This window comes from Botrytis sinoallii (genome assembly GCF_014898435.1).
Source record: "Botrytis sinoallii strain Bc 23 chromosome Unknown BSIN_023, whole genome shotgun sequence".
NCBI lineage: Eukaryota > Fungi > Ascomycota > Leotiomycetes > Helotiales > Sclerotiniaceae > Botrytis > Botrytis sinoallii.
In genome coordinates, this window is record NW_024066050.1 from 474,652 (window position 1) to 763,009 (window position 288,358).

Sequence of the window (288,358 nt, forward strand, 5' to 3'; positions counted from 1 at the left end):
ACCTAGCTGTTCTTCTGAATACATTGTTTCTATTATGATACTGTCTTTTTTGGTAATCTCTTGCTTAGAGATCCCTACTTGTCGATATCAACAAAGCTAACGCTTTTGCGACGGGGTGTATCGAATTTGCAACCAGGTTGACTTTAATTACAAAACCTTCAGAATATCTTCCTTAACTATCTTACTATCATTTTCGAATTACGAAATAATATACCGCTGTGGTTAACTTATTAGCAAACTTCTTTTTGTAATTATCAATATAATCAATCAAGGGATTATATTCTTTCTCCAAATTCTATCTCGAAAAACGATGAAACAAATATATCCAATAAGCATATCGAAGATCGACCCCACCCTCAAGCATATTGCCTTCAGCATCTATAATCACACTTATTAAACAAACAACCACAAACCAAAAACACTAAAAGAAAGTCTCACTTATATGCATCTTCATTATTCAATCTATTTTCCTCATCATCTTCCTCCTCGCCAACAGGATCACTACCACTCCTGCTACAACTCGACTCCTCCTCTTCCTCAACAGGACACTTGCCTCGCACAACAAAAGAGGTAAACGCTTTTTTCGCCATAAGCTATAAAGAAGTATATCAGCAAAGCAAACGCAAAAGAAAAATAACCAACTCACCGCCATACGCATATCCTTCTGCTATTTCAGCTACGCTGGTGATAACTTGCTCTTGCTGTTGTGTTTTCTTAATAATATAAAAGGCATATTGATTATTAATCGAAAGATACAAAAAAGATAAATGACTGAAAAAGATTTGGAAAAGAGAGGGAATTCGGACAATCTATATGCTTCGAAGGCTTCACACTGTTGCTAGACTACAGGACGGTTTCCTCTATTTCCCATACGCCTTCCTATCGCGAAAAAAGCAAAATTTGCGCACACACCTGTTTATCATGCTATGCTATAATGTAAACAATAATACTTCATTGGAATCATCGATGTGTCTACAGATTAAATAATTGTAAAGCTTGAAGACAAGCTTTTTCGAAAGGGGGAGTAATATCACGGATCGCAACCCAATCGCAGTTGCGATCGCTCACATGCACGCTTACACACATGCACGATCACATGTATATAGCTAGTATATAGGAGCGCTCTACAAGCGCTTTGCTCTCAATTCTGTAGTTATAGATTCTAAGGATAAATTGTACCCTGCTCTCGCAGTTCTTCTAAGGCAAAGTGTCACAATTATTGTTTTATTTAATAATGGAATTTTATAATATTTAATTTATTTTGCTTATTAGTTTCGCCATTTTACGATATTTCAACTCTCAATCTTATTTCCTTTTGATAAGCAATTGAATTTTACTTATATTCTACTTATATATAATCATTTTGATTCTTTTTTGGTTCTTTACAAGGGGATCTTCATTTTCTTTTCGATCATTGTCTTTATACAATTTCGATTTTGATCTTTTATATCGACAATGGTTACACTAGCAATCGAGGGGGAGGAAAAGTATATAGGGAGTTGGAGGGTCTGTAGAGATTTGAAGGTATTGAGTGTAGGGAGCCGGAAATCCTAAAGAAAACCGGAAACAATCCGAAACTATATGTGAAAGAGAAGCGGATAATTACAGTAATGGGAGAACACATACTACTATACTTGGGGGAACATTCTGATGTTTCATTATGTAGGAGATGATGGAACCATCTCCTACACTCCTTATGATAGAGGAGAGCAAGGATCAAGAGATCCTATATGATCAGGGTGATCATGTAGGATACTGTATCCCAACTCCTACAAGAGGTAGAGTGGTAAACACACTCTGTGGGGGAGTGCTTCCAGCACTCCACCATATAGGAGTAGATATCTCCTATACCCTCGAGGAGGAGAGTAAGGATCAAGGGATCCTACATGACCAGGGTGATCATGTAGGGACCCGCATCCCAGCTCCTACAAGAGGGACAGAGCTGTAGGAGTACAGGCTCTATAGGCCAGTAGGGATCGTACCAACAGTACGATACCTACACCCTTAGAGAAGCGTCTACACTAGGTATTGGGTAGTCCTAGAGGAGACGATTTTCTTTAAAAATTGATTAAAGATATTGGTTCCTGGAAGAGGTATTATCAGCGATCAAACACTCCCATGATCATATTACTTGCTGATCCGAGAACGCTTCCTGGCGGTGTGTGAGATCTGATCCATTGATCCTATAGCGGTTTTGATAGCTACAATCTCAAAGCGCTTTCTGGCATCCGTTGGAATCAACTCGCTAGCTTCAAGACACTTGTTAGCGATCCTCGAGATTCACCGAATGAGAGTGATCAAACGCTGCACACATACCTATACGATACAGATCATGCCGCTTAGCTTGGTTGAGACCAACTATAGCCCCGACTTACGATATAGCTTTCCATAGCTTTCAATAAGCTACATAGCTTCAGATATGCGATATCAGCATGGGGGAGTGTTAGAAAAGGTGCTCATACCGCATATCACACTATGCTATATCGGGATTAGCCCGCATGTGACACTGTCGAGTCCACACATATATATCGTATCGTTATGTAGAACTTAATAATATTAAGGCTTTTCCACCAACTCATATATAATCTTCTAACAATATATAATATTAAAGGAAAGTTCTATTAATACTTAATAGCGAAATACTCGAATTATTAAAGGAACTATACAGCAAATTCAAAAATATACAAAACCTATCAAACTATTCAATAAAAATCGAATAATATTTATTAATGAATTATATTAATATTTGAATCATTTAAATAAATCTTAATCAGAATTTATAAGTTATAGAGAATATTCTATAGCTTATAATAAAACTTAATATCGATTTTATTATTATTCAAGAATCTTGGATTATCAAAAATGAAATAATTATTCAAATACAAGGTTGACTATACATTCTAATTTCATATAAATACTTTCGAGATTCGATTTCAAATACTAATTATGAATATTATTATATATTTCAAAAACCCTTTAATTTATAATCAATCTTTCTTTTGATTCTTTAAGAGATTCTAACAAGGCTTTTCCATTAACTCATATATGATCTTCTCATATTACATATATAAAATATTATACAGTTTAACAGTTTTTCGACACATTATAACAAATCATATTGAAGGAATCTTACAATACCATGATATCATCAATGTGTGGTCATAAGCGATCTGTTGTGTTGCCGAATGTGTTGGGTTGTAATCCAATCGCTTCAACAATAATGATGATGATTATATTGATAATTGAAGCGAATAGAGATAATGATATATAGTCTATCTATAAAGTAATAATCAATCAATTCTATAAGGAGAATGGAAAGCAATAAGTAACCCTAAAGATTACAAGTATGATTAATATATATATTAAAATTCTAAGCAAAATAGAATTGAGTTATATTAATATATTAAGGTTTGTGTGTATTAATAGTATAATCAAGACTATAAAACAAGCTGGGTTTATATAGAGAATCTTTATATTAATTACAAAAGCAATCCCAAAAGGAATTATTAAATTCTATACTGATATGCTTAAGACTAAGGGGATATCTTAGGTATTAAAGGGTGTTAAAGTGAATACATGTTACGGGGTGACACTAAGCCCTTTCTGTCCTGTCCTGTCCTGTCCTGCTATATATGTGAGAGTAAGGTAGAACTTCCAGTTCTACCTCCTAGTCTTTTGGGCGTTTAGCTCAGCGGTAAAGCTTCTGAATACTCCCAGAGGTGATCCCGTGACAATACACTTAAAACAATAAAGACGATATAGGAGTGTGAATAACGGAAGCGAAATAGCTATATGATTTTTATAAAAATAAAAAGTAAACAATAAATAATCGTCAATAACCCCTTTAAATTACAACTAAAGATTATAAAAGCAGTTCCTGAATTAAGGCTCGATCTAATCCCCTTGTTCCATTATAACAGAACAGAATGGACTTTGGGATACAAGATACTAAAGAAATACAAAAACCTTCTGTAAAACGAAAATCGTATATAACTAATCATTGTATTTGATATGGATAATACTCAAGTTGCAGAGATCTAATACAATTATATTATACCTCAGATCCCTTATAATACACTAGGCATACTTATAACACTCCTAGATATAATCATTCGAGAAAAGATCAAAATATAAACAGAAGAGGAATCAATACAATACAGAGTCTTTAAATACGAAATAAACCTTTTACAGAGAGGGCCAACTGAATTATTAGTTTTAAGAAGATAGTAAAACCATTCCGGCTATTTAATATTAGTGAATACTCGAAGCCCCTTGATAAATCGCAATGCTTTTAATTACAATAGTATTCCAATGGGTATTAACTATATTGTAATCCGTATATATATTATCGCCTGGCTCATTGCTTTAGATATAGTGAATTGACTGCTAAATATATCAATAGAAAGATTCATAAGCAATATCAAAACGATGCTCAATGTGCAGAATATCTAGAACCCTTTTGATCTGTATATAGTAACTGCCCAATGGTATTATAATCAGTTAATAGAAAACTGATCAGACTTACTTACCGATAAATGAGAAAAGTCAGGATTAACTGATCGAAAGGAGATTCAGAAAGTATATAAGGAAAAGGCACCTGCTTTAATACTAATTAAACAATCTCAAATAATTATTTCTAAATTCTTTATATTAGGAATCTGCATTATTATTTATAAAAACGAATAGCAATTGATAGATTAATTATTCAAATAAACTCGATCAGGGGAGGGCTTCTTTAATAATCCGATTTATATCTCAGGCTGTAATTCTTTACATTATACTAATAAAGAGATAAACTATAATGTAATAACTATAATTGAAAAAGTCTTCTCACTTTTTGACTCTGAATAAATAAGGGGAGTAAGTTAAACACTAATGAAACCACTATTACCTCTATATAAATCATATAACTAGTACAAATTCAATAAGGAAAAGAGAACTCACGATTATATAAATGAATATGAAGTATGAATATTCCAATTATATTATCCTTCTATAAATTGCTAAAGAGATTGATATGGATATTATTTATATTCAAGAACCCCGATTGTATAATAACTTAGTAACCCAAAATCATATTACATATAACTGATATTAACTAATTGATACCTAGAGAGTGGCTGATAGCTTTGAGTATAGACCATAAATAATCATCTATATACGAAAAGGAGACAATTTGAAGGTCAGACAAATAAAGCAAACTGAAAGCAGGGATCTATTTTGGATTAATATTAACAAGTATTCGATTCTCAATATTATTATATTTATTTGATTTACTGATAATAGAATATATACTTAAATTAGAAATCACCCCCAGAAATTGATATGATTATTGGAGGTGACTTTAATACTAAATATAATTTGTAAGAATCCGGAATAGTAATTATTAATCAAAATAATATATTTGTATAATGAACTACCGAATAGGAAATGAAATATATTGGAACTCCTAGTGCCCCTATACATACAAAGGGATACATTCTGGATCTAACCTTTTCTAATCTGACTATCACTATGACAATAATCGATAACAATCTGCATAACAATTCTAATTATACTATTCAAATTACTATTATCTTGAATAAAGGAATTTCTGAATACAAATAAGTATATATCCAGATATACAATTCAGATTTACTTTGTCTGGTAAATATAATAACCAACTGCTTAGCAAACCTCCAGAACCCGAACCTTCAGTTTATTTATAATATTAACAAACTAATTACTAGACTTATAAGTATACTGAGCGCCTTTATAATAGCTATAAAGCAAAAAGATCGCAAATCCTATCGATATCTTTGTAATAGATTAACAAGTGTAAGGAGATATATCAAATATATATATAAATCAGGAGAACTGGAATTATTAACAAAATAGCAATTGCCTAGTAAGACCTATAAAAGGTTATATAAATATCGAAACAAGTTTATTGAACTAAACATTTAAATGATATATAGGACAATCAGAAATTATATAAAATTATAAACTGGTATAAGCTGATCCCAGAAGTAGGCCTTAAGACCCCTCCTCTAGTAATCGAAGACCAGAAGATTACTAATATCAGGGAAAAAGTCAAAGTACTCTTTATAACAATATTCAATTGCTTCAAAGTATTAAATAAATCTATAATATAACTCTTTATAGAAATAGGGGCTATTAAATAATCTTATTATAGAAAAGAATAATCACTATAAAGGAAATAGAAAAACATATAATAGGAGTCAGAAGTATATCATCCGAAGTCAATCGAGCAACCATTCGCTTTTTCAAAGTATGCTAATTTAATACAAAGAGTATAATACATAAGATTTTCGTAGTCTGCCTTAGATTCAATTATTATTCTAACAAATAAAAACTCGCTGAAATAATTATACTACCAAAATTGATAAAAGGATAGAATATCCCCAAGATTGTAAAGGTTAATTATATTGATATTGTATATTAGAAAAGGATTAGAAAGATATATTGTTAATCAAATTATATAAATGATTATAAAGATATAATATTATCAGCCTTTAATATTACAAAGCACTATCAAAAAGAGCCGGTATTAATCTCACAGCTGCCTTTACTTATAATACCGAGTTTGTTTTAGTAATTAACAAAGTAGTCATACTAATAACAATAGATGTATAAAGCGTTTATGATATACTCCTTAAAAGATAGCTTTATAATATATAAAGAAGCAGGGTTGGCCTATAGTACTCTTGTGATTTATTGATTTATTCCTGATTAAGAGATATATACGTGTAAGGCTTAAGGGAATTATAATACAGGATTTCCCGATTATATATAATATCCCCTAGAAATCATTACTCTCCCCTATTTTATATACCCTCTACTTTATTAAGCTTTTTCAATCAAGATAGAGCATAGTATTTCGGATATGCTGACAATATAGCTATATATCATATATCTAAGGACCTATCCACAAATACACATATGCTCCATCAAACCATTCAATACATCCTATAATAGGGAAATCAGAATAAGGTCTTTTTCGCTCTGGAAAAGTTTGAGCTACTTTATATATCGAGGAAACATAAAACTGCAAATCCGATTATAAGGATAAGTCGGGATCTAGTCATTATGCCATGTCACGGGATCACTTCTGGGAGTATTCAGAAGCTTTACCGCTGAGCTAAACGCCCAAAAGACTAGGAGGTAGAACTGGAAGTTCTATCTTACTCTCACATATATAGCAGGACAGGACAGGACAGAAAGGGCTTAGTGTTACCCCGTGACACTACCCCCTCCTTAAGGTATGGTCTTCATACCATCACCTATTAGGAGGTTTCAGGATTCTGGATTCTAATGCCTCAGGCATTCAGACAGGCAGACAGGATCTATATATGCTAGCCCCCAAACCAATGAAGGCTTGTAAGCTATAAGTGGGCCCCCCACACAGCTCCACTTATAACCAAGGGTAAGTTCTACCTAATGTCACGGGATCACTTCTGGGAGTATTCAGAAGCTTTACCCGCTGAGCTAAACGCCCAAAAGACTAGGAGGTAGAACTGGAAGTTCTACCTTACTCTCACATATATAGCAGGACAGGACAGGACAGAAAGGGCTTAGTGTCACCCCGTGACATGCCAATCTTTTTAAAGCTTATTAACAAAGTACAACCAATCTTATACTAGCTTGGCGTCTTTTTTGATCAGTATCTAACATTCTTATAGTATATCAAAATGTATATTACGAAAGCTATGTGTGTTATATCCTATATTCAATTAATAGTTTATATAGTCCACAGACCATCTATAGTCTGTCTATAAAAAGCAATTATTACCTGTATACTCCCCATCGCTCTCTTCGGCTTCGAAATATGGTTTGATAGGCTATATAAACAATATCTAAATGCAGGCTATATTCCAATCGGTATTGGGATTAAGAAACACATCGACCTAGTTAGCAAAAACGATTTACAATATAGTATAAGGAGCTTTACCTATCTACAAGATAACCCCGATAACCACATTTCTTGTAGAAATTGATCTCTCAGCTGAAATTGTTGTACTAGAGTAAGCCAAACTGAGGTTCGTGTTTCGGCTTTAGACAATGGATATACAATATCTACTTGTAAACCGATTAAAACTATACATCAGAAAGAGAAAACGAAGTATAGATATTCTAAAAGGTTCTAATACAAAACTGCAAAGAATAGAACGGGCGATTCCTGCCACCAAGCGCCCCAAACTCTTACAACCTCACTTCTCTCCTGAGTATTATACCGATCCAATAAATAATATGGATAAAAAGGATGCCGCAAAAGTATTCAAGGAATAATAAAATTTAATCCCCCAAGAAGACTATTCTGTATTTTCAGATAGGTCTGAATAATATAATAAATACAATTATCACATAGGGTATGGCTTTACAATCTATTATGGCAAGTAATAGATCGATAGTGGCTACAGCTATATATACAAACAGTCGTATGTTTTTGACATTAAGGCAATCAGCATATAACAGGAATTAGAATACCTTCTAAGCATTATTGATTGCCCCTACTAGGGATGAATATGGTTATATATTGATAGTACTTTAGTAATCTGGAAAATATAAGGAAGCGCTATTGCCTTCTTTCAATAGGCATACTATAAGTATTATTAAATAATGCAATACTACAATATTATAATCAAGTAATCCCCTAAGCATATTGAGATTAAGGGCAATAAGGCAGCTAATCGTCTTGCTGATTAGGGTACGGCTGGGCTGCTTAACCCTGACCTATCCTGCCTCCCTACAATCAGTAGCTCCCACTTTGTCCTACATACCAAGTATCGGCGTTCCGAGAGCAGATAGTGAAAGGAAAAAAGAAATCTAATCTCTGAAATATACAATATATAGAAACCGGTATATAATATCTCGGAGCCGGGAAGCCTTAAGCTCCCTTACAGAGTACTATATAGATTTATAGTGATACAAACCAGATACAATAACTTTATAGCCTATTATATTAGATTCAATCACGAAAATAGTACAAACACCTGTATATATAGGATTGAGAAAAGCCTACTGTATTTCTTTCAATGTTCAATTAATAATCAAATGTACAGCGACTGACCGCTTGTATCAAATCAATTTCAATTCAAATAAGATACAATAATATATATCAATTGCATTTTATAAATACAATATAGCTTTACTGATCTTCTTGTTAAATCCAGATTTTATATTAGGATATATTCAAACTATACAAAACTATGCGAATTCTAATCTACTTTAATACCCCGAGGATAAGCCTTTCATTCCAATTAATCTAAAACCTGCATCGACTAGCCATAAGTACTCCAAGCGCTTTCCTGATCGATAGCGATCGATCTGATTATCCGCCGATATCCGGATAGCATATGAAATAAGGCCCTTTGAAACAGGACTATAAATCCTTAGATAGAATAGCTGCAGGATTGTCATAAGCGATATTGAATAGGGGAACACTAGAGACAATAAGCTCCTGATTAGCTAATATTACACTACTATGAGCGGCTGGAACGCTAGCGGCCCGTAGGCCCGCTCCTTAGTACGTCTAGAATACTCCTTGGGAGGTCAGATATTAGACGTTAATCACTATAAATAAATAAATAAATAAGAGATTCTAATATTCAGATCTTCGATTATCGAAATGAAAATAAAATCTTTCAAATAATTAATATTTATAATAAAATTGATTAAACTAAAGAAAAAGGCTTTATAATTAAAAAATGCTTATTGTTACAGGGTGACACTAAGCCCTTTCTATCCTGTCTTGTTTTGCTATATATGTGAGAGTAAGGTAGAACTTCCAATTCTATTTTCTAGTCTTTTGGGCGTTTAGCTTAGCGGTAAAGCTTTTGAATACTTCCAGAGGTAATCCTATAACATTAGGTAGAATTATTTTTGGTTATAAATGGAGCTGTATAGGGGGCCCATTTATAGCTTATAAGTCTTTATTGATTGAAGGCTAGCATATATAGATTCTGTTTGTCCTGTTTGAATGCCTGAGGTATTAGAATTCAGAATCCTGAATCCTGAAACCTTTTAGTAGGTGATGGTATGGAGACTATATCTTAAGGAGGGGGGGTGGTGTTATAGGGTGATACTAAGCCCTTTCTGTTCTGTTCTATCCTGCTATATATGTAAAAGTAAGGTAGAACTTCCAGTTCTACCTCCTAGTCTTTTGGGCGTTTAGCTCAGTGGTAAAGCTTCTGAATATTCCCAGAGGTGATCCCGTGACACTTATACAATTTAATAATTGTATAAGAAATCATTCTTCTAAGTAATTTTAATTCTTATTATTTATAATAAATCCTTTTTTGAAGAAAAGTAGAAATATTAATAAATTAACTAAATGATTTGAAGATTAGAATTTTATTTTTTTAATAAGTCTAATTTCAATATCTTTTATTATATTAATCTTCTCAATTCAAGTATTATTATTTTATATTAGCCTCAAAAGAAATTGTTTTTCAAATTCAAAATTAATAAACACTTTCAAATATAGGATTTAATTATACAGGAATATTATTTAAAACTAAAGAGAAAAGAAGTAAGCCCTTTTAATATAATATTACTAACTAAATATAATATAAAACTACTTAATTGAAATAAATTCGAATTGATATTGAAATCAGAATTATTATATTCCTTTATTCTCTTTATTCTGATATTAATAGTTTTATTTAAAGAGGATTTACTAAATAATTTGAAAAAAAGAAATAATTATTCTAATCTGAATCAAACAGTAAGTGAACTTATAAGGATTATTCAAAAAGCTATTGAAACTTCCATATCTAAAGCTTTATTAATTAGAAGAGTGCAGTTATAATAAATCCCTAAATTAATACATTTTCGAAAAGAACTAAAAAAAGTAAAATAATCAATTGAATTGAATCTAAAAAACTCAACCTTAAAGAAGAATATCAAATTAACTAGAAATAAGTATTTTCAGGCTATTAAAACAACTAAAAGAATTATTGAAATGAATTCCTAGAAAAAGAGGATATATAGATAATATTCAAAGTAATAGTTTATACAAAGGATTATTAAGACCAAAGAATACGAACATTTCAACAAAAAGCTTTTTTGAAGAAAAATACTTGCTTTTAAATCAACTTTATTCCTATCTCCTTTATTACTCCAAAACCATAATAAAAAGGATATAAGCAATCCAAAAATAGGAATGATCTAGTTTTTCACAAATCGAATTAAATAATATTTGCTCAGCCAAAATCCAAGGAAAAACCTTTAGCTTAAATAGAATCATTTAGAGATTATTATAAAAGTATATAAAATAATTCCATAAATCTTTTTCAATCTATTCAATAACCTAATCAATTTAGAATATTATTCACAATACTAAAAACAAGCTATTAAAATAATTCTAAAAAAAACCTTCAAAACCCGATTACTTAATTTCAAAAGTATATAGAATCATTATATTTCTAAACTATTTTGGAAAGATTAATAAAAGGATTTTAGCTTAAGATTAAGCTATTTAACAAAAACTATCAATTTATTATACAAAAATCAATTAAAGACTAACAAAAGAAATCAGTAATTGATATAGTCCTTTTTCTAATTATTAAAATCAAAAGAAATAAGCAAATCTACAAAAAGACCTTAGTTTTATTTATAGATATAAAAGAAGCCTTTGATTATATTTCAAGAAATCAATTATTAGATATTTATAAGAAATTAAAAACTATCAACAAATCTCATTTCCTGAATAGTCTTTTTTCTATAATAAAAATAGCTAAAACTTTCTTTCAATAATCAAATCGAATCCTTCAAGTCTATTTCGATTAGAATATTATAAAGTAGTTCAATTTCTCCAATCCTTTTCCTAATATATATTAGAGAATTATTTCTTTCAAAATCGATTAAATTTCTCTTTTATATTGATAATATTGCTTTAATCACAAACTCATTTTTATAAAAAAAGAATATTAGATTTTGTCACGGGGTGATACTAAGCCCTTTCTGTTCTGTTCTGTCCTGCTATATATGTGAGAGTAAGATAGAACTTCCAATTCTACCTTCTAGTCTTTTGGGTGTTTAGCTTAGCGGTAAAGCTTCTGAATATTCCTAGAAGTGATTTTGTGATATTAGGTAGAACTATTCTTGGTTATAAGTGGAGCTGTGTGGGGGGCCTATTTATAGCTTACAGGCCATTGGTCTGGGGGCTAGTATATATAGATTCTGTCTGCCTGTCTGAATGCCTGAGGCATTAGAATCCAGAATCCTGAAACCTTCTAGTAGGTGATGGTATGGAGATCATATCTTAAGGAGGGGGGTAGTGTTACGGGGTGATATTAAGCCCTTTCTATTCTGTTCTGTTCTGCTATATATGTGAGAGTAAGGTAGAACTTCCAGTTCTACCTTCTAGTCTTTTGGGCGTTTAGCTCAGCGGTAAAGCTTCTGAATACTCCCAGAAGTGATCCCGTGACAGATTTTTTGAGAAAGCTATAAAGCAAATCTATAATTCAGTTTGAAAAGTGCGATTCAATTTGATTTAATAAAGACAGAATTAATGTATTTTTTAGTATCCAAGCTAATCAAAAACTTTCTAATCATATTATTCAATTCGGATATTATTAAACTTTAATTTTTAATTAGATGATTAGATATATGATTTGATTCAAATTTCAAATTCAATTAATATATTAATATCCGAATTATATAAATAAAAGGAGCCTTTTATTGAATAACTCAACTAGCAAATATTAAAAAAGGCCTGAGTTCTAAAGCTCTTCAATAATTATATATAGCTTGTATAATTAATATAATTAATTACAGATTTCCAGTACCCCGAGGACGAGCTCTCCACCCCAATCAACCTAAGACCCGCACCGACCAGTTATAAGCGCCCTGAGCGCTCTCCCAATCGATAGCGGTCGATCCGATCATCTGCCAACATCTGGACAACATACAAAACAAGGCCTTCTAGAACAGGACTACAAACCCTTAGACAGAACAGCCGCAGGATCGCCATGAGCGGTACTGAGCAAGGGAATATTAGAGGCAATAAGCCCCTATTAGCTAACATTATATTACTATGAACGGCTGGAACACTAGCGGCCTGTAGGCCCGCTTCTTAGTATGTTTAGAATACCCCTTGGGAGGTCAGATATTAGATGTTAATCACTATAAATAAATAAATAAATAAATAAATAAATAAATAAATAAATAAATAAATAAATAAATAAATAATAAATAAATAAATAAATAAATAAATAAATAAATAAATAAATACATAAATAAATAACTAAATAAATAAATAAATACATAATAATAAATAAATAATACATAAATACATCAATCAATAAATCAATAAATCAATACTCAATAAATAACTAAATAACTCACTAATTATTACCGATTAGTCCTTTAATAAAAAGATAAGTCCCTTCAAGATAAAATACAAGCTTTTCAAACCTAGCTTTCCAAAAAATACTAGGAGTTTTCAAAAACCGTTTCAATTTTTCAATAGAAATCAAATCGGAATAAAACCAGTAAATATCTAATTAAACTCAACATTAAGCAATACACTTTTCGATTAACAAAACTCTCACCCAAATATCAATCAATATCGAAAAAGCTATTTTAGTATATCAATACACTAATCGGGAAGCGATTAACATTCCTCAAAGAAAGCTATACAAGCCAATTCCAATTCAATAGAATTAAGGAATCAATTAATAAAGAATTTGATTCATTCTTTCTCGAAAAGATTATCCATTTTCACTTCCCTTTAGGGAAAAAGAATCCCTTTCAAAGTTAATATTAGCTAGGTTCAAAAGAAAAGACAATAATACTTCACAATATTATCTTAAATATAGAGATCAAAATACTATTTATATTTATACAAATATTTTTTTTATTAAAAAGAGAATAGGTATTGATATAAGAATAGTATCAATATAATTGAATGATCAGATTTTATATTAAGAATAAGTCAATATTGGAAGCAATCAATTGGTTTATAATAGAGAGCTATATGGAATTACTCGAACTATCGAATATGCTAGTTCAATTGCTAGTAATGGAAAGAAGTTCAAGGTTTATTAGATAATCAAGTAGGGCCTTTTTCGATTAAACATACCCTCAGATTATTCAGAGCAAGTATATTAAATTCGAGTAATTAAAGTATTGAAGTTAATTATAATTAAAGAATCTAAAATATCCTTGAATTGGATATTAGGGCATATATTAATTAAAGGGACTGAGCTAGCAAATAGCTAGCAAAAAAGGTTATTATAATATAATCTATTTCGAATAAAACTAGTTTGGATTGCTAGGAATGATAATCAAAAAATCCTCTTTTGATTATGGAGTTCAATTCTCAATTAATATAACTCAGATTCAATTAAATCAGCATTAATCTATTTAAAGTTATTTCTATAAAAAATCGGATCGAAAATTAAGCTACCAATTACAATCAGTTGAAATACTGCTAGTACATTCTTCTAATTGAAATTAGGTCACGGATATATCAAATCATATCTATATCGATTTAATCATTTTAATAATAGATGTATATGCAATAATATTGAGATACCGCAATATCTTCTGATTAGTTGTCTTATATACAAAATAAAAAGAAAAGAGATATTCTAGAATTATACTATTATCGAAAATCACTATACAATTTCTATTGTATATTAAAATAGGTATCGAATTAGCTATCAAATTTATTAATATTATCAAAATTGCTATAAGGGTATAGTATTTAGTAAGAACTTTTGAATAAGAAGTAATAAAGAAAGAAATAGTAATGGAAAAGAAGAGAAGAGAAGATAATGAAAAAGAAATAATTAAGGAAATAAAAGAAGGACTTGATCTTCTTATAATTTCTTGATTATTAGAATTTTCTTATTATATATATAATATATAATGAATGGGCATTGTTTCCTAATATTTGTTTTCTTTTCTTTAATAAGATTATAATCAATATTGTAAATCAAAAAGTTACCTGTTGAGCCTATCGGGCCTAGCTGTCCTATATAGTCTTAGACTGAAGGTGAACGTAAATTCAATCAATCAATTAATCAATCAATCAATCAGTGGATGTATCGCCAGCGACACTTATCCCTACTCAACTTCTTCGCAATTCGTTCTCAGCCTTTCCACCATCGACTTACTAGTAGGGTGGGAATGGCTGCTCCAATGGCCACTTGGTCCATGGAGTGAATCGGACAATGCAATGATCACAAAGGCTTACCTTTGCACCTGGAAGGACAATGATTATCGGAATTGAGACTTGGATATGAGCTTTCGACTCGCGAGTTATTTCGGCCTGGAACATAGTGCTCAGAAATCTCTTACATGTTGCTCTCGTGTCCGGAGAATCAAGTTTATGTGGAAGAGCGCAATCAACATCCTGAAGAATGAACTCGTTCAAATTGTTAAATCGTAAGTATGTGAACATGATGCGATGTCGATTCATTTCGTACCACCCAAGTCCGATGTCCTCAAATCTGTGGTAATTATCTTGCCAGTTCCGTAACATCTGGTTCCAAGTCCAAGAAGAATTCATAAAAACCTCGGGAGATACTTGAACCTTCTTGACAAAGTCGGGGTCTATGAGTAGTGGACTTTTGCTCGGCGTGTTAGCGTTGAAACGGTCACGACTAGATAATGGATAAACATCACAACGAAGGTTTTCATCGACTATCACGTCAATCTCAGGGTTGAAGAGAATTCTGAGTTTCTCCCCCCTTGGGAATCCAAAAAATCCCCCCAGAAAGTCTCAGATTATGAAGACGCTCGGCAGAAATCGCTATGTCTTTGTACCATTTTAACGCTTCATATCTGGTCTCTGCATTAACACTAAGTAAAGAAGAGATGTTGACAGAATATAGAGATTGGTTGCTGTTAGGGCTCAAGCATCGTCTACTAAACACACGAGGAGTTAAAGTAGCCTTCCAGATCATGACTCGTATGTCTAGGGGAATTTGTGGGAAAAGTGTGAAATCAACTGGGGTTTGACTGTCAGATGATTGAGCCGGAGCTTGATCATTAGATGATTGATCTTGAGCCGGAGCTTGATCAGAAGATTGATCTTGAGAATTCATCTCGAAAGTAATTTCTATTTCTTGTGAGCTGAATGAAGCCTGGGATATCTAATTCTATTACTTGAGTAGTGTAGTGTAGTGTAGTGTAGTGTAGTGTAGTGTAGTGTAGTGTAGTGTAGTGTAGAGATAGTCAAATAGACGAGGACGATTTTTCTAAAATGATTGTAAAACACCAGAGTTATATAGACTGAACTAGGTCATTGTTCCATAATTATTCTCTATCAAGTTGAGCTTTGTTCGAGATTCCTTTGAGGTGTGTTCAAAAGTTTAGCAGGTTTTCTTTGTTTACAGTGATAAAGTGGTGAACAGGTGGTTAGTTACCTTTAGAACAACGCATTATTCTAGTCAAGTCTTTGAATGGCAGCAAGTGCTGAGAACCGGAAATTGTTACTGCGAATTTATTTAGTGTACTCTGCTTCCGAATTATCAACAATCAAAAAAGTTTCAAGGGCACAATTTCCAATACCAAGGGGATGAGTTTCATTATAATTGATTTGACATTTTGTAGGTAGTTCTAGGTTTGTCACTACGGATTCCGTCTCTTTGTCGTTCCTGCCCAACATCACAAGAATGTCGTACTTTACCACCAAACAAGCTTTTACCTCTACCCCTCAAGCTTTCAGTATAAAAGGAATAACGATACTTAGTCCAAAGTGCATCTAATGCTCGCATGCAAAATACCCATTTGAATTTTCATAAATTTCCTTTTGTATTTACCAAATTATTTACAAGTGATATAAATCATTTACCATCCCCACAACCTAATCCCAATCATTCAAGTCAAAAGACTCAACTAAAATTCCCAGTACTCCACCAATCCTCCATATGACCCATTCCATCACCTCTTTGATGAAAAAAACTTTCCGCCAAAACTGCCAATTCATCATCAGAATAATGAAATGGTGGTTGAATAAATTCTTGTTCTTGTTCTTGATCTTCCGTTCCATTTCCTAAATTCACCACACTAGTATTGACAGAATTAGGACCAGACCCTTCAAAATCTTGTCCATCAACTCTAGTTGGTTCTGGTAGTGATGAAGCATGACTAATTTCATGAGTAGTAGGAATTGAAGCCGAATATAATGATGGTCCAAAAAGACGACGAGCTAATGCGGGAATCTCACTCGAGGAAGAGTATTCAAGAATTTCCCAAAATTGACCTAGATCAATGAGAAGACTACGGTTAGGAGTTTGTGGTGGTGCATCAGGATTTGTGTAAGTGGATGAAACTGTATCACAAAGACGTTGAAGTTTTTCCGCCTGAATTAATGTTAGTACCCCAAAAATTCTCAAGAATAAATCAACTTACCATTCGATCAACATGAGGCCATTCTTTAAAATCTCGTATAAATTTCAAACACTTATCAAAGTTATCTCGTTTTTCTCGTCGTACAATTGGATCCTCGGCAAAACATTCTTGTAAATAGATTGTTGCAATAATTGCTACACAATGAGCAAGAAATGGATCAGAGACTTTGAAAGATTTAACTTCCAACATATCAATATATCTAATGACCCAACTAGCATGTGATGAGATCAAATCTGAAATATGTTGTAAGAATATTTCTGGTATGTTAGATTTGAGATGTTTCAATCGAAGTGATAATAAAAGTGGATTATTTAATAGGCAAAGGTTTGTGTGATATAAAAATTGAATGAACAACCAAGGACCCCAATAATCTCGATTGGCATGTAATTCTTCAGATGTTCTTTGAGAGAATTTGGCTGATTTGAAGCGATGAATTTGTGAGGTACGAGTTTCAAAGTCCATTTGTTGAGCCATTATTAATGCGTAATCTGAGTGAGGAGACCATGGGGGTAAGGTACTTGGATTTCCACGTCTCCTCGCGTACCGGGTAATCTTAAACCACACTTCACTAAGTTGAATGGCATAAGCAACGACACCTTTATCTTGAGTATCAGATATAGCAAACTCTGGAGATGAAAGATCGGGAGTTTCTCCATTCGTAAACTGGCCACGATTCAATGGTTTACCAGTGGTTTCTGGATACCATGGAAATTTATCTTCACCTGCGAAATCTATAACACTGAACTCCGCTCCGTGTAATCTTTTGAGGAGAAATAAACTCCAAAAACATCGTCGGCGTTCTTCACGTAGCGAATCAGATAAAGGAGCATGAGTTTCTGTCGTGAGACCAGCATTATGGGCTAAACTCATGGCTAGACTACTATGTACACTTGCTTGTCGTGTATTTCCATCTGAAAAGTGTCAGCTGTGTGGTATTTTGTGGACGTATCATACATACTAGTGAAGTCTACTAAACTAAGAAGGCATAAAGATTGTAATGTTGAGAGTTCTACTCGACCTCCAAATATTCTGGCGGAGATAATCGATTGAGCTGCCTCTACATATCCCGTAATGAGTTCAGATTGATTATCTCGGAAGATATCATCGTCTGAAAAGCGTATTGCCAAAGCTAGGATTGAGAAAATTACTTCTGGATCACGGTCGTTGATTGTTTCAACAAATCTCTTTCGACAGAATACAGGAAGTGGTTGACAATCGCAGTATAGTAAGTAAGTTTTTGCAATACTTATGACTGCCTCATATGGTGGAAGCTTGCTTTAATTTGGTCAATTTATTGATCGTATAAATTACTGCATTGAAATTTCTCACCTACTCGAAAGCCTAAAAACATTTGGTGTCCTCATTGTCTGTCCCAATTGTGATAAAACAGGGGAATTTGACATATGTCTTGACGCACCCCTACTCATGGATACTTGATTTGAAAGGACCTCTGCAAGTTGAGCCTCAACTGATTTCAATCTCTCTTCCTAGTAAATTTGGTAAGCGCTCATATTCATAATCAAAGTCTTACATTTATGACTTACTAAATTTATATCATTTGATGATCTCACATGGCTTTTCTCTGGTATTCGAGTCGGTGTCGGTAATGGAGTTTTCTCAATTGAGGTTCTCTCATTGACATGATTTAAACCATCATCAGCATAATAACAATTTTGTCTTAATCTCGCACAATGTGAGCATATTGGTTTTTCACCCGGACATCTCGTTTTCTTGCGCCTATTCCAAGTTATTCATCAGTCAAAACAATTTTATATATTCATGTTCTTTAATTCCCACTTCTCATACTGATTCCCACTTCTCATACTGATTCCCACTTCTCATACTGATTCCCACTTCTCATACTGATCATCCCTTAATCCAAATGAAAAGAACTATTACGTACCGACATGGCTCACATGCTTGGCGAATACGTTTTGCTGGACGTTCTGACATTGAAGCACTTTCGATGAAATGTGCAAAAAGATTGAGGTAGTTCATCTATCATGGTGTTTGTTTATCAATTGAAATGCGTGAGTGGGATAAAACTTAGTTCATTGATAAAGAAGTCAGTGCAATTAATGCACTAGTAGTAGTCATAATTATGTTACTAACCAGATTGGGTCAAATGAAGGAGCAGGGGTTCCCGGCGGAGAACGGATATTATTCGGATCATCCTCCTTTTCTATCCGAGTGGTGAGGAATATTTTATTCAATACAAATTGTGTAGTCATTATAAGATTTCAATATTGTTATGAATGATTTTAATTTTGAATATGAATCATGAACCATGAATCATGAATCTATTATCAAAATTTCTAAAATAATGAAAATTATACCATCTAGGGTATTCAGAAATCAAGTACTCCTTGTTGACTCCAGGTTGACTCCTTGATGTACTTTGATGTACTCCTCGATGTACTCCACAATGTACCCCTCAGTGTACCCCTCAATGTACTCCTCAATATACTCCTAGATGTCCCCCCAACCCATGAAAAACAAGTACTAAAATTTATAAGCTAGCCCTCATCTCGACTTCTAGTTGTGTACCCGAAATATTTCTCTCAATATCCAAATCCATATCATATTCATTCATCTCCTCGATAGTTAATTTCTTCTTTTCATCCAATACTTTGTAATTAGGATTGTTGGTATTCGATGAAAATCCAATCCGTTCATTGATATTTACCCTAGCACGAGCACTAGCCGCTTGTACCCGTGAAGCTCTAGGCTTACGAATTTGTTCATACAACTTTAACCCCTCGCTAATGGTTTCTTTTGAATTGGCAAATTCATACTTCCTTCCAAAAATTATACCCAATGCAGCCGCATCTTCTAAAGCCTGACATGCCCCTTGACTTTGATCTGGAAGCATAGGATGTGCTGCATCACCAAGAATACAAGTAGAACCCTTTTGCCAATATGGATATGGTTGATGAACAAATAATCTCCATGGTTTGACGTCAGTTGAGTTCTTGAATAATGCAAGAAGTTCCGGGTCGAGGTCAGGAAATGGTCGGAGAATATCTTCAACGGTAAGATTAATATTCCAACCTTCACCGGCGTGAGGACTTTCGTTTGTTGGAAAGAAACAATAGAATGAGTGAACTTCTCCATCTCGACATGGTGAGAAGACAATCTTGTGAATTCCTTGTCCACCCCAAAATTCGATAGCACTATTCGGTGATAGATCTCGAAGTCCTAACCTCCGTGCATCTTTTGTTTCGATGATACAATGCAAACATGTGGATGTAGATAATTCTCGATCCGGCACAATTCCTAAAGTTTTTCGTACTTGTGACCCAATACCATCTGCGCCAATAATCAAATCATGTTTGACTTGGAGATCATTCTCAAAAGTAGCAATGCCTTGTTCATGATCGATCTCGGCACATTTGTGATTGCATTTAAGAATTGCTGGTATGCCGGAATGATTTGACCCAGTAGCAGAGTCCATCAACATCTCATGCATATTGACTCTGTGAAACATATTGTAAACGTATCCCCATCTACTCTTGTAGTCGGCCAAATCATATACATTTTGAACCTCTCCAGTTTTCCAATCATGCGATATAAGTTTTTCTAGAACCACAGGTCGTCCAATTGAGATATTGACACCCCATTCTTCAAGCCACTTTGTGCCATTCGCCGCACAAGATATAGAAGCACCAACTTCTCCAGCGAAATCTGCTCGTTCATATATTGTGACTCGATGTCCGGCTTGTCGTAAACTTGTGGCAGCAGCGAGACCACCTATTTTATCAGACGGTTAATTATTGTGAATAATTCCAAATGGGATTTATGCATATACCTATTCCACCACCAATCACACCAATATCCAATTCTCTCCAGGAATTCTCCATTGAGCTAATATTGATCGACGCCGAATAATGAAAATTGTAAGATGGATGATGTGAAATATCGACAAAATAAATTCACAAATACTGATGGGTTTGAAATCAAATGATTGAAACCAAATAAAATAAATTAAATAAAATGATAAATGCTTTACTTGACCAGAAATGAAAACATAAGAGTGTTTACCTTGACTCTCTTTATAACTTCTCTGTTGCATCACTAGAGTTCTTACCTATGATGGAGATAGCTGGTGCAATTCCAAATTGGTTAAACGCAGTCTGCAACATCTTGCATTAGAATGAAACCCCTCACTCACTTATCGTCGAGATAGGAATGATTCGTAGATACATCTAAGCTGAATGATTTCCGCATCCGCTTCCGTGTTGTGTAAATAGTTTGGAATACTAGAACCTTTATCATGACTTATGTAAGACATTCCGCTTCCGATCCGTTAGCGTGTTACCAACTATCAGCTCGATTCCCGCAATCCTTGCTAAGATAGTAGACTTTCCGACATTACAGCTTTATTATTGGTGATGTCTTGCCTTACTTCTTGATGACATTCCCAAATTCACATCACCACGTTTTAAGATCAAAAAGTCAAATTCAAAATGACTAATCAAGATGATCCATCAGTCAATACTCCTGTTGACTTTCTAAGAGAAGATGTCAAATACGCAGAAGAGCATGACTTGCAGACTTTGAGTATCTTTACAAAACAAACCAGAGATGATAAGCTTCTCATGGGCGTTGGAGAACCTTTCACAACTCCATCCAAGATTTGGGTAATGTAAAAACTCCCGAATCCGTCACACTTTTTATATATCACGTGACTTATATCAATTCATCATTCTAACATCTCTTCAGTTATATTCATGGGGGAGCGTGGCGTGATCCACTTGAGACATCTTCTTCTTTCATTCCAACGATGAATAGTCTTGTGACTTCATCTGTTGAATCCAAGATTGCATCATTTGCAAGCATCAATTATCGTCTATCTTCTCATCCATCCTTTCCTCAAGATTCTTCATCAATTCCGAAACACGAATATCGCAATGCTAAGCACCCTGATCACTTAAAAGATATATGTTCTGCACTATCTTATTTACAATCTAAATACTCCATCGAAGATCAATATCTACTCCTTGGTCATTCATGTGGTGCAACACTATCAATGCAAATTTCGATGGGGAAAGAATATTTACATTCTTGTGGTATACCAGATGAGCAATTGAATTTCAAACTCCCACGATATGTTCTTGGAGTAGCTGGAATTTACGATTTAAGATTACTTCGTCAAACACATCCTGATCCTGCATACAATCAATTTCTCACTCAAGCATTTGGGTCTGACGAACAACTTTGGGATGAAGTTTCACCAGCGAAATATTCCACATTTGAGGAATTTGAAAAGAGTGGAAAGATTCTTGCTTTTGCTACTTCACCAGATGATGAATTGGTTGATGAGATACAAATTGATGTTATGTTGAGAAATTTGCATGGTATTAATGGAGTGGTGGTGAAAAATCTCAAAAATCATTTGAAGGGAACTCACAACAAAATCTGGGAGACTGGAAATTTGGCCCATGCTATAGTTGAGGTCTTGAATTTATTGGAGTAGTCGATTATGAGTGGATAGTATGAGTGGAGAGCATGAGTAGTCGAATATGAGTGGAGAGTATGAGTAGTCGAGTATGAGTGGCATGAGTAGTCGAATATGAATAGTCGGATGTGAGTAGTCGGATATGAGTGGAGAGATTTAATGCTAAAGTTCGGAATTACAAACTTAATTTGACTTCATACTTCATGAAGTCTTCATCTAAGGAAGCCGAACAAAGTTTATTCAATTTCAATCATTCACTCGTGGTTGGAATGTCTCCGTTTTCCGTCGTTTAGTCATTGCCCGGTAGAGGTGAACAGCTGATACTAAGGTCGACTTGGGAAACGACCATTCTCTGCTTGAATTTGTAATATTTTGATGCGGTAGCTCGTCTCACCTATTCTAGAAACTTTTACAGAACTAGAATATGCACAATTGGCCGGATCTCTCCACATCATTATAAGTATATGGAGACAGGAAGCCACAAGTCCAGTCATAATCTTCAAATCCACAATTGATCGTTATCCTACAGCTGGAAGGATTTTTGGAAAAGCCTCATCGTACTTTGATCAAGTGTTATTGTACTGTTGATGCATAATGAAATTCAATCGTTACCATTCAGGTTCAATACATATTAAATGCCAAGCAGGCATCAGTCTTGGTTTGTGAATTTCACATCGATTCAATGATAGACCAAGTCAATTATTATTCCATCCTAATATAGTCCTTCAATAAAGGTATTCATTTCTCCACGATATATGGTCTAAAATTCATACAAAATATATCTTGAAACTCCCTTCTTGTCATTCATTTCTTGATTCCTTCTATCAAAATGCTTTCTCCAAAATCCATCAATTTTCACTTGTTTTTATTATCTTTCTTTACATTCTCCATCTCCAATTCTACAGCTCTACTCTCAACTAGAGATACTTTGGAAGTATGTTACCCTCCTAATTGTTACAACACTCTTACTCAATCTTCCTATTCTAAAATCTCATACTATTCATCTTTATCAACTGCCCAATCCCATTTACCACCCGATTCATTTGCCTCTATCAATCTATACGAAACAGTCGAATGGCATGATAATTCATGGACAGTGATAGTACCCGTAGATCCATTCACTGTTACAATCGAAATTGGTTATGATTCTCCACAAGCATCCATTGGGGATATCATTGGTAGTGCTGTACTCGCCGAATTTTGTTGGGGTAAAAAATTGCTACAAGCAAGAAAGAGGGGTACTTTTCAAACTCAACGAGTGGACTGAGTGTTATACTGAATATGTTTGTGGTGATGTGAGTTTTTTCATTCATTCTAAGATTTAGTATTGGTACTAATATTTTGATGTTAGTTAGATTCGCACTAACTTTTTGATGTTCAGTTGTAAATACTTTCGGAAGTTTGAATTGCAAAGAGTTTTGGTTACACTGGTAGTCATCTGTACCCCACCCCACTCAAGAATTCGAAGATTCAGGAGATGAGTAGACGAATCCATGAGTCGGCACCGGTAACTCAATTGAAAACAAGTATATTATTCTTTTCATTTTATTTCACAATCTCATCTGCTCTAAGGATTTCTTTCACCCAAGTGCAAAATCCATATGTTTGATTCATGCCCTCGCGCTTATTGATTGAAGTCATCAGAACCCAATTTTATAGAAGATGTCGTAACAAGCCATGATTTTGGCGAATTTATTCCGTCAGTCAGACTTCAATCAACGAAATTGTTAATGCGGCTCATTTTGAAACAAATGTATTACGTGAGATTCGAGTCTGGTGTACTCGATTGGAGGAGAAGGCATTAAGGGTAGCAAGAAGGAGGTATAGGGATGGTGGGGTTGAAGATTCTGTTATTGGTCCTGTTATGGCATAGGTTCTAGTTAGAAGACCTCGAGAGGATAATTGATGATTGTTGTTGTGATACTAATAACTATCTCCTTTGAATTTATATATGAACTACTTGTGGAGTCATTGATCAATGTAATATTTGAATTAAAATATTGATTAATACGATAAATTGCTCAAGTAAATCAAAAAGAGATGAAAGTCCATTATCTTTCTCGATGAATAAGACCATTACGACTCAAATGACATGTGACATATCCTCAATACTCTGATCATCAATCATTTCATCCATTGAGATTTGTTAAAGATCAGGTCACTTGATCTTGTTCTTCCTCATTATTCATCTTCTCCAACTCTTCATCCGTTGGGGTTTCATCAATTTTATAAACCAATTTCCCTGCACTAACTTTACCTTCCGATACTTCTAACATACTAAACTCCTGTTAATATAAATTCATTTTTTGACCAGAATAAAGAATTAACTTACCCATCAATTACTCCCTTTAATCCTTCTGGTCTCATAATAGCAGGTTGATTCTTTATCTTTCCTCTTCAAGTAATTTTGAACTTATCTTCCAAAAAACGGACTGAAAATTCATAATGCTCTGGATAGAATGGAATATTCAAACCAAATTTTGAAAATGCTTTCCCAAAGGCCGTGTATACTAAGAAAGCTTTAGCATCTACATTCTCCTCATTCTTTCTTGAAAATATTTCAACGGGAAGTACACCAATGAATTTCAATTCCCCAATAAAAGTACCCTTTTCAGGAAATGCCTCAGCACACATGGCAATGGTAGATTAAGAGCATATACAATCATATATATAATGAAGAGATGAATTAGTATAAGCTCGAATATCAGCTTCACAAGTGGGAGAATGATAATTAAAAACTACATCTGCGCCGAGTGATTCGACTTAATCAAAGTTTGATGGACTACAGGTTGTTATGACTGTAAGACCGCCGACCAGATCTATTGTTATTAAAAAAATTTCGGCAAAGACACCACTTTCTTTGTCATTCTATAGAAAAATTAGTATTTCTGTAGATGTACTGAGGGAAGTATTGCTTTGATGTATGCTGAGAGAAGTATTGCCCTGAGATCTGCTGAGAGAATAAAGATGAGATAAAATTACTAACTATATTCCCACCATGACAAGGTCCACAAGTAGGATCTCCTTTTTTTCAAATCCGAATTCTTACATCCTGACTCTACTTCAAAATTGATAAGTATATTTCGTCTGGTTTGAATTCCACTCACATTGGATATATAGTTCGGATTGTAATGTTGGATATTATTCCAGCTTCAGTCTAGAAATACCTTATGACTTTATTTCAGAGTATTTTATTAAGACAATCTATTTTTATAGCTTTAATTGGAAGCGATTAATGATTTAAACACGCCTAAATAGGGGCAATAGGGGCAAGTCGGATAATTCGAAACGACGATTCATCCAAAAATTAGAATCACTTTTCAGGTAAATCAACACTACGAGGTTAAACATAGACGTGTGATGATTGTTTTACTATTAAATATTGGAATCATCTTCCAAACCCAATGCTGTGTATAATCTAGGAGATAAATCCTCGGCTTATAATTCTCGGGAGTAGAAAATATATTCAATTGCCGAAGAATATCCCATCTATTTTATTTCCAAAATATAAATCATGAGAAATCTTCTAATAAACAAACATTTCACAGCTTCATCAACTGTTATACATACAGCCTTACAAATTAATCCTCGTATAACTAACTTCTCCTGGACGACAAGGCTCACACCAGTGACATTCAAGATAATTATCGATAACTAATTTACATCACGAGCCTTTCTAATAATGTTACACTACTTCATCAATCATGCCACCATAAACGCATGCGGGTACTTCCCAAGGACTTGGTTTTGTTGCACATCGTAATCTGCGGATCATTCCATGGTTTAGTCTTTGGTAATATGCATGATGCATCAGGTTATTTGTTGCATATCTTAGGTTTCGGGCATCTCCTTAAAATTACTAGTAAGAATTAAAAATTTGACTATGAGCCCGAATTGGAGATGATCATTTTTCAAGGGATATATGCGAGTATGAATGAATTAGGTATGAGGTGCATAATCGATGTATCCGAAGTATGAGTCTGCCACTGTGAGAGGAGTCTACTTTGAGAGGAGTCTACTGTGAGAGGAGTCTACTGTGAGAGGAGTCTACTGTGAGAGAAGTTCACTGTGAGAGAAGTCACTGTGAGAGGAGTAACGAATAATTAACTTCACATACTATCTTCAATATACTCACACCCACACATACAATCACGAATAATTTTTTAACTTTATCTCAAACTTTACCCCTCCTTTCGTAAAACCACATCATCATACATTAAAATTCCCCTCTCACGCAAACACGCATAAATTTTACAAATCCATCTTTATAACCACGTTTGTTGCACATCGAGTCTCATATAACGGGGATTACTACATCATCTGTATTACATTTTGATCAATTACAGACTTCAGTACGACTTAAAATGTAACTTAGTATACTTTCTATTCGACTTTTAACTATTATACATTTATCATATTTTTGATATCTTTTTGTTGCATATCTCGATTTGCGGACTGCTCCGCGGTATATCCACCATCTATGGTGTCAACTTAATAAATTATCGTCCTTGTACTACTTATGGTGTTGGTTTTAAGGCGGGGATACTTACATAGAGTTTCACTGACTCCACTGATTCCACTGACTTTACTTTGTGTTACTACATTATGATATTTAATAATTTGTTGCATATCTTATTTTGCCGCAACTGCCTTCTTTTCTACTACTGTAATAATGACTTGGTTATTTATACTCCACGTGTTGTCAAAGTCGTTTGATTTACATTTACCTAGAATATGTAGTTCCGTTGAGGTTTATTGTGGGTAGAATATCCACTTTGATGTATGATAAACCGAAAGAAGGAGAGTTTAATCATTTGGGTTGTAATGCAGAAGTCCCGCTTTAGGATTGAAGATGTATGGTTTACCCCACTACTACCCCCCATACTTTATTTGGAATGGAGAAAATGGGGAAATCTCGACACGTGAATGTAAATCACTGGTAGAAACTACTTTAAAGAATTAATGGGCTAGATCTTTTCATTTTTAGTACGAATGTACGTACAACTAAAGAGTTCTCTTGATTTGTGTAACTAGCCTCGAGCTAGCTTAGTACGGGTAAATATCTATTCTCCGTTCCGAATCAGGTGATTTAAAATGACATTCTTTTCGGGTTTGTTACTTGATTCTATTTTATTTACATACTCAAAGATAACTATAATGGTTTGCATGAAGAATTATATTGAAAACCAATCAGAGATATGTTTGAAGTGATGTTTGAGTACCTAGATATCTGTGGAGAGATTATGAAGTGAATGCCCAAAATATCAACATTTCAAATGATAAGCGAGAAGCCCGAAATATAACGTTCAATCTATTTTTAAGTCACATGAATCATAAATGATTCAAATAGCTTAACTTCCAGGGTGGAAATGGAGACGGAATATGAAACCTATCTTCTCATGTAATTCTCATGTACGTTCTCATGTACGTTCTCATGTACACAGTTTCCACACCTAAACTTGAAAATTGGAGGAAAATGTAACCCTACCTTGTAACCCTACCTTGTAACCCTACCTTACATTATCTATAGGAAAAAGGAAGCAGTAATGCTATACATGAAATGATTGCACAGATGACCTTACTAAGAAACTTTTCCCAGCTGAAATGTACCCAGACGTACCAGATTCATTCATTGTCAAGCTGACTGCATGTGACAACAAAGAAATTTATGCTCGCCAACGGGGTTCACCCCTATAAATTCTCCACTAACGAATTCAAAAACTCGCGCCCAATTCTAGATGTGCACCATAAATTTTGAGAAACCTCAATCATTTACTTAATTAACCAATTATAGTTAGGATTAAGAAGAAATCACTTGACCTTTAATTGAGAAGCGAGTTCATAAACTCGCGCCCAATATTAGATGTGCAACAAAACTTTGATACAAGTCAATTCATTGTTTGATGAGCGGTAATTAACCAATCATATGTCTTTTCAAGGACTGTAAGATATGATCATGACTTATAATAAAGGGGAAAGTTTTAGTACTGAAATTTAGGCGAGTAACTACCACATAAATGAATATTCTGGACTGTCCATGGGTAGTATGGTATGTTCAAGCTTAATTTCAGATATGCAATAGAAACTTTGGAAGAGTGAATTATTCCTTGAGATTTAATGGTGAAATTGAATGATGACTTTTGAGTATGTCGGTAGGATAGAAACACTTCCTTCTCTCATTATAAATACCACGAGGGAGAATCAAAGATCGTAATGAGAAGTTGACTTGGAGTATTATATTTATACTACTGTTTAATTTTGGACTTTTTTGGTTTATTACCATGCACCATTGTGTCATTGTTGACTCGAAATTTAAAATATAACTTCAAAAGTTACATGGAGTTATATCTAGAATAATGGATACTTTCTCCTGCTCATTCCCACACAACAAATTTCGAAGGAAACTTTTTCTTCGAAATATGACCCTTTCGTGATCGATTTAGATTATAGCTATTAATCAAATTGATTACAATTGCCCCTAAGTGATTCTAATCAGTAATTGTTATGATATTATTGTTGGTGCTTTAAATACAAAACTCATATGAAAATTCGCATAAAATTTTCATTTTAAATCTCTAAAATAAGAATATAATTCTTAATATAGATTGTCTTAATAATCTATCAACACTTTGAAATATAGTTATAATAAAGGCTTTTTCTGAAGCCTCTATTATATCAAACACTTATTTTACTATTGTTCTAAATATTCTAATATCTTCAATCCTCCTTTGTCTTCTGAAAACCCCTAATTCGAAATCTCTAGCCCTATTCTATTAACTAATCAGTGAATTATTTCTAAAAAAAGAATTAAAGAGTTCAATTTATTTAATAACCCTTTTATTATTCAAAATATAATTAATACTATTTATATATTCAACCAGAATAAGAAATGTAATTCTATAATATCTTTTAGCAATTAGAACAAACAATCCAAAATATAAAACAAATTAATTATATCAAAGAAAACAATCCTAAAAGCGAGAGACTTTATATTACTAGCATCCACTCTCACTTAATCATATAACGAACAATCTAAACTTCTAGACCTTCTTGAAATCTTTAGAGAATATACCGAAAAGGGAAAGCTTATTACAATCTTCAATATTATCGTATCTCAAATCACTTATCTCGAATTAGCTATATGGAAGATCAAATCGCAAACTAAAACACTAGCCAAAAATCCAATCCCAATCATTACAATATCAATTAAACCTAATTATATAATTATAGTAAAAGAAGGAGAGTGTCACGGGATCACTTCTGGGAGTATTCAGAAGCTTTACCGCTGAGCTAAACGCCCAAAAGACTAGGAGGTAGAACTGGAAGTTCTACCTTACTCTCACATATATAGCAGGACAGGACAGGACAGGACAGAAAGGGCTTAGTGTCACCCCGTGACACCACCCCCCTCCTCAAGGTATGGTCTCCATACCATCACCTACTAGGAGGTTTCAGGATTCTGGATTCTAATGCCTCAGGCATTCAGACAGGCAGACAGGATCTATATATGCTAGCCCCCAAACCAATGAAGGCTTGTAAGCTATAAGTGGGCCCCCCACACAGCTCCACTTATAACCAAGGGTAGTTCTACCTAATGTCACGGGATCACTTCTGGGAGTATTCAGAAGCTTTACCGCTGAGCTAAACGCCCAAAAGACTAGGAGGTAGAACTGGAAGTTCTACCTTACTCTCACATATATAGCAGGACAGGACAGGACAGGACAGAAAGGGCTTAGTGTCACCCCGTGACAGAGAGTGGAATTTAATTAATAAAGGAAAAGCTATTAAGTCTACTCCAATAAACAAGAAGATTGAAATCATTCAAAGATGTCTAATCCTAATCAAACCAGAGATTACAAACATTACCTCCTTTTTGTCTATATCAATATAAAACCAAATAAACAAAACATTTCAGAAAATTGAAATCAAAGGCCCGGTTATAGTAGTAATAACCCTATCGCTGAATAATAATATAATAATTACTACAAATACTCCTTTTACATTACAATTTCTATTAGAAAAGAAGACAATCTGGAGCAACCTTATCAAATTCGAAAGGATTCAAAAAGACTAAGAATAGCATAAGGTTATTATTCATAAAATACCTATAAAAGAATTCTCAGAACCAAAAGGAATAAATCTCATCCTCAAAGAAATCAAAATCTTTAATCCAGATTTCAAGCTTATAGGAATACCTTTTTGGTTTACACCAGTATCAAAAAGAGTTTATCAACAGGAAGGAGTAATAATGATTGCTTTTGTAACAAAATCAGAAGTAGAGTTAGCTATTCGGAAACGACTATATATTATTGGCATTAGTATAAAAGTAGAAAAGTTCTATAAATCCAAACCAATTATATAATGTCAAAAATACTAAGGATTTGGATATCAGGATATATATTGTAAAAAAGATCCCTTTTGTGGATTTTGTAGGGGCAAATATATAATATTAGTACACTTATATATAATCTATAATATCAAAGGAAAGTTCTATTAATATTTAGTTATCAAATGCTCGAACTGTTAAGGAAAGCATATAGCAAATTCAAGAATCTACAAAATCTATTAAGTAATTCAACAAAAAGTAGATAATATTAATTTATAAGCTATATTAATATTCGAATCCTTTAAATAAATCTTAATAGGAGTTTATAAGTTATAGAGAATGTTTTATAGTTTGTAATAAAGTTTAATATTGATCTCATTATGATTCAAGAATTTTGAATTATCAAAAATGGAATTGATTATTCAAATTCAAGATTTATTATATATTTCAATTTTATATAAATACTATTAAGATTCGATTTTAATTACTGGCTATATATATTATTATATATATCAAAAAACTCTCCAAGCTATAATCAACCTAGCTTTCGATTCTCCAATAGATTTTGATATACAAATTTTCAATTATCAAAATGAAAACAAAACCTTTCAAATCATCAATATATATATAACAAAGCTGATCAAGCTAAAGAGAATGGTTTTATAATCAAAAGGTATTTATATAATATATCTATTATATAAGAAACCATTTTTTAGGTGATTTTAATGCTTATTATTTATAATAAAATCCTTTTTCTAAAAAAAGCAAAAACGTTGATCAATTAACTAAATAGTTTGAAAATCAGAATCTTATTCTTTTAAACAAGTCCGGAATTAATATCTTTTATCGAATTAATCTTTTTAATCTAAATATTTTTGATTTAATATTAGTATTAAAAGGAATCTCTCTTCAAATTTACAACTAGTAAATGCTTTCAGATATAGAATCTAATTATATAGAAATAATATTCGAATTAAAAAGAAAAGAAGTCTTAACTACCCCTAATACTAAATCGACAGCTAAATATAATACTAAACTAGCGAATTGGGAAAAGTTTGAATCAATATTCAAATCGGAATTCTTATATTCTTTTATTCTTTTTACTTTAAATTCAATTACTTTAACTAAAAAGAATTCTTTAAATCTTTTAAAAGATAAAAATAATTATTATTGTCACGGGGTGACACTAAGCCCTTTCTGTCCTGTCCTGTCCTGTCCTGTCCTGCTATATATGTGAGAGTAAGGTAGAACTTCCAGTTCTACCTCCTAGTCTTTTGGGCGTTTAGCTCAGCGGTAAAGCTTCTGAATACTCCCAGAGGTGATCCCGTGACATTAGGTAGAACTACCCTTGGTTATATGTGGAGCTGTGCGGGGGGCCCACTTATAGCTTACAAGCCTTCATTGGTTTGGGGGCTAGCATATATAGATCCTGTCTGCCTGTCTGAATGCCTGAGGCATTAGAATCCAGAATCCTGAAACCTCCTAGTAGGTGATGGTATGGAGACCATACCTTGAGGAGGGGGGTGGTGTCACGGGGTGACACTAAGCCCTTTCTGTCCTGTCCTGTCCTGTCCTGTCCTGCTATATATGTGAGAGTAAGGTAGAACTTCCAGTTCTACCTCCTAGTCTTTTGGGCGTTTAGCTCAGCGGTAAAGCTTCTGAATACTCCCAGAGGTGATCCCGTGACAATTATTCAATTCTAGATTAAGCAGCAAACGAACTTACAAAAATCATTTAAAAAACAATTGAAAGGTGTATACCCAAAGTTATTTTAATTAAAAAAATTAAATTATAATAGATACTTAAATTAAAGGATTTTCAAAAAGAACTAGAAAATGTTAAGTAAATAAATAAATCAAATTTAAAGAATCTTAGCTTTAAGGAAGAATATTGAATCACTAGAAATAAGTACTTTCAAGTTATTAAAATAGTAAAGAAAAATTATTGGAATGAATTTTTAGAAAAGGAGGATATACAAACAATTTTCAAAGTAATAGTCTATATTAAAGATTTTCAAAATTAAAGGATATTAGATATTTTAATAGAAAATTCTTTCAAAGAAAAATGCTTTATTTTCAGATCAACTTTATTCCCATTTCTTTTTATTATTTCAAAACTATAATAAGAAGAATATAAACAATCTAAGAAATAGGAATAATCTAATCTCTCTCAAACCGAATTAAGTAATGCTTACTCAGCTAAGATATAAGGAAAGACTTTTAGTCTAGATAGAATTATTCAAAAAATCATTATAAAGACTTATAAAGCAATCCTATAAACCTTTTTCACTCTTTTCAGTAAACTTCTTAATCTTGGATATCATTTTAAATACTAGAAACAAGCTATTAGAGTTATTCTAAAGAAAATCTCAAAACCTGATTACTTACTTTTAAAAGTATATAGAGTAATTATATTCTTAAACTATCTTGGAAAAATTAGTAAAAGAATTCTAGTTTAATAATTAGGATTTTTAGTGAAAACTATTTATTTTTTATATAAGAGTCAAATAAAAGATTAATAAAAGAAATCAGTAATTAATATTATATTATTATTAATTACAGAAATCGAAAGAAACAAGTAAGCTAATAAGAAAACCTCAGTATTATTCATAAATATAAAAGAAGCTTTTAATTATATCTCAAAAACCCGATTATTGAATATCTACAAGAAGCTAAAATTACCAACAAATCTTATTTCCTAAATAGCTTCATTCCTATAGTAAAGACAACTGAAATTATCCTTTAATAACCAAACCGAATCCTTCAAACCAATTTCAACCAGAATATCACAAGACAGTTCAATTTTCTTAATCCTTTTTCTTATATATATTAGAGATCTTTTCTTATTTAATTCAATAAAGTTTCTTTCTTATATAGATAATATTATTCTAATCATTAATTCATTCATTTGGAAAAAGAATATTAAATTTTTAGAAAAAGCTATAAAACAAATCTATAAATTCAATTCGAAGAATTCTATTCAATTTGATCTAACGAAAACTGAGCTAATACATTTTTCGTTATCAAAACTAATGAAAAACTACCCAATCACACTATTCAATTTCGAAACAATTATACTTTAATCCCTAATTAGATAGCTGGGAATTTGGTTCGATTTAAATCTCAAATTCAATCAATATATTAATATTCGAATTACATAAGCTAAAGAAACCTTCTATCGAATAGCCCGATTAGTTAATATCGAAAAGGGCCTTAGTTCTAAAGCTTTCAGATAGTTATATATAGTATGTATGACTAGTATAACTGATTATGGTTTAGTAATTTGGTGGAGAGGTCAAACTCATTTTAAGAATATGATGCAATCATTTCAAAACCTAGTCCTTTACAAGATATTAGGAGTATTCAAAACAATTCTAATTATTTTAATGGAAGTAGAAGCCAGTCTAAAACCTCCTAAAATTCAATTAGATTCAAATATCAAACAATATACTTTTCGATTAGTTAAGTTATTATCAAAGTATTTAATCAATACCGAAAAAGAAATTTCAGCTCAATATTAAGCCGATTTAGAAGTAATCCCTATACCTCGAAGAAAACAATATAAATCTATTCAATTAAATAGAATTAGAGAATCGATAAACTAAAACTTCAATCCTTTCTTATTCAAAAAGATCATTCATTTTAACTTTTCCCTATAAAAAAGAGATATTTCTTTTAAAGTCAATATTAACAATTTATCAAAAAAAGATATTATTATTCTTTATAATATTGTCTTTAAATATAGGAATAAGAATATTATTTATATTTATACTAATGTTTTCTCCATTGGAAAGGGAATTGATATTGGGGTAGGCATAGTAGTTATATAGTTAAATAATCGAATTCTATATTAAGAGCAACCATGGTGAACCGACGAGTGTAAGGAGGCACACTGAACATACACATAAGCTAGGAGAACTGGAATTGCTGACGGAATGGCAACTGTTTAGTAGGATCTACAGAGAATTGTACGAGTATCGAAACAAGTTTATTGGATTAAGCACTTGAACGATGTACAGAACGATTAGGAATTATACAAAGTTATGAACTGACATAAGCTAATTCCAAAAACAAATCTTAAGGCTTTTTTTTTAGTAATCGAAAGCCAGGAGATTATTAATATCAAAAAAAAGCCGAAGTACTTTTTGTAACGGTATTCAACTATTTCAAAGTATTGGACGATTTACAGTACGATTCTTTATAGAAATAGGACTGCCAGATAACCTTATTATGGAAAAGAACGATCACCATAGAAAAAATGGAAAAATATGTAATAGGAATTAGAAAACACGTTACCCAAAATCAATCAAACAACCGTTCGCTTTTTCAAGGTATACTAGTCTAGTACGAAGAGTATAATACATAAGATTTTCGCGGCTTGTCTTAGATTTAACTATTATCCTAATAAGTGGAAACTCGCTGAAGTAATTATGCTGCCCAAGGTTGGTAAGAAGGATAGAATATCCTCGAGATTGTGAAAGCTGATTGTATTGATATTGTATATTGGAAAAGGATTAGAAAGGTATATTGCCAGTCAAATTATATAGATGGTTATAAGATATAATATTATCAGTTTTCAGTATTACAGAGCACTACTGAAAAGAACCAGTATTGATTTTATAACTGTTTTCATCTATAATGTCGAGCTTGCTTTAAACAACTAGCAAAGTAATTATACTAGTAACGATAGATATACAAAGTATTTATAATATATTTCTTAAAAAACAGCTCCTACAATATATAAAGAAATAGGGTTGGCCTATAGCGTTTTTGTAATTTATTGATTTATTCTTAACTGGGAAATGTATATGTATAAGGCTTAAGGGGATTACAATATAGAATTTCCTGGTTGTATATAATACCCTCCAGAAATCACTACTCTCCTCTATCCTGTATTACCCTTTATCTTACTAAACTTTTCAATCAAAATAGAGTATAGTGTTTTGGATATACTGATGATATAACTATATATTATACGTTTAAAATTTTATTTACAAATACATATATACTTTACCAAATCGTTCGATGTATCCTATAATGGGGAAATCAGAATAAGATCTTTTTCGCTTCAAAAAAGTTTAAAACTATTTCATATATTAAGGAAATATAAAATTGCAAACCCAGCTATAAGGATAAATCGGGATTTAGTTATTACGCCGATCCCTTTAGGGTTCATTAATAGAGTATAATTAATTTTACACTAGCTTAATATCTTTTTTGATTGGTACTTAATATTCCTATAATATATTAAAATGTATATTACAAAAGCTATACGTGTTATATTCTATATTTAATCAATAGCTCATATAGCCCATGGACTATCTGTAGTCTATTTACAAAAAGCAATTATTACCTATATACTCCTCATCATTCTCTTCAATTCCGAAGTATAATTCGATAGGCTATACAAATAACGCCTAAATGTAAGTTATATTCCAATCGGCATTGGGATCAAGAAACACGTCGATCTAGTCAGCAAAACGATTCACAATGCAGCATAAAAAGTTTTACTTGTTTATAAGATGATCCTGACAACCGTATTTCTTATAGAAACTAATCTTCTAGTTGGAATTGTTGTACTAGAGTAAGTTAGATTGAGATTTGTATTTCGGCTTTAGATAATGGATACACAATACCTATTTGTAAACCAATTGAAGCTGTGTATTAGAAAGAGAGGATGAGATACAAATACTCTGAAAAGTTTCAATACAAAATTGTAAAGAATGGAACGAGTGATTCCTGTTATTGAGTACTCTAGACTTTTATAGTTTTACTTCTTTTTTAAGTATCGCATCAATTTAATAAATGGTATAAACAAAAAGGATGCTGTAAAAGTATTCAAGGAATGGTAGAACTTAATCCCCCAAGAAAACTATTCTGTGTTTTCAAATAGGTTTGAACAATACAACGAATACAATTACTGTATGGGGTACGACTTTGTAATTTATTACAATAAGCAATAAATCGATAGTAGTTACAATTGTGTATACAAACAATCACATATTTTTGATACTAAGACAATCGGCATGTAACAGGGATTAAAACATTTTTTGAACATTATTGATTGCTCCTACTAGAAACGAATATAATTATATATTGATAATATCTCAATAATCTGAAGAATATAAGGAAACACTATTGCCTCCTCTCAATAGGTATACTACAAGTGCTATCAAGCAATGCAATATTATAATATTGTAATCAAGTGGTTCCCTAGGTATACTAAAATTGAAAACAACGAGGTAGTTGATTACTTTACTAATCAGAACACGGCTGGGCTACTTGACTCTGACTTATCCTGCCTCCCTATAATTAGCAATTCCCGCTCTATCCTATATACCAAATATCGGTACTTCAAGAATAAATAATAAAAGGAAAAAAGAGATCTAATCTTCAAAACATATAATACATAAAAACCAACATATAATATTTCGAAATCGGAAAACCTTAAACTCCCTTGCGGAGTACTATATAGATTTATAGTGATACAGATTGGATACAATGATTTTACAGTCTATCATATCAAATTCAATCACGAAAATAGCATGAATACTTATATATATAGGATTGAGAAAAGCTCACTATACTTCTTTCAATATTCAATCAATAATCAGACATACAGCGACTGACCACTTATACCAAATCGATTTCGATCCAAATAGAATACAATAATATATATCAACTGCATCCTACAAACACAATATAGCTTTACTAACCTTTTTGCTAAATCCAGATTCTATATTAGAATATACTCAAACTATACAAAACTACACAAATTCCAATCTGTTCCAATACTCCGAGAATGAGTTTTCCACTCTAATCAATCTAAGACCCATACCGAATAACCATAAACACTCCAAGCACTCTCCCAATCGACAGCAATCGATCTAATTATCCGCCGATACCCGAATAATATACAAAATAAGGCCTTCTAAAACAGAATTACAAATTCTTAGATAAAACAACCACAGAATCGCTATAAACAATATTGAACAAAAGAATACTAAAGGCAACAAACCCCTGATTAGTTAATATTACACTACTATAAACGGCTTGGAACGCTAGCGGCCCGTAGGCCTGCTTTTTAGTACATCTAGAATACCCCTTGGGAGGTTAGATATTAGATGTTAATCACTATAAATAAATAAATAAATAAATATATAAGAGCAAAGTAATATTGGTATTAATCAATTAATATATAATGGAGAGCTCTTTGGAGTTACAAAAGCTATCAAATATGCTAGTTCTATTACTTACAATGGTCAAAAGTTCAAAATCTATTTAGATAATCAAATTAGTTTATACTGCCTAAAAACTTCTTCAGATTATTCAGGATAGATTTACCAAATAAGAGTAATCAAAGCAGTAGAGGTTATCAAAGCAAAAGGAACCGAAATCTTGTTAAATTGGGTTTCTAATCATACCTTAGTTGAAGGAAATGAGTTAATAGATAAGTTAGTTAAGGAAGCAATCACAATATAATCCATTTCGAACAAAATAAGCTTTGAACTATTAGGTATATTGTTAAGGAATATACTTTAAATCAATGGCTTGATATTTTCAATCAATACAAACTCAGATCAAACTAATTCCCATCAATTTATTCGAAGCTATTTTCTTGGAAAATAGGCTGAAAATCAAGTTACTAAGTAGAACCAATCGAAATATTACTAATATATTTTTTCAATTCAAATTAGATTATAGATATATCAAATTCTATTTATATTATTTCAAACTTTTTTAATAACAAATATATATAAATAATATTGAGATATTATAACATTTCTTTATTAGCTATCCCATATATAAAGCTAAAGAAAAATTATTATTATTATTATTATTATTAGTAATTTTCAACCGGGCCGTATAGGCGAGCCTCCCAGGGGGCATTACGGTTGGGCTACCTGCGGGATGATCTTCTAGTTTACATGATCCCCCTTTCCTAAGGATGGGGTCTCAATACCCTCAATAGCCTCCCAAGCGATAGCTAACGCAACTTGCGCCTTTGTCTCCGATCCTCTGAACGCCTTTGTGCACGCTTTCCGATCTCCTATATAGTATTTGTTTGAAAGCTGCTTTATCCTGTAAGAATAGCTTTTGTATACATTCTATTACAGCATGGTATGCCGTATGCTTCAATTTTCTTTCACATAGCTTTTCTAGATCTATCCCCTCCTACTCCCTACTTATATTCGCCTAGATCAATCGATCCCTTTCCTTCTCTCTTTTTATTCTTCTGATAATGTTTTAGGGCATATACTTTTATAAAAATCTATTATAATAATAAATTTAGTGAATTTTGGCTGATATATATATTAACTATTTCAATAGTCGTTTTTGAACTGCTTGATTGCAAAATGAGTATTTGGTTTGATATTTGGGGGCCAGATTTCATAGATTACAAGAACTTTACAATAATACACAATATACTTGGGAGATTTGAGTACTTTGCATAAGCAGTGGATTATTGTTTCCTTATATTTAAATTGTTAATAATAGCTTTCGAAATCGCCATATGCTGAATGGATTGCTAATATGTAATAGAAAGTTGCTTATAAGAATTCTAATTTCTTAAAACATTTGTTATATTCTTTGAATTCCATTTTGGTATTATTTGGAGAGCATTGATATCTATTTGATCTATTATACCTGTACTACCGATTCTATAACAGTTTTTATTATAGAATAGATATCACTTATTATAGATCGATTTATATACTCTGAACTGATTTTCTTATCCCTTTATCAATAAGTACATCCACATACTCATTCCCTTTAATCCCTGTATGACCCTAGCAACCATTTGATCTGGATCGAGTGTGTTTGCATCAATTTATGATATTTGAGGAAAGGCCTATTACGATATGATAAAGGCTGTACCTCTCATTCCTTATATCACCGATATACTATCGATATATATACAGATTTTCCATTTGTTTTATACCAATAATATTTCTGATCACTGCTTGGAGGCCTCGGTATGCCTCGATCACTTCCGTATCGAATATATAAGAGTTGTAATGTAATTCACTATTTCCTTTGCATACTACCATCTATCCTCTATATACAATATATCCATATCCTACTCAACCTACCATCCTTATCGGTCTATTCCAATCCATCAGAGAATATAATGATCTAATTGTATATACACTTGTTCCACTATTCCTGAAACTGCTCTGCCACTACCTTTTTTGTAAAATCTCTAATGAAATCCATTTCGACACTCTAATATGTAATAGAGCCCTGCTAAAGTCGTCTTCTTGATTCGGGGAAGGCACTGACTAATCACCTGGACCTTTGTTCTAACTGGCTGCAATTAGCCTTTTCTATTATTGGAGGAGTAGATGGCTTTTATTCCTTAATAATAAAACGGATATTTTGAATTAATAGTTTGAGTATGGAGAGCTGCTTTCCATTTTATTTGTTTTAATACTACTTCTATTAGTAAGAGAGCGCTATCCCCTATTATCACTATATTCAGGGTTGTTCACCAGACTAGAAGAACTCCTCTAATTACTATTCATAGGACCTTATTGATAGCTAGAATCGCTTCTTCCTAATTGAGCGCTTACTACTACTAATATCCCGTTTAATGCTATCCAGTAGTTTTTATTTGTTCTGCATACCATACCTCTGCCCTATAGAATAAAGTTGGGTATAAGCAAATGATTATTGCTTTCCATAAGGATACTGCTGGAGGTCCGTTTGTAATCCGGGCTAGCCCTTAAATGTAATAAGCCAATTCCGGCCTTTAGCTACTCACATTTCGATATATTGTTTGAATGTGAGTTTGCGATCAAACTATACACCTAGCCATTGTAAAACCGATCCTGATATAATCGGAGAGATAATGTAATCGCGGTTTATTTTACATACCGGGTTGATAGAATGCTTGTACCGTATTATATGGATTATCTCCATCTTTTCGAATACAAAGATTATTTTGTTCCTAGCTCCCCAGCGGAATATGCTTTTCACATCTTTTTGTTAGCATTGCAACATTTTGTTGAACGCTTGCCGATAATCAATATAAACAGATATTGTCTATATACCCGAATCAAAGTTTAGGGTCTTGCTGAAATAGCTTTGCAAGATAAAGTATATACAGGATTAGCAAAAGGGGTAAACCTTGTGGGGTACTGCATTCCACTATACTGTAAACCAGTTATTACTTCGTTAAATCTAACCCTAAATTGCCTTTGGGTTAAGAAGAAATCGATTAGAACAATCAGATTCTATAGGAACCCCTATCCCCTTATTCATTTCAGGAATCTATTTTTAAGTAAAACATCGAACGCTCCTTATACATCCAGTATAATCATTATAATCTTGTGGTCTTTGTTAAGCGCTACTTCTACATCATGAACAAACAATACTACTAAATCTATAACCAATTGTTTCGGAAAAGCACTATAATATTATAAGCTGAGTATTTCTTGTATTAAGATTATCCACACTAAACATTTTGCTATAATCCTTTTAAAGCCCTTTTCAATATAAAGAGGAAAGCAATAGACCACTATAATCATAAGGATGTTTAAATCTGTCTTCCCTATTTTTGGTAGTATAACTATCTCTGCTTGCTTCTATACTATAGGGAAGTAATTAAGCTATAGATATTTATTGAAAATAGTATATAGAACTGGGTCTATTTCTGTTCAGATAGTTCTTAATAGTTTCATTATAATCCAGTCTATCCCTAGGGATATATTCGAAACCCCTATAGTGTTACATTCCACTTCCTCTATAGAGATAGATTTCCCCCAGAATAGTTTTTCCTTATTTTATTTATATCCAAAGTCCGGAAGATCGTTGGTAGCTTTGAAGTATTGCAGAATCTTCGAATATAATAGCTTGGTCTTTTCTTTATCCGATATAGTAATATATTTGCCTACTATGATTGGTGGAGAGTAGTATATAGAACTCAGATTGTGCCATCCGATTACTCTATATAGATCTTGATCTGATTTCATTTCATTAAGGAATTTCCTTTAATACCCTCTTTTGACCTATTATATATACGATAAGAATACTCTACATTCTGTAGAGTAATCGCTATTGGTTGTATAATTCCGGAGTATATATCTCAAATGATTATATAATCGGATATCCACTAAGAAGCCGATTTTCCTATCTTCCGATTCAATCTTTCTATTATTCTGATTACTTGTTGTAATACCTTCTGTATATTTTCGATGGCTCGATTCAGGGCTATACTTGTGACTACTGTTTGTACCTCTCGTTTGATTCCTATTATGTTAACTAATACTATTCTTTAAAACAAAGATAGATCTTTCTTTCTGATGCAATACATATATGGGATTTCGATGCTGAGCTTGCTCTTTATATAATGATAAGAAGAGTATTATAATCGGATCTGTAATGTATATCAAACCCTTACTTTATATATATTTCTAAGATATTAGAAAAGATTAGATCGATTATATATCCTGCTCTGTGTATCACTTGCCCCAGGATATTTATGAACTTAAGGTCTCTATTGTTGGGACCATTCCGTGAGCTGATTATCACCATACACTGTATTCACACTTGGCTCGAATAGTGTATGATAAGCATTGAAGTCTTTCCCAATGATTATATCCCTAGTTGGTATTAGATTAAGATCATTTCCAGGACTTCTGAGATATTTCGGTTTTCTATATAGATTTAATAGTTTAATTCCGTTTATAGAAGCTATATATAATCTCTATACTCCTCTCCTACTAATTATAGCATTTGTAATCTAATCTCAGTTCTATATATATTATTACTTGTAGGCGTTTCTGCCCTTCCTTATATATTTCGCTTCCTTTTCAGGAGATTACTAGGGATAGGTATTGATATCCATTATATATTTGAATGTGTATATTAAATACTCAGAGCTTTTATATATATATTACATCAATCTTTTTCTCAAATGCTCACTGCAATACTGCTGTATACAGTGCGAGGCTTTTCTGTGTATTTATTCAGGCAATAGATAGTGGCTTCGATTTATTATATAAATCTTTTATTATTATATTATATCCCCTAGTTATAATCTAATTATTCAGAGTTTCAAGATTGAAATTCTTATTAATCTTTATTATTCTACTACAAATAATATATTAGCCTTATATATTCTGCTTTTTATTTATTAAGCTTCCCGAGATATTATTCACTTGCTTTCTTTCAATATCACTTTCCGAATTGCTATTATTTTTGTATCGGGAGACTATATCCATCCTAGATTTTCCCTTTTCCTTTCTTATACTATCACCAATATTTGAACTGTTACTACTAATACTGAAACAATAATAGTACTGATTTTCCCTACTTGTTAAATGATCTGGATCTATTTTCGATTTGGGTGTATTGTTTTATTATTCATTTGCTAAGGCTTATGGGATAGTTGTTATAGTCCACTGGAAAGGGCCTGCGGCATTCTACACATTGTGTTGAGTGATTACAATCCCGGTTGGCTTATAAATAGATAGTGGGTAATGCGCACTTTCTGCACCAACCGCTTCTCTTTTGCATTTCCAGCTTTCACAATATTGCTGACACCCTGGGTCGTGTCTTCCCAAGGCTTGTCTTCTACTTGCTGGGAGCTAAAAGAAAAAAAATCTTTAAAAAAATATCTTTATCCAAAATCACTATATAATTTTTATTTTATATTAAAATTAATATCAAATTAGCCATCAAATTTATTAATATTATCAAAATAGCTATAAAAGTATAATATCTAGCTAAAACTCTAATACAAAACAAAACAGAAGAAAAAGAGATAATAGAAGAAAAAGAAAATGCAATAATAGAGAAAGAAAAAATTATTGTAGAAATAAAAGAAATAATAATTGAAAAAGAAAAAAAAAAGAAGGAGTCTTTTACTAATTTTTTGAATATTATACTTCCCTTTCCTTATTATATGCAATGTATATAATAAACAGACACTGATCCCTAACATTTATTTTCACTTTCCTAAATCGAATATATCTATTTTTATAAAATAAAAAGTTACCTGCTAGAGCCTCTAGAGGCCTAGCCATCCTATATAGTCTTAGACTGAACGTGGACGTAAATGAAATCAATCAATCAATCAATCCTGCTCATTCCTCAAAATCATCTTTCTCATCAAGATCAAGCGTTTCACACGAGATACAATATTCAACTACCTTCCCCCCATGAAATACAAAACCTCAAGATGAATTATCTCTCAGTAATTTACTAAAGCGTACCATAGGAAGATAAGTACTTTTTATCATTAACAATGCTTTCCGTCTCCAATCTTTAAGATGTGCAATGGTAATGAGAATATCTTCTACTCCTACTCTATATGGTGTTTCCTCTCTTTTTCTCTCCTAAAATATAACCTTTATGGAAGTACTAGAAAATATATAGCCTACTTGCCCATTTATCTTCTACTCCTACCCCACGTGGTATTTCCTCTCTTTTTCTCTCCTGAAATATAACCTTTATGGAAGTACTAGAAAATATATAGCCTACTCACCCATCTATCTTCCCATATTCCAACTTCCACACTAAAGACAGACGAGAAGAATGTATAAATTACTTGAGCGATTCCATGAATAAATTTAAGGGTTTATAAACTATCGTGACTGAGATATCTTGATAGAATGGGAAACATATTTTTGTCATCATGACTTGAATTCGTTGAAGAAATGGAAGTAAGTTCTATTGTTGAAGTATACTACTGTCAGACTGAAGTTTTCATTATGATAGATTTGAGTATTACAAGATAGTATGAGGAAATGATAAAAGTAACCACAAATCATACACAAGTTGATATGTTCAGAAAATCTCATTACCAACTCACATACTTTCAGGAGAATTTGCATTGACGATACGATAAAAATATGTGAATGTTCCCTTGAGATTCCCCTCACATTCCAATTTAGTCCAATTGAATCAATTTAATCCACCCCACCAATCTAGACATCCGATGAAGATAAATCTTAAAGAAATCCCATATTTACTCTTCCCATCGTTCAAATGTCACGAACACTTACCTAGTTCCTTACTTTATGAAATTTCGATGGGATATTATGAACGCACTCACTCACGCACACACTCACTCAGGCACAGTTATTTCAATCAATCATTCATCATTGATGAGATTGAGATTGAGATGAGGCTGCGTCAAGATTCGAGAACCAAATTTGGATATGCACTTGCAATTGCTACCGATAATCTGTGAGTGTTCTTCCGAAACATCAAGATTTATATCTTTCTAACCCTCTCAGCCGGGAAATCTTGCGAAGAAATATCCTTTGAACATTGAGAAACTCCCACTGAATTTATTTTTGAATAAAATTCAACATTCCAACAGGTAAGAGGTAAGACCTTGCTCACTTGATCGTTCTTAGGATTTAAGTACCCAGTTCAGTTCATTGTATAAAGTTGAGACAAAATAAAACAAAACATAAACAAACCAACCTCATTCATTCAAATCATCTCATCTCATCTCATCTCGTAATAAATGCTCCATGTGTATCCAATTCGATCATATATCCTTTATCTCGTACGAGAATTAGTATACTTCCATTCGATTATTGATCATTCCGATTGATCCAATCAAATCCAATCGTAATAAATGATTATCGCCGAATCATTTGCTTCATCTTTTCATCTATTTATCTCCAATCGTGAATTGATCTTTAATCATGATTATTCGATATAGAGAACGACTGAGAATATCGCTGTATCATTATTTCTAAAATCTCTCCGCCTACCGGTATACTACAATCAATCAGAAAAATCCTACCTAGTACCTTTCACCCACGTCGTATCAAAAATTCCCAAGACCCTGTGTATTGGATCTGAATGTCATGTATGTATGATTGCTTATTTTGTGTCGGGATGAAACTTGGAATAATGAGGCTTGGGAATTTGATTAGCGAAAAGTGGCGTGCGTTAGCGGGGTGGAGTGTGCTGAATGGGAATTCAGGGTATTCCAAGGTTCGGTTAGAGTTGCGGTTTGTTGGAGTACCAGGTGGACATACGTGACATTAACGCTGTAATAATCAATCTACATATCTAGAAGTTCTAGAAGTTCTAGAAATCGAGAGATGAATGATTTCTTGTTATCCTAAACCTATCTTCATATACATAAATATTCAATACATCATCATTCATCATCACAATCGTCGTTCAATTCTCTCTACAAAATACTTTACAACTACATACAATTTATAAATAGAGCCACAATACTAACCTCCCGTCACCAGCCCCAAAAAGCCTCCTTAAGCCCCAAAGTAAAGATCAAGAAATGATCTCAGCGCCGACCAACATGGCGGTTCTAATGGCGGTTCTATCCGTCCCCGTTCTTTCCACTTTGCGAGCTCGTTCATTCCACCATTTAAAAGCTATCCATTTGGTTCATTTTGTCAGAGATTCAAGAAATTGAACTAATCTTTACCCTATTGATGGATGGACTAGCTAATTAATTTTTAGACTTCCCGTCATGAACCCTAAAGCACAGACATGTGAAGGAGAAAGTTGACGTTCATCAATCAATTGTAAGTTATGATGAGTTGATTTCTGGAAGTAAGTAAGTAAAGCCTATTCTATCTACCTATATCTATCTACTCGTACCTATCTACCTATCTATTAATATAACGAGATAAATTTCAAATAAAGAAACAACTTCGATCAAGTACAAAATTGAGATTTACGAAGTACAAAATACTATTGGTGGAAATCTCAACTCTAAATTTAAAGATTCTGGACCTACGTCCGTTCAGAGGAGATATATCCGTATCCGATGTGATGTGATGAGATGAGATGAGATTCATAGTGTAAGAGGTAGTCAGGGGAGAAGGAACAAAGAAGAAAGAAAGATAGAAATCAAGAAAGAGAGGAAAGAAAGAAATAAAGATGACCAGGATAAAAATCGGTTGTGCCGCTAGAATCATACGATTTTAGAAATTGTAGATGCTGATGGGTAGGATTTTCGGCAAAGAGAGGGATGAAATGGGTCGATGTGGCGTAGATTGAATATCTTATATCTAGATAGCTATTCTATCCTATATAATATGGAAATTCGAGACGAAGGGAATACAAGGACAATATCATGAAGTATGGGTATGTATCAAATATCAAATCATAATTTCCAATTCATGAATGTATTGGTACAAAGTACGAAATATAATATTGCTTTGTTTTATTCCATGTTTCAACCAACCCAATCCCAATCCCAATCCGATACTAATCCAATACTAATACCCAAGAAAATATATCTTCAGCTTATCGAACAAAGCTATGTCTCCGCCGCCCCATTTTCTTTCCCGGGGAGATACCAAAAACCGTGTTTTTTTTTTTCCGAATAGCTGGTACGGTAACGGTGCATTGGGGCATGTAATGTATGGATTGCATGGTAAAGCTCGAGGTAATAATCCACTCACTCTTTGGTTTGATTCAATTCAATCATTAACCTGTAGATATCCATTCATCTATCCATTCATCTATCCATTCATCTATCCATTCATCTATCCATTCATCTATCCATTCATCTATCCATTCATCTATCCATTCATCTATCCATTCATCTATCCATTCATCTATCAATTCATCATCCATTTTCATTTCCATTCAAAAAGCCACGCAAGGATGTCTCACACTGAAGAATCTAGCCCGGCGCCATAGAGAATGACATATCAATTATTCATTTTATAGATATTGATATCGAACTCTGTACAATGTATATATCTATCCATGCATAAATTCTCAGAGTTTCAAAAATCATTTTTATTCTACATCATATCAATTTTATGAAAAAATTCTCATGAATCCCCATTTCCAAAACCTAAAAGTCCAGCCCTGTAATGGTGTGATAGTTTGGTCAGGTTGGGCCCAACAATCGTTGAGAAATAAGTTTTTCTTTGGGACCAAAAAGTTAAATGTTGGGTCCCTCCCCTTCCATAACGATTTACCAAGGGGTTTGAAGGATGAATAGATAGATATATCGTCATTATACATTTCTAAACCCTTCGAATTTCTAAAGCCGTTTCTTTGGGTGGGGACGGAGATACTTTGGATACAAGATCTTCGTTCATGTTTTCTCTTTTTGATTTCACGTGCATGTATATGCCGCGGGTATATATGGATGTTCGTTTGTATGTATGTATGTATGTATGTATGTACGTATGGATATACTATCTGTCTATATATGATGTCCGAAACTATAACCATAACTACATTCCACCCTAGACGGAGTGGAGCTTCGATAGAATCGATACATGACAGAAGCTTCTACGTTTGATAATGCAATGGATGGAAGTTGAGAAGCATCAATCCGTAGTTTTACCAGACCCGATTACAACTCACCACATGAATATCTTATTTTGAAAGCTTGATTTTGGTGATGCGAGTACTATGTTTGTGCGATGTTAGTCCGTATCAAGAAGGCAGAAAGCAAGAAGGCAATAAAGCAAGAGAGGAAGCAGGCAAGAAAGCAAGCAAGCAAGCAAGCAAGCAAGCAAGCAAGCAAGCAAGCAAGCAACCAAGCAACCAAGCAACCAACCACCAGAACCAAACAATCAACTACTGTACAGTCTGTACTATCTGTACAATAGGAAGATTTCCCATTCATTCATTCGGGGAAAAAATAGCCGGTTTCCTTTTACTATGATGGATGTGCTGCGTATGTAAATGCATCGTATCGAACCGTATCGTATCGTATCCCCATCCTCGTGTTTTCACCCCTTTCGATTCATGTTGTGTTTATGTACTTGGTCAATTACTCAATCCATCAGTACTTCGTACTTCGTACTACCACACCACACCTCACACATCGTGATTTAACCAACGACTGAAGATTCCCCAAACCTTGCGTTACACCCCCCAACGTACTTTAACCAATCAATTCTTCAGATATCAATTATAATCTAACCCCTCTTTAGATTTTGGTGTGGTGTGTGTAATGGATTAATTTATGTATATGCTCCGTACACGGATAGAATGTATTTTCATGCACTCATGTTCCATTGTGATACCGTTTCCTGCAATGCTACGACTTCATACCGCATGGCATTGGGATGCAAGAATTTCTGGAAATGTGTTGGCGTACAGATGGGGTTAATTTATATAAATGTTTATTTGGAATGGATGGGTCCGGATTACTTACCTCTAGGAGGCCGAGGCCGAGGATGATGGTATGATTTTAGTTTGTGAATGCATGGATGGATGGATGTATGTTCACGGAGTATGTATGGATGGATGTGTGTGTATGTATGTATGTATGTATGTACCTAGGCTGATCGACTGGCTGGCTGAAGTGTAGTACGATTACGTTGATAGATACATTGAGGGGGTGAGGGGGGCTTGTGATGCCTTGTAATGCTAGACTAAGGTATACTAATATGCTGAAGAAAGAGGAGAAGGACTAGGTACAGCGGACATGACATTGTATATTTGTTAGTTTTTGTATCGTGATTGAATAAAGTAAAATCATTTGTTCAATACCATGTGATATATATTTCGGCAATCATAGATTTCATCTACCGTTATTTTACATGAGATTCTATCTACTTCGTAGACATCAAAGAATGCCTTGTCTATTATTATTCCATACCGAGTAACTTTACTTCCCTCTACCGGTACTTCCGTAAACTCAAAAAGTTTAAGAAAGAACAAGTAACGAATAGAATCATGCGTATCGTAAAATACGAAAGCTCTCACCTCATTCGTTCATCTCATCCACACCAAAATCATTGATCAAACCATATCTAGGTTAAATGCAGGGTAAAAAAAGCCAAGACCATTCCAAAATATTACCGGAGTACACATTTGGATTTCTTGGGAAAAATACCAATGCCATGGCATGGCACTAAAGACGCCAACTTAAGTACCGGTTGATTATGACAAAGAAAAATGATGACTGGTTTGATTTTTGGGTATCAAATCATAATTGATAATTTTGATTATTTTTGGGACAATGCCACACTGGTAATATAATATTTACTTTTGGGTGTGTGACATCCTTTCACTATCCGATTATGGATCTGATTGAGTGAGGTTTTAGGGTCGATCAAATCAACGCTCGTTCCATTTGATTATTCTTTAGGGATTTTCAAGAGAAGGAAGGGTTTTTGAGAGGGTATTGAGGGTCGAGGGTCTTGAGGGTTGAGGGTCTTGAGAGGATCTTGAGAGGATCTTGCTTTTTACCGTTTATTGGGTTGAAACTTATAAAATGGGATGGGATGGCGGGATGAACGGGATGGTCGTGCCGTATGCAAAGCCGTGAACAGGTAAATTCTTAAATCCTTGATGGGAGGAGGTAGGATATCGATCCGTAGAAATGATTCTCCTAATCGTGAGGGGATTCCATTTTTTATACTTTGAGTGATGTCAGTTTGTGATATATATTCTTCTTTTTTCTTTGGTATGGGGGGTTGGGTTACATGATATTATGATTGTCCGATTTTCGAAGTATGAAGTATCGAGGTGAGTATGTAAACAAGGAGTCCATGAAAGAAGAAATAATTTGAAACGATATCCGTCCTTGTCGTCGATGGTCGACGCGTAAATCATCAATTTCCCAAATCATCACATATCTTCCTTTCACTCCACACCACCCATTGACTAGGATATTCAATTCGTGGGTCAGTAGGTGTAGAATTGTTTAACTAAATTCCGAATAGTATCATTCTACCTATTTATCCTTGACTTACCTACTTGGTGGTTCCGCGCGGTCGATAGGTAGAAAACGGGTATCAAAAAGTTACCCTACCTTTCACATGAATTGAGTAATAGTGCTCCGATGTTAAGATTTGCCGAACGCGTTGATGATTTTATAATTAGTGATTCAATTGTTGAAGATACGAATTGAGATTCGATTGTTAAGATACGAATTCAGATACAAATTGAGAAGAATAATTTGATGATATCCTTGGGGGAGTTTGGATTATTAAACATTTTGACTGTCTTGTCTTAAAATTTTCGCGATCAATGAAGGGGGGAATAACCGAATGTATTTAATCTTGATTATCATAACTATACTACTGACTATGTATTTAGTCAATTTGATCAGATATCAAAAAAAACCGGAAGATACGGCTATTAACAAACCAAGAATATTCTATCCAATCATCATATATATCTAAAGATCTTCATGGTTCTCGAGTCTCGACCGAGTTTGACCCATAACAAAAATATCATTCATTGATTAAAATACCCTGGTGAATATCACCTATCACCGAACTCGACTCTTTAGATAGTAGATATCATCTATCATTAACATATGAAATCTACTCCTACCGAGGTATCTAAAGATTTAAAGATACCGGTAGTGATGAATATAGATTTTTATTAATTCTTTACTTTTTTGATGGTTATTTGACTCTATTCGGTATCTGTTTACCGTTGTAGATTTGATATTCAATGAAGATTCGGGAAGTCGAAGGACTCCTAGAAATCCGAATGTTCCATTCCGTTTGATACTTAATAACCTCTTAAGAAACTAAATCAGATTTTACGAATAATTAACAAAAGTATCCTAGTATTTTGATCCATAGAGGAGTACGGACATACCAAAATTGTACAATTTGACCACACATTCATCTAGAGGTTCCAATAGTGAGGTTACTCCTCTCGAGCTCCTGTAGTCATTCCTCTACATCCTTCAAATCTACCTTACATGGTGAGTGGGTGAGGGAAAAGGAGGAGATATTTCAAGTTGACATTGGACAATAGGGATAGATTAAAGTTTTCCAACCCTACGAATGGTGAAAATATACCCTAGTATAACGTAACATGTTTTGAGGTTATCCCTCTAATAAGTTCAATCGTACATAGATAGTTACGGACATAAACCTTTTTTGGCCTGGAACCCTTGAATAATGAAATATTATTATTCTTCTAAATCATCCTTCAAATCAATCCTAACCCCCCCCCCTCTTCTAAAACAGAACCCTTTTTTTTTGTTAGAAAAAATCCTCATCGAATAACTAGATCGAATGATTTTACTTTACACCTCATTGTTGCATATCAACAAAAACTTCAAACCAGACCTAAAGTAATCATAAGTACATTATCAACTCTTTTTCCCTCAAAACTCAAAATACTCCTCCTCCTTTCAAATCTTCGATACGTGTCAGAATTACAATCTTATGAGAAGTGGAGTTTAAGGGTAGTTAATTGTATAACTTTGTTATAAATCATTCAAATCCAAATTCAAGACCACCATCACCCGAATCGAAATACGAGTACTCACACATCACTCGTGAACCCTCGAATACCTTTTTTTTCTTTCGAGTTGTACAAGGAGGGTATGTCAGCAAGGAAAGGTTCAAGAACTTAGACTACCTACTTTTACAATCACAGTCACATTCACATTTTTGAAATCAACCTCGCCATAGTTTTGATTTCAACCTTTTTAAATCATTCGAAATTTCAACTCATTTACCTCATCTTATCATCTATTGCATCTATCGCATCTATCGTATCTATTGTATCTATCGCATCTATCACATATCATTATATATCATCTCATTACTTCTAATATTCATTCTACTCATCATCACCTTATTTACCATCCCATCCATTCGGAACCAACTCGATCGATACATTACATACATTTAACAATACCCACGGTATCCAAACAAAATTCAAGCAATTCCACCATTCTCCACCAACGACAAGCCATCAAAAATACCAAGCATTTTGATTATTCGGGAACTATCAAGCCCCCACATTATTTTACTTTTTGGTTCTCTCTTGTCCCGTCTATCTGGCACGCTGCCTCGCTGGCTCGCTAATTTCCAATCATCCCATCCATCTCCCTTTTCTCTCCTCTTTTTCTTCAACCGATATCTACCTACATACAGCTGAACTTTTGATAAAAGAGGTCAGTCGTCTTGATAATATACATAGTCAAGATACACATACACAACATTACTACATCACCTCATACACTTATTACGATTCTTACTCCTTACAACTTATTACCACCAACTATCACCAACTATCACCAACTATCACCAACCATCACCTCAAACATTTCATCCTGATATATCTTTTTTGTCATACAATTATTCAAGACAATTGATTACCACACTAATCATTCGATACAACCTTTCAATTCCTTTTACATAATAGTTTTGGGAAGACACAACATATCATTATCGTCATTTTTTTTGGTCTCCAATATTTTCCCTGCATACCGGTACATTGGTTCCGAAACGCACGAGGCAGACGATCGATTGAAGTTTAATCGTAGTGACACTTCACACCCAAAGAATCGAAGGGGGATTTTATTTTATTCTATAAGGAGATTAATACGCCACTTTTGATGAGAGAGGAGGGAAAAAAGTATAAGTGATTGATGGAATCTCGAATTTGATATTTAAGGGTTTCGAATTTTACTTTCGAGTGTTGGGTTTTTGGGGTTTCTGGGGATTTTCTTCGACATACATTCCTCAATATTGATTCAATCAATTTCATCAGTTCAATCCTTGATGAATTAATTTCAATAAATCCAAGAATCAATTTCGACAGATCGACATTAACTACAGACTACGTACAGACGACGAACTACAGACTACAGACGAACTACGGACTACGGACTACAAATTACAGATTACGGAATATATCTTAAAAATAAGACCCCGCAACAATGAGTTCTTCAGCGCAAGGAGCAGCGAGAGCACCGGCAATATCTACAATACCTACAACATCAAATGATGATAAAAAGAAAGGATTAAGTCGAGTTTTAGGACGAATGAAGACAGTTTTAAAAAGAAGTGATGGATCAAAAAGATTATCATTTGTTGGAAAGTCTTCAACTTCAACTGCACCAGGAGGACCAAGGTAAGCAATGAATATTTTCATATATATCATTGTTGAAGTTTATATTTATTAATCATTTATAAATTTTTTAGTATCCCCAAATCCACTGATCAAACATCCAAATCAAAACCAATACAAACACCAACTCCAAAGTCAGAACCATCCAAGGAAATACCCATCTCCATTCCCACTGTCGTCGAAACGAAACAAATTATTGACACCACTACCAAAACTGCTACTTCTAACACAACAAAACAACAACAATCAAAATCTAAATCTCAATCCCAACCTCAATCTCAACCTCAATCTCAACCAACAAAAGTTTCTCGAGCAGAAATTAATGCTGAAAGAGCTCGAAAATTAGCTGAACGTTTTCAATTACAAATCGAACCTCATGAATGGCAATCTCTTACGGGAGAAAAAGATGTTTGGAGAATCGAAAAACCTATTCGAATGAGAATTCATAGAACTTGTCATAAATGTGATACAACATATGGTGCCAATAAAATTTGTACCAATTGCGAACATCCAAGATGTACAAAATGTCCTAGATATCCTTTAAAGAAAAAGGATAAAGGAAAAACTACAGTGGCAAATACTGGACCAACAAAAGTCGAAGTTGATAGAGATTGGAAAAAACCTGAGAAATTAATCATGACTTTACCAAGTCAAAAAGTTGGTGGTCAACCTTTGATCAGAAAAAAACCTACTCAAAGAGTTAGAAGAACTTGTCATGAATGTTCAACTCTTTTCACGGCTGGAAATAAAATTTGTACAACTTGTTCTCATACTCGTTGTGCTGATTGTCCTCGAAATCCGTAAGTTTCTTTTCTCCCTTTACTTTTATTTCTCTATCTCAATCTCGTAGTCGAGGAAAATATTCTGCCTCCACGGCAGTGGCCCCCGGAGGGCCAGCGGAGCGTCATTTCATTTCATTTCATTGTATTATTTATGGGGCAAGCCCCCAAACCCCCATAGCTCGCTTCGCTCGAAAAGAAAATTGATTCCCTCCTTAACCTAAAACTCACAAACTAACAAATTCATTCTAATAGATCCAAGAAAAAGAAATACCCCGATGGTTACCCTGGTGATCAACCATCCTCCATAAATAAAAAATTCGCATGTCATAAATGCGATAAAACTTTCCCTCATCATTCCTCCTCGGATCCAAAAATTAACATGCAAGAATGTACAAGGTGTAAGCATGTTAGATGTGATATGTGTATGATAGCTATTCCGCGGAAAGTGGTACCGGAGCCTGATCCGGAGGTGTTGAGAAGAGTGGAGGAGAAATTGAGGGGATTGAGTATTAGACGACCGATGACTGTGAATGTGGTTGTTTGATGGGTTTGGGGTATCGATGAATGTGGGGAGTGGAGAGTGGAGAGTGGAGAGTGGGAAGCGAGGAGCATGATCGAAAAAGGGGAAAATGACCAAAAAGAAAAGGAAAGAGAAGGAAAAAGACGGATACATGGACGGATAAATGGGCAAAGAAAACATACATCGGAACTTCTTACATTTTTCACAGCATTTACGCATTTACATTTTTGCATTGTTCGGATTCTGCATTTTTTTGCATTGCATTGCACAGCATAGGAAAGATGAATGAAAGAAGGGGATTGATGGGAGAAGATGTTGAAAAATCATTCTTTTCGAAAGAATTACAAAAAATTATAAGGTGATGAATTAGCGAGCGTTGATTGTGTAGGTATGGATAGGATACATGCATGCGCATTAACATTTTTGAGTTTAAGTTTGAGTTTGGAATTTGTTTCTTTTTTTTATTTGTTTTGGTTTGGGAGGATTGATTGATACCTTTTTGTATGTTTTGAGATTTTTGGGTTGTGTGGAGGGGGTGTGTGGAAGGGTGTGTGGGGTGGAGGATCTATCGATCGGGTGGGAGAGGGGGCTAAGTGCGAGATGGAGAAAGGAGATAGGAAATGAAGATTAGGGGACCAGATGAGAGAGTGTATAGGAATGGAGTAGATGTTAGAATGCATAAATACATACGTTCGATACTATATGATGATATAAGTTTGTCTAGAGGTACCGTACAAGAATTAAAGGAGGGGTAATGAGAAGAAGAGTGTGGGGGAAACGCCACGGAAACATGACAAGGGAAGAGAGTGATTTGATCCATGCATGCCTTGGAATGCATTAGATCTGTGGAATAACAAGCATAAAAGATCATACTTACTGCGAGATGGGATATCACCCTGTGGCGGGGTTCCTGGATTGTCCATAATTGACGGCAAAATTCGCGCTCTTTCCGTGATCGATAAAGTTCCGGTAAAAGGCAAAAGTATTGATTAAAGGCGCAACGTTAATCAGAGACTAAGTATTATCAAAGGGAGGGTCTTTCTTGTAGTATAAGAAGCAAAATGAAGTGGTAGAGAGCCAAGATGATGATAAGATCAAAGGTACATACCAAGTAATGGAAGGTTGAGAGTGAAAGTTAGATGGGAAAGATATATTATCTTGATAGTAACATTGTGAGATTAATTTTCTTTTGTTTGAGAACAAGGTCTACATTCACCTTGTCTACATCACAATCAACATCCCCGCTAGTTACCCAAAAAGATACTCGAATTTATGAGAACAAAAATACATGAAAGGGAACTTTACTTGGGTAAATTCTTGAGGTAGAATAGACATAGCTTAGGAAACAACCCACTCAAATAACAACTCTTAAAGTTCTACATCAAAAATCTGAAGATATATTCAACGTCTTTACACAATGCGTATGTGGTGAAACTTTGGAAGCAAACAAAATAAAGGGGGAATTATTTTTTTTCGGTAGTCGGAAACAAGTTAATCCGACCATCACTGGATAAGTAACCTCTTAGTAATAATTACCTAGGTAAATGTAGATTCACTCAAACTAGAACCTAGCTCAACCCCACAACTTTTTATCTCAATGATCCAAGGTTACCATCATATCATCAACAATTAATTGTTTCTACCACATACAATTGCCATCATGGCACCATTTCATCCTATTACTATCTGTAGATCAGATGGTCAATTAGAAGTCATTACAAAGACAGGAATCAAAGAATTAAATCAACCAACACCAGCTCAATTGAATGATAAAGAAGATGCCGAAGGAATTGTTGATTTTTACAAGAAACTCGATTATGATGAACCAAAAGCTATAGATTGGAGAAGAAAGATTGGTGGCATGTTGATGCATTATTTAGGAGGCAAAGAACATTCTGGTAATATATGGCATTCCCAAACTTTCATCATCATCCACTAACTTCATTGCAGATAGGAATTACGTACTTAAAGATCTACCTGAAGGATATGTTTTATGGGAACACCTCAAATATAATAAGAATAAATTGGAGGCAGAGATGAAAAAGGAAAAGGGTCGACACACAGCCGGAGTTTACGAACGACAAGATACATATTTATATGGACATCCACAAGGTCGAAAGAAGAGATATCGAAGTCCGGCAGATTTTTTCCCCCATGTACTTTGGTTAAGTACGGATCCAGATGGCGACCCAAGGAATTGTTCATGTAAAGTTTGTTCACCATTTGGAGAGGATGAATCACAAGAAGAAGCAGATAATGGCGCAATATTGAAAAAGGAAATAAACAAAACAACTCCGGTCGTCAGCATACCAGCTCCAAAGAAGGAAATCAAGAAGGATAGCATGCCAATTGTTAGCATACCTCAAAAAGTCATTTCTTCCGGATCTACAACTCCTGGATCCGTAGCTTCTGGATCATCAAAATCATCACCTCAACCAACTTCAATAATTCGATCACAAGAACAAAAACTCGATAGTACACCCGATACTGGACTCATTTATCGTACAGGAGAATTGGTTTGGTTTAATAGAGGACATGCTTGGGGTCTCGCAGTTGTATCAAAGAGAAGATATGAACATTTTCAAGCGGAATATTTGGTTCAACCACTTTCACATCCACTTTCACATTCACCTGCTCAAATCAAGGATCAAGAATCAATTAGACCTTGGCTTGCATGGAGTGTACCTCAAACGACAATCAGTTCAATCAACAACATTCCTTACGATGAAGTACCTTGGGATCGTATTGTTCGAGGTGAATATGGTGGAGGTGATTACCAAGTTGATGGTAGTATCTTGGCCGCAAAAGTTATTGATGGAAGTTATTCTCTATTTGATAGACTTGAAAAAGCTATTGTATCTCCTGGAGAAATTCATTACAATGGAATGTTTCTCGGAGCCGAAAAGATTTGGGTTGGTGAACCAGTTCGTTTACGTGTTGATGGGGAATCAATTGTGGTTCTCGTCATTCAAAAACTCATTGAACGTACAGTACAAACCAATCCACTTTTGACTGTTGTAACATTTGTGGGGGATATTTACAAATTTGTCGAAATGCCAATGCCTTATAATAATCGATCACAATGGCCAACACCAGATTTACCTCCTCGAATGGTTTCTGATTTAAGATTTCGAAATGAAGTAGCAGATAATGCTAAGAAACGTACTTGGTATGAATGGCAATTACTTGAACCAGCAGCTCGTCGAGGATTAGCTGATATTAAAGGACGTTGGTATGAAACTCGACTTTTATTACCAGTTTTGAGAGGTATGGAAGCTTATCAACTTGGTATTGGAAGAGGTGAAACTAGTGATGCTAGTTTATGGATGAATGGAAGAGGTGATACTATTGGAGGAACTGGAAAGAGACAAAAGAATAGAAGAACAACATTAGGAAAATCCGTTCCAGATAATTATCAAGTTGGTAGAGGTTTAGATGGTCCTCCAACTGATAATATTTTTCCTGAATCAACAATTTCACAACCAAGTGTTGTCATACCAGATATTGATCAATTTATGGATTTAGATGGTGTTGGAACTGGTAATGGGTATAATGTTTGATGAAGAGTTGGGTTGATTATTTGATGGAGAGTTGGGGTCGAATGTTTGATGAAGAGTTGGGTTGATTATTTGATGGAGAGTTGGGGTCGAATGTTTGATGAAGAGTTGGGTTGAATTATCTGAGATGGAGACTTGGGTTGAATTTGTTACTATGGTGTGGATGAGAGAGTTGAAGTTTCATTTATTACTAGATGGTGTGGATGAATTACCAAAAGGCGTTTCATGATAGACATACGGATATGTGGATATGTATTATAGGAGAGAACGATACCCCGAATATGAACGGGCGTAAATGGGATAGCAGGTTTGTATCTAATAATAAAGTTGCATTTAAATTCGAGAAGACTTGGTTCTACGAATGTGCTGACGGGTTGGGGATTCTGAAATAAAATCCATCACAAGAGAGTCGATGGGATGATGAAAAATGTTAGGTTTCGGCTTGAATGATTCGGAATTATTTATAAACTACCAATTGGAATGAAATGGTTGGGTCAAGGAAAGGTTTATTTTTATGTACTTTCGGAAAGTCTTCCATTGGTGTTCATAGATAGAATTGAAGAGGAAAATCCGAATTTTGTCAATTTTGAGGCTGATTCGGTTTCTTTCATCCAAGATTTACAACATAGATGGATACGACAAGTGTCGGTAATGAATATAGTTATTCATACAATTTCATTGATAATGATAATGAGCTTCAAGGGCTGTTTAAGTTATCTTGAACATGCAATGAAGTAGATAGGAAAAATACAAACCCCCAGAATGATCTCGGAGTCTTCTTTTGTAAAGTTCCTTCGTTTCAGTTGAACCTCAGTGTGTCCTGTTCCCATCCGACGTACTGTCCACATCCGAGACCCTGATATTTAATTATATACAGTTGTGAGTTTTGATTCATCTACCAGATCATCTGAAGTGTGAGGAACATAGAAAAGATTTATTCAATTTATCGATCCCTTTGAAATACTTTCAAGAATCACGGCGTCACTGTTATGTCATTCATGATGATCCATGTCTGAGTGGGTACATGTGCCTTAGGATTCTGGTATTGATTACTAATATATATTTTTTATCTCAAACCAAACTTCAATGATAATCGTGTCATCAATTCTAACCTCACACATCACTTCATGTATCATTCAAGACAATTAATCGAGGGAAAAAAAAAGGTATTTATTAATATCTAATTACGAAAGAAATAACTCCACCAACTCCAAAACTATCAAAGCTACCAAATTACGAAGCAAGGTCTTCCAAAATAGCATTCACCGCCTCGTCGATATTTTCATCTGTGGACATTGCAGTATCGTCCCCAGATGATTCCTTGGCAGCATTTTCACGATCTGTAGCCTCCTTAGAGATTTCAGATGCAATTGTAGCTGAGGCTTTATCTATCAAAGAGATTCCATTGTCATCCTTCATGGCCTCATCTCCGTCAGCATCCTTCTTCTCTGCCTTGTCTTTCATCGAAGCTCCCGGGAACAAGTTTCGCAAGGCGATCCCCTCACTATCTTCTTCATCTACTTCTTCTTGAACTCCATCGACAATCTGTTCAGCTGGTCCAAAAGAAGGCAAATTATACTCAACGCCAGCTTCCTCCAATTTCTCGAAGTCGCTTGCTACCTTTCTCAATGCGACCAATTCGGCAAGAAGTTTCTGCTCATACCCGGTCTTAACCGCTGGATCCTGGTGCATAGATAAGAGCGATTTGGCCAGAGGAGTTAATTGCGAATCCTCCTTACGAGTCTTTTCAATTTCCATGGTCCAAGCTGGACGACCATTCCTCAATTGAGCAAATGTCTTTGGAAGCCAATTATCACCATCGACATCAATGACATCACCAAGATCCAGGAGATCCATAATCATGAGCGCAAAGTTCTTAGCCCTCAAAGTCTGAGTGATGACAACCAATTGCGAACGCCAGAGATCCAAGTTTCCGAAAATAACCATGACACTCTTACCACGGGTCAAGGCGACGTTCATTCGATTCCATTCACTTAAGAATCCAATAAGTCCACCATTGTACTGATCGGCAGGAGTCACTGCAAGCAAGACGACTTCGTTCTCACCACCTTGCGTACTATCGATGGTACGGAATCGAGGGAATCTTTCAATCTTAGGATACTCGGCCTTTAATCTCATCATGAGTTGTCTAGAGATCTCGTGCAATTCTTCCTTATATAGTATTAAGACTGTGATTTTATCGAGATCAATCTTGGTGACATCAACAGTGGGTTCATGTCTGAACAAGTTCATGGTGAAATCGCAGACGGCGTTGATGTTTGCGAAATTTCTCTTGGATTTTCCGCCTTCCCTTGGTGCAGATTTACCATCTCTCACATTGATGAACAAGCGTTGAGCATTATCGTCCTTGGGTCCACCAAATTCAGGCTTACGACGCGCAGCTCTGTATGGTTCAGCATTATCCGAGTTCCACCATTGATTGTAATACTTCAATGTGTCGCTTTCCACCATGGTGCTAGCATGAGAGGCCAAGAATCCATACGTCGCAATACCAGGGAAGTTTGCGATTCTCTTGCACATGCGATAATTCATGTTGAATCTCACCAAGTGAGCGCTGTGGTGATTGAAGAATCTCTCAAACAACGACAAACCCAACTGGTTTGAGAACTCATTGTGACCGGCAGATTTAACGACTGGGTGCAATTGCTTGTGATCACCAGAGTATTGATTCTTGGAAGCGCAGAGTGCGGCTGGAATCAAGACTTCTGGTTCAGCACCAAATGCAGCTTCATCCGTGAGGCAGGCTTGTGGCTTGTAACCGTATCCTTGAAGGAGATGTGCAGTATTGCAAGTGCAAATCACAATCTTCACCTTGGAAGTCAAGGAAGTAAAGATCTCCTGCGTCTTGCTCTCGGCTCTCAAGAAGAACTTCTTCTTCTCCTTTGAAGTGATGGGTATACAGTTCTTGAACTGCTTGAGTGTAATCAACCATTGCTTGGCAACCTGTTGTTTCCCCGCGTCATCTTTGTTCTCGGCATCCTCTTCAAAAGACTTAACCACGTGTTTCCAGAGAGCGTTCTTATCAAGACCGGCTTGACCAGTTTGACTCTCTCCTTCTACAACGATATCATAGGCTAGAGAATCCCAGTCAATGTCAGCTTCCTTCAAATCGGATATGGTGGTACCGCGAGTTGGAAGATAAACAATGTCAAACCATTCATCAACTTGAGGGAACTTTTCACGGATAGTGGCCAACATATCCAGAAGCTTGATCATTACTTCTCTTGCGGCTGTGTTCGAAGGAGCAGTAATGAGAGTCTTCACTCCACATAATGCAAGTCCTAAACCTTGACCAGCAACAGTCTTTGTCTTTCCAGTTCCTGGTGGACCTTGAAGAAGGCTGGTGTGACAGTTGCTGTAAAACATCAACTCCCATGCACGCAATTGTTGCTTGTTCATGTCCATTGATTTGCACAAATAGTCGAAAGCACCTCTCTGTTGCTTGGTCATCTGATCCTTGAATTCAGTATAAATAGAGGAACCTACATTCTCGACACCATGACCCATGAGAAACGCTCGTTGCCTGAATTCGTTTACTGCCCTGGGTGGACCGCAAAGTTTTGCAATAGCCATTAACATGCGATTGGCGGGGATCGTATTTCTATCCATCTCGATACAAATCTCCAAATTAGCATTGTTGCTGAATGCTTTTTGGTAGTCTGCGTTGACGATTTGAAATCCAAGTACGAAGTCCATCTGAGTGTCGACTGATAGGACACGAGCTTTAACTACCTCAGTTGCAGGCATCCAACCACCAGGTGGCATCGCCTTTCTCTTTTGCTTCATACCCTTAACCATGATAAATCCAGGATCGGCTACTGGTTCCTTTGGTGCTTCTGGATCAATAGGCAGAGGTACAACGGTAAACTTCATGTGAGTACCTGGAGCGACATCAGGCATGGCAAAGTTCTCATCCTTTTCAACAGTTACGTGTAATTGTATGAAAGGTCCTTTTTTGCTCTTGACTGTACTTTGGTGTGTAAACTCAGGACTGAAGTAACGGCTGATGTTGTATTTCTCCCACATGCCTTCAAAAATGACACCAAGACTCAAGCCGATTTGCATATCTCTTGGTGAACCGAAAGATCTTCGTGCTGCATGGGATGCATAACTCTTCAATTCTTCTGCGAAATGTGGATGTCTCATCCATCTTTGATGCATAAGCGTGATGTTGGGGTCCTTCTCCCAGTCCTTGAATACTTCTCCAGCTGTATCTCCAATGACCTTCCTATAGAAAGGATAAGTACCATGTCTGATGCTGGCTTCCATTTGAGATTTCCAATGAGCGTCATGGTATTCAAAAGAGGCTCTAGCGACGGGGTTAAGAGAGCGCACCAATGTTGCGTGGAATCTACCATGGCTGAGTTTACTCATGAACACTTCCATTACTGCGAGATCGACGGCTGATTCTGGTTTCGCATCCCAATAAAATGGTCCACCTAAATTAAATCCAAAGAATTCGAGTAGCGGTTCTCTATTGTGTTGGGCGAATTCGATCAATCGATCAACATCTCTTTGACAAGGACTTTGGAAATCTGTCGCTAGAATCTTCGCAATTTCTGCCCTGCTGGCATTCTTAGCCTCATCACTCGCTTCAGTAATTAGATGGACCTTTTGCTTCCAGATTTGATTGGTTGCAGTCATAGCAGCAAAATTGTGACTATGTAAAGAGAAGTGATATTCACCAGCGAATATTCTCAATCTTGGTGCTTGACTGAACATATCAAACTTGACTCTAACATTAAGCATTTCGGTAGCACCTCTCCCAATTTCCTTGAGAATTAGGATGGCAGATCTGCTTCCATTAATCTTACCAGCAAGAGTCTTTGGACCTGGGTAATCACGTCCTCGATTTCTAACGTACCAATTCCCAAGATCACTTTTAATGATCCTGAACTCAGCCAAAGCACGCTCTTCTGGACTAGCATCATCTTTGGGCATTCCTAATCGCTTTGGACGAGTGTCTTCGAAACCTTCCTGTTTGCGCTTTCTGGTTTGTTCGATTACTGGTTGTTGATTTATACCAATATCGACTTCTACTGCTGGAGGAGGAGCAGGAGCAGGTAGTCCGGCAGGTGGCTCGGCAGGTGGTCCGGCAGGAGGCTCGGTAGGTGGTGCAGTAGGTGGTCCGGTAGGTGGTGTGGCAGATGCGGCAGGTGCTCCATTACCAGCAGTTTGACCTGCGGCAGGAGTGGTAGCATTAGATGCCATTGTATTTATTATTCGGGCTTGTTAAGCGACCGACTTTTTGCTCAAAAGAGAGCGGGGGTGAAGAAATTCGAAAAAAATTCCAATCAAGCAATACCAGAAGACTTTCGTCGACTGGCAATCTGCTTTGAAAGGAATAATAATCGAATTAAAAAAGGGAGATGAAACTTTTATAAAAGTTCCAACGGGCAAGACCAGAAGACTTTCGTCGACTGGTGAATTGCACCGAAAGGAAAGTTTAAAAAAGGGTAAGGTCGATAATTATAGGGCCCACGCTCTCTAGGAAGCAATGGGTTCCGCGCCAAGGTATGCTAGTTCTACCAATAGATACTATTGGTAAATATTTGGTACTGTGAAAGAGAAAAGACGTTAGCAAAAATTCTAGTAAATTGTTGTTGGCCTTCAAGCTGAGATCGGGAATTGAATATCGCAGTGATGTGCGGTATCGAAATGAGTTAATTGTCGCCTTGCTGTTGAGGTATTGATGTCTGCAGTCAACTGCGTGTGCGACATTGGCATATGAGGTCAAAGTCTCCAAGCAACGGCAAATATCGAATTTTGGCGCATTTGATGTATTCGGATTTTAATTTCAATTGATTGATTTGATCCCAGCAAGGAGGCCTTCATGATTTGAAGCATTATGATAGAAATTGGGGGTAATTTATAATTAAGATCGAGTCGTTCAAAGAAGAAGAAGAAAGAAGATCGCGAAAGATCTGAGATTTGTTTTGATATATTGTGCGGAAAGTTTGAGGCGAGTCACGTGGTAAACATACAAGGCTAAGGTATTCTATCTAATCATAGGCAGTTTACTTTTTCTATCTTCAGTCAGTGAGTATATTTTATTGTCTAGGCGGTGAACATTCTTTTCATGACTACTAGGTAGTCTACTAAGTTAGCGAGGTTGAGCTGGAGAGGTAGCAGGTAGATCGTCCCATCTTGAATATCCGACAACCCTTATTATATGCAATGCGTATAATAAGTGGGCACTGGTCCCCAACATTTGTTTTCACTTCCCTAAATCGAATATATCCATCTTTGTAGAATAAAAAGTTACCTGCTAGAGCCTCTAGAGGCCTAGCCGTCCTATATAGTCTTAGACTGAACGTGGACGTAAATGAAATCAATCAATCAATCAATATCCGACAACCTCAAGTATACATTCACCAGACAACAACTTTTTCAAATTCTATTTATCATTCAAAAGTATACTACATACATCCTCTTTTGATAAGACCTCTTATTACAGTTACTTGCTACTTGACGAAAGTCTTGTAGTTTAACTGTAAAAGATCTTTTCAAGAGCTCATTTTACCTCCCGCTCTCTTTTGAGCAAAAAATCGGTTGCCTAATAAGCCCGAATAATAGTTTTTATATCATGAGTTATCTTATGATCTTTAACCCAAAAGAGCCCAAGGAACCATCAGTTGATGAAAACCGCAAGGCAGTCTTCCAACTTTGGAAGATTCATGATAAATGGAATAGAGAAGATGGATCATTTCTATATGAAGTCCAATTTTGGGAAGATTCTAAAGATAAGAATGAAATCTATTACTTTGATGAAGAATTTATGAAGAATAGGTATGGAGAAATGGTTGGGAAATGGGAAGCCTTGTATGGTGAGGACTGGAAACAGAAGTATGGTGAGTTGGGGCATATTTGGAATTCAAAAGATGAGAGATCAGTATCAACTCCAAAGAGAGCATTTGAAGATACACCAAGTAAGTCAAGATCGATTGAGAAGAAATCGAGAAGTGGGAATTCTTCCATATCGGGTGGGAATAATACAGGTAACTCTCCAATTACTGGTGGTAGTCATCCAAAGTATACTTCAATGCCTACATCATTTTCACCCGCATCAAGAAGTGAAAATTCTCCCATTTCAGGTGGGAATGATTCAAATGTGAGTAATCCTTCACTGGCTAATACTTCTCGTCCGAATAATGGTAATGCATATACTTTACTGCCTCCACCATTATTGCCAGAATCTTCCCAATCTTCAAGGAGATTGGCTGCAGCCCAACAAGGTAATGTCGGGTTATCTGGTGGCTTTTCTGTCCCTTCCAGATTTACAAGACGATTAGTCTCAGGATCTTCAGGACCAATCGAACAATCTGTGAGAGATCTCACTTCGAAAACTGGGCATCTGGAATCTCCATCTACATCTAGACAACCTGCGAGAAGGATACCAACATCCTACCCCTCTTCCCTTGGACAATCCGCGGAGAGTCCAATTTCATCCTCGAATCAATCAAGGTCTTTACCGGCAATTGGTCCATCTGCGGAGCATTCAAAAGTAAGATTTTCTCCTTTACAATCCGAACCTTTGTATTCTCCCGATCCCATGGATATCGATACGGAAATTCAACCGGCAGAGCAACTGAGGGAAACTAGATACCGTCTTTAATATTCAAAATTCGACGATGACTTTGAAGAGATGGTCGACAAATTCGACGAAAAAGCATTCAAAAATATAATCAATTCCATACTTGAAAAAACTGGAGACGAACTTGCCGCCATTGAAAAAGAAGCTATAGACGAATTAGGACCAGATGGGAATATACAAATGGTTGATGTTGATGGTGGAGAGTATGCCGAAAATCCTGGAATGATACTTGATGCTTATTCCGATCGACTCATCGAAGCACATTCAAAAGGTTTGAGAGAATTGGTGGATGCTGCTTTGGATTTAGAAGGTTTACCTTGTGATAAATGGGTCAACAAAAGAAGAGAAGATGGTAATCTTGAGGTAATGAAACTCGAACTCCTTTTCATGTCGGCATGTATTCATCCTGATGTGTTGAAACATCTTGTACAAGGAGATTTACCAAAAGCTTACTCGGATCCATTAATGATATCTATGAGAGTACATATGGCATCTATGATGGAAGGACATAAGAAAGAAAAGAGGATTTTCATTTATATCCATTATTTGGTCAACGAAATTGGAGTATCCCCCTCACCCTCAAAATTGGAACATGTTTTGAATATCGCTGACATTTACATCAGGGGATTCGGTAACCCTAATGATCAAGCATCATATCGAATTTCCAAAAAGATTGATGAAATTATTGGTACTCACAAGGCTGAACCAGATGGAAAGAGAAGATATATCAAGGGTAATACTCAATATAAAGTTATAAATGAGTGGATTTCCCTTGTTCGTAAGAGGATTGAATTTGATAAATTCAAAAATCGATGGGATGAACCATTATCTCGTCCCATTTCCGAAGTCGGATTTGCATCAAGTCTTCAACGTTTGGATCAACATAGAAAGCATGTTAGTTCCAATTACATTATGAATTTGATTGAAGCTATCTTTGCAACGGAAGGTGGTATTTATAAAAATCATCAATATGTTATTTTTAATTGCATTGAACCATGTCATGGAACATTTGGGGAAATTTTATGTTCCAGGTATGCTCAAGCTTATTCATCACATGGTGGAGGATTTTCTCATTTCGTTGCTAGTGTGAGTGTTGCGAATTCTTACAAGCATGAAGAACAATATTGGACTTTAGTTAAAGAAGATTTAATAAAATCAAATTGGTTCACACCAAATATTCGAAAGGAGATGAAGAAATTACGGGAGGGAACAAGGATTCATCAAAGAATTCAAACTTCAGCAGAAAAACAAGATGAACAATTGGAAGAGATGACTGATACGAAGAAGCAACTGCAAGATTTGAAAGAAAGTTTGGCGGATAGTAAAGAGAAATTCAAGAAAACGACGGATGAGTATTTGAGTACGATGGATTCTATGTTGGTACTTTTAGATTTGGTTGAATCTGGTGATTTAGATGATTTAGATGATTAGATAGTTGAATAGAAAGATTATAGCAAAATTATGAGTAAAGGAATACTTCCTTTGTGTTCATCCCGTCGGTTTTCCTGCAATTTATTCAGCCCGGTCTTACCTGTTTATATTAACCTCAAAACTCCTACCCGTCATAATTACCCCGCCATACCAACCCGCCATACTTACTCCGCTATGCGTGCCCCGTTACACCTCACTCACTACCCATGATATCCTAAATGTTATCTCTCTTTAATTTATTCAATTCATTTCAAATCTTTTACAATTCCATTTAATTATTATCTATATTCATATTTAATTTTATATATACTTACTAAATTTTCATTCCCATACCGAATGATTGATAATCTTACAGAATGACATCAAGTTAATGAAGTGATGGTGATTCATTTGTGAGTTCCGGTCTTGGGAGAAGTTTTAGGATTTGGGTTTCTTGGTTTCTGGGTTTATTTGGAAGGACAGCTTTGAGACATATGAGGGTGATATGTGTGATAGACAATGGATAGGGGAGTGGAGAGGTTGAGTGATGGCATTTATGATGGAAGTTGAGGAGGTAATAAATCAATTGCTTTTCCGGAAAAGAAAAAAAGGGATGTGTTTGTATGCCAAGATGAATAGGGAGATGGATAGAAAATGTATAAGAGGTGAATGAAGAGTGGGGAATGTATTAGAGATCGTAGTGAAATAGATCGAAGATCTCTCTAGTAAAATCATCAAGTCTTTCTTTTCATCAATAAAAGTTCCAACATTGTTTTGAATTCAAGTGACATAGCAGAAAAAAAGCTATGAGCACTCTTGTATCTTTTTAGACATACCCACGTTGACGCCGGAATTAATGTAACCTCAATCCAATTAACAGCTGAGTGACCAATTCAAACTTTGACAAGTTCTTTCTTGCATGTGTAACAATTAGGTTGTTAATTGCTTGACTTGATATTGAAACTTATTCCATTGCTTGACTTAAATATTCAAAGACTAAGAATTTTTGAAATGTATGTAGGGGTGATGGGGGTAGTAGAGGTGATGGAGGTGATGGATGTGAAGATTGTGAAGACAGTGGAGATGATAGCAGGCTAGAAAAGGGAAGTGTAGAAGAGATTTCAATCCGGATACAACAGTTAGATGTCTTGATACGTAAGCGAGTTGGGGTGGTTGATGAAAGGGGGGAAAGGAGAAGTGAAGAAGTTGAATAGTATCAAAACATTTACAAATCAAAGAGTAATCATAACATGTATTGGATGTATTATATTTTATATTCTTCTTGATGTTATCAGTAAGTTACCAGTATTTTCCCGTCAAAGTAATCAATGGAGAGTAATAAAGGTCTTCGGCTGGAGGAGATGATTCGGATTCCGGAAGAAAAAAGAAAGGGAGACGAAAACACAAGATATCTAAAAGATGAATTAGGTCATGGTAGAATGACAATAGGTAGTAGGAAGGACATATAGAGTTATATGAAATCAAGACAATAATGCAAAGTAGAAAATACCAATTTTCAACATTTTCAAGGCTCACCGGGAATGATCTTTGTAGAATTTCCAACATGAGAATTTTGAGATGAGTAGATATACATTCAACGTTGATATATATAGTAATAAAGAAACGAACCATTCTCACTTCTAATGGTTTCATCCTTTCATATCATACTTCTAGATAAAATCAAAAAATCAAAAATTCCGGATGAAGATGACTCCCGGTGAACCCTGAGAATGATTATTTGGAATTGAAATCGTCAAGATTTTGGCGCCAACACTGATAATAACTATCTTTACGAGTAGTTTAGACCATGCAATTGACTGTGTTGAAGTTATAGGTAGCCTTGATGTTAAAAAGAGATGTTATTCTCAAGTGACTAGCACTCAAAATACGGAAGTTTTCATAAACGAAGAAGGACATCAATAGAAAAATTGACACAAGTATGACACAGACATGACGCAAACATGAACTGATGGGCTTCCGGGAAGTGAACATGTGCAAGAAAGACAAAGGTAACTTCATTGACTTCAATTGCATTCAATATTGACATTGGATTCAAGTGATTCGAGGTGCTTTTTTCGAACTCCCCACGACACTATGACTCTCCTATAATTGACATGAAAGTTGGATAGACATAAAAGTACTTCACATAGCTTTCCATCCATAATCAGATCATGCTTGTATATTTCCCATCTTCTTACGCGACCAATTCCTTCTGGTAATGGTGTACGAGTGCTCGTCCCTCTTGACATCGAATCGACCCCTTAACTTTCCATGATTGGATAACCACTTCAATCTATTGCTTCCTCAGTCTCCTCACTGTCGACTCATTATCCCTTAAACCTCTTCCTCTCTTCTTTCCAATGATCATCGAGTCATTACCGAACCTCGCGTGGTTGCAGTTATCATCGTTCGTATGCCGCAAGCCTGTATTTCCTTAACGCCTTACTACCTCTCTCTAATATCACTTGATCAATACCATTAATCCTTTGTAAACCCGACCCAAGCTTGTATTTCATTCTGAATATCCTTCGATTATCGTTTATCTCAGTATACTCAATGTGCCGTTGTGTTCCTAAGCATGCTCTCGCCCCCACCACCCCTATTATGCAGATTAGCTAATATTGGCCCCACTCCACACCTCAATAACTGCGGACAGTCTAGTGGATTGCCCACCAAATTTGCGAACGCACTAAGAAGCTAGAGCTATCGAAATGCGAAACGCCTTAATCGAAAAGGGATTAGCCTCACAGTAACTGAAAGACTTGTCCCAAATCAGACTAGATTCATCAAATTGTGAATGACCAGGGAACTTCTGGTAACCGAGGGGACAATTGATTAGAGTCCGTGATGAGAGCTTTGAGTCAAGAAGAAATATTACTTCATGATCATGATTGAATGAGAAATAATCAACCGGACAGCAATACAGTATAAAAAAAATACATACTTTCGTCTCATTTTCTTCACCAACTTCGAAATCCTCGCCATTCTTTTCTCAAGTCTCCAAGAGCTTTCGCTTTATCATTCCAAGATACCTATCCACTATACCCTTATTATTTAATTCATTGTTGGTCAAGTCGATTAACGTGGTAGATGGACGTAAAGAATGTTGTTATGGAATGACCCCTTCATGGCTCGTCAAAAAATTTCCCCTTCATAACTCGGCAAAGTTCCAACCCCTTTCATATGTCCAAGTCCCCCAAAACGAATTTCAACACAACCACCGTATGAATTTTTGGGAAACTTTGGAAATTCGATCAGAATCTATAAGTTTATGGATTCCAAGTATAATATATCGATCGCATAGTTTTTTCGTCGAGATTCTCTCTCCTTTGTTGTATTTTCGTCAAATTTCCACCATCTCACATTCTCCGTTTCTCAATGACAACTCCAATAATGGATAGAATCTCTTGAAACTTGGATGAAAGGTGTCTCTTTAATATTTTTATCGAGTCTGCAAAAAAGAAATTAGTCAAAAGCGTTATTGTTGACGTTTCGTTCGATTTACTAGATTTTTCTCGGAAATTTTTCTCTCATTCCAGATTCCAACACAACCAATGGACGAATCCTTCTCAAATTTGGGTCGCAGACTCTTATTCAATATATTTATGATTGCTCCTGTGAAAATTTGCTTTTAAAGGTCTTGTTGATTATTCGGAGCGATTTTCCCTTGAAATTTGTTTGTTTTGGAGTTAGAACCTCGACAACTTTCTTAATATGATGTGCGAAATAAAGATATATATACCAAATGATGCAGGAAGACTCAATGTATGTTTCACCTCTAAGCCCGGTGATTATTTCAGGTTGTTGTGGTCGTTGATGGTGTTGTCGTTGTTGTTGTCCGAATTGAAAATTGGTAAAATGGGAGTTTGAGAAGACCTTTAATTCGTAAAGTCGAGCGGGCCACGAAATAATTATTAGTCCAGTTGATTAATTGAGTAATGAAGAATAGATAGGTATAATTTGAATTAATTTATCTCAAGTTGTTGTGATTTCAGTGGTGGTTTTGAATTTGATGTTTTTGACGTTTTTGGGACTTGGAATTTTTCGAATCTCAAAATTTTGGGGTTTCGAGATTTTGAGATTTTACAAAATGAAAAATTTGGGAATCGAAACTTCACTCCAAACAAGAACATATTTTTCTATTTCAGATATTTTCTAGAGGTAAGGCTGAGGTAAAGACTGGGAAAAATAACGCTTCCCAATACAAATAATCAACACCAAGTCACAACATCCACCAACCATAGCATTTTTATTTGATTCGAAGGAGTCTGCTTCTCTGCGGAAGACGTATTCAATCACTATTACGGATATTCGACTGCGACGTTTCAGATTTGAGCGACTTGGATGCGATACTTCAGGTTCGAGCGAAAACGATGGAGGATCTGGAAGGGGCGATTCGAAAATCGATTTATGAATCAAATCAACAACAACTGGTATCATTCTAGATACGATCCAAAGGGAATAATTCGAGAAGCTTTCATGGAAATGAAGTTCATTCGAAATGGAATAGAGGTGTTAAAGTTTGAGAATGCATGTAAGAAACTGGACAGAAAACAGTCTTCTGCGGAGTCAAATATATTAATAAATTTGCTAACGGAGATCGAAACCAGAGATTACAATCCAAGGGATCAGACCATTCAACAAGAACCGTATAGCAAGCAGGATGATAATACTATTCGAAATCATATGGGAGGGAGGCGGGGGGGCGAAAGCGCGGGCGAAGGAAGGTGAAAGGGGTGACAGGGCAAATGGAGCGAAAAGAGGCGGGGGGGGGGAGGACAGGAGGAAGGAGCGGGCGAGGGAGGGCGAAAGAGATTGCAGGCCGAAGGGGGGGCGAAGGAGCGGACAAAAGAGGGCGAAGGAGGTGACAGGGCAAAGGGGGCGAAAGGAGGCGGGGGGGAGGGCGGGGGGAAGGAGCGCCTCATAAGTCTCCTGCCTAATAATATGGAATATATATTTGTATCGACAGATGGTAAATTTCTTCCCTTTCTTTCTTTGAAACAACAAACTTTTCCTAACCCCTGCTCTAGGGCGTTTCTGTTTGGCAACGGGTAGATAAGAATCTTTAGATGGCTTCACCCACATGCCAAGAGAGAAGACAGGCACACCAAGGAATGAGTACACCAAGCGATGACGAGGAGGATGGAACACCAAGCGGATGAAGAAGATGAGTACACCAAGCGATGACGAGGAGGATGGAACACCAATGGGATGAGTATGCCAAGTGATAACGAGGATGGAACACCAGGCAGATGAGTACGCCAAGTGATGACGAGGATGGAATACCAAAGGATGAGTACGCCAAGTGATGAGGAAGAGGGCACAAGCGATAATGAGCATAGTTCACCTTCACTTATTAATCTGGATGGAAATGAGAGGAAGATAGGTACCAATGGAGCTACAGAGTGGGAGATGGGTGTCAATGGATAAAGAGTGTTGAATCTATTTTTGTACCTAGAGAATAATATAGAATACAATCTGGATATAAATTTTCATTGTTTGAAAGCTTTAAAATATTCAATCTGGATTCATTAATTCAATTCATTTCAATCATTTAAGTGCTAAAAGCATCAATTATTTTGATTGTCTCACTACAAGCCAAAGTTTTTTAAGTCCCTATTGACCTTTTCCACTTTGAGAAGTTTTCGAAGATTCTACTATTTTAACATTCGAACAATTATATCAAGTGACATTAAAATTTTCAAAACCTCTTCTTCATCTCCCTTCTTCATCTCCTTCTTTATCTCCTTCTTTATCTCCTTCTTTATCTCCTTTTTCATTTTCTTCTTTATCTCCTTTTTTATCTCCTTTTTCATTTCCTTTTTCATCTTCTTCTTCATCTCCTTCTTCATTTCCTTCTTCATTTCCTTCTTCATTTCCTTCTTCATCTCTTTCTTTATTTCCTTTTTCATTTCCTTCTTCATCTCTTTCTTCATCTCCTTCTTCATCTCCTTCTTCATCTTCTTCTTTATCTCCTTCTTCATCTCCTTCTTCATCTCCTACTTCATACCTACTCTCGACTGGTTCATTGCATCGGGAACAGAGGAAAGTCTCGAACAGCCTCATCACAAGTTATCATTACGAGTCTACGTGTGTTGATTTAGCTAAAAAAAACCATCCTCGTATGCATGGTTATGTGAGATATTTGATTCAGCCGCTATCAAAGATCAAAATGAAAGCTAAAGTTGATTGCTTTGGTATATCTTACTGCCTACCTAACAATTAAAGTGAAGCAAACCAAATCCTATCCCCAAGAGAATTCACTTATAACATAACTCTAATCTCAGCCGCAATCAAACTTTAAGCGATGATAGAAATAATTAGACGGGAAGGCTAATTATGTGCCTGAAAAAAATATTCGCCAAGGCTACTAGTTATCACACCAACTAGTGAACTATCTAATCGAAATATTGAGAATCATAAAATCAAGTACAGTTACACATTCGCTTGAGATGAAAAGAATCTAAAACCATTAAAAGAATCCCCTAATAGAGCTCTACAATTTCATATCTTAAACTAATCACAAAGTTGTATTTCAAAAACATTATAAAGGCGGTGTAGTAAACAAGTAAACATACCAAAGTGAAGCCTCGTCAACCTCATTATTAGACATATGTGTATACCACATAATTCGCTTCAAACTTTCCACACAGTATATCAAAACAAATCTCAGATCCCTTGCGATCTTCTTTTTTCTTCTTCAAGCATCGTATACTTAATTATAAGTTACCCCCAATTTCTATTATGATACCCCAAATCTATCAAAACCTTCTTGCTAGAATCAATTCAATCAATTGGAATGGAAATTCAAATACATCAAATGCGCCAGAATTCTATATGCACCGTTGTTTGGAGATTTTGACCGCACAACAACACCACAAATTTACTGCGACATTGAAGATCAAATCTCAGCTTGAAGGTCAACATCGATCTATCAGAATTTTTGCTAACGTATTTTTCTTTCGCAGAACCCAATACTAATCGGGGTGGATCAAATAGAGGATGGAGGAATGATTCATGGAGAGGAAATTGAAAAGGGGAGAATGGAATAGCTGAATAAATCTTTTTTCTAATTTGAATAATCATTCTTTCCAATTGATGTGAAGTAATATGTGATGTGATATTAGATAGAGAAGGTAATTGAGTCTTGAGGAGAGGAAAATGCTAGAGTAACTTTTGATTTACTCGCTTTCGGAATCAACAATGTCGATAAAGGTAAATTTGATACTAGAGATACATAGATAGTTAAAATTTGATGAATTTTCTCCTCTTTGATATCATTGACTCTTCTTCGAAATAATATGTAGGTAATGTGAAGTTAAAGTTTCAAGTAAGCTAGAGGTGCCGGCGAAAAGAAATACCGATGTCCGAGGAATTGCCACGAGACTTAACCTCCACCACTCTAAGGTTACATCACCAAAATAACACACAGGAATTGAATTATCACCATCATCTATCACTCCTAGTTTCAAATAAAGAGGAAGAAGACACAAGCAGAGAAGAAAATCTAGGAAGTAATACCGGTAGGAAGTTAGCGGGGAGCTAAGAAGCGATCCCGGGAAGAATGGATATTCTAGTCGTCGCCTGAAGAAAAAGGGGTGAGATGTTTTATAAATGGTTCTACCATTATGTCTACCCAAATAAACTCTTTCATTCATTCCACAAACCATCTACCCACCAACAATCTCTCCAAATCTATTCATCAATCGATAGTGACGCTCCGCTAGCCCTCCGGGGGCCACTGCCGTGGAGGCCGAATATATAATTTGAAGGGGGACATCACACCTATCAAGACAAAATCTCTCCAAATTTCATTTTCCCATCAAAATCATAACTCATATTCATTATCATTACTCATTTTATATCTATCCCAATCTACCATCTATCCGCAATTCATACAACAACCATCCATACACATTCTACTTTATCATCACCAAAGGAATTTCTCAACATCCAACCCTCTACCATCCAATTAATCACCATGAACTTTTCCAGATATACATCTCAATCCCTCCATGCTATACCATCATATCTCCAAACCGAACACCAAAACCCCTTTCATTTCTTATTACCTCCTCATCCTCATTCTCAACCTTTACTACATCCTCTTCCAAAATCCCCTCATCCCAACTTCCCTTTCCAATTTCCACACAAAACTTCCCCATCCCCACAAATTATCTCATCGAACATCTCGAATAATAATACTCATATTCATAAGCTTTTAATAACCCCACCAAATGCATTACCGATGCTGCCACCACTAGAAGATGGAAAATTTGATGTGAATGACCTAATATATCGAATTTACCGGGGAAATAACATTCGGGTATACGTAACTTTTTTGATGTTAGTTTTTTTATTTGTCTGTTGATGATTTTACTCGATAAAGTAAGACACCAGATCTATGTAGAGTTTCTATCCCTAGGTACCTAGGTACTTTAAAGTATAAAGGAACCCTGACACAAAAACAGGAAAAGAAAGAAAAAAAAACTCACACTATAAACCACTGCTCCCAAAACAAGAAATCCTCCTTCTCCAAGATACCAAGGCATACCAGTTCCATTCACAACTTGATGCCAACCAAAATAAACAATGGCATGAATAATAGGTGCGAAAGCCGAACATCCAGTCCCTATAAAAATACATACGCGAAAGGTACGCCAACGGAGACCTTGAAAGTGTGGATGTAGTAGGAGGATGAGGGTTGCGGAAGTGAGAGTTATGATCTAGATGGTGTGAGTTTTTTGGTTATTTGTTTGGGTGTTTTGGAGGTATGGGGTGGTGGTGGAGAGGAGGAGGGGAGGAGGGAAGGAGAAGAAGATGGAAGAGGGGGGGGGGAGTGTACGGTAATAGAGGGGATGGAGAAGAGGGAAGGTGTATGATAAAAGAAGAAGACGAAAGAGAATTCAGAAGAGAAAAGGCGTTCGGTAGAAGGAGACGGAAGAGAATTAGGAAGATGGGAAGTGTATGATAAAAGAATAACATGGAAGAGAATTCGGAAGAGTGAAGATATACAGTAGAAGAACACGATGATAACACAAACAAAAAAACAAAACCCACCATAAACCCAATATCCCACTTGAAACCTCCACTCACAATAAAAGGCAACATAAATGCCCGTCACAAAATCCCCCAAAATCGCCAATACAATCCCCACAAAATCCAACTTTAACCAAATCTCCGCCATCTCTTTCGAATGATTCATCAACGTATGATATCCCATACTAAAACCCATACAAATCATGGTCGTGAGAAAAAAAAGAGAAAAAATAAATCGATCCACCAATGGACTTGTGGGAAAATGAATGGAAAAGACGTAAAAGATAAGTCCGGTGAGGAGGAGACTTATTAAAAAGGGTAGAGAATGAGTATGGATATTAAGTGTTTCGTTATGGAGTGTGAAGAATGTTTCGAGGGAATCTCGGAGTGAGTGAGTGATAGGTCGATAGGAGGTATAGATTGATGGATTATCTTGATGCCATGATGGGAGATCATCATATGTGATTAAACCTTTGGGAGAAGGAGAAGTTGAATCTTGTGAATGAGTAAGTGGACTGGGTGGTTTTTCACATTCTGATTGTTGAAAGTTGGGGAGATCGGAATCGGGAAGTTTGGATTTTTCCATCATTTTGTGGGAATCGATTGATTCGTAATGAGATGATGAGGTTGGATTTGTAGGGGAAAGAGATATTAATTTATTAAATAAAGACAATATAAAAATGTAGTTGTTGGAAGGAATTATGATGAGCGCTTGTGTTGGGTGTCTCGAAAACGAATGATGGTAAGAGCGCTTGTGTTGTAAAAGAGTTTGAATATGATGGAAAGTAGGTGAAATATAAATATGATTAATCTCGAGAGTATTTGAGAATGAATTGAGAATGAATTGAAGGTATAGAATATCTCGACTATTGAGAATGAATTGAAGATATATAATATCTTTGATTAACTTTCATTCATTCAATAAATAATTCCACATATGGAAAAGTTAAGAAGTATATGATGAGTAAAACACTAGTCAATTCACTCGAGGATTCAAGATCAAGAACTTAAGAATTCAAGAACTCTAGAACCATCAAAAGAATAAACAATCATAATAAACTTTCCAATTAAAAGAAACACTAGGTATCCTTAAAAGTATCGGAATTCTGATATCATCAAAAAAGAAAGAAAAAGATGGGGGAAATGAAAAGATTGATTGCTCATATGTATATACATGGTGCTTACCAAAAGATAGAAGAGATCCGATCGATCGTTAAACCGGTAAATCCGGGTAAAATAATATATCCGATTACGCCGATATTATTTACGTACTTACATATAAGGCAATGAACTAGGGGGATGGAGTTTTTTGTATTGGATGAACTGAAGGTGTAGAGGTAAGTTTAGAAATTTGATGGAATGAATAGGATATGAATGATAAATTAATGATATATGAATGGGATATGAATGGGATATGAATGGAATATGAATGGGATATGAATGGGATATGAATAGGATATGAATAGAATATGAATGGGATATAAATGGGATATAAATGGGATATGAATGGGATATAAATAGGATATGAATAGAATATGAATGCGATATGAATGGAATATGAATAGGATATGAATGGAATATGAATGGGATATGAATGGGATATGACATGATATATGAATGATACATGAATGACATATAATAATACATGAATGATACAATAGTAAGAGTCTTATATAAATCGCACATAATCGAACATCCTATACAATCATATAATCATACATGAATCAAATAAATAATACTTATCATTGATTACCTAGATAAGCTATCAAACTATCAAAAACCACAAGCTCAATCTTTCCTCTCAATACACCATTCATAATCTTCTCATATAAATCTCAAGTACAAATTCAAATGGGTATGTATTAAAATCAAATCATTCAATGCTAAATACAAACGCTAGAACCATTGAATATCGTAAGATCATATTAAACTTTCTCGTTCGTCTTTCCCTCATTTGACATTACTTGAGTATTAGTATTTTTGTTTCCTCTCTGACATTCTCCTCTCTTGATTTCTCCTCATTCTCCTCTTACTTTCTCCTCTTCCTCCTCTCTTGATCTCCCCCCTCTTACTTTCTCCTCTTCCTCCTCTTCCTCCTCTCTTGATTTCTCCTCATTCTCCTCTTGATTTCTCCTCATTCTCCTCTTACTTTCTCCTCTTCCTCCTCTCTTGATCTCCCCCTCTTACTTTCTCCTCATTCCCCTCCCTAACTTCCCCCCCAACTTTTCTCTCCTCTTCCTCCTCCCTATTCTTCTCAACTTCTTTCTCCATTCTTACCATTCTCTCCTCTCTCCAAATCGGTCCCCATTTCAATTCAATCCATAACATTGGACTCGTAACAATACATACAAGAGCAATAAATGTAAAACACCATCCTCTTCCCATATGATCAATCATAATAGTAATAATACCTGTTCCACCTGCACCAAGTAAACATCGTACCAAATTATTTGCTGCAGTTGCCGTAGATGGACTTTGTGGATATAAATCAACAACAAGTGTACTAAGAATATTAAAAGAACCATTAATGAAAAGTCCTAAGAAAAATTGAAGAGTGAGTGGTGCAGCTAAATTGACATTCTTTTCCAAAACCCAACCATAAGATAAATAACAAGCAAGTCCCATGATTAAAAGAGGCCAAATAATTTCTAATCTAGCTCTTTCAATTGGAAAATGTCTCAAGTTATCACCTCTCTTACGATCGATATTGAATCCAATATTTCGAGCAATTTTTTGATAATTTCGATCTAGCATCTTACCATTAATGATACTAGCCAAAGCACAACCACTTCCAAATGGAATATAACATAAACCAATTTGTAAATCATTGAAATGATAAATTTCTTTGAAAAGTTGAGGTAGAGAAGCTGTGACATCATAAAATGCTGTATAAAGTAAAGCATTATAAAATAATACCACAGCAACATCTTTCTCCATGACAATATAAACAGTCTTTAAAGGATTTGGCCATCGTAATTGTCGTTTACTTGCAAGATCGGCTTGAGCAAGTTTTCTACTTTCAGCTGTTGCCGTTCGAGAAAGTTCATTTTCCGATTTTTGATCTTTTCGATATTTCCACCAATCAATAATTGTCATATTCCAATCTTGAGGTGGAATGGATCCATTACCAACAACATTACGACCAGTTTCTGGAACCGTAAGAGTAAATGGAATGAGGAATAAGGCCGCGAGAATAACGAGAAACCAAAAGATAGCTCGCCAACCCAAAAATTGAGCCAAGATACCACCAATAACAGGACCAATAGCAGGACCCATCATTGTACCAGCTCCAACAATTCCCATATATGAACCACGTTCAGCACTTGTTGATACATCTGCAACCACACCAAATCCTAAAGCGATAGCACCACTACTTCCACAACTTTGTACACAACGTAAGATGAATAAAGCAGCATAACTATTTTGTAAAGCCAAACCAATATTTGCACCCAAATAAATAATGAATGCAATAATATATGTAGGTCTTCTTCCAGCCATATCTGCCAAATCTCCAAAAACTGTAGGAGCAAGACCTTGAAAGATCATGAAAGATGTAAGGGTTAAATTGATGAGGGTATTTGATACACCGAGATCAGCGGCGAGTGGATTGAGAGCTGGAAAGTAAATATTTGCCGATGTAGGTGAGATGAAAGCTGCCAATGTACACATTCCAACAATATATCTTTTTTTCCATACACCAAAAGCCGAATATGGTGGACCAGATACCACAGGAGCTAATTCGAGGTCGTGTGTTCCATCATGATCTTCTGCAATTGATGAAGCGGATGAGGATAAGGATGGGGATTGGGAGGATGTGGAATGGTTCGTTTCTCCTGGAATGATAGCACTTTGTTGGTTCGTTTGGGGAACGATAGCTTTTGGTATTTGGTTCGTTCCTCCAGGAATGATAGTACTTTGTTGGTTCGTTTCTCCAGGAATGATAGTACTTTGTTGGTTCGTTTCTCCAGGAATGATAGTACTTTGTAGATTCTCTTCTCCAGGAATAGTACTTTGTAAACTCGCTACCATCTCTTCTGATTTTTCCACAATTTCCACACTTTCCAGTCGATTATCTTCAATCATGATGAAGAAATTGAAAAATGTGAAATTGATATTGGAGTAGAGAAATAAGAATAGTAGATATACTTAAAAGATGATGAAAATCACTTACCATTGAAGAGAAGATTGAAGAGACATACTAGGTAATTAAAGCCGATAAAACATTTTAGTTATTCCCATTTTATCGCCATGAAAGATGGAAATCAATATCAAATCCTAATCATTTTGGTGGTACTTGACGGCACTTTGGATCCGATCCATCCTTGAATAGATTTTCATTCGTCAAGCGACACTCGCAAGACTTGGACCGATATCGCAATCCAGTTTTGAGGTGATGCATTGATCGCTCGAATCCTACCAAGTGCGGTAATCGCAAAAGCTTAATGCGAATTGGGAAGGAGAGGAGAGGAGGGATGAGATGATGCGGTGATGCAGTGAAATGGTGAATGGTGGATGGTGAATGATAGATGGTAAGTGATAAATGGTAGATTCATACTCGAGTAAATTGTTGAATATCGCTTGATGAGATAGAAAGGAGGGAGATGAAAGGAGAGAGAAGATGGAAGAAATAAAGGAGATTACTAGGTAATGAATGAAGTTACATAGTACATTTGTTACATAGTACCATGTAGACTGTGTTATCAATCAGGCTGAAAATCGTCGGCTATTCTCATTCGCGGGGCAAAGCTTAAATTATTACATAATCAATCTTACTCTTATTTCAGCCTTGTCATCGCATCTGGCCAGACCAATTTTATTGACATGAAGCCACCAGCTACCCAGGTATTCAAAGCTTTCAATTCAAGCTCTAATTATACAACAACTTCAAACATCATTCAATATATTGATGCCTTTAACTCTTTCATATATTACCTAATCCTCAATCATGACAGACATCACTCCCGAATTCAATAAATTGTTAATGGGACTTAATGCCCCTCCTACAGTTGATCCTTCTTTGACTCTTCAAAATATTGATGAATTCTTAAAGGAAGCTTATCGAATAGTATGTTATACCAAATTTCTTCCGCACATTTAATTTACTTATTCCCCTCATTAGAATTCCCATATAGCTTCATTGAATAGCTATCTCAAAGACATTCGACAATCTTACCTTTCAACAACAGCACCTCCAGCAAGACGAACAAATCTATCTTCCAAGACGAAACCACGAAGACATCTTACCGATCGACAAAGAGAAGAAATCGATGCCGAAACTAAAAAGTTATTACGAGAATTAAATTTCAATATCAAGAGTATGGATGAGGCTGAAGGAATACGATATACTACCGAAACCCTCATAATTCAAAGTAAATATGCCAGAGCTCTTGGAAGATTTGGAAATTGGGCAGCCGGAGGAGGAGAACAATCAAAATCTTTGGAACAACAATTGGAAGAAGCAAAATTAAATGCCATCAAGATGCATCGAGAGAATGTTATATGGTATTTACGACAAAAACTTTCGGAATGTGGAAAACTTCAAGCTTCAATGATGGAGATTAGAATTATGAGAGAGGTGGAAAAGAATAAGAGTAATCTTGCCAAATCTCGAGTTATGATGCCAGATCTTGGGAATTTGGGAGATTCATCATCAAAATTTATATCAAGTGGAGATATTCATCTTGAGGCACAATCACCAACACTAGCATCACAATCATCGGATCCTCAATTGAGTTTGGAACAATTACAAATGTTGGCGGAAGAAAATCATGATATGGTAAAACATTATCAAAGTACATTGGATCAAGTCAAGTAAGTATTGTGGTTTGGATGATTTTGGATGATTCTTGACGTTATTCTTGCCCTTCTTGCCCTTCTTGCCCTTCTTGACCTTCTTGCCCTTCCTGTCCTTCCTGTCCTTCCTGCCCTTCCTGTCCTTCTTCTCACCCTTATACTAACCATTTCCTAGAACAGCAGAAAAGTCCTTGATTGAAATTTCGGAACTTCAAACTCAACTCTTAAACAGTGTAGCATCACAAGCGGAACAAATTGAAATTCTAGCCGAACAATCTTATCAAACTACGGAAAATGTTGGGGGAGGTAATAAAGAGTTGAAAAGAGCCACGGAACGAAAGAGTACAGCCAAGTATGTATTTTATGCATCATGTGGTCTTAGTGCTTTTTTGATATTATGGGATTTAGTGATATAGTAATGAAGTATTGAGTAATGGAGTAAGAGGCAATGAGTAAGAGGCAATGGAGTAATGGAATAATGAAGCAATAGGATGATGAAACAATGAAGCGATGTAGCATAGCGATGTAGCATAGCAGTGTAGTATTGAAGCAATGAAGTGTAGCATCACAGTGTACTAATGAAGCAATGAAGTGGAAATAAAAATGAATAGAAGTGGGATACCAAGTATATTTAATATCTGAAACTTTTCATACAGTCGTAATCCGTAGAACCGTACCAATCATATCTATTTCATTCACATGGAAAACTACCTGAACATTTATCGTGACATGCTTGGCCAGGTACCCGAATTCAAATGAAGGAAATCTATCCATCACGGGGATTTTATTTATGGGTCAATATATGTATTTGATTTAGTTGAACGTCAATGCCGAAGTTTTGAAGAGAAGTTGAGGTATTTAGAAGTGTGTTTTGATTTTCTTTGGATTAGTAGTAGTAGGTAGTATGTTGTAAGTCCACGGGTACTAGGTATTCATGGATGTATCTACGTAAACGGGCCTTGGGTCTTGGAAACCCTCGGATCAATGTATGGAGTAGGTAGAGAGAGAGAGAGAGAGAGAGAGAGAGAGAGAGAGAGAGAGAGAAGGAAGACCATACCTCGGTTCATCAAACATTGATCTCTCCAGCTATACTCGAGTATAAGGGAAAGATTAGGTCTTAATTGGAATATAATAATTATTCTTAACTTCTTCTTCAACATACAAAATATAGTCTACGTTTTATTAATCTTTGCTTATCATTACCATAGCTACAATTTGATACAAATATAACTCAAGTATACAAAGGTAGTATCAATAGCTCAATAGTCAGTCCACCGGTATCATATATCACCCCAGATTCCGCCAAGCGAGACACGGGTCCCGCATGTTTGCGCGGTTTTAGAGGCAACAATCATTACGCCAAGATTACCGGTCGGTATATCATAACATTTAAATCTTCTTCCCCTCCCTTGATTATCAACTCGTCTTCTTCTATCAATCTTCTACATTATCTTCTTCTTCAATTTCCTCTCCTAAAGAAAGACTTTAAATTATCTTCTTCTTCAATCTTCTTCTCCAATCTCCTTCCTAAAGAAACACTTCAATATCAAATCATGTCCCTATCCAATACAAGTTTTCCAGAGGATGCAGTTCCTCAAGCTCCAGAAGATCCCCTCTTTGGATTAATGGCTGCTTATCGTGCTGATACTTTTGATAAAAAGGTTGATTTGGGTATTGGAGCTTATAGAGATAATAATGCTAAACCTTGGGTTTTACCTGTGGTGAAAAAGGTATTTAATTACTTTCATGATTATTTAACATCTACTAATCTCTACGTCTAGGCTGATGAAATCCTTCGTAATGACCCCGCTCTCAATCACGAATACCTTCCTATCGCTGGTCTCAACACTTTTACATCCGCCGCCGCGAAACTCATGCTTGGGGCAGATTCGCCAGCTCTGGCAGAAAAACGTTCTTGTTCCGTTCAAACTATATCCGGAACCGGTGCTGTTCATCTCGGGGCACTTTTCATCAAGAAATTTTACCCAGGTTCTCCTACGGTTTATTTCAGTAATCCAACATGGGCAAATCATAATCAAATCTTCTCCAATGTTCATCTACCCGTCGCTACATATCCATACTTTTCCAAATCCACCAAAGGTCTCGATTTCGATGGAATGAAGAATACCATTCAAAATGCTCCGGATAAGAGTATTATTCTCTTACACGCTTGTGCACATAATCCTACGGGTGTGGATCCAACTCAAGATCAATGGAAAGAACTCGCCGCTCTTTTGAAACAAAAACAACATTTCCCATTCTTCGATTGCGCATACCAAGGTTTTGCTTCGGGAGACTTGGCAAAAGATGCTTGGGCCGTTCGTTATTTTATTGAACAAGGTTTTGAACTTTGTATCGCTCAATCGTTTGCCAAGAATCTTGGTTTATACAGTGAACGTACTGGATGTTTTCATTTCGTGACTGGAGCAGGAAAAGATGCCGAGAAGAATATTGGTCGAATCTCGAGTCAATTGACTATCCTACAACGATCCGAAATTTCCAATCCTCCAGCTTATGGTGCGAGAATTGCCAGTACTATTTTGAATGATGAAGCATTATTCAAAGAATGGGAAGCAAATTTGAGAGAAATGTCTGGAAGAATTATTACCATGCGTAAAGAACTTCGATCAAAATTGGAAGAAATGGGTACACCAGGAAAATGGAATCATATCACGGAACAAATTGGCATGTTTTCATTTACAGGATTATCTGAGAAACAAGTCATGGAATTGAGAAGTGAAGCTCATGTTTATATGACAAAGAATGGTAGAATTAGTATGGCTGGTTTGAATACTAATAATATTGATTATTTTGCAAAGGCAGTTGATAAAGTTGTTAGGAAGACACAACAAGAGAGTTCTCATCTTTAGGTGATGGGTGATGGGTGATGGGTGATGGGTGATGGGTGATGGGGTGATGGGTTGTGGGATTGTGGGATTGTGAGTGGTTGTGATTGGGAATGACGAACGAAAGATACAATCGTGGTGGTTGTGAATCGAGGAAATGAATTTTTGGTATGATTAGATGGTGCACTGGGATGGAAGGAAGAAATGATGAATGGGCGAAAGAAAATGGGATTTTTTCGACAAGGCATTTCATTTTAGTAGGATTGAATTAGGTTTGAATTGATTGGGATTGTGGTAAGGAAGATGCGAGTCATTAGATCTCAAATGATTCACATGATTCACATGAAGTTAGAAGCGCAAGCTATTCGATCTGGAGGATTATTATAGGTAGATGCTTATATGAGGGAATGAAAGGACGAAGAATAGATCTCGACTGGATTTTTGATACTAAATTATTGTGTGGATTTTTCTTTTATTTCGTGTTCTACTGTTGGGTGTACTGTGATATCTTCCATGACATGGATGTCATATCATGTCATTAAATGCATTCATTTCTAGTAGTTCCTTGGATGTATTCTCTTTTTTATGTGGAGTGGAATTCTAGAATTCTGTGGATATTTTTAATTGACAATTGAAAAGTTTCTTTGCTATGAGTGCCTGCCTCGAGTTTTTGTTTTCTGGTTCTGGTTTCTGAGTTCTGAGTGCTGGTTCCTCTCTCTCTCTCTCATTACTCTCAAATATGTATATCGCCTTTATAAAGGTAATAAATCCCAATTCTATCCAATCCAATCCCCAATTCACATCATCATTATCATCATCATCATCAAAAAATCCCCTACTCTCCTGCAACCCCCTCCCCCCACCAATCATCCCCCTCCCCTCCCCCTCCCACCAATCTACCACTTCCCCCCACCCCTCTCCATCCCCCTCCCATGCCCCTCACAAACCTCCACCTCCTCCCCCTCCTTCCCCTCCAAACACCCCGGCGTCCGACACGTATGCGCGGCACAATACACGGTCCCCCCCACCATCTCCTTCAACTTCCAACAGTTTGCCTTGGTACACTCGTGGCGATCGCAAAAACGATTCGTGGGCGTGCGCATGCGCAGACAATTGTCCACGTGGCATTTGTGCCCGCTGCAGTAGGAAGAGGGGAGGTATTGCGGAAAGGGACATTTGGGGAATTGGCAGGCGTGCGTGCGGCAGGTGCCGGTGGAGTGGTAGCGGGGGGTGGTGCAGGATTTGATGGGGCAGGGGGAGTCTGGTGGGGGAGGGGTTAGTTTTTTTTTGTTTTGTTTGGGGGATTGAGGATGGGATGGGATGGGGATGAGGAATTGAGGATGGGGAATTGAAGAACAGGAATTGAAGAACAGGTATTGAAGGAAAGGAAGGGGTTAGGAAATACTTTACATACGTTTTTCACACCACCATGTATCGTAACTGAGGATTGGCTCGGGACATTTTTCGTTGTGACATAAATCTATTGAGATGGTTATTATGGATTGGTATTGAAGAAAGATTGGTATTGGAGAAAGATAGATGAATAAATAGATTCATAGATAGGAAATATACTTACGTTCATCGCAGAAAATGGTTCCAGGTTCTTTGGGTCCATTACATCGTCTTTCTCCGCGAGGTTGCCAGTGACAAGGCATGTTGAATTGAGGTGGTTGAGGTGGTTGTTGATTTTTTGGAGGGAGAGAAGGGTAGTCGGGGAAGTCTTGATTCTTGATCCTTTTAAAGGATGGAATTGATGGGTAAGTGAGGTGAGGTGATGTCCATGGGTGATGTAAGAAAATATTAGAATGATCAAGTCTTGATTAAAATGAAGAAAGAAATTATTATGGCTTTGGCGCGGGGTAGATTTTAAATTACTTGAGGATTTGGGAGTGAATATGTAGAGAGAATAATGTATTCATTTCATGGTGATGGATGGCTATATAATTGAGATTACCTAGAGATTTTGTCATTAATTTATCAATAATAGTAAATTCTCATACCTAATTCATACGACCATGATCTTCACAAAGATTTGTTCCTTCAATTATATGTGACAAACACCCGGATATAGAGCAATTGTGATTTAGACAATATATTCTCCCACCATTTAATTCCTTCAACTTTGGACAATGTGAGTCACGGGCGCATTTATGAAGGTCGCAGTATACGTGATTTGCTGAACACCTTTTCCTCAAGCATCCATTGGAATGGCATTTATGGCCAACACAAAATTTCGAGAGATCGAATCGTGCATTCAGACATGAAGGATCATGACATTTGTGTGCGATACAAGCTGCCGCGCTGCCAACTCTCAAGTAATTGCAGCCGTGTGTAATGCATGTGGAATCTGGAGGGAATATATCAGTATTCTATCATTGCATTCCAACATAAAAACAGGAATCATCACTTACGTGCACGGCAATAGTGAGAATTGATGTTCTTTCCATGGTTACAATGTTGATGTTTGCATTTATCTATTCCATGGGCAAACATGTGGATATCAAAAGAATATATCAGGGTAAAGACCCAAAATGACACACTTACGTCCAATACAGTATTTACTCCCATTAAAATGATAGTATGGCACTTGGGTACTTTACATTCATCTATTCCAAATGTTAATAATTAAAACTCATAGAATTCATATCTGCACAAAGGGCAAATACCATTTGAGGATTTTTGATAGACTTACGTGCTTCACAGTAGAGACTTCCCCGGGCCCGAACCCGGTACTTATAGCATTTATCCATAGCGCATGTCATTTTGAACTTTGAGATTGTTGATAGTTGGTTGCACTTTAGTCTTTGCGGAGGTAATCTTGGAATTAAGAAATGTTCTGAAGATTATACAGTCTGATATATATACATTTATATATGACGAGAAAACTTGAGAGAAAATTAATTGAGAGAAGAATAATCGCATGTTTGAATGAGTGAAAATTCAATAGACCCTGATGCGGGGTAAGTCATGATTTAATGTTCCACTATGAAGTGATTCGATATATTTGTATATAAAATACCGTGTTCAATTACACTAAGCCTCGCTATGCATATGTAGATAGCCATGAAATATATATATTCTAAGTGAATGATCCACAATTGAGTTCACTGCATAAGAAACCTACGAATGAAGGCAATACAACAGGATTGATGTTGTGGGATGGAGAAATGAGGAGGTTAACTGGTTGTAAGGTTGAGTAGTTGAGATGGGATAAATAGTTCGAAGTGATAATTGAGGCTATGGATTCCAATTACTATTGATGGATTCAGCTCGCACCAAAAGATATGGTACTCTCAGAGCAATACTCAGTGGTAACGAAGGTGGTTATTGAGTAGTCATGTGCTACTTCTATCATGATCTGATGAACACGTGATCATACATACTCACACTTAAGACTTCAAAGATGTGATGAAACGTTGAGGGTAACGGCAATGGATTTTTATCGAACGAGAAATTCAAGATATCATACTCAATTTCATTTGAAATTGAAATTGAAATATAGCTTACAATACAAGTCCCCCAGACTTATTTTGATACAAGTACTTTATCTCTCCTCGCTTGTCTCCTTGATTGACGAAAGTATACATAGTGCCGAGTGGGGTCGGAGTACCCGATTAAATCGTACCTTGACTTGATAAATTGTCATACCTGAGCTGACAGGTTGTAGAGTTTCAATCGTATCTCAATCGTATCTACACATTATGATTTGTAAATAATATATAGTGATTGAAAAAGCAAGGATTTTTAAAGAATAAATCAAAGTATTTGTTAACGAATGAGGTATATAATTTAACTAAGGCTAGAATATATGTATACGCTCATATCTCCATTCCAATTACCAACAAGAAAATTTGTCGGAATCATCATCACATCCATCATAAAAAATAACAGCTTGATATTTAGACGGTCTTTTGAATATCAAAGCCATTAAAGATATTAATATCATTTCTGATTTAACATCCGACATAGATAGCTATTTTAATAATTAGGAACAACTCAAAAGAATATTTTCACAAAAATATAAAATAAAAACATACCATTAGCATAAAGAGCGTAACTATCAGCGTTCAAAACAGCTCTTGCACTGGTCAAAGCAGTAGCAGCTGCATATCCATAACCATTATCAGCAGTTCCTGGACTGTAAGTAGCAGGTGCGTGAGTCATCTCATGTAAAGTGGTTGTAGCTCTATCTTGTGCGTGGCAAGTGCCTGAAAGTGCTGGAAGAGCAGAGTAATAGATAGGACAGTTGACAATTTCGTTGGTGGATGGGATGGTGTAGGCGAGAACGTTGGATTCACAGTATCCGTATACATCAGTGCAGTAATATTTTGTAGCACCAGAGGTGATGGAACTACATTGGGAAGCAACAGCGTTAAGACGAGCTGCTACGACGGAACGAGTACTGGCTGAGGTTGTTTTGAAGTATTCACTGAACTTGGTAGAGGAACCTGAAGAAGCGGCAGTAGAAGCTGCTTTGGCGAGAGAAGCACAGTAGGAAAGTGCTTGAGTGGTTTGAGATCTTTGAGAAGTGGAACAACCGGATTGAAGAACAGTTCTACGATCAATAGAGGATGGGATAGCCTTTGCGACGGATTTAGCGGCTTCACCATCGACGGAAACAGAGATGGCATTGGATTTGAAGATGATGGAATCACTAATTTCGGTGGATCCAGCTTTGGCAAATGGAATGGCACCTTCAGCTACAAAAGTGTAGGTTGAGGTAGAAAGATCGTGAACTTCAGCTGCGTTGAATGTAGTCTCAAAGGTTTCACCTGCTGCAAGAGTGTGGAAAACCTCTGGAGCCAAGTCTGTACGTTGAATTGAACGAAGAACTCCTTTGAATGGAACGGCAGTTTCTATTTTATATTAGTTATTGATTTTTAGGATATGAGACATGGAATATTGAGAATTATCCGAATTGAATTTTGAATAATTTTGAATAATTTTGGATAGTAAAGAGTAATTGAAACTCACCGCCTTCAAAAACATTGACCTTTTGAACTGGAGCAGTATCGAAGAGAGTTCCATAACTCAAAAGGTTCAAGTCTTCAGTTCCAACATTCTTGACAGAAGCATGAACTAAAGCATTTTCACCAGCAACCAAAGTGACTTTAAGGACATTGTTATCCCTAGAAAATTATTAGTTTGAGATTTCCATGGTAAATTGAAGACTAGGAATTTTTGAGGAATTTAAATGTCTGAGATGTAGCATTTTGAAGTTTTGAATTTTCATCACAAGTGAGGTGAATCGCCCCAAACGAAATGCTCCAAAGAGATCAAATTGCACATGAATTCGAATTATGACCACTCATGGCTGAATGGGAATCCAGAGAATAGAAATCCAGAGAATGGAATTGGAAAATAAAAATCAAAATAACTTGCCTCTTTACAGCCGCAGAGTTGGCAACGGCAGCCAAACTGGCAATTGCCAAAATCTTGGAGAAAGTTCGCATATTGAATTGAATATATGGATGAGAAGAGATGAGAAGATGGTAAATGATGCTATCTATTCAGAGACTTGAGTTGCTGAAGATGATGAGATACTTAAAATTGAAGGGAATTGACTCTTCATATATAGATACTTCCAAGACTACCTAGGTAACTGTCGTTCTCTTTCAAACTTTTGAATTCGGAAGACTTCTCACGTCGCAAAATACGGTACATAGATTTTTGTAGTCATAAATGGAAGGTAGGAGTAACTGATAAGAATACTTCATTCATTGTCTTCAATAGATCGTCATTTCACATAATTTCTCGGCCGAAATTCGAATCTGCCTGCCTCATCGGTGAACTACACTGACTTGTTTAATCTCCCCTGTGAGAATGAAGAATGTAATTCCACTCATAATCCATGTGATTAACTCCGAATACAATGTCATTACATTGAATGATTGGAAGTATTTTTCAAAGTTATGATTAGTTAGTTCAAGTATCGTGAATCAAATGGTCGTTGTTGTCAAAATGGATGAACTTTTTAACCGAGATAGGAAGCTATAGAAAGTGATTGATAGATATGAGGCCAAGATATCCTATGTTAGAAGCTTTTGGTGATATGCGGGCGCTTGGAGTACTGCAGCCAAGCAGTTTGAAATCGATCAACAAGTTTTCTATCATTATCTTGTAAGATTATGCAGTTTCATTAGAGAACGTTGAAGTAACACTCGAGTGCCAAGTGAAGTTGAGGTATTAGGCATCGGGAGTTGAACTTTTGAATACCTACTTTTGGCAATAGATTTACCATTCACTACCAAATAATTGAAAAGACCAAGGAGACCAAGGAGACCAAGACAATGTGTATCTTGGCTTCAATGAAGAAATGGGCTTGGCGGGTGTCTTTATATATTTGCTGGCTTAATTTCACCTTCTAAAAAGAGACATGATCCTCAATCGAAGTGTTGATTATTGAGCGACGATGTATTAATGAATTTCCAACGCCCGAGAGTATTCAAGGATAGGAGAGAACAAAGATGGGTAAACCAATGGAGAGTCAAGTTTTCGAGTATTTGAGGTACTCGGAGTTGAGATTTCAACGTATTGATAATGTATCCTCGTGATGAAGAAATTTAGTCATTTATCCGGATCTCGAGTTTCCTCATCCGTCCGCGTTCTTATAAATTATGGTCCCTCACTTGTCACTAAACAAGAAGAAAAATCCACTTCAAATGGACAATAATCAATAAATCATTCCGAAATGCACAACATCTACATTGATCACTCTTGATCTTGATAAGAAAACTGCCGTTCGGATAAAGTTGTGGCGGATGCGGGAACAACCCCACACTTTAATATCCGACCTTCTATATTGAGATAGTCTATCTTTGCTTTTGCCAAACAAAGAGACAATTCTTCATTTGTTTGAGGATCTCGTTTCTCATACTTGCGGAAAAAGAAATTTTGCGAAATGTTACATCGTCGTGAACAATATCCGATTTCTCCATCTCATCGTAGATTCCCAATCAATCCAAAGCTTATCATTATACTTGTCGCTCTTATACTTTGCGGCTTATTCATCAAAATGGAATCACCCTCGACAAATCAACACGATGTTCCCATTCAAATATCAATTTCGGATATTACTACCATCGACAGCGAGCCACAAAATTCACCCATCATCAAGTTGAAAGTTACACTAAGTAACCCATCAGATAAAGCGGTATCCTTTCTCAGATGGTCTACTCCTTTTGACCTACGAGCGGTTCCTATGGGAATTTTTGAATTTAAATCTTTGGACACGGGAGATTTGGCTCCATGTTTGGGTTTAAAACTTAATCGAAAGATGCCACGAGAAGGTGTATTTTCGGATGATGATATAATTACTATCGCTGCGGGAGCTGAAGAAACAAGGGAGATTGAGATAAAAGCTCCTGAAGTTGTATTGAAGAGTGGAGAGAAGTATGTGGTGAAATCAAAGGGTTATTGGATGCATGTTTTGGTTGGGGATAGGGAAGAAGCAAAGAAGACAGAAGCCAATGTTTTGAGAGAGGATTATGAAAGTGAAGGGGTGGAATTTGAAGTATAAAATTGTGAGATTTGACAGGTCTGAGATGATGCAATTATCTTTGAATGTTTCTTGGATGTTCTATTGTTCTATTGTTCTCAAATCTGCTTGATAGTTGATTCAAGCTCTGAATTTGAGGAGGAAGTAGTTGAAGGGATATTAGGAAGATCAGTCATGAAGAATTGATCATTGTATTCCTCATTTTGAAGGTCTTTTTCTGATTCATTGGAAGTGAGGATGATAAGTAAAAAAGAATTTCTCTACTACCTAAAGTTGATGGCAGAGTCGATGGCAGTCGACATACCCAATTCTGAATCTACCATACACCAACTTCAACCAAAAGTCCGTATACAGAACGGGAACGGAGATAATGTAATCACATGATTAAATCTACCCACCACCTCTAGACATGAGGTATTCGAAACGATTGATGAAATTGTCTGGATATTTACATAAATGTCATCATCTTAGGAGACAAAAGATTATTTATTTTCCATGACAAGTATATTCACATCTCACATACTGATACAACCTCTGGAAATCAAAAACCATGATCAATTCAATCTTCAACTTCATGATATATAAACTCGAGCGCAGCGAGCTATGGGGGTCTGGGGGCTTGCCCCATAATGAAAACGATTAATGAATAAAAATGTAGTATTATATGAAATGACAAAAAGAAATAAAAAATACATACAACAGTGGGGATTCGCTGGTGGTCACCCACCCAACTACTAATCCACCGATCTGAAGCTTGTGTATGGCAGAGCGGACGGGATGCCCAATTCTCTTCAGTCTATGGTCGTATGTGACAGAACCGGAATTGAATTTTGTTATGTTGTAATAATATTTTAAATTCTCAGCATGCAAGCGATGACGTGAACATTCAAAGGGAGTACTAGGTAATGTTTGATATTATTCACAGAACTTTCTGTGGAAATGAACGATGATACTATATTTTGCCCAAATTTCAAAAAGGAGAAGAGAAAAATAAAAACATGCAATCATTATAGAATCATTCTAAAGTTTTCTACGCAGTATAGTCAGCACAGTATCATCAGTATATGATATATCAATTGAGTTGTGTTGTACAAATCTTATTTTTACATGTCTGATTTCCCCCTTACTCATGGACTTAACCTTTGAATATCCCATTCTCCATCCTCTTTCTTCTCATATTGAAATCGATCATGTAACCTACTATCTCTCCCTTGCCAAAATTCTACCATTTCCGGTATAATTCTTAACCCTCCCCAAAATTCCGGTACTGGTATCTTTTCCTGACCCTCAAATCTCTTTTCAACCTCTTTAACTCTCTCTTCCAATTCCTCTCTCCCCTTCAATACCTGACTCTGCGGACTAGCCCAAGCACCAATCCTACTACCCCTCGCCCTTAAATCATAATAAACTTGACTTTCCTCATCAGGTAACCTCTCTACCTTTCCCTCAACTCTAACCTGTCTTTCTAATTCTTGCCACCAAAATGTAAGACTTGCCCATTTATTTTCCGCAATATCTTTCGCTTTTTTACTTGTTCCCCAATTGCTATATATAACAAATCCTCCTTTGGCATCTAATTCTTTCAAGTATACCATACGTGCTGATACTCGACCGGAAGGTAAATTGGCAGTTGATAGACAAACGGTTTCTGGATGGTAAACACCATTTTTTTGTGCGTGGGAAAACCAGGAATGAAATTGTGTGAGAGGATTGGAATCGAGATCTTTACGATCGAGTGCACCTTTTACGAATTGATCTGCTTGGGCATTGGTTTTATCGTTGGCGGGTGCGACTGTGGTATGACTCTTGATTAGATATGTGGGTAGGTAATTATGGAGGGGTTTTGGTAAAACTTACAAATGAGTTTGGAGTTATTTGGTGGAGGATGAAGTGCCATTTTGAGGAGTGAAGGACGAAAAAGAAGATTTGAAGTTAATCTCATGTAGTATATGAGAAAATTGGTATATTTTGGGAGTGGAAATGGAAGTGGAAGTGGAAATGGGAATGGAAATGATGAGATGTTCATAGAAATTAATATTATCGTCGTCTCATGCTTGACTCTAATGATGGGGACGGGTCATCTTCGGTTTAAAGCGGCTTCTCGAGTCTCGAGCTTTCCATCACCACCACCACCTAGATTACCTACCTAGTCACGTGTTAGTATATTCATCTCACAAAAGCAATTCAGTACGCTAGGACTTACGAATACGAAGGGTAATATTCATCACGAATACAACTTCAAAAATCTCTATTCATTCCCAAGTCACCATTGACGACGTTCTTTTTATTCTTCGCTATCCAACTCCTTATTCTTTAAATCGAGAGTAATACCTCCGGCGCGGTAACAATATTTCTTCCCTCCATGGTCAAGTCTTTTGCACAGTCTTTTGCAGATCTCCAAGAAAGCAGCTTTATCGGCTATGATTTCCTTTCAATAGGTACTTGGGAGGCAATCACTTCAAAGCGTCATCGACCATAAATTCGGCTGATGTTATGGCATTTATTAAATAAATGGGATTTGATAAAACCAGATTTGAATTCCCTGTGCTGATCATCTACAAGGGGTAATTTCATCTCATCATAAATTTATAACATCGGACAAAATTCGAAGTTCGGAATTCGCCAGATCAATCTACTCGAGTACTTTCAATGAAATTTATACTTGCTAGAGACTGGCTCACTGGCTCTGGACTGGCTTGTATTGAGAACTCATAACAATTCATACACAGAAATTTTGATCCGAGTACGTATCAATAGAGAGAAATGTCAGATCCGAAAACGAGAATCGATATGTCACCAATTAGCGCGATATGATACGAAAATATCTAGTAGTATCTCGATGAGGGATCTAGCTTTATGATTTATTTGATAGATGAAGGTATTTTTGATAGATGAAGGTGTTTTGATAGATGAAGTGCTTTGATAGATGAAGGTGCTTTGATAGATAAAGGAAACTAATTCGACACTATCTATCACACTGCCGTTAGGTCCAAAATAGAATGAAGATTCTGGGGTTAATTATTAATCGAGACAGTGGAATATTGCAACCCACGGGCATAACGGAAGCACTTGAGTCTTAAATACACTCTCATAGAATCACTAATAAAAGTTTATCAGAGCTCGAGTAGCTAAACTCGAGATGAAATAATACGGGTAGCTATGACGTTAATATCAAATCGCGAATTCTAACTTTCTTAGCTTTCTTCGCCGAATGGAGTATGATAGCTTTCCCGATACTCACACAACTTGAGGCGAATCTCTCCATCTATGTCCCTCCATTTTTTGATATGGAATTTTGGATCGACTGAATCTCTTTGCTAATATTTTATATAGACGGAACATTTACTCCTCGAAAGGCTTTATTGACCGTTCCTGGTTCCTGGTGCAACCAGTCAATTGCCCCCTTGACTGTCAAGGGCGGAGTAAAGTTCCTTCATCAATCAATCAATCATCAATCAATCAATCGAATCATTCTTACACAATCTTTAATCCCGATACATTCCACATTTCAAGGTCTCTTCCCATAACCAAGATTTAAATACCGATACCGATATAGCTTCCCACCGGTTGCGTACTATCGCATGTACCAAACCGCTTTCTCCAGCTTTTCCCCATTTAATATGTTGACGTAAAGGATGACATTGAGGATTTGATATTATTTTCCACGATTTATGAAAACTGCTTTTCTTGGAACCAATCAATAATTATAATTTTGATACGCTAAGGGTATATTTATTATTTTTCATTACTTCATAGTTCCACGAGAGCTTTCTATGACAAGCGTCATGAAGCTCCTTAGCTTTCCCGTGGCAATCGAATTTCTATATCAATCACTTATCTTCATTCAATTTTTCTTTAATTCAATCAACAATTTCTTGCCATTTACTTGTTCATTTACATTGAACTTTTAAAAATGTTTTATCAGGCAAGCATCACCGCTAGCTTCATTGTAGCGGTCGCGGCTATTCCAGCTTCTATCAGTCAAATCAATGATGGTCAAATCCAAGCTGCCACAGGTTCTCCAGCAGCTTCCGGTTCTGCCTCACCATTCGGTATCTATTCCTACAATCAACAACCATCTGTAAATAGCGAAGCAGTTTCATCAGTCGCTTCAATTGCAGGAATTCCAGCATCAGAAATTCCAGGTGCTACTGCTCCAGTCCCACCAGTTATCAGTCCTGAAGTTACAGGTGTTACAAGTCATGGTCCATACAGTGGTACACCTACCACCACTGGAGCTTTAAGTACCATCGCATTAGCCAGTGAGGTACCAATCTTGCCAGCTAGGAAAGCAGAAACGACATATGTACCTGATGGTACACTTCACGAACCACAACCAGTTCCATACCAACCAGCTGGTGGTCTTGGAACTAATGGCACTGAGCCAGTTTATCGTGTTCAATCTGATTTTGATTACCAATCAATTCTTTTGGGTCTCTACCAAGAGTGGATTGAACTCGATCTCTTCCATAACATTCTTGCTACGTTTTCCGAAGAAGAATTTACGGCTGCTGGTCTCACACCAAGCGATAGATTCCTCATTGAATTTATGGCAGATCAAGAATCAGGTCATGCTACTTTGCTTTCTAATTTACTTGGAGGACCAGGTGGAGCAACACCACAATGCACATATAATTATCCTTTCACTACCGTTACTGAAGCATTTGACTTTACTCAAAAGCTTACTAGATATGGAGAATCTGGAGTGTGGGGTTTCCAAGCTCATCTTGATTCACGTGAAGTTGCACAACTTCTCGATCAATCAATTGCAACTGAAGCTCGTCAACAAATGATCTTTCGTCAATTTGCTGGTCTCTTCCCTATGCCAGTTTGGTTCGAAACCGGTATTCCACAATCATGGGCGTGGACTCTTCTCGCACCATATATTTCTTCATGTCCAGCCAATTCCAAGCGTCTTGTTTGGCAAAACTTCCCACAACTTACCATTCTCAACCAACCAAACATTGCTCGTCGTAATGCTACACAAACTGGTTTCAACGAAACTGCTGGATTTGGTCCTGCGGCACCAAGTGATTCAAAGTTAGCACCAATCGATTCATGTGTTGGTAATAACGTCACTGGATTTGATTGTTCAGCATCTATTTCCCAAAATCGATCTATTCCTCTCTCATACCCAGGACGTGAAGTTTACCTTCAATGGGATAATCCTGGTCAAGCTATTGGACCAAATAATTCCTATGTCACTTCCACTAGTGCAGGTACACCATCATGGGCAATGTGGGTTTCCCAATTGAATGTTACATATTCACCACTCATGAATGTTTCATCAGCAAATGGTGTTAATTATGCTATGACTATTCAACCGGATGTTTCAACATATGAGGGTGATCCAGCTATTAATGGTACTATATTTTTGGCTTTGACGGATACAAATCAAACTTATACTGCTTTTAATTTGTCAAATGTCAACCCACATGTGGCTGCTTTGGCCATGTACCAAGCTGGTTAAATGGATCACCTTGGAAGTTATTGGATTTGGAAAAATTTAATTATTTTTTTGTATGATAGTTATTGCGATTGGTGGGATGGGGTTAATGAATGATGTGGTATGATATGGCGATTATATAATTCTTTTGTACATTAATATACCGATAATGAATAAGTACTGTTGTCTTGAAGATTCTCCATGTTTTCGATGCTTTGTATGTAAATCTTGGAAGTGAATGATTGTATAGATTTCAGTTTAAGGGCTACTGATTGATGATAATCCTCTGGGTGGGGTAATGCGTGTGGTGAATATGCGGGGAAATTAGAGTATGATTTTCCGTGTTGTTACCTAGGTACTCTCGTACTCTATCCCAAATCAAAAATCTCAAGGTTCGTAATATATAAGAGCTACCACTCTTCTCATAACCTGAAGCATACGGAATGAAAATAAAGGAAATGGTGTATGATGGAGAGAACAGTGAGGTAACTAAATGGACTATCATTTTAGTATCATATCATCGTGATAATTTATTTCCATTTTCTACTACAATTCCGAGTGTGATATTTACATCGTATTTTTATCATCTGAATTATCTATACCTTTTACTATCGGTAGTTGGAATTATCGGATCATATACCTTTTTTAGCATCAAGTTAGATTTTATTTTTGTTGTCAATTATTAATACCTTTTCGACCTCTTTGATATTTATTAGACGAGACTAACATCTTGTAGGAAAAGGCCTTCTTGTAATTTTCGAGAATATCTGTTGCATCCTAAGATTTGATTCGATTTTGAATTTGATTTTAAATTTCTCTAAATTCTATTTTCTATTATTATCAGTTTTTTCAAATGATAACCCTCATCATAAAAGAATTTCGTTACCCCTTTTCGACTTCGCTAATTCTTTAATATGAACTATTATTTATTATCAATTCTTAAGCTCGTAATTTCGCTACACTCTCTAATCTTTCTATAATCTATAAAGAATAAATAATTACAGATTAACAAGTATAATATGAATATTACAAAATCAATTTCCACAATCGCCAGACTCATCACTCACGAGCTCATCATATCACAAGAAGAGTTAAATATTTCATCAACTCCGAGAGGCACATGAATTTTTGTATTCAAGATTGGCGCAGTTTGAAACTTATTTTAATACTCTAATAATACACAAAAACACCTCTGCAGTATTCTACTCTAATACTCATTTTACTATTCTACTTGAGAATCGAAGCAGTATTCTAACAACGAGATAAAACAACCCGACCTTTATTTACTACTCTCATAATCCACTTCTTCTTTTTGACAATCAAGACAACAATTAACTATGCGTAAAGAAGTCGATTTTGTGGTTTATTCCAATCGAGACCTCTTGCGTTTTGGCTCAGTACTGAGTTCAAATATAGTCGTGATATTTAGACCATCAGTGACTTCGGGTTCAGCTATAGTATTCAGCCCATTGTAAACTTGAGGAATGACCATAGTATCCTGGTCATTGACTCCAGGTATGACCATAGTATTCAGCCCACTATCGACTCCAGGTATAGCCATAATATTCAACCCACTATTACCTTCAGATACAACCAAAGCATTCATCTCGGCTTCATTCAAGTCAAATCAATATCCAAATCCATCCAATCTACCGGTACTTCATTAATCTGTGGATCAATCTTGTAAATGAAACATAAATTTCCACCTCCCCATGGTCCTTGTCCATCTCCACCACCGGATACGTATATATTCGTATTTACACACAATGCAGCAAGTTGACCTCCTACAGCTGCTCTAACATGCTGATCTCCTGACATATTAGGATCATTATTCATTGAATGAAAAGCAGAATTTATTTGTTCATTGGAAAATTGAACACCACCGGCTCCCCTTTTATTGGATTGATTGTTGCGAAAACTTGTATTAAATTTCCTCCATCATCTTTAATCTTTTTCAAAGCTTCTTGAATTGGATTGACATCAATTGGATGAGTCATGACGGTAGATATTGCTCTGAGATTACCAGTTGTCCTATTATTTGTAGCTATCATTAGTAAACCACAATCTTCCCTCTCGATTGAGGGAACACAATAAGCTTTTTTCGCTCCAAGTTCTCCAGTATCCCATATTAATTTCTGCCCTTATTTTGGGAAGATCTCCTTGAAGTCCATGAGATGGAACCTCATACAGACCATGACAAACTCCGAAAGCACAGGCATAACGAGATCTTCTAGATTCTTCCGAATTGCAGCCTCGAGGACATTTTATAAAAACCATATTACATTGTACGTCATTTTCCGAATCCTCCAAACACCCAGTGAAATCATTTAATTTATTTACCATCGTCGAAACGTACGAACTCACAATGAGAGCATGATCCGATGTACCTAATTCTCCTAGAAGAAAATCTTGAGTTCTTCCAATAACTGCACAAAGACCAGTAGGTTCTTTGGATTTCAAAATTAAAGTAACATGAGTACCCAAGACACCTTCTGTACCTCTAGAAAAAATCTTGAGAGTAGATGGTGTTGTACACATCTCCCAAATTTTAGCATGATGGTGGCAAGTATCACTATCAAATTTGCCCATGCCCTGCACCTTTCCAATGACAACAAGTATATCAGAAGCATCATATTCAAGAGCGGGCAAATTATAGACAGTACATGGAGAGGTACTTGGGAATGTTTTTGACATCAATATGATATACTTCAGGATTGGATCCATTTGATACTTGGTAATCTGGACCAGCTATGGGGTATCCATGTAACCGGGTACCAAATGATCCAGGTTCAAGTAATCGAGGTTCGAGTGATGAGGATGTAGTTAATGAAGATTCGGCAAATGGAAATCTATCTGATGTAGATATTTTTGATGAGGGTTCAACTGATGGAAGTTCGATTGATGAAAGGTCGATAGATGAAAGATCGATAGATGAAAGGTCGATAGATGAAAGGTCGATAGATGAAAGGTCGATAGATGAAAGGTCAATTGACGAAAGGTCAATCGATGGAATTTCAATCGATGGAATTTCAATCGATGGAAGTGGAAGTTCAACTGGTAATGAACCAACTGACAATGGTCCAACCGATAAAGAAGTAGCTGTTGAAGTTCCAATTGATAGAGGGGGTATTGATGAAGAACTGGGTAATGAAACATCAGTCAATTGAAGAGTAACAAATCGACGTCTAGAAAATGCAGAACGAGTAGAAAGAGAAGGGATTGATGAAGATCTCAATAATTCCGACATCTTTGATCTATAATTGTTTTTATCTTACGAATATTGACATTGGATGAAGTGTTTGATTGCGGACACGAATGAGAAGAGTGAGATAAGTGAAAGTGTAAATAAAGACCTTGACGGCGATTCGGTTGTAGGCAGAACGATCAATACAAAATTATCACAACCCATTATCTTTTATCTATTGAATACCATCTTCCAACTACAATTAAAGATAATGAGATTCATTTCTAAATGCGTAAAGATGTATCGAACTTTCGATCCAATCCGAATTGATTGGTAGAATCTGTCGTTAAAAAAAATTGATCTCCTCAATCGTAGCCTGGAAGTGTGTTCGTCCCTTTATGTCTTGTTCAGTTTCCCATTTACGACGGGCCTATTTCCTTGTCGAATAATTACAATATCCTACGATGGAAGACTGGTAATTGAAATTCTACTTCTATGAAAATACAGACAAGACAATACTCACTCATATATTTTAAGCTTGGTTGATAACCCTAATTAGCTTCACTTATACATTCTGAGCGGGGCATATATATCAAAAGTCCATGAGGATAGAAGTATTAAGACCGATTGACATATTCAATTGCCGAAACTACGGTGTATGGTTGAAGAAAAGGGTTACCTTTATATTTATACTTATTCGAACCCCTTTTCAATGGTTCTTACGGTACATCGGAAGTCAGTTATCCCATTTCTACATTGATACATTATCCAAATATCCCATTAAGCTTATAGAAAGTATACACCAATGTAAAAGAGTTATAATAGTTATTTTTTATCTTGGTGATAAAGAACCCATAGATTTACTAGTGTGGAGGATGCCAATAAAGAAAGGCAACGGAGGAGATGATGATGATGATGATGGTAATGATTTCGGCGTAGACTTTACTGAAAAAATTACATTGTAATAAAAACTCAATGTTTCCAATGGATATTCTATATCAGTTAAGATTCTTCATTTATTTTCCTTTACTATTCGTGATATGACTTCGATTTTGAAAAACTCAAACAACTATACGCACTAAAAAATACAAGAACTCCAAGAAGTCATACAAAATTCTAAAACTCACCGCCAACTCCAAGGGTCCAAGAAACCAAACTCTTGGTGTTTTCTAGAACGATTTAATGATCTTAGCATGGAATTTGAACGGCAACTAAGGATTGATAGTCAGGGCAATGGTGTGGCTTTGTTGGCTTGGCTCTCATAGGAGAAAAATAACGACAGGTTTGATCACTGAGATCACTTTGATATCAGTAATTGTACGTGTAATTGAATTCTACAAAAATCCAATCACAAATAAAGTAAATATATTTCATGAAGGCAATAAGATCCCACAATGTCTATTTCTATCATCTTTCGAAATATTATCTTGTATGAATTTGACAAAATTCCAAGGAAATAATTCAATCATTAATATTTTCGCTAATTATCAACTATGGCCTATTTCTCTCGTACATAGACGTCCACGGGTCGTAGAGCTTGGGACCATATATCAAACAAAGTATATGGAATAACCGAATGATACTCCTTCGATGTTAAGACCTCCCTTTGACTAGGTACCTAGGTATAAAATTCATCTGAATGAATTTTCAAAACACATTCGCAAATTGATTTCACACGAGGAGGCAAAAAAGAAAAAGTTTTCACAAAAAACATGACTCGAGTTCTGAAGATCTCACGTGATGTAAATCAATCATCGGTGGGGTGATTCCGAGAATTTCCTCATTCATCAACTTTGAAGCAAAACCCCGAAATGTATATCGTCATTGTCGTCCACTACGGAACTACCACCCACCGGCATAACGGCACCATCGACGTCAAAGGTATCAAAAAGGGGGGGGCCCCGAGAATCCAGATTATACGGAGTACAGTGTACACCCCAAACTGCATACTCCATTTCTCGTGTCCCATGGGTAAAAGTAACCAAAGTTGGGAGAAAATGAGGAGGTCCCATGGGCGACGATGTGGTACATTTGTCGTCGTGGTACCACAAAAAGAAGAAAAGAATTCCATCGAACAACACATTTCGGCCAAATTTCATACATTCCTTGATGATTATTACGTATGTATCCGTATACTATCTGGAGATTTCATACTGGTAACATGTTTATGCGTTACATGATTGATCTTGAGAGATGAGAGTATGGCCGAGAGAATATCCACGAGGTGGAGTTTTGAATGGGTTGTCGTTGAAATAAAACCGAAATATGACCTTTTTGATGTGGGTTTCACCAAACAATTCAAAAAAATCGAAGTTCGCCTTATTTTCTGAATGATATCTGTACTATTCTGGGAAATAGATGAGCGATTCAATCGGTTAGTCCTCGGGAGGTAACCTTACCGATAAGAGAAAAGAATTGTATGGCTAATTGGAAAAACTCAATAACCGGATTCTGCTTCGAAACTCTTCTTCAAACTACTCTATCCTGTTCATCCGCTCGGCTCTAGAAACCAAAACAATATCAAGAAACACGCGATATACGCATGACACGCAGCAGCCCTCTCAAAGGATGTAGTCTTGGATGACGGGCGCCAATTCAAGATCATTATGCCATGCAAATCTAATCTTTTTTTTTTCACTCGCTTGTCGGATCATAGATGCTTGGCTTTACCTTTCTTGACTGCCGCTTCGTTCCCGCCGCAAACTCGTGGAACCTTGTTTTTCTTCTTCAATTTTCATAGGCTTTACTGGTTTTTATGGGTCCAGGAATTAAGCCGTTCCAAGGTGAAGTGAGGATCATGGTATCCGAAAGGACAAGCCTTGAGCCTCAATATCCACTTAATCGACACACCTAGTCCAAAAAGGGACAAGTGAAAACGGCAAATCATCATAATGCTCCGACCTCATATCTGTGTGTTGATATCTCAGACGGCATTTCAAAAGTCATGATATGTGAGGAAATTCTTCATTATGCTTCAACAACAATACGAAACGGATAATCTAGGATCAAAGTGCCACGTAGAAATGAACATGAATCAAACATACGTCAATCAGATTTCACAATTTCACAATATATCCCACAAGAAGGGATTAAACGCTCCTTTCTTTAGTACTCGGTGCTATCGCGGTCGTCACTTTAAGATGGACCCGATTTTCTTCATATTTGGTCGCATTTGATATTCAAACTATTGGCTCTCGGCCATTTTGTCCATCATACCAATCACGGTCTGTAATCGTCTATTTTCCTAAATTCCAAAAAAAACCCCAATGCTGTACAAGCAATACCCTACTCTGTCGTGACTAGTAGTCGTGACCACTGACAATGTTCTGACTAGCGGGACGGGGAGCTATGGCTAATCTTGAACACTTTGACTAGGTCCTCTATTTTCTTCACTCCACCTAATACCGAACATTCTTTTGGTAACATTCTCCATCTTAAAGAAAAATCTTGTAATGTCTCGAGACCTCTTTGACTAGCTTCCCCAATTTGGGGGCTAGAGTCATTTTTCCAATCTCCATCTGGTCCGCATGACAAAATGATGGGAATGTGGGCTAAATCATGGAGGCATCACCTCGGGGCCCCCTAATAAGATATTTTGACGGAGTCGTACTCCACTCACATCTGTTGCCATTTCCGATTGTTTGTTTTTATATAAATCCATCTTCATCCCTATATCCCCCTCTCTCCATTCTCCGCGTCTTTAACTCTTCAACTTCTCATTCTATCTGGGGCTATACGATTGTGCCTTTGAGAAAAAGTTGTTGATCAATACTTTTAACTTCCCTCTACAAAAAGAAGTTGAAAGAATCGCAATCATGGGGTTGTTCAATAAGAAGAAGGAGACTACAGAGTCAGCGGTTATCTCTGACAAAAACCTCAGCAGTGCAGAGGGAACACCAGCCGCACACACACCAGCCGATACTCCTCGTGTCGCTAGATCCTTGAATGGTTCTGCACCAGAACATCATGATATCTCACCTGAAGAAGCACTCGATGACCTTCCAGCTACTAAATTGGCCATTACTCTTGGTGCTATCGCATCTATTGGTGGTTTCATGTTTGGTTATGAATCTGGTCAAATTTCCGGTTTGTTTTCACTCCAATATAGTGTCGAAGTGATAAAATTCTAACAAGTCTCAAGGTTTCGTACAAATGTCCGATTTCTTAGCTCGATTCGGTGAAAATGGTGAACTCTCTGCTGTCCGTCAAGGAACCATTGTCGCTATTCTCTGTGCCGGTACTCTCGTTGGATGTCTTGGATCTTCTTACCTCTGCGATAAAATCGGTCGTCGTTACACCATCTCCAGTTCCGCATTCTTTTATATTATTGGTGTTATTATCGAAATTACTTCCACTACTCACTGGGTTCAATTTGCTATGGGAAGATTCACTGCTGGTTTGGGTATTGGTGCTTTGAGTACTAGTGTTCCTATGTACCAATCTGAGTCTGTGCCTAAGAATATTCGTGGTGCCGTCGTTTCCAGTTATCAATTGTTGATTACTCTCGGTATCTGGACTGCTTATATGGTAAGTCAAATATCTTCAGAAAGAAATGACAACCTACTAACATAAAATAGATCAATTACGGAACTCACTCTACCTATACCAACAGTGCTCAATGGCGTATTCCTAACGGTCTTTCCGCACTCTGGGCCATTACCCTCGGTACCGCTGTCCTCTTCATGCCTGAATCCCCTCGTTTCGCATATCGTATTGGACGTGAAGATGAAGCTCGTAAAAACATGGCTCTCCTTAATGGTGTCGACCCTTACTCCCCACTCATCGATGCCGAAATTCTCGAAATCGAAACTAAGCTCGCAGCCGAGAGAGAAGGTGGTGATCACCCATGGTACGAAATTTTCACTGGACCAAGAATGTTGTACCGTACACTTCTCGGAATGGTTCTTCAAGCTGGTCAACAATTGACTGGTGCCAACTTCTTCTTTTACTACGGTACTACCATTTTCAAGTCTGGTGGTATCTCCGATTCTTATGTTACATCTATCATCCTTGGTTCTGTCAACGTCGTTGCTACCATTGGTGGTCTCTGGATTGTTAAGAATTGTGGTCGTAGAAAGGCTCTTATGGTTGGTGCTGCAGAGATGTTCGTTTGTATGTTGATCTACTCCTTCGTCGGTCACTTCAAGATTCAAGGACAAGCCGATGCTAAAGCTCCTGGTGCCGTTCTCATCTGTTTCACCTGTATCTACATTGTTGGATTCGCTACCACTTGGGGACCATTGGTTTGGGCTATTGTCGGAGAATTATACCCAGCCCGTTACAGAGCTTCCTGTATGGCTCTCGCTACCGCATCCAACTGGCTCTTCAACTTCCTCATCTCTTTCTTCACCACTTTCATCACCAACGATATCGATTATTACTATGGTCTCGTTTTCGCTGGTTCTCTCTTTGCTCTCTTCTGGATTGTATTCTTCTTCGTCATTGAGACCAAGGATCGTTCTTTGGAAGAAATTGATACCATGTACGTTCTTCACGTTAACCCATTGACATCCGCTAGCTGGGACCCCAAGTCACTTGGTGCTGAAGGTGTCAATGGTGTTGATACTGATCGTATGTTCTTGACCAAGGGTGGAAAGGATATTAAGAAGAGTGAAATGGCTGGACGACCAATGCTGGAACATGATGAGAGAATGTTCCCAGAGACTGCTCCTGGAGGAGCTGCTGCTCATGAAAACAAACCTGAGATTATGAACGCTTAATTATTTGCTTAGCTTCATACTAGGAATGATTAAATAGGAGAAGGGTGAATGAGTATATGTCAATCTGATATGAATAAAAGGGGATAAGAGCAGTGGATGATAAATGAGTGGATTTAAGTAATGCATGCATATATTGGCGTTTGGGAAGCAGCATCGTCTGTACGGGTATTATGTATGATAATGTCGTTGAGCGAGATGTATATAGTTAATCATTGGAGGAAATTATGTTTATGAGCATATTAAGGAAATAAATTTCATGAACCTCACTTGATATTATTACTTTATATTGTGCTAGTTTGATCAATTCTTGTATTTGCTTTTATATCTTGAAGATGTATTTTGTATCCAAAGTAGACATCCACATAATCATATTAACATCATCCCAGCTTATATGATAATTGTACAGATTTATGAGATAATTCCACTCAATTACATCCAATTACATCCAATTTCATTCAATCTCATCCAATTCCATCCAATTAAACTTCATTTCCTCATTTCCTCATTTTCTTCATCCTCTTTTCTTCATCCTCATCTTCTCTTCTCAAAAAGTACAATTTCCATCAATCCTCTCCCCACTTACAAACTGCGTCTTTACATCCCCCTCTGCAAATAAAAGCATACTATCCTGCTCACTGTTATAAATAGGCCAAGTTATCTCAGTTGTCGATGGTGCTTTTTGTGGATCATTTGCGAATGAAAGCCATAGTGCTTGCATTGTGTTCGCAACTTCATATTCATACGGAGTGGAATTACCACGGTATAAAAAGTGAGTGTCGAATAGAAGAGGGAGTTCGGCTGAGTTTGTTAGTGGGTGAGAAAATGGAAATGATAAAATGAAATAAAACGGGGAGGAATAACATACAGCTATGGTAAGCACCTATCCAAGGTAGAGGGGAAATGTTGGTAAAGTTACCAGTGTATTGGTAGCGGTATGTTGTTAAGCCTACATTTTCTCGAGCTCTTTATATGGATTATACGTTAGAATTTGTTTGTAGGTAATAACAAAAGCAGTAGTAACTTACCTGACTTCTTGTGCAACAGGACAAGCGATTATACTTTGAGTTGTTGCATACAATACTGCCTCACCAGGACCATCTTCAGAGAAAGATACAAAGCCGGCTCCTTCATTTGAATTGGATCCTATGATTACTGGCTATACAACAAATGTTAATTAGCTTTATTTCCTCAAATTCCACAACTAGACAATAACAAAAGATAAGTCCCTACCAATTTGGCCACAAGTCCTCTCTCAGCTCTATCCGCAGGATTGGAGAATGCGGTAACATTATCTGGAAAAGGTGTAAATGCAAGTTTGGGAGTAGCGCCACTGCTCACATAGGCACTCAAAGCATTTTCAATTGCATTAGCTGAAACATTTCTCATACATCCAATTTCTGCTTCTGGTGCAAGATCTTTACATCCGACCAATCCAGCGAGAGAAGTGAAATTTGTTTGAGGAGTATCGGTACTACCGAGAAGATATGCGGAGCCAGAATCAATGATTAAACCTTTTACTATAGGATCATTGGGGTATGCATAAGCGTAACTATCTACAGATGCACCACCAGCAGATTGACCCCAGAGAGTCATTCGATCAGGATCTCCATTGAATGAGGCAATATTTTCGTGAACCCATTCGACACTGAAAGTTGTTAGTCGCTGAATAATGCACGTGGAATAATGCGAGGAGAGATAAATGACATACGCTTTCCTCTGATCAAGTAAACCAGGGTTTCGATCCTCCGTAATAGCCTTTGCATTTGGAAATCCGAAAACATTAACACGGTAACTTTTGGTTACAGTTAGCATATAAATCGCGAAATGAGGAGTATGAATATCTCACTTCATCACAACCACAATATGGGATTGAGTTTTTTGAACCCATTGATCTGGAATCTTGTATAATGAATCTTGTCCACCACTTGTAAATCCACCTCCGGGTATATAAACAAACACGGGAAGACTCTGATTTGTCGGGGTAGCAGGAGTCCAAATACTTAAATATAAACAATCCTCACTTTGTCCTCCATCAATTAAAAATTGAGGTACAACATTTGTATATATGGTCGAACTATTACTGGAAATTTGCATGCACGAAGGAGGGAGTGTTGTAGCGTTAATTGAGGATCCTTTACTTTTCGTTTGTGGTGCTGCAAATCGCAAGTTTCCGATAGGAGGTTCAGCATATGGTACTCCTAGAAATTGACGAACTTGTGGTGTAGTTTGATTTATGAAGCCATGAAGTTCACCGCTGGTCGTTTGGACTATTAGGCCATTTTTATTGGGAGTGGGAGAACATAGCGTGGGAAGAATTAAGGAGGAATAAGCGAGAAGAAGTGATGGTGAAAACATATTGAATTGTCAAAAGACTCGAAACTTATGAAACGAAACTTCTTCTGACTATTTACAGGTAAAAGCTTCGAACATCTCTCCAATTTATACTCGTAGTGATTCGTAGTGATATTAAAGTATAGATGAATGGGGGTCGCCCGTAAATAAACCGATACTAGACAAATTCTTTCTAATTGATCATCCATGCTGGCGGTATAAACATAGTATCGGATAAGGACATCTCCATTTCATTTAAAAGCTTTGGCAAATACAGGGAATAATGTCATTATATTCTGACAAGATCATCGAGAATGTCACTCCCCCGCATCCCCGCAATGCGGGGCACACTTCTTAATGTCGGTGACCCGGGGTACATATAGTACCCGGTAGAGAACTTTCCCGGGTCTTATTATAGAGTTACATATGTGAGGATTAGAATACGTGGTTGGTTGAAAAGAAATGAGAATGAGAAATGAATTTATATGCGTTGAAGGAATTGTTAGTGATCTCTAATGTTTGGAAGTAGGTCGAGGCCAACGTCTCTAACGAATTAGATTTCGGCCGAAGTGTCAGTCAACACCTCGAAAATCCATAGGTACCTAATGAAAAAATTCTTGGCAACCCTTGGAATACTTAAAGTTACCTAAATACAACTTGATTGTCAAAAGTAATTTAATTTTGAAGTATGAATATGAAAATACATCATTTTGATTATCCAAAATATAATGTCCATCCCAAATAAATAGTCGTCTCATCCGCCTTTCTTCAGTGAAGAGTTGAATGCAATTGTAGTCAAATAATCCTAATGTAATATATTAAATCACAGGGATAGATGAGGAGTTTTACATTTAGGTGGAGAGTAATGGTGTCTTTGATCTCATCCCAAGTCATATTGTTAAACAACGTCTCCAATTTTCCACACTCATGGCTCCCGTCATTCACATAATCAGCACACTTTCCCCTTTAACGACAACGAGTACCTGTCGATAGAAAGCCTGATTCAGGCAGTGATGGTAATCTTTTGGAATCCCTATCCACGTTGATCTGGCTTCTGTGTCCTTGATCTCCCTGCTGGCAATCCAATAATAAGTGTAACAACCATAAAGAAAGTACTGACGAAATGAAACAAAAAATTGGACAACGTAAAAGGTTTGACATCATAAATTTGACGGCAAGTTCGTAGAAGCGAGGTATTTTTATTTGTAAGAATCAAATCCTACATACACAATGTGACCTTCTAAACAGTATTTAAAGATTTTTGTACGAAGCTCCAAAGGTGTTCTAAGGAGACCCTGGTGACCTGGCGTTAGAGTGTAGAGGGAGCCATGAACCTGCATTTTGAAGTGGTCGAGTCGAGTATGGATGTGATTGATGATACAAATGTAACTTGATTGTTGAAATTGAAATTCAACAATTAGAGGACTGATCCAGTGAGTTAAAAGAAAAAGACAATGACCCTTTAGATACCTCGAAAATGATCGATTCAAGGTAGAAATATAACATCAATGATATCAATAAAGTATCCCATTGTACGAGGTCACTCAGCCTTATGTATATTCATGACAGAAGACCCTCAATGCGTTCAAAGTCACTCCGTAATGAAAGAATTCACAGTGTGTTTCAGGAACTACCATCATTCTAATCATAGACAAAACTTTGAAATTCACCAGCCTCAATCGATTTAGCTTGTTAGCATTACCTACCACGAGCCTACCTAGTGGCCACACTGATAGTGTTCAAGACTACTTCAAAATGAGGGCGATCGGCGGAAGGCCTCTAGCTCTATTGTGGGAAATGTGTCAAAAAATACTGAACCCTCAAATCAAACTTCAAAAAGTAGTAAATCAATGTCAATAGTTTGAGACCGTACAAAATATCATCTAGAGCCGTGTCATCTAGAGCCGTGCCATCTAGAGCCGTGGTGGTATTACGATGTGGTAACTGATTGAAATGACATACAAAAACCACATACAAATTTCGCGAATGGTAACGATGATGTCTAAGGTTAATCACGTGATACACTCTTCACATCTATGAAGTTTCACACATGCAAAAAGCCATGTAGGATTATGGCCAAGTCGACAGTACCAAGTAATCAAAAATCCGACCTCCCATCACATATTCTTTATCAAAGTTCAAGCAAAACTGTCACTTTAATTGATATCCCACGATCAATCGAAGATGCTCAATTACTATCCACCGAACAATACACTACGAGTCCAAAGACTGCGAAGAGGTTAATATCTTGTAAACCAATAGATACACCCTATCCATCACTTGAACCCAAATCAGCAAAAGCTCTTAGAAATGTTCCAGAGAAAAGAATCGAGGAATTGATGTTGGAGCGTTATGTTCAACTTGCGCTTGATGAGATGATGGGGGATGAGAGATGGGAAGGGAAAGTTTGCTTAGAGAGGATCTGGGGTGAGAATGGTGAGTTTATTGAATTTTGTCTTTATACTTTTCTGTCTCTATTTATTCATTTTAATTTAGGATGATTGTGGAATTGTATAAATTTTAGATTCGTTTGGAAATTTACTAACATTCTCAAAATTTAGAGGAATCTAAAAGGAAAAGAAAATCAGCTCCAGAAGGAGCAGAGAAATCTCAGCAAAGCGCCATCAAGGTTGAAAATGTCTACAAGCTTCCAAAACGCGTTGAGATAGATGGCGTTTCGGGTATAATGCCACCTAAATCTACAATGATATATGGAAATATACTTGAAAGTAACCTTTCTTCCAATATAGAAATACATGAAGATTTTCCAAAATTTCATATAATAATTGCCGATCCACCTTGGCCTAATCGATCTGCTTTACGAAAAGATTCTTATGATATTGCTTCGGGATTTGGAGGAATAGAGAGTTTGTTAAGATCGTAAGTTTCTGGTTCCTTGTTCTTCTCTCGAAGCTCTCCCTCGGCTTTGACTTTACTCTGATTTTACATTTTACTGTTTGATTACGTTTTCGTATGGGCATTTATATCTTAAATCATAGCTCCAATGTATATTCGAATCTATAAACGACACCTCTCTTATAGTCCCAAGCTAATTCTTCTCACCAAATACAGCCTACCATGTCATCAGGTAGAACATAATGGCTACGTTGGAATATGGATAACTAATAAACCCGCTTTCCGTTCCATGCTCTTGGACGAAGGAGGGTTGTTCGATCATTGGGGTCTTGAATTAATTGAAGAATGGATTTGGCTTAAAGTTACATCAAATGGTGAACCGATGTGTGAGATTTCAGGAACTTGGAGGAAACCATGGGAGATTTTACTTGTGGGACGGAAGAAGGACGAGAGGGAGAGTGTTGGTGTAGGAGACTCCGGATTCAAGAAGTCTGTTGGAAACGAGGAGTTGAATATTGAGAAAGAATATGAACTCGAGGGATCAAATCAAGCTTCATCCTCACCCTCACGGGCCTCGCCAACTCCAACTCCATCTCAATCTGAAAACTCAAACCTCTCCATAAAACGAAGGATTATAATTGGAGTTCCTGATTTACACTCACGAAAACCTAATCTGAGGTTTCTTTTTGGTCAACTACTAGGGTTGCAAGAATATAGGGGGTTGGAAATCTTCGCGAGGAATCTTACGGCTGGGTGGTGGGGGTGGGGAAATGAAGTTTTGAAATTTCAAGATGATGGCGCTTGGGTTGAGGAAGGCTGTAATGATGTTGTTGATGAAATAGTTGATGAGGTATTGAAAGTGAAGGATGAACAGGATAAGGAGGATGAGAAGAGTGACGAGGTGTAAAGGGAGAAGGATATCAATTGTAGAATTTGGAAATATATTCGGGCTGATATTGGCGGGAAACTATGTGAATGATGTTAATTTGTCAAAGTACAAATTGGATGATTTGAGGGGCAGCCGAGAAGGTTATAATCAGCTACAACACCACCAACTACCTAGTAGTTCTTCCAAAATTCTTTAGCATATCAGTCCAATGACTTAACATAGCTGCGAGTGGAAACAATGGAAATTTGTGTGGTTAAAAGAAACCCCTGAACGAAAAGTGCCAAAACTGGGTTGGTGTATAGATTTTTATTCTTCATGTTCATACCCCAATACCCCATTCAATGAATTATTCATACAATGTATCTCGCAATATACATGCTCTTCCAAAGTTTAATGGTTACACTTCCTCAAATCATCATCTATTCCCGTCTTCCAATACGAGGAACCTTCACATCCGTCTCAACCTCAACTTCCTCTCCTACATTCATCCAAGTATCTCTCGTAGGTGCCCATTTCTCTTTTCCTTGCAAAATCTTCCTTGCTTGTTCCGCAATCGATAGACGTTCTTTGCTGGGCTTTTGTTTGGCATCTGGATATTGGCCTGCTTGTAGTTCTTGTTCGTATTCTTGACGTTGCTTGACTCCTTCTTGATCCCAACTATAAGTACCGTATGATTAGCCTTTGTGCTTGTGCATTCCAATTTCCATTATAAGATTATCTTCCAAACATTCATTCCCTCGACTTTCCCCCACTACACCAATCACTCCCCCGCCAAAGATATAGAAATCCTTCGAAATCGAAAATAAAACATACTTGGAGAAGTCCTTAGGTTCTTCAGGCCATACAAATGGTCTATCCATCTCCACCATCATCTTCTTGATACTCCTCGGCCTAAACCATTTCCTAGGTGTTGGTACTTTCGCTCCTGGTTTTCCTTCCCTCAATTTTTGCGCTTGGATATAACTTCGTACTCCTCGAACCTCTATTCCATATGCATTCCATAAATAATCTCTTAAATCTAATTTGTTCAAATTGAGGGGTACGATAAAAGAAGCGAATGAAGGTGGTAGATTTGGTGTGCGGAGAAGAGTTATGGTGAAATTGGGACTGTAGTAAGAAGAGGAGTTAGTTTCCAGATGGTAAGAAGGGGATGGTGAGGGAAAATCTTACAGAAATACTTCTTTGCGACCCATTTTGGGCGCTCGAGCGACGGCTGCGAGTGGTGCTGCCATTGTTGATATGGAATTGATATTTGAAGCTATTTGATTGAAATCACCAGTATCAGATAAAATTAAGCGCGGGAAATACTATCGGGATTCATTTGACGCGATGAGCACAATTACCCGCGAGTATCTTTCTCTTGGGGTTTCCAGTGCGATACTTAGTCATGATTTTGTAAAGACGTGCACGCCCACCACTCATATCTCGACTTGGATCACGGATCCATACTTCCTTGGTAAAGCTTGCCCGGCTTCTAGATTTTTCCACCATCCGACCGATTATTCTCATACATCATCGTCATCCATCCCATCATTACCTATCTACCGGTACTGCCTAGGTATCTCATGGCAAATCACCAATCATATGACTTTCATTGATTTTCACAATTCCTTCCCGCATTAACCACAGTTTTCCGCAATGACTTTCCTATAAAAGCATCCACTGCGAAAAGCGAGCTTCGCAATCCTTTACTCCGATGAGTTTCTTCGGAATTATATCATGGCCATGGAGTTAATACCACGGATATAAGTGAGAACCTCTTCCTTCCCAGTCGTGAAGTGTGAATTTGATAAGCATTTATAACAATGGCCCCGTCGGCTCCACTACCTACCTAGTAATAAACAGTCTAGTGGAGGGGTAGATTTGGTCATTCCAGATCTATGTGTGTCTGCGTAATTTTTATTATAAGTATCGATTGTTGCTGTTGTGTTTTTGATCAATAAACTTGTTGATTTCTTTTACCTTTTTATATCCAAACCTGAATACCAATCTACCTTTCAAACCTCAATACATATAAAAAATGGCTTCAAACCCACCTCAAAGATGCTGTACTCTAGGTGTTAAGCACGAGTAAGTTTTATTCTCTCGATGAGCTCTTGGTGGGGTTCGGGTCTGTGAATGTGAAGCTTACGGAAATATTATCTTAGGGGTACACCAACTGGATCAACTATCAAGATTGCTGATACCATTGAGACCTATATTGCTGAGCCTAAAGAAAAGGTTCACAAGGATACTGCCATTCTTTACCTTCCAGATGTTATCGGTATCTGTATGTATTTCCTTCATTATATTCACAATGATTCCGGATTCAAGCAACTAATCTGAATTCCTTCAACCAGGGCAAAACTCCCAATTGATGGCTGATCAATATGCCGCTAACGGTTACTACACCATCATCCCCGATCTCTTTAATGGCGACCCAATGTCTCTTAATCTTCCCGAAGGTTTCGACTTCATGCAATGGTTAACCAAGGGTTCTGATGGAAACAACCCACATACATTCCCACATGTTGATCCTATTGTTCAAAAGTCCATTGACTTCTTGAAGTCTAAGGGATATACCAAGATTGGAGCTGTCGGATACTGTTTTGGTGCTAAATATGTCGCTCGATTTATGGCTGAAGGAAAGGGTATTGATGTGGGATATGTTGCTCATCCTTCGTACGTTTTTCATTTCATTTCCTTTCCCCTTTTTCCAATCCCCGAAAATACTCTAGTTTCAACCCCAACCCCAACCCTTGAGTAACAAACTAACAAACTCTCAAGTTTCGTCGATGAAGATGAACTCCGCGCAATCAAGGGACCCTTCTCCATCGCAGCCGCTGAAACGGATGAAATTTTCCCATCCGAAAAACGTCACAAATCAGAAGAAATCCTCAAGGAAATCGGTGCTACTTATCAAATCAATTTGTACAGTCAAACTGTCCATGGTTTCTCGGTTAGATGTGATTTGAGTAAGAAGGTGGAGAAATATGCCAAGGAACAAGCTTTTATCCAGGCTGTGACTTGGTTTGATGAGCATTTGATTTAGAGAAAGCAAGAATGAGGTTGAGGATGAAGTTGTGAGAGGAAGAGGGTACCAGAGTGAAAGAAGTAACAGGGAGGGAAAATCTTCAGAGGAAGTTGTATGCGAGTTTCTGAAGAAGAAGGGCGTATAGAAGGGCGAATAAACGAATATTAATGAATTCAAAACCATGGTTCGAAAGATTAATCTGGAAGTGAATTATTTATATGCGATTAAACCTGAATATCGATACTATATATATAACAGCAATAATGGATAAGAATAGGAACTGAGCGAAATCTAATTCGAGGTTAATCATGGGAGGAAATGATAATCTGTAAGTCCTTCTTCTAGAGCCCATATAAAGAGGTCGAGAATACACTAGATCATGTCCAATTATCGCATTCACGGTGTTAGTAGACCACCAATATCGATATTAGCTAGTGTTTGTGCCAAGACGGGACGGTGAATCCCCATACTAGGTACCTACAGTCTATCTCATTCCCTTTCCCATTATCCACTCCTTTTACTTCTTTCCCAGCCATAACACCTGCTAAGTACCGATATCATCGACTATCCCATCTATTTTTCAACTGGTTTGCTTCTCGTTATGGATTTTGATATATGAGGGGGATTAATGATGTGTTTTGAATTTTACTGTATTGGTTATGAACGGATGGATGGATGGATGGATTATCATGCTTTACGGTGGTACTGTTTGAATTGACCTGGAGGTTTAAGGACGAGTAAATTCTTCGAGAGCGGGTTTGGAGGAAATGTAAGGGGTGGAGTGGATTGCGATGGGCAAAGATGGGAAAAGTTTATTGTGTGGGAGGATGGGTGAGGTAGGAATTGTTTGGAGGGAGTGAGTAGGTGTTGATTGGAAAGGTGTTAATTGGAAAAGTACTGAAAGCGTGTGATATATGAATTGCGATTTTCGAGGACTTGGTTCATCAGGATGAGATGGAGCGAGGATAGTTAGATCATAGTTTTATGAGTGATTTTATACAGAGTGAGATTGGAAAGAGACTTGGTAGATGCGAATCGTGTGTTATGCACGAGAATGTCGTTGCAAGGAACAATGAAGCTCGGTAATTGAGGGGTAAAGAGGCGAGTATACTCAAAGAGAGTTGAGTAGTGTGTGGGGGATTTAGTCGTAGGGGTGAGACAAATGAGTTATAGAGGATGAAACTTGCATTGACACCTCATTAGACTACTTCTGGAGGTATAAATGCTCATGCTGATCGAGATTCTTTTGATGAGGGCGAATAACCTTTCAGGGGAAAAAAGGGTGAAGGGGGTAAGGTACTTTGTCATTGTGGTATCTATGGTTTTCAGTCTTTTTGAGGTTGGCATGATAGTTGGAAATTAGAGGATTTTTTTGTATTATATGATGTAACGAAAGGTTAAAAAAATAGTGGTTAATTAAGTACGTAGTGGAAAATGTATATCGTATCTAACTTTTTCACACCCTTCTACCTACACCCCTTCTACATACCTGCCTACCTATCACATTTCCAGATGTTCACTTACTAACCTTCCCTCTTCCCTTCTATGACGTTTAACACACTTCCCATCAGCTGATTCGGCGATAAGAATAATGTTACCGTCCTCCCGTCTTTCGCTTCTCCTTCTTATCAGAACAAATGAATCAATTTTCCCCATATAAAGTTCCAAGAAAAAAGAAAATAAATGGACAAGGATGAAAGCTCCTGCAAGGCGGAGGTGAACCCTTGTGAATCATGTACTTGAGGGACATTTTCTTTCCAACGTCAGCAACAAAGATTGACCAAATTCCGCACCACTTTTTCCCAACATGAATACTTGCAGATGATCTACGATACCTTGTTGCATACCGAAATTTATTTCTAGATATCTTTCAATTAGATTATTCCCCATGTGCCAAGCGAGGAGACGGTAGACGGTGACTTTTTTTCGATGATATGATATGATAAGGAATTGAAACAAACAGATTGATTGATTGATTGATCGGACGGATTCGAAAAACAATAGAGATATAGGATCAAGACCCCGCATCTTAGAAGAGCTTAGAGGCATGACACAAAAGCTTGGTAAAGCATTCAAGAGGAGCATTATTTGCTAGAGCTATCAATGAAGAAGACAAGATGTCTTCCGGGTATGGTGTTCCCATGTTCGTTGTGATATGTCTTCAACTAACAATATCTAATACAGTTCACTCAAGGACCTGACGAAAGCGATCAAAACATCAGTAACAACTTCTACCCGATTACCACTTCCAGACGACCTTGTGCGAATTATCCATACCTGCCTGGAGAAAAATCCTACCCACGATGAATCCGATGCCACCAAAATTCAGGAGGAATTACTCTCCATTTATGAAAAGGATATCTGCGACTATCCTACCCGCTATGCCCCCTTTCTATCCATCTTGCGAAAACTGCGAACCTCGATAAAGGGTGGTGGTAGAATGCTACAATGGTGGGATAAATTATGTATACCAGTATTGAGTCATCTTGGAGAAGAGAAGGGATTGGCGTTGGAAGCTAGGAATACTTTACTGGACATCCTTATTTACGACGAAGATGATGAACATGTAGAAGATGCCATTACTACTTCGGATACCGTGGCAGAGAATTTAATTGCGATTTGGTTGGCCAAGTGTAATAGTGTCGCTACAAACCTTGATGAGAATTCAAAGTTCATTGAGAGTCAATTAAGGAGTATACTCATATCATTTGGAAGGAAGAGACCAAAGGTATGTAGACTATATAATTCAGGAATGGAGGTGGAATTCTAACGACTTACAGAACTTCTTGACTGCTATCAACCAATTCTTCGTCAAGAAAGACAGTCGAATTCTTGCCCTCTCATTACTTTGCGAATTCATTCGACATCAACCCCCTCATTTACATCAACTCCTTCAAACTCCCCTCTTCGAGAACCTCCTACGATGTTTACAAATAGATACTTCGACTCGAGTGGTATCGTTGGCTATGACAGCTTTGATTATGTTCCTACCTCATATTCCAAGCTCTCTCTCCAAGCATCTCCCTGCGCTTTTCAATATCTACAGTAGAATGCTTTTTTGGGATAGGGAACGAAAGTATGAGGATAATTCGGCATCTGACGATCAAGATGACAGAAGTACTCACAGTACAAGTTCATGGACTAAACTATCTTACTTGCTGGATTCGGAAGATGTATCAGTTCCGGAATTGTTACACTATTACACATTTCTTTACGGCCTCTATCCGATGAATTTTATGAGTTACATTCGAAAACCTCAAAAATTCCTAAGGCATCAAGGATTTCCAGGAGCCAATGAATTCGCAGTTGAACCTATGGAAATAAGACAACGATCTGAACCTTTCAGACAACTCCATCTTTTACATCCAAATTTCTTCACAATGACTATTGATCAGGAATTATCAGATACTAATCGATGGATGAAAAGTGAAGCATCGGATGTGGTGACTGAATGTATGGCATTATACATACCAGGATATGCTCAACAAGCTCCATTATCAAGATCACAATTACCAAATCTACACATTGATACTAATGCCGACGTTCCAGATCAACCACTGACAGAACATAATGCATTCACACCTGCTCAATCTCGACATGCGAGTTGGAGATATGCTGGACCACCTACTATTGCGTCACCAGAAGCACTACGAAATTCTGTACTGAGAAGGGCATCATTCACAAGTCAATCAATGCCTTCAATTGCGGACTCCCCTATTTTGAGACCGGAAAGACGATTAGATAGTCCTACATTACCTCCAGTCATGGCTACATCACCTTCACATACTCACTTACAAGATATGTTGGATTCACAACGAGCTGGTTCAATCAGAGGTGGTATCTATCAAACTCTGACGAACGATAGCGTACAATCACTTGCGTTGAGTCATCATGCTCAAGATAATACTTCTCACGTTGATTCATACTTACAATCACTCACCCGTGCACACGCCCTTCGTTCACCATCTTTGAGACCTCGTTCACCATCTTTGAGACCTGGGACAAATGATTCTACGAAAGTTGCATACTTACAGAGAGATATTATGTTATTGAAAAATGACTTGAATTTTGAACGCTATCTCAAACAGCAACATCTTACGCATATTGGACAACTTCGTCGAAAGGCTATTCGTGAAGCAAGAGTCGAAGCCGAAACTCAAAACTTGATCAACTCCAACAAAATTTTGAGAGCCAAATTGGAAGATGCCAAGAAAGCCATGGTACAAATGAAGAAAGAATTTGACAAGAGTCGAAATCATTCTAGGAAATGGGAATCTGATCTGACGGCTAAACTGAGATTATTGAAGGAGGAACAAAAGAAGTGGATAGTGGAGGGTGATCAATTAAAACGTGAATTATCTGCATCAAAGATTGATATACACAATCTAAGGCAATTGGTCGTTCAAGCTGAGTATAAGGTTTCTCATGCTACGCAAGAAATTCAAGTGGTGGAATCAAATAAGGAAGAATTAGAGCGATTACGCATCGAGGCCGAAAAGCTCACTACGAAATTACGAAGATATGAAGCTCTAGAAGTTGAAATGGATCAAGCGAAACAGGATGAAGAACAAGCTTACAATACAATCGAAATCCTCAATATGAAGTTAAAGGCCAAGGATGCGGAAATCCAACAATTGATTGTCAAATGTCAAAAGGAAGTTCAAGAAGCACAAAATGCCAATCAAACTGGTTTTAAACAACTCGATCCTGCAAAACAAAAGATCATTGATGAGGCATTGGCTGGGTCGCGAAGACGCATGGATGATATGAAGAAAGCTCATTCTAATCTTTTAAAACGATATACCAAGTTACAACAAGATCACCTGGAAGCACTTACAGCGCAAGATAGAGTATCCGATTTACCTATGAGTATTGATGGATCCCCTGGGCCACATATTCCTCCAAGAGATCATCGTCGATTAACTCATAGCTATTCAGATTCGACAAGGCCGGGAAGTCTTGTACCTAAAGCAACGTTTCCACTTACAGGCACATCAAGTTTTATTGCTCGGCCTAGGATAGATTCTCACAGTCCAACATCAGGCCACGCATTTAGGTCAACACCAACAAGTACACCTACAAGTCCTGATTTTTATGGAGGTAGATTTTCTCATTCAAGTAACTTTGGCCCAGCGCCAAGTTCGTCGCATTCGGATGGGACAATGAGTCGAGATGGCAATAATAGTGATAGGGATTCTTTGGAAGTTCAGGCCAAGCCAAAGGTTAAGCCGCAAAGTGAAATGAGGGGTTATGGTCGTGGTAAGTACACTTATATCTTCAATCTAGTAAATCGTACATTGAATTCAAAGTTGAAGAAAGATGATACTTTCTCTCGTGTTTTCTGACTCTTCCTAATTATTATCTAACATTCAAATAGGAGGAGTTGGAAATATCGGAGCGGTGAAGAAGGATAATGGAAAAGATAAAGATAAAGGGAGGAAGGAAGGAAGTGGGAGTGGTGCGGAAGAGAGTCCAAAGAGTAGTCCAAAGGAAAAGAAAAAAGGGAGTGGATTGAGAGGGTTGAGAGCATTTGTATAAAGTAAAAAGTTATTGAGTTGATTGGATTGATGGATGAATCAAGTGCATATGGGAAGGGAAGGAAGCGAATCTTAAAAAAATGGTGATTGGGTGGGATGGGATGGAAATAGGAATGGGGATGGGGAGTTGGAAAAACGTATATAATTTGTGCGATTGCTGGCCTACTTTGTTTTTTATGGGATGGTCGATGATGATTGATTATTTGCTTCATCTATCGTCTTCATTGGAGGTGTTCGGTATGAAAATGGTATGGGAATGGGAAAAGGGATGGGTGGTTTACATTGATGAAAAAGTTTGAGGGTGTATATGAATATTTGAATTTGCAAATACCACTCTTCTTCTGAAATTTCAACTCATCTCTGGAGTTCGTTCACCAGTTCTCCTGATATATTGTCATATGAAAATGCTGTTGATTGATAATTGACTGATTATTGATTGACTGTATCAATTCTACAGACTTCTAGTTAGACGTTTAGATATCATGCTCTTTTCTGATATCTGGGGAAATATTAACGAATCAACTCTCAGCTGATCACGCTGACAAAGTTAAGCCGATGAATACCGTAGACCCGAGGTTTGATACTGAGATTTTGGTCTCTACGTTAGGTGGGTGTGAAAAAGATTTACGGAATAATTCGGTTTTAGGAAATGAGAACCGTTGTCTACCAGAGAGAAAATATATATGTACATATACATATGAATTGAAGGTTTCTGTTTGGTTTGAATTTTGTGAATTTTGAAGCAATATTTCAAACCTTCAAAGATTGTATTTGATGGCAAAATAAACATCCATTTGTGATCCATTTCTGCGAGGGGAAGATTACCGAGTACCGACCGATTGTACGGCGCTAGTATGACGTTTGCGGGTGAAGGGTGCAGCCAAAAGAGTAAACAGAAAACAGAGACGATACATATACACACATGCGATTTGATTAAAGGTATCTTTTCAAAACATTACGAATAATTCGATCTCTTAAGATCCTGTGGATAACTGGATAACTTGATAACTGGCAAATTTACAAATGGTATCTTGAAAGAAACTTTGCTCCGTGGAATGAGAGAAATTATCATGGTACATTGATTGATAAGAGAGGAATAAGAATCAAACAAATGGGAATGATATGACCAAGGATGCCTCATCGAGCTCAACAAATATATTTACAGAACAGAACGGATCACGAGAGACAAACGACAACAATACAGTCGAAACAATGGCGAGCGCAGTCGCTGATGAAAGGAGGAAATCCGCGCCAGCTATCTATCCCACGGATGATGATACGGTAGCATTGGGAAATAAGCAGTCGAGGATGGGGCAGAAGGAGAGGCATGGAGAGGAGGGGAAGTTAAAGTCCGCGGGCAAGGAGATTAGAAATAAACAAAGTTGGGATTATATTTGGAGAACGGGGTTGGCGGGGGGCTTGGCTGGTAGTGCAGTATGTATTCTCTTTACAATTTCTTGCGGAATCTATCTGCGGATTCTACTGGAAGAAATATCTAGAGCATCAAGGACGATGTAGCTAACAATATTCACCCCAGGCAAAAACCGTAGTCGCCCCCCTCGACCGAGTAAAAATCCTCTTCCAAGCCAGCAATCCTCAATTCGCCAAATACACCGGCTCCTGGTTTGGTTACATCACAGCCATGCGAGACATTCACAGCGATGAGGGACTGCGTGGACTCTTTCGCGGACATTCTGCGACTATTCTCCGTATATTTCCATACGCTGCGATTAAATTTCTAGCATATGAACAAATCCGCGCAGCGATAATACCGAGACATGAATACGAAACACCATTCAGAAGATTGATTAGCGGTAGTTTGGCGGGAGTAACAAGTGTATTTTTCACTTATCCCTTGGAGGTTATGAGGGTTAGATTAGCGTTCGAGACAAAAGGACGGAGCGTGGGGTTGGGAGAAATTTGTAGGCGAATATATCATGAAGTTCCGCCACAGCCTAAATTATCTACAACCACTGGGGTAGGAGGTCTAGTTGCCGGAGCAGAAAATGCGGTGCAGAGTATCGTTCCCAAAAGTGGATTGGCGAATTTTTATAGAGGATTTTCGGCGACGATATTGGGAATGTTGCCGTATGCTGGAATGTCATTTTTAACGCATGATACCGCGGGAGATTTATTAAGACATAAGAGTATAAAACAGTACACGACACTTCCGAAACCAGCACATTATGCGGAGAATAAACCAGCACCGCTTAGATCGTGGGCGGAATTATTTGCGGGTGGTGTAGCGGGATTGGTGTCTCAAACGAGTGCGTATCCTTTGGAAGTGATAAGGAGGAGAATGCAGGTTGGAGGAACTGTAGGAGATGGGAGAAGGCTACATATTGGGGAGACGGCGAGGATGATTGTTAGGGAGAGGGGATGGAGAGGTTTCTTCGTGGGGTTGACGATTGGCTATGTTAAGGTTGTACCGATGGTTGCGGTGAGCTTTTATGTTTATGAGAGGGGGAAGGGATGGTTGGGTATTTAGAGTGAGGTGTTTAGATGGGAAGAGAAGGGAAGAGCACTTGATAGATTTTGGTGTGGTGTGATGTTGTATTGTGTTTCGTGATATTGATATTGTATGTATGTTAGTATGTATGCATTTTCATTGGGAAGTCGGAAAGATGGACATTATTGGGATATTGATCCGGTGGGAAGGACATATTGATATTAAAATTTGAAGCTTTAGAATTAGAAATGGGAGTTATGTATCATCTAGGTTGATTATGATATCAGCTGTTGTCGTTTTTCATTTATGCATTCATGGATAGAGATGTGAAATTTCTAATACGGTTACAGTAGACCAAGCGGATCTTCTTTTTTTCATTCTTCATCTTCATCATATCTTTCCATCTTATCTTATCTCATCTCACAATGAAGAATTGGATTGAGAATCTTGATGCTAGTACGACGATGGAATAGTACACAGGCGAAGTCGTGCATTGTCTTGATTTTTTCAGCTGAGGGATTACTTGCATATTTTGTGTGTATAGTTTGTACATGGATATGTAGAAGTGTGGTGTTTTTTTCTTCTTGATCTGAAGGGGAGCAGGTGGATGCATGGGGTTTGTGGATTTGTGAGATAGAGAGAAGGTGTTGGAATTGAGGAGTGGACGCTATTCATAATCTAATCGTCGCTTTTCGACGAGCGTAAAGAGACAAGGAAACCTCAATGTTGGTGGAGGCTGGAGATCGGGATTTGGAGAGATTGAGGTTGAGGTTTGAAGGAAGAGAGGGGTTGGTGGGTACGGAAGGAGAAAGATGGATATGAAGCGGGACTTGGGACCATACAGTATCGATTTTTCTACAAACAAATGTCTTGTTCTGTAGAGTGAACGGTTTGGTATCGGCGAGTCGGTATTTATTTTATCGATTGTACTCTCAAGACTTTATTTTATGCATGGGAACATACCTTTTGAAATCTGTTGTACTTGTATTTTGTACCTGCTTGTATCTGCTTGTATTCGTGTTTGTGTAACTACATTACTCTCGTCTCATCTTATCTATTCAGATGCGCTACATTCTTGTTATATTCTACTTTATAACATATGCTTCCGTTTAGCATTTTTCCCATCAAATCTAATTTTACCTCCACTACTCCTCATCCTTTTCAAGTCACCTAAGCGAGAGGTAGGATTTGATATAATTCATTGAGTTTGAACAAAGTAATTATTCTACCCTATAGACCTTTCATTCCAAACAAACCACAACCAGCTAAGACAAATGCTCGGCCGAATCTTCTATCCTGCTCTTCCCGCTCCTCCTCCCAATCTCTCTCACTCACCCCTTTCACTCCCATCAAAAATGAGAAATTTAACTCCAAGTCAAATAGCAACACTTCTCCTCCTCCTCTCAACTATCTCTTCTCTCTTACTCAACTCTACATTTTCTCCCTCTCATCGAACGATACATTTGTAGCACTTATACACCTTCTTCTTCTTCTCCTCTTCCTTTCTCTACCACGGATGTATTTTTATCGTCAGATGAATTGTGTAAATCTCCACCAGTACAATCACGGATAGCGGAGATGAATGGGATATTTCAGTTTTTTGAGCTATATTCCGGGAATTTTTTTAACGGGACCTTGGGGTTGGATTGCAAGGAGATGGGGGATGAGGAGGGGGGTTGTGGGGTTGGTTGCTGGGAGTGGGGTGTTGGGGGGAGTGTGGTGGGGAGTTGTTTGTGAGTTTTCTTTTCCTCTATTGATAAGTACTTGGATTTGGGAGAATTTGATTTGGGAGAATTAAATTTGAGGAAAATTAGATTCGGGGAAGAATTATAAGTTGTGTCTTTAGAGTTTGGAATTTGTGGAGATGCTAATATTCGATGAGGGAATAGGTTGGAATTCTGATACGTGGGATATTAGATGGATTTATCTCATACCAATTTTTGATTTGATAGGGGGTGGAAAAGTGGTTATGGTTAGTTTGTTGTATACTTATATTGGTGAGGAAGCAGATGCTGAGGGTGGAAATGGGGGTTTGTATGTTTCTCTTTTTATCTTTAGTGACTTTGTACCTGGATTTACCACATTATATTTTTTTCTCGCATTTCCCAGGCGTCTCTGTACATTGGAACCTTTCTTATATCAAAATGCTTATCATGAATAATCTAGATCCTCTACCTTGTATCGTCTCGTGGCTCTACAACTTTTCAGTAGTTTCAAAGCTCTTTCATTCGCAGGATTTCTGTTGAAGTATGAATATGGTGTTTGGATTATCTGTGCGTTTGCGGTTGGATTCCGAGTTCTTTCCATTGGAATTGCGATGCTTTTACCTTCAGGTAAATTCGTTGAGTCAAATACCAACATACAAAATTTAGAAAGGGATCCAGGTATGGAAAGGGGAAGGTATAGAGATTCCATCGATGAAGAAAACGAGCAAGACAACGATTCAGAAACCATACAACTTCAACAAATCACGACACCTCATCCGTATCATCAACTATGTATATAAATACTTTCCCATCGCATCCGATACCAAAATTTCGTATTAATCCACAAACTTCATTCTTATCTCTTGCTTTCCTCATTACTTTCTCGCTAAAAATTCATATTCTTTACCCTCAATTCACTACTCTTTCTCAAAATCTTCCATACAATGTTACTACAACCATTTACAGTTTTTGTTTATTGGGTTCTAGTATTCTACTAATTTTTCTCCCACAAATCGTAAAATTCATGAATCGGAGGAAATTACGAGTGTTGTTTATTCGCAGCGAAGAAGGAAATGAATCGGAAATTGAAGAAAGAGACGGAATAGAATGTCATGAGGAAAATGATTTCATGGTTCTAAAATGGAGTTTGCTGGCTAATATTATGAGTTTAATACTCTTGGCACTTCCGACAACAAGAGGAACAGTATTCTGGTTGGCTATGGGGGGAAGTGTAGCGGGTAGTCCGGTGCAAGTTGCTTTGCTTGCTTGGGGGAGTGGATTAGTTTCTGATTCGAGCTCAGGAGATTCTGATAATTTTGAGGAAGAGAATATGTGAGAGAAGGAGATATATTACTTCGGCTCAAAATGTCTTGCAAGATTTGGAATTGGAAGTAGGTGGGATCAATTGCAAAGAAAAGGAGGTGGAAGATCAGAGATAGAAAAATTCTATGTGAGAATGGGAATATTGGAACAAGTAGGTGCTTGTTTGGGGACAGGGGTATGGAGTTTAGGATTTGCGAAGGGGATGGGTGGAAATGATGGAATTGTGGACTTTTCACGGTGGGATTTAAAGGGATGGATGGATGAGAAAGGTGGATTTGTTTTGGCAGCGGGGTTGTTGGGATTGGGATTGCTGGTCGCTGTGAGATTGGAAAGGAGAATTGAGGGTGAGAGTCGAGATGGAAGTATTGTACTTTGGTAAAAGTGGAAGGTGCAAGGCAGTGATTTATGTGTAACGAAGCTTGATGACCATGGTTCGAATCCTGCTTTCTGAAAAATACGTTGACGAACTTAAACCCTTGTGATAGTGTATCAAAGAGGAAGGAAGTGATATGACTTGTTATCAGCTACTTTTTACACATTACTTATAGCTCAACTTCATGATTACTAAAATTACACTCATTGCACTCATGATACCTCAAATCAACATTATAAATCAAGTAATTTGGACAATTCAATATCATCAAGTAATTTTACATATTACCACATTATACATCCTTTCATCATGACTTTCAATCCGAACTCAGACGACCTTGATATTTATGATACCTCGGATATGTTATTTCAAACAACTGAAAAGATGGATCTTAATGATCCAAAAGAAAAGGTCTTTGAACTGCAACTGGAATTTGAAGATTCAACAACAGGATCATCGGTATCTTCAGATCCAGAACTTGAGGATTTCCCGATAAGAACACTGGTATCCCAGAATACGGATCCTGAGTGTTCTTCGAAAGCAGTAAAAGCAGTACTGATATTGCCAGACACGAGGGATATCGATCCTGCGGCTCCTTTGAATCTGACTTCCCAAATAATCTCAAGACCATCAGGTGCAAGAATGATTAACAACAGACTGACCCTTACGAAACTAGGTATGGAAACTTGCATTCTCGTTCGTTTTTGCAAGAAAAAAGAAAAAAAAGAAAAAGCTGACAACAATCAGAGAATAAATCAGAAGTGATGAATGCACTTGCCATTAAACTTGGACTTTCTCCCGCTCTCAAGTTTTTTGATGCCTGTTCATTTACTGGAACGGATTCAATGAAGAACATACCTCGTCCAGTCTATGCTCTCCTATTTTCCATACCATTCACGTCTACCTGGGAATCAATTACACGTGCAAAGGAAATGGCAAAACCACCTTATAAGGGAGTGGACCTGATCAGCCTGTGATTTGGTTCAAACAAGTAATTGCTGATGCTTGTGGCTCTATGGGTCTCTTACATTGCCTTTTAAATGGACAGGCTCATAGATATATTCTCCCTGATACCATATTATCTAGACTTTATGAACGATCCATTCCCTTAGGACCTGATGACCGAGCAACGATGTTATATAACGACCAAAATTACGAAGATGCTCACCAGGCCATTGCTATTTTAGCCGATAAAGCATCATCAACAGAGAAAGTTGAGAAGTCGAAACGACATTTTGTGGCTTTTGTAAGGGGGGAAGATGGGTCATTATGGGAAATGGATGGAAGTAGGGGGGGTCCTATTCGTAGGGAACCAAGATTGGAAGAGCATGAAGATCTTTTGACTGATGATATATTGAGATTTTGTATGGGAGGATTTGTTGATACTGATAGTGATGAGGATACTATGTGTAGTTGCATTGCTCTTACTAAAGATCCAACTGAGGCTGTAACTTTGCCATTGAATTCTCTTAGTCGCGGTCATTTGATGAATGAAAGAAGTGAAGGTGTACAACCACGTACTTTTTGGGATCCAGCTTGGTATGGAACTGATTGTTGGCCCTGATAATGAATTGGTTATGAGGTGGAGGTATTATAATGATCAATAGCGATGAAAAGTAGTTTACAAACTAGCGTCTAATATTATTAATTCAGACAAGAATTATAGCAAGTTTAAAGAATTTCTGACACTTTTTTGACAGTTCAAGGGAAGTATTCAAATATGTATTCAAATATGTAACGTTAGGTATCCAAATAAGTATCTGGTGTATCCAAATAAGTACAAATAAGATCCAAATTTGAAACTTCTCGGAACTGCAACTAACCGTTTTCGGATTTGCAAAATTAATCTGATAGGATCTTCATGATCAATTCCTAGAATACATATTTACTGCGCCGGGCGGGAAAATCACTACTGGGATCTTATAGGGTTAAGACTCAGTTCCGCTTAAACAATCGATACAATCTATATCACTAGATGTTGACGAGGCTGTAAACTAGACTGAATCTCATACTCCGAAAGGATCAATAAACTAGGTTAATATGGAACTACTTGTACGGTTAAAAACATGCTTATTAAATTATGATTAGCAAAGTATCCTTTCATGCCGTGAACGCCACAACACCACACACAACCACTACCGAGGTCTTACATCCCCGCGTTTTCTAGGATCTTTCCCCATGGTCAAAATACCAAGAAAGAACAAGACAAGTATTAATAAAATCATTCGGACTTATACTCGGTGGTAATACACGATCAAATGATTGTGAACTACTAGATGAAGATATCAGCCGATATAAAAAAGGGTCCGGTAATTTGGTTCACGAGGGTAAACAACGCATAATTCAAAGATCGATACTACGCTGCTGACACTCTTTGAAACGAAATCTTCAACACTCATTTGGCAATTCAATAGGTAATCTGTAATTTCTGCAGGGCTCACTTAGTGTTCAAGTTACTTCTGTCAGATTGTCGAGTGGCTGAGGCTCAGATCTTTGTGTCCCAAGTGGTCATAAATTTTCCGTAGCAAATACTCCGTACCCCTTAATTAAAAAGAGTATACACGGGAAACGATCAACATTGAACTATAAACATTGTGGCTTTTGATGTTAGCGTAAATGATAAGATATAATAAGTCTTCTCATAACTTTCATTCGTGGGGATAGTGTTCGCATGTTCTGGTCACTCATATGTATTACTGCCTGCCTTCTGCCTTCCGTCTCTCCTCCAGCACAAGCTTCATGGATTCGGATATTGCAAGTCAAATTGGAAAGTGGAATTCAGCGAATGAACATTGAATTCTTCAGGTCGAGGCGTGCCAAGAATTGAGATGATCAAATACTCCGGATTAGAGCATCAAATAGTCCGGAAGGTAGATTGAACGCAAGTTCTTGATATCTGAAAATAAATACAATGTTTACAATCTTCAGTATTTTTCCATCAACTCAGAACTATTTGTGACTCAGAACTGTTTGTGCAAAAAGAAAGTAACATCTCAGACGAGGTAGAATCTAATACCCCGAACCATCTAAATCGTTCACTGAAATGAGAAATTGGAAGTTTCTCAATTGTCAGACTGAAATCCGGACTATTGGGACACTACCCCGGATTTTTCGCACATGGTTTTAATATCAGAAGATACTTTGATTACGTTGCAATCCTTCGCTGTGTTTCTCTTGTAACTCTGATGAGCAAGGAAGCATGTTACACTCACAAGACGGAAATGATTTTTAAACTCGGTGGTGTGGTTCATGGCAAGTGATCTAATTAAACACTCATTCTCGTCTTGTGAAAGTGATAGTTTTTTCTATAGTGAGCATATAAGTGCTCATCTTTTCCACTTTAGATCTTCTAATGGCAGATCTTACACTCCTTCTGATTGAATTCTTGCATTTCCCTTCCTTCCTTAAAGCGTAATATTCACTGGCTTTTGGAGCCTCTGCAAATGCTTGTGTAATCATCTTCATTCCACACATCTATCCTTCATCAATCAAGATGTCTCCTAAATCTACCTTCCTTTATACAAATCTCTTACTATCCTTACCTCTCACAATTACCGCTCTTGCTCCATATATTCAAGGAACCTATCAGCAGTATGCAACTGCTACCTATAACCTCAAGGATACTTACAACTCTGCCAACTTCTTCTCTTCCTTTAGCTTCTTCACGGGTGAAGATCCTACTCATGGATATGTATCATATCAATCTCAATCAGCTGCCTCAGCACAAGGTCTCATCAACACCAACTATGGCCAAGTCTACTTAGGTGTTGATCATAAAACGGTTAACCCTTCAGCTGGTCGTGCATCAGTCAGACTTACGAGTAATAAGGCATATAATCATGGTCTATTCATTGCTGATATTGCTCATATGCCTGGATCAATCTGCGGAGTATGGCCCGCTTGTGAGTAATTCTTTCGAAAAGTCTAAGTTAGATGGTTGACTAATACTTCTTTTAGTTGGCTTGTTGGTCCTAATTGGCCATATGGAGGGTAAGTTCTTCGCATTTATATTTCTCTCGCTTATCACCGGACTTCTCCACCGCACACTCAGTTCTGACTATATCCTAGAGAAATCGACGTCATCGAAGGTGTTAATCTCGCCGGCACAAACAGCATGACCTTACATACCGGACCCGGCTGCGTAATCAATACAGCTGGTTCTCAACCCGGTATTACCTTAAGCGATCCGAATTGTAATTCTAACAGCGGCTACAACGGTTGCGGCGTGCTTACCAATAAAGCCAATTCCTACGGAAATGGTTTCAACTCTGTCGGTGGCGGTGTCTATGCCATGCAATGGGAATCCTCCGGTATTTATGTCTGGTTCTGGCCTCGAGATAGTGTACCCGCTGATGTCACTGCTGGAAAACCTGTAACGGGTAATTGGGGATTACCCCTCGTGGCATTTAATGGAGGAAGTGGGTGTAATATCGATAGTTTTTTTGCGAATCAGCAAATTGTTTTCGATACGACATTTTGTGGTGACTGGGCGGGATCTGTTTGGTCTAGTGGGAATTGCGCTAGTGTTGCGAGTACATGTAACGCGTATGTAGGAGCGAATCCGGCTGCGTTTGCGCCAGCTTATTGGTTGATTAATTCGGTTAAGGTCTATCAACAATAGGGGGCTGTGTGGGAAATAGAAGAGTTCGAGTTGAGTCGGGATGTGGAGTTAAAGGCTATGGGGTACAGTCAGTGTGTTTGTTTTTTTGACCGATGATTCATGTCGATTGTTATGACGTGATGAGGTTAGATATGACAGCTAGTGCGCTCGTTTTGTGGCTGTCTAGTAGACTTTTATATAGGACGAAGACAAAGATAGGATTGGAGGTGCGGTCGTTACCATAGTTGCTGGCGCATTTGAAGATTTATGCTTACAGTATATAGACTTTGATTTCTGTGTATATAATAGGGGATTAGATTCGTTTTTAACTCATTTCAATACGTGAAAGTTATCGCATCGATGAAGCCTGTTTGCGAAGACTCAATAATGTCACGATAAATCCGCTCCTCCCCGCCCCCCGTTCGAATGGAAAGGTGTTTATAGTTATGTAAGGAAAAGGTATTGCTTTTATTTGTTGTTATTCTAGTTCGAAGTAAGTGATGTTTCTTTCTAACAGACCTAAGCAAAAGCCCTTCCTCTCCATCTTTGTTGTCATTTTGTCTTGCTGGAACAAGGGAAAAGTATTCGATCGATAGTGATATCGATAGACTTTGAGTTATCGCTTGCTAGATAGATGAGCCAATTGGTAGTCATCATACACCCCAAATCTTAGGAATCTGTAGGACTTGGATTTGAATGTCCAATTATTCGCGAAAGATTGATTCTAGCCAAATTCCTTGTAAAGTGGATGCTATTCAAAACCGCCTGCTTCTAATCTTATCATAATCACTTGAATTCCGCAAGACTCTTTCCATTTCCCTCCCATCCCCACTTCTTAGGCCACCTCCTTCCAAAACTTTCTTAACAACTCTCCCTAATCTCACAATCCCCTCTTCTAAACAATCCGGCTCCTCCCACGAAAAACAAAGTCTCAATCCCCTAGGCAACTTCACACTCTCATCCCCTTGCACCTCGAAAATACTTCCTTTAGCTACCACCAGATTTTCATCTTCCAATGCCATCTGCGCTACCAAATCACCATCAATTCCACCTGGCAAACTCAACCAAATGAAATAGCCTCCGAAGACTTTTATTTCACCCGTTTCCATGCCCGTATTTTCAACCGTTACACCTAATGGACCCAATTCCCTCTTAATCGCACTCATCATCCTCTCGCATCTCTCCTTATAAGCAGGCTGAAGTACCCCCTCAATGTGTCTCATCAAATCTCCAGATCTTAAAACCTGATCAACAATAGTAGCAGTCAATTGACTTGCGCATCCACCACTCCTCGAACTACCCACTAAACTCAATCCTAACGCGAATTTAGGAGTTGCTTCAGTCCATCCGGTACGAACACCTGGTCCTGCTATTTTACTGAATGAGCCGTTACTGACTGCATTTCCGAAACTGGCTGCATCAGGCGTAGGTTCGAGTGTACGGTCAATGTCTACGAGACGAGGAAGTAAAGCCTTTTTGAGAGGAGCATCAGAGGAAGATGATGAGGTAGGCCATTGGAGAAAATCATAGACATCATCTGTGACGATTAACGCATCGTATTTGCGAGCCAGTTTAACGAGAGAAGTGCGACATGATAATGTCATTGTTTTTCCAGATGGATTTGAAAAGGTTGGGACGCAATAGATAATGTTTTTGTAGATCTTACCCCATGATCTCGATTTTGAGTCTTTGATAGGCTATCCACATTGGTTAGCGTCATTCATTGCTATTCTGTCATGTACCAGATTTTACAACTCCAGAACAGACATTGAAATCTTTCAAATCACGTCAAACACCTAACATACCTCGACGTCACTATCCTCCTTGCCGGTCTCCTTCATCATTCTTTCCAATCCCTCCAAATCCACCCCCTCATTACCCTCCCCAACAGCTCTAACTCTCAATCCACTATCATCAAAGATTCTCCCGGCCAAAAAATACCCTGGCGTAACCATCCAAACTCTCGTAACTAGAGGATCTGTATATGTCTGTAAAACACAAGCTAGATTTTGCGATGCTCCTCCTGTGATACATATCCTGTCTGCTTCTGGACTCATCTGTGTACCTTGATTATCTTTATTTAATGGTTCCCGATAATTCTTTTCTTCGCCTGAGTTGGAGCCAGAAGTAGGATAATATTCAGAGTAAAATTCTCGAAGCCATATCGCAACACTCTCCCTCAAACTTGGTGATCCTGGATCCGGTCCATACAATAATCCCGGATTAGCTAGATCTGGGTTTGTAAGGACTTTATTTGCTGCATTGTGAATATGCGAAGTGGGAAGAAGAGAAGTATGAGGCCAGCCTCTCAGTAGATTAATCTGTTTTTTCGGTGGATTGATCATTGATTTAGACTTTGAGGGATAATTTTTGGTCATGATGGACAATGTATAATGTAGTTGGTTGTTAAGGTAAGGTTAGATGTTTGATATCTGATGGTATGAGATAATGTGCGCACGGACTCATAGAGCGCCTATCAACTTTACAAATCAACTTAATAAATCATAATCATCTCAGGATACATTTGATCTTTTTTAAAATGGGGTTCATTATTATTTGACTTATGATAAACCATTAGTCTAGATTTTAAGATAATCAAAAGGGTATTGAAGGGGTTGTATGGCTACCAAGTTCAATCATTTTCGTTGAGATCGACATAAATAGTACGCCCTTTATCGAGCCGAAGTGGGGGTTGATGATGGATGTAAGGGAGGGTGATTGAGTGTGTTGCTTCATCATTCACATAGAAATCACATCATATTCATGATTTCTCATCAGACTTTTGTGTATGTTTTCATGATTTTAAAATATTTTTTTCATCTGAAAATTGTGTTAAGAAGCCATTTCCATTTGGCATTGCTGTCATCCCGAATGTACAGCCATAGAGCAAAACATATTGCAATGAAGTACTTGTGATTGAGAGTTTCTTAGGAATCCTCATGAATATTTCAATGTCCAGATGATCCCTTTTTGTTATCCCTCATATCTTCGTAAATAATGACCTTCATGTCATCCAAACCTATGCCTATGCCTCTCGAAAAACAGTAAGAAGCAAGTCATGACTGCGTGCAAATGTACATTGCGATCCATAATGCAACCCAAATTGCTTAATGATCGCTGACAAGACAAAAACCCACTCATGAGGATTTTGAAGTTACAAGTGTAGATATTTTGAAGAAAAAAAGTGATGTTGTGTAGAAAGAAAAAGGTTGCTCCTATAAATACACGTTAAAGGTTCGATACCCATGAAAGAATATGATGACCATTATCGTGTCTCCTTGAACTATTCTGACATTTAAGTGTGAACTGGTGTGGCAGCATGGCGGTTCCAGCTAGTATTATTCCCAAATCCTCTTCCACCACGGCCACGCCCAGAAGTATTGTTTGTATTTGCAGGTGGAGTTTCACGAGGGGTGGATGAAGAGCCATTGTTACTATCTCTTCCACCACGGCTACCTCTTGGATGTGTTGACGAAGTTTGTCTTGATCCGCCGCGTCCACGTCGCGGGTTGCTTCTAGTCCGAGATATTAGAAGTTGAACCACTTTAGACTTTTCCTGACCGGGTAGCAAAATTGTTAAAGAACCGAAATTGTTGCTGATTTCCATTGGAAATTGCATTGATTCTGCGGATGTTGTATCAGACATGAGGAACTTTCGAGGAATATTTCTTGGAGGGGGAGCAAGTTGAAAGGCATTTGATGGAGTGGTTTGTGGCATTTTGATGACAGGTAACGAGCCCATCTCTTGTTCCTCAAAGCATTCCTCCGCAGCCGGCTTCGTGTCGAGTGATTCTTGTTCGCCAAACAAATTATCGTTGACGGAGCCAGGGAGGGAAACCACAGTGGCAGTAGAAGCGTGCGACTCTGATGAATGATCAAATGCACGTCTGCTAGAAGAATCGACAGCAAGAGCATGAGTTCTTGGTGGTGACTTCTTGCCGAACAGTTGATCAATTTTTTCCTTCCATTCTCCTGTTTGGGTGGATGAAGGTACGCCTCTGCGAATGTCGTAAGAAGTTGACCCAGCCCGTACGAGTCCTTGACGGGCTACCATACCAGGAATTTGACTGATGGCAGGAACTGCAGGGGCTGCGGCTGCGGCTGCAAAAGATGTTGGACGTGGAGGAGCAATTGGTGCAACGATGGTCGGAGGTGGCAATCTAACCACAGGTAATGGAGGTGGTAGAGCAACATGTGGTTGTGCAAAGTCGCTATCATAAGCCGGGTGACCATCCATGGTAGGTGGAGGTGGAGATGGTGATGATGATCGTTCAAAACCATGGCCATTCATCTCTTCAAGGCGAACGTCGCGATTGTGGCTCGGGAAAAACTTTGACTCTCGATGTGCACTTGATGCGTTAGTCTCTTGACCCGGCCATGAATTGTTATTGTACTGTGTTCGAGACAAATCGGGTCGAGCATTACCACGAGAAGTATTTTCGGTCAAAACTGAAGGAGTCGACGATCTTCCATCAACTAAAGCAGTCGAAACCTTCTTCGTCTTACTTCTTGTGCCATCTTCATTTAATGTAACTTGCTTCCAGGTGTCTTCGTAGACAGGCTGAGGAAGCTCCTCTACAATACCAGCTGCTTCCAATTCACGTTTGCGCTCCATTTCCTCCTGATGTTGTTGATGAAGAATTGCATCCTCTTGTGATATTCTATCAGGTACACCACCCCAAACTTGTCTAGCCATAGCTTTTCGCTGCTCATCCTCGTATGATCTTGGTGGCTGAGGTACTCTGTTCGCCGATGGAGGTCCGATTGGAGGTGGTCGGGAGTTGTATTGGTTTTGACCACGATTTGCCTGATAAGAACCATTACCACGGTTTGCGCCAGGTGGTCCAATTGGTCCTGGATGAGCAGATGAATGAGGCATATCTGAGAGTGATTGGCGAGACATCTCAGGAAGCCTATTCAATTCTGGATTAAAAGTACCGTTTCCAATTGTTTTTTCATTTGTGGGAGGTCCCCAAATCCGCGAAGATGAATTTTGTGGTGGTGGGGGCGCAGCCGACCATGAAGTGAATCTATCAGCCGGGTAATTTGAAGCTGAATTTCTCTGCCATGATTGTGAATTTCGGTTATCGGGCATAGTGTGTTGCGTAGGCGCCGAAGCACTGGGCTGAAAGACACCATTTGATCGTGAATCGGTGGCAGTAGAATTTCCTTCAATGTAACTTGCATCATCATTTTCATTCGTGATTTCCGATTTAGGCACGTGGGCATCATTGGAGGTTTCCGTTTCCGTTGATTTGGCCAAAACAGGCGTTTTTCCTTCGCGGGATTGAATTGAGGTAGGTACGCTTTCCTCTTTGACCGGCTCTTCCTTAACCTTTTTCTTCTCTGGAGGTGGACCCATTGCTTCAAGCTTAATCCGGATACGCTCCTTTCTCTCAGCCTCCTCTTTGGCTTCGGCCTCTTGTCTTCTCTTAATCGCAAGTTCACGGGTTCGTCTCATGATAATCTTTTGTTCTTCCAAAGCATCATCGTCACGTGCAGCGCCCACTGGTGGGCCCTGTGGCGGACCTTGACCATGCATGTGCATATCACCCGAACCTGAAGCAAGTTGTCCATAAGTAGAATGAGGAGATGCATGACTAACAGCTGGCGATGCGCGAGATTGCCATGGTTGACTTTGGTTTTGATAACCTCGTTGCTGATGTTGCTGGTTTGGATAATTTTGACCAGACGGGGAGAAATTTCTTGGTGAAGACGGCGCATCACTTACAGCTGCCAATGAGCCTCTGCGTGCGTTTAACATTTCGTGAGGTGGTGGCATATCATGACCGCGGCTCATACGTCTAGTAAAATTTCCACTTCCCCCGCTAACATTAGAAGAAGTGCGACGGCGTCCATAATTGCCTTGTTGCGCGCTCGTGTGATGAGTTTGAAAAGCGGCAGATGGCTCTGCAGGCCCATCTTGATGCGATGGTCGTTGAAGGACTGCAGGACCGCGAGATTGTCCATCGGATCTAGAAACTCCACGTCGACCCTCATTAACAGGCTCATACCGACCAGATTGCGAATTATAGAGCTCCCGATTAGCATGTGCGTTGCTTTCTCTCCAGGTTCGGCTGAAATCATCGGCCGCAATTTCCTTCGCAGGTGGTTGTGGCATACCAGAAAATCCATGAGGATCGCGTTGGTTAAATCTGTTTTGCTGAGATTGTTGGGGAACGTCAATTGCGACAGGGGCCACTTTTTCGACTGGAGGAAGTTGAGCCCATGGAGACTTGACAGGTGTTGGAGGTCCAGGTGGTTTTGCAACGAGAGTAGGTTTTTCGGGAGCACCTTTGAGCACCAATCCAGCTTTTCCGGACCCAAGTCGAGGAGCAGGAGCAGCTATCGCCTGAGGTGCTGGTGATTTTGATGGCTTTGGTGCGGGTTCAGTTTTTTTAATTTCCTTTACGACTGGCGCAGGCTCTGGTACAGGTTCGGGAGGTGGAGGGGGTGCATCATCTGCGTGCGGTAGGGTAATTTTCGTGCCATCCGTCCATTCAATTGATTCGGGTGCCCAATCATCATCGTCATCGTCGATATCTGCCCAATTTGCCTGCTTACCGGGGTCATCAGATTGTAATCTAGTCGCTAAATGAATACCATAACGTTGCTTGAGTTCTTCATCCGTAAATCGCTTTGGCTCTGGTGGGGCAGCAGCTGTCTTATGTTAGAATATTCCCACTTTCAACATATTGTGTAACATACGTCTATTTTTGTTCCACACGGCACTCGCATCCGGAGCACCACCAGCTTTTCCACCATTTGCGGTAGTTGAAGCTCGTGGAGTTGAATCACGGAGGCCACTGCCTGATTTCGCGACCAATCTAGGTTTTGGGGTAGTTGAGGTTGAAGCGGACAAAGTTGCTGGCGCAGTACTAGAAACTGCAGGACCTTTATCTCCAACCTTCGATGGGACTGCAGCCGTGGAAGCTTTCGATGCCAAAAATGTCTTGTTTACTGAAACTGCCTTGAAAGATGGGACTGGTTTCTTGAGGGTTGAGGTTGTTCGAATATGACTACCTTTATCATCACCAATTTTCGAGGTTTCCGCTTTTGTAGCTTCAGTATCCGATCCTCCATTAACACTGACCTCCGCCGAGTTATTGTTGGTGACTTCGAGAGAATCTGAATCTTGTTTACTTCCATCTTTATCGGCAGTCGCTCCATCTACAGAGAGAAATTTGTCGGAGGGGACATCTTGACTCTTAGCTTCAGTAGTGTTCTGGGCGCATGTCAGCATCTTCCGATTAACTGCAAGGGATTGAATATTTAGACTAACTAGCTCATGATCAGGAGTTATAGATGACGTCGCGAAGTTCTGAGGAGTGGCTTCAGTTGCCATCATACGTCTTCAAAATGTTTATTTGGTATCGAAGTAACTGCGCATACGTTGACCCGATCGTATTCCGTGAATGTACAAGCTTTCTAAACCTTGGAGATGTAAATATGGTGGGGGGAATTCGTTTTCGTAAATGTGAGGTTGGCTTGCGACAAATTAGGTACGATATCCTCAATAAAGGCGGTCGCAATATCTTAAGTAACTGAAATCGGGAGAAGTAGAAGAAGGGAGGAGTCAATGGGAGGAAGTATTGAAGTTGATTTATCTTCTTGCGGGAGACTTTCATACGATACGGACACTATTATGTATCATGTCGAAGTTTAAGGTACGGAACCATTCAAAATGTGACTCTAACCTATTTTAGTAGTAGCGTGATAATGTTAAGCGTTAGCGTTTGAATCTCCTCGAGGCTGAAGTGAATTTTAACATGAACAAAAAAAAGGTCAGTGTGTGTGTGCACCCTTGGTAATGACATGTTGTGAATCAGTCATATATCACTTCTTTATCTTTGTTGATATGATAAATTTTTATAAATTTCAGATTTGGATCAATACAGTACAGAATATACAATAACACACATAGATACTTCCAAATGAAATATACTCACCTCATCGTTTTGATATCGAACGAAAGTCAGGTGGTAAGGCTCTCTGTGTTCACAACTCCAATGGGGCTATCTTACGGTCTTGGAGTCACAGCTACATCGGCTGTTCTATCCATGAAATAACCCAAAACATAAAGGTAGGACAAACTCGGGGTGACACATGCGACTGTTACATTGCGAAAAGCGATGAGCCAGTCAATTTTCGTGATGTAGTAATGAGATTTTTAAATGATTTCTGAACTCATTTCCTCCCACGGCACAGTTCCTTCAATTTTCAGTACGTCAAAGACTGTTCATAAGGTATGGCTGTGATAGTAAAGGCAATGATATGAAATGAAGAGTGCAGTCTGCATACTTCTAGAGGGATCATTGCTTGTTAAACCCCGTAAAACTTCGATGGAGGGAATGCAAACATGTAATGAATCTCAAGAGGTTTCGAATTGGGTATGTGTGGTAGCCATCGCCTTGCCTATTATGATTGTGCTATGTAAGTGTAGGCTTGCCGAGTTGAAATGGGTTCTTCCACCACACAGAATAGTCATTGGTAGGGTTGCTTAAGGGCACAAATTGCGTCACACCCTATATAATGACCACAACGCATGAGATTCAACTAACGGCTTGTCTGGTATTCATCTATTCCTTTCCTTATTTACACCCAAGTAACACAATGCCCGCGTATGTTCTCCATCAACCTTCTTCTCTCCTTAATCATCCATCTAGTGAGCATTGTTCTTGTGGTGACCTGCGCCGTATTATTAGTTGTCTGGCAATCCATAAAATTCAAAGATGTAAAGGCTTACGCAAGTGGAAGTAGTAGTTTTGAGCATAACCAATACCAACCAAGAAGATCAAGGCGTGAATAATAGGTGTGGCAGAAGGGTTCTTTCCGAAGTACTTGGCTTGGTATCTACCCAACAATCCCTTGGCCTTAACCTCTGGTGCTGGTCCGCGGGGAAGTTTCTCGTAGAAGCTAACTACACGTTGCATACGGGCAGCATCTTTGGCAGCTCCGAGTCCCTAGCCCGTCGTTAGACATGATATTTGTGCGGCTAGTATTTCGGGGGTTGTGGTGGACGATGGAGAGCCCCAGAGACAGGGAAACAAAGACGTTGGCGGATAGATATGACTTACAGATGGAGAGGCCAACCTAGTCTCGAGTTAGTTTGGTTTATAAGTGAGAAGTGTGGAGGGGTATAGAGGACATACCTTGGGGGGGATGAGGGTGGAAAGAGCTCTGCGTGTAAACGAAACTCATCTTGGAGACTACCACAAAAAATCAGCCCAATTGATCTTTGCGCAATAAGCAATGTCATTAATTATATGCTCTGCAATAACACATACCTTTTCTGACGTCGTGATGAAATCTGGGAACGGTGAATTGATGTTGTCTTCAACCTTCCCTCAAATCTCGTTCCGAAAGCCTCCACTAGTGCGCTTATGTAAGCACATCCCGGAGCCTCAAGGAACCTCGAAATCAAACATCCAATAATCTTCCCCTCAATTGCGACTTACTATACACAATATGTCACTCCTTCGTCCTTCAATCGCAGGGCGATTACTGCGCGCTGCAGGTCCTACTGGGCTGCGCTCCATACCAAATGGAGTGAGATGCGAATCTGGTGTCCCGCTCACACCTACGAACATGCCAAACCCTAAACGTAAAGAAGGAGAATCATCGATGATCAACCACCCACAATCAAAGGATACACTGGTTAAGCATAACCAACCAGATTATGGAGTGGAGGTTGACCAAGCTGCTTCGTGAGTTTTTCCATGGGGAAGGAACAGGAAATTGTGTTTTGGAAGGAAGGACAGTTACTGATGGGAAACTGGCAGATTATTCACACCAATCCCAAAGCGTGTTATGAATGGTAGCGAAGAGGGTGATGTTTTGCCAGCTGCAGTCTTATCTGGTGCCCCTATCGAGTTGCAAGCTCGAACAGTTCGGTATGTTCGCCATCAACATCAAGCCTTACATAACATAACGATCATACCAATGTCTAAACCCCCGAGTAAATAACTAATACAAACTTATCTAGCATCTATCGACCTGCTAAAACCGCCACACAATCCGGTGATTGGCATGGTCACCACTGGCGTATGGACTGGGATATTTTGTCCAAGGGCCACCGTTGGGAAAATCCTCTTATGGGTTGGCAATCATCGGCCGATTTCATGCAAGGCACACATGTAAACTTCAAAACCAAAGAGGATGCGATTAGGTTTGCAGAGAAGCAGGGTTATGAGTATTTCGTTCAAGAGCCAAATGTTAGGAAGGTTGCGCCAAAGGCATATGCAAACAACTTCTTATGGAGTGATAAGAAGTTGAAGCATATCAGGACAAAGTAGAGGATGCAAGGCGAGATTAAACGAGAAAATTTGGGCCTGGAGGGAAGGAGACTGTACATATCTGGATGAGCGAGGCAGACATGTTTAGCTGCTTGAATTGAAGATGCATTTATGATTGAATTCTTATTCATTCAGCGAAAAGTGGTGAGAAGCATTGGGATTCTCCTCACTCTGTCGAAATAGCGACTACGAGGAACATAGACTGGCTACAGCGCATACTTTGATGCAAATAAATGAGTGGTGTAAAGTTGCCAGCCAGGTCTTTTGTTTAGTCCTACTGTTTCTGGAGCTTGATGTCCTTGATGTCGCGCGTTATCCCGCAGTTCTTTACCACAGACATCATTTCTCAATACATTGCATTCTTTCAGGACTTCTTCTATACTCGTACATAAATTCTTCCTCTCCACTACTAGAAATTATCAAGAATGAAGTGAATCAAGAAGCCCTTTTCACCTGATCAACATGGTTCTTCTTAGTTCGCACTCCCTAGAAGATACCCATTTTTCGTTACCAAAGCCAGACTAGAAGAGGGGTAAAGAGAGTTCTATTACTTCATGGGAATAAGTTTTGTTGCATATCGCATTTCCCAAGCTAGGCCCCCTTTAACACCAAGTTCAGACTCGCAAAATTATCTGCAAAGCTCCAAACGATATACTCGTCAATGGAAAACGTAAAACAAATTTATAATATAAAACCTACAAGTATGTAACACCCGGTTCATGTGTAATAGATTTCAAACACAGAATAGATGATTGATCCTTCTTCAATATGGAAACAGAGTTTTCTCAAGCGAGGACAACGTCTGTCTTGTTGCATATCGCACTTTGAAATGAGACCCGATTTTCGAATCCATATAGAAAATTCTACTGACGTTCAGTCCTCTTAACAATTACATATATGGTATGGGCAAAAGCAAAATTACACCATTCTATATCAATCAAACCGTCATATTGAGTATGGTCTTCACAATTTATGTTCAAAGTGAAACATTGCGGTTTGGGCAGATGTGAAATAAAGTTTTCATTGAAAAGGTTAAAAGAACGCCAGCTACATTGGAATAGTTTTGTTGCACGTCGCACCTTGTAAAGTGACTGCTTTTTCAGATTCATATATCATCACTCCAAGGCAATCTGACAATCCCAAAATCCTATAGGTTGATTAACCATAAGCAAAATTAGGATTCTAATCTAAAAATCATCACGAACAGATGAGCAAGAAAGTAGATAGTCGTCCTTGAAGACAAATGATAGAAATTTCGGGTCATCAAATGAAGCCAAAAAGTGAAGAACCTTAATGAGCGCTAGTGATATCAGAAATTAGTTTGTTGCATATCGCAAATTTTCATAAATATCGTTCTCGGTAGTGCATTTCATATTCCCACGGTTCAAGTCAATGCTGAATATGCTGTACTCTCTTAGAAACAGTATCATGGTTCAGTCAAGTTTTGAGAATATAACAATGAGTAATGAATTTATGATAGGATCTTTTGTCCTCGAACGTGAAGATCGAGCAGAAGAAATGAAATTGCAGGCCTGATGCATGAGAATGGGTCCCAGTGATTCGAAAAGGGTGAACGTTGACTGGGTAGATTGTGCAAACATATCTGATATTTATGCGTTCGGGGTTGTCAACGTGGTGTGTCTGGATGATTATTGTCGCTATGATGTAACTTGAGGAAGGTATGGCCGTCGTCTCTATAGTGTCTTGAATGAGGTAGGTAAATCATCTAAACATTAGCCGCATTTGTCGCACCTTCCAAGTTTTGAATATTATACTGTGCAGTGAGATACAGCATCAAGCATCTATGATAATCTCCCAACTGTACCGGATCGTCCAAAACAACTCGATTGCCACCTGCTATTCAAAATTGACATATTAATAACGCCAGAAATCTTGATGCAATCAAAAAGTAGTCTAAATTTTTAGGATTCGAACATTCGATTTTTTGCCTCTTTTAACATGAGCCATCTTTGTCAAAGTAACTAGTTTCATGTTTTGTCATTTAGTCTATGATATCTTCACGACTTGTACAGTCAATATTGAAGTTAATTCTTGCATCAGCAGAAAATACTGACATGGAAAGATCTTTCTAATTCTCAAAAATTGTAAATAGTATCGTTCACGGAGAGGGTGTTGTTGAAAGATGACATTTTCGACAGCCCCGCATTCGATCCCCCGCTCACAAATCCTAATTTCTTCCACCGCGTCAATATCCGGGATATACGTCCCACCTTGACCATTGGATGTTTTCATTGTTTAACCCGGTTTCCAAAAAGGTGCAGCTGTTCAAACTCAAATTAACCACTATTGAAGTCCATGCTAGAAGGGAGTCTTGGGCAGTGAGATATTTTGTAAGCTGGCTGTAGAAGTGTGGCCTCAATTCATCGTCAAATTTTTATACATTGGCGAGAAGAAGGAAAAGAGAACTAGTGGTATTAACAGCTCTGTGGCAAATCAATAAGCAACCAGTGAAGGCAGCAAAGATCATGTGTCATTCTTGCGAATTGGTGTTGGTCTAAAAGCATATTTGGGACAGAAACATTCGTGTACAATAGTAATTCTGATTCACATACAAGTTCCGGGCTTGGATGTAAGAAAATGCTCGAATTCATCGAAGGTCGTTGCAAATATGTCGTGAGTGGAATGGACAGACGGCACAGTTATTTAGTGAACATGGTGCACGAACTGATATTAAGTTTTTGGCGAAATCTCATCAATGCTAGTAGGAATTGGTATGTGTTGTACCGGATTTCGAAGATTGTCCATCCATTTCCCATAGCCATCCCTGAAATTGTAGCCTTCAAAACTTATAACAATTTTGTGCGCAGTGACTCTGTGGTGGAATGTAAGATTACATTTGGTACCAAACTTGGAATGAGACGAGGAGATCAGCGTTGCATCCTCCTTATTTTCGATGCGATCAAGCGTCAACTCAAGCCACTGACATAAAAGTCTTCAAACAAGACTTCGCATCCATTCATGTTGACGTGAAGGATCGAATTTATTTCCTGCTTGCGGAACAAGCAAGACTTGGGAGTATGCTAGCTGTGGTGTAACATCATTCCTTTCGAAATTCGTACGATGAACGTGGATTTCGGACGTGCTTGGAATTTTTTCATGCAAATGTAGACGTTCCTGAACTTCTCCCTTCAGTTTTTAGTGTCATTGAATAGGCACTACCTAATCGTTTGAGATACCGCTTTCACTAGATCGGTACTACACTATGCTTCCAACTCAATTCTGTTTCCTGAAACTTCCAAGTAGCGAGATGAAGATTTGACCTTGCAGAAAGTAATTATTTTTAGACGTCCCATCTTGTGTTACCTACGGCTCCTGGATGACTTAGGAACTTTCCTGTAATACAATTAATTCATACTTTCTATACCCGTGAGTATTCAAAAAGAAGACCATCAAGGTATACTCATGTGAATTCACTAGATTTGTTACATAATACATAGTAATTGACAGTGGAAGGAAGTGGAGTTTGAGGCTCTCTGAGATTGGCGCTTGTTTCACTAGCGAGATAAGTTTAAGCGCGCCCTCGGCGTCTTATTGATTACTGAATCTCGAAAGTTTATCGACAAGCAGCAATACCTACCTTGCCATCTTCGAAATGGACGACCTCGAATCTCTCGAAATCCTTTCTTTGGTCCAGAGAGTGGCCTCTGAATTGCATAATCATCTTGGAATAAGTGATAAAACCCTCGCCGAATTCGTTATTGCGCAACGTACAGAATGCAGTTCTCTCGAAGAATTCCAGAAGAAGCTCGAGGCAATTGGCGGAGATTTCCCTCAAAGTTTAGTCGAGAGTGTAGATCGCCTGGTTTTGACGATGCATCCAAAGTTCAAAGGTGGCAAAGGTAGAAATGGCGCATCGGCTGAAAATGGGAATTTCAAAGTCGAAGAGAAAACGAAGGTCTTTAAAGGTCTGGCATTACCTGACAAGAAACCGGCATGGCAAGACGAAGACGAATCCTCAAACGGTCACGCGATGAATGGAACTGATGCGATCGACGATACCCTTGCATTATTAGAAGGTCTGGCACCCAAGGCGCAACCTGTCGATGATACCCTGGCATTATTAGAAGGATTGGCACCCAAATCGCAACCGGTGAAACTTGAGAGAGAAAATAGAAAACGAAGCAGGAGTCCAGATCAAGATTACGATAGAGGACGAAGTCGCAGGGATAGGCGTAGATCTAGATCACGGTCCGGAGATGAATCAAGGAGGCGTCGAAAGCACGAATACGAAGAAGACGAATTTGGGAGGACGCGAAAGAGTCACAAAAGTAGCCGGAGGAAAAGAGAAGATGATGATTACAAACGACCACGTACCCCTGAAATTGACGATGAAGTTGTTTTACAGAAGATTTATGACGGTCATGTCACTAGTGTTAAGGATTTCGGTGCTTTCGTTAATATACACAGTGTGAAGGGAAAGGTTGATGGACTTGTGCATGTTTCGGCATTAGTGGAAGGGCAACGAGTAAATCACCCATCGGATCTAGTCTCACGAAATCAACCCGTCAAGGTCAAAGTCATTAAAGTGGAGGGTAACAGAATCGGACTTTCAATGAAGGAGGTTGACCAAGAAACTGGGATGGATTTAGCTCCCCAAGAGAAGTTTCATTCTGGGGCTAATAGTGCTCCTCTTGGTAGCAAGAATGAATATGGTTTAATCGACGAGCCTGTGCCGGTATTCGAAGGGCAAATGTCGCGAAATTCGAGGAAGAACAAGAAGAGAATGACATCTCCTGAAAGATGGGAGATTCGTCAACTGATCGCATCCGGCGTGGTAAAAGCATCGGATTACCCAGATCTAGACGAAGACTATAATGCGACACTGAACGGTGAAGGGGAAATGGAGCTCGAAGAAGATGTTGATATTGAGATTCGGGAAGAAGAGCCTCCTTTCTTGACTGGGCAAACGAAGCAGTCTTTGGAGTTGTCTCCAATCAGAGTCGTAAAGGCTCCTGATGGCTCACTTAATCGCGCTGCTATGGCAGGCACGACTCTAGCTAAAGACCGTAGGGAATTGAAACAACAGGAAGCTCAAGACAAAGCTACGGAAGATGGAACAAAGGTTGATCTTTCTGCACAATGGAATGATCCGATGGCGAATCCAGACCAGAGGCAGTTTGCTAGTGATCTTAGAACTGCAAAACAACAAGCACCCAATAGTGAAGTCGTACCTGCTTGGAAGAAGGCTACTCAAAATAAGAATGAACCTCTAGGTCGCCGCACGGATATGTCCATCAAAGATCAAAGAGAGTCGCTTCCAGTATTCAGGTTCCGCTCCGAGTTAATCAAGGCTGTTCATGAGAATCAACTTTTGATCGTGGTTGGTGATACTGGTTCAGGAAAGACGACACAATTAACCCAATATTTAGCGGAGGCTGGCTTTGCTAATAATGGCATAATTGGTTGCACCCAACCTCGTCGTGTTGCTGCTATGTCTGTTGCAAAGCGTGTCTCGGAAGAAGTTGGCTGTGAGCTTGGTCAAGAGGTTGGATACACCATTCGATTTGAAGATTGTACTAGCCCAGCCACGAAGATCAAGTACATGACAGACGGAATGTTACAGAGAGAAGTATTGATGGATCCTGATTTAAAGCGATATTCGGTTATTATGCTGGACGAAGCTCACGAACGTACCATCTCTACAGATGTTCTCTTTGCATTACTGAAGAAAACTATCAAACGTCGACCAGATCTGAAAATCATCATCACATCTGCGACTCTTGATGCTGACAAATTTTCGTCATACTTTAATGAGTGTCCCATTTTCTCTATTCCTGGTCGAACTTTCCCTGTAGAGGTCATGTACTCAAGGGAGCCCGAATCTGATTATCTTGATGCTGCTCTGGTCACGGTTATGCAAATTCATTTGACAGAACCTCCTGGAGATATTTTACTCTTCTTGACTGGTAGTGAGGAAATTGACACGTCTTGTGAAATTCTTTACGAGCGTATGAAAGCACTTGGACCTAGTGTTCCGGAATTGATTATCCTTCCTGTCTATGCCTCGCTTCCCACAGAGTTGCAGAGTAAGATCTTTGACCCCGCACCCCCTGGAGCTCGAAAAGTGGTTATTGCCACCAACATCGCCGAAACTTCTATTACAATCGATCATATTTATTACGTTATCGATCCTGGATTTGTCAAGCAGAATGCGTACGATCCAAAACTCGGTATGGACTCGTTGATAGTTACCCCAATTTCCCAAGCACAGGCCAAACAGCGTGCAGGACGTGCTGGAAGAACAGGCCCAGGAAAATGTTTCCGTCTTTACACAGAAGCAGCTTTCCAATCCGAGATGTTACCTACTAGTATACCGGAAATTCAGAGACAAAACTTATCCACGACTATTTTGATGTTGAAGGCTATGGGCATCAATGATTTGCTTCATTTCGACTTTATGGATCCACCTCCAACAAATACTATGTTGACAGCTCTGGAAGAATTATATGCCCTTTCGGCATTGGACGACGAAGGACTTCTTACTCGTTTGGGTCGTAAGATGGCAGATTTCCCCATGGAACCATCTCTTTCAAAAGTTCTTATTGCAGCTGTTGACCTCGGTTGCTCTGATGAATTGCTCAGTATTGTTGCTATGATTTCTATTCCGACCATCTTTTATCGACCCAAGGAAAAACAAGCACAGGCCGATCAGAAGAAGGCCAAATTTCACGATCCTCATGGTGATCATCTCACCCTTTTGAATGTTTACAACAGTTGGAAGCAGAATAAATTTGCAAGTCCGTGGTGTTTTGAAAACTTCATTCAAGCACGAAGTATGAAGCGCGCAAAAGATGTTCGCGATCAATTACTGAAAATTATGGAACGATACAAGCATCCTATTGTATCTTGTGGTCGTAACACAGATAAAGTTCGACAAGCACTGTGCTCTGGATTCTTCCGAAATTCTGCTCGAAAGGATCCTCAGGAAGGATACAAAACATTAATCGAAAGCACGCCTGTATACTTACATCCTTCGTCAGCTCTTTTCGGTAAACAAGCCGAATGGGTCATTTATCATACCCTTGTAATGACGACGAAAGAATACATGCATTGCACAACAACTATTGATCCTAAGTGGTTGGTGAGTGCGGCACCAAGTTTCTTCAAAGTGGCGGATGCAGGGAAATTGTCAAAGAGAAAGAAGGCAGAGAGGATTCAACCTCTTCATAATAAATTTGCGGCAGAAGATGATTGGAGATTGAGTGCGCAAAAGAGGCAGGGTAGGAGCGGTGGAGGTGGAACTTGGGGCTAGGGACAGGGTTTATCTATTGATTGTACAATATGAAGACTTATGGGGTTTTACTAGCTTAGATGGAAATGCAGTGATATAATGAAATAATCTTGATACCTCCAGGGGACATTTTATGATGTCGTGTTTGAGCTCTGAAAGACGATTGATATATTTACTGCACATTATCTGTAGGAGAAACAAGTGCTTGATGAAATACCCCTTGGTTTGCAAGTCTCCTCTTGGTCTTCATTCATTATGACGTCTGCAAGAGTGTTTATGGAAAGCCGAACTTAGATTTGTATTGGCAGCAAGTTTATTTAAGACACATCTAGTGTCGAAGATGAGGACTTAAAAAGGAGAAATCTATCAAAGAAATTTGTTGGATGGGCAGCATGGAGAAGAAGAAAAAGGAAATGAAAGAAATGAAGGAGAAGTGCTCTACTTAAGAATTCCTAGTCCTAAGCTAGTCGAAGGCTCTGACCCTGAAAGATGGTGATATCGCAGGTTTCGCCAAATGAAGAAGTCGTATTCTGCGATCCTTCCAAATAGCACCTCGATCTAAGTACTAAAAGTCATGCGATTGATCATACGATGAAAAATAAGAGGTTTCCATCTAGTGGTTGGAATCTGAATGCGAATTAAACCTTTATGTCTTCTAGGTATTACCAGTAAGGTCGGCCGGATTGGTCACATCTTAACTTTCCAAAAAATTGTTTGGGGAAAGCAGTACCTTAGCTTCATTCGAAGAACCGCCGACGACGATAATGCCTTAACCCTTGGGACAGTAAGTCATACCTCGATCTTTAACATTGCTGAATATATTAATCATCTATGTAATGTGAGTGATTCTTGAATATCTTAACTACAGCAAGATTTACTACTTAGGAAACCGTTCAAAGATCGTTTTGGGCCTGAGAATGCGCCTTCCCCAGCTTCACTTGAAGGAGAATGAGCTTGAAGATGAAAATGAGGTTGGATAAGGACCATATTGAACTATCGTACTTACCACTCGTAGTATACTCGATTGTGTGTCGCAGCACTCGTCCCAGATCCTATGTTCACAAGGCAAGGTTGGTATAGAGCTGAATCATTCCACTGCATCCTGATCTAGGATGGGTAGAGCTCCGACCAAAGCAGAGTCTGAACGCACGTCTGAAAGGAACTCAGTAAGTTGCCCAAGAGACGAAATGGCGGAAATCCACTGGAGCTCGTAGCAAAACTTTGGGTCTGGTTGGTATGTCTGCTGAGGTCAATCATTGAGACATCTACCAAATTTTAAACAAAAAATAAATGGCCATTCAAATTAACATAAAATTGCCGACATTTCATGCAAATGAACCGTTTCCAACTATTTTCATTTTAACCATAGCCATATACGGTGTATCTTAAACTCAAATTGTCATACAACCATACATCACTACATTTTCTCTCCACCACTTTCCGACTTAAATTGCACCGCTCCTTCCAATGCTGGTACCCATGGATGTCTATCCTTCACGAAACTTTCCCATTCTGGCGTCATGACTTTCTCGAAGATTCCCATCTTCAAAATGGTCTTACCAGGATATGCTTCGGCGATTGATTGAATTGGACTGTGGATCTTGTTAACGATTTCACGCAACTTCAAGGAATAAATATCAGGAGACGTGAATTGGAAAATGATATGGTAAACCTACTTTCCACATGTTTTACAAAAGTGCCTCCTAACACATTTTCCGCTCGAGGTATCATAGTCTTCATATACATTCATATTTTCCGCCCCTTTAATCGTCACTTTTTCACTCTCGATTGCCAGGTTACTCCCAAATGCTAGTCTCATTGTTAATCGCTTTCTCATTAGTTGAGATAGTTCCACATACCCGATGAGGCTGTCTTTCTACAATTCAGACAATGACATAAATGGCCTCTTGGACGTGAGAAGAGTTCCGAGTCATTGATTGTTACGGTGATGGCGCCGCAGAGACATTTACCTTCCATCTTGTCAAGGATAGCTTCTGGGACGTTATAAATGAGATTCGGATAATGTAGGGGCTTGAGATGTGGTTGAGATTAGAGGAATAGGGGAGAGTATGTAATTCTGTCAATAATATTGGGATAACAATTGAACTGGTTTATAAATACCTAGGTATGTGCTGTACATGTGTTTTTTACAGTAAATATGTGCGGAATGAGGGCGGAATAGTGTGCGGGGCAAGCGGGGTATCGTCAACGTGTAACCGTTTCGAGTGTGGGGTGATAGGGATTTTCGGGATAGGGATTTTCGGGATAGAGACAACCTGAAAGTATTCTAGAGTTCGGAGATAGTGTTGAAATGAGAATTCTTATTAGAGATGTCTTTACTCTTTATCATTATCACCGATTTTTGTTATCGAATACGAAGCTGTATCGTGAGCCCTGGGGTAGATTGGTTACAAAGTGACGCACCATATAACGATAATGACAAAGCGATAGGCCTCGATTGTAGGATACGGCAAGTATTTCAATAGTCCCGAGTAAACAGGAATGTTTTGAACCAGACAAAAATTAACCGATTTCCCTACTACGTGCACGTCCCTGCTATATGCACGATCTCGATCACCCTTTTTGAATAACTTTAAAAATTAATAACAATTCCAATTTATAAGATAAAGAGCTAGCAATTTAATTGATAAATGATAAGATACAATACTATCTAAAAACATAATAAAATCTTCAGATTTTGAATTTCGATGGAACTCGTAGTGCTCGCCCTCTACTAGATTGCAATATAACCTCCTCCTCCTTCCCCTTCAAATTATTAGTCTTTATAGCATCAGAGAATTCTATAATCTTTGTTAATGTTAGATTTATAGTAAAAAAAGCTTTGGGAAACTTTTTATTTCTTTTGATTAAAGATTTTATTGATTTTAGAATCTTTTTAACCTCCTCTTTCGTATTACATACAATCTGATAATCAACCTCCTTTTGCAATACCCTTTTTTTTGTCTTAATCTCTTTCTATTCCTTTTCAGCTTTCTTTTTAGCTTTTATCTAAAGCTTAGCTTCTTTCTCTTACTTCTCTTTAAATACTTTATCTTCTTGATATACTCTAGCTTTAATAATAGCAGAAGATAACCATAAAAACACACCATTCCCTTCCTCTCCAATGAGATTTAAACACTTTGAACAAGCTCTTTTCCTTTTTTCAAGCTTTAGAGTCTCTTTTAAACCTTTAGATCTATGCCCCTATATAGAAGCTTCAGCTCCTAATATAGTTGTAGCCTTAAAAAGCTTTAAAGTAATCTTATAAATAAAAATACAACGAAATTCTAATTTCATTCTACATATCGCTTTTGATATATACAGTGTAACAAAAATATCCCTATGAGTTTTAAATGATGTAAATAGCGTAAAAGGAGCTTTCAGAGCAATACAGTCGATCATAAAACTCCTATTCATAGAATATATACCCGTTTTTTCAAAGGATTATAAGATATTATACTTCATACAAGTAAGCTCCCAAGCCTTTTTAAATATACCTCAAAACATATACTTTATCATATCAACAATCCCCTCGCTATTATACATCAAATCATTCAATAATGTACTATAATTTGTTAAAAGAATACCGAAGATTTCAACATCGAGAGGCTATAATCGATATATAAAATGAGGGAGAAGAATTAAAATAATAATCTTTAATTTATTATATTTTGAAAGGAATTCTATATTAATATAATTAGAATAACCATTAACAATAAGTAGACGATATCTTCCATCTGCTTTTCGATATATAGTAGGGTTGAATATGTTTATAAGCCAATATAGGCCAAAAGCATTCGACGACCACCTATTACTTGAGGCTCTAAAATAGGCTTTATCCTTTTCTTCTACATCCTGAACCCATATATTTTGTAGATCCTTTGAGTCTCCTTTATAAATAAGAACGGAAGGGAGAGCTATCCCATCAGTACATATAGCTGCTAATAGGGTAATAAACTCTCTTAATCCATCTTGCTTAGCTTTTGTCACTCTGCTTTTATTATAGGCGCTAGCACTTATTATCCTCTTTATAATCCTCCTTATATTGATTATAAAGCCCTTCTCATTTCAATTATATATATCTCTTGGCTGTATATTGTATTTTATAATTACTTTTATTAATTAAATTAAAAAAAGAGGGGTATTAGTAAAAGTATTTTAAGTAATAAAAATCAATAACAATAGAAAATAGCTCAAATCAGATTATAAAAGTAATCAAATATAGTAATATTATTAATTTTTATATATAAATTATTAATGTAATGGAGATATCAACTTTTAAAATGTGTTGAATGCTTTTTGACAAAATTGTTAGTCTAATTCTTTCCCATCTCTTTATCTAGGATTTTTTCTGCAAGGTTTCTGATTATATGGCTTATAGGAGGGATAGATCTTTATATCAGCTTGTTGATTTGATCAACTAAAATCTTCTTCTGATTGTTAGAAAGTGTTTGTTTCGTATCGGAAAGGAATTGTTTTTTCGAGATGGTTTTATCTCTATATCATCGGGAGAGTATGAATCAATCAATTTTAAAGAAATTAGTTGTCTAGATATATTTAGGAGCTTGAACCCTTTTCAAATGATCTAATACAAGTTTTATACAAGCCTCTAAAGGTATATCATTGATGTTTGAAGTCATAATGTTGATATTTTCAAAGTCGTGCACGTAGTAGGGACGTGCACATAGTGGGGAAATCGGTTACCCGAGAGGGTCAAGGGGGGGATGATCGGTCGCGAATTTGGGTCATCACTTTCCATTTTACCATCAGTAATACATAACTTTGTATCTACAGATTGAATTCGTTACTTTCATTAATTTGGTCTTCCGTTAAATTTATATATACATGTGAAAGAAGTCAGACGACGACTTGTATTAGTCGTCCACCGACCACGAGATACTCAGACATTTAACAATAAGACCCGTTGATTGTGGGTGTAATAGCACCTTGATCAAATAAGACCTCCCATGACCAGTAGTCAGAAGTTATACCCTCTCCATCAACAGCAGCAGTGTTGTTAACCATCTTGATGTTCCAAAATGCGCTACCGGAAACATACTTCTGGTAAGCATAAACTTGAGTATCGTGTATAACCTTACGTCCAGCTAGGGTGTTGTTATAAAGAGTCTGAAGAGACCATTCGCCGATAAAAACAGGGAATTTGCCATCGCCTGCGGTGTATTGCGCTTGTCCACAGATGGCTGGGGCAACATATTGTGAATATATACCGGCAGCGGCGAAGAAGTAGATGTGGGAATCTATGACGAGATTTGTTCCAGCCGCGTAGAATGGAGACCAGAAAGCTTCTCCCAAGAAGCAGTCTTGCAACATGAGGGGAATTTTTTTGTTGACTTTAGCGATACGGGTCAGGACACCATTGATGTACGTATTAATCCAGTTGGTACCGTTAGCAGTCAATCCTGAAGCCGTGGCAAAGCCACTAAAATTATCTGAAGCTTCATTGATTGGAGCAATGGTGAAGCCTTGTGGTTGACCAGAGCTTTGGATGAAAGACAGAATAGCATCAATGGCCTGGAAGGAGTATTCCAAGTTTGTGGCATTTTGGTACCACCCGCTATGTCCGAAAGCTTCACCGATACCTAAGGAATTAACTCCTCCAGGAAGAGAGTGGAGACCAATAATGACGTGCATTTCATACTTCTGGATAGCATAGAGGGCAACATTTCGGAGATAGGTTTGTTGATTACCATGGTACAATTTGGAACCAGGGAATTTGATACAAGCTGCGTATGTAGTAGGAATGCGGAGCGTATTGATATTTGGAGCAGCGAGCTTGTCGATGTCGGCGGTGGTAATCCATGAAGCATAACGAGCCTCGAGAACTGGGCCACACTTATCACCTAAAGTCTCACAGAACCCCCATTCATCAATAGCATCAGGTGCATAAGCATTCCACCAGTCAGGATCGTAGTTTTGTTCTCTAAGGCCACTGTTAGTTTTCTGTGCTTGTAAAAGGGAAAGAAAATGGGATAGTCTTACTGTTCTAACCAAGCACCAAAGTTAACACCATTGGCCTTGTAAGTGGTCCAATCGACGTAGTTGGTCGACTTTTTGGTCCAAGCGATATCATGGAGATATCGCTGGATAGACAGTGCAACCTCAGGACAAGAGATACTGCCATAGTTCCAGACAGAACCGTGCTTTGCGGCATTGGTTTGAAGAGTAGCGTCGAGTTTGGAAACAGCAACTTCGATATCCGATTTGACTGTGCTTACGACAGTAGTAATAATTTTGGCGATACCAGCTTCTAAAGCGAGGATATCACCGAATAAAGAGGGAGTAGGGGCAGCTAGCACCAAAGGAGTAGCAGCCAATATAAGACCTTTAGTGACACGCATTTTGAACGAATGTGATAATTTGGATAAAGAATGGAACGGATACTTAGATACCGAAGTGAATCTGAATGGGAAAGGAACTACCTTTGAGTCTTCAACTTTGTCTTTATCTTTGAAAAGCAAGTACTTACAAATGCAGCTAAGAGATTCTTTAGCTTATAATAATAACTAGCTCACTGAAGTTATTTGGTATGACGGTGACAATCAAGATCTACCATCACCATTTCTGCATTCATCCATGCTAAATTATTCTCCACGCTGGCTGATAGACAGAGAAAAATGAGTTTTCGGCCATTGAACAGGAACGTTCATCTGAAGGCAGTTGGTAATGACAGCCACTGAAGACTATGGAGCCAACTGAACCAGTATATCCTAGTACCAGGTGGCCGCTTAATCAATTCAGGAACGAGTTTGGATAGAGAACGCATTACACGGAATCTTTTACAGTACCACCGCAGGATTCGACTGCATATAGCTAGTTAGTAGTGCCCAAACCATATGGAGTAATCTCTTTTGAAGATTCGCCAATGCTCTCAAGTACCGAAAAAGTGCAACTCATTGCGCTAGATGAATTTCTTCTTTCTTGGCAAAGTAATGCCAATGCACTTCCACTTCACCGTCCACTTTGAATTGGGATCAAAACATATTTGTTGATTCATAGTGTATGTTGTTTGCCGCAGTGCCGGGTCTATTATGCTTCTAGTGTTCTATGAAGATTTGCTTGGTGAGTGTGGAGTGCATAGGAGCTCCAACAAGGACATTAAAATCGGTAGAGCGGGGCATCAAACTCGTCAAAATCGACCCCCTTTCAAGAACACCTTTGTTTTACACCAAGGCAATGTGAACGAATATTTCTTGTAGAATAAGATTCTGAAGTTTTATTAATTGTGAACTTACAAAAATTCCTGTTCAGATTATTCTCTAAAATATATAAAATTATTTGATATATAATTTCGAAAAGGAATATGTATAGTAAACCTTTTTATACAGATATTAGTTTTTATAATCTTGTTTAAGAATATAGAGAAATATTCTTGTATAAAGGTTCTATCTAATCCAAATATAATAATAATTTAATTCCGATTATTTTCGATTGGATTATATTCTATAACAATTTTATAATTCTTTTTAGAAAATAACTAAAATCTATTATATAATATTATTTTTATTTATTTTATTAATTTAATAAGAATATATGTATAATTATCACGGGCAGGCGGGCGGGATAGGGTTCTAATAACTTTACCCTAATCTGGCAAGGTTATATTGATTCGGATAATAGGTTTAGATTGAGGATTAAAATATAATTCAAAGAGCTACAATACAGAATCTTTTGAGTTGAAGATATATGGAATTTTCATAGTAAGCTAGCCTGATCAGATTCTAGCTCGCTTGTACTTTGGTGTAAGTATTCTTTTCGGTTCTTTCCAATAGAATTAATATATTATGTGAACTTATATTATAACATTACCCTTCTTCTAAAGATCAAGCTCTATTGAGACAACATATTACAATTTACAATTTATAAACAAACAGAGCTTGGTTAAGTGGGATTGGGTTTGTTAGAATATTTACAATGAAAGTTGTGAATCAGTTTTGTGTATCTTCCAAATAGTTTACAGGTTTTTTGATTGGTGTATCATAATCGATTTATCAAATAATGTATTTCAGATAAGGTCCTTTATAATCTTTTCTTTTTTAATAGGAGTTCAGAATTTCAGTAATCTTAAAATGCTCGAGGCTATCTATTTCTATAGGGGGTGGTGGTGGATTATGTTGTTTAGGAATAGGATCATTGTGTACAGGATATAGTAGATTGATATGGAAAATAGGGTGAATCTTTATTGAGGCTGGGAGTTTTAGTTTATAGGTATAGGGGTCTATTAGGTTCAGGATTTTGAAAAACCCGAGGTTTTTTCAATTGAGTTTTTTTTGTAGATGTAGGGTTTTGATATTTCTAGTATTCAGTCAGATCCGGTTATTGAACAGATATTTATAGGTAAGGGAACAGTGGGCATCAGTATTCTTTGAGTATTGGGTTTGATTGGTAGTTAGTTTGATTTGTAGGTGTGAGGAGATAGCTTTTATTTTAATAACAAATTCTTTGGTATTTTGTATAACAGAATAGTTATTTTGGGATGGTATAGGCTTAAAGTCCAAGTAGAAATGAAATCCATAATTCAAAAAAAACAAAGTTATTTGAATGCTTTTGAATCAGGTGTTATTGATAAAGAATTCGGCGAATAGGAGTTATTCTATCTAATCGTTTTATAGGTAGGCTATATATAATTGGAGATATTATTCTAACATTATATTAGTTTTTTTCGGTTTATTTATCAGTTTTAAAATGGTAAGCAATTAAAAGCTTAGTGGTTATACCTAAACACTTACAGATATGTTTTTAGAATTTAAAAACAAATTGAAACTTTACAATTAAATATAATGATCAGGGGGTAAATCATAAAACTTCCAGATATTCTTTTGGAATAAGTAGGTGACCTTTTCAGAGTTGTAGATATTATAATAGGGCAAGAAATGTTTCATTTTTATCAATCAATCAACTACTATTATAATAATATCGAAACTAATACTTTTGGGTAGATGTGTAATAAAATCTATTAAGATATCTTATTAAGCTTTTTGCGGGATTGGAAACAAATAGAGAACTCCCTTTTAGCTTTTGCAATTCGGGGTAGTGTGATAGCAATTATGGTAATTACAAACCCACTGTATAATATAATTATAATATCTAGACCAATAATAGTTTCGGAATAGTAATTCGAAGATTTGGGTATAGTGTGAATAACCAGCAGTGAGCGATTCGTAGTATAGGCAAAGCAGGTAGGTTTTCAGGGGGTTGTAGTTGGGAATGTATAATTTTCCTCAATAGTATAATAGGTTGTTATTTTCGGTATACTCAGCAAAAATGATTTTCGGGTATTTCGGGAATTCCTTTTATAAGGATTTCAGGATAGATTTGGGTATAAGATTAGCTTGATAGTCTTTATGGAACAGGGTAAGCAGATTGGTAGGAAGATTTAGAGGGTTTTCTAGATCCTTTAGTTATATTGTAAAATTGGATATAGATATAGTATATGGAATTGCAAGCTTTATAACTTTGCTATTTTCTAGTAAAATTATAGTATTATTGGAATCTAAATAATCAATAATATTAATAGGATTAGGATTTCTCTAATTACAAGTAATTATAGTAAAGTATACTTTCTTAGCAATCTTGAATTCGATTAGAGTAATAGTAGCAGGAAACAGATCGGGATTTAGGTTTTCTTGTTTCAGGATAGTATAGTTTTGATGTAGGAAGTATTTATTCCCTTTTTTAGAGAGATTTTCTGACCTTTTAGTTAGTATATCGAATTTGGCATTTAGCTTTTCAAAATAATAAATAATTCGAAAATTAAATCGAGACAGAAATTCGGATTAGTGGGTTTTAACAATAGTTCAATAGTTTTGTTATAGTGAAGTATTCCAGATTCCTATAATTGGTGATTACTTGAATTAGTAATGCGGCGTTTTCTAATTCGGAATATTATTTTTCGAAATAATGGATAATAGTTAGTAGTTCTTTGTTGTAAATCTTATAGTTGTATTTAATTGTTGAATGTTTTTTAGAGAAGAATGTAATAGGTCTAAGTATTCTATTATTATTATATTGGGAAAGTATTCTGGCAGATATATAATCGGAGGCATCGGTTTCTACAATTATTTCCTTTTTCCAATCGAAGGAAGTCAGGATAGGTGTTTCGGTAAATATTCACTTCAATTAGTTGAATGTTTCTTGATAGATAGGGTTTTATAGAAATGGAATATTCTTTTTGGTTAGGTTTATTATTGGATTGATGATTTTCGAAAATCTTTAATAAACTATCAATAAAAGTTCGAAAATCTAATAAATATTTAAACATCGGTTATATTAGTAGGCGGTTTCCAATCCATAATTGTTCGGATTTTCTCTGGGTCTATTTGAATATCATTGCTTTCTATAATAAGGTTTAGAAACTTGATTTCGGATTTCAGGAATTCGTACTTTTCGAATTTAGTGAATAAACTAGCTTCCTTTAGTGCTTGTAGGATCTTCTGGATATAGCGGATATGTTTTTTCTCGAATTCGGTTGTATATTAGAATGTTGTTTAGGTAAGCGGTGCAAAATATATCCAGGTATTCTTGTAAGGAATTATTGATAACTTTTGGAAGGTTGTAGGAGCCTTTGTTAGTTTGAATGGTATAACTAAGGATTTGAATAGTTTGAATTGGGTATAGAATGTAGTTAGGTATTTTTATCCTTTTTTATTCTTATATTGTTGAAGGCAGAGATAATATTGATCTTATTGAAATACTTTATTCTTTTTAGATTGTTTAGAGATTCTTTTGTTAATAGTAAGGGGTATTAATTCTTAACTGATAAGTTGTTTAAAGTGTAATAATTTATACAAAACTGGAGGTCTCCATCAGCTTTCTTGATAAATAAGATAGGGGAAGTGGTAAGGGAAGAGTTTGGCTGGATGAACTCTTTTTTAAGATTTTCTTTTAATTATTTTTTAAAGCTTTTAATTTGGAGTGGAATATAGAGTATAAGGTATTGAAAGAAGAAACAGCTTTTTTCTTTGAAACGGATCTTATAATTATACAATCGATGAAGGGATAGTTTCTCTATGTTTTTTGGGGAGAAGATATCTTTTCAATTTTGGAACTCAGATAATAGATTTTTGGAGTCAAATATTTTCTTTTTTTTATTTAGAATATCATCGATTTATTCAATCAATATCTGGAATATTTTGTATTTCCGATGGGTATAAACTGAATAGACTTTAGGGAGATTGTAGCTATATTTTTATTCTTTAACTCTTTGGGGTGGGCAGGTAGATGTACAGATTAAGCTTTTGAAGGAACATTTAGTAGAGCTTTTATACGGGACGGGCGGGATGGAGTATTACAAAATTTGTAGCAAAACGAGCTATCAAATTAAAATGAATTTATTGCAAAGTTGATATGAGGGTTGTGTTTTTTAAACCAAGCTATTTCTAGTATAATAGGATAATAGACTAGCTCGGTTACAAACAAAACGATTTTCTTTTCAATATGATTGTTAATTCTAAATCCTATTCAAATGTAGGAGGTAATTTAATTATCGGGCAGAGTGTTTCTATCAAATCCTATAACTTCGAATGCTGTAAACAATTGGTGTATTAATATTTTCTGGGAAGATATTTAATTTTGATTTGTGAAGGCAATTCCTTTGTATTTGTTATCAACCATAATATATATTGGGAGGGTATCTTTTTTCAAGAGTAGGATAACAAATAAAATCATCAAATCCACACAATTGTTTAGTTTATCTTTTAAAGGAAAGCTATAAATAGTAGTAGTAGATAAGTGGAAGGTATGCAAAGGATTATTCTGATTGTGGTTTAGGTTAGGTGTATTCTGTTTCTCGAACTGATTGAGTTGGTCGGCAAGTGGGGAGGAGAGTGAGGTGGGGAATAGATAGGGATTCGGTCTCTCGAAGGATTGTTCAATACAGGACTGATTCTTGTAGAGTTGGTTGTAATAATAATAACTTGGAATTGAATAGGATGGGTATCGGGGTATAGGTAGTTTTGTATTAGATAGTTGGTAGAACTGCAGTGATAGTATTTGTTGTATTCCCACCACAAGCCCAAGTTCTTAGTAATATATTTCTTTTTTTCTAAGTTTAGATTCATTGAATCTCCAGGAGTAGACTTTGGATTAGTAAATTGTAGAAATGGAGCAGCAATTATTCTTTAGAATAAAGTTTCAGAAGTGACAGAATGAATATAATGGATTTATTATTAGTATTAATAGAATTGGTTATTGAGTTATTATAGGTAATTAATATATTAACAAAATTCATGGGTTAGAACAAGATTATGTAATAATATATCTTGTCACGGGGTGACACTAAGCCCTTTCTGTCCTGTCCTGTCCTGTCCTGCTATATATGTGAGAGTAAGGCAGAACTTCCAGTTCTACCTCCTAGTCTTTTGGGCGTTTAGCTCAGCGGTAAAGCTTCTGAATACTCCCAGAGGTGATCCCGTGACATATCTTATAGTTTACAAAAGATTCTTTGAAATAGAAGTGGGGTTAGAGTATTATTAAATATCTCTTTTTTTAGGACAAGTCTTTAAAATTCTATAAAAAAAAATGTTAAAATCGAGGTGTTTTTGTTTTAGTACATATAATTTATTCTATATGTTTTGTATTTAATCAGGATCCCCAAAAATGTTTTCAAAATATTTGAGAAGTGTGGTATAATCAGTGAACTGAGGAATCCTATAGAAGATCTTAAATAGTATAAACTTATATACCTTTTCAATAAGTCTTTTAGTAATATAAGTTAAGTGAATAGAAATTATTAGAAATTTATTATTATTCATATTCAATTTTCTATATATTTGTTAAACGAATTTGTATAGATTGAAGCAGATACTATCAAACTCTTTCGGATTGGGAATACACTTACTCAATCGAGTGATTGAAATAGATACAATAGGTTTGGGGATAGAATTAGCAAAAGTTTTGAAGAATATAATTTCCAAACGAGTAGATATAGTAGATATGAATTCAACAAGGCAATTGAGTAAATAAATGTTTTGAATAACAATCTGCTTGTATAGAACAACTTGAATATATTTGTGAACTAGGGATTCGGAAATTTTGTGTTTGAGTGATTTGTTGGTCTTTTTTAGTTTGGTATAATATATAGATGCTAATTAAAGATATTAATATTAAACCTGGGGATTCTTTGATATAGAAGTGCTAAATTCCGAGGAGTCCTTAGGCCGGCTAGGTGGGTGTGAAGTAGTTATTACGAAAGCGATATTTTAATGAATAGAAGTTATGTAATATCATGGGGCAGATGGGCGGGATAGGGTTCTAATAATTTTATTCTAATCTGATAAGGTTATACTGATTTGAATAATAGGTTTAGATTGAGGATTAAGATGTAGTTCAAAGAACTATAATATAGGATCTTCTAAATTGAAGATATATGAAATTTTTATAGTGAGCTAGTTTAATCAAATCCTAGCTCGCTTACGCTCCGGTGCGAGCGCTCTTTTCGGTCCTCTCCGATAGGACCAGTATATCACGTGAGCTCATACCGTGACAATAATTTTGGAACTAAAAAATATAAGGATATTCTAATAAAAGGATTTTAAGAATATAAATCTTTTTTAGTTCTGAAAATTTTTGGAATCGAAAAATATATTCTTATAAAGAGGTTATTCTTTATAGAGAGAATTCTTATAGAGAGGTTTTGCTGTAATCATTTGATATTCCAGTGGTATCATCCTAGTGAATAGAGAGGAGTTCTATAATGATAATAACTTCCACTGATTGTTTGCCGACCGTCCACTTCAAACTAACGTTAGTACATGATGATTCCCAACTAAAAGATGAACTAGGGGCGAAAAGGTACTCGATCTCATCTACAATGGAAAAATTTCATATCGGACATCGTATTCTTGTATTCCAGAACGTAAGTCAACTACAACCTGTCCAATGGCAGCTTTCGGCAGATCCTAACTTTTCGTTCCTTGATTATACTTACAGCAAAATCTCTCTATAAGAATACTGGTTTTTATAGTCTTTTTAAGAATATATAGAGATATCCTTATATAAAGAAATCCAATTAATCCCGATACAGTAGTAATCCACTTCCGATTAGTTCCGATCGGATCATATTCCGTAACAATTTCGGAAAATTTTCTACTTTCATAAAATATAATTAAATTCTTTATATAATAGCTCAAATCCTAATAATCTTATTAGTCTAATAAAGATACACGTGATTTTGGGATTGAGAAATATAAGGATATCCTAATAAAGAGGTTCTAAGAATATAGGCCTTCTTTAGCCCTGAATATTTTTGGGATTGAAAAATATATCCTTATAAAGAGGTTATTCTTATAGGAGGGATCCTTACAAATAAACATATTTATTTATACGAGATAAGGGTAAACTCTAGCTTGTATATGGAGTTCGCAGTTTTCCCATGCTTGAAAAGTGCAGTTCTTATTACTCCGGAGTCCTTGTATAAGCTTCAAAAGAAGCTTCAACTTGAATTAACCAATAATCTTGACAGTAACCTATTTCCCCTGCATAAGTCGGATTGGCAGTTCCATGATGTTTAAACTTATCTAGAATTTCGCGATCGTGGGGCCAGAAATTATGTAACCGTCGCAACTCCGAAGCACTGTGCCGAGATAGTAAATTACAGAGTACAAGAGGACGAACCTGGTGTCCTTAGCAGTGGAGTTGCACACTTTCTAGTGGCACGAGTAGGTAGGTATCTGTTCTGTCCAGTCAGTTTTTTGATTTTGCCAGATTTATATGGGTCGGACCAATAAATAATATTGTCATCGGGAATGAAAGTACAGTAGACAGACAGGCTCTTCTTCTAGGTACGCGGAAAAAACAGGCAGAATTTAAGTACCTTTTTGAAGGACTTCTTTAATTGAATTGTAAATCTATTTCAAATCAAATACTAAAATCTGAAGAAACCAAACGAGAATTTGAGCCTTCTTAATATCAAAAATGGGGATCATATGTACATAACAATCTTGAAGAGACCCCCAATTTGTTGAAGTTCTTCCTAGGGGTATCAATTTCTGCCCATTTTTTCGATTACGTGAAGACAGGGTTATTCATTTCCATTCTGACATTTTTAGCAGATCACCGTTGGGGACGTGTCAGATCCGCATTTTGAACACTCTGGCGACGATATGATTACATTCTTTTATGCTCTGGAAGACTCAGTAAGATGAGAATGTTACCTCGAACTCATTCACCTCGTCCAAAAGATATTTCAATGTGATGACTTGAGTGTTACTCACAAATAGTCACTGTGATCGTCACTACACTCAGTGAGACATCACCATCCTATCCTATAAAACTTCAAAAGCCGAATGTTATGATTCCGATAGAGGAATCTATACTACCAAATCATAGTCCGATATTAAGAATATAAGATCTTACTATGTAAACTAATACACCTTATATCTTATAGAATTCTACACAACTCAAGAAAAGAAGTTTCAAATGAAATTTGCTAAAGTAAATAATTCAAATCAAGATTAAGCTTCTAAATAACTCTTTTCTTTTTTTATTCGCTTGCCCCCCTTTTCTAAATGAAATATTAGTTAATATATTGTATATCTTCAATTTTTGATAATAATAATATATGATATCGGGTTCTTTCGATCCTCCAAGTCAGAAGAGCGAATAGTAAAGCTAGAAAACATGTAAAAAAGAGGTTTAACTGGAAGAGGATCATGCTTAGTCATTCAAACCTGTTGTACTAAATCAGACAAATATTTGAGAGATACGGGCAGTGTGACTGTATCCTACAGGCGTTGCAAATGTATAGAGTACGGTTCTAAAAATCGGTTTTCAGGGGTTGCGGTTTTCATGGTTCGCTAGGGCGATAAGAGCATCATTGGCGCTTAAAGAACAACATTGTGCGTACATTGCCAGCACTTTTACCCAATCACTTCCAATCAATCTGTCAACACCCTTAAAACTGTCTTCTTCACCATCTTTTCAAGCATTCCGAAGTAAAAAATCCAAAATTTCCAGATTGCTTGCAATTACTTGGGACAAAACGCGATAATGGACCTCATATTGACCACGGGTTTATTGTCCTTTCTTACTCTCATACTATGGCTTCTACCTAAGATATATACCGCGCGGAGTTTTTTCACAAAATTATCAGCTCGTGGCTTGGTAAGTTCTTTTCCTTGTCAAACGTGATCTGTTACACTAACATTCTCAGCCAATGCCACCTCATAATTTCCTCGCTGGCCATCTTATCGAGCTAGCCAATGTCATCAAAGGTTTCCCAGCAGATGCACTAAAAGTATACCTTTTTGCTGCTCTCGCCCGCAAATACTCCCGCAATGGCGCATTCTACCTTGATCTGTATCCCTTCGCTGCCCCATTCCTAATCATCACTTCTCCATTTCTCGCAAATCAAGCTGTACAATCTACTCCGATATCATATCGTAAACCTGATGCTCTGAGAACTTGGTTCTGGAGCATCGCAGGTGGTATCAGTATGTTTGATGCGGAATATGATGAGTGGAAAAATCTACGAGATCTCTTTGCCAGGGGGTTCAGCAACAAGTATCTAATGAATTTTGTTCCCGGTATTACAGATGAGGTTGAAATCTACACGGAGGGATTAAGAGAAAAGGCAAGAAATGGAGAGATGATTGAGCTAGATGGAATCAATTTGAGATTTATGATCGATTTGATTGGGAATACTGCTTTGTAAGTCAATTCGTTTCGCTACATTCACTGCAAGGTGGTATGCGTGGAATAGGAGAGTCAAAATAGGCGAAGTGAGAAATTCTAACACAATCTAGGAACGCAAAGCTCAACGCTCAGAGAGGATACAACCCTCTTGCAGATACCATGTTGAATCAAATCAAGAGTAAACTTGCGAATCAAGAAGTAAATCCTGCCCAATGGCTCAATTTCGTACGTCCAATTAAAGAGTGGAGCAATGGTCGGAAAATGGATGCGTATATCAACGTAGAACTTGATAAGCGCTTTGAGGCTTACAAGCTATCTAAGAATTCCGAGACAAATGGCCACTCAGACGACAAAGCAGAACCCTTTAAGTCAATCATTGATCTAGTTATTGAGGACTACATGGCTGATCCTGCTCGAGTCAATGCAACCAATCTTGACCAAGAATTCCGCACTATCGCTACCCGCAACATCCGACTCCTTCTCTTCGCCGGACATGATTCAACAGGTAGTGCCATATCCTGGTGTTACTATCTTCTTTCTAAAAATCCCTCTGCCCTCGAAAAACTCATCCAAGAACACGATTCAGTATTCGGAACTGATATTACCGCTGTTCCGAAATTTATCAAAGAGGATTCGACTCTGATCAATCAATTGCCATATACAACCGCCGTCATCAAAGAAACTCTTCGTCTCTTCCCACCCGCATCGAGTATTAGACAAGGACTAGAAGGTGTGGACTTGGTTGATGAAGAGGGAAACATCTATCCGACTGAAAATTGCATGTTATACACGCTCCACTTGCCAATTCAACATGATCCAAAATATTGGGCACGTCCTAAAGAGTTTCTACCTGAGAGATGGCTTGCGCAGCCAGGCGATGAATTGTATTGTGATACCAAGGGAGCTTGGAGGCCATTTGAGCTGGGACCAAGGAATTGTATCGGGCAGGCTTTGGTGATGATGGAATTAAAAATTATATTGTCCATGGTCGTCAGGGAGTTGGATGTACAGGATGCTTATGCAGAATGGGATAAAAAATTCGGTGATAAAAAGGGGATGAAAGAAATAGACGGAGAAAGATCATATCAGGTTGATGGAGGAGCTGCCCATCCTGCAGATGGATTTCCTTGCAGGGTGTCGTTCAGGAAGGGTGAGGCATCGTCATAATAATTCATTTGTAAGACGTTGTTCTGAGCATCTAAATCATTTTGTTATTCTCTATATCTAGAGTTTCACATGACCCGGGTCGCAATTCGGCAATCGGAAGCTTTAGATTGCCATGAACAATTAGACTATTTCCAAGTGAATGAAAACCCGAATTTTACTTCGTGAAACAGCTTGATTTATGAGATGATAAGAATTTATATACAGTATTTCAGTCTAAATTATTGGATAACATGTCCGTATTGTCCAAAAAGTTAGTTAAATATATATAGACATATATAGTTTTGTCTCGGATACTTCAATCTGACTGGTGGACGGAAGAATTGTCCTTGATTCTGAGGCGGAAACAATGTGCCCTATATTCAGACTATTTATCATCACTGCCTGATATTGGAAGTCAAGGAATTACATTAAACATTTGATTATTCTACTACCATAGAATGACCGCTTTTGTCACTATGCTCGTCTATCCTGAAAATCCAAAACAACCTCATTAATATGCCATGATCCGCGTCCAAATGTCCAAATAGATCCAAACATCATATGGTAGAGATCTCTGGCACCAAACGCCTAATATCCTTCTTCGTCAGAAGACGTAGCGCCGTCAACTTGTGCTTGATACATCCTCTCCTTATTCTCCTCCGATGAAAGCAAGCTAGCCTCTCCATCCTCCTCATTCTGGAAAGCAGACCAATGGCTCTGATGCGAGGAGTCATAGCAATTTCTACCTTGACTCAAACTACGCTTATGTGCAGCATGTGGCTCAACATTTCTCATCAGATACCTCCAATCATGAGGCCCGCTTCCCAGATTGGCCCAAGTAGTGACTGTTGCGAAAACTCCTCGACTGTCATTGAAGTCAAGCTCGAGGCAGTATTCGGTGGGACAATCATCGCATTTCAAAGGTTCTCTTGTGCTGTGAACGGGCCAATTGAAATCAGGATTACCATTGACCTGATCAGCCATCGCCTGGAATCTGACACATGTAGGTCTTGCTGGTACGGGAGTTTGTGGTGCTTGAATGTGACCTGGGAGCTGTGAAAGTGGCAGTGGTAACACTTTTGAGAAGGAATTTAAGAGTCTCTTATTGCCCAAGTCCATAAGTCGTGCACGCTCTGCGTTCAAAGATATAGTGAGGTGCGCGCAAACCTCAATATCTACGTGCCAAGACCTTTTGTCAACCATGAAATTTGAGAAAAGGACTGATTCCTGTCTACGATAGATCATCAAGCCTTGTGTAATCTTACATTCTGTCTGAATCTGCCAAGAGGCACCATCACTGTTGTCGATCTCTGGAGTTGGTGAATTTCTTGACAATAACTTCAACAGCTCATCGCATTCTGGCTTGAACTGATGACGTTTCATGGCCATTTTGAAGATAACACCAGAAATTTTGGCAGGTCTATGATTTAGAGATTTGAAAGAAGATAAAACACATGGTGTCAATTCCTGGAACTGGCGTCTCTCTTCTACTGATCCCAAGCTATATTTTGCTGCATTTGACATACTATGTAGACGAAGACAGTATGGGCAACCAATTTCATCCTCAGTAGCCAATCGATCCAGTAGTGCTAACTTATCTTCTTCATTCAAATCTCTGGTAAAATGACCATTCAACTTATGATACAGTGCCTTACAGGATATAGAGAGAGCAGCTGCCGATACAGAAGATGAGTAATCGCACACTGACAACAACATCTCCGCCGGAAGATTGAAACTCATTTTGAAATTTTCTGATGAGGTTTCAATATGACGAGAGACCACTTTCAGTGCCCGCTTATTTCGGTGAAGTTTGAATGTTGTGGTTTATAAGAGGAATAGAATGATGAGAATGATGAGAATGATGAGAATGATGAGAATGATGAGAATGATGAGAATGATGAGAATGATGAGAATGATGAGAATGATGAGAATGATGAGAATGATGAGAATGATGAGAATGATGAGAAGTAATTGTAGAGGAAAAGAGCCAATTAATCACTCAGTGATATATTTGGAGAGAAATGAACAGTGTAGAAAATTTGTGCGATGAGATTGATCGTGTGTAGGTCAAAGAATGATAGTGTATTAAAAGACAGAAATTGGACATAAAAGGAAAGATCAAGAATGAATGAAGGATGAAGGAAGAATGCTGAAGGGAGAAGGGAAATACCATGAATTTGATGATGTTCTCAATATATGAAATGTAAGTAGAAGTAGATTTGACCCAGAGGATTTGGATAATTGAATTTTTACGCCAAGCTAATGACATCAGCTCAGCAGACTTTAGAATGTACTACTTGCCTAGTAGCTAGTAGCATTTACTAAGTCAGAACATAATCAATCATGAGTTAATATGACAAATTGCTACGTTTACCTTCACACACCTAAGGTGTCAATGAATAATTCACATTCAAGAATCTTCGAATGATACTTACACATACACACACAGAAAGAGACAGGGGAAGAGGAAGAGGAAGAGGAAGGAGAAGAGAAAGAGAGATGGGAACAGAAAGAGAGAGGGGAACAGAAAGAGAGAGGGGAACAGAAAGAGTGAGGGGAAAAGAAAGACGAAGAGGGGAGGGAGACAGAGAGATCATAACGGATTGTCTTTGACAGACTTGTGTGATGGAATTGAAAGATATCAGCTCCTTATCACCGGGTTGAAGTTAACTTTACACTGTGTATGAGCGAACCTCTCTTTGATCTCAAATAGACTTTAGATGACCAGGACTTGTGTTGTTCAACACGGAATCTGATTCTCTCATTCCAATTGAGAGATTGAAATGCTCTCATATTCTTACTTGAATGACATGAAGTTCCTTTTCAAACACGAATCCCAAAAGAAACCTACTGGTGAAGTCTTGAAATGAAATGGTATCTGAGAAGGTTGAGAATCTTTATCAGTATGAGCATGTTAGCCAAATGTCATGATTGGGAGTAATATGATCTTATCATCCAGCTCAAGGTATTTCTGTATGGTTTTCTCTTCGTCACCAAAATGATTCCCAAACGCCCTAGACTATGCTTCCTCTGTTTCATCGTGAACCTAATGCAGCCTCATTTGTATATGCGTGTTTATCATCTATCATATCTGCCATGTAATGTCCGATTCCGTGTGTGCCAATGTTCTCCCAAGTTATAATTCTGACCAGTTGTCGATCGAGTCCATTAGACTGTTCAAATTCCACCACCTTCACCGTCAGTTAGCAAACAATCACCGATTCGGGGTTATTGCGAAGTCTCACCGCTTCTACCAGCAGCAACAGCAAAGTTCTGTTTTGATCCAGCAATCTTCGCAGCCTCACTTCTTTGCATGACGGCTTTCCATTTCATACTGACGAAAAGAGCTCCGCCACCAAGAAAGGTACCAAGGATCAATCTTTGACGTCTGCGAATGTGAAGTTAGAACAAGTGTATATTTGTAGCACTCGCCAATAAAGACGATCGAGTTATTGACAACAAGTATCGAGTACATAACAAGGCAGAAACGAATTGAAGGGAGACTGGGGGAGATAAACATACGAGAGGAGGGCTCGAGCTGGTGGCGCCATTTTGCTGCTTTCTCGTTGTTTTATGTTGTGTTGTACTATTCTTCTCAATTCTATTCTTATGGTTTGGATCTTGAGTTGAAAATAAAAAATGAACAGTAGATGGTTTCACAAATGAGTTGCGGGTGAGCGGATTGATGGTTGATACTTGGAATCACGGATGAAGGAGACCTCGGAAGAAGTGAAAGCTAATAAATGCTTCGATGTTGACCTCATAAGTTTAGAAGCTCGTACCATGATTGAAAAAGCACGCGAGCTATCACCAATTGAAGCTAGTATCTTCGTTAGACCCGTACTTACCCCAGGATCGAGAAAATTGACGAATGAGAAGGCGTGAAGCGATAGAGATAAGGGATTAGAAATAGATAAAAGATAGTTGTCAGATCACGTGAGGATCTATTTCCGCTTTTCCCATTTCGAACCTATTTTGGTATCCATTCACATGATATCATTTATATATTCATTATTATCTATAAAGTATGTCTTTATGTAAGTAATAGGTATGTATGTATGTATATATATATGTATGTATATATGTATGTATATATGTATGTATATATGTATGTATATATGTATGTAGGTAGGTAGGCAGGTAGGTAGGCAACGTTCAACTCTTCATATCTCTTTTTAAATAGTCTGCCGCCACGGCAGTGGCCCTCGGAGAGCCAGCGGAGCGTGATCTCATTTTGTAGCCTCGATAGATTCTATACATTATGCATCGTATAATGAAAAGTTAACAGCAGTTCATATATTGTGAGATATACTAACATTTAATACTATTCGAGTCGATGGATGATATCCAACGATGAAACATCGACATAGATCTGTTCAATAGATCTTATTTGTGCATATCCATCGCATGATTCCAAACGATTTGAGATCGTTCGATCATCTAACACTCACAGCAAAATAGTTATTAAAAGCGTGTTTAACTCTCTTCTTTCTGTCTCTCCTTCCCCCCTTAAAGCGATGTTCGAATCCTAACATCTTTTGACCAACTTCGCTTCTTCATAATCATATATCAAATACACAGCGACATCCACGACACTAAGAAATCCTTCGGACAGCCAAGTGATGTAATGTGTAGAAACCTTGCAGTGTTATATCTGTTTTCTAGTTCCTCGAAGTGGTACAAACTGAGGATAGATATTAAGTTTGTTGCTGCCGCACCCATAATCGAAATCATCGGTCTTGACATTTCATACGAACGATTACTTGTACAGAATAATCTTACAGACTTCAAACAGTTGAACAATTAACATCTAGGATCTTAATCCATTCAATGGTGGATCGAAGATCTCAAGGCTGACTATAGGAATCTCGGATGGACGGTTAATCAAATGGCTTAGCCGTTTTAATTCGAAGTACAGTAGATGGATGCATGGATTTGTTGTTACATTCAGGGGTGCTTACCTTACTTGCTGCGCCTATTCATGGTGGGGCTAGCGAAGAGTACGACGTAAAACTTCCCTCGGCTTCCTTTTGTTATGTTAAGGGTCAAGAAACGAGATTAGGTACTGTGCCACAGAATTTACATTCGGTCTCATTCTGGAGGCAACGATGAAGTTTACATTCACTTCAGCCTTCAGTTATCTTTCATTTGGAATGGAATGACCTGACTGAGTTTGGGTATCAACAAAAGTACTTGTTGGTATTTTCTTCTTGAATTGAAAAGTTCAGGATGAAGCAGCGTCTGATTCAATTCCAATACGGATAATCCTGAGTCAGTCTAGATTTATATTAAAAAAGCAACAATACAGGATGGATGCACAGCTTGTCACAAATCCACTTCAATCTCCCAATTTGCTTCTACTTCTAAGCAAATCAAGAAAACATTGCAGTCTAGATAGCCAATCGATTTTCCCCTATCATTTGGCGCGATCCAATTTCCAAAAAAGACTTGATTGGAACTTGAAAGGTACAGTCCGCAAAAATCATATGCAGGTACGAACGATGAGATGAATTAAGGAGACCAACCTTTAAAAATATAGTTAGATGTTACTGGGTCGGTTAAAATAAATTCATCATATCCGAATGAACCGAACAAACGATCATCTAATTCCTTGTCTGTCATCAAGGATTGCGATCAGGGGTACACTCATTTTGGCCGTCATTCAATTGGTTTTCATTTGAAGCTCAAGTCGCTTACCGTTCCTTTCATACGCCACTGTTTCCAATATACAATCGGAGAGATGAATAGATTAATTGGAAAGCCTTCTATCGTAGACAAATTTAATGGAGTATGCCTATATGTTTATAAGGAATAATCCCTCTCTATCATAAGCGCTTCTTCTCTTCTTCCTTCAAGCACCTTTGCTCCTCACATTCATTGTTGATTATCACGCTCTTTTCGAAAGCCTTTCGCACCTTTCATACATAACTCCAAGTCGAGTTTATTCACTCTTTTCAAGTACATATCTAAGTTTCCGGTCCGAGACCAAATAAAAATAAGAATTCTTCTCCCCGCCGTTTCAATCACACAACCAAATTCAAAATGCAGCTCCCAATCAAGACTCTCGTCGCTCTCCTCCCTTTCTTCCTTCAAGTTAGTGCTCAAGCCTCTGGTTCCGGTACCACCACTCGTTACTGGGATTGCTGCAAGCCATCTTGCGCTTGGTCTGGCAAAGCTACTCTCGAATCTGGCTCTGGACCAGTCGGAACCTGCGATGTTCACGACTCACCTCTTTCAGACCCTACCGCAGTTGCTGTTTCTGGATGCGACGGTGGAAACTCTTACATGTGCTCAGACCAATCTCCTTGGGCAGTTAGCGATGATTTGGCATATGGTTATGCTGCCGTTAACATCGCTGGTGGAAGCGAGGCTTCATGGTGTTGTGCTTGTTATGAATTGACTTTCACCAGCACTGCTCTTGCTGGCAAGAAGATGATCGTTCAAGCTACGTACGTTAATACTTTTTCCATTCATTTCACCCCTTTCCCCCCTAAATGCGTCTTCTAACATTACTCTGAATGTAGTAACACCGGTGGTGATCTTGGCTCAAACCAATTTGATTTGGCTATCCCAGGTGGAGGTGTTGGAATCTTCAATGGTTGTACAACCGAATTCGGTGCTCCTTCCTCTGGATGGGGTTCACAATATGGTGGTGTCGCCGCCGTTTCTTCCTGCTCAACCTTCCCAGCTGCCCTTCAACCAGGTTGCAACTTCAGATTCAATTGGTTCGAAAGTGCCGATAACCCAACCGTCGATTTCAAACAAGTCGAATGTCCAGCAGCATTGACCAAGAGCACTGGATGTAAGAGAGCCGATGATTCAAGCATGCCAGCTCCAGATGCTTCGGGAAGTGCATCCGCTTCCCCAGTTGCAAGCACTCCTGCAGCAGCAACATCTGCCAAGACCTCTTCTGTTGCCCCAACTTCAGTTAGCTCTTCATCTGTTGTTGTAGCACCAAGCTCCGCAGCTTCTTCCAAGGCATCTTCTGCAGCAGTTGTCTCTCACATCGCTGTCCCTTCTTCTAAGGCTTCCTCCGCACCAGCAGTTACTTCCCATTCTTCCGCCACTAAATCCGCAAAGACCAGTGTCGCCGCTCCTCATTCCACCTCTGCTTCGGCTGGCGATGACGATGATACTTGCGATGCCGAGTAAATTACGAAAACCAGGAGTTTCGGCATGGAATGGAGTTTGATGAACCGTAGAGGTAGAGGTAGAGGTAGATGATACGAATCAGATGGCTGAGTAGAGAGCCTGGCTAAAGATGATGAAATATACCTTCTTGTAATTATTTTCCCAATCGCCAAATTCAAATATGAATTGAACCAACTATTTTACAACATCATTTTACTTTTATTGCTTGTGAGGTCGCATGTTGTGAAATACATCATAGGGAAAAAAGTCGAAATACTCACATTGCCAATTCATTGAATTCCATTCCCACGATGCACTTTTCTCCACCACCAAACCCATCTGTACGCCAATATAAAATTCTAGCATCATCCCGTCTCTTGAAAGCTCATTTCTTATCTTCGTACCAATCATTCTTTTATATTCACCACATGGTCAAAATAACATTGTAAATAAAGTTCGTTCATCAAACATACCCAGGTCAATTGATCCATAACACTTTATTTTATGGAGACTTCATTTTATGGATTGGGACCCGCATTTGGAATTGTCCGTGATAACCTTGTCGTCGTTCGTCGATACGATATCCGAGATATTTTACCTTGTTGGCTTTGGAGCTGTTATACACATGTGATTCCTTCAAATAATCAGTGTCATGGAATGGGGTAAGTTTCGTACACTTCGAAGTGATATGTCTCACGCATGGTTGCAGATATGTCCCTAAATCTAATGATTAATGCATTAATTCTCCAATAATCGCACGCTAAATAATATGCATCACAGATTTTTAACGCCAATTCTCCACAGAGAGCCAAGAGCTTCTCCATCGAGCGTCCATCAGCCCCTTTAACCCACTCTACCACCCCCACGTTCTATCCACCAACTTGAACGGTTTCCAAACAATCCTTGAAGGATCAATCACCCTTTTCGGCTTCAACTTCTGCTTTTCCCTCATCGCCTCATGCCTCTTGATCAACGCCGTCGGCAAAACCATCTTGTGTTCTCCCTTGTGGTAAACCTGCATCTTCAGCGCCTGTAGTGTATGTTCTACATCAGCACTCGTCATATTGAGCTTTTGCGATAAACCTTCTATACTAATTCTCTCGTCCCTTTCATTGTGAATCAAAAGCTCTTCAACAATTCGCTCGGTCCAATATTGTCGATATGAGAGGAGACCAAGATCAGATAGGGGTTTTTCGGGCGAGCCGAGCTTTCCTTCGATTTTCGAGAGCTCATAGGAGAAATTGATCAGAAGTCGTCCATAACCTTTACGTTGATATTGCGGAAGTGTCAGAATACAAGCTACATTATAACCATCCGCACTTTCTTTCTCTTTTGAGAAATATCCCACCAAATGAAACCCCTTTTCGTCTCGAGAACACATGACATAAAACAAGAAAGGATCCACGTCGTAGTAAAGAGTCTTGTGATCCAGAAACATCTTGGATATGAGACATAAGTTTCGACACCAAGTTCGTTGACGTCGACCATCGATTTCGAAGAAAGAGACGTAGTCATCCCGATAAATTTCATTTCCAGGAGGATGTTGTAATGTACACTTGCCTCGATGACGAGTGAAAGCTTTGAGGTCTCCATAGTAAGATAAACAAAATTCACAAATGTACATGAGATCCTCTTGAGTGAATGCTTCCGGGTAAGGAGAGAAATACCAGGGGTAAAGCTCGAATTTACCGAATTGAACTTTGGAAATATTTCGAATACGTGATATTTCGGCTTGGTTTTGAGTCATTGAGCCACTAGTTCTTAATTTTTCGATTTCTTCCTTTGGACTGAAATGTTGAGCAGGTTCATTCTTTGCATTTGCAGCTTCAGTTGCAGCTTCATCGACATCCATGGGATCATTGGCTTCAGGAGTAGCATCAAGATCTAATGCCATGGTAAGTTTTGCATCTCCATCAGCATCTGGAGTCTGTCTTTGAGACTCCGCAAATTCAGACCATGGAGGAGCATTTGAACCAGATTCCGAAACTACAGAATCTTCTCTTTTGCTTGCTTGAGTTGGTCGTTTTTGATTCTTCTTGTTGGCAACGATTGTCTTTTTCCCAGCTGGAGGAGCTTTTGCCTTTTCCTTCGGTTTTTCTGGAGCTGGCCATTCAACATCTTGAGTAAAGTCAATCCTGATAGCTGGAACCCATTCATCTAGACGTTTGTTGAAATTATCGAAATTGCAATAAAATTGACGACCACTTTTCGTCTCTTTTATACTTAGAATTTCTGCTCTTCTAAGCGCACCATCCTGATGTGGAATTAGTATATCGATTTTTAGGTAGAGCAAATAAATGAGTTCTTTGTCTCCAAAAGGATGGAGAAATGGCAGTAAAGGCCACAAAAGGATGATTGACGTTCAAGTGGTGAAGCAAATACATGTGGTTACTAACCTTCTGTACCATTGCTATACATCCTACCCTACAGGCATTGGTTAGCACCATCAATCTTGCGACCGTGAAATGGTATTGGAACTTACCCCAATGTATCAATTGTCGCCTTACTCTTCTGCTTAGGTACTGGAGTTCCTACAGAACTATCTTTATCTTGCGACGGACCTGTCATGATGGAATCAAATAATTATTTTGATGGTTATGAATTGATTTTTGATTGATTTTGATTGATATATCACTATGTAGTTGCAGGTTGATTCTTCTTTCTTGGAGGGACAAAATTGATAGAACAAGGCTGTAAAAATAATGTTCTCGCATTTTCTTTAGCCTTCGATAACCTACCTTACTTGGTACTCGAGTAGGTGGTTTTATCAGCCAGAGCCTTGCCTTATCAGAATACATTTATTTTATTTACTTTGTGAAAACCCAACCCTCAAATTTTATTTCTTTGGCAGCCATATTGACAACATCAACAACGGAATATGCAAAGAAAAAGTCATGGCACCTGTTTTATCAAGTAATTGGAAAAATCTTCAAGCAGCATTAAAGAAAGCCCCCAAACCAGAATCAGATGCGAAGAAACGAAAAGCTGCAGAACCTTCGGAAAGAACGAAAGATAGTATCGCAAAGCGCAGAAGATTAGAAGGCCTCGCAGTAAAATCTCGACCAATTGCAGACGCAAAGGGAACTTCGAGGAAGGGAAAGATGGGAGCAATGGGAAGTTCACCAGCTTTAGATTCAACAGAAGATGATACACCACTCCCAAAGAATGCACCGTCTGCTTCTTTGGCCCTTTGGGCGGAAGACAATGATATATCGGCGAAAGATCTTGCGGAAGCTTATGGAGGAAGTTTGAAAGATACCACCATTCAAGGTGCTCGAGCCGACAAAATCAATGGCGGACTTTCAGAAGACGTCGACATAGGGAAATACATTGGAATTGATTGTGAAATGGTAGGTGTGGGGGGTTCCGAAGATAGATCGGTATTGGCTCGAGTTAGTATTGTCAATTTCCATGGCACGCAGATATACGATTCTTTTGTGCGACCCAAAGAGTTTGTTACGGATTGGAGAACCCATGTTTCTGGTGTATCGACGAAAAATATGGCGACGGCCAGGGAATTTGATGAGGTGCAGAGAGATGTGGCCGAGATTTTGAAGGGGAGGATATTGGTAGGACATGCGATAAAGAATGATTTGGAAGCCATGATACTGAGCCATCCAAAGAGAGACATACGAGATACGTCGAAATTTTCAGGCTTCAGAAAGTACAGTAATGGCAGGACACCGAGTTTGAAAAAGTTGTCAAAAGAGATTCTGGGTGTGGATATACAAGGTGGTGAACATTCTAGTATTGAGGATGCAAGAGCAACTATACTTCTGTTTAGGAAACACAAATCGGCTTTCGATATTGAACATGCAAAGCATCATCCTCCGCACTCCGGTGTGTCTTCGAAGTCCAAGCCAAATAAGAAGAAGAAGAAAGGGAAGCGTTGAAGATTTTTAGGGTCACCACGATTTGAATGGTGATGGTGTAGGGACTCCACTTTATTGTAAAAAGGTTGAAAAGAATATTTTTCAAGCAAATGTTGGCATTCAATGGAGTTGGGAGTTTGGCTGGCGTTAAGAAAGATACGCATCAACTCGAGCTATGGTTTCAAAATCCAAAGACACTTTCACGAGCATCAATAAAACAATTACATTCCAGCTAGGCACTATTTCATTAGCAAGGACAAGAAAAGCCAGCCACCACTAATAATATACTATGGGTTATCCATGACAAAAAAGTCAAGTCTATGGTCTAACACACTGCCACTCTAATGCAGTGCCAATTCTTCTATGACTTTTGAAAATTAGAGAAAAGAGAAATTCATTACCTCTCCCATCCATCGACTCCAAGTACTCCAAGAAAATTACCCTCAATATGAACCGAGATCTCGAGATTATAAGGGAATACCGTCCATCAATTCCAATGCTCCTTCTCTGCCCACTGTGATTATTGCATCTCCAAGGGTTTTTGTTGCAAATCCTGCTTCGCAATATGTGAAATAGTACTGTGTGAGCATGTTAGCGCATGCGATATTGGGATAACTTTGTGAGATGCATGTGGAACTACGTACCTCCCACTTCTTTCTGAATACTTCTACCTCTCTCTCACCCATTTCCTTGTGCTCCGCCATTAAGGCAGGTCTAATCCTTGACTCGAAATTTGCCAAGAACTTTTCTTTCCATAATCGCAACGTTTTCGCATAATGACCTCCGATATTCTCCACCTTTTCAACAACCAATGTTCCTTCTGAGGCTTTGGTGATATTATCAATTAATTGTGTAATAGAAGGAAGATGGCCACCCGGGAAGATATATTTTCGGATAAAATCCTCCCCCTTTGCATATGCCTCATATCGACCCTCTGGCATAGTAATGCATTGGAACACGGCAATTCCATCTGGTTTCAGTAATCGATGGATGCAGGAGAAATACGTTTCCAGATATTCTGCGCCAACAGCTTCGAGCATCTCAATGGAAATTATCTTATCGTAAGGTTGTTTTGGGATGGGTAGTGCTCGATAGTCCATAAGTTTCACTTCAATTCTATCCGCGAAACCGGCTGCGAAAATGCGCTTTTCGGCCAAGGCCTTTTGTTCAACGGACAAGGTCAAACTTGTTACACGACATCCTGTTCGTTTAACAGCTTGAATGGCAAATGAACCCCATCCAGTACCAATCTCTAATACATGATCGGAGGGTTTGATTTTTGCCCCATCTATGAATCGATCGAGTTTTGTTCTCTGAGCTTCTTCAAGTGTTTCCTCCTTCAATTCGGATGAGGCGCTAGAAATAGGGTTCCATATCGGGCATGAATATGTCATGTCTTCGGAAAGGAATGCAGCGAACATCTCGTTAGAGATATCGTAATGCGCGGAGACGTTGAGGAGAGAATTGGACAAAGTGTTGGTACTCCTGGCGAGTCCTGTAATAGTGGCGGCGATAGAGGAGGTGAGAGTTGTAGCATTTGCCAGCTGATTCCGATTCTGGATAAAAAGCTAGAAATGGCTTTTAGTATGAAATTGTGAAATCGCGTGGCATGGGGGAAGCTTAAAATACCTCGAAGAATCCAGTCAAGTCATCACATTCGACTTCTCCCAACATATATGCCTCCGCGAAACCCATATCGGCAAACAGAAAGAGGCGCACCCAAAATGCTTGATTGATAACTCTCAATTCTATCTTTCTTGCTGCACCAGCTTTGCGCGAGTTATGATGTCCGTTCACGCCATTCACTCCATTGGCCTTGTGTTCCTTTGCAATCTTCGCTCCATAACATATTGTTTTTCCAGTTTCGGCATCGGTAACGAGTAGTGTTCCACGCTCAATTCGTCCAAACAATGAAGTTACAGCAGCTTTTGAGACAGAGAGAGCTGGGCCCCAAGTCAAACCACCGATTGTACTCTTGAGATAGTCGGTACTCCTCGTTATGGGCGCGGTGATGGCGTCGGGGAGGTAGGAAGCCATTATGGTGATAGGGAAGCTTGTTTGGGAATACTCAAATGACAAACTTCGGAAATTATTGTATTAACGACCTGCGCGTGTAGAGGGGAAGGTATGAAAATATCAATTGAAGGGACAGTAAGGTGAAGAGAGAGAAAACTATGTACTCGGTCGAGGTATTAGATGGGTAGTGCCGTGAGTGGGAACCTTTTCTGCTGTGGAGACTAAGCTATCAATCACCACGCTAGATGTTGAGCTTGAGCTGTGCACAACCACTGGTTTGATTGGGATTGCTTTCAAGAAGGAGTGAGAAGGAAACAGAGGAATTGGTATCTATCTTTCTGTCACTGTTGCAGTATCAGCATAAGACAACACAATACAAAGTTGAGGAGATAGATATAAAGAAAGAGGCAATACTCACATTGTGAATCTAGATCAAAACGAAAAAAAAAGAGAGAGCGAAGCATGAAAGACCCGGATGACGATGTTTCCCGAAGACCGCCAAACATTCAATGCTTGAGTACATGGAAAGGAAACAAGGGCTAGTAAGAATATGGTTTAGAGAGGGGTGAAAATAGTTCATGCAGATGGGGAGCCCCGCTATTAGTGTATCTTGTCGGGAGATCTGTGTGGAATGTATCGATATTAGGATGTGCTTGGGCTTTGAACACAGACATCAATTGATCAAGCTTTTATTTTATTTAAAAAAAAAACCCCATGAAGGAAGTTGGAAGGACAACAGGTTGAATAGTAAAAATGTAAATATAAACTCGTACTGCTTCGCATGTATCTAGGATACTTGAACACATGGATAGTCGATACCTCTCTTCTCAAAGCATGCAGGATGTATATATGTATGGATATACTAGGTACACACAAGGATTTCCAACAGAGTTATTCTGCCGAGGTAGCTATGTAGGTAGGAGTTTAGACCTTTTCTTTTGTTTTTGCACATACCATACCTGCTTGTACTTGTACTTCTACCTGGTAAGTAGCTAACCCCAAGCACGTATGGCTATGGCTATAGCTATGAACTTGTATCCTGCGTGCAATAAATAACGTGTTCGTATAAGGCTCAGCGCAGGGAGACAAAGCGAAAAGTAGCTAGCATGAAAAGAGAGAGATGTAGTAAATGCATGTGAGTGGTGCACCTACTATCCATCTGATTATGAGATCAAAGTCTTGACATCATCAATTGATCCTTTCCCGTATCTTGAATCAATTGTTCGATGGTATATGTAACAAGGTATATCTTTCCCAAAGGATATCTCCCAATGAAACTTATCGAACGGTATCTTCGGAGTCCGTACATTCCCGGCGTGAAACGATTTGAATACATCTTTTCCACTCTTCCAAAAAAAAAGTCCGGATCGAGTGTAAGAGTGTCAAGAGTGGAAGGCATGGGAAATGGGAAGCGTAACCTTGGGAATATGGCATTTGAAAGAATATGTAGGTGATTATGTAATATGCCAGGGGTAAATTCCGATTGAGAACGTCCCGAGCCACTCTATGCGGATCGGATTATATTCAATTGGCCAGGAAAGGGAAGTCTTTGTCTTTTGGTAGGGAAGAAGACAGGAGGGATTCTGTTGTTGTACGGAGGATATACCTTAAACAAATTAGTAGAAGGCGTAGAAGGCGTAGAAGGTTTGTATTGGTAAGATAATGTTGCATGTTGCATGTTGCATGTGAAAAGGGTGGAGTGTATCATGGTCTTTACCCATACCTAGGTACCTACCCCGTTACTAGAGGATGATTTGAACCACAGAGATGAGTGGAATTTATGAGAGAGAAGGAAAGAAACGATAATATATATGTAGCACTTACATACTCGTGGATATAAATATCGTGTAATCTCATTTGTATTGGGTACTGAAAATTAAACATCGCAATATTCAAAACGGATCTAGTAACCCGAAAGAAGAATGTAAGGGAGATGGTGGCATGGATCCGGGTGATCGATTTGATTACTACCTAGCAGGAAATTTCCTTCTGTTCGAAAGGAATGCTAAGAATCAGAGTATGGAGAAGATAACAGAAACCAGAGTGTATATTTTCAAACACTTCGCTAACCTCCATCAATTCAAATGACTGAAAAGTAGTTTGGCAGTATTGGTGAGCCGGTTGCCTTCGTCTGTGTTTGGGCGTTTGTTACCGAGGGGTGCCCTGTTAGACGAGTTTGAAGGAGAGTTGTAACATTAGAGTTTCGACCTGAAGTTTTGTATTTTTTGTCTCTCTTTCCCTTGAGATCTCACTCTGTATGTATACTGGAAAGCATTGTAGACTACGAAGGTTGGAAGTCCTATAAGCCCCACTTTTACTAAAATCTTGCTATAATTAGAGATTCGGGCACCACTTTAAACGATTTGAACAAATAGTGAATTATTATTTTTTGGCTTGTATTAACTTCAAAAACCTAAAGTGCAAACACATTTAGATGTATTTTACAATACTCGCCCTTCCAACCTTCCTACAAATATCAAACAGAAAGCCAAGCTTCGTTCAAATCTGGATCCAATTCAGACGAATACTACTGAACCACTCGGTAGCTCGATCTGTAACATGATGTTAGCTTAAGTGGGGTGAGGCAGTCTGAGATCCAAGCGCAAGTACTTTATCGCACACGCGTCAAAGTCGCGTCTCTCACGGTCACACTCATACAGATTACCAAAAACTTTAATTCTGGACTGCAAATATACATCAACTCAATTCATTCAGCCCGACTTTGCACAATTCAATCACAAGAAATTATCCTCGCACACAGATTGCAAAAGATAAAGGAACCCTAAACATCATGCTCGCGATACGTCCACCATCTAGTCAATCTTCATCGAAACCCTCGAAAAAATACACACCGAATCTCATCCCATGTCGCATAAATCACACGGCCCCAATTAAGATCGAAAAGAGATATTGGGATCCAAAAATTACAAAGAATCAAAGGGGAAAGGAAGAATTGGTGTCATATTTCAGAGGTAGAAGATTGATTGGAAGGAAGGTTAAGGTTCCGGAAGGATGGAGGGGGGTTGTTTTGAGAGTGGGCGAAGAAATTATGCCACGAGAATCGACTGCTGAGGATGAGAGACAAGAAGACGAGGAGGATGAGGATGAAGTGGCAGAAAAGGAAATCGAAACAAAAATAGTTGATGAAGAAGGTGCTTTTGATGACTTGACAGTATGGGGGCATGAGTGTTTGGTTGATGCGAGTGGTGATATGGTCGTCAGAGGAATGGAAGAGTGGATGGCATGGGCGAGTGTGGTATGTTTTTCTCTTTCGATTATTTTGGTAGTGGAATCGCAGGAGATGAGGAATGATCAAATTGTGCTCGGGAATTATGTCGAATGAATTGTGCTAACTTGTCTTCTGCCCATAGATCCACAGCTGCGAGGACGAGATTAGCAAGGAGGATGAAAAGTCAAATTAATAAACGAATCTCTACATTCTTTATAATGGGATACAGGGGAGTTCTATGGCGTTGACAAAGGATGCATCGATAGTTGCTCTGTGTTGGATCCAGTATCATACCAGACACACAAATTTGTATTGAGCGAGGATTGACAAAAAAACATCAAGTCGTCAAAAGTTTCATTGCTGGAGTACATTGGAAAGGCTTGAAAGGCTGCTCTGCACCTCAAAGATCGAATGGGAATATGTTTTAAGATTTACAATCAAATCGAAAGGTGTACATATAGCGCCAGATCAAAGATCGATTCGTTTTCGCTTCGTTCTTGGGTTGCTCGAGGTTTCCTCTACACTATCCTCCTTCTTAACCTTTCGCTCCTCTTTTATTTCACTCCGTGGCCTCTTTCGTTGTCTACACCTCTTCAGGTTCCCTATCTCTTCGCCCTCTTGTTTTATATATTTTGCTTCTTCGCTTTGTTCCCGCTCTTTTACTTCCAAACCCTCTTCAACATTCCATGTTTTCTCTCCGTGGACACTTATCCAGTCTTTCAATTCCCTTTGAAACTTTTCCTTCAAAGCTTTGTACCCTTCATGCCCCCGGCACCTTTCCCACTTTTCTTTGAATATGCCACTAGCAATCAGTTTGTCTTCCTGTTCTTCATGCCCTTGACTCTTTTCTATTTCCACTTTTTCCCCATCCTTTCCAATATCGTACTTTCGTCCCCCTTTATGATTCGCATAGCGTTTCGATCGCGTCATACCCATTTGTATAAATTTTCTACTCATATCCATACCTACAAAATCATCTTCTTTGTAAAAACGTAGAAATTCTCCATACAAGGCGTTCGAGGACTTTTCTGCAATCGAGGGAGTTCGGAATCGCCAAAGAGGTAGGAGATAGGATTTGTAAGGCTCATACGTTAGGACTCCTTGTTCTCCTCGTCGAATGCGATAGGTGTAATATTGAGATGGAGGAGGACGGGTGAATTGGCCGGGAGAAGGCAGGACATCGTCGATAGATTTGGAGGAACGTGGTGGCATCGTTGTGGTGATTACTTTGCCGGATGCTGAGAATTGTGCCTGTGAACTGTGAAATATCCTGTGAATGTTCAATTTCTTCCTGGGTGCTATTTTACGTATAGTAAATAAGTCAAGTATCATGCTTTGGGGGTTCTAGTGGACTTAGATTTCGATAATAGTCTGGAGGCGGAGTACATGATTGTGATACAACATTGCCCTTGGACAGAGGGGGCAATGAAGTCCAACTACCTAGGTATGACGTATTGTAAGTTTAAGTTGGCTTTATATTGAAATTGAACAGTAAACAAATGATCGATCTAAGAACTTATGCATAGAATTCAATACTTGAGAACTGTTGGATTCTTGACTGTGTTAAGTCATATTCAATAGTAGAGTATTTGATGACGCGACTGCTTTGGCTTTGTTTCCACACAACATTTTGGTGTTGCCATCGCCCTTGATTTGTAAGGCCAAGCTGTAGTTTTTGTATCTCCCCGCATTTCCCCGCATCACTCTTCATTTTTTCAGATGCTTCTTTGAAGTATGAAGTCCCTCAAAAGTCTTGGATTAATAGTTTCAAATGACATGTCTCATTCTAGATCCGGAATCATCTTTATCTTTTGGGAAGAACCAGCACTTTTACACGTCATGGTCCATAGTTGTTACCCTCCAGATGATGTATGGTGAAGTATCACTGTTTTAAGTTGACCTTATCCATTTATATAAATTAAGCTACCTTTCTCTGTTACATGTCTTTCATTACAGTTCCCCTAATTATTTCGTTTCAAATTTATCTTATTATAGTTACAGCAATCCTTTCTCATCTTCATTATGGCAATTCTCGTCACCGGCGGTACAGGCAAAACATCTCTTCAATTGGCCCACCGTCTTCAGTCCGCCTCCATCCCTTTCCTTCTCGCTTCTCGAAAAGCAAAATTGACTGCTCCTGATGGAATGCAAGCCATCAACTTTGATTATACAGATCCATCAACTTATCAGGCTATCTTTACTCATCCCTTTCCACACGATGAAGTCATCAAAGCCGTGTATCTAGTGGCTCCAGAAGTTCCAGACCCAGTGCCTGTCATGAATGCCTTTATTGACGTCGCAATTAAGAATGGTGTTAATAGATTTGTCTTATTAAGTGGTAGCGATACGGAGAAAGAAGGAGATTATACTGGAGGTGTTTGGCAGCACTTGGATGATATTGGCGTGGAATACTCAGTTTTGAAGGCCAGTTGGTTCATGGGTACGTGATCCATCGTGTAGTACTATGATCTAGTGTTGTTAATCACCTTAAAGACAATTTCATCATCTGCCCATATGTTCAGAGTATTAAAGAAGAAAATAAATTCGTTTCCGCAATGAGCGATGGCCAAGCTCCATTGGTATCAGTGAGTGACATTGCCAGAGTAGCAATGGTTGCACTCACCAGCAAGAAACCCCCAGATCACGACTACAGAGTTCTTGGCCCTGAATTGCTCAATTATGATGAAGTAACTATGTTATCCTCCAGCCCAATAAAACGTTGGCTTATCAATTGTAGATTGCTGCAAAGTTGAGCAAAATTCTAGGACGAACAATTACCCACGTCAAAGTAACAAGTGAAGAGAGAATACAAATCTATGTTAGTATGGGGTTGCCTGAAGGTCTTGCATGTTATTTGACTTCATTGGAAGTTATGACTGCAAATGGTGGGGAAGTGAGACGAAATGATGTGGTAGAAAAGATTGGAGGCCACAAACCTAAAAACTTTGACGAGTTTGCAGAGGAGAATAAGAATCTCTGGATGTAGGCCAATCTTCCATTGTCTAGTTGAAACAAGAGGGGTTTTATTTAATTGAAACACTATGTAATAATGCTTTGAATTTGACTTCACCTTTACACATAACCTGTAGTGAATATAACCAACGAGATCCACTCCTATTGATCACGATCACAAATCTTGAGGTACAAGTTGTACAACCGAGATCCTCAAGCTCTTCCGATTCTTTTACAATCCAATCGCTTTCAAGATTGACCCAAAGACTTTAACATTAATTCAAAAAATAAATTCAAACAGCCTCTCTTTTCTTCTATAGATCCACAAGAAATCATGACTTCAGGCAAAGTAGACGTCCACACCGGGCGGATGATCCCCAGGTCCAGGTTGATCAGAGTGTTATTGTAAGGATATTCCTTCTACTTGAGTGTGCAAACTTTATTTAACTATGGTATACTTCTAGCTGTCTGAAATAGCAACTTTGGAACTCAATGATGCAGCAGATCAATCGGCTGAGAAGCGTAAAGCTGAACGTAATCGACGAAAGAAATTGAATGCTAGGAAGAACAAGGCTGAGAAAGCCCGACAAGAATTCGAAGAACGAGAAATGTTGGGAAGTGCGAGTCAAGAGACTAAAATTCCATCATCAGTTGGAAGTGGAAAGGTCTCAAAATCTCTTACAAGTGATTGCTTCGATGGCAGCAGTAGCATTGATTGTGTTGTTGGAAGCTCCGCTCTGGCACAGGAAAAGACCGAAAGTAATAGATGCCTTTTTTTTCTGCTCACACAGCAAATACTGACATTGATTCAGTATACTTTTCAAACGCCATGTTCGAAATCAAGGCAAGCCCCGGAAAAGGTCTTGGGGTTTTCGCCGCACAAGACATCAAAAAAGAAACAGAGGTTTTGAGGGAAGCTCCTTTGATGAAATGTGGTCTGAACTGGCTCCTAAAAGAGGCCTTTTTCATGTCCCTCAATGAGGAGAAGAAGAATGTTTTGAAGTCTCTTCATAGTCATTGTAGCTGCAACGAGAACCCATGCCGAGAAACAACACTCATGAAGATTTACGATGTCAATAGCTTCGATATCATCAACGACAAACCGGAACGCACAAACCACATTTACCACTTTGCATCACGCATTAACCACGAGTGTCTCCCTAACATGGCTCGAGGAAACACCAAGAATGGAGAATTGGTCTTTAGTGCTGTACGGGACATCAAGCGGGGTGAAGAATTGACTACATTCTATAAAGAACCTTTTGGAACCACCGTCGCTCGCCGAAAGATCTTATTATCTAAATATGGATTTACATGTATGTGTAAGGCCTGCATGAACAACAAGGTCCTCAACCTATATGGCGAGACTTTGAAATATGCTCCTTGGATTATCGCCAAAGAAAGTGGTTCTGAGATTCTCAATAAACCAACTTTGGAGGAGATGCAAACCGCGAAGCAAGTCGAAAGCTAGTACGAGAGTGTCTCCCAAGTAGCAGAAAAGGCCGTAAAATGTATGACGATTGCTATCGGCAGTGACCTTCTGCGAAGCCAAAGCACCCAGTAATGACGACACCTTATTTTGAAAATACACTGCAGGTATCTGACGATTTTTTGCGAAAGAACAACTCTTATGGATTGAGCGATGAGGTTATTTCTGCCTACCGATACCGAGAAAGTATTTTAACTTTTAGAGCTGCAAAGCAAGTTTTCAACAGCTTGGGGAGGGAGATGGGAATTTCTCTGGAAGAATTCTGAGCGCGGAAGAGAAATTTTCGGGGATTGATATTAATTGTGATCTGCCATGTTGACAATGGGTTTTTCGAAGGAGAGATATCTTTGGTGTGAGAGATGCGTGATTTTTATGGCTAGGAAAGGGCCTTAGCAAAAGCTATGGCAGTTCTCATAATCTTCTAGAAATGAACTCGAAATTTGAAGCATAATCATATACCTTATTTGAAAGTCTTGACCTAAATTACCTCACGAGTTGTGTGACCATAGAAAATAAAGATGCCGCCATCGTTTTTATTGAGGCAATGACGTGACGACAGCGTTCTTAAAATATCGAGAATTTTAACCTTCAATCCAAAGCTGTTGGCTGATAGGTTAATTGCTGATTAATTACGGAGTACACAGCAAGAGTAACACGAAAAGGAATTTGACGACAACGTTCCTAGATCATAATTTTGAGAAGTATTGCTACCATCAACAAATCAACATTCATGATGATTAATTCAATAATTCCTTTCCTTCTGGGAAGTTTACATCTCATTTCGTATGTGAAGAGCTCTTCATTAATTAGTCCTTCTCAAATACCCATGAATCCGAACGCAGAAAATTCCCGCCTCACCGAAGTTGAATCAAACCTCATTGAGCTTCACAAAAATCTCATTTCTATCAAATCCATTACTGGCAATGAGTATGATATTGGTCAATATTTGGATTCTTATCTTTCATCCCGCAATTTTACAGTTGAAACTCAACATGTCTCTCCCACCCAGTCAGCATCCAATGTCCAGAACGTGTATGACAAATCACGACTCAATATCTTCGCATATAAAGGGACAACACGAAATACTAGACTTCTAATCACAAGTCATATGGATACGGTCGGACCATACATTCCATATTCACGTTCCTCAGATGGAGACGAGAATAAAATTTGTGGTCGAGGAAGTACCGACGCCAAGGGATGTATTGCTTCTCAAATTATGGCCGTTGAAGAATTGATAGCTGAGGATTTAATTCATGAGGGTGATATCGCATTACTGTTTGTGGTCGGGGAGGAAACAGACGGTGCTGGTATGAGAAGAGCCAGTGAGATATTCCAGCAAGATGGCATTACATGGGAGGGTGTCATTTTCGGGGAACCATCGGAGCACAAACTCGTTCTTGGACACAAAGGTGCGCTAGCGTTTGAGATAATTGCTCATGGGAAAGATGCCCATAGCTCCTATCCAGAATTGGGAATAAACGCAATTAGTATTCTGATAAAGGCACTAGCGGAGATTGATAGCATGAGACTACCTGGGAGTGTTAAGTTGGGTGAAACGACCACAAGTATTGGGATGATACAAGGCGGTGTGGCATTGAACGTCATTCCGGCAACAGCATCAGCTTCCGTCTTGACAAGATTGGCAGCCGGGACACCGGAACAAGCTATGAAAAGGATCGAATCTATCATCGCGAGTCTCGATATCGATGAGGGGAGTGTGGAGGTGAAGCTTGGTCGTCATTTCGGTCCTGTGGACTGTGACGTTGATATAGATGGTTTGTTACAAAAGCTTCCCAAGACATGGACGGTGCTGAGATACTCAATTTTAGGTTTCGAGACGGATGTAAAGCGAGGAGGAACTGATGTTCCAAACCTGAAAGGAAATCATAAGCGTTATTTAATCGGACCTGGATCTGTAATTTCGGCACATTCGGATCATGAATGTATAACTGCTGATGGGCTTGCTAAAGGTGTAGATGATTATAAGAGAATCATTAGAAGTCTCATAGCAAGATAACTCAGGATATCCAATAGTTCAGATTACAGTTCATCATTTGAAAGCCTCTGGGATCCTCAAATTCTATTAGACATTGAAATGATTCATGAGATTGATAATCCTATTGTCGGAACCTCAAAGGTTGAGAGTTGAAGTTGACTGGAGTCCGGACCACTGAGGACAACAAGATGAGTCGGCTTAAAAGAATAATATAAGCAGTATTATTCGATGAATTGATTTGAATATAACCTTGAACTAGATTCCTCAGTTTCTTTTTACTTAGTCATTGTCACCCAGAGCAATACTTTCACGTCAAATTCTTTATACTGAGATATAAAGATTCATGATCCTGCTTGATGTTAGTTATCAGCTTATTATTCTCGTTTTGATATATAGCGGAACTCAATGAAAGAGTATTTCGATGAAATTGTCACTCTGTTTGTTCTCAACTGTTGAGCAAAACAAAGAGGGACGGACTAGCGAATATCTTTTTCCTGAACGTGAAATCCTTTATTTTGGTCAATGATTGATTGATGTTACTGCTAACATTGCAAGACAAAGGAGTGAGATAGCCTGTCATATCAATGTTCTCAGTGACTGTTCGACAACTCTATTTTTTCAACGATTTCGTACGATTTCATATTACCCGTTGAGAGTTGAAAACCGACTTCCATTTCAAATATTTGCGGAGTTTTATCCTTTATTGAAACATGTGCTTACGAACGATGTGCCATTACCTTTTGTGTGATCAGACGCCATACTCCTGGATTATACAATCATGCAAGCCTCTTGGAATTTGCGAAAGGATACTCACTCAGGGATTTTCTGTCGTCGACTTCTGCCCCGAATGTTTCATGTTGGAAGATCCCACGGCATCCCTTCCCAATTAAGTTGCGGTTAAAAGATTCGGCAAAGAGTATGAGTTTGATCGACTTCATTTCGAAGACTCCAACTTACCGGAGAAAGCCAATGCTGCGTTGAATCGAGCGCGTACCTTTGTAAATATGAATATTGAGCCAGATGTCAGATATGATCTTGATATCTTTTGTTCCAACAAGCGACTCAACCTCGACGTTTATAATCATCTTCATCTCCTCGTTTTCCAACAACTTTTACCTCATCTTTGGCTCACTGTTAGAGCTGGTCGTGCACAGGAAATTCCCCGAGAGCATAGAATTATAATATTGCAGTTAAGGCAGGCTATACTTCGAGATCTTGCATTTAACTCTGCAGAGAGTATTTACAAGGAGAAGAAAGAGGAAGGAAAATGGAGACAAGCGATGGGTGCGGACGCCCCGCTCATTGCAGAAGTTTGCGTTAATCCTTCAACTGATAGATGCATGATATGCCTGGAATCGTTGAATAGCAGAGTGTGTTTAAAATTGAAGTGTAACCACACGTACCACAAAGATTGTCTTGCACTGATGGTCGAGTTCAAGGGATGCGCCATCTGCAGAGATGAATGCCGTGGTCCATTGCCTGATATATCAGTAGAGAATGATGGCCCATGGCCAGAATGGTTACAAGCGATCGCTCCTCCTCAACGCCCACGAGTGCAGGAAGAGCTTCTTGCGCAGCCTCCTCCTACAGATGAGGAAATAAGTGGATTAGAGGCGGCTTTCAATCAAACTCAAAAAAGAACTGCAGAGTTGTACGAGAGTGTGTTGCGCAATCAACAAGATCTTTCGAATGCCAGATTCAAAGTGGAAGGCAGTGAGTACAGCATGAAAGAAAATGCGTCGAAGATAAGTGATCTTGAGTGGGACGCACATAATAGTCGCATGGCTGTTAACTTAGGCGAGGGAAAGGAACCGATAAGCGAAAATACAAGCGCTATGAACAATCGCTGTACGTGAAGAGGTTGGAGGTAATGGATCGCGAGTCCGATCATATAAAAAGCCTTGAGGAATACAATAAGTTACCTTCTGATCCCACCCAAGAGCTCAATCATAGGTTATATCGACAGAAAGAGTGGGTAGGCGCGCGAAGTCTATATTATACTCAGCAAAGAAAGCAGGTATTAGGACAGGCATTGGAAAGTGTTTACTACAATATTCTTTCCGTTGATGACACGTATAATCTCAGCTTTCTGAGGGAGGAGGAAGGCGAAGCAGAGGAAAGGTTGAGTCAATCTGAACACCTGTGGAGACAAAGCATAGTTGCGCGGGATGACGCAAAAGATAGATGGGACTTTGCTCTATATCATAAGTCTTTGTTTGAATCCAATAACTAATGCGATCAATCCATATCGAACAATACGAGAGATTTTATATGTTGTATTTATTCAGAGATAGGAAATAGCAGTGTGAATTTGAAAAGGTCAGTTTCTCGTATGATTTCACGTAAACAATATTTTAGTTCCTTTCTGATTGGAATGCTGTTGGTGCGATCTTCTATTTGAATTGAATACAGTGGGGGTTTGACGACATTAAGAATTTGTATATTAATATATTATAGATCTTTCATTACTTTACATCATTGAAATATTGTTTTAAATCAATCGTAGAGTGATGGTATGATGGTGATGCCTTCCAAAGAAGTCATTCAACTTCAAGGAAAGTTATTTTCCATCCGCCAGATCTAAAATTTAAGAAAATAAGAATCCCGAGAAATGATGACAATAAGGCTTTGGTGTACAAGACTAGAAAACTTTCCAGGCCTATATGTCTTTCATTTTAAACCAGATTAAATTCCCACAAGACATTTATTTGACGTAGCACAGATGCAGCTGTTGAGGGCGTGAAAGTCGCTATACTTCTCAGACCAGTGCCATATATCACTTGATATAAGATGGGAGTTTTGCTGAAAAGATCTTATCAATGAAAGGAAGCGGCGTTGAAGAAGATATTCACAGTTCCTATCGTGAACGAGGAAGGAGGAAGGAGAGCAACTTCAAAGAAGAAGGTAACCTTAGCGCGAACATTAAAACGATAAATTGTATCGAAATGAGAATCCATTGGGCCTTCATTTGCAAGAGCAGATTTACTCAGTCAGAATTGGATTGATGGAAACATGTAAAGATCCAGAATAAATGGTTTGGCTGCTGTGATCTTCCAGAATTTGAGTGATGTGATAAAATTCATGGGTGCCAAGTTGAGTAAAATGAATGACCGACCAAAAGGTAATTTACAAGGTAATTTATCACGTGATCTATTACTCTTAATCACATATGTATCCTCTGAACATCAACAATCACACGAGCTTGAATTCCTAAATTCATTTTTATCAATAATTCATCATTCAATTCTTAATCTTATCACCCCTCAACTCTTTGCCATTACCTACTATTGATTTTTAATCATCTCAGGCACATGACCACCCAGCTCCCTAGCTATGTTCATAGCACAACACATCCCACCACCTTCCTACTTGGCACCGGTACTTCAATATGGTCTTCTCTCCTCCCACAACTCCTTTCCACAAACCACGAACTCATTCTCGTGACCTGCTTTTGGGCTTCTTCCTCTAGCCAGCACGAGATTTGTCAACTTCTCCTGAGACTATCGGAACGTGCGGTAGCAGATCAAAAAACTATCCATATCCGGATTTGTTTTTCATCTCTTTCAATATCGCAAAAGATATTTCACACCCCTTCCCCCGACGGATATTTGTACCCATCATCTCAGTATCCTTCACTTGGACTTCCATCTGAGTCGGATATACCGGGGTTAGATCTACGTGTCAAGTCGATATTTTTCCGTCCATGTCATGTTTTGCATGGGAAATATATCATACAAGATACTCGACGCATTTGGTTTCCAAGTTGTAATGTGAGTTGGGAACCATGGGGAGAAGGATGTATTGGATTTGAACGCGGGGAACTGGTAGAAGATCTGCGGAGTTATTGGAGCAGGATCTGGAACGGCGATGGCCAAATGACAATTCCCGAAATGTCGTGGACGTCGACTCAGCTAGCAGAGAGAAGTCCATCGATACATGCCGAGCTATGGAATCCAGATTCATCACTGTTAAAGTGTCGTGACTTATCAAACCTTCCGCAAAATACCGAAACACTTCTCTTCCACATACTCACTCTGCGTATAATCCATTCTCTGTTATTTTTAGACCAAATGCAAAAACACCCTCAACACCACTCAATAAATTCTTGCTATCACAAATTTCAGCAGCAAAAACATCAATAACAATCTACACTCCAAATATTACATACACACCAGTCATAAATTCAATATTCGAAGCATTAGATAAAGGTGTTGATGTCCGCATTGTGGTCTCGAGAAAGCTGATGATCCTAGAGCAATTAGTAACAGCCGGCACGATTACTGAATGGGAGGTATGGAAGATGAAACGTCGATATCGTAAGCTTGTATCTCGCTCATCACGGAGGGTCGATGACATTGAAGCCGGTAATTCTAGAATAGGAGCTTTAGAAGTTGTGTATTTCAATCCCGCTCTCGTTCGTATGAGTGATTCCCATAACCGGAATACGATGACTGATGGAACACTGGCGAGAGGATTTGAGAGCATGGGAAAGGAGAGCAAGCCAGTCAAACTTCATCTCAAAATGACGATAATTGACAATGAAATAACCATTCTTGGGAGTGGCAATATGGATCGGGCGAGTTGGGTGACTAGCCAGGAGTTGGGAGTCGCAATTTTTTCTGAGGAAGTATCTAACCAATTGATCGAAGTTGCAAGGGGGGTTTACGGATGAATGGATAGTTGCATGGTAGGTCTTGTGGTGTGCATTGAATCACCACAGAATAGCGTATTGATGGATTAGAAAAGGGCAAACATTGCACATGCCATGGCACGAGGATACGAATAGAAAATAGAATGGATAATCATTGATACAAAAACGGGTACATTATTACCGCGTGTAATCTTTTCTGAATGTTACAATTCATTTGTTGATAAACTATTGTCACCTTGAGGTATTCTTCCTAACGCCTTCATATATGCATCATCACATACTATGATATGCTCCTTAAACCCAGAGTCGAAAGTTAAAATTCTTCCACCGCACAATTAGGATGTAATACATAAACAACTGATTCCTCTGACCTCGAACTACCCTCCCCATTCGTGTTATCCTGATCAACCAATCCTTGCCCACGAATTGCCATCAAAATATTTCCTGTAGAATCGAATGTTAGTCCGAAATCCACAGAGCCTTCCATGTACAACGAGCTGAAGCCACGAAGAGGAGTAGAAAATGAATAAAAATAGTAACGAACCTTAAGCATCCTCTTGATAATCTTTTTGCACAATTTCATTTCTTCATGATATGCCTCTTCATCAGCTAGATCACCTTCGATCTGCTCCAAATACCACTCTACCAACTTCTCTCCCTCCACCCCTTCACCGCTACCCAACTCATCTTCATTGATCCTCCTAACCAATAGGTTGACCACTCCAATGTATTTGTCATAAGTAATCTTTGTCTTTTGTCTTCCATCTCCTTCAGCTGGCGGTACACTTCCATTGACGTCCTGGGTATCTTCATCCATGGCGTCATCTGCATCATCATTCGCAGCTGGAGCTGGTACTTCCTCATCATCGTCATCAACCTCAACATCATCCTTCTCAACACTGATGATGCTCTGTCTCAAAAGATTAAAGGCTTCAACAACCATCGGCTCGGTGATTTCCTCAACACAATTTGCCTTTGCAATAGCCTCACTTAATCGAATCATACTCTCCAATTGTCTGACTGTAATGCGATAACTGTTTCTACCAACGCCTCCTTGAGCATCATCATTCCTCAGTTCTTTGTATTTTTGTACCAGTAATTCTTTAGCTTCATCCGTGAACTCTGGCTTAAAGGTTTTGGCGAAACGGATGTAGCGCTGGAGTTGCTCGGTCGTGAATTCGGGTTGCACTGCTTCGTCACGAAGTTGATGGATCCCTACAATATGTTCTGCTAAATGGCGATCCACAGTTTCGTTGCATTCATCCAGAATCACAAAGAACAAATCGAAACGCGACATAATAGGAGCGCTCATGTTAATATTAGCTCTCAATGTCGTCTTTCGGTTGTACCTTCCTCCTACTGGATTTGCAGCTGCGAGGATCGAGGTTCGAGCATTCAACGTGGCTTGGATACCTGCTTTGGCAATGGAAATGGTCTGTTGTTCCATAGCTTCATGAATGGCGACTTGATCACTGATATCCATTTTATCGAACTCATCAATAGCACAAATACCATTATCTGCTAACATCAGTGCTCCAGCTTCAATAGTGAATTCTCCTGTCTCCTCGTCTTTGACTACAGCAGCTGTGAGACCCGCAGCCGAGGAGGCCTTTCCAGATGTATAGACAGCTCGAGGAAGAAAAGAGCAAATATATTTGAGGAATTGAGATTTCGAGGTGGAGGGATCACCAACTATGCAAATATTGATATCACCCCTAAGTTGCATTCCTTCCGGGGTAACTTTGGAAACACCGGACATAAGTTGAAGGAGAAGACCTTTCTTAACAATTTCATGTCCGTAGACCATGGGAGCGAGTGAATTGACGAGACGCGAGTAGATGTGATCTGAATGAACCATTTCTTTGAGATCCTCAATTTCGGCATGTGTCATGGATGCAAGAACAGCTTCCTGGGCATGATCTCCAGGCTCGTTAGGGTCAATAGGAGCCGTTTGATTAAGGGATGCGAGAATATTATTGGATTGTCCGTTGAGTTGTTGATTTGCTGCTGCTCCCTGGGTGGAAGTATCGGGTGTAACCATACATGACAAGAAAGCAAGTCTGTATGTAAGATCTCTTACACCGAGCGCTTTCAATCCAGTGACACCGCTTGCATCTCCACTTCGATTTTGTGTATCTCTAATCGCCATTGGTCGAACACCAGGTAAACCAAGTTGACTAACATCGGGAACCACAATAAGAGCACCCGTGAAAATACATTTCTCTCCAGCCTTCGCACGATCGACAATTTCTCCACGAAGAATAACATCCATAGTTCTTGGCATACTTCCAGTAGGGATTTCCGAACTATTCTCCTGCACACGAACTTTCTGCCAATCCACAAATGTACTTTGTCTGATATCTAGTCTCCATGCTTGACGATTGTTACACTCCAAATTCGGACATTGTGTAGGTTCCGTATACCTGAACGTTTGTTCGACATTTGGTACAACATTTTTGCAGTTTTCGCATATGAAAGTGGCTAGAGAGAGTTCAGGTCGGACTTCCGAAGTTCTCGTAACGGTACCAGAGATAGATAGAAGTTGTCCAATGTTTGCAGTTCTCAAATGACGTACTCGAGTAACTAAAGGCAAGTTATAAAAGGCCAATGCAAACAATTTATCCGTTTGTTGATTTGTGGTCTTGTCTCCTTGGAAATCGGATTGACTTGCAGATGCGGCATTGCTCGCCCCAGATGAAGTTTGATTACTCGATGCAGTGGGCTGACGATGATCTCTAAAATATCTCGGTTCGTATTTGGCGATCATGTTGTGTAAAGCCTTCGTAAGGAATGGTAGGAATCTGTAGTATTCTTCAACGATACCCTCTGCCAATGCGCCACCTTTGTATGAAGAGAGATGTGTATAATCGACATATAAAGTAGACAATTGATATGTTCTCAGCCCATGAATTTGCGCAATATAGTATTTATCAGTGGTCATCGCAGATGAAGGAGTTGCGCCGGAGAGTATTGGATCTTCAACATATCTGTAAAGGCATTAGATGTGCGATGGTTAAAATAAGGGCAAAACTCACGACTCAAGAAATTCTTCAAATGTGAGTTGTACATATTGCCCAATCGCATCCTCCACTCTTGGTATTGGCCTATCACTCTTCCTCGGACGGTTAGTATTTTGTGGAATAGCATCATCTGCGAAACCTTCATCATCACTCATAGCACCAGCGCTCTCGGATGGGGGACCTCTTGGTCTACCAGATGCTGAAGACCCCCTATGTCTACGAGCCTTGGGAGTTCCAGCTCTTGAAGAATTTCCAAAGTCTGGTGTTGGCGCATCGGACATCATTACGGATGCCATATTGTGCTAAAATTGAAGGAATGGCGAGTGAGTTGGTTGATTAATGAATTGTTTGTTGTTGTTTACTCTGGAGGGGCATAAATTCAGGAGTCGTCAAAAATTCCACGTCTCGTTGCCAAAAACACGAAGATTTCTATCTTAGCGCGACCAAGTTACCGTAATAGATTGATTTTCGACACACCACCACCCAGTAGCTAGGGTACGGTACGTGATACAGACTTTACACGCAATGTACTAGTAATTTCCACTTGTGCATCACACAGTCTTACAATTGCAATTGCCAGATCCTCTCTTCATTACAAGCCATTGTGCAGTATTACGAATCGTGTTGTTCCTTCATAGCATTGAAAATCCTTACCAAGTCCACCATTTAGTATCTCAAAAAAATATCAATTGTGAGTTCGTGGGCAGATGGGCTGATCTTGACTCTTACGACCAGAATTCTGGAATCGTTCTTCAAAAGAAGGTCCTTGCAAGAAAGATGACAACGCAAGAATAAGGACGAGAATGTTTGTTTCAATCTCTGTGGTCGCGGAAACGGGATGGCCAAGAGCGTGAAGCCTTCTTCGGCATTGACTACTTGCTTATTGCTCATGTTGCTCTATCATGAATTTTTTGAGGGGATGCGAAAGAATTGGACCGTCTTCACTTGGCCCAATAATCCTACCAAGAATTTGCCGCAAGAATCTCGACGTTAACAAGCGTATATTATCACTGAGCTCCTAGCAGCATCAAATGCGATATTGATAGGACGATGAATTGTGATTCGTCTGCTCGCCCTTGGCAGGACTTGGGAGCCTTGGAGCGCAGCCATCAATGTGCTGTACCAATCACAAGTGTGAAATATTGTACCACAAATAATTCTGATTTGATCATTCTGGATTGCAACAAGACATCGGCGCAAAGACCTAAGACTACAAGAACTTCGAGAACCGCCTCTCATCTCTTAACCACCTTCCTCATCAAGAAGGGCGGATACTCCTAGTGATCATGAGGCACGGCACGCATCTCGAGAATATGTTAATTTTCCAAATTCAGGTACAGGCCCGAGAAAGCTCTTGGGACTCTGAATTGAGGTTGTCGTATATCGCAGTATGAAGGGTAGGATGTCGAGACTCCTCAACCAAAAATCATGATGGTAGGCTATCATCGGGACCCAATAAGCAGGAAATGTAACCTTTTGGGATGCTGCATGTGAATACGACTTCAAATACCAAGGAATGGAAATAAATGTTTATCATGCCAAGTGTTGCATTGGGTGACATGAAAATGGTTAGTGAATTTTGACACCATGTCGTGCTACCCATGATATATTCTCCTGATTCCCCTCAATATCATCCCATTTTAGTTCATTGTTATCATACTTGTGATTCATTCAAGCTTTTTCACTGCGAACTCTACCCTCGGCTGTATGAACTCAAGAGTTACTTGTTGATGGTACTTTACTTTGATCGTACTGCATGTTGGCTTTCATGAACCTCATTTTGACGCCCATCTCGAACTCTACTGCGAAACTCTTTACCTAAGGCATAAAACATGAGTACTTATTCCTGATTACATCAAATCCATTGATAAGGCGCCATCTACTAACACAAAATCTGTTAGCTTCCATGGCTACTACTACTGATGCGCTCACTAGTGCTCCAGTATATCAGACCGGTCTGTTGGCAAATGCGCCAGATAACCTTGATGCCAAAATCTCAAGCGAAATTCATGCGTTCGATCATGAACCTTCCCTCGATGAGGATGGACTATTACGTCCCACTGAAGAAGAGAGAACTACACTCCGCAGAATTTCTGGCTCAATTCCATGGACTGCTTATATGATCTGTCTCATCGAATTTGCAGAGCGCGCAAGCTATTATGGTTGCCAATTTGTCTTCTCGAACTTTGTTCAATTCCCACTCCCGTATGTCTCCATATCTCCACGAAGATTTGTTCTTAGTCTTTCGTCCACTGCTGACGGAAATAATAGCAAAGGAGGAAATGGAGCTGGCGCAACCCCCAAAGGTACTCAGCTTACACCAGGCGCTTTGGGTAAAGGCCTTACTGTTTCATCTGCCCTTGGTCTCTTGTTCAAATTTTTAGCATATACAGTACCTGTCTTTGGGTTCGTTCAGCACTTCTTCGTCTTTGGTTATCTCTTGCTTACTTAGACATACAGAGGATGGCTCGCAGATACAAAATTAGGACGTTTCAAAACTATTTGTATCGGAGTTTTTGTCTTCGGAGTTGCGCATCTTGTTTTGGTTCTTGGAGCCTTACCTAGTGTATTACAAGCTGGTCACGGCATGGCACCATTTGTCATTGGAATTTTGATCTTGGCTTTGGGAGCTGGTATGTCTTATAAGATGTATCTAAAAGTATAATGCTGAGTGAAACCTCAGGTCTATTCAAGAGTAACGTTTCTCCCATGCTTCTCGACCAGGACACACAAAAGGGACTCATAGTCAAGACTCTCCCCGATGGGGAGCGTGTTATTCTTGACCCTGAAGTTACTGCTCAGAGACTCGCTCTAGCCTTCTATGGTATGGTCAATGTTGGCGCATTTTTTGGTCTTGCTACAACATATTCCGAAAAGAGAGTTGGGTTCTGGCTGGCTTATGGATTACCAATGGTTCTTTACCTCTTACTTCCGATATTGCTATGGGCAATAAATAAACGACTGGTCAAATATCCACCGCAAGGAAGCGATCTCGGAAAGTTTTTCAGAGTTATCGGTACCTCCCTGAGAAGAAATGGTCTGAAGAAATTTGGGCGCAAGGGTTATCTCGATGCTGCAAAACCTTCCGTTCTCGCTGCAGAAGGTATCACTGGTGAACATAATGGTAAGCCAGTAGACTGGGATGACAATTTTGTCGAGGATGTCAAACGATCTTTGGAAGCCTGCACTATTTTCTTGTTCTTCCCAATCTACATCTTGAACGATGGAGGTATAGGAAACATTACGACATCCCAAGGCTCAGCAATGGTAACCAACGATGCACCTAATGATATTCTCAATAATTTCAATGCTCTTACTGTTATCGTTACCATCCCCATTCTTTCTTATGGAGTTTATCCACTTCTCCGTCGCCATAAGATTCATTTCGGTCCTATCAAAAGAATAACATTCGGTTTTCTTATTGCCGCGGTTTCATCTGCCATTGGCGCGATCACTCAATGGAGAATCTATGAAACATCACCGTGTGGGTATTATGCCACTGGTTGCGAAATAGGAACCGGTGTTGCTCCACTCAGTATCTGGTGGCAACTTCCTCAATGGATGATTGGAGGTATATCTGAATGCTTTTGCAATGTCACTGCCCTTGAACTCGCCTATTCAAGAGCTCCTGCAAATATGAAAGGTCTTGTCACTTCCATGTACTTGTTTGCTACAGCTCTCTCTGCTGCAATTGCACAAGCTTGTACTCCGAGTTTAGTGGACCCGTATTTGATTTGGCCTTATGTTGCACCAGCGGTACTGGGAACTTTAATGGCAATCTGGTTCTACTTTTTGTATAGGCACCTTGATGACGATGAGTATGTTAGAGGTGGCGTCGGTGACACTTTGGGTGAGGAACCGACGGTGGAACGTAGGGAGTCGATTAGGACTAGTGATGCTATTCAAGAAGTTGGACCAAACGAAAAGGTTTAATCGTGGCTCATTGTCAGTCGAACCAGTTTTCAAGATGTAGGACTTCAGATGGTGCCTTTATCTGAAATTTGCGCGCATTTCTTTGGTAACGGTGGCCCGTCAGGGTTTTCACTATTTAAGTAGTTTTTGATGAATGAAAAAATGTCACTGAGATAGTATGATCAATGGCTGAAAATGAAGGTTAGTTGTCAAATGCTCAAAGTGGGCGCGCATTCTGTCATTTTGAACCATCATGTACCACATAGCAGTTAATTTCCTCATCATTCAAGTGAAATTTCCTATTTGAACATCTTTCAACATCTTCCAACACAGGAAAGTATGTTATCTTGTATGTGCAATAGAATACTTTTTACGACTCACTCCACTACACCTAGCCGTATGCTGGTATTTTCTGGAATCTGGAGAAACATCAAGTCGCATCGAAGAGTAGTAATGCAGTAGTCTCGTCGCGATAGCAAGCTATCAAATGGACCCGCGTTCGCGGTATAAGGAGTGGATTCGAGTGGAATGGTTCCCTATGGATCAAAGCAACGGATTCTGCGTCCTGGGGCTTACCGGAATTAAGCTGTGTTAATTCGTGTCTATATTCGTTTGAGATATATAGGTCCATGATCGATTGAGCAATGGGACATGTACAAACTAACTCCCCGCGTTTTGTTTGTGTGAATACGAGATTTACGAGGCAATGGGACTATTGGGTTCTATCATATATCGCAAGAAGCGAGGTTACATTCGTGCACTTTGCATGGAATAAACAGAGGATGCAATGATAAAATGTTGAATTAAGCAATGACAAAGTACATGATTAAAAGAGTCCCATGATACAAGACAGCCCCTTAGATTATAGAAGATTACAACTGTGAAAGTCCATTCTTGTTTCCCCCACCGCCGCCTACCACCTTGTATACTAACCACATGCAAGTCAAACATCTTTTGCCAACAGATACAACTCCCAACACCTAGATAAGTATTCAAGCAACCGTTATGGCTCTAATGTAGCCATTTAGGCTTGAAAGGCTGCGCATTGAGCAGGATGGCAAATGTTTATCGGGGCAGTATCCCCTACGCAACGTGTGCAGATCCGGCCATCGCAGCACTTGACGGTATCTGAGCAATATCCTGTTTAAACCCCCTATGGTTAGTCTCGTTTATCAAAATATGAAAATACAAGCTGTGGAAGAAGCCGTATGATTTTGTGACTTACCATATATTCCTGAACAGAATTCATTCGCCGCCTCTCTACTCTCTTTCACGAGATCTCTCTTGCTCAGGTCATCTTGAGGCCCACTTCTAGCTCCTTGAACATCTGTAACGGTATCAGCTGGAATGCCGGGAAAAGGGTGAGATTACGTCAAACATACATCCGATCTCAGTAGTAGCATCAGGCGCGGCTGCAAGTTGACTGGGCATGGCCATGACCGAAGCCAAGAATAGTGTAGTTGCAAAGAGGAGCTTCATGGTGGTGATTTATTGGTGGCTGGTAGGCTTGCACTGTTATAATGTTTGTAAAGAAAGCTTGATGGTATGTGTGGACGACTTGAATGATTGAAAAAATAAGAAGATATGAGCACCTTCTTATACACATTAACTTGAAGGTAATCATGAATGAGCCTCACTTTGTTCGATTTCGTTTCGGCACTAGTATTCTCTTAATTGAGGTGAAGATAATCAGGTGTAAACCATACACAGATAATTTCAGTGTAAGCTTTCTGACATTTTGAGACACGGGTGGCGATCGTCCAACGACTATACACAAGGCGGAAATAGACGAAATAAAAATTGGCTCTAATGTACTGTGTTTCATATTTCATTTGAGAATACCTCCATCAAGAAAATATGATAACGCTGTAATCTATGATTATCATGAATTCTGCATCATACACGGAGGTATATACTACCAATCTTATCTCACCGCATTCGAATTTCAATGTTGATTTGTATGCGCAGAATGAGTTGATTGATGGTAAATCGAAGGCGGTGAGACTGAAATTAGAGAATTCACCTCCATTTAGAACCATGCTCTAGTACTTCTTTATGGATCGATGATCAATATATACAGTAACCATAAGATTGCTATCAGTCAGATATAGGACATTTTATGATGATACAGTCTTAATGGGAGTTTGTAGAGAATTATTTGGTAGACATGTTTCTTCATTGAGAATATTAATCAGTACAATGACAAGAAGATGTCATAGAGTTGTGATCTAGACTTGAAATTCTCTGATCATAGACGATCAGTACAAATATGATGGTTAGAAATTCTCCGACTGTAAGGGAAAATAAATTTTGTGATGTTGTTTCCCCAGACGACTTGTCTCAGATTGAATCTTGATCGACCAACCTCACATTCACGTTAGAACGGTAGTTAAGCTCAAATGTCTCCAATTTCGATAATTGACGTAGATCATAATTAAACTACTTTATGAAGCTTTTCTACTTACTTATAAAAATGAAGACAATTCCTTGTATCATTCAATTGAACCCCCACTTTAAAGTTTAACTTGTATATTCAGGATTTTGACATTCATTATCGTTTCTTAATTATATAGTAGGAAATGATTAGATAATATTTCTAAGACTAAAATATAGCGAAAATACTACACTCGGTACAATAGAATATCATACAACTACTACATCCGTACGATTATACCGATATCTACTTCTTTTCTTTCTTTTTATTTAACCGTTGCTTGAGATTCAATATTCTTGGACATGAAGTTGTGTGCCGACAATCAATGTACAAATCAGAAAGTACAACTTTTCCCTATTGTCTCTTTCCCTTCTCTTTCTTTCATGATGTATAAATTTTATAAAATCTGTGTCAAGATTCTAACACCAAATTATCTAAGACCATGAGCATAATTTGGTATCAATAGCCAGCACCTGTGCGCCAATCCTAACCCTCCCGTCCACAGGTACATTCGACGCCCCACTTGTAGTAACATACAAGATATGACTATCCCAAGGCGTGCGCCCAAAAGCCGCAGCTGTTGGTCCTGCTACAATCGTAGAATTGAGACTACCTGCCACAATCTCGGAAGTAATCGGACCCCGTGAATCTACCGCAGGCGCAACCACGCGCTCGATAGAATTTCCAGAGCCAGTCGTAACATAAGCAATGGTGCCGCGGAGCGCAAAATCGTCGTAGAACCAAGTAAAGTTCGCCTCGTGGGACAAGATTTCAACTGGTCCACCTGTGACTTCTGTGCCGTTTTCGTGGATGGGAAAACATACAAGCATGCCTAGACCTGTATTGGTGAGGTAAGCCATTCCGTCTTCAGTTTTGATGCCGTTAACGCCTATAGCCCCAAGGTTGGTGTGTTGATGTGCCTGTGTGTAGGTGTTGTTGATGGCAATGAAATATTTGCCGGAGATGGGGTCTAGATTGTAGACCACGCCAGCGGCGACATCGTTGACGAGCACATTAGACGGCCCAACGCCCTGCCGAGGCAAGGAAGTCATACCGTTGAGAAATTGACCTGAAGAAATGTTTGCAATGGTGGACGACGTTGCTGTGGTCTGCGTTAAATTTAAAGAATCGACACGATAAGTGCCAATGACTGGACCTGTACTCGAAGAGAAGCCGCCACCATTTACGGCGTAGATATCACGATCATACTCGGTGATGCCAAATATGGTGAGGCCATCGAAATTATGCACAACTTTCGGGGTATAGTTTGAGTACAGGGGGTCAATGCTATGGACTGAAGAATTATAAGGCAGTGTAAGAAGAGGCTCGCCATTAGGGCGAACTGCGATAGCCTCGACGAATGTTCCGAGTGGGTATTCGTAAAGAAGCGAACGGTTGTTTCTTTTCCAGAAGAAAATGCTTCTGGTTTCTGGTGTGGTGGATTTGCAGGTGCTAAAGCAGGAGCGGAAGCACATGAGAGCAAAAGCGTGATGGTGTTGAATAACATGATGTCGGCACTCTCAAGTTTTCTGGCCAATGAGGATAGGCAGATTGATGAGGAGGATTGCTATGATCGAAGTCACTGATTGACGTATACATATATATACGTGCATACAAACAAATGGCAAAATATCGGATTTATCGTATCTTGTATTGGGATAGATTTAACATCAAGTCAGGAAAGCTGAAGAAAAATTTGTCTCTCAAGATTTACATAATAGCTTCAAAGGAAATCGGCAAAAAATCCGCTTCACCCAAAATCTGCTCGCAAATGTGAATATTCAAACAGCTTGTAATGGGAAGTTAAGTTTATATCTCTTGGTGCTCCTTTTTTGCCCCTCTTCGGAAATAAAGTGAAGCAGATTTTTGGCAGTTATCGAACCTGCTCAAGAACAGATTCTGGTTCTTGAATAGACGTCAGACTATATATGGTTCTCTATAGCAAAGACAGAATTATGCCAGATTTGTGAAAATTCTTGACATAATACTTGTCTGCAACAATTTCAACACCAGCTTGGTTGGCCCTAGAAACCAAGCTAGGAGGACCGAGTATTTGAAGTGGCTATACCTAGATATAGAATTTTTTGATTTATGCCCTATTACCCTTCGGATCTGGTAGAAGTATCAGGGGATATGTAGGGATCCAGTCGACTTGCTCGTCAACGGATACAGCCGAATAAATAAATCAAATAACATATAATAATGAACCTCATCCTGTAACTAGAAAATTACAACACCTGGATGTTTAAAATTTCTTGTGAACAACACCCTCAGCGGACATGGCTCCACGATGTATTGTTACTCGTGAAGGTTTGCTTTTATAATAATAATAGTGGAAGGTCTAGTCAATTTAAGCTTAGGGACGAATCGAACATATAATATAAGAGTTGAATTGGATTCAATTTATAAGAACTAGGCTAAATTGAGATGGAATTGCTTGCTTTTTCCTAGGTTTTCTCCAAAGAATAATGTAGATTTATTTAATTTATAATGAAATTCTAGTAGTTTTCATACTTATAAGTAAAATCGATTTAAATTATATCTTATAGAATTATATTATATTATAAAAAGAAAGTATATCAATCAATTTGATTTATTTTTAATTAATAGTTTTCTATATACTTCTATTTCATTCTATTCTATTATAAATCAATTTAATAAAATATACTATTATATAACTATATAATAATATAATTCTATAATATAAAATCTTATTATATAGATATTATTCATTAAGATATCTCTTAATTAGTAAGATATTAATAAGTGATTTAGTAGACTTATTATAGAGTTTCATATCCCTCCTACAGGTCGCTGGAGAGGCTGATATGGATATCATCTGTGTCCAAGAACCCCGACTATACAATAACTCAGCAACCCAAAATCATGCCGCATATAACCAATACCAGCCAATCGACACCTAGAGAGTGACTAATAGCCCTGAGCATAGACCACGAGTGATCATCTATGTACAAAAAAGAGGCAACTTGAAGATCAGATAAATGAGGCAAACTGAAAGCAGGGATCTACTTTGAATTAATATTAATAAGTATTCAATCCTCAATACCTATTATATCTTACTCGATCTATTAATAATAGAATACATACTTGGACTAGAGATCGCCTTAGAAACTAGTACGGTTATTGAAGATGACTTCAATGCTAAGTATGATCTATGGGAACCCGGAGTAATAATTACCAACTAAGATAATATATTTGTATAATGAACTGTTAAACAGGAAATGGAGTATATCGGGACTCCTGGTATCCCTATGTATACAAAGGGATATATTCTGGATCTAACCTTTTTCAATCTAACTACCGCTACAACAATAATCGATGACAATCTGTACAGTAGCTTTAATTATATCATTCAAATTATTACCATCTCGGATAGAGGAACCTCTGAATACAAGCAAGCGTATATCCGGATATACAATTCAGATTTACCCTGCCTAACAAGTATAATAACCAACCACTTAATAAACCTCCAAAACCCAAACCTCTGATCTATCTATAATATTGATAGACTGATCACCAGACTTACAAGTATACTAAGTACCTCTATAATAGCTGTGGGGTAGAAAGGCTGTAAACCCTATCGATTATTCTTATAGTAGACCGATGAGTGTAAGGAGGTATACCAAATATATATACAAGCTAGAAAAACTAGAATTATTAATAGAATAACAATTGCCTAACAGGATCTACAAAGAGTCATATAAATATCGAAACAAGCCTATTAAATTAAGTACTTAAATAATATACAAAATAATTAGAAACTATATAAAGTTATAAATTGGTACAAACTAATTTCAGAAGTAGGCCTTAAGGCCTCTCCTTTAGTAATTGAAGGTTAGAAAATTATTAATATTAAAAAAAAAGCTGAAGTACTTTTTATAATAATATTTAATTATTTTAAAGTATTGAATGATCTATAGTATAATCCTTTATAGAAATAGAACTATTAAACAATTTTATTATAAAAAAGAATAATTATTATGGAAAAAATGAAAAAACATGTAATAGAAATCAGAAGTATATTACCCGGAGTCAATCGGGTAACCGTTTGTTTTCTCAAGGCATACTGGCTTAGTACGAAGAGTGTAATATATAAGATTTTCGCAGTCTACCTTAGGCTCAGCTATTATTCTAACGAGTGGAAACTTGCTGAAATAATTATACTGCCTAAGGTTGGTAAGAAGAATAAAATATTCCCGAAATTATAGAGACTGATTATATTGATATCGTATATTGAAAAAGGATTAGAAAGATATATTGCTAGTCAAATTATATGGATAGCTATAAGATATAATGTTATTAGCTTTAGTATTACAAAGTATTATCAAAAAGAGTTAATATTAATCTTATAACTATCTTTATTTATAATGCTAAACATACTTTAGTAGCTAGTAAAATGATTATACTAGTAATAATAGATATATAAGGTGTTTATAATATATTTTTTAAAAAACGGCTTTTATAATATATAAAGAAGTAGAATTAGTTTATAGCATTCTTACAACTCGTTAATTTATTTCTAACTGAAAGATATATATATATAAGATTTAAAAGAATCACAATACAGGATTTCCCGATTATATACAGTACTCTTTAGGGATTACCATTCTCTTTTATCCTATACACCCTCTATTTTATTGAGCTTTTCAATCAAGATAGAATATAGTATTTCAGATATATTAATAATATAGCTATATACTACACATCTAAGGATCTATTCATAAATATATGTATACTTCGCTAAACCATTCAATGTATTCTATAATAAAAAAATCAGAATAAGATCTTTTTCATTTTAAAAAAGTTTGAGTTATTTTATATATCAAGAAAATATAAAATTGCAAATTTGACTATAAAGATAAATCGGAATCTAGTTATTATGCCAACCCCTTTAGGGCTTATTAATAGAGTATAACTAATCTTATGCTAACTTAGCGTTTTTTTTGATTAGTACCTAATATTCTTATAGTATATCAAAATATGTATTGCAAAAGCTATATGTGTTATATTCTATATCTGATTAATAGTTTATATAGTCTATAAACTATCTGCAGCCTGCTTGCGAAAAGCGATTATTATCTGTATATTCCTTATCACTCTCTTCAGCTTCAAAATATAATTCGATGGGCTATATAAACAATGCCTAAATGCAGGCTATATTTCAATTGGTATTAGGATTAAGAAACACATCGACCTAGTCAGCAAGACAATTTATAATATGGTATAGGGAGCTTTACCTATCTATAAGACAATTCTGATAACTATATTCCTTATAAAAGCTAATCTCCCAGTTGGAATTGTTGTACTAAAGTAAGCTAAACTGAGATTCGCGTTTCGACTTCAAATAATGAATACACAATATCTATTTGTAAATCGATTAAAATTGTATATCAGGAAAAGAGAATGAGATACAGATACTCTGAAAGATTCCAATATAAAACTGTAAAGAATAGAATAGACAATCTTTACCACCAAGTATCCCAGACTTTTATAGTCTCATTTCTCTCCCGAATACTATACTAATCCAATAAATAATATAAATAAAGAGAATATTACAAAAGTATTCAAGGAATAATAGAACTTAATCCCTTAAGAAGATTATTCTGTATTTTCAGATGGGTTTGAATAATATAACAAACACGGTTATCATGTAAAGTACGGCTTTGTAATTTATTATGACAAGCAATAGATTGATACCGGCTATAGCTATATACACGAACAGTCGCATATTTTTGATATTGAGGCGATTAGCATGTAGCAGAGACTAGAATGCCTCCTGAGTATTATTAATCGCTCTTACTAGAAACGAATATAGTTATATATTAATAACACCTCAGTAATCTGGGGAATACAAGGAAGTGCTACTGTCTTCTTTCAATAGGTATATTATAAATACTATTAAGTAATATAATATTACAATATTGTAATCAAATAGTCCCCTGGGTATACTGAGATTAAGGGTAACGAGGCAGTTAATTGCTTTGCTGATCAGAATACAGCTGGATCGCTTGACCCTAGCCTATCCTGCCTTCCTACAATCAGCAGTTCCTGCTTTATCCTACATACCAAATATTAACGCTCCAAAAATAAATAATAAAAGGAAAAAAGGGGTCTGATCTCCAAAACGTACAATACATGGAAACTGGTATATAATACCTCGGAACCGGAAAACCTCAAGCTTTCTTGCAGGATACTACACAGACTCATAGCAATATAGACTGGATATAATAACTTTACAGTTTATTATATCAGATTCAATTATAAAAATAGTATAAATACTTATATATATAAGATTAAGAAAAGCTCATTATATTTCTTTTAATGTTCAATCAATAATCGAATATGCAGTGATTGGCCACTTATATTAAATCGATTTTAATTCGAATAAAACACAATAATATATATCAACCGCATTCTATAAATACAATATAGCTTTACTAACCTTCTCACTAGATCCAGATTCTATATTAGAATATGCTCAAACTACACAAAACTATACGAATTCCAATCTACTCCAATATCCCGAGAATAAGCTCTTCATCCCAATCAATCTAAAACCTACATCGAACAGCTATAAGTACTTCAAGCACTCTCCCGATTGATAACAATCGATTTAATCATCCGTTAACATTTAGATAGTATACAAAATAAGGCTTTCTGAAACAGGATCACAAACCCTTAGACAAAACAGCTGCAGGATTGCTATAAGCAGTATTAAGTAGGGGAATACTAGAGGTAACAAGCTCCTGATTAGCTAACATTACACTATTATGAGCGGCTGGAATGCTAGTGGCCTGTAGGCCCGCTCCTTAGTACATCTAGAATATCTCTTGGGAGATCAGATAATAGATGTTAATCACTATAAATAAATAAATAAATAAATATAGAGTTTCACAGTTATAAGAGTTTATAAGAGAACTTGTATAGTATATAAAATTGTCTGAGATAGATTTGCTTTTATTACATTTATATATTATATAAAAGAAAAAAAACACGAAAAAACCAAGGAAAGATTTTCTTGAAAAAATTTATTAATCTTAACTATATTCGAAGCAGAATATTATTCTCTATTTTCTTCCGAAATTGCTGAATTAATATTTACTCGAACTGAGGAAATATTGTTATTAGTGTTAGAAAAAGAGATTTAGTATATATGAAGGACTGTTATAAAAGAATTCAATTCTATCTTAGAATCTAAAACTAAAGAAGGAAGAAAAGAATAAGAAGAGAATTGTAAGGGCTCCGGACTATATATATCAATGAGTTACGTGCTAGGCTAAAATCCTAGAAGCTAAGTGATTGAGAAAGGAATCTGAAAGGGACTGAATTGTTATATTACCCTCCTATCTGAAAAAAGCTTACCCTCGAGTACTTATCCATTTCCTTATCTCCAATAACATCATCATATTCATTATTATCATCTTTATAGTGTTTCAGCTATTAAGATAATACTTTAAGCGGGCCGGTAACAAAAAGACCATTGTTCTCTGTAAGGAGTGGCTGGTTTAATGGTAAAGTGATTCGTGCCCACTTTCCATTATTCATTTCGAACGATGTGCTTGATGAAATCTCTTTATATATATAAGCCGATCCCTATTTTATTGAATTTGTAGAATGGGATTTGTGGATTTACAAGCTATATTACTGGTTACGATTGTATGAAGGAAGTTGTAATCCCTTTTCTCTCCTCTAGCTTCGACAGGAGGAGCTCTATTTTATCATTGTTATGTCTCCCTATTTCGTCTAAGTAATTCCAACCATATTCGAGCGGTCACAACATACCTCTTTTTTTCTTGGGATCTCGATACCCGATCGCCCGCTTCTAACAGCCACTGATCACTTTGTTCCTAAATAAGGCTTCATATAATCGATCGCTTTCGCTTTTAGTGATTGCCAGATCGCCTCGCCTCTAATAAGCCTCGATAACCCCGGTCGTCTCTGCTTACAGCGGTTGCCAGCGATCCCCGAACTCCATTTTACTCTCTCTCTGAAAGTAACTCTCCAAAAAAAAAACCCCGCCCTTACCAGCCCTAAACCCTGCCTTGTACGAGGTTCCAAACAATTCCTGGACTATTTAGTATAAAATGAGTTGGACAGTATTGAACTTGCAAGCGGGAATGAAGCAGCAAGAGTGTATGTAATGCGGCTGCTTGCTTATCATCAGTATCACAACTGTAGAAAAACAGAATGCTTGGCTATACTGGCAATTATATGTAAATAGAATTGGTAGTATAGTCCATCCCTAGTATCCCCTAGGAGATCGTGGTAGGCCTTCAGCCTACCCCCTGGATGTAAAGTAATAAATAAATAAATAAATAAATTTAAGCGGGCCGGGAAGGTTTTGATTAGTTAAATAATATTCTTTGAGTTTGTAAAGAGAGTATTTGAAGTTATTAGTAATATATCAAATAAGATTAATATTGTAATTACACTATTATACTTGATAGTAAATATTATTACAAATATTCTTCGAAGCTATGATTTATTCGATTTCCTATTCTTCTTCACCAATAATATTGATTGAAGAATCAGGATTGTTTATTTAATCAGAAAAAAAATTATTCACAGTTTTTCATAGCTTTTTAGCTGGGAATGTATCAAAAATTTTCATTATATCTAATAATACTAACTTAAAGAAATACCCTACCTTTTCGATAATAAGGAACTTACCGTTTATTAGAAAATCTAGCTTTTTGAAGGGCGTGTCACGGGGTGACACTAAGCCCTTTCTGTCCTGTCCTGTCCTGCTATATATGTGAGAGTAAGGTAGAACTTCCAGTTCTACCTCCTAGTCTTTTGGGCGTTTAGCTCAGCGGTAAAGCTTCTGAATACTCCCAGAAGTGATCCCGTGACATTAGAACGAAGATCTTGTAATACAGTATTAACTAATATAATTGATCTTTCCTCTTCAAAGCATTGATTGATTAATTTATTAATTTTGTAGAAAGAGTTAATAAATAATTTATTATTTTATTAGTATATATAGATCAAATAGAATGTAAAGCTTATAATAAAAGCAATTCGATTAAACACTTTGGAATTATTTGAGGAATATAAAATGGAAAAGTATTTTTTACAAGATATAGATATAAATAAATTATCCTTTAAGATTTTGTATAATAGATTCTTTAGAATTTCGTTTATTTGCTTAATATTTTTGGTTATTGATTTTTTAAAAGTATTACCAATAATAATTAAAGTCAAGAATATCTTCTTTAAAATCTTTTTGAAATTCTTTTTTAAAGATTTCAAGACTTTAAAGCTTTTTTGAGGAGGAACTTTTAATGTTTGAATATTAAAGGATATATTGGATTTTATTGAATTATTTGAAAAGGTGATTTCATAATTAGAATTAACTTGTAAAATTAGGTTTGAAGAATAATATATATTATTAAGAATAGAGGATTTTCGTCTTCTCCAATATTGATTTAACTTTCGATCTCTTCATTTAGTATTTAATTATATTACTAAATCTAGAGACTTAGACTTGAAGTCTTTTCAAAAGAGAATACAATTAAAAGCGAAAAAAAGAATTAAAGGATAAGAATAGGGCTAAAGCAGTTTCTACTTCTTATAATCAAGAAGGAGGGAATACTCAGCTAGTTATTGTTGTTCTAAAATAATATTATTGTTCTAAAGAGTAGTAATCAGAAAAGGAGTATATAATTGAATACGTTTATTAATCGTAAGTATAAAACAAATATAATAGATAATTTGTTTACCTGTAGTGCTATTATATCCTTTAACAAGTATTGGAGCGAATAGTTTAGTAATAAAGATAGTAAATACCGAGGAGATTTATGTAGAAAGGCTTCGTTAATAAATATATAGTTATTAGCTTCAAAATTAATAAGAGCTTGAACTTAAAAAGCAGTTCCTTATTTCAAAATCGTATAAGGAATAGTTATATGAGGATCTTCTATTAGCTTTTGTAGATCAAGATATTTCATATCTTTTAGATACTCTAAAAGGGAGATTTTTCCTAGAGTTCGTTTTTTGGGGGCTTTGTATTTATTATTTTTTCTTTCTGAACGAAATCCACTAAATGTTAGGTATCGGAAAGGTTATTGGTAAATTCGCCAAAAAGTTCATCAGTGCTGATAATCTCTTGAATTCGGGAATCGGATTGAGCTGGACCATTAGATTTCCAAGATTGGGAATTATAATAAGGATTATTCGAGATGGAAACTGTATTGGATTGGTGATTTGATGGTAAGCAGGGTGGAACAATATTCACAGAATGTTGTGGGATCTCTTAACTAGTCTTAGGCGTAGGGCGTAATTGTTGTAAAGCAGTCGTACAGTTGCTAGCAGGGTTCGATCGGGTGGTCGACGCAATTGTATATTCCCTAGCTTTAATAGATTGGTAATTTATATTATGAATTTGAAGGAGAGCTGTATAATCATTAACATTTCGAAAACTAGCGAACTCTGTAATACAAATATATACTAAGCTAATATTAATTCGATTTCAAAGGCTATTGAAAAAATAAAGCTATCTTGAATTCCGATAGTATTAGCTAATTATTGAAATTTCTGATAGAATTCCCAAAATGGCTGATTTGCGCCTTATCTCAATATTTCGTATTAATCTAATACCATTTATTACTTAACCGAATTAATAATAACTTATACAGCGGTTTCAATTAATCCTTGTGTATTATATTTAGGAAATAAATCAAAAAATAGGGATAACAAGTGATTATAAGCTATACCTTCAATATTAACAACAATATAAATTCTACATTGCCTTTTACTAATAAAAGTATATATATATTATTTCAGATTATATTCAATTAAATATTTTTATAATTTAAGCTTTAAGGATTTATTTGTCACGGCGCCAACTATATGATCTGTAGTTGCCTTTGTGCCTCAGGTACAGAATATTAGCACGCCCTATTTCCTATAAATAGGGCTTCATTTTTTCATAGCTTTTCTATCTTTATGGTACAATATAAGTCTTTATCTATATTATAATAATTTGTATCATCATTAAATAAGCTATCATAATTTTATTTCTTATTTTATTTTCAAAGCCTTATTGATATCTTATCCTAATCACACCAATCACACCCACTATTGATCTATTATACACTTTGTTATTGATATTTTGAATCTCAAAAAGCGCTAAAAATAAGTGAATAAGTATTTACATTAAAAGCGTTTACATCTAATCTATCTCTGCAATTCTTTTTCTTGAATTATATTCTCAATTCCACTGAAACCGATATCTCTCTTTTTATAGATCTATTTAATAACTCAAATACTATACACTTTGCTATCACTCAAGCTATATTTGAATCGATTAAATCAATCGCAGACTTATTACAAGTCCAAACTGCTGTTACTCAGGCTCAAGCTATTGATGCTCAATTAAAGATTATCGAATTGAAAGATATAATTGAGATATTGAAGATTATTGTTTATAATAATTTGCAAGCTTTATTTTGTTGTAAATATCTCACTGTTTTTGAAAAGTTTAATAATAATAAGTAAGATATTATAAAGCATTAAGATTAGTATATGACTTTTTGTAATACAGTCAATCACTGTTTAACTGCGGATTACAAAAATAAATCAGAGTTTCAGAAAATCACATTTCTTGTTAGTTTACTTTCTGATTCTGCTTATACAAATAATCAAATATATTTTAATATAATTATAGATAATATATATAATTCCGATCTTTGGCCTTCTAGATAATACACTATAACAAATATCTAGTGTGAATTAAATAAGTAATATCAAATTCTAGATCTTTTATGTAAAGCTTCTATAGATTATAATAAATATAAAATAAAAAAACCCCATTTAATAACTTTATTATCAAATTCAAGCAGCTCGCTATCAAATATAAAAAGACTGCTAAACAACAAATCATTAATCTTAAATTCAAAATCTCATAAAAACTAATCAATACTTTAATTGTCACGGGTTCAATACGTAGTTATGTGGATGCCTTAGGCATCCGCCCTCCATATAGTCGGCGCCTCTCCACCTTCTTCTTTACTCCTTATAGAATATTATACATCTTACCTAATATCTATCTCTTGTGCCGTAATAGTATATTTTACCTTATAAAAGAGTCTTGTTACAATAGAGCAATCCGATTCTGAAAAGAAATTCTTTATTTCTGTTTTTATCTATTTAAAGCAGGTTTTTCTATAGTTTTCACAATCTTTTATACCTTTTATACCTATTCGTTTTTGCCTTTATCTTTATTTTTATCTTTATCTTCATCCTTATCTTCATTTTTGTTTCATCCTCTTTTCCCACTATAACTGATACACTAAGTACTTCAAGCACTAATTTACCACTACCTATTTTGTCTAAAACACTTAAAGCTAAAATCAATAATGCTTTTAATTAATAACAATAAATTGCAGAAAAGCTATTTAACCTTCAGAATTATAAACTTTATAGCCCCCTTCCTTTATTGACATTAATACAAAATTAATAAGATTATCTTAATCATCTGTGTAATATTATTAATCGTATACTCGATTCACTCTTTATCACTCAATAAGTATTTGAACAAGATTTGACTACAAAGTATCTCCTCAAGATTGTTGTAAATAATCAATTAAACATTCAATTTCAATTAAATCAATTATTACAATCTCAACTTATACAAAACCTATTAGGCGCTTTTGCTCAAGATAAGACTAACTAACAATAAACTTCGAAGAACTCTGAGCTTCTTTGAAAGAAGAAGATAGAATTGATATTTTGATAAAAGGAATATATTGCTTAAAAGCAAAACTTACAAATCTACTGAATAATCGATCTGATTGTTTTCAATATAAAAAGAAAGAAGCTTTTATATTTAGCCTCTTTTATTGATGGCTATATATATCAAGAGAGATTAATTGATATAAATAATATTATTAATGGAATCTCAATCCATATTATTAGCGACTCCTTTCTCAGTAAGCTTAATAGGCTTTATATCTTAATTAATATGATATATAAAGCCTCAATCCGATTTGATAAACTCAAGATGATCGATAAGATATCTTTTTCGGCTTTTTATATTCAACTAGAACATTTCGATATAATATATCGCAAGTAATTATACAAAATGATTGTAGCAATAAAAACGAAAGTCTTTTATAATCTTCAATAACTATTTATACAAGATTCTAATCCTTATTCTCTTATTGATATTAATAATTGGAAGCAGAAGTTTAAAGTTTGGAATCAGAATCTATAGGAAAATGAATACCTTTTGAAATCAAAAATGAACTCGAGCTTTATATAATTCTATACATCCCCAACCAATATATTGTTCGCTATACCAGCATTATCTGATCCTATAGATCTCGATACTTTCAAAACACAAGATCAATAATGAGAAGAGAAACATCGACTTGATCTCTACTATTATTGCAAGAAATCTGATCATTCAGTATAGGACTGTAATGCCAAGAAATAAGCAGATACATAACAAGCAATTAGAGGAGGCCTCGGATTTATAGATTCCCAAAGAGGTTTCGGTGGCCGTGGCTTGTATCGAGGTGCTCCCGCTGGTTGAGGCAATCAATACTCTAATCAATATCCTAACAATCAGGGTGGATCTTATAATCGAAATGATTTCCAGGAATACAGTTCTCGGAATAGTTATAGTACAACAATAATACCCATACTACATTCTATCCTAAACAACAATTGAATATATTTTAGGGATTTGTTGAAATCGAATCTTTAGCACCTTTAGAAAGTATATCTAATATTTTTATTCTACAATACATCAATATCTCCAATCAATAATTATATAGGAAAAGCCCAACCTCCATACTGAATCGCTTATGGAGATTGTCAAGGGATACTGAATAGATAAAATAAACTATAGTTAGTAAAGAGCCGTTGTAGCTTAACATTATAGATAGCAAATCTCTATTTGTTAAAACTATTATATTCCCAGTATATGAATCTTCTTTTGATATAACTAGCCTAATTAATAGCGAATACTTCGAAAAAGTATTCGCAAATTGTTTTTTTGTTATTAATTATAAGATATACACTCAAACTTTATTCTATTAAAAAAAACTTTGCTTAGTAAATAGCAAAGTTGCAGATATCATTACTAAATATTTGACAAAAAGACCATTGTCCTCCGCAAGGAGCCTGGCTGGTTCAGTGGTAGAGTGATCGGGTCACTCTCCTACTGTTCTACGACTTATGGCTATAGCGATCTGATCCACATGGATCCACCCTATATGCCGCCTCATAGGCCACCTTAGTGTGGACCTCCTGACACAGCTCCACTGAGCTCCGACAATCTACCGCTAACCCTAATAGAGCTTTTCTATTATGGGCCGCAAAAGCGATCGATCGAATGCTGAGGGGGAACTGATCCCCCTCCAGCCGCCACCACTGCGCCTATGCGCCATTCCGCTACTCAGCGGAACCATCGTTCCGGCTGCTCCTCTCGAGCGGCCCAATAGCCGAATCCTCCGCTCCTCTGGAGCACCATCACACACACACCCGCTTCTTTGAAGCGGCACACCTGTACACACCGCTCCTGTCCATAAAACATGGTTCTATGACAGAAGTAATTATACAATCAGAGCGCTCCTCTCCATGAGCAGAAGGAAGCGCTAGGAATATGGGGCCAATCAAAAAACGGCCCTATTTGCGATCATTACACTGGCTTGTTTAGGATATATAGAAGGAACTGGGTTTACCCTGTGAGGTTTTACTAGCGTGCGCATCAGCGCCTTTCTGTATTTGTAACTCTAGATCTAGCCACGTCTTTCATACCCCTCGGGAGGTCCTCTACAAGACGTTAATCACTATAAATAAATAAATAAATTACTAAATATTTTATTATGAATATAGTTATAAAACTATATTATAAAACCTAACTATTCTTTATTACCAAATTATCTTCCATACATCTGTTATCTTTAGCTTGCTATGGCTTCAATATTATAATCTGTATATAGACTAATCGAATATGACTCTCTCCTTTATATTATTCTATTATATCATGTAATATTGCCCTTAAGATATACTATATACTATTCGGGCACCAACAATCCATTTATTATGATTGACTATAGATCTATTAGTAGTTCGGGAATAGTCTTAAATAGAAAGAGTTTTAAACACATTATTACTAATTAAGGAATTTCTTGAGAAAGCTTATTAATCATTATATATAAAAGATTGATTCGAGGAAAACAAGGGATACGAGTTTATTATTAGCAAAAACGAATTAGATATTGAAATAATATTTACACCAGATATAAATCATTATCGCATAAGAACTTGTAACAAAGATCCTTATATACAAGCTTAGATGATAGGCAATCTCCTGAATACACATATAGTTCCAATAGAAAAAATGGCCAGTCAATGCAGATAACAAATCAATTCAAAATGTAATCATTTATTACTACTTTTAGTATCAATATCAAAAGTACAGTTACCTTTATTAAGTTTAAATATAAAGGATATTTATTGACTACAGACCTCAAGTTTTATTTCTTTTTATTAACAAGATAATGTTTATATAATAAGGGTTACTTAAAACAAACTTGATTAGACAGTAGAATATCGGACTACAAACAATAGAGAATCTCTCAATACAATCACTTTACTATAAACAGTTTATCTCAATAAAAAAGAATATAGGGATATTCTGTTTGATGAAGGGGATCTGGCTAAAACTCTATCTCAATTATTATTATACTTATATGATTTTGTTTATGATTGTTATAAACCGGCTCACTTGTACAAAATCTCAGAAACAGATATCTCTAAGTTTCTAATTGGAAAATCTGAATTCAATAATATAAAGATTCAATAAAAGCTTTCTCTCTAATTATAAGACAAGTTACCCGTATTCCTTCCATATCATGCGGACACTCTTCCACTATATCGAGTATAAAATTATAAGATTAAGCTGATATCTGGAAAAAAGCTATTATACTTTAAGAACTGTTTATTATTACTATTAGAGCTCGAAGTTATATATAAATAGATTGATAACAATTTTAATAAAGGCTTTATCCAGGAATCAAGATTATATAATACTATATTCTTGCTTTTAACTGTTAAACTAGATGGTAGTATATATATATATTAAGATTATTGAGGATTAAATAATATTACAATAAAGAATTGTTATCCACTTCCTATTATTCGCAAAACTCTAAATGCTCTTTGTAATGCTATAGTATACACAAAACTGAATATCATTGCCGCTTTCAATAAACTCTATATTACAAAAGGTGATAAATAGAAGATAGCTTTTATTATTCGTTTCAGTCTTTTCGAATTATTCATTATACTCTTCGATCTTTACAATACACTAGTATCCTTCTAATATTATATCAACCATACTCTATTTAATGAACTAAACAAATATTGTATAATGTATCTAAACAATATTCTTATATATTCAATAAATAAATTAGAGTATAGAAAATATATTCGAATAATAATATAAAAGTTAGTAGATACTGGATTACAGATTGATATAAATAAATACAAATTCAAAACTATTTCTATTTACTATCTGAAATTGATAATTATAACAAATGATATACAAATAGACCCTAAAAAGATTATTATAATTATATTCTAGGAACAGCCACTTTTAGTAAAAGATCTACAACGCTTTTTGGGATTTGTCAATTTCTATTAATGATTTATAAAGGACTTTTCAAAGATATATTAGCCTTTCAATAACTTATTATATAAAGATATTAACTGAATATAGAATATATTATATAGAAATACTTTCACTATATTTAAGGATATATTTATAATAATACTGGTTCTTGTATATTTTAATTATAATAAATGAATAGTCTTGGAAACAAATATTTCAGATTAGATATCAAAAGGGGTATTTTCTTAATATAATTTCAATAGTCTTTTATGACCAATAGCTTATTTCTCGATAAAACATTTTGTAGCAAAATATAATTATAAGATTTATAATAAAGAGCTTCTTATAATTATTAAGTTTATAGAGGAATAGCAATCAGAGCTTCAAGATTCACAATAGGAATTTGAGATTCTTATTAATTACAAGAATCTGGAATACTTTATTATAACAAAGGCTCTAAATCAATAACAAGTTTGCTGATTTGAGTTCCTTTTTTATTATAACTTTTGTATAATTTATCGATCAGGGTCTAAAGCTATTCAATTAAATGCTTTAAGCCAAAAGAGAAAGGATAGATCAAACTTTGTGATTGGAAATAACGAATACTTAAAGAATAGAAAGTGTATAGTTTTATTAATAAACAAATTCGATATTAATCTTTATAATAAACTAAAAGCTGATATTTATTTAGTATTAATAGATTTTATAATATTTATAAAAGATAAATCAATTAATAAACTAATCAATAACACCTATAGAAGATTAGATATGGCTTATCAACTTATTATAGCAATCAAGAATCAGTATATACGCAAATAATCAATAGAATTCAGAAAAACACTTCGAATTGTTATGTAAGACTACTATATAGCAAATAATAGAATATATTATCGAGAGAGATTATGGATTTCATCAGATAATGAATTGAAAGTACAAATCATCTATAGGATGTACTTGTCTAGCCCAACTAGGCATCCAGATCGGACTAAAACAATTGACCTTGTCTCTCGCACCTATTGATAGCCACAAATACATCAGGAGATTGCTTTATATATGTAAGCATACGAGCTCTATATACGCACAAAGTCATCAAAGTTGACCCTGTCACGGTCAATCCGCGTAAGGGCTGGCGAGGACACGTGAGTAGCCCTGCGGGCCTACCCCGGGCCAACACTAACCCGCGCACAATTATAAATTGTAGAATTTTCATAGTTTAGAGAAATTAATAAAAAGTCTTTATGCTATATTATATCTAATTAATTCATTATTATTATCTATTCTAATAATTCTTTTCATTCTATATATAAAGCAATCCATCAACTATTTCTTAGTCGAGTAACTATCAATACCATTATGATTTCAACAAGAAGAATATCTGTCCCAAGGGGAGAACGGGATGCCCGCAATGCGACTCAAAACTAATCCAATGAAATTGTCGATCAATTTCTATAGGGTATTGGTAGCGATATCCATTCGGTTTCATTATACTCCTCTAATAATAGTGAGAATACATTGTTAACTTAATAACTTTGAGAAATGAAAAAAGAAATAGTAGTTATAAGAGAAGCTTACAGAGTAGCTATAAATTGTATCTTATATATAACCATCTTGATCGAGTATAACCAATCTATAGTTATACCAAATGCAATTCATTAGGTTGCTAATCTCAATTCAAGAAAACCATTAAAGTTGTAGAGATTAAAACAATATAAAGGAAAGAATATCAAGGAAGCTAAAAACTTCTTTTTCTAGGTAGAAATTATATTTCGAAGTAATAATAGATATTATTTCTCTATCAATACAAAGAAGATAAAATATATCATTCAATACTTCGAAAGACAGTCTCTAGCGATTTGGTATCGATATATAAGCGAGTCAAATTACAAAAAGATAAATTAAGAAAACTTTAGGGAGTATATATATAATGCTATTATGGACAAAGGGATTAGATAGCAATAAATAATCCAAAAGATTGTATATATAAGGCAAAGGGAAGGAGAAACTGTAAATATATTTATAATCTACCTAAAAGACCTTAAAGAAGACATCGAGTAGGAAGTAAAGAGTATTCGGGTCGAGAGGCTCTTAGTGGGTCTATTATTTAATATAACCAGAAAAATCTCGGAATCCTTATAACAATCTAAATTGTATAGTAAGCTTATAAGATAAGCCTATAGATTGGAAAGTATAGAAAAATTGTTCTAAGGAAAAGACACAGAGGAGCCACAGCAATCCCGCAAATACAACCAATCACCTTTTCGATATCGAAATCCTTCTAAATGCTTTTATCTAAAAAACAATTCGATTTTAATTGCTAAACCAAAGGCCCAAGAATCCAATCAACTCTTTTAAGGGGAACTCTCTAAGGCCCTGAAATATCCTGTTAAGATATTATATATGGATTGTATTTGGAATACTATATATTATAAATACCAATAAAAGAAGCATTACACTATAATCTATTGGAATAATATTATATATAAATATTATAAAGGAAGGTATAAAGAACTCAACTATCAAAATAACCCACCTGAAACTATTATATAGGAAATGCCTAGATCCAGTAATTATAATAAACGTTCTATTGATATTAGGTTTATACAAAGAAGAGCGGATAATCTTTATAGTCATAGCGATCTTTAATAATAACAGCAAATCGATAATACTTCAATATTTTATCGATTCGGGAACGCAAGCCAATATTATATAGCAAAGTAAGTATATTAAGTAAGATTAAATTTCTATCAAGAAAAGCACTTCTTTTATATTAGTAAATAGTACTGTAATTATATTGTATAGGAACTACAAATTCCCTATTGAAATAAAAGATGAAAAAGGGGAAAGGAGAACTTATATTTATAGTTTCATATTAGTAATGCTGAATCTATTACGGATAGATATTATTCTAGGTCTTTTGTAGTTATAAATAATCAATCTTGATATTAATTGGAAATCGATATTATTTCAATACTATTATACCTTAAGCGAGCTTAAGATTATTTTTATAAAAGAATTTTATTAGGAGATAAAAGAAAGCAAAATAATCTTTGTAATCTTCCTGAATAAAATGATATTATGCCTAAAGATAAAAGGGGGTTGCTTAATATTCGCATTAATCTTATATAAAATATTAGAGGAATTTCAAGAATATAAAAAAGCTTTTTCTGAAGAAGAAAGTAGTCTTTTATTTGAATATTACTCTATAGAGTATTGTATTGACCTCGAGCCTGATTCAATTCTTTTATAAAGCCTAATCTATTTTTTATTAGAAAAAGAGTTAGTAATATTATGAGATTATTTAAATAAGTATTAAAAGAAAGGATGGATAAGAAAATCCATTAGCTTGATAGAAGCTTTTATTATATTTGTTCTAAAGAAAGGGGAAGGCTATTGATTATATATTGATTATTGAGGGTTTAATCGGATTACAAAAAAGGATTGAACTCCTTTATTCTTTATTAGTAAATTTCTAGACCAATTCTGACAAGGTACTATATTCATTAAATTAGATTTGAGAGATATATATCATTGTATTTATATAAGAACGGACGACAAGTGGAAGATGGCGTTTCGCATGCAATATGATTAATATGAGTATAAGGTAATGCTTTTCAGTTTTACTAATGCCCTTGTAATATTTCAGATATATATTAATCAAATGCTAATAGGGTTAGCAGATAATATATATATAGTGTATCTCGATAACATCCTAATTTATTCTAAAGATAGAATTATATATACAATGGATATCCGATAGGTGCTTGTATATCTTATTGAATATAAGCTCTTTGCAAAGTTAAAGAAATGTGTTTTCTATACTAACAAAGTCGAATTCCTAGAATTCGTTATTTCAGCTAAGGGGGTTACAATGGAATCTGGGTATATTTAAACTATTACAAAATGATTAATATCTAGTAGTCTAAGGGATATACAAATATTCCTTGACTTCGCAAACTTTTATCAACAGTTCATTAGGGTTTATTCGGCAATGGTTTATGGTTTGATTATGTTGATAAAAGGAATATAGAAAGGGAAAACGATAATTAAGTTTAAATGGATTGATGAAGCATAAAAGGTGTTCAAAGTATTAAAGAGAGCTTTTATATCAGTATCTATTCTCCAGTATTTCAACCTTTTATTCTATATAATAATCAAAACCAATACTTCGATCTTTATATTGAATTGTATATTGTTATAGCTTTTCTCGGAAAGAATTAAAAATATATTGGTTTAATAATGGTATTTTATTACATTCTATTCGAAAAAGCTAAACCCAGTGGAGTAATGATATTTCATTCACAATCAAGAATTATTAGCGATATATACTACTTTTGTATAATAATATCATTATGCGATAAAGAGTTGATATATTATTGTAATTAAATCGGATCATAATAATCTTCAGCACTTTATAATAAAAAAAAGCCTGAATAATCGATAAGTAAGATGAATAAAGGTTTTGGTTGTATACGATTTTGAGATAGTATATAAAGCGGGAAAATTGAATCCCGCAGATGGGCCATTATACTATCCCGATTACACTATCGATATAAAGAATATTAATAATATACTTCCGATCCTTCAGAATAAACTAAGGAATAGATTGATAATTATAAAATTGTTTTAAAGTTTCTCTATCAAGAAAACAGAACCCCTATATAATGTTATAAGCCTTTTACAAAGGGAAGAGTATAGCTTATCATTTTATAAATAATCAAATTCACTAGTTGAAGCTAGTTGCAAATAGTCAATATTATATTGGATAGCTTATATTTTAGTAGAAGACAAAATAGTATTTAAGCTAGTATTGAAGATAATGAAAAATGCTTTATTGTGGTTTTAAATAGATAATGATTTTATAAAGAATAAAGAGTATCTAAATCAAAAACTATGCTTTATTAAAGTTACCTCATCTTGATAAATGAATGTCGATAGGCTTTTTAGATATAATAGGAATGCCTATATACTACTAGATTCTGTTTTGAGAATAGAGATTCTGGAAGCCTATCACAATGATTCTATAAGTAGATATTGGAGTGTTTCTAAAACTCTAGAAATCTTAAGATCTAAATACTTTTAGCCTTTAATAAGAAAAGATATGAAAATGTATATTAAAATATGTATGATATATTAGTAGATTGTTATCAAAAGGTATAAACCCTATGGCGAATTGCAAATCCTTTTTATATTTTATGAATCTTGAAAAGAGATAATTATGGATTTTATTATAGATCTACCCTTATCGAAATTAGGCAAGAATGTCTATAATACGGTTTTAGTAGTTATCAATAGATTCACGAAAATTGCCTGATATATATCTGTTAACAAAGCGATCATTTCGTCAAAGCTTGTACAAATATTAATACAGAATATATTTAAAGACTTTGGAGTATTAGAGAATATTGTTTCAAATAGGGGACTGCAATTCGCAAGCAAGTTCTGGAGTAGCTTCCTATTTTACCTCAGAATACAACGCAAGCTCTCTACCGCATTCTATCCTTAGACTGATGGGCAAACGGAGCGGCAAAACTAGAATCTGATTCACTATATTAGTTGTTATTCTAATTACCGGTAGAACGATTGGGCTTCACTATTATTATTCACAGAGTTCACTTATAATGCTATATAATATAGTATAATAAATACAAATCCATTCCAAGCAATATACAGATTCCTATCAATATTCCACTATATCGGCAAGGACGCTGATGCTACAGGGAGGGCACTAGCTGTATATAAGCGAATCGCCTTTCTTAATAAAGAAAGGAATAAATTGAGAGAACTATAACAAGCAGCTATAAACCGAAAATCAAAGAATATAGAGAGTATAATACCCCAGCAATATAATATCGGGGATAAAGTAATACTAAGCATTCAAAATATCAAGCAACTTTGATCTAAGAAGAAGTTTTCGAATAGATTTATAGGTCTCTTTTGAATAATAGATATAAAAACCAATAGTTAAATATATGAACTAAAGTTATTACCTACCTATAAGATTTATAATATCTTCTATATTTCCTTATTGAAACTATAATATAAATGATAGAATATCATTAACCTATTATTATTAAAGGAGATAAATAATCACTTGAAATACGAAGTGAAGAAAATTATAGTATATAAAAAAAAGAATAAAGGTATTCAATATCTAATTCAATGAAAGGGCTATTAGTCAATGGAAGATATATAAAAAGCCTTCTGCAATCTGGATAATGCAAAAAAAGCATTAGAGAAATACAATAAAAAAGAGAAACTATCAATATAGAATTCAAAAGAAAAAAGGAAAAAAGCTATAAAACAATAGGGTTACATTATATACCCACAAGCGAATTATTAGTAAATCGAAGCTATTTATAATATTCCTCTCTTCACTATTTTCTATCCTAACAAAAACAAGAATGCAATTCTTTATTCGTTAGTATATTGCATATTACTATTAAGTATATCAACTTATTCTGACATCTCTTAAATACTTTAGGCTTCAATTTGTGAATATCAGAGTTAATATTAACTGAATCCTTATCGATACTCGACATATAGAATTATTGCCATTCCTTTTATAAAGCCTTATCCCTTACAAGGATATACCTTTAACTAGTATAAAAATACTATTATAAAGATATTATTATATTAGTATATTGAAAGGGTTCTATAATAAGAATTAACCCTTTCACTCTATATATCAAAAGGATCTGATATAGAAAGAAGAGTATTAAAGATAATATTATCTATATCACTATTATTATATTTATCCTCCTTTATTAAAGGTATATCAACTTTATTTTTATTCTTATTCTCCTTTTCCTTTATTTCTATAAAGGCTTTGCTAAGTAATCGATTCTCTGTTGACTAGTTATCAACAATCCGCTGGTGCTTACAAAATCGAATATTTTTAGAAAAACTTATATAAGCATTAAACTCTTTAATATAAACATTACGATTTATAAGGGGAATCTTAGACTTTTGTGAAACACTATAGCCCCAATATCGAGAATCAGATAGAAAATCAGCAATAATTGATACTGCCTTTTGCTTCGGAACTATTTGGGAAGCTTTACAAGAAGAAAGGATAGCTTAAGGGATCAACCTCCTGATTACAGATCAATAGGTAGAAGCTGTCAAACCTTTAGAAACACACTTTTTTATTTGAGGAATAATAATATTGATATTGCCTTAAAAAATACGAGAAACATCAAAACGTCGAGGGGTACTAATGGTCTAGTGAAGAAAAGCAGTGTTATTATTATTACCAATATTATCCTTATTATTCTCATTAAGATCGAAAAGGGAATCCTCAGAATACCTAATTTGATCTTTCTTGTACATCGAGAAATAAACACAGGAATGAGAACAAAACAATAATTTAATATTAATACGAGAAGGTCGACAGCCTTCCGAACCAATTATCATATTTACAGCACCCGAAGTCTTACCCCTTGTAGGAGCAGGAGGCGGAGCGGGAGTGATAAAAGTGTAGGGATGAACAATCGGGGTAAGGAACTTGTCCTCATCATTCGAATCCATTGTGAATACTAGTTTTAGAATAGAACTCAGAACAGTAGTATCCAATACAAACAAATTATTCTAAAATCTAGAATATCAGCAAAAAACAATTCCATAAAGAAACAAAGGGTAACTGATAATAACTTGATAGGAGTCCATAAAACGCTCTATAAGATCACTTATTCGATTCAGTTTTTTTATAATAAATAGAAATAATGTTTTTATTAACTTTGGCTTTTTAATATCACTTTATTTTTTTTTTTTCACAAAAAGGCCTTTATATTCTTGATATAATATTCACTCCAATACCTTAATATATTTTCAATATCCTGTTCCTTTTGACTATTAACAGGAATAGTTAGCTAAAAAGCTTGAATCTGATATATAAGATTGATATCGGAAATGTATTGTAGAAATACTGGTTAGTAAACTTTCTTTTAGATATAGCAATAACTACAAAGGGAGTTAGGACCCTTATTATAATAACAAAAATCTTTAGAGATAAAGATTGCAATACACTTAGAGTAACAAAGACATATGGGAATAATTAGACCAACAGGGCTTACTGCAAATTGAACTACAATTGTTTAGGAACCGATAGGTTAAGGAGCAGCCATGATAAAATAAAAATCAGAAAGATAATAGATAAAAGAATAATCTATTAAAAGGAAAAATACATTCAGAAAAGTAAAAGGAACTTATAAGGCCTTTAATGATCTATTAATAAGAGTAATAAATATATTGGAATATTATTTATTAATTATTTATAACTTTATAGCATTCTTATTTTCTTTTGAAATGTGTTCCGGACATAATCACACGGCGCCTCATTTTCTTGTGTTACACGAACCGATTTCGGGAGGTATATATATGTCTTGGGGCGCGATATACAAAATGGGAGGTTCTGTCACAGTTAATCCGTGTAAGGACTGGCGAGGACATGTGAGTAGCCCTGCGGGCCTACTCTGGGCCAACGCCAACTCACATACAATTATAAATTGTAGAATTTTCATAGTTTAGAGAAATTAATGAAAAGTCTTTGTACTACATTACACCTAATTGATTCATTGCTATTATCTACTCTAACAGACCCTACCCGGATTCCTACATCTATTATCAATCCCCTTTCGAGTCTGGTCTAATATATCAATAGATTATATTATATCGCTTCCAGATTATATTTATTATAATTTCATATACAAACATATTCTAGTTGTTATTTGTTGATTGATTAAAATGAAACACTTTATAGGGGTTAGAACGCTTACAACAAAAAAGCTTATTGATATCTGTCGGGATATCGATCATGTGATCTAAGAGGGCACTGTATTGCACTAGCGTATGTACTAGCGTATGCACTAGCGCTAGCACTTCTACTATATCAAGTACTAGCTTCCCATAGTTAATAATGATTAAGACGAATAATACAATTAATTATATTGATAAGAATAAAGTACTTTACACTTTAATCAATATCAAATTGATATCAATACTAATTAATGATATCACAAATTAGGGCCTTGGATTCTATTAGAAAGTATTAGGTGTTTAAAAGTAATATTCAGGATTGGTAGAAATTCTGAAGAGACCATAAAGAAAGATATCATTGTACTGGGTATAGTGCGCTTTCTCTTCTTGTTGTGCTAAAGAATATGCTCTGGATAATTGTATTAGGAAAACATATTCAAAAGAATCGACTGGTCAAGTATGACAAATCGATTTTGTGTTCATTATATATTTATTTTTGTACTACACGTTATACAAAGTAAACCCTTTATCTAAATACCTTTCATATATTCTCTCATACCTCTCATATCTATAATCTACCTACAACCTTCGAAATACTTACAATCTTTGAAATACCCCTATATACATCCTATTATGTTAAACAGCGATAACACCCCAATCACCTTTAAGGTTATTGGCAAGGAATTATATACAGAAAAGGAAAAGGAGTACTACAAAAAATAATTAAGCCTATTAAAGGAATAACAGGCTAATAATGGAATTGTTGATTTTGATTTTAAGGAATTCATTAAATACATTAAATTCAAGCGTAAGCAATACAACTATGAGGATATTAACGACAACAAGCTAGCTGAGGTTTTTTATAATAACTTCAGTATATTCATAAGTGGGCAATTCACAAAGATCTATCAATTGAATGTACGAAAGCTATATATGGTACTACATGTCCGAAGGATATGGATATCGAAATTAGATATTGAAGTATTTATAGCTTTATATAATCAATCACATAGGTCTATTATAAATACATGAATGAAAAACTAAGTTCAGGAAGTTCTAAAAGATTGTAATCTTAAAGAACCTAAGTTTAGATCCGGAATAATCAATAGATTTATTAATAATAACTTCAAATATAATAAAGATAATCAAAAAGATAATAAGAAAGATAATGAAGAAGAAGATCTTGATGATAACAATGATAATAATAGTGATAAGAAAAACAATAAAGGTTGATGTGATAGGGATAAAAAACTATTGATATATTTTAATATGTAATCTCTTATCAATTTATCAAAATTTTATACTAATGAGGAGAAATATAGCGGGGATAACGATAATTTTGACTTTAAACTCTTGATATTCTATGAAATCTTATAATGTGCGGAGGTGTCTATGGATATGTAATACAAGGCATTCCCAATTATATTAAAGAATAGTGTATTCGAGTTCTTTTATACTAATTATGAAGCACTATTACCTATATTCAGAGAGCTTTGTATTTATATACAGAGTAACTTTAAGGGAAAAGAGTATTAATGTAATATACTATCTAAATGGAATAATATTATTTTCAAATCGATTAAAAAGGAGTATAAAAACAAGCTATTTAGTGAGTGTCTTATCATTATAATCAAGCAGTTATGTATATTATAGTATTGACTTGATCCTGTTATATAGCAAATGTTATATCTATACAATAAGCTTATACTGGTATATAAAGATGTTGAGGCATGTAATCTAGTTTGTTTCGATTTCAAAAAGGAAGTGTTTGATTTAATTAATTAACTACAACAATCCATTAATATATGGGAGAGATCATATAAGGAAGAAGATATAGTGCTATTCACTGATAGAAGATTCCGTAGCAATAATGATCAGAATAGTTTAGGTGGTTTTAGAGGTTTCAGAAGCGGTAATTTCAGAAGTAATAGCTTTAAGGGTAATATTAATAGGTTTCGACAACAATCTAATTCTTCGAATCAACGAAATCGTTGCTGGATATACAAAAAAGAGGGATATCGATCAACAAAGCATTTCTAGGAGGAATAGGATAAAAACCAATGTGAATATCAGGAAAAGATTAAGGATGATAGTAATAATATGTTTAATAAGTGCTACAACCAATAGTTGATCGAATACAAGGGAGAAGCTATTAATGCAGAATCTGATTCAGAAATCGAAATGGGATAGTTCTTTGCAGATCTTGATATTAATGATATTGAAGAAGAAGCATTTTTTGTTAGTTCAGAATCTGTAAATAGTCAAGAGATATTCAATTAGTTATTAGTTAATACGATATTGTATATATTGATTAGAGACTCTATTGAAGCTACTCTATTAGCAGAAAGTATAATAGATATCTTTTATACAAGTTATACAAACAAGGAGTTCTTTGATATATATATCAATACAATTTATACAGATAAATCTATAGTTGGGATTGGATAATATTATATATGGCAATAGGTATACCCAGTGATATATGATTTACAAATAGTGGGAGCAGCGAATATATGCTTTAGGAAGGGGATTGTAACATCAATAGGTTCATTTCATGTCGATACATCATTTGAATACATTGTTTTTCATATTATAGATACTAATATTCCATTTTTATTGAGACTTGAGGATATAGACCAGCTTAAAGCATTTTATAACAATATTATCGACAAATTCATCAATTCAATTAGTCAATATTCTGTTATTAGGAGATGTGGGCATGCATTTTTGATATGAAAGGTAAATATGAATCAGCTTATTCAAGAGTCTATTTGCTAGAATAACTGTTATTTAACGATTACTGAACTACAGCGTTTATATTGACAATTCGGTTATCTATTTGTACAATACTTTTATAATATATTATAATATACAGGCTATAACGAAAGCAATAATGCTATAAAACATCTCACCAAATACTATAAGCATTATTAAATGTATAACAAGTCACCCAAACATTTCAGGTTCACTTTATTAAAGGATACTGAATTTAACTATACTATATATATTAATATCATATATATTGCAGGCAAATCAGTTCTATATATTATCGATAAGGCAATATACTATCAAGCAGCTTGGTTTCTTGAAAACATTTCAGCTAAGTATATATTCGATATTTTTCGAGAGTACTGGATTGATGTATATATGGGATTACCAGATTATATTATTTATAATGTAGGAAAGAACTTTGTAAGTAAAAAGTTTGTCTAGAATGCAAAATCTATATTAATCATTATTAAGAGCATATTAGTTGAAGTATATAACTTTGTAGGTATAGTGGAGAGATATTATTACCCCTTATGCTATGCATACAAGATCTTGACTAAAGAACTTGAAGATGATAATTTGACAAAAGCAATGATTCTGTAAATAACAGTGAAAGCTGTAAATGATATAGTCGGACCGAATGGGCTTATTCCCACACTACTAGTTTATGGGATATACCCTAGATTGAATAATATTAATCCATCAACCCCGACAATCATTCAATATGCGAAAGCTACAAAGAAAGTTATAGCAGAAGTATGTCATATACGAGCTAAGAGACAGGTTACAGAAGCGCTTAAACTGAGGAATGGACTATTTATGATATCAGTTCTTACTTTACCGCTTAATTCACAAGTTTTAGTATGGAGAAAAGGAAAAAGTGGCAATATATCAGGCAAGTGGATTGGACCATACGCTCTGATTGGAATGGATAGGGAAACATATGAAATGGAACTCACCAGTGGACCGACTAAATTTCGATCTACATCTGTACAACCTTTTTATAAAGAGCCTGAAGAAATCGAATCGAATGACGATAATAATACAAATAGTAACAATAACAATAATACTATAGTAATTGATACATCACAAATAGAGATATCACGATTACAAACACTACCGCTAGCGGTATAATCAGATATATAATTATGTCATTACATGAAAAGCAACTTGACTAATATAATCAATTTGACAAATATCGACATTAAGCTATTATTACTATAACTAACTATATTTTTGCAAAATGATACATCTACACAATATAAGAAATCACAACACAAGGAAGTTAACGAACTAATAGAAAATAGAGTCTTTAAAATCATCTCAAAAGCTAGTATATTACCCGGAATACAACTATTTAAATTACAATTTGTTAATGAAATAAAAGAAAAAGGTATTAATAAAGTATACACAAAATCACGATTAGTGATTCAGATATACCAAAATACAGGCAAAACTACTGTTTTAATATAATCACCGACTATTTAATATATTAGCCAGTATATTATATTTGTACTTGCTATTATTTTGCGAGTATCAAATAAGTATATTCAAATCTATTTACAGAACATCACACAAGCATACATCCAATCAACTATGACTTTGAATAGACCTATTTATATGGAAGTATTAGAAAAGATCAGACTTGATTTCGGATATATACTATATATTATAAAGCCCTTATATAATATATTAGAAGCAAGAAATCACTAATTTGGAACCTACCACAATTACCATAGGGATAAGCTAAATATAATGCAATCTATATACAATCCCTGTTTACTTTACTCCAATAACAGTATCGGTATTGTAGAACTACAAACCGATAATACTCTTATAGTTACAGACGAAAGATTTGCACAATTAAAACAAGAGTAATTGAAGAAAGCCGGATTTATAACTAAAAACAGAAAGCAACTTACTGAAAATCATCCACTTAAGTTTAATAGTGGTTTAATCACTCTTAAGGGTAATAGAATCTATCTGAATCAGGAGAAATAATATGATAATCTCCGAATAGTCATACTGAAGAGTGTTGATATACAGAAAACGAGGGAAAAGATTCGAAAGAATATCACTTTGAAAAACCAATATGTTACTCAACATACAAGAGATGTATATATCACAATAGTATATCAACCAGAGGCATCATACTATCTTTCAGTTGCTACCCAAATAATAAATCCAAAGGAAAAAAATGCTATTAAGCTCAATAAGGTCATCAAATAACAGATGGACAACTCAAGAAGAGAATTAACCTTTATACCTCTTGACATGGATTCTATCAACTTAGTCGTCTTTACCGATACATCCTTTGCTAACAATACTGATCTATCATTGCAAATCGGCTATATTATATGTCTCGTAGACAAGCACAGCAATACTAATATCATCCACTAGACATCGATCAAATACAGAGAATCACTAGAAGTGTACTAGCTTTTAAGCTATATACACTAGTTCTAGGTTTTTGATATCGGAACTGCTATTAAGGATACTATCAATACTATTCTCAAACCTAAAAAACAAATACCACTTATACTTTGTATGGATTCTAAGTCACTATATGACCTATTAACTAAGCTCGATACAAGCACGAAAAAACAACTCCTGATCAATATTATGGCTTTACAATAATGCTACGAAAATAAAGAGATTACGGAGATTAAATGGATTAACAGGAAATCGAATCCTGCGAAACGCCATAACTAAAAACATGCATATCAAGCTTTAAAAGACTTAATTGATATTAATAAAATAATCATTAAAGTAATACATTAGATAGAAAAAAAAATAGTGAAAGAAGAGCTAAGGAAATAGGAATAGAATACTGTACTTAAAATTGAATAATAAGCTTAAGCTTAAAGCACATAATCCATTCAACTTAAGAGTTGCCAGTATCGGGATATTGATTATGTGATCTAAGAGGGCACTATATTGCACTAGCGTATGTACTAGCGTATATATTAGCGCTAGCACTTCTACTATATCAAGTACTAGCTTCCCATAATTAATAATAATCAAGACAAATAATACAATCAATCATATTGATAAGAATGAAGTACTTTACACTTAATCAACACCAAATTGATACCAACAATATCTTTATTAGCTATCTATATCTTATATAGTCTATCAGATAATATTATCTCCGATTGTGGTATACAGTTTGTATCCGGTTTCTAGTCTTAATTAGCTAAACGATTAGTTATAACCCTTTAGTATTCTTTAGTATTCTATTTATAAATAGATAAGTAAACGGAATAAATAAATTCTATTCTCGAGTAATATTTATAAGCCTTTATGAATTTTCATCAAGACGATTGGATATAATAATTGCCTTTTGCTGAATTCGCATCGAATAATATGACTTTGGAGATTACTAACTACTCACTATTCTTTGCTAATTATAGATTTAATCTACACATTAATGTAAAGCCTAGCAAACCTTGCCCGCCAGATATGATTATAGCACAGAAACAAGAGTTCTTCAAGGACAATAAGACAGTGAATAGAATAGAAAGAATTTTGTTATAACTACAAGCTCTTGTTAGGCAAGTAGTTATGATATATAAAGAAAACGTAAACCAGCATTGTACCAACTCACTATACTATTGTATAGGCTAAAAGGTGTTTATAAACGCTAAGAATATAAAAACCTCTTGGAAGGCAAAGAAAATTGGGATAATCGGTGGATAGAGCTATATAAGATTATAAAAGTTTATCCTTGTTCCTATCTTATTCAATTGTTAAACAATATTCAGATATTTCCTGTTTTTTCACCATTCATTATTTATTTCTATAATCGACAAAATATATTTCCAGTACAGACTATAATTAATAAATCAGAATCAATTACTACTAGAGATAGAATCCTTGAAAGAGAGAATAGTAAAAATGAATCAATATAGAAATGGATTTTTGAAGGAATTATAGATAATTATAATAAAGATGGTTATCATTATCTAATCAAATGAAAGTATTATACTTTTATTTGGCAACCAGTAGTAGACTTGAAAAGAAACAAAAAACTATTGGCAAAATATTATCATACATACCCCGAAAAGCCCAGTCCATCAAGATAAGTATTGAATGACCCTAAAGCTAAAGCAATCCTATCATTGATACTAAAACGCTCAAAGAAAATATAGAGAGTTCGAAGATCGACTCGCAAAAGAAAAGCCAGATCAATATAAAGCATCTAAATTATTAATTTGGTAAATTCGATTGTTCATTTGATTTATATATAATGGTAAGCTATATAATAGTTTTAGTTTACTTAGAACAAGCAAACCCTTGAGGAGAAGTACTGTTATGGATTCAATACGTAGTTATATAAATGCCTTAAACATCCGCCCTTCATATAATCGGCGCCTCTCCGCCTTCTTCTTCACTCCTTATAGAATATCATACATCTTACCTAGTACCTATCTCTTGCGCCGTGATATTAATTAACTGCTTCAATAAATCTTTTATTGTTGATATTGATATATGGATAGTCTGGTAGCAAAATATTTATAATAACTTAAAGGAGAAGATTCATTTTGATAATCAATATAAAAATTAAGGTATCAATTTTAGTGATCAGAAAAAATCTAATGAAAAGAAGCTTGCTATTACTATTGTAATATTTATGTCTGATCCTTTTGAAGATTCTATATAACTAGATATTGCTTGTTAAAACCAATGACCCTTATTATATTATAATAGAGAATAATATCTAGATTTTAGTCTTTGCTTTTATTACAAAAAGCTTGGTTATATCAAATTCAATTGTAAAGAAAAGTGATGTAATGATGTAAAATATAATATTAATTCAGGAATTATATAATACCTCAATCATTTCTTTACTATAAATCATACACTCCGAATATCCATTATTTCCTATTATTAATTATTATTACAATTCTGGACCTTATTGTAATGCTTATAGCCCTACTTATCAGAATACATTCCTATCTACTAATTGTTTTTTAATTGTTATAATATTATTTCGATATACCTTTTTAGTCCTTATTGGTAGTAGAGATCTGGGCGGATTTATCGAAGGCTTTGTATATTCGGATGATAGCGGAAATTTAATTCCCTAATTAAGTATATTAAAAGATTAATTTCGATTCATAATTGCAAATCGAGATTCTTTATAGAAAATTTGCCTTTATAAATTAAGAGATCGATTATATCTAGAAATCCTTTGTATTTTAAAACATGAATAGCAAATCTCTTAAAATCTTAATGGAAATTTTCCTTACGCTTAACATAATCATCCCATTTATTAGCTTAATAGATAACGTGATTTATCATCAAGTGGACCATATCATCGAGTAGACCACTTTCACCTCAATTCATACTTTCAAACTCATATTATTCAACAAACAATTAAATCAATTGATTGAAACTATGAAGATTCTAATAATCTAGGATCTATTAAATCATTTTGACAAGTCCTTATATTATGCCCAGTCTTTCTACACTTACTATAGTATCGATTAGAAGATACTTCCCTATTAGAATTCCTCTCTTTTTGATGCTCATTGTGTTGAATCTGAATATCAACCTCTTATTGAGATAATATATCAAGAGCCTCTTGTCTAGTAAGTACTCCTCCTTAATGTAATTGAGTTTTTTTCGCATGTCGATGTTTACTTAATGTTTTATTCGCTACCTGAAGTATACGAATCTCTATATTCAAAAGTGTATTTTTATAAGCTAATCTCTTTATACTTTTAGTTAAAGCTAATACAGTTTCGAATATAGATATAGAGGAACTTGATTAATAACAAGTTATTCGAGATTTTATTAAAGTTGATTGTGAAAGAGCTTCAGATGGATTATGAGGAGTTTGAGAGATTTATAAATCTTGATTGAAAGAGGGGGGAATAGATATGCGAATTCGAATATCCAGTTTCGAAAGCACAGCTTCAAGATCGAAAGGTATTAAACCTGTTTCTCGAAATCCTGATTTTATATTCTGAGAAATGATTGATTCTTTATATACAGCTTTAAAAGCTATAAAGAATTCAACCTTCGAAATATAATTGATATATGCCTTAATAAATCTATCAATTTGATCACTATATAAACATTTCAGATTACTAAAACAGTCAATATCAAGTGGCTGAGTTAAATAACTTGAATACGGTGGTAAACTTAAATATATAATATTGTTTTCTTTATAGTATGCTTGAAAAGCTATTGATTTATGGCTTTCATGCTTATCTAGCATCAACATTCGATATTTGCCCTTTCTCGATTCTTAGTGTGCTTGTCGAAGTGTTTCAATTATTCTAAATCTGTCTCATTATTTGTTCATTCATTAGATATAGGTTTAATAGCCTATTCCACAGGAAGATCGGTTTCGGTATACTAACTGGAGAGATGAACCTATCCTTGAACCACTAGAAATAGGGGAATAGTTTTACCTTCCCCATTTCTGCATATTATTGCTGTAGCCCATTCTCGATTGTCTGATTGTATTGATTTATTTCTACTGTATCTCTCAGCACTAGTTATAATCATTCCAGGGTATATTATACTCATCATAAAGCCTGTTTCGTTAAAGTTATAGAAATCATTATCCAAAATGCCGAATTTCGCTTGTATATTTGCAATCAATCAAAACCAGTCTTCAATAAGCTTGGGATCTTTGCAGAGAGCTTTTTGAAAATCATAAATACAACTAAAACACATCTTTAATTCGATTCGATGCTTTACGAATTGATGCACCTAGAGTTTTCCAATATGCTTTGTATTCTTCGATTCAAGAATATGATTTGCTATATTTTCTACTCCCTTGAATTTAAATGGAAAACCTTTTGAATCCATATCAAGAATATATTGAATAATAACCTCCTCTTCTAATTCTATAAGTTTATATCGATTCACTCGAGTTTCGGGATATAGAGTTAAACCATCCATTCTATGAATAAAAGTTGTACAAGGGATATTATATAGTTGGGAGGCCTTTCGAAAACTCAGTTTTTTGTCGTTTTCGATAGCTTTGATAGCTAAAAGCAAGCGTGCTTCTTTATTATTAGATTGCATAATAAATGATTGATAAATCGCATGTTGAAGTTGATCATGTTTATTAAGATGAAAGTGGTCCACTCGATGATATGGTCCACTCGATGATAAATCACGTTAATAGAATTATAGAATATGGATTTATAATAAAACCTTTATATTTAAACTTAATATCTCTATATATCCCTTTTCTATTATTTATAATCTGTTACTTACAGACAGAAGGATTTCTGATATTCTATTTTAATATACATTATTAGATTTATAAATTAATAATCATAAAGAAATTGGCTTATTCTATATTACCAATCTTTCTGATACAAATTCTATGATTCTCGATCTTCCATAACTTCAGCATTATAATTCTATTATTAATTAAACAACAATAACTCTTAAATTCATATCTATATATTGCTCTAAATATTACTGTTTAATTAATTTTATTGTAACTATTATTTCTGATTGTAACAATATACTGATTTCAATAGATATAATGCTCAATCTAATATCATGTACACCTATTAGGAAGTCTATTTTGAAGTCTACTTTAAAGAAATCTATTTCAACCCTATATTATACCTTTGCCGAAAAAGTTATTAACAAAAGTTTCTAGACTTTCTTTTTCTTATTCCAAAACTAGTTGATACTTTTGGAATATAATCCTCCAACTCTAACTATAGAGAAGAATATTAATAGAAATCTTTACAATATAAATCCTACTAATTCAATACTACTCAACTCAAATCACCATTATATTTATCAAATCAATAGAAAAACAGAAACCTATATTAAGATAATACTAAACCGGCTAATCCTGAAACCGGCCCCAACACAAATCATCACAGACTCTAGAATATACAAAAGATTACCACGAAATCAAAACGTTTTACCCCTATTAAACCCCCTATCGTTATAAAAGCCTTCTGAGAAATCAACTAACACCTTACAAAATATCCAACAGAAAATGAACGATATAAAGTTCCTTACAGCTAATAGCTTTATTCAATTCTATAAAGATCAGAAAGTTTATATTACAAAAGTAGTTTGGGATAAATTAGATAGAGCTTGCGAGTTATACTATATAGTAACAAACGATTCTATTCAATTATATTGTAGTATTATAAAAAGCAATATCAAGAAGTTTATAAAAAAGACCGATTGACCTATACTATCTACAATAGAAATTCAGAACAAGCTACTACCCTGGCTTTACAATCTGTTCACTGGATTCTTACTCTCTCTTATCAACAAGCTCCTGCTATAACACTTTTGGGATTACAAAATCGAGATTATACCAAATAAAGAGCCTCTATACAATAAAGATTGCCTAATATCCCCAGTCAAGCTTCAAATTGTTTGCAAATAGCTCGATAATAACCTAAATAAAGGATTCATCCGTAAATCCCACTTCCAATCGATTATCCCATTCCTTCTAATTATAAAGCCTAGGGAGGATATTCAAATCTGTTAGGATTATTATGAATTAAATAATATTACTATTAAGAACTGTTATTTATTGCTATTGATTAAAGAAACCCTCAATACCTTATGTTATACTAAAGTTTATATCAAATTAAATATTATTATTATATTCAATAAACTATGGATTACGAAAAGTCATAAATAGAAAACTGCTTTTACAACTCATTTCGACTTATTCAAATCCCTAGTAATACCTTTCAGCCTTTGTAATACTCCTGCCTTGTTTCAAAACTATATTAATTATATTCTTTTTGATTTTCTAAATAAGAATTATATAGTATATCTAAACAATATCTTAATTTACTTTGAGAATATTATAGATTATCGAAAACAAGTTTGTAAAGTTATTTAGAGATTTATTGATACTAAATTATAAATTGATATTAACAAATACAAATTTGAAACAAAAAAAACAAAATATCTCGGCCTAATTATTACTTCTGATAGTATTGAGATGAATCTTAATAAGATTAAGGGATACGATGACTCTCACCTATATGTAGTGTATCCTACAAACCTTTGATCATGCGATCGGAGAGCTAAGTAAAATCAGTTGGAGCCGGGTGGTGATTGTACATTAATCGGAGGCTGTACTGGGAGCAAAGATACGTGCAGCTAATTACCAGAGGGTAATCGCGAAGATGCTTGGAATAGAGGATTACCAACAAAACGGAAAAAAAAAACTATTCAACAGTAGAAGGGAGATAAAAGCGGGATTGATACGGAATCATACCTTTACAAATCTGTGTAGGGAGTAGAGCTAGAGTATATTGTAATAGAGTGTTTGTAAAGTAGAACTAGTCTTTGAAATAGCAGATAATGAAGCTTTTATAATATAGTTAAGTCTGACTAAAACCTGTGTTGGGAATAGGGCCGATATCTTTAACTTGACAAACAAAAATCGATAGAATATCTCTGGGTGCTAGTGTACAGAGTTTTTATAATTCAATAATATGTACGATCTGCGGGTATACCGGATTGGATATTTACAAATAGTAAAAGGAATAGTAAAAAGTATACAAAGGCTAGGACAATATTTACTAAAGCCGGCGGAAGTATATATAGAGTAGGAGGAGGGATATTTTTAGTACCTTATCTCCAAATACACAGGAGTGGCATAGCGGTAAAGGAGCTCCGATATAGGAAGGATACTTTTAGCAAGCCACATTCGACGATGCTCGATCGATATTACAGTAGCGGAGAATCTCAGGTAGAGGCCAATCCTACAATATATATATACAACACGCTTCTAATGCTCTACTTTCGATTATAAATTATATATTAGGGGAATGGATTTTACAAGTAAAACTTTGATTAGTAGATTGGAAATATTATAGAAGAGCTGCCTGGCTAGGGATCTGAAATAACAAGCCTGTAAAACATAATTGGCTTTATTGTGCAGAAAAGATTTAGTAAGGTAATGCAAAACAGTTATTAACTGTAAGGCATAGTATATAATGACAGTGACAGCGATATTATTTATATAACTTAAAAGGATGGATACATATATCAATCTATAATCGGATATTATAGAGCAAAGGGCATAATAAAAATATTAGATAGGTTTAAGGAGTAAATAGGAATAAAGGTATAAAAGAATAGTTTTAATTCTAACCGGAACTTTCGAAAATAATTATATAATAAATGATTTAATATAATTAAAAGATTCTATAAAAGCCTAATACTAATGGCTTTATTACAAGTGAACCGGGAAAGCATCTGTAGATATAGCGAACCTACTTTATGTTATAATATATTCTAGAAAGTAATTATAATATAATTCATTTCTGTATCGTAATGGGCTTTCCTCAAATACCACAAACTGATGCAAACACACTCGATCCAGATCAAATGGTTGCCAGGCTATACAGGGATCGAAGGAAATAAGTATGCGGATACACTTGCTAACAAAGGGATAAGAAAATCAGTCTCAGAGTATGCAAATCGATTTATAGTAAGCAGTATCCGCTCTATAGCAAAAACTGCTATGGAATCGGCAGTATAAGTATAATGAATTAAATAAATACTAATGCTTTCCAAATAGTACCAGAAATAAGACCCAAAGAGCACAAACAAATACCCTAAGGAACTAGAACTCTCACAAGCAACTTTCTACTGTATATTAAGCGATCCGCTTAGTATATAGTGATTTCGAAAACTATTACCGATGATTTAAATATAAGGAAGCAATAATCTATTGTTTATGTGGAGCATTCAAATCCCTCAAGCATATTGTGTATTGTCATAAAGTTCTCGCAATCTATAAAACCTGGCCTTCAGATATCAAGTCTAAATATCTATTCTACAATTAAGCAGCTCAAGAACGACTATTGAAACAGCTAATATATATACTAGCTAAATTCGCTAAATTCATTATTATAACAGATTTTTATAAAAGCATATGCCCTAAAACATTATCAAAAGAATAAAAAGAGAAAAGAAAAGGGATCGATTGATCTAGGCGAATATAAGTAGGGAATAGGAGGGAATAGATCTAGAAAAGCTATATGGAAGAAAATTAAAGCATATAGTATACTATACTACAATAAAATATATACAAAAGCTATTCTTACAGAATAAAGCAGCTTTCAAACAAATATTATATAAGAGATTGGAAAGCGTGTACGGAGATACTCAAAGGATTGGAGATAAAGGTACAAGTGCATTAGCCATCGCTTGGGAGGCTACTGAGGGTATTGAGACTCTATCCCTAGGAAAGGAGGATCATATAAACTAGAAGATCATCCCGCAGTTAGCCCAACCGTAATGCCCCCTGGGAGGCTCGCCTATACGGCCCGGTTGAAAATTACTAATAATAATAATAATAATAATTAATAAGATTAAGATTATTTTCGAATAAAAGTCATTAATTAAACTAAAAGACCTTCAATACTTTTTAGAATTCATTAACTTTTATTAATACTTTATTCACAACTTTTCTAAAATTACGGAATCTTTAAACTGTTTATTGAAAAAAGAGAATATATAGAATTAGATTGTTAATTAAAAGAATGCCTTTAAAAACCTGAAATATACTTTTACCTTCACTCTAGTTCTTATAATATTTGATCATTATCGCTATACAATCATTGAAACAGATACTTCAGACTGGACTATAAGCAGAGGGCTTTCTCAATATGACGATAAGGGCCGATTACACCCGATTGCGTACTTCTCCTCGAAATATAGTGTAGTCGAATACAACTACAAGATTTACAATAAGGAATTACTAGTTATTATTAAGTCTTTAGAAGAATAGAAATCCAAATTATATAAAACCCAGGAGTTATTCGAAATTATTACTAATTATAAAAATCTAGAGTACTTTATATTAATAAAGATGCTAAATCAAAGACAAGCTAGATGGGCTGAATTCCTATCTAACTTCAATTTTTGTATCATATATTATTCTGGCTATAAGATAGTTTACCCTGATACACTAAGTTGAAAGACAGAAGACCGCCCCACTCACACCGATTCCAATAATAATCAGATCAAAAATCGCCTACAGATAATTCTCCTAGAAAAAGTATTCAACAACACTATATTCAAAGATCTCATTCAATAAGTTAACAATAATATTAACCTTATTATAATCCCTATAAATATAATTATTCCCAATATCGAAAAGCTGATCAACAATCTTATCGATATAGTATACAAATCATCTGAATTGATTACTATTATATACAAAACCCTTCAGAACTCAACCACCCATTATTAACCACTATCTATCCAAAAAGATCTCCGAATCGCCCTCTAAGATTATAGATTAATCAATAATAAAATCTTCTATTGCAACTACCTTTTCATCCCCTTTTCTATTGAACTCTATATCCAGATTATATATCGAATACACTTTACCAGACCCGCCGGGCATCCTAATCGAATTAAGACTATTAATCTTATCTTCTGTATATACTGGTAGTCTAATATATCGAGAGAAATCGAAATTTATGTATAAGCCTATCAACTCTATTTTCGAACCAAAGCTTCCCGCCTTGCCATACCCGGATTCCTAGAATCTCTATTTATACCATTTTGCCCCTAGTCCAATATCTCTATTGATTATATCATATCGCTATCAATTAGCAAACATCATGATAAGAAATATCAATATATCATTATAATCATTTGCTGCCTAACGAAAATATATTATTTTATTCTAATTATAGAATTCTTTATAAAAAAACTTACTAATCAATTTGTTGAGAAAATCTATTATTTATACAGCTTATCCAATAATATTATATTTAACAGAGGTTTACAATTTATATTAGAATTTTGGAAATACCTATTCGAACATTTATTGATCACTTTAAAATAGTCCTCCTTATTCCATTCTGAATCCGATGAATAAACAGAGAGAATAAATATTATAATAAAATAATATTTTCAAGCTTTTATAAACTTTTATCAAAACAATTAATATAATTAACTTCCGCTTACAAAATTTGCACTCAATAATATAACCTTAAATTGATTGATTGATTTCATTTACATTCACATTCAGTCTAAGACTATATAGGACAGCTAGGCCTCTAGAGGCTCTAGCAAGTAACTTTTTATTCTACAAAAATGAATATATTCGATTTAGAGAAATAAAAACAAATATTGGAGATTAGTACCCGCTTATTATATGTATTATATATAATAAGGAAAGGGAAATATAATACTCAAGAAATTAGTAAGAGACTTCTCCCTTCTTTTTCTTCTTTTTCAATTACTATTCCTTTCATTTTTGTAATAATTCTTTTTTCTTTTATTATTATATCTTCTTTTTCTTTTACTATTTCTCTTTCTTCTATTTCGTTTTGTATTAGAGTTTTAGCTAAATACTATGCTCTTATAGCTATTTTGATGATATTAATGAATTTGATAGCTAATTCGATACCAATTTTAATATAAAGTAGGAATTGTATAGTGATTTTGAATAAAAGTATCTCCTTAAGATTTCTTTTCTTTCAGCTTTATATATAAAGTAACTAATAAAAAGGTATTATAATATCTCGATATTATTACATATATATTTGTTATTAGAAAGTTTGAAGCGATATAAATAGGATTTGATATATCCATAATCTAATTTGAATTGAAAAAATATACTAACAATATTTCGATTAGTTTCATTTAATAACTTGATTTTCGAGCCTATTTTCTAAGAAAATAGCTTCAAGTAAATTGATAGAGATTGATTTGATCTGAGTTCATATTGATTGAGAATATCAAGTTATTAATCTAAAGTATATTTCTTAACAATTATACTTAATAATCTAAAGCTTGTTTTATTTGAGATAGATTATATTGTAATTACTTCCTTAGTGTCACGGGTTCAATACGTAGCTATGTGGATGCCTTAGGCATCCGCCCTCTATATAGTCGGCGCCTCTCCGCCTCCTTCTTCACTCCTTATAGAATATCATATATCTTATCTAATATCTATCTCCTGTATTATAATAATATATTCTATTTTACAAAAGAATCTCGTTGTAATAAAAGCAATTCGATTCTGAAAAGAAATTCTTTGTTCCTGTTTTCACCTGCCCAAGACAGGTCTTTTTATAGTTTTCACAATCTTTTATACCTTTTACACTTTTTGTATCTCTTCGTTTTTATTTTATTTTTGTTTTTATCTTCATCTTTATCTTATTCTCTTTTCCTATTATAACTGATATACCGAGTACTTTAAGCACTAGTTTATTACTATCTATTTTGCTTAAGACATTTAGAGCTGAAATTAACAACGCTTTTAATTAATAATAATGAATTATAGAAAAACTATCTAGCCTTTAGGATTATAAACTTCACAGCCCCTTTCCTTTATTAATATTAATATAAGATTAGTAGAATTATCTTAACCATTTATACAATATTATTAATTGTATATTTAATTCACTCTTTATTACTTAACAAGTATTCAAACGAGATTTAGCTATAAAATATCTCCTCAAAATTACTATAGAAAATCAATTAAATACTCAACTTTAATTGATTCAATTACTGCAATCTCAACTTATATAAAATCCATTAAATGCTTTTGTTCAAGGTAAGGCCAGCTAATAATAAACTTTGAAGAATCCTGAGCCCCTTTAAAAAAGAAGATAGAATTGATATTTTGATAAAAGAAATATATTATCTGGAAGTAAGGCTTACAAATCTACTGGATAATCAATCCGATTGTTTTTGATATAAAAAGAAAGAAGCTTTTATATTTAGCCTCTCTTATTAATAACTATATATATTAAAAGAGATTAATCAATATAAATAATATCATTAATAGAATCTCAATCTATATTACTAGCAATTCCTTTTTAATAAGCTCGATGGGCTTTATGTCACGGTCAATCCGCGTAAGGGCTGGCGAGGACACATGAGTAGCCCTGCGGGCCTACCCCGGGCCGACGCCAATCTGTGTACAATTATAAATTGTAGAATTTTCATAGTTTAGAGAAATTAATGAAAAGTCTTTGTATTATATTATACCTAGTTGATTTATTACTATTATTTATTCTAATAATTCTTTTTATTCTATATATAGAACAATCTGTCAATTATTTCTTAATCAAGTAATTATCGGTATTACTATAGTTTCAATAAGAAAAATACTTATCCCAAAGGGAGAGTGGGATATCTGTAATATAATTCAAAATCAATCCAATGAAATTATTAATCAATTTCTGTAGAGTATTAATAGCAATATTTATTTGATTTTATTATATTCTTTTAATAATAGTGAGGATACATTGTTGATTTAATAACTTTGAAAAATAAAAGAAGAAATGGTAGTTATGAGAGAAGCTTATAGAGTAATTATAGACTATATCTTATATATAATTATTCTGGTCGAGTATAATCGATCTATAGTTGTATCAAATACAATTCATCAGATTACTAACCTCAATTTAGAAAAATCACTAAAGTTATAAAGATTAAAATAATATAAAAAAAAAAATATCAAGAAAGCTAAGAATTTCTTTTTCTAGATAGAAATTATATTTCGAAGTAATAGTAGATATCATTTCCCTATCAATATAAAAAAGATAGAATATATTATTTAATATTTTGAAAATAGCTTCTGGCAATTTAGTGTCGATATATAAGCAAGTCGAATTATAAAGAGATAAACTAGAAAAACTTTAGAGAATATATATATAATGTTATTATAGATAAAGGGATTAGACAGTAATGAGTAATTCAAAAGATTGTATATATAAAGTAAAGGGAAGGAGAAATTGTGAATATATTTATAATTTATCTAAAAGATCTTAAAGAAGATATTGAGCAGGAAACGGAGAGTATTTGGGTTGAGAGGCTTTTAGTGGATCTATTACCCAATATAATCAGAAAAATCTCGAAATCCTTATAATAATCTGAATCGCATAATGAGCTTATAAGATAAGTCTGTAGATTAAAAAGTATGGAGAAATTGTTTTGAGAAAAAGATATAGAGGAGCTATAGCGATTCTGTAAATATAATCAATTATTCTTTCGATATCGAAACCCTTTTAAATACCTCTATTTAAAAAACAACCCAACCCTAATTACTAAACTAGAGATCTAAGAATCTAACTAACTTTTTTGAAGAGAACTCCTTAAGACCCTGAAATATCCTATGAGATATTATATATGGATTGTGTTCGGAATGCTATATATTATAGATATTAATAAAAGAAACACTACGCTATAACCTATTAAACAATATTGTATGCAGATATTGTGGAGAGAGGTATAGAGAATCCAATTATCAAAATAATCTACTTGAGATTACCCGCATAGGAAATGCCTAGACCTAGTAATTATAATAAACATTCTATTAACACTGGATTCATATAAAAAAGGACGGACAATCTTCATAGTTATAGTGATCTTTAATAATAATAGCAAATCGATAATACTTCGGTATTTTATCGACTTGGGAGTGTAAACTAATATTATATAGTAAAGTAAGTATATTAAGTGGAATTGAATCCTTATTAAGAAAAGCATTTTCCTTATATTAGTGAATGGTATTGTAATTGTATTATATAAGGACTATAAATTCCCTATCGAAATAAAAGATAAAAAAGGGAAAAGGAGAATCTATACTTATAATTTCATATTAGTGGTATTAGATCTATTACGGATAGATACCATCCTAGATCTTTTGTAGTTACAAATAGTCAATTCCGATATTAATTAAAAATCGATATCATTCTGATATTGCTATACCTTGAGTAAGCTTGAGATCATTTTTGCAAAAGAATTTTATTGAGAAATGAAAAAAAGTAAAGCAATCTTTGCAATCTTTTTAGATAAAATAGTATTACATCCAAAGATAAAAGGGGGCTATCTGATACTCGTATTAATTTTATATAAAATACTAAAGGAATTCCAAGAATACAAAAAAACTTTCTTTGAAAAAAAAAGTAGTCTTTTGCTTAAATATTACTTTATAGAGTACTATATTGATTTTGAGCCCGATTTAATCTCCTTATAGAATTTAATCTATTTCTTATCAAAGGAAGAGTCAGTAATACTATAAGACTATTTAAATGAATATCAAAAGAAAGGATAAATAAGAAAATCTATTAGCTTAGCAAAAGCTCTTATTATATTCGTTCCAAAAAAAGAAGAAGACTATTGATTATATATCAATTATCGAGAGTTTAATCGGATTACAAAAAAGGATTGAATTCCCTTATCCCTTATTAATGAATCTCTAAACTGATTCTAATAAGATGCTATATTTATTAAATTAGATTTGAGAGATATATATTATTATTATTATTATTATTAGTAATTTTCAACCGGGCCGTATAGGCGAGCCTCCCAGGGGGCATTACAGTTGGACTAACTGCAGGATGATCTTCTAGTTTACATGATTCCTCTTTCCTAGAGATGGGGTCTCAATACTCTCAGTAGCCTCCCAAACAATGGCTAGCGCACTTGCGCCTTTGTCTCCGATCCTCTGAGCGCCTCCGTGCACGCTTTCCGATCTCCTATATAGTATTTGTTTGAAAGCTGTTTTATCCTGTAAGGGTAGCTTTTGTATATATTCTATTGCAGTATGATATACTGTGTGCTTCAATTTTCTTCCACATAGCTTTTCTAGATCTATCCCCTCCTACTCCCTGCTTATGTTCGCCTGGATCAATCGATCCCTTTCCTTCTCTCTTTCTATTCTTCTGATAGTGTTTTAGAGCATATGCTTTTATAGAAATCTATTATAACAATAAATTTAGCGAATTTGGTTGATATATACATTAACTATTTCAGTAGTTATTCTTGAACTGCTTAATTGCAGGGTGGATATTTGGGCTTGATATCTGGGGGTCAGGTTTTATAGGTCGCAAGGATTTTGTGGCAATACATAATATGCTCAAAGGATTTGAATGCTCTGCATGAGCAGTGGATTGTTGCTTCTTTGTGTTTAAATCATCAATAATAGTTTTCGAAGTCGCCATGTGCTGAGCGGATCACTAGCATACGGTGGAGAGTTGCTCATAAGAGTTCTAATTCCTTAGGGCATTTGTTTGTACTCTTTGGGTTCCATTTCTAGTACTATTTGGAGAGCATTGATATCTGTTTGATCCACCATGCCTGTACTGCCGATTCCATAGCAGTTTTTACTATAAAGCGGATACCGCTTGCTATAGATCGATTTGTATACCCTGAGGCTGATTTTCTTATCCCTTTGTCAGCAAGTGCATCCGCATACTCATTCCCTTTGATCTCTGTATAGCCTGGCGACTATTTGATCTGGATCGAGTGCGTTTGCATCAGTTTGTGGCATTTGAGGAAAGCCCACTGCGATGTGATAGAGGCTGTGCCGAGAGATATATACCATTACATTTATATAAGAGTGGGTGACAAATGGAAGATAGTGTTTTACATGCGATACAGTTAATATAAGTATAAGATAATACCTTTCAGTTTTATTAATACCTCTACAATATTTCAAATATATATCAATCAAGTACTAACAGGGTTAACGGATAATATATGTGTAGTATACCTCAACGATATCCTAATCTATTCCAAAGATAGAATTATATATACAGTAGATATCCGATAGATGCTTGTATATTTTATTGAGTATAAGCTCTTTGCGAAGTTAAAAAATGTGTCTTCTATATTAATGAAATCGAATTTTTAGGATTCGTTATCTCAACTAAAAGAGTTATAATAGAATCTAGGTATATTCAAATTATTATAGAATGGTTAATATTTAGTAGCCTGAGGGATATATAAGTGTTTCTTGATTTCGCAAACTTTTATCAATAATTCATTAGGGCCTATTCAGTAGTAACCTATAGTATAATCGTATTAATAAAAGAAATATAAAAAGGGAAAATGGTAATTAAGTTTAAATAAATTAATGAAATATAAAAGGTATTTGAAATATTGAAAAGAGCTTTCATATTGATATCTATTCTCTAGTATTTCGATTTCTTATTCTGCATAATGATTGAAATCGATATTTCGATCTTTGTATTAGATTATATATTATTACAGCTTTTCTCGGAAGGGACTAAAGATACATCGGTCCAATAGTAGCACTCTATTGCATTTTATTCAAGAAAGCTAAATTTAGTAGAGTAGCGATATTTTATTTATAATTAAAAATTATTAACAATATATATCGCTTTTATATAATAGTATTATTATATGATAGAGAATCGATATACTATTGTAGTTAAATCGGATTATAATAGCCTCTAATATTTTATGATAAAGAAAAGCCTGAATAATCGATAAACAAGGTAGGTAAAGGTTTTGGCTGTATACAATTTTGAGATAATATACAAAATGGGAAAATTGAATTCTGTAGATGGGCTGTTGTGCCACCCCGATTATATTATTGATATAAAGAGTATTAATGATATACTTCCAACCCTTCAAAATAAATTGAGGAATAGATTAATGATTATAAAATTATTTTAAAGTTTCCTTATCAAAAAGATAGAGCTTTTGTATAATGTTATAAGTCTTTTATAAAAAGAAAAGTGTAGTCTACCATTTTGTGGATAGTCGAATTCACTAATTGAAGTTGATTGTAAACAATTAATATTACATCAGATAGCTTGTGTTTTAGTAAAAGACAAAATAGTATTTGAGTCAGTATCAGAGATGATAAGAAATACTTTATTGCAATTTCAAATGAATAATGATTTTATAAAGAATAAAGAGTATCTGAATTAAAGATTATGCTTTACTGGAGTTGCTTTACTTTAATAAATGGATACCGATAGGCTTCTTAGACATAATGAGAATACCTATATACCACCAGATTCTACTTTGAAAATAGAGATTCTAGAAGCCTATTATAATGATTCTACAGGTAGATATTGGAATGTTTCTAAAACTCTAAAAATCTTGAGATCTAAATACTTTTAGTTTTTAATAAAAAAAAATGTGAAAATGTATATTAAAATATATACGATATACCAACAAACTACTATCAAAAGATATAAACCCTATAGCAAGTTGCAAACCCTTTCTATACCCTATAGATCTTGGAAAGAGATAATTATAGATTTTATTATAAATCTACCCCTATCGAAATTAAACAAGAATATTTACAATACAGTTTTAATAATTATCAATAGATTCACGAAAATTGTTTGATATATATCTATTAATAAAATAATCACTTCGCCAAAGCTTGCACAAATACTGATACAAAATATATTCAAAGATTTCAGAGTACCAAAGAATATTATTTCGAATAAAGAACCGCAATTCGCAAGCAAGTTCTAAAGTAGCTTTCTATTTTACCTCAGAATACAATACAAACTCTCTACCACATTTTATTTTTAGACTAATAGACAAACGAAATAGCAAAACCAGAATCTGATTCACTATATCAATTATTATTCTAATTACTAGCAAAACAATTGGGCTTTACTACTACTACTCGCAGAGTTCACTTATAATGCTACATAACATAATACAATAAATACAAGTTTATTCCAAGTGATATACAGATTCCTATCAATATTCCATTACATCGACAAGGATGCTGATACCATAAAGAAGGTACTAGCTGTATACAAATAAATCGTTTTTCTTAATAAAGAAAGAGATAAATTGAGAAAACTATAGCAAGTAACTATAAACCGAAAATCAAAGAATACAAAGAGTACAATACCCCAACAATACAACATCAGGGATAAAGTAATACTAAGCACCCGAAATATTAAGCAACTTCGACCCAAGAAGAAGTTTTCGGATAGATTCATAAGCTCCTTTTGAATAATAAATATAAAAACCAATAGTCAAGCATATAAACTTAAGCTACCATTTATCTATAAGATTCACAATATCTTCCATATTTTTTTACTAGAACCATAATATAAACAACAGGGTATTACTGACCTACCGCCACTAAAGGAGATAAATAATCACTTAGAACATAAAGTAAAGAAAATCATAATATATAAAAAGAAGGGTAAAGATGTTTAGTATCTAATTCGATAGAAAGATTATCAGCTAGTAAAAGATATATGGGAAGCCTCCCACAATCTGGATAACGCGAAAGAAGTATTAGAGGAATACAATAAAAAGGGGGAACTACCAATACAGAATTCGAAAGAAAAAAGGAAAAAAGCTATAAAACAATAGGGTTATACTGTATACCCACAAGCGAATTACTAGTAAGTCGAAGCTATTCATAACATTCCTCCTTTCATTGTTTTCTACCCTAACAAAAACGAGGATACAATCCTTTATTCGCTAGTATACCGCATACTACTACCAAGTGTACCAATTTATTCTGACATCTCTTGAATGCTTCAGACTTCAACTTGTAAGTATCAGAGTTAATATTAATTGAATCTTTGTTGGTATTCGGCACGTGGAATTGTTGCCATTCCTTTTATAAAGCTTTATTCCTTACAAGGGTATACCTTTGATTAGTATAGGGATATCATTATGAAGGTGTTGTCACATTAATGTATTAAGAGGATCCTATAACAAGAATTAACCCTTTCATCCTATATATCGAAAGGATCTGATATAGAAAAAAGAATACCAAAAATAGTATTATCTATATCACTATCATTATATTTATCCTCCTCTACTAAAGATATATCAACTTCATTCTTATTCTTACTCTTCTTTTCCTCCACTTCTATAAAGACTTCGCTAGGCAATCGATTCTCTATCGACTAGTTGTCAGCAATCTGCTAATACTTATGGGATCGAATACTTTTAGGAGAACCTGTATAGGTATCAGACTTTTTAGTATAGATATTACAATTCATAAAGGGAACCTTAGACTTTTGTGGAATGCTATAGTCCTAATATCGAGAATCAGATAGAGAATCAGTAGTAGTTGATACTGCCTTTTGCTTTGGAACTATTTGGAAAGCTTTACGAGGAGGGAAAATAGCTTAAGGGGTTAACTTTCCGATTATAGATCGATAGGTGGAAATTGTTGAATCCTCAAAAATATACTTTTTTATTTAAAAGATAGTAATATCAATATTGCCTTAGGAAATATAGGGAATATCGGAATGTCAAGGGGTATTAATAATTTGATAAAGAAAAGTAGTGCTACTACTATTACTGATATTATTCTTATTGTTCTTATTAGAATCGAAAAGGGAATTCTCGGGGTATCTAATTTGATCTTTTTTGTATATTAAGGAATAAATACGGAAATAGGGATAAAACAACAATTTAGTATTGATATAAGAAAATCAACAGCCTTTTGAACCAATTATTATATTTACAGTACCCGAAGCCTTACCCCCTACAAGAATAGGGAGCAAGGCGGGAATAATGAGAGCATAGAGATAAACAATTGGGGCAAAGAATTTGTTCTTATTATTCGAATTCACTACAGATACCAGTTTCAGAATAGAACCTGGAACAGCAGTATCCAATGTAGGCAAATTATTCTAAAATCCAGGACATCAGCAAAAAACAACTCTATAAAGAAACGAGGGGTAACCGACAACAGCTCGATAGGAGTCCACAAAATGCTTCATGAAATCACCTATTCGATCCAGCTTCTTTACAATAAATAGAGATAATGCCTTTACTGACTCTAGCTTTTAATATTACTTTATTTATTTTTCTTCCACAAAAAGGCCTTTATATTCTTGATATAGTATTCACTTTAGTGTCTCAATACATTTTCAGTATTCTGTTCCTCTTGACTATCAGCAAAAGTAGTTAATCAAAAAGCTTGAGTCTGATATATGAGATTGATATCGGGAATGTATTGCAAAGGTATCGACTAGTAGACTTTCTTCTGGATATAGTAATAATTATAAAGAAAGTTAGGACCTTTATCGTAATAATAGAAATCTTCAGAGATAGAGGTTGTAATATACTTAGAGCAACGAAGATATATAGGAATAATTAGATTAACAGGGCTTGCTGCAGATCGAGCTACAATCGCCTGGGAATTGACGGGTTGAGGAATGGCTATAATAAAACAAAAATCAGAAAGATAACAAATAAAGAATAATCTATTAAAAGAAAAAATGTACTCGGGAAAGTAAAAGAAATTTATAGGGCTTCTAGTAATCTACTAACAAAAACGATAAACGCATTAGAATATTGTTTATTGATTATTTGTAACTTTATAACATTCTTATTTTCTTTTAAAATGCGTTTTGGATACGATTACACAACGCCTCATTTTCTTGTGTTACACGAACCGATTTCGGGAGATAAATATATATATCTCGGGGTATGATATACAAAATGGGGGGCTCTGTCACAGTCAATCCGTATAAGGATTAACGAGGATACGTGAGTAGCCCTGCGGGTTTACCCTGGGCTGATGCTAACCTGTACACAATTATAAATTGTAGAATTTTCATAGTTTAGAGAAATTAATGAAAAGTCTTTGTGCTATATTACACCTAGTTGATTCATTGCTATTATCTACTCTAACACTTTATATCTCAATCAATATAATGTACAAAGTCTCAATCCAATTTGATAAATTTAAGATAATCAATAAAATATCTTTTTTAATCTTTTATATTCAATTAGAATATCTTGATATAGTATGTTATAAGCAATTATACAAAATGGTTGTAGTAATAAAAACAAAGATTTCCTATAATCTTTAACAATTATTTATGTAAGATTCCAATCCTTGTTTTCTTATCGATATCAAGGGTTGAAAGCAGAAGTTTGAAGTTTAAAGCCAAAATCTATAAGAGAATAAATATCTTTTAGAATCAAAAATGAACTTGAGCTTTATATATTTCTATATATCCCTGATTAATATATTATTCGTTATATCAGTATTATCTGAATCTATAAATCTCGATGCTTTCAAAATACGAGATCAATAACGAGACAAGGAATGTCGACTTAGTCTCTATCATTATTGCAAGAAACCTGATTATTCGATATAAGATTGTAATGCCAAGAAACAAGTGGATATACAATAAGCAATTAGAGAAAACTCCGGATTCGCAAATTCCCATAGAGGTTTCGGTAGCTGTGGCTTGTATTAAAGTATTTTCATTGGTTGAGGTAATCAATATTCTAATTAATACCCTAATAATCAAGAAAGATCTTATAATCAAAATGATTTTCAGAAATATAGTTCTCAGGATAATTATAGTAATAATAATAATAATCGAAATAACCCTAGACCTTATCAACAACTTAATATATTCCATAGCTATATCGAGAGTGATTCTTTATTACCCTCTAAAAATACCTTCAATATACCTGTATAGAACATAGCCCCGCTATCTGCTTAACCCGGTTTATATAATTTCTCAGAAAATATATTACCTTTACAATAAGTTACTTACAAAAATCATTTGAGAATGAGAAATGAATAAAATATATTATAATTAGTACAAAGTTTTTATAGTTTAGCTTTATAAATAGTAAATCTTTATTTATTCAAATCATTATATTCTCAGTATATAGTTTTACTTTTAATATAATTAGTCTTATTGATAGTAGGTATTTCGAAAAGCCTTTATTGATTGTATCTTTATCAAAAACTATAAGATATAGATTCAAATCTTATTATATCAATAAGAACTCCATTTAGTAGATGGTAAAGTAGTAGATATTATTTTTGATTATTTCATTATAGAGATAACTATAGATCTGTATTGTAAAACCTAACTATTCTTTATCACTACTCTTTCCTTAGAAACACTAGTCATTTTCGGGTTGCCTTAGCTCCAATACTATAACCCCCTTATAGACTGATCCAAATAACCCTTTCCTTTATATCAGCCTATTACACTACAAGATACTACCCCTGGAACTTCCCGAATACGATACAAGCCCTGATAGTAAACTCACCCCAATCAGTATCAAGCCTTACTAAAATTTTAAAAAAGCCTTCAACTAAGGTTGATTCTATCGAAATTTGGAGAGAACCAAACAAAAGCTAAAAGATCACTTATCAGCATTTATATATAGAGGATGATACTAAGAATAAAGACTACATTTCATCATTTTTTTTAAAACATTCAAATAAAGATTATAATATTATTATAAACAAAATACTTACAAAAAAAATGAATTATTATTATACTAAAACTTATAAAAAAAGAGTGTGTATACAAGCCCAAATAATTGATAATCGCCCCAGTACTTACCCAGTTTCAATCAAAAAAATCGCCGGATTATGCTATTACAGTCCCAATTTATAACAAGATCTATTACCACTACTTTCTATTTCAATATCAAATACATAATTATTCAGAGAGAGCTTTAATATAAAGAATATTCATTGGCTTTAGGCTACAAGTTTCATTTTCTTCTATCAATAAGATGATATTCAAGCAATCCAACTCACCTAGAATAAATTGGATCAGGCTGTGTTTACAAAATCGATAGCTCTAAGAGCAACCTTTCTCCCAAACTCTATTAATCTCGGAGATTAGGAATACAAGAGTATTCTACAAGGTAATAGAGATCTTTATAAAACCCTTGTACAATTGTTTTTATATCTATATAATTTTGTTCTCGATTACTATAAATCAGCCTATTTACAACAAATCTCGGAGGCGAATATCTCTAAGTTCCTTACTGGAAAACCCAAATTCAATGATACTGATATACAAAAAAAGCTCCCTTATTGATTACAGAATAAACTATCTACATTCCTTTCCCAAAACACCAATATTCTTCTATTACACTAAGCCTGGAATTACAAAATCAAATTAATACCCGGGAAAGAGTTCCTTTACTTTAAGAACCGATTACTTTCACTATTTGAATTGTAGATAGTTTGTAAATGAATCAATAACAATCTTAATAAAAGCTTTATTCACAAATCTAGGTTCTATAATACTGTATCTTTACTTTTAATTATAAAGTCTAGCAGTAGTATATATATTTACTAGGATTATTACAAATTGAATAATGTTATAATAAAGAATCGATACTCCTTTTTAATTGTTTGTAAAACTCTGGATATATTTTGTAATATTAAGGTGTATACTAAATTAAATATTATTACTGCTTTTAACAAGATGTGGATTGCAAAGAGCGATGAATGAAAGATAGCATTTATTACTCGCTTCAGACTTTTTGAATCTCTAGTTATACCGTTCGGCCTTTATAATGCCTTAGCCTTTTTTCAACATTATATTAATTATATTTTATTCGATAAACTTGATAAATATTGTATTGCCTATCTTGATAATATCTTTATATATTCAGTGGATATATTTGAATACAAAAATTACATTCGAAATGTAATATAAAAACTAGTTAATACTAATCTTTAAATTGATATTAACAAATACAAATTCAAAACCATTTCAATACAATATTTAGAATTGATTATTATAACTAAAGGTATACAAATGGATTCAGACAAGGTTACTGCCATTACCTCCTGAAAGTAGCCTTTCTTTATAAAAGACCTATAATAATTTTTAGAATTTGCTAATTTCTACCAGTAATTTATATAAGACTTTTTAAAGATCTATCAATTATTTAATAATCTAATATAAAAGAATTCAATATAAATCTAGGGGATTAATTAAAGAAATACCTTTCTTATACTTAAAACTCTTTTATTACAACACCAATCCTTATCTACTTCAATTACGACAAAAAGATAGTCTTGGAAACAGACGCATCGGATTAGGCATCTGGTGGTATCCTTTTATAATACAATTCGGATAATATACTTCGACCTGTAGTTTACTTTTCCTTGAAGTATTCAGTAACTGAATATAATTATGAAATCTATAATAAGGAACTTCTTGCAATTATCAAATCTATAAAGAAATAGCATTCGGAGTTTCAAGATTCCCAATACAAATTCGAAATCCTTATTGATTATAAGAATCTCAAATATTTTATAATTACAAAAACATTTAATTAGCAATAGATTCACTAGTTTGAATTTCTTTTTCAATATAATTTCTGTATTATCTACTAACCGGGATCTAAGGCTATCCGACCGGATGCTTTAAGCTATAAACAAAAGGATCAACCCGATTTTGCAACAGGAAATGACAAGCGTCTCAAGATAGAGAATGTATAGTCCTACCAGCGAATAGATTCAATATCAATCTTTACAACAAACTAACAAAAGGAGTCCGTCTTACTCCAGCAGATCTCGTTGTACCATCCAATAGATTAATCAATAAATTAATCAATATTATATATAAAAGATTAGATATGGTCTAGTAATTAATTGCTACAATCAAAGATTTCTTTATTCAAAAATGGCCTACAGCTTTCAAAAAGATATTACATATTTCTATACAAAAGTATATCCTAGTCAATCACAAGATTTATTATTGTAAAAGGCTATGGATCCCATTAGACAATAAATTGAAAATCCAAATAATTCACAGAATACACTCCTCCGGCCCTGCAGGACACTTTAAAAGAATTAAAATAATCAACCTCATCTCTCGAATCTATTAGTAGCCCCAAATACATTAGGAAATTGTTGTATATATTCAAGTATACCAACTTTGCATACACATCAAATCTTCTAAATCAGTTCTATCTGGTTTCTTATACCTTTATAATTCTATTCAAGACCTGGTCAAATATCTCAATAAAACTATATTACCCCCGTTTCCTATTTGTATATACTATAACTCCAATTATAAGTATATCTTGATTGTTGTATGCCATTTGATTAAAATACAATACTTTATTAGTATATATATATTAACTATAAATAAACTTATTGATACCTTTATTAACTGTATCTATACGCTACATGGCCCTGGCAGATAATATAATCTCTAATCAAGGGATATAATTCATTTCCGGGTTTTGATCCCAATTATTGGAGTATTTAGCAGTTATACTTAAATACTCCTTAACCTTTTATTTATAAATAGATAGTTAAATGAAAAGAGTAAACTTGTTTCTGGAATAATATCTTTATACCTTTATAAACTTTTATCAAGACGATTGGATGCAGTGGCTATTACTGGCTGAATTTACTTCAAATAATATGATATCTGAAATTACGGGATACTCCCCATTCTTTACCAATTATAATTTAATTTATACCTTCGAAGTTGAGCTTAGTAAATTATATTTACTAGAGATGATATTAATATAAAACACGAATTTTTTAAAGACAATAAGATTACTGAAAAATGAAATGAATTCTATCTCAATTATAGGTTTAGCTCGATAAGCAGTTGCGATTTACAAAAAGAATGTAAATCGGTACCAAATCGATTTATTTTGTTTATAGTATTGGACAGAGAGTTTTTGTTAATACTAAAAATATAAAAACCTCTTGAAAGGCAAAGAAGCTAAATGATTACTAGATCGAACCATACAAGATCTTAAAAAGTTTATTTGTATTCTTATCTCATCCAACTATCAGAAAATATTTATATCTTCCGGTTTTCTATTACTCCCTTTTTTTCCCAATCAATAACAAAAAGCAATTCCCTGTATAAGCAACAATCAATAACTCAGAATCAATTATAATTAGGGATAGAGTTCTTAAAGAAAGAATAGCGAAAATGAATCAATACAAAAGTGGATTTTCGAAGGAGTTATAAATAATCACAATTGAAAATAACTATCATTATCTGGTCAAGTGGAGATATTACGCCTTTACCTGGTAATCAGCTTTAGATTTGAAAGGAAACGAAAGCTTCTAGCAGAATACCATCATACACATTCTGAAAAACCCGGACCACCGAAATGGATCCTGGAAGACCCTATAGCAAAAGTAATCCTTTTGTTAATACTAGTAATTGATATAACAATAGAATCAACAGTTCGAAAATCAATTCGATAGAAAAAAATTAGATTTCTTGAAACAAAGAATAAATGAACTCTAATCGAATCTGGAGGGGATCAAGAAGAAATCAAAAAATGATTAAGAGAGGGACTAAGAGAGAACCAAAAGAAAATCAAGAATAAAAAATAAAAATAATTCTGTTCGTTTGTAAAGGGAAATAATGAAAGGCTGTTTATTTTCTTTATCCATTTAATTTAAATATTATAATAAGTATTGGGGTACCAATTCTTCTGCTTACTTAAAACAAACAAGCCATTAAAGAGAGATACTATTACAGATTCAATACATAGCTTATATGGATATTTTAAACATCCGCCCTCTATATAATCGGCGCCTCTCCGCTCCTTCTTCACTCCTTGTAGAATATCATACATCTTACCTAGTAACCTATCTCCTGCACCGTGATACTTAGCTAGCTTATCTACTAGCTTATTTCTTTAATTGAGATATGGCTAAAAATCAAATTTAGCGAGATTTCGGCTTTTTTTGTTTTTAATAACCTTACTGCTTTAATTGCTTTTATTTAATAAATCTGTTTTGAATAATCTGAAAAAGTTTTTTAGGCAGTATAAACTAGTTTGATTATTTGAATAGATCTTGAACTTTTGATTATTATAAATAATAGAACTAATATATTCAATAGTTTTTGTAACTTTAAAGAGCTTTTTATTATATATTAATTGATTAGTATCAATATTGCTTCCACTTTTGATATAAAGTTTAATTATTTGATTATATAGTCATTATGTCTATCCCAATGCTAATTCCCTTTCTAGTAGAGAAAGTATTAGTGTAAATATAGATAATATCCTTATTCCTATATTTGAAGATAATATTATAAAGAATAATAGTATCTTTTTTTAATAAATTATTAATATTAATTTTGAAAGGAATATTTCTTTTCTATAAGAGAAAGTTAAAATAAATAATCTTTTTGAGTAAAGAAGGATTGAAGTTTTGGTTTATCGATTTTTTGATTTTATTTAATGAATAGATTTATATTGTTTTTTTTTGAAATATAAGGATTACTTCTAAATCAGTTTGATATTGAGCTGAAGTTTCTTTTCGATATTGATTAGATACTTTGGTGATAATTTGGTTACTCGGAAAGTATATTATTTAATATTTGAATTTATTGGATTTTGGGAGGTTTTAGATTGGTTTTATTTCTATTAAACATAATTAGAGCTGTTTTGAATACTCCTATATCTTGTAAAAGAGCTAGGATTTTGAAATAATTGTATTATTTTTGAAATAAATTTAATCTTTTATTAAATCACTAAACTATAGTTCAATTATACTAATTATATATTACTATATATAATTGTTAAGAGCTTTAGACCTAAAGCCCTTTTCGATATTATTAATTAGGCTATTCGATAAAAGATTCCTTTAGCTTATGTAATTCGAATATTAATATATTATTGAATTTGAGATTTGAATCGAACCATATTTCTAGTTATCTAATTAGGAATTGAGATATAATTGTTTCGGAATTGGGTAATATGATTGAATAGTTTTTTATTAGTTTGATAACGAAAAGTATATTAATTCAGTTTTCGTTAAATCAAATTGAATAGAATTCTTTGAATTAAGTTTGTAGATTTGTTTTGTAGCTTTTTTAAAAATTTAATATTCTTTTTCCAAATAAATGAATTAATAATTAGAGTAATATTATTTATATAAAAAAAAACTTTACTGAATTAATAGAAAAAGGTTTTTAATATATATAAGAAAAAGGATTAGGAAGATTGGGCTACCTTATAATATTCCGGTTGAAATTGGTTTGAAGGATTTGGTTTAGCTATTAAAGGATAATTTTAACTATCTTTGCTACAGAAATGGAATACGATGACTCTCACCTATACGTAGTATATCCTACAAACCTTCGATCATGCGATCGGAGAGCTAAGTAGAGTTAGTTAGAGCTGGGTGGTAGTTGTATATTAATTGGAGGCTGTATTGGGAGTGAAGGTATGTGTAGCTAATCACCAGAAGGTGATTGCAAAGATACTTGAAAATAAAGGATTATCAGTAAACGGAGATGAAAACCTATTTGATAATGAAAGGGAGATAAGAATGGGATTGATGTGGAATTATGCTTTTACAAATCTGTATGGAAAGTAAAGCTAAAGTATATTATAATAAAGTATTTGTAAAGTAAAACTAGTCTTTGAAATAGCAAATAATAAAGCTTCTATAATATAATTGAGTCTAACTGAAACCTATATTGAGAGTAGAGCTGATATCTTTAACTTGATGAACGAAAATCGATAGAATACTTTGGAGTGTTAATATACAGAGTTTTTACAATTCAATAATATATATGATTTGTGGGTATACTGGATTGGATATTTATAAATAGTAAGGGGAGTAGTAGAAAATATATAAAGACTAAATAATATTTATTAGGGCTGGTGGGAGTATATATAGAGTAGGAGGAAGGATGTTTTTAGTATTTTACTTTCGAATATATAGAAGTAATATAATAGTGAAGGAGTTTTGGTATAGAAAAACGCTTTTAGTAAATCATATTCGATAATGCTTGATCGGTATTACAATAATAAAGGATTTTAGGTAAAGGCTAAATTCTATGATATATATATACAATGTGCTTTTAGCGCTCTATTTTCGATTATAAATTATATATTGAAGGAATGGATTTTATAAGTAGAGTTTTAATTAGTAAATTGAAAATATTATAAAAAGGCTGTTTGGCTAGAGGTTTGAAATAGCAAGCCTACGAGATATAGTCAGTCTTGTTATATAGAAGAGATTCAGCAAGGTAATGCGAAAATAGTTATTAGCTGCAAGGTGTAGTATATAATATAGCAACAGCGATTACTATTTATATAGCTCAAGAGAACGGATATATATATCAATCTATAATCGGATACTATAGAACAAAGAATATAATGAAGGTATCAGATAGGTTTAAAGAGTAAACAGGAATAGAGGTGTAAAGAAATAATTTTGGTCCTAGCCGGAACTTTCGAAGGTAATTATATAATAAGTAATTTAATATAGTTAAAAGATTTTACAGAAGCCTAGTACTAGTGGCTTTATCACAAGTAAGCTGGGAAAGCGTCTGTAGGTGTAGCGAACCTACTTTGTGTTATAATATATTCTAGAAAGTAGTTATAATATAATTCATTTCTGTTGACGCTGAGGCGATCGGCGCGTGGCGGGACTAGAATGCCTCCTGAGCATTATTGATCGCCCCTACCAGGGACGAATATGGTTATGCATTGATAGCACCTCAGTAATCTGGGGAATGCGAGGAAGTGCCACTGCCTCCTTTTAATGGATATATTATAAGTGCTATCAAGCAATATAACATTACAATATTGTAATCAAGTGATCTCTTGAGTATATTGAGATTGAAAGCAATAAGGCAGCCGATTGCCTTGCTGATTAGAGCATAGCTAGGCCGCTTGACTCTGATCCATTCTGTCTTCCTATAATTAGCAGCTCCTACTTTATTCTATATATCAAATATCGGTATTCCGAGAGCAAATGATAAAAGGAAAAAAGGGGTCCTAATCTCGAAATATATAATATATGGAAACCAGTATATAATATCTTGAAGCCGAAAAGCTTTAAGCTTTTTTATAGGGTATTACACAGACTTATAGTGATATAGACCGAATATAATGACTTTGTAATCTATTATATCAGATTCAATTACGAAAATAGCATAAACATTTGTATATACAGGATTAAGAAAAGCCTATTACATTTCTTTCAATATTCAATTAATAATTAGACATATAGTGACTGGCTGCTTGTATCAAATCGATTTCGATTCGAATAGGATACAATAATATATATTAACTGTATCCTACAAATACAATATAATCTTATTGACCTTCTCATTAGATCCAGATTCTATACTAGGATATACTCAAACTATATAAAACTATACGAATTCCATCTGCTTAATATCCCGAGAATAAGCTTTCTATCCCAATCAATTTAAGACCTACATTGAATAGTTATAAGTACTCTGAGCACTCTCCTAATCGATAGTAATCGATCTGATCATCCGCTGATACTCAAATAATATACGAAACAAGGCCCTCTGAAATAGAATCACAAATTCTTAAATAAAACAGTTACAGGATTGCCATAAGCAATACTGAGTAGAGGAATATCAGAGATAACAAGCCTTGATTAGCTAACATTACACTACTATGAGCGGCTGGAATGCTAGCGGCCTATAGGCCCGCTCCTTAATATGTCTAGAATACCCCTTGGAAGGTCAGATATTAGACATTAATCACTATAAATAAATAAATAAATAAAATTTGCTATAGAAATAAGACTATTTAGAAGATAAGATTCGTTAATAGTTTTAGTTTCTTATAGATATCCAATAATTAGTTTTTTAAGATATAATCAAAAGCTCTCTTATATCTATAAATAATATTAAGGTCTTTTTATTAACTTACTTATTCCTTTCGATTTTTGTAGTTAATAATAATATAATATCAATTACTGATTTCTTTTACCAACTTCCTATTTAGCTTTTATATAGAAAATGAATAGTTTCCACTAAAAATCCTAATCATTAAGCTAGAATCCTTTTACTAATTTTTTCAAGATAGTTTAAAAGTATAATTACTTTATATACTTTTGAAAATAAATAATCAGATTTTAAGGCTTTCTTTTAAAATAGCTTTAATAGCTTATTTCCAACATTTAGAATAATATCCAAAATTAAAAAGTTTACTAAAAAGAATAAAAAAGGTTTGTGGGATTGTTTTATAAGCTTTTATAATGATTTCTTAAATGATTTCATTTAAGCTAGAAATCTTTTCTTATATTTTAACTGAGTAAGTATTGCTTAATTCGATTTAAGAGAAATTAGGCTATTCCTATTTCTTAGATTGTTTATATCCTTTTCATTATAGTTTTGAAATAATAGAAGGGGGAATAGAAATAAAGTCGATCTAAAAGCAAAGCACTTTCCTTTGAAAAAGTTTTCTATTAAAATATCCAGTATCCTTTAATTTTGAAAGTCTTTAGTATAGATTATTGCTTTGAAAATTGTTTATATATCCTTCTTTTCTAGAAATTCATTCTAATAATTTTTCTTTATTATTTTAATAGCTTGAAAGTATTTATTTCTAGTGATTCGATATTCTTTCTTAAAACTAAGATTTTCTAAATTTGATTTACTTATTTACTTTACATTTCCTAGTTCTTTTCAAAGATCTTTTAATTTAGGTATCCATTATAATTTAATTTTTTTAATTGAAATAACTTTGGATATATATCTTTCAATTACTTTTTAAATAATCTTTGTGAATTCGCTTATTACTTGATCTAGAATTGAATAGTAGTTATCTTTATCTTTCAAAAGATTTAAGGAATCCTCTTTAATTAAAGTAATTGAATTTAAAATAAAAAGAATAAAGGAATATAAGGATTCCGATTTGAATATTGATTTAAACTTTTCTTAATTCATTAATTTAGTATTGTATTTAATTATTGATTTAGTGTTAAAAATAGTTGAAATTTCTTTTCCTTTTAATTCGAATATTATTCCTGTATAATTAGATCCTATATCTGAAAGCATTTGTTAATTGTGAATTTGAGGAGAGATTTCTTTTAATATTAATATTAAATTAAGAATATTTGAATTAAAAAGATTAATTTGATAGAAAATATTTATTTCGGGTTTATTTAAAAGAATAAGATTCTGATCTTTAAATTATTTGATTAATTGATTAGTATTTCTGTTTTTTTTAGAAAAAGAATTCTATTATAAGTAATAGATATTGAAATTGCTTAAAGAATAATTTCTTGTATAATAGATATATTATACAAGTACTTTTTGATTATGAAATTGTTTTTTTTAGTTTGATTAGTTTTATTATATATATTAATGATTTGAAAGGTTTTGTTTTTATTTTAATAATTGAAAATTTATATATCAGAATCTATTAGAGAATCGGAAATTAGATTAATTATAGTTTAAAGAGTTTTTGATATATATAATAGTATATATAGCTGATAATTAGAATTGAATCTTAATAGTATTTGTATAAAATTGGAGTATATAATAGATTTTGAATTTAAGTAATTGATTCTATTCTTAATAATTCAAGGTTTTTGAATTATAATAAGATTGATATTAAGCTTTATTATAAATTATAAAATATTCTTTATAGCTTATAAGCTTTTATTAAGATTTATTTGAAGAATTCGAATATTAATATAGTTTATAAATTGGTATTATCTGCTTTTTATTAAATTATTTAATAGATTTTATAGGTTCTTGAATTTGCTATATACTTTTCTTGATAGTTTGAGTATTTAATAATTAAATATTAACAAAACTTTCCTTTAATATTGCAGATTATATATAAATATATTGATATTATATATTTATTTTTATAAAGTTTATAAAAGAAATCCCTTTTATAATATATATTCTAATATCCAAATCCTTAGTATTTTTGATATTATATAGTTGATTTGGATTTATAGAACTTTTCTATTCTTATATTAATACTAGTAATATATAATTGTTTCCGAATAGTTAGCTTTGTTTTTGATTTTGTTATAAAAGTAATTACTATTACTTCTTTTTGTTAATAAATTCTTTTTGATGTTGGTGTTGTAAGTCAAAAAAATATTTCTATAGGCTTGAAATCTGGATTAAAGGTTTTGATTTCTTTAAGGATAAAATCTATTCCTTTTGGTTTTGAAAATTCTTTTATAGATATTTTATGAATAATAACCTTATATTATTTTTAATCTTTTTGAATCCTTTTGAATTTGATAAGGTTGCTTAGATTGTTTTTTTTTCTAATAGAAATTGTAATGTAAAAGGAGTATTGTAGTAATTATTATATTACTATTCAGCGATAGGGTTATTATTGCTATGATCAGGCCTTTGATTTTAATTTTCTGAAATGCTTTGTTTATTTGGTTTTGTATTGATATAGGCAAAAAGGAGATAATATTCGTAATTTTTGATTTGATTAGGATTAGATGTTTTTAAGTGATTTCAATTTTCTTGTCTATTGGAATAAGTTTAATTAGCTTTTTCTTTATTAATTAGATTCTATTCTCTTTCTTTTGCTATAGTTGTATAATTAGGTTTAATTGATATTGTGGTAATTGGAATTGGATTTTTGGCTAATATTTTAGCTTGCAATTCGATTTTCCGTATAGCTGATTTGAGATGAGTAATTTGAGATATAATAATATTAGAGACTGTAATAAGCTTTCTTTTTCGATATATTCTCTAAAGATTTTTAAGAAGGTTTAGAAGCTTAGATTGTTTGTTATATGATTGAATAAAAATGAATACTAATAATATAAAATCTCTCGCTTTTAGGATTATTTCTTTTGATATAGTTGGTTTGTTTTATATTCTAGATTGTTTGTTCTAATTGTTAAGGGGTATTATAGAATATTGTTTTTTATTCTAATTGAATATATAGATAGTATTGGTTATATCTTAAATAATGAAGGGGTTATTAAATAGATTGAACTCTTCAATTCTTCTTCCAGAACTAATTGATTGATTGATTAATAGAATAAGGCTAGAGATTTCGAATGAGGGTTTTCAGAAGGCAAGAGAAAGCTTGAAGGTATTAAAGTACCTAGGATAATAATAGGATAAGTATTTGATATAATAAAGTTTTTAAAAGAAGTCTTTATTATAGTTATATTCTTAAATATTAATGAATTATTGAAATAATTTATATTAAGGATTTTATTCTTATTTTGATAATTTTGAGATGAAAATTTTTATATGAATTTTTATATACATTTTGTGTTTGGAATGCTGATAATAGTATTACAACAATTACTGGTCAGAATCACTTGGGGGCAATTGCAATCAATTTGGTTTAATAATTATAATCTAAATCGATTGCGAAAGGGTTGTATTTTGAAGAAAAAGTTTCCTTCGAAATTTGTTGTGTGTAATCGATTTGAATATAACCTTAAAGACTACTAGTATATTTCCATTCTTCGCTAACTACAATTTTCATTCATACCTTGATATTGAGCCCTTTTCACCTGTTCCCCCAAATTTGTTATATCAACACAGACACGAGTTCCTAAAAACCAATAAGATCATAAATCGATTTGATATTATTCTAACAAAATTAAAAGCCCTAGCCGCTTAGTTCATTCAGAAATATAAAGATTATATTAATAAAACTCACACCGATATTCTGCTATACAAAGAGAATAACAAAGTATAGATTAATACTAAGAATATAAAAACCAATCAACTAATAAAAAAAGGCGATAACAAATAGAACAGCCCCTATAAGATTATCAAAGTTTATAAACAAGTCTGTCTACTCTAGCTTCCCACTAGTTTCAAAATCTTTCTAATATTCCACAACTCATTACTCCGACCACTCCATTGTTTACCCGGATTAGCTGGTTAAGAAATAATCAATAATACTAAATCCCACCGGAATCAAAAATGTATTCTAAAAAGAGATAATAAAACAAACAAAGAAATCGAGTAATAGGAATTCGATAAACTATTCGATTATTATAATGAGGATGGATTTCACTATCAGATCAAATAGAAATATCACTCAGTATCCTAGCAACCTGCCGAAAACCTTTGCGGCTAGGAAACACGATTATCGCTTTCCACTTAGCAAATCTAGATAAACTAGAACCATCTGCTTGGGTAGGTTTCAAAAGACCTACTATTTCTGATTCCCTGTTAGTATTTATATCAAGTGTATTCTCAAATCGAGATCGAGATAGATCTAAAAAGCTTTGTTAATTGATTATTATTTCTAAAAAGTTCATTTTAATTCAATAATAGAAATTAAAGTATTTTAATATTATTTTATATTCTAAAAGGTTAATTAATATTGCGATTATAAACCAATCGCCTTGAGTAAGGAGTATTGTACAGCGCTAACTATATAATCTATAATTGTCTTTGTGCTTCAAGCACAGAATACTAGTGTGCCCTACTTCCTATAAGTAGGGCTTTTACTCTTCCATAGCTCTTCTACTCTTATGGTACAATATAAGTCTTTACCTGTACCATGACATTATTATTCAAAAGCTTTTCTATAAAATAAAGGATTTTCTTTATTCTATAAAAAATAAAGAAAGTTATACCTTACTTATCAAAATATAATTATCGAGAAAAAATCAAATCAAAAACAAAATGAATATTCTTTTTTATATAAAAGATATATAATAACTTTCATAAAATCCATAGGTTTAATCGTATCAAGAACTAACTGATATAGAGCTTCCCGAGAAACAGAAAATCGATTCCAAGAGTTATTCTTAGAAAAATAAGAGATACGAATATTGTTGATTTTTCAATCTCAATTCAGCAATAATAGCATTTTGCTAAGTAATAAGATTGAGAAGATTATTGGCCCAGGCAGAGAGCTTTTCTTTATCTAATTCTTTACCTTTTTGTAACATAATTATTCCAGAAGTAAAAGAATTCGAATCTTCTTTATTATTATCAAGGATAGCAAATTGATTTGAGATTGAAATGAAAGGGCCAGCTTCCGCTTGAGAAAAGAAATACACAATAATCCTTTACTTTGAAAGATTATGATTATACTGGATTCTTCAGAATCGTAAGGAGAAGCTTGGATACACTTCTTTGCAACTCTTTTCAATCTTCTTGAAGAATTAGTATAAGGATTAGGGGATTATTGTTAGTTAATTATTCTTTAGAGATATTTTCTTATCTTCTAATATAATTCTTCTAATCTATATAATGTTAATACTTAAGTAGTCTAGAAAAAGGTAAGATATTATTTGGTATGCCATCACCGGCAGAGGCTTATATAAATGAGTTTTAGATAATATGAAGAATCATCATAAAAAGATTCAATTCTTACCTTTAAAATCTAAAACTAAAGAAGGAAGAAAAGAATAAGAAGAGAATTGTAAAGGCTCCGGACTATATACACCAATTAAATCACGGCTAGACTAAGGTCCTAGAAGCTAAGTGACTGAGAAAGGAACCTGAAAGGGACTGAATCGTTACAACTATTCGGTATGGAAGTATAGTATACTAGTAAATATAAGCCTGGCCTAGGCTAAAAGCGATTTAAGTATAAGTGTAGGTATAAAAGGTCATTTCTGTTGTATTAATTTATTTATTTTTTATTTTTTTATTTATATTAATTAACGTCTATTTTGGACCTCCCTAAGGGTATTTAGATATGCTAAGATAAGGAAACTATTTGAGCGGTATGATTGTCGCAATCGAATTTAGCAATTTAACTTCAATGCTAGGGGCTATTCGCTTTTCTATAGATATGATCGTTTTTGTTTTTAAAAGGAAACATTTGATCCGGATTGTTGTTGAGGTAGAGCTTGGTTTCCGGGTGGATAGGCTCATTATAGGCTTCGATCTTTATAGTAGAGGAGAAGAAGTGAGAGTGGGTTACTATTTGTTTAGCCAAGTAGTAGAGCTTTTGTGTTATATATTGAGTTTGCGGTTTTTAGAGTATAGTGTATTTAAGTAATTAATTAAATGATGAATTTATAAGGGATAAGTAGTAAGTTTTGTTAAAAAGATTGTTGCTTTCTAAGAGTTCTTTAGTAGTTAGGACAAATCTGAATATAGAACTCTAAGTCAATAATCAGCTGAGTAAGCTTATTAGATATATATAAAAGTTTTTTAATATATATAATTGCCTGTTTGTTAAATTATATTTCTATAAAAACAAGGGGTCAGTTTAAATGCTTTAGATTGTTTATAATACATTTAAAAAAATAATATAGTTTTTTAGTATTGTTACATAAGTAGTTTAGCTTATTGTTTTTGATAATCAAATCGCTAATGATAAGTAGTGTAATCGCCTTGTGGTCTGTTTTCATAATTATTAATTGATATAAGACTATTTTTGATAGAATTAGTTCCTTTGGTTTCTTTATATTGTATTTAGGAGACCATTCTTTATAGTCAATGGAGAGAGAGGAGTTTATCTCTTTTTACTAGGTAGATTCTGTATGTAGGTGCTTCTAACAAATGATTGTTCGGATTCTATTGATTGTTGGTAGCTTGTCGATTGCCTGGTTTATAGGCCCAATTATGTTTGTATTTGCTAAGCGATTTGTTTTCTCATTACCTTCGATCTCCATATATTTAGATGATCATTTTCTTCTAACATTGAATTGTTTCATTGCTTTATAATACTTATAGAAAATCTATTGTATTATGGGCAATACATTTCTGTATATATCTTAGATGACTGATATATTATCAATACATATCCAGATCCAGTTATTCAAGAGGTCTTCAAGTATAGTGATTAGATACTTCAATCCGTATCATACTCCTATTGCTTCTATATCGAATATATATGAGTCGCTTTGGATCTACTTAATCCAAAGGCTATTTAAATGCCATTACAATAGATTATATATCCATAGTTAATATAATATTTACAATTAATAATTTATTCTGATTTATTAGAAAAGATTATATAGTCTTCAGGTAAAAATTGTTACTATTACTCTTTAAAGACTTGAGCTGTTTTCTTTCTTTAATTAATCCTTTTATTGAATTCATTCTACAGCTATTCGAGAAATATAAGTAGAATAGCTTTGAGTATATATTTCTGGAATGAAATAGCTGAGCTACTGGATTCTTATAAGAGATTCTCTTGCTATATCTACTTCTTATCTACATTTTTGTATTACTAACTTCAAATGATTTATTAGCAAATATTGATTATTGATTATTTTTAACTAGAATGCAAATTACAGCTTAATATATTCTAATACAACTATTCCCAATAACAAGCCTGTTTCTTTGATAAAAGCTATAATTGATATAATCTTATATACTGGGATCGCTCCTCTTGTAGTAGTATTGATTATTCTATTAATACAATAGAGATAATCTTTTATACCTGCAATTTATACTTGAATCGCTTTGGCCTAGACTAGGCTTATGTTTACCAGCATATTATACTTCCATATCGAATAATGCTATTAGGAGAACATAGGTGATCACTGCTTTCTTAAAGAGAAAGCTAGCGGCCTATGTATAATGCAGACAAATCGATCTGATATACAAGGCTATTTTTATAGCTTTCGCTATATATATTTTAATATATTATAAGAATAAGAGTTAGTGATCGAAGAAGATACTTAATTATCTCAAAGTAGGCTGAATGCTTCCACTTATTACAATTAATATTAAAGTGATTATCAGATCTGGATTTATTATTAATAATAGATTAGTAGTATTATATTATCTAGTAATATAAAGTAATTCGAATTTTTTAGAAGCGAATAGAATTCTGTTCTTTTTATCCCATTTGATAATCTATTATACTTATTGTTGTAGGATTCTAGTATTGTAAAGAAATACTTGGAAAAATGATAGATTGCGATATCATCTGTATAGCCGAAACGGAATTTCGTATTTTCGATTGAAGAGCTTAGCAAGATAGAGTATATAGAGTATAGATAATAGTGGGAACCCTTAAGGGGTACTATATATTATTAGATATTCCTTAATTGTAATATTTTCGAATCTCATTCTGACTTTTCTATTTATAAGGAATAAATCTATTAGCTTAAACAACAAAATTGACCACTCTTATTTGATTATTTGGCTCAAGAGTCAATACTTCAAAAGAATATCAAAAGCTCCCTGTATATTTATAGTAATAATCAAAACTATATTACTAGTTATTAATACAAGCTTTACATTATAAATAAAGATAATTACTAGATTTTATTCCTAATCTTCTAAAAATGCTTTATAATATTATAAACTGATTATTTTATATTTTAAAGCTATTCAAAATATTTAATTAGCTATATATTATTCGAGATCCTTTCGATATAAAAGATTAAAGCTATTAGTCGCTATAACCATAATAATGTTTGTCTTTTTTGTTTATCTTGGGAATTATTACTATCTTCACTAGCTTTCATTCTTTTAGATAATAGTTTAGAATTAGATATAATGCAAATATCTCCCGGATTAATGATTTGATACTCAATCAATATACCTTAAAAAGATATATAGTGGCTCGATTTCACTCCTGATATAGTATACAAGGCTTTTATAATATACTTTTTTACTTCTTAATCAAGATTATTCTTTTTTAGGGAAAGATTCCCTTGTATATTTAATTGTAGAATAGATTATTTGGAAAATCATTATCCGCCTTAAATCAATTCAGAACTGTTATAAATAGAGTGTTCACTTTTTCTTTTATATTAGAGATCTCCTGCTTATTGATTATTAGAAAGAGGGGATTTCGTATTACTTTCGGGGATCAACTTATATTATTCTATAATTTAATAGAATTCTTTATTATTCTTAATCCCATCTAAATATATAGTTTAATAAAATCTTTTGGCTTATCGCACTACTTTTTGTAAAAAGTGTATAGCATAAGTCTTTCTTTTCAAGTTTATTCCTCTTTGTATTTCTATATATATTTGATAAACTTCTCTATACTTATCCGTTTATTATAACAAGGCTTTCCCTACTTTTCGATTGATTTTGTTAATTATTCGAATCGATTTGTTTAATGCTTTCGCTAATTCATTAATATAGATCTCAATCTCAATTATAATCTGGATATCTATATTACTGAAATGAGCTAACTGATTGACTATTAGTCTATCCAATCTTGATAGATTTGTCTCTTTTATTTGATAGTAATACTAATCCTATTCTATTATTCTGTGGTTTGTTAGATTAATAATCTGAATAGTATAATCAGATCCATAATAAAGTTTTTTTAATATCTTTATATAAGCGAATAATATATTAGAAAAGGTTAGATCTAGTACATACCCTCTTATATAGGTGGGTATACTTGGAGTACCTATAACTCTATATCCTGCTTATTTATTTATGTTACAAGCTGTGCCCTTTGATTGGCTGTAATCACCCCCGGTTCTTATAGTTCGTGCTTTGTATTAAAGTCCTTTTCTATAATTGTATGCTTATTTGGGATTAAGTGTATAATATAATTAATAATATCTAAAGTGTATGGAGCTCTATAGATATTCAAGATCGAGTATTTATTGACTTGTATTCAAAGTAGATCTCTATTTTCGAATTGATTCATTTACTTTACTTTCAAGTATACACCTTTCATATATATATTATAACCTGAAGGCCTTATTCGTTTTCCTTCAAGTCTTTTTGAAGGTTTCAGTTATCGATTGGCTAATACTAATTATATGCATTATAATTTTGTATAATTGAATTCTAGTATAGTCTTGGTTTCTATAAATAGATTATATTTAACTAAGCTTCAGCTATTAGTTATAATAATATGATATGATTTGTATATCCTTAATCTACATTTATTTAAGTAATAATAAAACCTTTGTTTCTTTAAGTATACTTATTGATTATACTACTCATAGAGAGGATCTAGATACAGTATCTATTATTATAGAGATCTCTACATCATTCATTTCCAGATCTATTAAAGTAAAGGCTTTTTTTGCTAAGACTTTTATATTAAGATTCCACTGACTTTAGCTACAAGCTGAATATATATATAATATAATTGGTGCAATCAGCAGATTTGTATTAAGTCTGTATAGACATTTGCTAAAGCATTTATTCTTATATACTATAATCCTTATCCTCAGAGTAACCGGGGTTTCTATAATTATTATTCTAGGAGATAGAGATAGTTTAAGGGTATAATCCATTTCATCTGTATTTGCTCTGTACAATATCTCATAGTCTTTTCTACTAACAGCTCTAACTATAGCCAATTCCTTTACAGTTAGAGCAATCCGTCGTTTAGTAAAGATCCTAGAAGTAATTAAACAATTGGAATAGTTAATACAAAAAAGCCTATGATAATTAGTATATTAAGCTGCTCTAATATATTACTAATATATAAATACATTCTCATGCTTAATATTTAGTTTACTGTATATCGAGTATCTTGGGGCTTTATTACAAATGAAGAGATTATAGTACTCTAGGCAATCAATACTATGAAATTGAATTTCCTGGGGTTTGTCTAGGAGAACTGAGTAGGAGCTATTATTGAATAATCGAAACTGTAATATTGCAATATTAAAGCTAATGATCTAGATAGCTCTTTTAATAATCGGATTGACCCTGTTATATATCAATCTATAATTGATTGACTATTTGTTAATTTGAACTATAATCTTCTTCTTGATAAGCTTAATGGATATAGAAATAGGAATATCTTCAATATAATAGAAATCGTATAATACTTGTAAGATTATATATATAAATTATTTTTCTAATTTATATATACTTGTTACATAAAGGGTTTTAAGTATCCACTCGATATTTTCTGTTTTTATAATCTCTTCCTGACTAGTATCAGAACTGCACCTTAATATCCAGTCTATATTATTCCTTTAAAGAAAGAGGATCTTTATTAGTATAATCCTAGCAACTGCCTCTTTTATTCTGAGTCTTAACAGGAATAGGCTAGTCTCTGAAAGCAGAGCTTCCCCGTTAGCTATTATAAGGATTGTTTTCTTAATCCAATCATTTTTCTTTTTGAATCTATATACTCCCAAGCGATTAGTGTTTGTACTTCTACTAGAAGCAGAGTGTATTGTATTAATGGAGTCTGTAGTAAGGCTTGCTGCCTTAGGTCTCATCTAAGTTTTCAGTGTATTAGTATAGGTTTTCTGTATATTACTTTTTAGCTATAATTGCTTTATTACGGGCTTTTTTCCTTGATTAAGAATAATCTTTATTACTCCTAGTAGAGCAGAGATGATTGTGCTCTTAAACTTCGCGGCGAGTTTGTGTTGTTGGCCTTGGAACCCTTATGTAAGCTTATTTGTTAGTATTGCGAATACTTCGATTATCTTTTGTTTTTCCCTCTTTATCTTATCGATCCTTTCGAATCATTTCTTGATTGCACTAAGGGTAGAGCCTATAAGCGATCTTATAATTGGTGGGGGCTGTATACCAATCCCTGAGGTATTGGTAACTGCTTAGGGAAGGAGTGCCTCCTAGATTGAGGAACCGCTCGGCGTGCCAGGGGTGCGCATCGCTATTGGCGTGATGGGAGCCTCCTGTGGTTACAAGGTTTGATAGGATTAAGCCTGCTGGGGTAGGGGAAATAAATAAGGAGTATATGTGAATCGTTCCTTCCTCGATTTTTGACAGAAATGAATTATATTATAACTACTTTCTAGAATATATTATAATACAAAGTAGGTTCGCTACACCTACAGACACTTTCCCAGCTCACTTATAATAAAGCTATTAGTACTAGATTTCTATAGAATCTTCTGATTATATTAAATTATTTATTGTATAATTATCTTCGAAAGTTCTGGTTAGGATCAAAACTATTTCTTTATACCTTTATTTCTGTTTGTTTCTTAAATCTATTTAATATCTTCATTATACTCTCTACCCTATAGTATCCGATTATAAACCAATACACACATCCGTTCTTTTGAGCCATATAGATAGTATTGCTGTTACTATCATTATATACTATGCCTCACAGCTAATAACTGTTTTGTGTTATCTTGCCGGATCTCTTCTGCACAATAAGACCGATTATGTCTCACAGGCTTGTTATTTCAGACCCCTAGTTAAACAGCCTTTTTATAGTATTTCTAATCTATTAATTAAAGCTCTGCTTATAAAATCCACTTCTCTAATATATAGTTTATAGTTGAAAATAAAGCACTAGAAGCACATTGTATATGTATATTGTAGGATTGGTCTTTGTCTGAGATTTTTTGTTATTGTAATACTGATTGAGCGTTGTTGAATGTGGCTTGTTAAAAGCGTTCTTCCTATATTGAAGTTTCTTCGCCGCTATATCGCTCCTGTGTACTCGAAGGTAAGGTGCTAAAAACGTCCTTCTTTCTACTTTATATATGCTTCTGTTAGTCTTAGTAAATACTATTCTAGCTTTTGTATACTTTCTATTACTTCCTTTATTATTTGTAAATATCCAATTCAATATACTTGTGGATTGTATATATTGTTGGATTATAAAAACTCTATATATTAACACCCCAGAAATATTCTGTCGATTTTCATTCATCAAATTAAGAATATCGGCCCTGCTTTTAACACAGGCTTCAGTCAGACTCAACTATATTATAGAAGCTTCATTATCCGTTATTTCAAGAGCTAGTTCTGCTTTGCAGATACTCTATCACGATATATTCTGGCTCTGCTTTTTATACAAATTCATAAAGGCATAGTTCCGTATCAATCCCGCTCTTATCTCCCTTCCACCATCGAATGGTTTTCATCTTTGTTTTGCTGGAAGTCCTCTGTTCCGAGTATCTTTGCGATTACCCTTTAATGATCAGCTATGCGTACCTTCGCTCCCAGTACGGCCTCCGATTAGTGTACAACCACCACCCGGTTCCAGCTGACTCTACTTAGCTCTCCGATCGCACGATCGAAGGTTCGTAGGATACACCACATACAGGTGAGAGTCATCGTATCCCTCTGTTGTATTAATAGAGTGATCAATATTGTTATAAGAGGAGCGATCCCAGTATATAAGACTATACCGATTACAGCTTTTATTAAAGAAGTAGGCCTGCCATTAGGAATAGTTGTACTAAAACATACTAAGCTGCAATTTGTATTTTGATTAAAAACGATTGATAATCAATATTTACTAGTAAATTGTTTGAAGCTAGTAATACGAAAATGCGGATAAGGAGTAGGTATAATAAAAGAACCTCTTACAAAAATCCAGTGGCTCAGTCGTTTTATCCCAGAGATACAATGCTCGAAGCTATTCTGTTTGCACTTTTCGATTAGTTATAGAATGAATCTAATAAAAGGATTAATTAAAGAAAAAGCAGCTCAAGTCTTTAAAGAGTAGTAGTGATAACTTCTATTCAAAGATTACACAATCTTTTCTAATAGATCAGAATAAATTATTGATTATAAATATTATATTAACTATGGATATATAATATATTGTAATAGCATTCAAATAGCCTTTGGATTTAAGTAGATCCAAAGCGACTTATATGTATTTGATATAGAAGTAATAAAAGTATAATGCGAATTGGAGTATTTAATTATTATACTTAAAGATCCCTTGAATAGCCGGATCTGGATGTATATTGATAGTATATCAGTTATTTGGAGTATACACGGAAATGTATTGTTTATAATGTAATAGGCCTTCTATAAATATTACAAAGCAATAAAACAACTTGATATCAGAATAAAGTGATTATCTGGATATATAAAGATTGAAGGTAATAAGAAAGCAAATCACTTAACAAACACAGGCGTAATTGGACCTATGGACTAGATAATTAATAAGCTATTAACAATTAGTGAGATCTGAATAATTGTTTGTCAAAAGCATTTACATATAGAATCTATTTGGTGGGAAGAGATGAACTCCTTTTTTTCTATTAACTATAAGGAATGGTTTTTTAGATATAGTATAAAGAAGTTAAAAGAACTAACTCTATTAAGAATAGTTTTATATCGATTAATAATTATAAAAACAGGCTATAGTGATTATATTATTTATAATTAGTGATTTGGTTATTAAAACAATAAGCTAAACTATTTATATAATAGTATTAAGAAACCATATCATTTTTTTAAATATATTATAAATAATCTAAAGTGTTCAGACTAACCCCTTACCCCTATAGAAATACAATTTAATAAGTAGGCGATTATATATATCAAGAAACTCTTATATATATTTAGCAAACTCATTTAGCTAATCACTGACTCAGAATTCTATATTCAAATCTGTTCTAATTATTAAAGGATCTTTAGAAAGCGATAATCTTTTCAATAAAACTTACTGTTTATTTTTTATAAACTTATTATTCAATTAATTATTTGAATATATTATATCTTTAAAAACTGTAAATCCAATATATAATATAAGAGTCCTATTTATTTATTTATTTATTTATAGTGATTAACGTCTCATATCTAACCTCTCAAGGGGTATTCTAGATATACTAAGAAGCGGGCCTATAGGCCGCTAGCGTTCCAGTCACTCATAGTAATATAATATTAGCTAATCAGAGACTTGTTGCCTTTAGTGTTCCCTTACTTAATATCGCTTATAGCAATCCTGCAGCTGTTCTGTCTAAGGGTTTATAGTCTTGTTTTAGAGGACCTTGTTTTATATGCTATCCGAATGTCAGTAAATGATCAGGTCAATCGCTATCAATCGGGAAAATACTCGGAGCGCTTATAGCTGGTCGGTACGGGTCTTAGATTGATTAGGGTGGAAAGCTTATCCTTGGGATATTGAAGCAGATTGGAATTCGTATAGTTTTGTATAATTTGAATATATCCTAATATAGAATTTGGATCTAGTAAGAAGATCAATAAAGCTATATTATATTCACAGAATGTGATTGATATATGCTATCGCATCCCATTCGAATCGAAATCAATTTGATACAAATAACCAATCGTTATACATCTAATTATTGATTAAATATTAAAAGAAATATAATAGGCTTTTCTTAATTCTATATATATAGATATTTATACTATTTTTATGATTAAATCTGATATAATAGATTGTAAAGTCACTATATCCAGTCTATATCGCTATAAATCTATATAATACCCTACAAAAAAGCTTAAGACTTTCTAGCTCCAAGATATTATATATCGATTTCCATATATTATATGTTTCGAAGATCAGGCCTTTTTTTTCCTTTCATTATTTACTTTTGGAATATCAACATTTAATATATAAAATAAAGCAGGAGCTATTGATTATAAAAAAACAGAATAAGCCAGAGTCAAGTAGCCCAGCCATACTTTAATCAGTAAGGCGATTGACTGTTTTGTTGCCCTTAATCTCAATATACCTAGAGAACTACTTGATTATAATATTATAATATTACATTACTTAATAGCATTTATAATATACTTATTAAAAGAAAATAATAATACTTCCTTATATTCCCTAGATTACTAAAATATTATCATATATAATTATATTTATTCCTAATAAGATAATCAATAATACTTAGAAGGTATTCTAATCCCTATTATACACTAATTACCTTAATATTAAAAATATATAATTGTTTGTATATATAGCTATAGTCACTATTAATCTATTACTTATTATAATAAATTGCAAAGCCATACCCCACACAATAACCATATTTGTTATATTATTCAGATTTATTTAAAAATACAAAATAGTCTTTTTAGAAAATTAAATCCTATTATTCCTTAAATGCTTTCGCAGCATCCTTTTTATTCATATTATTCATTAAATCAATACAATATTCAGAAGAAAAATGAGATTGTAAGAGTCTGGGATACTCAATGACAGGAATTGCCTGTTTTATTCTTTACAGTTTTGTATTGAAATCTTTCAAAATATTTATATTTCATTCTCTTTTTTTGATATATAGTTTTAATTAATTTATAAATAGATATTATATATTTATTATCTGAAGCTGAAATGCAAACCTCAGTTTTGCTTACTTTAATATAACAATTTTAATTAGAAAACCAATTTCTACAAGGAATATAATTGTTAGGATTATTTTATAAATAAATAAAGCTCTCTATATCATATTATAAATCGTTTTATTAATTAAATCAATATATTTCTTAATCCCAATGCTATTGGAATATAGCCTGCATTTGAGTGTTGTTTGTATAACTCATTAAATTATACTTCAAAGCTGAAAAGGGCAATAGGGAGTATATAGATAATGATTGCTTTTCGCAGGCAGGCTGTAAATGATTTATAAGCTATATAAACTATTGATTGGATATAGAATACAATACATATAGTTTTCGCAGTATACGTTTTGATATGCTATAAGAATATTAGGTATTAATCAAAAAAGATGTTAAGCTAGTATAAAATTGATTATACTTTATTAATAAACCTTAAAGGGATTAATATAATAATTAAATCCCGATTTATTCTTATAGCCGGATTTGCAATTTCATATTTTCTTGATATATAAAATAGCTCAAACTTTTTCAAAGCGAAAAAGACTTTATTCTAATCTTTTTATTATAGAATATATCAAATAATTTAATAAAATATATATATATTTATAAATAGATCCTTAGATATATAATATATAGCTATATTATTAATATATTCGAAACACTATATTCTATTTTGATTGAAAAACTTAATAAGGTAAAGGATATACAGAATAGGGGAGAGTAGTAATCCCTAAGGGGTATTGTATACAATTAGGAAATTCTATATTATAATTCTCTCAAGCTTTATATGTATATATCTTTCAGTTAGGAATGAATTAATGAATTATAAGAGCATTATAGGCCAATTCTGTTTCTTTATATATTATAAGAATCATTTTTTAAGGAATACATTATAAATACCTTATATATCCATTATTATTAGTATAACCATTTTGCTAGTTATTAAAACAAGCTTGATATTATGAGTGAAGATAGTTATAAGATCAATACTAGCTCTTTTCGGTAATACTCTGTAATATTAAAAGCTAATAATGTTATATTTTATAACTATTTATACAATTTGACTAGTAATATACCTTTCTAATCCTTTTCCAATATATAATATCAATATAATCAGTTTTTATAATCTCAAGAATATTCTATCCTTCTTATTAATTTTAGATAGTATAATTACTTTAACAAATTTCTATTTATTAAAATAATAACTGAGCTTAAGATAAGTTGTAAAAATCTTATATATTATATTCTTTATATTAAGCCAATATACCTTGAGAAAATGAATAATTGTTTGATTAATTCTGAGTAATATACTTCTAACTCCTATTACATATTTTTCCACTTTCTTTATAATAATTATTCTTTTCTATAATAAAATTGTTTGGCAGTCCTATTCCTATAGAGAATTGTACTATAAATCATCCAATGCTTTGAAATAGTTGAATATTGTTATAAAGAGTGCTTCGGCTTTTTCCCTAATATTAATAATCTCCTAGCCTTCGATTATTAAAGGAAAGGCCTTAAGGCTTACTTCTGAGATCAGCTTATACTAATTTATGATTTTGTATAGTTCCTAATTATTTTATATATTATCCAAGTGCTTAATCCAATAAACTCATTTCGATATTTGTACAACCTTTTATAGATCCTATTAGGCAATTACTATTCCATTAATAGTTCTAGTTCTTCTGGCTTGTATATATATTCAATATATCTTCTTACACTTATCGATCTATTATAGGAATAATCAATAAGGTTTACAACCTTTCTACTTTACAGCTATTACAAAGGCATTCAGTACGCTTATGAGTTTGGCAATCAGTCTATCGATATTATAAATGAACCGGAGATCCGGGTTCTAAAGGTTTGCTAAGCAATTGGCTATTATACCTGCCAGACAGGGTAAATCTGAATCGCGTATCCGGATATACGCTTGCTCGTATTTAAAGGTTCCTCTATCCGAGATGGTAGTGACTTGAATAATGTGATCAGAGCTGCTATACAGGTTGTTATCGATCATTGTTGTGGCGGTAGTTAGGTTGGAAAAGGTCAGGTTCAGAATGTGTCCTCTTGTATATGTAGGGGCATCAGGAGTCCCGATATATTCCATTCCCTGTTTGGTAGTCTATTATATAAGTGTATCACTTTGGTTAACAATTGCTATTCCGGGTTCCCACAAATCATATTTAGCATTAAAGTTATCTCTGATAATTGTATCAGTTTCTGGGGCGATCTCTAGTTCGAATATATATTCTATTATTAGCAAATCAAACAGGGTGTGGTAGGCATTAAGGATCGAGTATCTATTAATATTAATTCAAAGTAGATCCCTGCTTTTAGTTTGTTTTATTTATCTAACCTTCAAATTGCCTCCTTTTTGTATGTAGGTGATTACTTGTGGCCTATGCTTAGGGCCATCAGCTGCTCCCCAGGTGTCGATTGGCTGGTATCGGTCATATGCAGCATGATTTTGGGTTGTCGAGTTATTGTATAGTTGGGATTCTTGGATACAAATGATATCTATATCAGCCTCTCCAGCAACCTATAGGAGGGTAATATGATTGGAGTGTCCGCGCCCCATATTCGCCCACGCGATCGTGAGCCCCCTTCCCCCTGTTGAGTTCGCACTGATTGTGCGACTCATACAGGGGTATAAGAGCCCTATTGTTTGGCTAAACAAATAGCAATCTATTCTTGCTTTTTCTCCTCTATTATAAAGATTGAAGTCTACAATGAGTCTATCTATCTGAAAACCAAGCTTTGTCTTAATAACAACCTAAATCAAATATTTCTTTTTGGAAATAGAAGTAGATTGTATTTGCAAAAGAGCGAATAGCCTCTAACATTGAAGTTAAATTGCTAAATTCAGTTACAACGATCATACTGCTCAAATAGTTCCTTATCTTAGCATGTCTAAATACTCTTAGGGAGATTCAAAACAGATGTTAATTAATATAAATAAATAAAAATAAATAAATAGAATATATTATAATACAAAGTAGGTTCGCTACATCTATAAACGCTTCCCCAGTTCACTTGTAATAAAGTCATTAGTACTAGGCTTTTATATTTATTTATTTATTTATTTATTTATAATGATTAACGTCTAATATCTGACCTCCCAAGGAGTATTCTAGATGTACTAAGGAGCGGGCCTACAGGCTGCTAGCGTTCTAGTTGCTTATAGTAGTGTAATATTAGCTAATTAGGGGTTTGTTGTTTCTAGTATTCCCTTATTCAGTATTGTTTATAACAATCCTACGGCTATTCTATTTAAGGATTTATAATTCTATTTCAGAGGGCTTTGTTTTATATGCTATTCGGATATTGGTGGATAATTAGATTAATTATTATTGATCGAAAGAATGCTTAAAGTGCTTATAACTGGTTAATACAGGTCTTAGATTGATTAGAGTGGAGAGTTTATTCTTAGGATATTAGAGTAAATTGGAATTCATATAGTTTCATATAATTTGGGTATATCCTAATATAGAATTTGAATCTAACAAGAAGATCAATAAAGCTATATTGTATTTGCAAAATACAATTAATATATACTATTGCATTCCATTTGAATCAAAATCGATTTGGTATAAGTGGCTAGTTGCTGTATATCTGATTATTGATTGAATATTGAAAAAAGTATAATAAGCTTTTTTCAATTCTGTATATACAAGTCTTTGTACTATTTTTGTAATTGAATCTGATATAATAAACTGTAAAGTTACTATATCCAATCCGTATTGCTATAAGTCTATATAATATTCTGTAAAAAAGCTTGAGGCTTTCCAACTCTGAGATATTATATATCGGTTTCCATACATCATATATTTCAAAGATCAGGCCTCTTTTTTTCTTTTATTATCTACTCTTAAAGCATCGATATTTGACATATAAAACAAAGCAGGAACTATTAACTATAAAAAACAGAATAGACCAAGGTCAAGCAGTCTAGCCGTACCCTAATCAGCAAAACAATTGACTACCTTATTACCCTCAATCTCAATATACCCAGAAGACTACTTAATTATAATATCATAATATTGTATTGCTTAATAGTATTTGTGATATACTCATTGAAAGAAAATAGCAATACTTCCTTATATTCCTCAGATTACTAAAGTACTATCAATATATAACTATATTCATCCCTAATAGAAATAATCAATAATATTCAAAAGACATTCTAGTCCTCGCCATACACTGATCGCCTTAATATCAAAAATATACAACTATTCGCATACACAGTCATAGTCACTATCGATCTATTGCTTATCATAATAAATTGCAAAACTGTACCCTATACAATAACCATATTTATTATATTATTCAAACCCATCTGAAAACACAAAATAATCTTCTTAAGAAATTAAATCCCATTATTTCTTGAATACTTTTGTAGTATCCTCTTTATCTATATCATTCATTAGATCGATATAATATTCAGAAGAGAAATAAGATTGTAAGAGTCTGGGGTGTTTGATGGTAAGGATCACTTGTTTTATTTTTTACAGTTTTATATTAAAACCTTTCAGAGTATCTATACCTTGTCCTCTCTTTCTGATATACAATTTCAATTGGTTTATAAATAAGTATTGTATATCTATTATTTGAAGTCGAAATACAAACCTCAATTTGGCTTGCTTTAATACAATAATTCCAACTAGGAAACCAGTTTTTATAAGGAGTATAATTGTTAAGGTTATCTTGTAGACAGATAAAGCTCCCCATACTGTATTATGGATCGTTTTGCTAACTAGATCAATATGTTTCTTGATTTCAATACTAATTGGAATATAGCCTGTATTTGGATATTGTTTGTATAGCCTATCGAATTATATTTCGAAGCCGAAAAGGACAATGGGGAGTATATAGGTAATAATTGCTTTTCGCAGATAGATTGTAGATGATTTGTAAGTTATATAGATTATTGATTGGATATGGGATGTAATATATATAGCTTTCGTAATATGTATTTTGATATACTATAGGAATATTAAATGTTAATCAAAAAAGATACTAAGTTAATATAAGGTTGGTTGTGCTTTATTGATAAGTCCTAAAAGGATTAGTATAATAACTAGATCCCGATTTATCCTTATAACTAGATTTGCAATTTTATATTTCCTTAATATATAAAATAGCTCAAACTTTTCCGAAATGAAAAAGACCTTATTTTGATCTTTTTATTATAAAATATATTAAATAGTTTGATGAAGCATATATATATTTATAAATAGATTCTTAAACATATGATATATAATTATATTATTAATATATCCAAAGTACTATACTTTATTTTGATTAAGAAGTTTAGCAAGGTAGAGGATATACAAAATAGGGGAGAGTAACAATCCCTGGAGAATACTACATACAATCAGGAAATCCTATATTATAATCCCCTTAAGTCTTATATACACACGTTTTTTAGTCAGAAATAAATCAACAAGTTGTAAGAGTGCTATAGACTAATCCTACTTCTTTATATATTGTAAAAGCTGTCTTTTAAGGAATACATTATAAACACTTTATACATCTATTATTATTAGTATAACCACTTTGCTAATTATTAAAACAAGCTTGGTATTATGGATAAAGGCAGCTGTAAGATCAATACCAGCTCTTTTCAATAGTGCTTTGTAATGCTAAGGACTGATAACATTGTATTTTATGGCTGTTTATATAATTTGATTGGTAATATATCTTTCTAATCCTTTTCTAATATATGATATTAATGTAATCGGCCTTTACGATTTCAGGGATATCCTATCCTTTTTACCAACCTTAAGTAATATAATTATTTCAATAAGTTTCCACTTGTTAGAATAATAATTAAGCTTAAAGTAGGTTATAAAAATCTTATATATTACACTCTTCATACTAAGCCAATACACCTTAAAGAAATAAACAATTGTCTAATCGATTCCAGATAATATACTCCTAATTCTTATTACATGTTTTTCTATTTTTTTTGTAATGATTATTCTTTTCTATAATAAGATTATCTGATAGTTTTATTTTTGTAAAAAATCGTATTATAGATTATCCGATACTTTGAAACAATCAAATATTATTATAAAAAATACTTCAACTTTTTCTCTAATATCAATAATCTCCTAGCCTTCAATTACTAGAAAAAAAGCCTTGAGGCTTGTTTTTGGGATCAGCTTGTACTAGTTCATAATTTTGTATAGTTCCTGATTGTTCTATACATTATTCAAGCATTTAGTTCAATAGGCTTGTTTCGATACTCACACGACCCTTTGTAAATCTTACTAGGCAATTGCTATTCCATCAACAGTTCTAGTTTTCCTGGCTTGTGTATATATTCGGTATGCCTTCTTACACTTGTCGGTTTATTACAGGGATAATTGATAGGGTTTGCAGCCTTTCTACCCTACAACTATTACAGAAACGCTCAGTGCACTTGTGAATCTGACGATCAATCTGTCGACATTGTAGGTAGATCGGAGGTCCGGGTTCTGGAGGTTACTAGGCTTTTATAGAATCTTCTAATTATATTAAACCACCTATTATAT

General features: G+C 35.4%; 56 protein-coding genes across 56 annotated transcripts; 30 read left to right on the plus strand and 26 right to left on the minus strand.

Annotated features, from left to right (window-relative positions):
• Positions 1–15,121: 15,121 nt before the first annotated feature.
• EAF02_010019 (uncharacterized protein) lies at positions 15,122–16,058 on the minus strand (the record flags this gene model as incomplete). The annotated part of the gene is made up of 3 exons (XM_038906067.1): positions 15,122–15,124; positions 15,206–15,584; positions 15,778–16,058. 3 exons carry the CDS (start codon positions 16,056–16,058, stop codon positions 15,122–15,124), a joined length of 663 nt encoding a protein of 220 aa, XP_038754179.1.
• Positions 16,059–16,847: 789 nt separating this feature from the next.
• EAF02_010020 (uncharacterized protein) lies at positions 16,848–19,320 on the minus strand (the record flags this gene model as incomplete). Its single annotated transcript, XM_038906068.1, has 6 exons — positions 16,848–17,318; positions 17,368–18,278; positions 18,326–18,642; positions 18,697–18,854; positions 18,912–19,104; positions 19,271–19,320. The coding sequence occupies 6 exons, from the start codon at positions 19,318–19,320 to the stop codon at positions 16,848–16,850; spliced, it is 2,100 nt and encodes a 699-aa protein (XP_038754180.1).
• Positions 19,321–19,876: 556 nt separating this feature from the next.
• On the minus strand, positions 19,877–21,227 carry EAF02_010021 (uncharacterized protein; the record flags this gene model as incomplete). Its single annotated transcript, XM_038906069.1, has 2 exons — positions 19,877–21,117; positions 21,176–21,227. The coding sequence occupies 2 exons, from the start codon at positions 21,225–21,227 to the stop codon at positions 19,877–19,879; spliced, it is 1,293 nt and encodes a 430-aa protein (XP_038754181.1).
• A 606-nt stretch (positions 21,228–21,833) lies between these two features.
• On the plus strand, positions 21,834–22,843 carry EAF02_010022 (uncharacterized protein; the record flags this gene model as incomplete). The annotated part of the gene is made up of 2 exons (XM_038906070.1): positions 21,834–22,012; positions 22,090–22,843. The coding sequence occupies 2 exons, from the start codon at positions 21,834–21,836 to the stop codon at positions 22,841–22,843; spliced, it is 933 nt and encodes a 310-aa protein (XP_038754182.1).
• An 811-nt stretch (positions 22,844–23,654) lies between these two features.
• EAF02_010023 (uncharacterized protein) lies at positions 23,655–24,092 on the plus strand (the record flags this gene model as incomplete). Its single annotated transcript, XM_038906071.1, has 1 exon — positions 23,655–24,092. The coding sequence occupies one exon, from the start codon at positions 23,655–23,657 to the stop codon at positions 24,090–24,092; it is 438 nt and encodes a 145-aa protein (XP_038754183.1).
• Positions 24,093–53,093: 29,001 nt separating this feature from the next.
• On the plus strand, positions 53,094–55,793 carry EAF02_010024 (uncharacterized protein). Its single transcript, XM_038906072.1, has 3 exons — positions 53,094–53,959; positions 54,031–54,756; positions 54,991–55,793. Exons 1-3 carry the CDS (start codon positions 53,766–53,768, stop codon positions 55,280–55,282), a joined length of 1,212 nt encoding a protein of 403 aa, XP_038754184.1. The 5' UTR covers positions 53,094–53,765; the 3' UTR covers positions 55,283–55,793.
• A 1,079-nt stretch (positions 55,794–56,872) lies between these two features.
• On the plus strand, positions 56,873–58,833 carry EAF02_010025 (uncharacterized protein). The gene is made up of 2 exons (XM_038906073.1): positions 56,873–57,156; positions 57,209–58,833. Exons 1-2 carry the CDS (start codon positions 56,919–56,921, stop codon positions 58,816–58,818), a joined length of 1,848 nt encoding a protein of 615 aa, XP_038754185.1. The 5' UTR covers positions 56,873–56,918; the 3' UTR covers positions 58,819–58,833.
• A 1,215-nt stretch (positions 58,834–60,048) lies between these two features.
• EAF02_010026 (uncharacterized protein) lies at positions 60,049–64,047 on the minus strand (the record flags this gene model as incomplete). Its single annotated transcript, XM_038906074.1, has 1 exon — positions 60,049–64,047. The coding sequence occupies one exon, from the start codon at positions 64,045–64,047 to the stop codon at positions 60,049–60,051; it is 3,999 nt and encodes a 1,332-aa protein (XP_038754186.1).
• A 2,434-nt stretch (positions 64,048–66,481) lies between these two features.
• EAF02_010027 (uncharacterized protein) lies at positions 66,482–67,861 on the plus strand (the record flags this gene model as incomplete). Its single annotated transcript, XM_038906075.1, has 1 exon — positions 66,482–67,861. The coding sequence occupies one exon, from the start codon at positions 66,482–66,484 to the stop codon at positions 67,859–67,861; it is 1,380 nt and encodes a 459-aa protein (XP_038754187.1).
• An 8,137-nt stretch (positions 67,862–75,998) lies between these two features.
• On the minus strand, positions 75,999–77,792 carry EAF02_010028 (uncharacterized protein). The gene is made up of 3 exons (XM_038906076.1): positions 76,908–77,792; positions 76,336–76,566; positions 75,999–76,176 (listed from the first exon to the last, which is right to left on the minus strand). The coding sequence occupies exons 1-3, from the start codon at positions 77,466–77,468 to the stop codon at positions 76,015–76,017; spliced, it is 954 nt and encodes a 317-aa protein (XP_038754188.1). The 5' UTR covers positions 77,469–77,792; the 3' UTR covers positions 75,999–76,014.
• Positions 77,793–79,024: 1,232 nt separating this feature from the next.
• Positions 79,025–80,962, minus strand: EAF02_010029 (uncharacterized protein; the record flags this gene model as incomplete). The annotated part of the gene is made up of 1 exon (XM_038906077.1): positions 79,025–80,962. The coding sequence occupies one exon, from the start codon at positions 80,960–80,962 to the stop codon at positions 79,025–79,027; it is 1,938 nt and encodes a 645-aa protein (XP_038754189.1).
• Positions 80,963–81,824: 862 nt separating this feature from the next.
• Positions 81,825–83,088, plus strand: EAF02_010030 (uncharacterized protein; the record flags this gene model as incomplete). Its single annotated transcript, XM_038906078.1, has 3 exons — positions 81,825–81,944; positions 81,999–82,690; positions 82,848–83,088. 3 exons carry the CDS (start codon positions 81,825–81,827, stop codon positions 83,086–83,088), a joined length of 1,053 nt encoding a protein of 350 aa, XP_038754190.1.
• A 1,137-nt stretch (positions 83,089–84,225) lies between these two features.
• EAF02_010031 (uncharacterized protein) lies at positions 84,226–85,542 on the plus strand (the record flags this gene model as incomplete). Its single annotated transcript, XM_038906079.1, has 2 exons — positions 84,226–84,402; positions 84,454–85,542. The coding sequence occupies 2 exons, from the start codon at positions 84,226–84,228 to the stop codon at positions 85,540–85,542; spliced, it is 1,266 nt and encodes a 421-aa protein (XP_038754191.1).
• A 1,012-nt stretch (positions 85,543–86,554) lies between these two features.
• On the minus strand, positions 86,555–87,133 carry EAF02_010032 (uncharacterized protein; the record flags this gene model as incomplete). The annotated part of the gene is made up of 3 exons (XM_038906080.1): positions 86,555–86,779; positions 86,933–86,998; positions 87,095–87,133. The coding sequence occupies 3 exons, from the start codon at positions 87,131–87,133 to the stop codon at positions 86,555–86,557; spliced, it is 330 nt and encodes a 109-aa protein (XP_038754192.1).
• Positions 87,134–87,829: 696 nt separating this feature from the next.
• EAF02_010033 (uncharacterized protein) lies at positions 87,830–88,414 on the minus strand (the record flags this gene model as incomplete). The annotated part of the gene is made up of 4 exons (XM_038906081.1): positions 88,211–88,414; positions 88,063–88,124; positions 87,930–87,992; positions 87,830–87,865 (listed from the first exon to the last, which is right to left on the minus strand). The coding sequence occupies exons 1-4, from the start codon at positions 88,278–88,280 to the stop codon at positions 87,830–87,832; spliced, it is 231 nt and encodes a 76-aa protein (XP_038754193.1). The 5' UTR covers positions 88,281–88,414.
• Positions 88,415–89,471: 1,057 nt separating this feature from the next.
• On the minus strand, positions 89,472–90,971 carry EAF02_010034 (uncharacterized protein; the record flags this gene model as incomplete). The annotated part of the gene is made up of 4 exons (XM_038906082.1): positions 89,472–89,491; positions 89,556–90,374; positions 90,493–90,647; positions 90,901–90,971. 4 exons carry the CDS (start codon positions 90,969–90,971, stop codon positions 89,472–89,474), a joined length of 1,065 nt encoding a protein of 354 aa, XP_038754194.1.
• A 1,562-nt stretch (positions 90,972–92,533) lies between these two features.
• Positions 92,534–93,037, plus strand: EAF02_010035 (uncharacterized protein; the record flags this gene model as incomplete). The annotated part of the gene is made up of 1 exon (XM_038906083.1): positions 92,534–93,037. One exon carries the CDS (start codon positions 92,534–92,536, stop codon positions 93,035–93,037), a length of 504 nt encoding a protein of 167 aa, XP_038754195.1.
• A 1,004-nt stretch (positions 93,038–94,041) lies between these two features.
• On the minus strand, positions 94,042–95,042 carry EAF02_010036 (uncharacterized protein; the record flags this gene model as incomplete). Its single annotated transcript, XM_038906084.1, has 2 exons — positions 94,042–94,808; positions 94,874–95,042. 2 exons carry the CDS (start codon positions 95,040–95,042, stop codon positions 94,144–94,146), a joined length of 834 nt encoding a protein of 277 aa, XP_038754196.1. The 3' UTR covers positions 94,042–94,143.
• Positions 95,043–96,929: 1,887 nt separating this feature from the next.
• EAF02_010037 (uncharacterized protein) lies at positions 96,930–98,486 on the plus strand (the record flags this gene model as incomplete). The annotated part of the gene is made up of 1 exon (XM_038906085.1): positions 96,930–98,486. The coding sequence occupies one exon, from the start codon at positions 96,930–96,932 to the stop codon at positions 98,484–98,486; it is 1,557 nt and encodes a 518-aa protein (XP_038754197.1).
• Positions 98,487–99,825: 1,339 nt separating this feature from the next.
• EAF02_010038 (uncharacterized protein) lies at positions 99,826–101,186 on the minus strand (the record flags this gene model as incomplete). The annotated part of the gene is made up of 4 exons (XM_038906086.1): positions 99,826–100,073; positions 100,157–100,265; positions 100,343–100,597; positions 100,827–101,186. The coding sequence occupies 4 exons, from the start codon at positions 101,184–101,186 to the stop codon at positions 99,826–99,828; spliced, it is 972 nt and encodes a 323-aa protein (XP_038754198.1).
• Positions 101,187–105,286: 4,100 nt separating this feature from the next.
• EAF02_010039 (uncharacterized protein) lies at positions 105,287–107,633 on the plus strand. Its single transcript, XM_038906087.1, has 3 exons — positions 105,287–105,732; positions 105,788–106,173; positions 106,224–107,633. The coding sequence occupies exons 1-3, from the start codon at positions 105,462–105,464 to the stop codon at positions 107,364–107,366; spliced, it is 1,800 nt and encodes a 599-aa protein (XP_038754199.1). The 5' UTR covers positions 105,287–105,461; the 3' UTR covers positions 107,367–107,633.
• Positions 107,634–107,910: 277 nt separating this feature from the next.
• On the minus strand, positions 107,911–109,721 carry EAF02_010040 (uncharacterized protein; the record flags this gene model as incomplete). Its single annotated transcript, XM_038906088.1, has 6 exons — positions 107,911–108,164; positions 108,232–108,329; positions 108,392–108,522; positions 108,597–109,011; positions 109,075–109,158; positions 109,213–109,721. The coding sequence occupies 6 exons, from the start codon at positions 109,719–109,721 to the stop codon at positions 107,911–107,913; spliced, it is 1,491 nt and encodes a 496-aa protein (XP_038754200.1).
• Positions 109,722–111,769: 2,048 nt separating this feature from the next.
• Positions 111,770–113,655, plus strand: EAF02_010041 (uncharacterized protein; the record flags this gene model as incomplete). The annotated part of the gene is made up of 3 exons (XM_038906089.1): positions 111,770–112,133; positions 112,259–112,577; positions 112,770–113,655. The coding sequence occupies 3 exons, from the start codon at positions 111,770–111,772 to the stop codon at positions 113,458–113,460; spliced, it is 1,374 nt and encodes a 457-aa protein (XP_038754201.1). The 3' UTR covers positions 113,461–113,655.
• A 206-nt stretch (positions 113,656–113,861) lies between these two features.
• EAF02_010042 (uncharacterized protein) lies at positions 113,862–114,674 on the minus strand (the record flags this gene model as incomplete). Its single annotated transcript, XM_038906090.1, has 3 exons — positions 113,862–114,099; positions 114,256–114,549; positions 114,613–114,674. The coding sequence occupies 3 exons, from the start codon at positions 114,672–114,674 to the stop codon at positions 113,862–113,864; spliced, it is 594 nt and encodes a 197-aa protein (XP_038754202.1).
• A 788-nt stretch (positions 114,675–115,462) lies between these two features.
• Positions 115,463–116,473, plus strand: EAF02_010043 (uncharacterized protein; the record flags this gene model as incomplete). The annotated part of the gene is made up of 4 exons (XM_038906091.1): positions 115,463–115,512; positions 115,590–115,711; positions 115,782–116,103; positions 116,209–116,473. 4 exons carry the CDS (start codon positions 115,463–115,465, stop codon positions 116,471–116,473), a joined length of 759 nt encoding a protein of 252 aa, XP_038754203.1.
• A 2,099-nt stretch (positions 116,474–118,572) lies between these two features.
• Positions 118,573–121,993, plus strand: EAF02_010044 (uncharacterized protein; the record flags this gene model as incomplete). The annotated part of the gene is made up of 4 exons (XM_038906092.1): positions 118,573–118,583; positions 118,640–119,183; positions 119,236–121,714; positions 121,833–121,993. 4 exons carry the CDS (start codon positions 118,573–118,575, stop codon positions 121,991–121,993), a joined length of 3,195 nt encoding a protein of 1,064 aa, XP_038754204.1.
• Positions 121,994–123,204: 1,211 nt separating this feature from the next.
• EAF02_010045 (uncharacterized protein) lies at positions 123,205–124,480 on the plus strand (the record flags this gene model as incomplete). The annotated part of the gene is made up of 2 exons (XM_038906093.1): positions 123,205–123,426; positions 123,530–124,480. The coding sequence occupies 2 exons, from the start codon at positions 123,205–123,207 to the stop codon at positions 124,478–124,480; spliced, it is 1,173 nt and encodes a 390-aa protein (XP_038754205.1).
• Positions 124,481–126,305: 1,825 nt separating this feature from the next.
• Positions 126,306–127,483, plus strand: EAF02_010046 (uncharacterized protein; the record flags this gene model as incomplete). The annotated part of the gene is made up of 3 exons (XM_038906094.1): positions 126,306–126,475; positions 126,608–126,841; positions 126,865–127,483. 3 exons carry the CDS (start codon positions 126,306–126,308, stop codon positions 127,481–127,483), a joined length of 1,023 nt encoding a protein of 340 aa, XP_038754206.1.
• A 669-nt stretch (positions 127,484–128,152) lies between these two features.
• EAF02_010047 (uncharacterized protein) lies at positions 128,153–129,407 on the plus strand (the record flags this gene model as incomplete). The annotated part of the gene is made up of 3 exons (XM_038906095.1): positions 128,153–128,519; positions 128,591–128,816; positions 128,930–129,407. The coding sequence occupies 3 exons, from the start codon at positions 128,153–128,155 to the stop codon at positions 129,405–129,407; spliced, it is 1,071 nt and encodes a 356-aa protein (XP_038754207.1).
• A 1,800-nt stretch (positions 129,408–131,207) lies between these two features.
• EAF02_010048 (uncharacterized protein) lies at positions 131,208–132,822 on the plus strand. The gene is made up of 3 exons (XM_038906096.1): positions 131,208–131,745; positions 131,773–131,833; positions 131,912–132,822. Exons 1-3 carry the CDS (start codon positions 131,337–131,339, stop codon positions 132,462–132,464), a joined length of 1,023 nt encoding a protein of 340 aa, XP_038754208.1. The 5' UTR covers positions 131,208–131,336; the 3' UTR covers positions 132,465–132,822.
• Positions 132,823–132,894: 72 nt separating this feature from the next.
• Positions 132,895–134,821, minus strand: EAF02_010049 (uncharacterized protein; the record flags this gene model as incomplete). The annotated part of the gene is made up of 2 exons (XM_038906097.1): positions 132,895–134,140; positions 134,249–134,821. 2 exons carry the CDS (start codon positions 134,819–134,821, stop codon positions 133,199–133,201), a joined length of 1,515 nt encoding a protein of 504 aa, XP_038754209.1. The 3' UTR covers positions 132,895–133,198.
• Positions 134,822–135,738: 917 nt separating this feature from the next.
• Positions 135,739–139,791, minus strand: EAF02_010050 (uncharacterized protein; the record flags this gene model as incomplete). The annotated part of the gene is made up of 3 exons (XM_038906098.1): positions 135,739–139,103; positions 139,152–139,668; positions 139,726–139,791. 3 exons carry the CDS (start codon positions 139,789–139,791, stop codon positions 135,739–135,741), a joined length of 3,948 nt encoding a protein of 1,315 aa, XP_038754210.1.
• A 1,314-nt stretch (positions 139,792–141,105) lies between these two features.
• Positions 141,106–141,702, minus strand: EAF02_010051 (uncharacterized protein; the record flags this gene model as incomplete). The annotated part of the gene is made up of 4 exons (XM_038906099.1): positions 141,106–141,131; positions 141,190–141,406; positions 141,521–141,536; positions 141,596–141,702. The coding sequence occupies 4 exons, from the start codon at positions 141,700–141,702 to the stop codon at positions 141,106–141,108; spliced, it is 366 nt and encodes a 121-aa protein (XP_038754211.1).
• Positions 141,703–141,911: 209 nt separating this feature from the next.
• Positions 141,912–142,738, plus strand: EAF02_010052 (uncharacterized protein; the record flags this gene model as incomplete). Its single annotated transcript, XM_038906100.1, has 3 exons — positions 141,912–142,150; positions 142,226–142,336; positions 142,429–142,738. The coding sequence occupies 3 exons, from the start codon at positions 141,912–141,914 to the stop codon at positions 142,736–142,738; spliced, it is 660 nt and encodes a 219-aa protein (XP_038754212.1).
• Positions 142,739–146,351: 3,613 nt separating this feature from the next.
• Positions 146,352–150,011, plus strand: EAF02_010053 (uncharacterized protein; the record flags this gene model as incomplete). Its single annotated transcript, XM_038906101.1, has 1 exon — positions 146,352–150,011. The coding sequence occupies one exon, from the start codon at positions 146,352–146,354 to the stop codon at positions 150,009–150,011; it is 3,660 nt and encodes a 1,219-aa protein (XP_038754213.1).
• Positions 150,012–150,638: 627 nt separating this feature from the next.
• Positions 150,639–150,942, plus strand: EAF02_010054 (uncharacterized protein; the record flags this gene model as incomplete). The annotated part of the gene is given in 3 exon segments (XM_038906102.1): positions 150,639–150,649; positions 150,660–150,774; positions 150,859–150,942. 3 exon segments carry the CDS (start codon positions 150,639–150,641, stop codon positions 150,940–150,942), a joined length of 210 nt encoding a protein of 69 aa, XP_038754214.1.
• A 465-nt stretch (positions 150,943–151,407) lies between these two features.
• On the minus strand, positions 151,408–151,967 carry EAF02_010055 (uncharacterized protein; the record flags this gene model as incomplete). The annotated part of the gene is made up of 3 exons (XM_038906103.1): positions 151,408–151,582; positions 151,667–151,799; positions 151,850–151,967. The coding sequence occupies 3 exons, from the start codon at positions 151,965–151,967 to the stop codon at positions 151,408–151,410; spliced, it is 426 nt and encodes a 141-aa protein (XP_038754215.1).
• Positions 151,968–154,898: 2,931 nt separating this feature from the next.
• Positions 154,899–156,349, minus strand: EAF02_010056 (uncharacterized protein; the record flags this gene model as incomplete). Its single annotated transcript, XM_038906104.1, has 2 exons — positions 154,899–155,931; positions 155,991–156,349. The coding sequence occupies 2 exons, from the start codon at positions 156,347–156,349 to the stop codon at positions 154,899–154,901; spliced, it is 1,392 nt and encodes a 463-aa protein (XP_038754216.1).
• A 9,646-nt stretch (positions 156,350–165,995) lies between these two features.
• Positions 165,996–167,807, plus strand: EAF02_010057 (uncharacterized protein; the record flags this gene model as incomplete). The annotated part of the gene is made up of 3 exons (XM_038906105.1): positions 165,996–166,109; positions 166,159–166,655; positions 166,751–167,807. The coding sequence occupies 3 exons, from the start codon at positions 165,996–165,998 to the stop codon at positions 167,805–167,807; spliced, it is 1,668 nt and encodes a 555-aa protein (XP_038754217.1).
• Positions 167,808–168,374: 567 nt separating this feature from the next.
• Positions 168,375–169,526, minus strand: EAF02_010058 (uncharacterized protein; the record flags this gene model as incomplete). Its single annotated transcript, XM_038906106.1, has 1 exon — positions 168,375–169,526. One exon carries the CDS (start codon positions 169,524–169,526, stop codon positions 168,375–168,377), a length of 1,152 nt encoding a protein of 383 aa, XP_038754218.1.
• Positions 169,527–169,540: 14 nt separating this feature from the next.
• EAF02_010059 (uncharacterized protein) lies at positions 169,541–169,757 on the plus strand (the record flags this gene model as incomplete). The annotated part of the gene is made up of 2 exons (XM_038906107.1): positions 169,541–169,594; positions 169,626–169,757. The coding sequence occupies 2 exons, from the start codon at positions 169,541–169,543 to the stop codon at positions 169,755–169,757; spliced, it is 186 nt and encodes a 61-aa protein (XP_038754219.1).
• An 892-nt stretch (positions 169,758–170,649) lies between these two features.
• On the minus strand, positions 170,650–171,577 carry EAF02_010060 (uncharacterized protein). Its single transcript, XM_038906108.1, has 3 exons — positions 171,309–171,577; positions 171,032–171,174; positions 170,650–170,977 (listed from the first exon to the last, which is right to left on the minus strand). Exons 1-3 carry the CDS (start codon positions 171,335–171,337, stop codon positions 170,964–170,966), a joined length of 186 nt encoding a protein of 61 aa, XP_038754220.1. The 5' UTR covers positions 171,338–171,577; the 3' UTR covers positions 170,650–170,963.
• A 1,872-nt stretch (positions 171,578–173,449) lies between these two features.
• On the plus strand, positions 173,450–175,128 carry EAF02_010061 (uncharacterized protein). The gene is made up of 2 exons (XM_038906109.1): positions 173,450–174,235; positions 174,311–175,128. The coding sequence occupies exons 1-2, from the start codon at positions 173,829–173,831 to the stop codon at positions 174,936–174,938; spliced, it is 1,035 nt and encodes a 344-aa protein (XP_038754221.1). The 5' UTR covers positions 173,450–173,828; the 3' UTR covers positions 174,939–175,128.
• A 642-nt stretch (positions 175,129–175,770) lies between these two features.
• Positions 175,771–177,575, minus strand: EAF02_010062 (uncharacterized protein; the record flags this gene model as incomplete). The annotated part of the gene is made up of 3 exons (XM_038906110.1): positions 177,400–177,575; positions 177,314–177,341; positions 175,771–177,171 (listed from the first exon to the last, which is right to left on the minus strand). Exons 1-3 carry the CDS (start codon positions 177,483–177,485, stop codon positions 175,771–175,773), a joined length of 1,515 nt encoding a protein of 504 aa, XP_038754222.1. The 5' UTR covers positions 177,486–177,575.
• A 236-nt stretch (positions 177,576–177,811) lies between these two features.
• EAF02_010063 (uncharacterized protein) lies at positions 177,812–178,810 on the plus strand (the record flags this gene model as incomplete). The annotated part of the gene is made up of 1 exon (XM_038906111.1): positions 177,812–178,810. The coding sequence occupies one exon, from the start codon at positions 177,812–177,814 to the stop codon at positions 178,808–178,810; it is 999 nt and encodes a 332-aa protein (XP_038754223.1).
• Positions 178,811–179,012: 202 nt separating this feature from the next.
• On the minus strand, positions 179,013–181,643 carry EAF02_010064 (uncharacterized protein). The gene is made up of 3 exons (XM_038906112.1): positions 180,419–181,643; positions 179,434–180,357; positions 179,013–179,367 (listed from the first exon to the last, which is right to left on the minus strand). Exons 1-3 carry the CDS (start codon positions 180,824–180,826, stop codon positions 179,257–179,259), a joined length of 1,443 nt encoding a protein of 480 aa, XP_038754224.1. The 5' UTR covers positions 180,827–181,643; the 3' UTR covers positions 179,013–179,256.
• A 1,570-nt stretch (positions 181,644–183,213) lies between these two features.
• EAF02_010065 (uncharacterized protein) lies at positions 183,214–185,592 on the plus strand. Its single transcript, XM_038906113.1, has 2 exons — positions 183,214–184,061; positions 184,177–185,592. The coding sequence occupies exon 2, from the start codon at positions 184,446–184,448 to the stop codon at positions 185,028–185,030; it is 585 nt and encodes a 194-aa protein (XP_038754225.1). The 5' UTR covers positions 183,214–184,061; positions 184,177–184,445; the 3' UTR covers positions 185,031–185,592.
• Positions 184,503–185,246, minus strand: EAF02_010066 (uncharacterized protein; the record flags this gene model as incomplete). Its single annotated transcript, XM_038906114.1, has 1 exon — positions 184,503–185,246. The coding sequence occupies one exon, from the start codon at positions 185,244–185,246 to the stop codon at positions 184,503–184,505; it is 744 nt and encodes a 247-aa protein (XP_038754226.1).
• A 279-nt stretch (positions 185,593–185,871) lies between the features above and the next one.
• On the plus strand, positions 185,872–187,125 carry EAF02_010067 (uncharacterized protein). Its single transcript, XM_038906115.1, has 3 exons — positions 185,872–186,474; positions 186,528–186,721; positions 186,772–187,125. Exons 1-3 carry the CDS (start codon positions 186,057–186,059, stop codon positions 187,018–187,020), a joined length of 861 nt encoding a protein of 286 aa, XP_038754227.1. The 5' UTR covers positions 185,872–186,056; the 3' UTR covers positions 187,021–187,125.
• A 2,176-nt stretch (positions 187,126–189,301) lies between these two features.
• Positions 189,302–190,495, plus strand: EAF02_010068 (uncharacterized protein; the record flags this gene model as incomplete). The annotated part of the gene is made up of 1 exon (XM_038906116.1): positions 189,302–190,495. One exon carries the CDS (start codon positions 189,302–189,304, stop codon positions 190,493–190,495), a length of 1,194 nt encoding a protein of 397 aa, XP_038754228.1.
• A 983-nt stretch (positions 190,496–191,478) lies between these two features.
• On the plus strand, positions 191,479–192,330 carry EAF02_010069 (uncharacterized protein; the record flags this gene model as incomplete). The annotated part of the gene is made up of 1 exon (XM_038906117.1): positions 191,479–192,330. The coding sequence occupies one exon, from the start codon at positions 191,479–191,481 to the stop codon at positions 192,328–192,330; it is 852 nt and encodes a 283-aa protein (XP_038754229.1).
• A 2,034-nt stretch (positions 192,331–194,364) lies between these two features.
• EAF02_010070 (uncharacterized protein) lies at positions 194,365–195,146 on the plus strand (the record flags this gene model as incomplete). Its single annotated transcript, XM_038906118.1, is given in 2 exon segments — positions 194,365–194,528; positions 194,540–195,146. 2 exon segments carry the CDS (start codon positions 194,365–194,367, stop codon positions 195,144–195,146), a joined length of 771 nt encoding a protein of 256 aa, XP_038754230.1.
• A 292-nt stretch (positions 195,147–195,438) lies between these two features.
• Positions 195,439–198,556, minus strand: EAF02_010071 (uncharacterized protein; the record flags this gene model as incomplete). Its single annotated transcript, XM_038906119.1, has 2 exons — positions 198,161–198,556; positions 195,439–198,112 (listed from the first exon to the last, which is right to left on the minus strand). The coding sequence occupies exons 1-2, from the start codon at positions 198,439–198,441 to the stop codon at positions 195,439–195,441; spliced, it is 2,955 nt and encodes a 984-aa protein (XP_038754231.1). The 5' UTR covers positions 198,442–198,556.
• Positions 198,557–199,793: 1,237 nt separating this feature from the next.
• EAF02_010072 (uncharacterized protein) lies at positions 199,794–202,411 on the plus strand. Its single transcript, XM_038906120.1, has 5 exons — positions 199,794–199,981; positions 200,047–200,350; positions 200,417–200,551; positions 200,606–200,778; positions 200,829–202,411. The coding sequence occupies exons 1-5, from the start codon at positions 199,978–199,980 to the stop codon at positions 202,076–202,078; spliced, it is 1,866 nt and encodes a 621-aa protein (XP_038754232.1). The 5' UTR covers positions 199,794–199,977; the 3' UTR covers positions 202,079–202,411.
• A 440-nt stretch (positions 202,412–202,851) lies between these two features.
• On the minus strand, positions 202,852–203,597 carry EAF02_010073 (uncharacterized protein). The gene is made up of 3 exons (XM_038906121.1): positions 203,440–203,597; positions 203,283–203,384; positions 202,852–203,197 (listed from the first exon to the last, which is right to left on the minus strand). The coding sequence occupies exons 1-3, from the start codon at positions 203,534–203,536 to the stop codon at positions 203,082–203,084; spliced, it is 315 nt and encodes a 104-aa protein (XP_038754233.1). The 5' UTR covers positions 203,537–203,597; the 3' UTR covers positions 202,852–203,081.
• A 1,328-nt stretch (positions 203,598–204,925) lies between these two features.
• Positions 204,926–205,966, minus strand: EAF02_010074 (uncharacterized protein; the record flags this gene model as incomplete). The annotated part of the gene is made up of 1 exon (XM_038906122.1): positions 204,926–205,966. One exon carries the CDS (start codon positions 205,964–205,966, stop codon positions 204,926–204,928), a length of 1,041 nt encoding a protein of 346 aa, XP_038754234.1.
• Positions 205,967–288,358: the final 82,392 nt, after the last annotated feature.

Excerpts from the sequence above, each read along its gene's own strand:
- EAF02_010072 (XM_038906120.1), top strand. Across the intron at positions 200,351-200,416 it reads TTTGTTCAATTCCCACTCCC|CAAAGGAGGAAATGGAGCTG; the intron begins GTATGTCTCCAT and ends CGGAAATAATAG. Across the intron at positions 200,552-200,605 it reads TATACAGTACCTGTCTTTGG|AGGATGGCTCGCAGATACAA; the intron begins GTTCGTTCAGCA and ends TTAGACATACAG.
- EAF02_010067 (XM_038906115.1), top strand. The coding sequence starts at position 186,057 with ATGGCAATTCTCGTCACCGGCGGTACAGGCAAAACATCTCTTCAATTG. Across the intron at positions 186,475-186,527 it reads GAAGGCCAGTTGGTTCATGG|ACAATTTCATCATCTGCCCA; the intron begins GTACGTGATCCA and ends ATCACCTTAAAG. Across the intron at positions 186,722-186,771 it reads AATTGCTCAATTATGATGAA|ATTGCTGCAAAGTTGAGCAA; the intron begins GTAACTATGTTA and ends TATCAATTGTAG.
- EAF02_010039 (XM_038906087.1), top strand. The coding sequence starts at position 105,462 with ATGGGGTTGTTCAATAAGAAGAAGGAGACTACAGAGTCAGCGGTTATC. Across the intron at positions 105,733-105,787 it reads TGAATCTGGTCAAATTTCCG|GTTTCGTACAAATGTCCGAT; the intron begins GTTTGTTTTCAC and ends ACAAGTCTCAAG. Across the intron at positions 106,174-106,223 it reads GTATCTGGACTGCTTATATG|ATCAATTACGGAACTCACTC; the intron begins GTAAGTCAAATA and ends AACATAAAATAG.
- EAF02_010065 (XM_038906113.1), top strand. The coding sequence starts at position 184,446 with ATGGGAATATGTTTTAAGATTTACAATCAAATCGAAAGGTGTACATAT.
- EAF02_010028 (XM_038906076.1), bottom strand. The coding sequence starts at position 77,468 with ATGATGGAAAAATCCAAACTTCCCGATTCCGATCTCCCCAACTTTCAA. Across the intron at positions 76,567-76,907 it reads GGTTTCAAGTGGGATATTGG|ATCATAACTCTCACTTCCGC; the intron begins GTTTATGGTGGG and ends CACACCATCTAG. Across the intron at positions 76,177-76,335 it reads TGGGAGCAGTGGTTTATAGT|TTACGTATACCCGAATGTTA; the intron begins GTGAGTTTTTTT and ends ACATCAAAAAAG.
- EAF02_010024 (XM_038906072.1), top strand. The coding sequence starts at position 53,766 with ATGAGTTCTTCAGCGCAAGGAGCAGCGAGAGCACCGGCAATATCTACA. Across the intron at positions 53,960-54,030 it reads ACTGCACCAGGAGGACCAAG|TATCCCCAAATCCACTGATC; the intron begins GTAAGCAATGAA and ends TAAATTTTTTAG. Across the intron at positions 54,757-54,990 it reads GCTGATTGTCCTCGAAATCC|ATCCAAGAAAAAGAAATACC; the intron begins GTAAGTTTCTTT and ends TCATTCTAATAG.
- EAF02_010048 (XM_038906096.1), top strand. The coding sequence starts at position 131,337 with ATGTCTCCTAAATCTACCTTCCTTTATACAAATCTCTTACTATCCTTA. Across the intron at positions 131,746-131,772 it reads CTGCGGAGTATGGCCCGCTT|TTAGATGGTTGACTAATACT; the intron begins GTGAGTAATTCT and ends GAAAAGTCTAAG. Across the intron at positions 131,834-131,911 it reads CCTAATTGGCCATATGGAGG|AGAAATCGACGTCATCGAAG; the intron begins GTAAGTTCTTCG and ends ACTATATCCTAG.
- EAF02_010025 (XM_038906073.1), top strand. The coding sequence starts at position 56,919 with ATGGCACCATTTCATCCTATTACTATCTGTAGATCAGATGGTCAATTA. Across the intron at positions 57,157-57,208 it reads AGGAGGCAAAGAACATTCTG|ATAGGAATTACGTACTTAAA; the intron begins GTAATATATGGC and ends ACTTCATTGCAG.
- EAF02_010060 (XM_038906108.1), bottom strand. The coding sequence starts at position 171,337 with ATGGCGCCACCAGCTCGAGCCCTCCTCTC. Across the intron at positions 171,175-171,308 it reads CCAGCTCGAGCCCTCCTCTC|ACGTCAAAGATTGATCCTTG; the intron begins GTATGTTTATCT and ends TCACATTCGCAG.
- EAF02_010064 (XM_038906112.1), bottom strand. The coding sequence starts at position 180,826 with ATGGCTTCCTACCTCCCCGACGCCATCACCGCGCCCATAACGAGGAGT. Across the intron at positions 180,358-180,418 it reads ACTTGACTGGATTCTTCGAG|CTTTTTATCCAGAATCGGAA; the intron begins GTATTTTAAGCT and ends AGCCATTTCTAG. Across the intron at positions 179,368-179,433 it reads TATTCAGAAAGAAGTGGGAG|TACTATTTCACATATTGCGA; the intron begins GTACGTAGTTCC and ends ATGCTCACACAG.
- EAF02_010061 (XM_038906109.1), top strand. The coding sequence starts at position 173,829 with ATGCAGCTCCCAATCAAGACTCTCGTCGCTCTCCTCCCTTTCTTCCTT. Across the intron at positions 174,236-174,310 it reads AAGATGATCGTTCAAGCTAC|TAACACCGGTGGTGATCTTG; the intron begins GTACGTTAATAC and ends CTCTGAATGTAG.
- EAF02_010073 (XM_038906121.1), bottom strand. The coding sequence starts at position 203,536 with ATGAAGCTCCTCTTTGCAACTACACTATTCTTGGCTTCGGTCATGGCC. Across the intron at positions 203,385-203,439 it reads TGCTACTACTGAGATCGGAT|ATGTTCAAGGAGCTAGAAGT; the intron begins GTATGTTTGACG and ends ATACCGTTACAG. Across the intron at positions 203,198-203,282 it reads ATTCTGTTCAGGAATATATG|GATATTGCTCAGATACCGTC; the intron begins GTAAGTCACAAA and ends GGGTTTAAACAG.